This window comes from Schistosoma haematobium, chromosome 3 (assembly GCF_000699445.3).
Source record: "Schistosoma haematobium chromosome 3, whole genome shotgun sequence".
Classification (NCBI taxonomy): Eukaryota; Metazoa; Platyhelminthes; class Trematoda; order Strigeidida; family Schistosomatidae; genus Schistosoma; species Schistosoma haematobium.
The window spans coordinates 40,285,968-40,531,438 of record NC_067198.1 but is presented as its reverse complement, the minus strand read 5'-3'; the positions used below and the strand labels follow the sequence as shown (position 1 = coordinate 40,531,438).

Sequence of the window (245,471 nt, the reverse complement as noted above, 5' to 3'; positions counted from 1 at the left end):
TTGAAGACTTTCCCTGGTATTGACAGTAGTGTAATGCCTCTGTAGTTTTCACATTTGCTCAGATCTCCTTTCTTTGGAATCTTGATGAGATGCCCTTCTTTCCAGTCCATCGGCACTTGTTCCTCCTCTCAAATCTTTTTGAACCGAACATGGAGCATGTTTGTAGATACTTCTGTGTCTGACTTCAGTGCTTCAGCTGGTATATTGTCGGGTCCCGCTGCTTTCCCACTCTTGACTTGTCTGACGGCCATTCTGATTTCTTCCTTCGTTGGTGGATCGACGTCTATAGGAAGATCTGTGTGTGTTAATTCGATGTTCGGTGGAGCCGACCTATTCAGGAGTTCCTCGAAGTACTCTACCCATCTGTTCCGCTGCTGTTGAATTTCAGTGATTGGCTTGCCTTCTTTGTCTTTGACCGGTCTCTCTGGTTTACTGTATTTCCCTGCTAGTTTCTTCGTTGTATCATAAAGCTGTTTCATATTTCCTTCCCTTGCAGCTTTTTCCACCGTCGTTGCTAGTTCTTCCACGTATTTCTTCTTGTCGGCTCTAATGCTCCTCTTTACTTGCTTGTTTGCTTCTATGTATTCAGCTTGTGCTTGGACTTTCTCTGCTCGTGTTCGGCTGTTGTTAATTGCCGTCTTCTTGTTCTTCCTTTCTTTGATCTTGTCCAGTGTTTCTATAGAGATCCATTCCTTATGATGGTGCTTCTTTAGACCCAGAACCTCTTGACATGTTGAAGTTAATGCTTCTTTGATACCTTTCTAGTTGTCCTCCATAGTAGTTTCTTCTTCCTTCAGTAGATCCTGTAAGGCTTGGAACCTGTTGTTGAGAGCTATCTTGAATTCATTGAGTTTGTCAGTATCTCGAAGGAGGGCAGTATTGAACCTTTGTAGTGCTGTTTGTCCAGTTTTAAATTGGCCACAACTAGGTGGTGATCCGAAGCTACGTCAGCACATCTCCTGGTTCTCACATCTTCCATTGTCCTTCAGAGTTTTTTGTTGATGCAAATATGATCTATCTGGTTCTCTGTAGTGTGGTCCGGTGAGATCCATGTAGCTTTGTGTATACGTTTGTGTGGAAATATTGTGCCTCCTATGACTAATTTGTTGAATGCACATAGATTTGCAAATCTTTCTCCATTTTTCTTTCTTTCTACTAGTCCATGTCGTCCCATAATATCTTCATATCCGGTGTTGTCTACTCCAACTTTGGCGTTTAGATCTCCCATTAGAATGGTGAGGTCCTTTCTTGGGCACTTCTCTATGATTGATTGCAGTCGCTCGTAGAATTGATCTTTAATGTCGTCGTTGCTATCATTGGTGGGTGCATAACATTGGATAACATTTATTGTGACCCCCTCCTTCTTTGTTTTGAATGATGCTTTGATGATTCTGGACCCGTGAGATTTCCATTCTACAAGTGCATTTCGTGCTACTTTCGACAGCATTAGAGCAACTCCCTGAGTGTCTGGAGCATTTTCCTCTTCGTGACCAGAGTATAACAGCATCTCTTCCGTATCTAGTCTTTGTTGTCCAGCTTGAGTCCAATGGGTTTCGCTGATTCCCAGTACTGCCAAGTTGTATCTCCTCATTTCCGTTGCTATTTGACTGGTCTTCCCGGTCTCCCACATTGTCAGGACGTTCCATGTACCTACAAAAATTTTCGCCCTTGTTTTTAGAAGGGGCATCGGCCTCGTGGCCTCCGAAGGAACTGGGCTTTCACCATGAAGCGTCATAATTCTTCTAAATGAAGACCTAACTTTCAGGGCAGAGTTTAAATGGTTTGAATTATTTTTTCTGGTTAGCGTTTTTTAGAGAGTTATTTTTCTACGGGATGGGGTCGCTAACCTCATTCCCAACCCTCCTCCTTTACACGGGCTTGGAACCGACGATAACTCTAGAAGATCTACAGGTGGAGTTCAAGATACAAGCTGAATACACAGAAACAAACATGCAAGTGAAGAGGAGCATAAAGCTGACAGGTAGAAATATGTGGAAGAGATACAACGACTGCAGAAAAAGCTGTAAGAAAAGGGAACATGAAATAACTATATGACACACGAAGAAACTGACAGGGAAATACTGTTAACCAGAAAACCCAGTCAAGGACAAACATGGCAAGCCAATCATATTCAAGTGCAGAAAAATAAATGAGTAGAACACTTCGAAAAACTCTTGAATAGACCATCACCGCTGAGTCCACTGAACATCTAAGCAGCACACACAGACCGTCCTATAGATGTCACTCCACCAACGAACGAAGAAATCAGGATGGCCAAGAGACAGACCAAGAGTGAGAAAGCAGCAGGACCTGACAATATATCAGCCGAAATCACACATATAATTTTAGGACTAGGTCTATTATTAGAGCAGTACTAGTATCATGGTAGACCATAATTCTACAGATTCACTGGACGCCCAGCTTCGAGATCAGCTGACCGGATTTCGTAAGGATAGGTCATACATAGATCAAATCGTGTCACTACGGATCATCGCTGAACAATCATTTGGATGAAATTCGTCACCATACATCAACTTTCTTTGACTATGATAAAGAATTTGACAGTATGGACAGACGAACCTCGTGGAACATTCTTCGACACTGTGGAGTACCTGAGAAGATCGTCACCATCATCCAGAATTCATACAATGAACTACAGTGAGAAGCGATTCGTGGAGGACAACTGACAGATGCATTCCAAGTGGGGATTGTAGTAAGACAAGGCTACTAAAATTAACACCAGATGAGTGTTTTTGAATTGATATTTATAATACAATTAGACAGCTCGGATTCTTTAACGCTACAAACTTCTGCTATTTCAGAAGCACATAAAACAACAATACCTATTTTCAGCTGGCTACTCCTCGATCAACACTATGAATAGTTGAACATAATGGTTTCAGGATGTTGTCACAAAGCATCGTCAGGACTTGACAATCACGTAATATGATTGATAAAATTAATGAAACTTAACAAAATCGGTCAACAAATTGACTTATAACTATCATTAAATAGTGTTGTTTTCTCGTCATCTTCATTCATTACAGATGATTTCAGTATGTTTCCCTGTCAGTTTCTCATTAAGTAAACATCTCAAAACCCTCTCCGTCTGATTGGAGGTTTAGCAACACAATCATGCATGCAAATCATCAGTATAAGCAGTCGAGCAAACCTCCTGCAAACTGAAAATACTGTCGAATTTACCTCAAAACTGACTAAAATCAAGCCATTATCATAGACATGAGTTTGGGAGTGTACTCCCCTTGGTTACAACTTATGTTCTCCCTAAGAATCACATAAGCATCACTCACTGTCAATCATCATGTGAAGAATTTTTAAGCAGAAGATATCTTGCAGCACCACATCACCTATAAATGTGGCACATAGGCTTAGTTGATTTCAATAACTTATAACCACTATATCTCAGTTAAATCGTATTCCGCCTTATGATAAACTGTATGCTTTCAACTAACTTGTATGCCCAATCAGCCGGTATAAATACAAATAAATAGTCTGCCGCAGATCAGAACATTGAGTTTAGAGCATGTCTCTTACGAATACACTCATGTTTAACGATTTGTTTGTAGCTATCTGTCCAAAATTCACATAATTATCACTCACGTATTTAAATTTTGTTGTGATAACCATTCATGAGTATTAGTAGCATTGCTAAATTCTATCACGGTCAAGTAAGAATGAGGTCGTGAAAATCTCCCCCATAACTAAATAAACCGTATCAAACTAACTGGAACACTAGTTGGAATTCTCCACGGTAATACTTTTGTTCTTTCAGTTAGCCTTCTAATACAGATGCAGTTGGAAATCAACTCATATGGACAGCTTACTCGCATAAACGTTATTTGACTTAATAATTTAAACCAAAACTAATACCAATATTAACATTTATGTGATATTGATTGTTTCTAATATTTTTAAACACGAAATGCTGTTAACCTGCGGCTATCACTACGCATCTTATGGCGATTTATGGAAATATGTATACACCGAATCATCCTTAATTTTTATGGTCCCATTTTGTTCAACTCCTATACAATCTCCACATAGACTTTTACTTTTTTGGCGTATTAAGAATAAAACGAAACATTTCAAAATTACTTATACGGCCTACAACTTGAGCCATTAACCAAATGTTAATACTATGCAATTTAATGTTACTTGTAAATATATATCTACACTAAATCGTTCTTCATTGTCATAATCCCGCCATGCTTGACGTATAAATAATGTCCATGTGGGTTTTCATTTCAAACGTGTTAAGCATCAGAACAGATATTTTGAAGTTATTACATGTACTTCCCGATCAGTTGCCGCCGCCTTCTTTTTGGTTTATCTTTCAGCTTATCAAAACCCGGAGGATTCTTATTAGTTTTGGTAACCTCCGGGGTGCGACAATCTCACTGAACTTGGTATCGGACCAACGTCACGTTGATTATGGTGGGAGAAGAGTGTAATAACACCGGGCCCTCATCACACAGCCATCAAAGCCGAACACGAGACAATTGGGTAAATAGATATTCAACATTTAACGCGGAGAAAAACCAAACGATGGAGAAGGTGGGAACAATGAATGGAGTTAATTCGAGTTGGTCGGTTGGCATGGCTCGGCCTTGCGGGCGTGGTCTCTGATGAGTGTTACCTTATATCTTTTACTCATATTTGTATGAACGCTCAATTTTGGAACGAACGAACTCTGTTTCAAGGCTAAAAACGCATCGACATAGTCAAAGACTCCCAACATTGACAATAGGGTTCAATTACTTTTGGCGGCTGTCACAAGAAAATTTTCAGTTTTCAACTCCTGGTTAAAGATGGCTTCTAAGTCACCATATGTCCGGACAATAGGTAGCTCACTGTCATTCACTGTGTATCCCTCTGTACCTTGGTGACCAACATACATCACATTGTGCTTGGAAACATTTATCGCCGAATACCGAATTCTAGACCATCCAAACAATTGACCCAGGTCATTTTGAAACCCTAAACTATCACTTTTACTGTTTGTCGTTCTCCATATCTTGACACTGTCAGCATATAAGAAAACTGATCCTGATAAGAGATTAAGGAGATTATTAACGTACAGGAGGAATAACATTGGTCCCAAAACTATTCTCTGGGTCACTTCACTATACAGAGTTTACCAGATTGACAACTTGCAGGTCACCCGCACTATCCGTTGATGCCCAACTAGGAAGGCCTTTATTTTCACAAATAAGTTACTTCCAATCCCGATATTAGTTAGCTTAGATAAAACCCGGCTTTTCGAGACAATGTTAAAAGCCTTAATGAGGTAGTTGAAGAGTACATCCGTAGGTAACTTATTATCTTTAAGGGCACATCAACTTTCACGAGATACCAACAAGTTTGTGAGGTATGGATATTCTACTCTACAGCCGTGCTACTTTTTAGAAAGGATCCGGTTTTAGTTTAGATACTTGAACAACACATTCAGAATAATCTTTTTCAAAATTTTAACAAGCACGCGAGGTAGACTAACGAGTCGATAATTCTGAGCGCTGTATGTCGTACTTTTTTGAAGGTAGGTCCTACAATGGCATCCTTTCAGTCTTTTGGTAATCTAAGTTGGGTTAAAGATAAGCTAAAACATATCCACAATGGATTTGAGATAAGATTTGTTGCTGGACCCCGCGAATTAACCCATATAAAGCTATTTAACTGATCAAATACACCGGTTTCTCCAGTGGCCACTGTGTCCAGAGTGTGTATGAAGGTGTTTGTATGAACCGGAGGTGTACATCTCTACGGCGTATATATTGCTAAGGTAGTTGAAGAATACCTGTGATTTATTATAATCATCTTCCACAAATGATCTACTACTATCTCCCTATGACTCTGAGATTCCGATTATCTTAGTTCTTCGGTTTATATACTAGTGTGAGTGTTTTAAATGTAATGAAGACCCCTTAACGAGTCGTTCTATACAGTTTTCTAGACTCGCGGAGGATTAAGGCACGAGTGTTTCAAGCATCTCGATAATGAAAATTTGTCTCATCAATACCCCGTGACGTAAATGAACCCCACATTCTTTTTCTCTTACGTTGGCGGGTGCTAACCTCCTTACTAAACCATAATGCACAGTTTTCTTAGCGTAGTCCAGAAAACATATGGTGCTGTAACTTTTGTGTAAAAAATTCTAAAATGCCTCCCAAGACATCTCATTGGGAGATTGCGAGTCTACTATCAAATCCACTGGAGACACCGACTATTTAATTACTTGTATATTTGCTTTCCAAACTTTTGGTCTGGTTTGAACGGACACAACATTTTTTACAGCAATATGGAACTAAAAGACTAAAACTGGATGGTTATCATTACCTAGTGGTTATGTATAGTCGAGGATTGTGACATCTTGATAGTGAGACATTATGAGATCCAGTAAATATGTCTCGGTGTTCGGGTGGTACCTAGTTGCTTCCTCCACATATTGTACTAAGGAACATGTTATAACAGCGTCAAGCGATTTTTGTTTAAGAGAATTTCCTGATAACTTGATCCTCGAATGTTTCTGGTCTAGGTAATAATATTTTTGTTCATTGAGGTTTCCAAGTAACCATTGTCACGAGAAGAATGATCATCACATAGTTTTTAAAATCCACCATTACGACTTTGATCGAAAAAAAATATGTGAGCGAAAGCTTCTTCTATTCCGTCCACAACCATTTGAGCTACATCTGTTTCACTGATTTTGTTTGAAATCGTAAACTGATTATTAACCTAAACGATAAGTGATTTACATCTTGATTTGAAGTGCTAGGACGTGAGGATTAACTACTACCTACTTTGTAATAAGTATCTTGGACATTTTCCTTCAATTCTCTACTTATTCAGTTAAGGTAGGTTAATGCACTCCTTGCCGGGTACATATCTTCTTTTAAAATACAACCTCTGGGATGACTTTTGTATCATACGATACAAAAATAATCGTATATATAATGAACAATGGAGATAATCTTATCTCTATGTTCTCCTGCAGACATGTAGGTGAATTAGTTCATATATGTGTAATTTTGAACCATTACTTCGAGCTTTGCACAGTTTTATTCTTCTATAGTTTACCACCTTGAAATTATCTTGGTCAAACCAGTCCCCCGATTTTAACGAAATTTCGGGATCTTCCTCAAAGTGATATTAAAATTCGTGGTTCTACCCGGACTTGGGGACATTTGGGGGTTTTGTGCCGTTTCCCCAAAACTGACAAAATTATCCCCAAAATCGGGAGATTGGGTATATATATTTACTATGGTTGCCTGTAAGAACTCTAAATTTCAGTAGTATTTGCGTTTTGGAGACCTATATTATATCACTCTTATTATTTTTATCACAAGATTCCATGATTAAATAATACGTATTCACGTTGTGTCGTCTTGCTTTCCTTCCTAAAGAGTTATGTATTCAATAAGACCATATTTCATACATTTTATCAATTTGCTATCCAAATCGTCAACGCGGTGGTAGTGGGGAATAACTGTTCTAATGAGCAATTAACAACGTAGTTAATTTTTTGCCTGCTTAGTTCCTGATCCCTTGCTTCTTTTCTTCCTGTTCCACTATACTCGATCACGCTTCAGGACATATTATAAAGTATTTATCTTGGTGTTAATACATACATGCTAAAAGCAGTGTAATAATATACCAAACACAATTAATACTCAGTTCTTCATTTGGCTAAGAGGCTCTTCGTGTGCTTTTGTATTCTGATTGTCTGCTTAATATATCTATTAAATCTCCCCACACCTCACTTCATTTTGTCAAAAAGCAATTTGATACAAATTAACCCAAAAGCAGCTCTTGAATTCTGAGCAAGTAAGTAAATCCTAAATTTATCTGCTTTGTCACGTAAGAGGCTCAACAAACTTTTTCAGCATCGTCACTGAGAAACTAGGTCATTAGCACACTCCAAATTATTTCTTCAAGTGGTAGATAAATCACTGGAAGATGAATGAAAAGTAGTCCATAATAGAATTAATAAAGGTGGAGGAACACGGGCATTATTTCCCATAGCCTATCCAGATGTTGATTTGTCTTAAGTTCTGTCCTGACCACTCGTATAAATAAAAAGCATACAGTATGCTTATATGTCTTCATTGTCGTTCCCAGGCCCATAGATTTGTGGTTATAACTGAGAGATTTGTAACCAGTTGAATTGTATTCGAATCCCTTCTCATCTATTGATGCTTCAGAAACAAGATAATAACTTAGCCTAACCACATTAGATATGAGCTGTGACCTAAAATGTAAGTCAGTCAGTCGTTTACAACCTGGGACCAGGAACATATAGGCATCGGTACAAGTTGTCATACCTCATTAGCACAACAAGATGAACACCAAATTCATGGAAGTAGTCACTTCAATGATAATAATGTATAAAGGAAAGATTGTGTATAAAGATATAGTACAGGAAGAAAGAATCAGTTCGTAGAAAGAAATATATACAGCAATTTTAATCTCACGGTTTAAGGGAAGAAAAAGAGTTCACACACCTACGCCACTGTGATCGATTCTGAGCCATGTCACCCAGAGTATCCAACCATTCATTACGATAGTCACGCGGACCCCAGCCAAGTAGTCTGCGTCTACCAACATGACTCAGACTGGAAGTTAGTGACTTAAAGCATTAATGCTACGTTTTATTTTGGTCACTCCTAACTTTCTTCCAGCCGTCTTCAACACTAGTCAGCATTGCGCGCCGTGGTAATCGGTGTTCAGGCATACGCAACACATGGCCCAACTATCTCAGTCAATAAATATTTACACTCTCATCAACTGATTCACTATCATTCCCTAATACCCTGCGTCTAACCTCACTATTACTTACCCATTATCCCAGCAGATGCGAACAACATTTCTAAGACATTCGTGATCAAATACTAGTAACTTACGAGTATCTTCTACCCTCATTGGCTACGTTTGACAGCCTTCAAGTAAAACAGAACAAACTGCTGTGCAATATATTCGTCCCTTAATTGATAGACGGATATCTCGCCTTTGCCATAGGTGGCGTAAGTTGGCAAAAGCCAAACGAGCTTTTAGAATCTGCTGAGATTTCTTCTGACACCAACCTACTAGGGCTTTTCAGACTCCCAAGATAAATGGAGTTGTCAACGCATTCGACTACTTCACCCCCTTTCCTTAGTGCAGTTATTGACCCAGGCAAGTCCAAAAACAACGATTTTCATTTAGAGAGGGAGAAACGCGTCTCAAACATCTTGGCATTGTCGCTCAGTGCTATCAAAAGACTGCATTTCATCAGCGTCTTCGCCAAACAGTACTATGTCATCTGTGTACTCTAAGTCGATAAGTGGACCTCCTGATATGAGATCAATTCTTGAAAATTTAGACGACTAGAACGTTATTTCCAGCACTAAGTCTATGATGAAGTTAAACAAAAACGGAGAAAGTGGACAGCCTGACTCGACTGGTAGTGTTCGAGTAAAGAGCCTTCACAATGTTTATGTACTTCTGAAGTACGCCTTTCAATGACAAACAATGCCACAGAAGCCCTCGGTCTGCAGAGTCAAATACGGCTTTCAAGTCATGGAAAACCACCATTGTTAGACGCCGATAAGCACGGCTATGTTCCAACATCTGAGGAATGGTGAATATGTGTTCGACGAAGTCACAACTAGGTCTGAAGCCAGCCTGGTCTTCTCGTGTTTGTGGTTTACGAGCCTTTGTTAGGCTTCCGAAAATTATTGAGGCTAGTGTTTCAGACGCTATAATAGTCAAACTAGTCCCTCTATGGTTATCACAGGATCGTTTTGACCCCTTCTTATATATTGGGACGATTAGTCAGATGAAATTACGTACAGTCCCCAGATTTTAGCTAAGATATTTGTCAACCTAATCGCTAAGACTGGATCATCAACCTTAAAGACCTCTGGAGTTAGTCCATCTGAACCAGTTGCTCTCTCGTTTCAGACTATCTATAGCTTTTTAAACCAAAGTCGGGGGATTTACTTCAATGTTCCATTCAGGCTGTTTTTTAATGGTAGGTAGTAGTAGTAGAGTAAATGAAGGCCAGCTGGACTGAGAGCAGATAAGTGTTGTCTTTTTCCGAGATCATCTCACTTACACTTGGCTTATTAATTCCGGTTTCTTTCTGGTTTTACCTACAGCCGCTATTGTTTTCATCTCTTTTGATTAGCCTAGATCTGATTTGCTTTCGCTCTTCACCGTGTTTGGAGCCTAATAGGATACGTTTACAAGAGTTTATCGGTGCAAAGGGGTGTCGCAGACTTCCACTTGCTTCTCGTGATCCTTTGGTTCAAATCACCAATAGATATCGCTGCTGTTTCTACAGCTTTTTGTATATCTTTCCAAGTAACATCTGGGTCAGTCTTGTTTTCAAAATTGCCCCAATGTGACTTCAGTTGTTCCTGGAATTTACCTTTGGTCTTCTCATCGCTGAGTTTAACTCTAATAGGTCTCCTTAATCTGAATTTTCTGTGTCTAGTGAGGCGGTTATCACCCGGCTGCCTACACCGTGGGAGGGTTCTCCTAAGGGTACCTGAAAAGGAAATTGGGTTAGAGGTGGTCTTAGTCACCTGGGAGTGTGACCGCAGTGCCACAGGGACAATTGCGTGAGGTCGGTCACACACGACCTTTTTGTGAGTAATTTTCATGTTAGCCCCGTACTTGTTGAGGCTTTACCGCTGGGGACGAAAATCCGTAGGATAGGGTGAGGTGTGTACTCTTCGGTTGACGTTTTTCTAACCTCACCCTTCCTCTGTGGGAATGCACCATTGCTTTCATGCTAGTTGTCTGAGGGAAATACTTTACTGCCGTCACACCTCTGTACAGTCAGCAATACAAATCCGCCTTTGGACCTTGGGTTTGCTGCATTTGGTCTTACCGCTCAACAGATCTATCTGGCATGGTAGGACTTTGAGTAACGATTGTCCCAGACATTATGGTGCGATTGGGTCATAAAGACAGGCACACCTGACAACCACTTCAAGGTAGCAACAACGGCCGGGACCTAAACTGTAAGCCTGAACATAATTACAGATCTGCAATCATTTGTGCCAAAAATGTGTATATTTCTTCTGATCCATCCTTACATCTATAAAGTGAACTTTTTTTCGTTTAGGTAACCAAAATGATTCAATACGAACACCGAACGCCATACTTGGAATTCGTTATTGAACATGTTGTGTTTATTTTCAAACTCCTCTGGTGCTTTTTTCGTGAAGTTGCCAGCTATATTTTGCAAACAATCAGTCCAGTTTATAAGGATCTTTCATCGGACATTATACTTGTCACTGGTAACTATTATTGTATAACATTATACTTTAATTTTCTTCAACTCTCCAGGTGCAGGAAATGGTATTGGCAGGCTCATGTGTTTGGAGTTTGCGAAATTTTGTCCAAACATAATAGCTGTTGATAAGAATGAGAAGGGTCTATTAGAAACATCGAAGTTGGTTCATAAGGAAACTAACATTCAAATTAAATTTTATGTATGCGATTTAAGGTATGAATTGTCTTCTAAAAATAACCAATTTAAATAATCTCTTTGTATTGATAGACACAAAAAAGCTATTGATGAACTATCGACAAGCGTTTTGAAAGAATTTGGAAAAGTTACTGTTTTAGTGAATAATGCGGGTGTCATGAATGCAGAATTTATCACTGACCTAACACATGATTCCATAGAAGATTGTTTCCGAGTCAATGTCTTGTCACATTTCTATGTAAGTTTCTTTTCAGCAACTGACAGATTGTGTTCTTAATATTACTGACAATAACAACCACTTAGTATTTCTAAAAAATATTATTATTCCGATATGATGTTTAACAGTCCTAAACTAGTAGAACATTTTTTCTAAGTTGAACTCCTAATCATTCCATATTTGGAATATGTGCGGTATAATTTTAGTATTCATTTTGGAGTTTAATAATTTTTCGTCTTACTTTGTTATGATCACTTATAAATAAAGTATATGGGGCATCAATGTCAAGGTTGGACTTGATAGTTTCAAATAAATTGAGCATTGAGTAGAAAGTTAATAATAAATATATTTTTATGATAACCTAATGAGTAGAAAATTGTGTTCCTGACGTTTCGTGACTTAATATCAGTTATTTCTTCAGAGCAGATAAGTAACCGAAATCTTTGAAAAAGTGACTTAAATTTTAAACCACGGAATTTCAGGAACATGCGTTTTCTACTCATTAGAAATACACAAAAATATATTTATTATTACATAAAGTTTGGCTAATGGTAGACTTATTATGAAGTGATTTTTTTAATTTTCGACCCATTGAAAATAGTTTTGTTATAAAGTCAGTAAATCACATACATTTTGACATCTTATTTCTACAGGAAGCTAATTATTTTGAACAATAAATTACTTTTAATACATTTATCTTTATTATGTCTTCTTTTCTTTTGTATCCCTTTTTGCAAAGTTAATTCACGCATTCTTACCATCTATGATTAACAAAATAGATGAGAATTCAAGCTCTGGTATTCCAGTCAAATTTCGTCATCCCAGAGGACATATTGTTTGTGTTTCATCAATAGCTGGTCGGGTACCTCTAGCAGGTGGTGCAGACTATTGTGCATCAAAAGCTGCAGCTCTGTTATTTTCTGAATCATTAGAATTGGAGCTGCTTAAGTTGGGTGTGGATGATGAAATTCGTGTTACACGTATATTACCTTTTCTACTTAATACAGATATGTTTAAGGGTGTTACACCCAAGTAAGTCCTTTTGATTATTATTCATTTTATTTATAGGTAACTCTTATCGTAGATTAACATAAGTTAGGAGGCACTGGGCAGTTTTTTCGTTCTTATGGAACTTCTCGGTAGCACAAACACAACCTGAGACATTCAAATTTCGAGCCAAACATTAAACCTTTAGGCCACTGAGTTGGGATTCGGTCGTCCACAATTCGAACCTAAATCGATTCCCAATATGGCACAGTAGTCATCCAATCCTACATGAGACAAATATCCTACTTTCAATATGGCTAAATTGGACCAGTTGTGACTTACTAGGACCTTGGACTCTCGTCAAGACAAATTTCAGAGTAGTAGAGGTAGCAACAGTCATGAAGAACATTAGACATTGATGACATGATTCGAGAAAAAAGGTAACAAGTGGAATTTTAAAAATAACTTCATAAAATAACCTAAGGGATTAGGATCTAAGAGAGGATAAAGAGTGGGTATCTTTCCGTAGTAAATCGTACGTGTAAAATGAAGTGGTTGATCAACTAAGCACCAATAGAGTAATTCCACTATTTTTACCAAACGCTTGACATTCCAGTAAAGAGATGACTTCATCTAACTTATTGTAACAAGCACATCTCGAATATTTAGCGTAAATATGACTTTTTGGATTGCCATGTGTATTATTAAAATTATTATCCATTATATTACAGACATCCTTTGCTCTTCCCTACTGTGGATGCAAGCTATTGTGCAAATCGAATCGTTCAATCTGTACGTTTAAATGAACGAGTTGTTTATGTATCGGCCCGATATCGTATACTGCCCATCTTACAAATGTAAGTATCCATTTTCTTTCCCATATATCATGATCACTTGATAAACTTAATTAAAAAATAACAACTAGATTTACTGAATAAAACGAACTCATTATATTCCGTTGTTAGTTATTTTAGACATCTTTGTTATATCTACATTATGTCCACTGTCCATTAAGTGCCTAATGATCGCTCTTGTGATATGTTCAGAAAACCTTGTAAATGCTGTTCTTTTAGTGGTTCCTTATACCAAATGCTATCACAAATATACGTTAATTCATAAATCGCCCCCAAATGCCTGGTACGGTCGAGAGTGGGGAGAGTCCGCTTTCCCTCTCGAAATGCTCTCACATGGCCACGCGTATATAGCCTCTGACAGGGAAATCCTACTCATTGCCTTCTCGTGTCGGAGGTGTTGTTTACGAAATCGAGAGGACGAAAAGCGAATGTCCGGCGCTTTAACCGGGTTGGTGGAAATGGAAAGTCCACCTAGGGGAGTTGGAAAACCCTGATCCCAAACCAATGGTGCACATGGGCTCCAGTATGTTGCAGTAACAAATGGCGTATGAACCAATCGTTGGTCAACGGCTACCACGAGATTGCATCTCCTTACGATACTCCACTGCCTTGTGAATCAGACCTTCTGGTCGAAGGCTCTGGATGTGGCCCCCTAAGAAAACCACCTGCTTCGGTTTGGGCACCCGGGCAGTACCACAGCCTTCACACATATCAAATGGGATTTGTGTGGCGCATATTTGTTTGGTGTCTCCTTATACCAATATTTGTGTTAAAATAAATAAAATAATCCATAAGTCAATTCAGAGGTAATTTCAGAAACGTGCTGATCCACTTTTTACTGGCGCCTTTTTCGCACTATACACAAATTATCGTATAGCTTAATAATCAATACCGTTTTAGTCAATTTATATTACTATTTTTTCCTCAACTAATCTAGTAGTTTATTGACCTGCAAACTATTTTAGTTGATAATAGTTAACCAGAAAAGCTAAATTAGTAGGTGAGGTTGCAAACTTTCACAAATATCGGGTAACATTATATTCTTAAAAATAGGGGTTGAGTAAATTCATGTGATTGGTAGCTTCTGGTTCTAGTATCATTTAGAATCATAACCTCAACTGAGTAAGGTTGATGATAGTTTGTGGTCCAACGCCCAAAACCTACTACAACAATGGACTCTCGATTTCACTTTTTAATGCTTGAACAACTGAATTCTGCATTAATTGGTACTCTTAAATTTTCAGACATAAAATATGAATTTTCACACAGATATGCACCGGTTCACGTTGTCATATTTCAAAATATCATAGGAAGTAAAATCCATAAAAAATAGGTATACTGCACTTTTAACTGTTTGATGAAGTAGTAAGCCTTCGTCGAATGAGGCATTTACTACATATCCCAAGCCACTGTCTACTTCGACGTCAAATTTCTAGTGTGGGGGAGTAGAGTGGAAGAATTTTAGTGGTGGAAAAACAAAACGCACCATCAGTTCATTAACAGTTAGACTGGTTCGTTTTGGTAGATGTTAGTGTCCACGCAAAAGATGTAGCCAATGGTTGGGAAGACGTAAAGTAACATGGCTCACAACTGTTCGTAATTGCACAGACGCATTTACTATTTTTCTTCCCTTAGATCCTGAGTTTTTGAACTATCTAGTTCCTTTTTATTCGATGAATTCATATTTTCTGGAATCATACCGTCTATGCTTAATGTTTTCTACTACCACTGATCCTGTCACTAATTCTATCCACCACTCTGACATTTTGCTGTGGTGCGGTAAGTTGGACCAATCCACAAATGTACCAGGCTCTTCGGTGCATATGAATGAATACATGTATTTACTTATGGTACCTAATAGTTAATAGCTCAACGCCTTAACCACTGCTCCACTGAACGCTCACTAATGTAAAGCTGACTGTTTCAACTTGCAACTCACCAATCTATCTCTGATCTACTAATCATAATAGTTCACATGTTATTGAAATCACCCAAGGCAATCATTAAAAATCGGGAAGCACTGGACAGTTGTTTCGTCCTATTAAAAGACTTTAACAGTATGCAACTACACCTTTACTGAGGATCAAACTTAAAACCTCCGGGTCGTGTCAGGAGAGCTTGAGCTTTAGATCGTTGGCCCATCATTCGGTAATTTAAATATCTAACTTCAACCGATCAGCGTCATTTTCCATCCTTAATTGTAAAATCTGTTATAAAATATCAAATATTTTCATTTACCTAAATTGTTTGATTTTTTATTTCAATAATCAGAATAATATTTAGATCAACAAGTTGATTGATCCTTGAGTAGTTTTAACATTATTACAGGCAATCAAAACTGAATTGCATTGTTTTAAAAAAATTAACTAAATCACTATTAATATAGACATCAATAGGTTACACCATACAACATATTATTATTATCCCTATTCATTTATTTTCAGACTTTTTCCAACTAAAACGATCCATTGTCTGTATGAATACGCTAATACAGGCATGTATGTTGATCAATTGAAGCTTTATCGAAAAAAAGTCGGTGCCTTCAGTTAACCAAAACACTTAACTTTTCTGGAATCGCCTATCATATACATAAATACTTTGATTAATTCATTTAATTCTCTTTACGTTTAAATGAGCTCTTTGATACTTATTCATCTGGGTTTTTTTTTGCATAGATTAAGAAATAAATGTTGATTACGTGAGATATATAGTCGTTCAAAGTTGTGTTGTGAGAAGTGTTTTGTGTGTTTATCGTGTGCTTTTTTTTAGACTGCAATTAACAACCACTTGATTATCATGTGTACTTTTACACTTGTTTTATTTTGTACTGCCTAATAATACCTCTAATATGTTCAATGTCCTTTGGATATTTAAAACATTTCATCTACTCGTTTACGGTTTTTTTCATTCATAAATTTAATTTTTGATTTCTTTCCGATAAACAATGTGATTAGTAGAAAGTTCAAACGATTCAGTCGATATCATATCTTTTCATGTTTAATTTTGACCCATTATACAACAATCATTCAGTGTTACAGCTTACTACCAGAACTATGCATATTTTCTCTATAAATTACCCATTAGTGACCACATGATATTTATCAGTCTGTTGATTTTGTTGGATGTTATTGAAATCTGTTATACCTTGAGTCCCTATCAGTATATGACAATGATACCACCAATTAGAGAACAGTGATTTATCGACCGGACCAATGATGTATAAAACCTGTAAGAACTGTCTAGAGTCTTTATCGGTCCCTTCTTCCTACCTAGCCCTGCCTGTTTAGTTCAGAACACTGATCTCAGTCTCTGAGATATGAATCATATACTCCAAACATAATGTGTTTATATATAAACCAAACAGGCCACATCGTACCATAAAATAGAAATTAACATTTGTACAAGATCTAGCCAAAAGTAGCTATGAATATAGGAGACTGAAATTAATAGACTGGGCATAACTCAAGAACGGTAAACCGTGTAATAATAGTTTATAGGTCGAAGTAAAGCTTGTAATAGGATGAGTATGGATATGCATAATTCAGATACTGAATAGTTATACATTGAGAATATACGCATAATATTTGTCCATGAATAGTTCTCGGAAGTTACCATTCATAATTCCCGCCGGGATATAACAGTAAGTAAACTAACCCGCCATTAACTACACATTTCAAACGTCTTAACAAATAAAAATACAAAATTAAATATAGCCCTCCATGTTTATTATTTTAACAACTGACCACAATAATTGGCACAACAAGTACTCACAAAAAATAATTAACATTAAAAAAGCATACATATGTACACAAATAATTATCGCTTTAGCAATCCACACAAACCGTATTGTCAACTGCTGCCATGTTCATCTTTCACACAACAAAGGCAGTATCGTTTCACGTTGTATGTAGAACAATTCTAAATCTCATATAAAATAAACTGAATACAACATACTTGAGAAACACAAACACTTTTCCCGCACACACTACAATCACCACCTAGTATAATCCCACCCAAATTATCGTCAGCAAACGGATCACGAATACAATATACATTTTCTAGAAGCCTGAAGCTATCGTTACAACGCTAGGATACCTAGTTACTTTACATCCTTTTTGAAGAATGGAGGTTTATCACCTTTGTAATCATACCTGATTTTCAAATCACATACACTGCAATGAAACAATCCATCTTGTATCTCAGATGACATAAAACTGAATATGTAAAGCGTCACCACCAAGTTCCACTATAACTGATAAACACGTTTACAGAAAAACATTCAGTACCGTATTAATAATATGAAGGTAGTCACATGTTTTATTAGTAAAATGCCACGGATAGGATCATTATTCCCATTAACATGGGGGATTTATGAAGATTTTTGAGTCCTACGACTTACACTGCTAAGCGGTTTTTAATAAATATTTGCTTCCTACTTTCATAACTTACAGGAAATTGATGTACAATAGACTGAGAGAGGATTTATTGGTGTCTGTTAGTAAATTTTCAAGATTAATAGGCCATTCTCAATAGACCTCTTACCGATGATTGAGAGATTTAGAAGCAGTGTCTTTCATGAGTATGGTACAGCCGTGAGTAAAGGGAGTAAACAAGATGACACCAACGGTTAGAGACTCTTGGTGACATGGCTCAGAATCGACCACAATGGCGTCGGTGTATACACTCTCTGTCTTCCCTTAAACTAAGAGATTAAAATCGCTTCATACCTTTCTTTCTACGAACTAATCCTTATTGCAATCTTTCTTTTATATATTATCACAACTGAATTAACTTCTTTTATGAATCCGGTGTTCATCTTGTTGCGTTTATGAGGTATGGCAACTTGGAACGATGCATATACGTGCCTGGTCCTACGTTGTAGCTGACTGACTGAACGGTAACCCAAACTCAGTAGGCACGTTTGAATGTGCTGAGCTTAATCCCAATCCTGTGTCACGCGACCTCAATAATCCTGTTCGAAAATATTGATATTGTCTAGCAATTTGTTACCAACAAACCACCTTGAAAGGGGCAGACTTACAGGTACCATCTCGTCGACGAGAGAGAAATTGTTAAAGAGGATGGAGATGTAGAGCGACTCAATAATCATAAAGGTGAATTATGCATTACACCTATCTAGAGATGTTTTCCTCCAACTCCTGAAAACCACTAAGAGTGGTCTAAAGGGTAGCCAGAGAGATACAGCCAAGTTCTCGCGAACCCATGTATTTTACTGAAAATTTCCACAAGTGCGAACTTTTGCCGAAATAAATTTGAAATTTATCAAGGTATTCCACTAAGGGAAAATTTCATTGATTAAATACCAGTATGCCTACTTTAGGTCTTTTACACCCAAACCTAGAGCTTATTTTTGCCCATGATTTCTATATAATACACGTTTTCTTGGAAAACTCTGCCCTCATGCAAATTTAGTTGTCTACTAGATACCCCAGTAAACAGCTATTACTTATAATGTATTTTATGTTCAAGAATACTTTACCCAATAAAATCAATTACAATCTCCAAGTTGGTAGACGCAATAGAAACGGTCTTTTTTCGAAATAATTTCCATATCTTACATATCAAAAGATGATTTATTTACGTAACCCTTAACTTTTTCTTACACTATCCAACAAGTCGCTAACTTCCAATATAATTTTAGTATTCATCTGCCTAATACTGAAAGGAAAAAAACGTTTTGATACAACTTACTCGTTAGGTATAGTTTTTTAATCTGAGTGGCTGTGTACTGGATGATGATATAAGAACTGAATGACAATAATTTACCGAATGAATACATCGCAATTGATGAAGAGTTATTTGTGAAAATATTCACGTTCAGATACCGAACTATACTACAACCAGCCCCCATTTTTAAAGCCTTCAACTCTTCAATGGTGTATACGTAGTCACAATCCTCTTATCGGATCTGACAGTTCTCATTATTACATGTAATCACCAATTTACTCACTCAGCCTTTTTAAATGAAACATTGGTGTAGCATATTGATCAATATTGGCTGAATGAAAACCAAACGTTCTTTCGAATGTTACTTTCAACTCAACAGCAGTCCGTAAGTCTTCTAAAGGAAGATTGTTTTCTGTAATCGAACATAAGCACAAAAGTGCTCCACTTTGCATTTCAGCAAAGTCCATCCTAGTTTCTCATTAATACGAACCATTATTTACTTCTGTGTTATATTCTTTTTCTTGGTATACGACTGCTGGAAACAACATACACTTTCCTCCTCTTTACGTAATCGGTAACAAAAACTTTTATCCAGATTAAAAAAGCATCTGTTCAACAGAACTGGAAACGCTACTTTCGAAAACCCAAAATGATCGTACATAACTCTAGCTGGTAGAAGTTGCCACGGTCTAAAATTGTGAAACAATATGTCGCCCCACCATATTAAACTATTTCCAACTGGTAACCACTTGGGAAGTAATGTCAACAAATTCGAGTAAACATATATAAATGCAGAATAGTAACGATAGTATCATGTAGGTATTGAGATACTAAGTATGTTTATTACGAGAATCCACATTTGACAGACACACTAACTAGTGGAATATATTTATGTAAGATATGGAAATTATTTCGGAAAAAGACTGCTTCTATTGCCTCTACCATAACACATCATAACACATGCCTTGTACTTATGTGTACGAAAACAATTTGTAGTTAACCTTGAACTTACTTTGTAATCCTTAAGTCATTCTATAACCTAGGATAGTACGACAATTTCTTATTCTTTCTCTCCGCTTGGTTATTTTTAATCGAACTTTTATTTGGTTGACCTTTATTATTTTCATATAAACATGTCTCTTACACATTAATGCAAATACCTATTTTTTTTAGAATCCTTCACGTTGATTGGTTGACTTATTCAGTATACAGTAAACCGAAGAACCATGTACTTATTTATATTCGATAATTTTGTTGTTTGAATATATTTTCCTTGGAAAAGCTTGGACCAGGTTGCCAGGCGAAACGTTGGAATTACTTCAAATTCTTTCGCTGAGATTTTACAAATACATTCTTCCTTTTTAATGCCTTACATTAACTCGGTGCCCAAATACTGTGAAACTATTCGTTCAAATTTAGACGAAAGTTCTTATTCATTTTATTGGGTAAAGTATTCTTGAACATAAAATACATTATAAGTAATAGCTGTTTACTGGGGTATCTAGTAGACAACTAAATTTGCATGAGGGCAGAGTTTTCCAAGAAAACGTGTATTATATAGAAATCATGGGCAAAAATAAGCTCTAGGTTTGGGTGTAAAAGACCTAAAGTAGGCATACTGGTATTTAATCAATGAAATTTTCCCTTAGTGGAATACCTTGATAAATTTCAAATTTATTTCGGCAAAAGTTCGCACTTGTGGAAGTGTTCGGTGAAATTTGTTTAAAATCCGAGACCTGGGTAAATGCCGGGTTTTCTGATCCATCTATTCTAAAATTTCTGACGTAATTTTCCAAAGATGCACGCGAAATCGGTTAGATTTTGGATAAACGTACACACATAGTTTACCAAGTGTGGAAACTCCGAAAAACTAATGTATTCAGATAAAAAACCAGGGATGAATATAGAGAACCTGTAGATATTGAGAAAAATTTTAGAGGACCCCAAATACTGAGTTGGTGAAAAATGCGAGCTTTTCTCCTCAGTTGAAAGTTGATAAAGGTAAGAAAATCTATGGGAATCTGTTATTTATAAAGCTTTTCAATTGTACATTTGGCAGAAGTATACTTTACGGACGAGCTTAGAACATCGATGAATCGCCAGCTACTTGCTAGACAATAGGAAAACAGCTTTTACAAATGGATATGGCAATGCAATTTTATATATTCAATAAACCAACTACTGTCTCTTGCAGGTCACTCTGCCAGTAAATTGGAAACAGACATATGAACCAGTCCTTATTTACATGGATCCCATCACATTCTAGAACCCTTAAAAGGACCCGAACATTTTCAAGTCCCCATATTGTTCCTCGTCAGAGCAAGGAACAAAAATTCGACGCTCTTTCTAATCACCAACTGTTGACCGCTTCATAGTAAAAGTGCTCCGTAGCCATATGGATCCATGGTTTTTGCTCATAAGACACAAAAGATTATCTACCAGTTTCCTCATAAAATATTTATTTCTACTGCATATGTGATGCCACCAGACTATCTGACTCAAGATAGGCGATTAAAAGTCATGGCTTACAGAGTGTCAACTGCTTGTTAAATATGAGTTAAAGAAATAGAATTTACCATTTGGTAGGTTTAACATTATCAATTTTACCAGATGGTTATAGAACTTTTCGCAGTCACCTTAAATGTTTTGAGAAAAGAAAAGATGCGTTTTTACTCCTTATTATACGTGCTATTAAAACCTACGTTTCTAATTATAACTGTCTAGTCTGTTTAGTATACTTTTACCGCACATTCTTACGTAACGTCTACTTTGGATAGCGCTCTACATTCAGACTCCAATATCTATGTTTCAAGCTTGTCTAAATCAACTGATTTCTTTGTGCTTACTTCTGGTTGTCTCTGTATGGAACCGCATCTTTGTTAACGCTAAATGGGAGATATTCTAGTCACTCAACCACGCTAATTCACGAGACTTGCACAGGAATAGTAGATGGTTATCCATGAATATATGTTTGTCAAGTCGCCTTTCAAAGATATCCACTGAATGGTCACTGTAAAATGTATGGGCAACTCATAATGAGAGAAAGTGGGAGCACACCTGGTATTTTACTCGCTCATGTTTAACTTTTTCTGGGCTGCCTGGAGGAGCGTGGTGCCGATACCCTGGTAGGGTGTTTGTGTTTAGATGACGCGGCACATTTAGTCTATCGTTCAACACTATCAGATCACCTCTTAGTCTCTCATAGCTTGCGGTAAACAGAACAATATCAAAACAGAGATCAATTTATTGCGAAAATGTGAATTTGAAATAATTCAACAAATAGATTAAATCCCATTTATCATAATGGCTTTTGTGGAGATCTTAGAAATTTCACTGGTTGAAATCGTGAGCCAATTGATGCTATACCACCATGGAAAACTTGGAAACACTGGACGGCCGTTTCGCTGTTTCGTTCTAAAATCTCCACAAAACGCATTCTGATAATAATCACCTTGTAGATCACCAACGTAGATGATCTATGTTGAAATGATTAGAGGCCTACTCGAGTTAGACGTGAATGGTGTAAAAAATTAGTTAACGTCGGAGTCCCGCCTCGTGGTCAGCACCTTACGTGGACCACCTCATTGAGGTATCAAGGTACCATAGATGCTTTGAAGACTGTACAACACAGAGGACGTTATCACAGAAATATATTAGTTAAAGTAGATACAAGCGAAAGTAAGACCACTGCCGCATGGGCCAGTCCATGGCATACGATTAACTGATGCGTGTTGGTTGTCCCTGACCTTGACGAGAATCAATGATTTGCTCGATATTCAATGATCCAAATGCCGGATTATTTGACTATGGCTTAGTGACATTTCGCTGGCCCTACAACCTGCTCACTAGTGGCTTGCTTCAAGTGTTACTCCTGGAGTTCTAGTGAGAAGTCGTTACCAGTGTAGTTCGGCAAGGTCTGTTTTGATATGGGAACTCACTGAAGACAATGGTGTATGGTGGCGCAACTTCGTGGATTGATTGAAGTTAGACATTAACACCGCTGGATGCCGGCTCGGTGTTCTAACTGGTTAAGCGCCTGGCGCGGGAGTGATAGGTTCTGTGTTCGAATCTCGCGGGTGTGATCGTGGATGCGCACTGCCGAGGAGTCCTATACCAGGACGAAACGGCCATCCAGTGCTTCCATGTTTTCCATGGTGGTCTGTCATCAATTGACTCATGATTTCGACCAGTGTAATCTCAATTAGTCCACAACCTCAGCAAGATGGCATGGGACAACGTTCGACCCTTTCAAACCTGCCCGCCATCCGTTTCAACGACCTTGAGCGGCCTTGCAAGAGGCGGTCATTCCGTATTTCAAATGCTGTGATTTCGTTGGGTTACAGGGATATCAGGTGTTCTCATATATTCATGAATACCCAATCTCCTTATTTTGTTGGAAATTTTGTCCGGTTTCTGTAAATTTAGGGAATAATTTTGGTCGAGGGCCTCTCGTTCTGTTCGCCTAGAAGCAAAAGTACTGCGAGCAGGTGTTACCTGAATCGTGGATAAATTGGGACATGCAGGTGTCCTTGCAGTCATATGCTTCTGGTATACATAAGAAAACTGCTGTGTCTTGTGACTGCTGACTAGACGCAGCGACTTATCGATCGGACCAATGACGTGTAAACATGTAAGAACGGCTTAGAGTTCTGACTGGTCCCGCTTCCCTGTCTAGACCAGCAAGTTGAGTTCTGAACACAAGTCTCAGCCTCTGAGATATGAATCATTATACTTCAGACATACTCTGTTTATATACCAATCAAACAGATCACATCGTACCACAAAACAGAAAATAACATTGTACAATATTCACCAGTAGGAAAACGACACGTGAACTAAATATTGACCAATAGGAAAGTAATACCATTTCAAGTCCAAGAATAGCGTTAGACTTAACAGAATAATTTTTGGTATATTTTTCTGAATATCCCAACGAAAACGAACTCTTCCAGGCAAGCTAAGTCAATTAAGAAATATAAACTGTATAGTTCATCATATTCTTAGACACTGCAGTCGATGGAAGATGGATAACACACATCTTCCATAATAACAACAATTTCACCACCCAGACGAAGCAAACAGTACATACAGATTCAAGGAAGCCAATTTTTGCTTACGAATCACCATTATGTAGGTAAGACTGTGGTTCCTCTAACTCTTGTCTTTGTGTAGTATTCTTTACGATAGAAAATATGTATCGGAATACAACAAAAATGTGTAGAGGTCACAGGAACTGTTTGCTAAAAGAAGTTCTTCGTAATAGTATTTTCAACTTAGCTCACTTGCCTGATTTCTCATCGTTACAAACAACCACATTAGGCTGACTAAACAATTACCCAGGTTGTAAGCAACAAATACGTCAAGCTACTAATAAACTGGAATGAAAGCTACGTAAAAAGCATAAGCTTTACGAAAATTGACGTGTGAAGGAAAAAATGCCGTTGATAGCTGATAAATAACGACATCCCGAAATCCTCGACAATATATAACATGTGCGCGAAAACCTATGGCTTAACGTTCTGACCGTGCCCAACAAGACACAATCAGGAAATCAAATGTGATACACACACTATGAGATTGTATTGTATTATTATGATAGGTTTGAACAACATATAATATCTAACTGTATAGTAAGTTTATTGGTTATTCACCTCAAAACAGCATCAAGAAAACGGCCAATATACAGAAATACAAATACACACAAAAATATCGGACGTTGTTTAAACTGTCGTCGAAAAGCGTGTTCGGGTCTCTGGTCGCATAATCCACAATTATAAGAAATAAATATTCTGAAAAACGATGGGCACAATCCAGGATGATGTATATCACTAATAATCGAGTGATCAGGAAATCTTTATGTTCTTTAGGTGTAAATAACAATTGAATTAGGGACCTGTCAGAGCGCTAGCCGATTATCTGTGGACGAGAAGTGTATGGGCAGCAGTGTATTAATGATTGACAGTCGGCGTGTCATGCAAGCACAGAGCAAAATGCTAACGAGAATTCGACGTTAAATGTAGACAACAACTGTTCAGTCAATAGCAGTGATTGTAGAAATTAGGGGAAATTATGAAAGACGTGAATAATGGCAGCCATTATTTACAGAATAAGTTTATTTCAATCATTTTTATGAATTCAGTGAGGAAAATCCCAAGTTTCAGAGTTTTCGTAAGATCTATTGCTTAGACTCATTACCCACGTAGTTCTACGTCTCTGTACTTGATGTAAGGTATTTGCATCTCTCTAGATGGGAGAGGATACGAAAATGCTATGGACTTCAAGTTAAGGCCGTAGTTACGTTTAAAACATCATTGGAAGCAGTCCCATATTGATTGCATTAAATCATGTCCGCATAACATGAACTGTTACATTGGACTTGTCCGTATCCATAATGTAGCTTTTAGCTTGTGTTCAGGCGTTCTTTAGCGTCTAGCTCGATATCGCACCATAAGAAAATGATTGTAAGCGAATTCCCATAATGTAAGTTGTTTATATCAAGTAAAGCTGAATGTTCAAAGGATGATATTTTAACAGGTTAAGTTTTAATCTATTGTGAACTGGCTATTTATCTATTGTTGTAAGGTCCTTGTGAAGTTGAAGTGGATCATTTACGCAGTTTGTGGACCTCCAAATTATCTCGTCGTCCTCATCGATTAGTGCAGCTGAGCCGACGTCTTTGACCCTGTCCAACACCATCCATGAAATTGTTCAAGATGTTGTTGACGGTATAGAACTAACATTCTCGAATCCATCAGATCAGTATGAAATACTGTCCTCAGTCCTTAGGGTTGTATTTAGCTACCTTATGGACTGCCACGCGAGTCACTTGGACCACCTCACGCCGTAGTGAATTCCAAATTCCGATTACTCGTAAGGAGTAGATTTTGTCTTCACAGCCCACTTTTCCACGTCGCATCTCAAATTTCTTGGAGTCTTTCACACAGTTTGTGTTGGGACAGAGCTTAATTAGGCACTTTAGAGGATATCTGGGAGTATTTATGGTGATATAGGTCAGAAAAAGATTATATGTGAGTTAATAATAATAACAATAATATATTTCTGCATGTGCAGGTAAACACCGTTTCTACAGGCATGATCTATAAATTACAACATTTGTTGGTTCACAAAATGTTTCCCAACTTATTAAGTTTATAGTTGTTATAAAGTGAAATCGTCGAGCGCTTGCTGTAAACTATGACCTTGAGAGGACGCGTACGTCAAGTTTGTTCCAAACGTCAGAAGTTTCATAGCTGTGCTCTCAGAGCAAGATTCTGAAGAAGAAAAAAAGAGAAACAGAAGACCAACAAGGCTTTTGGATATGAACGCCAAACGTTGCTTAACATTGTGTAGTAGAACGGACGGAGGTATAATAAATTAGGATAAATTCATATTGTCTTGTTTGAGTGAAATGAAGTCAGAGGCTCCACATTAGAGAATGTACTAATAAAGAACAATGAGTTGTGATGTTTAACAAGTTGGAGTAAGCTCACATGAAGGAAGGGAAGTCAAGGTTGGTACAAGGGAAGCGGTTTATTAGAAGGGTGTGTATATAGAGGGTGAAGTGTTAAGAATACTAATGACTACATCTTTTGTTGTCTAAATTTTTTTCCTCTTTTTTGTTTGTCCGATGCCAGCCACACAATCCTAGTGTAGAAGTCCGAGTTAGCATGTTGTAGGTTGTCTTAGTAGAATAGCTAATCCAGCATAATATTGGAAACATGAGTCTAAGTGGTGAGCGTAGGAAGACAATCTATATCACAAATTGATTGACTTATTCTCAATCATGAGGAGCCTGATACATACAAAATGTTCTGTCCCCACAAACACGGGTGGATTGAAGTTATCGCCCTCACCATCAATGCTTACTGGTCAGTAACTCCACCCTCCCTCCTTTTGTCTATATTGCCTATATTGTCTATATTCTATTGGATAAAGATTCAAAAAGATATTTCCTAAGGCTCGAATCGGAGTCCCGAAATTGATTCTGATTTTTCACATTGACAGTGCATATTGGTGTCCATACTTTTTCCAGAGTGAGGCAGAAACACGACACTTCTAATTTCTAAACGTCTTTGAATGCAGGTCTCTTATAAATGGTGGCCTGTGTTCTCTGGTAATGTATATCGTGATGATACCACCGATTAGAGAGCAGTGAATTATTGATGGGACCAATGACGCATAAAATATGTACGACCAGTCTAGTGTCCTTATCGGTCCTGCTTCCTACTCAGTCCAACCAGTTAAGTCTAGAAAACCAATCTCAGCCTCTGTGATATGAATCATGTATTTCAAACATACTGGGTTTACATACCAACCAGACAGACCACATCGTACCATTAAATGGAAAATAACATTTGTACAAGATCTAGCCAAAAGTGGCTGTGAGTATGGGAGCTAGTGATTAATAGACAAGGCATAATTCAAGAATGGTAAATCGTATAATAATAGTCTATGGGTCAAAGTAAAGCTAATGATAAGAGGGACATGAACATGAATAGTTTATTTATTTACCAATTATACGACAAAAGTTTACTTATTGTATTGGTCCATAAATGGATCTCGAAAGTTACTATTCATTATTCACATCGGGATATGACAAGGTCCTAAAAGTTAGACATATAACTTTCTATGTAACTGTCAAAAGGTGCGCTTTGTTTGGTTAAGGTTTATTGCCATTCAGATTTCACTACTGGACTTCTAAAGACGGTGGATGGAAATGTCCTATTAACCAATCAGGATCTTGTGCTGGTGACAAGATATGGACTACTTCCGTTGCGTTTGTAACCATGGTGTACATTGCTTCGGTCTGTTTGTAACAGCTTAGGTTGGTCAGTTAAGAGTCAACCCCAAATTTCTTAGTAATATCAAGACACTATAGCTCAAAAACTTGTTTACTTCCTTACTTTTTGAAATCTTTATGTATCCTATAGTCTTATGTTGAATGTTAGAAACTTATTTTTTCGTTTTGTCATAAAAGTAAACCTTCTGATTAATCTTCTCATAAATTTCATTTATATATCACAGGACTTATATTAGGATCAATATTTTACCCCATTTATATTGTAATGATACATTAGTCATTACTACATATCAGACTCATTTCAGAGGTAAATGCAGTTGGTCATGGGTAGGGATAGACTGTGTTATGACTATGAAGGTCCGACTGCCAGAATTTGATAGTAGTGACTTCGAGTTGTGGTTTGCTCAACTAGAGGCACAACACTAAATCTGAGTTAACTCTCCACTAAGATTTATGCTCTATCCCCCCACCTTTGGCTGCCACAGAAGACTATGACTTTATTTTGAGTTCTCAAAATTCATAACCACATACCAGTTTAAGACGTGAGATGGTGAGCCGTCTATATTTGTCAGCCGGTCAAAGAATCCAAAGGCTTTTCCAAGGAGAAACATTAGTGATAGGTCAACACCTTAGTTCTTACGACACCTTCAAGCCTTAGTAAGTGACAACACAGTGGGTGAATTAGTTGCAAAACATGGTTGGATACAAACTCTCATGCTGCTTCCAATACTGTTAAGATGCACGAAACCCGGAAACTTCTTTGTTTCACTCAGCACGTATTGCATATAGGATAGTGGAGAGAGGTCTCCCAATAGGATTACGAACGATTCACCATACATGAAACAAAGAGTTATCAAAAGACCCAGTCATAGCCGAGTTCATTGTAAATGTCAAACGTCTGACAGGAACTCCCACCAAATAAAAAAACAAATCATAGAAACAGTAGCAGGTCGCCACAACAACAAAGGTCTAGGTTTAAGAGCAGGCCAACACCGCCTAAAGAATCTGGACAATCTTTCAATACCACCGTAAGTTCTATGGCCAACCATATTTCCAGCCTAAATTAACTCCCAAGAATGTAGGCAATGAATAACACCTTAACAAGTCGCAATGACTGAGCAGGGTTGTCCATGTAATCGCTCGACTTATTTTGTAGACCACTCTTGGCTTGAACGTTTCGGTGGACACCAAACTGGGCCAAGAATTTCCCTAGTTACTCGTCAAACTGCCAACACAATCAAAACCGAGACGTTTGGGCAGATAATGCTGACGTTAGACTTATGAGTTTGTAGGAAGTTTCACCTAACGGTACTGGGAATGGGCTTTTAGAGAGGTATGAACTTCAAGTCCACACCAACAGAAGACGTTTGGCACTTGAAAAGTCTTCGAGTTACACAAAAATTAAAGAAAGTCAAATTACCACTTTGAACTTGATAAAAACTACGCCAGTAACAAATGCTAAGTTCCAGGCTACACTTGCATCATTACCAAACCTAACCAAATCCAACTCTTAACCTTACAGTGCAAGTTCAGGGTAAGTCAAACAATGAGAAAAAAAAGGCATACTTGTGTTTGTGAGGTCAAAGAAACGATCACTAGATCAGTCTAAAATCGGTAGAGCTGAATTCGACTACATACTAAATCTGGGCATTGTCCGTCCTTTTGATAGCCATGGACATACCAACTACATATAGTCCCAAAGAAAAATAAAGGCGACTGATGGATGTACGGGGATTACAGGTACCTCAACTGTCAAATCGTACCACATATTTACCTATTACCTTTAACCTAGACTTATATTGACAGCTTACAGGGTACAAACACATTTCCTAAAATTGACATGGTCAGGGTATATCGCAATATCCCGGTAGCTGAAGAAGATATTCTTAAGACGGTTCTTGCTTCGTCGTTCAGACTGTTCGAGTTTGCAGGCATGCCATTTAGCCCGACGAACGCGGCACAAGCATATCAAACATTTACGGACAACCTATATCAGGATAGTTCCTCTTTGCACAAGATTATATCGATGATTTATAGATCTTCAGTCCTGATTTAAAATCATATGAACAACACTTGAGAGCAGTTTCAAAGCGGCTTGGTGAAAACGCATCAAAGCGCACTTTCGGCGTTCAAACTTTGGAATTTCTCAGATACACAATAAGCCCAGAAGGGATTACATTGATCAAACGAGAGGCGGACACCATTATGCGAAACTCGATTTCAAGTCCTATAACTTAACTTAAAAGTTTTCAAGATTTAGTTAACTTCCACTGTAGATTGGTACCTAGTTGTGCACAATTAATGCAACTTCTGACAGATTACCTTAGAGGATAATTAAAAGAATTTAAGCTGACTTCTGAGGCTGGTGAGGCTGTTAAACAGCTAGAAGATAAAATGACTCGAGCGTCTACGTTGACATATCCGAACTCCCATTTCCACTTGCCTTGCTGTTGAATGCTTCGGACAAAGCAGTAGACGGTATCCTTAACAAACTGGCTAAAAACACCTGTAAACCGATTGCGTACCTCTCGACAGGATTTGCCCCATCAAAGACGTGGTATTTTACCTTCGGCAAAGAACTCGCAATCCGTCTAAATATTGAGGGTTTCTGGCACAGTTCATACAGATTATAAAACATCGACAATGCATTAAAAGCTAGATTCGGTAAGTATTCTCCTCGACAGATCCGATAGCTTGACTATATATTGCAGTTCACTATTGATAACGGACATGTCAAAGGTCATGACAATCACGCGCCAGATGCATTGTATCGGCGAGAAATGAACATGATGTAAGAGTCTACAGTAAATTTCGAGGCGTCAGGAGACAACCAGGAAGTCGATTAAGAATCGCTAAACCTACTTGCAGCAAAGAAATCTAGTCCTAAACTAGGACAGCTGCCATCACCCATTGAAGGTAGTTTGATTTATGTAACACGACCAAGGAGATACCTCTACCTTACGTTTTCACAGCTCCGTCCTGTTCTTATATCATTTATGGACCTCATGAATATTTTATTCATGTGAATGCAATCGATTTGGTACTCCGCTGTGTGATCTAGTAAAACCCTTTTAAGAGGAAGTGTAGTAGCCCATGATCATGGTTTTGTAAATACATAGATCTAACAGTCACTCAACAATCTCATTATCCTTGTTCTCTGTCGCCCCGTCATGCGTCCATTCCCAGAATTGTTCATCATGATGTTGACACTTAAGTAGCCGATCAGAGTGACTAGATTTTTCTATGAGCACTTCTCCACAATGAACTTAAGCCACTCATAAGTCTGATCTTTATCGTTTGCGCTGCTACCATTAGTATGCATGCAGTGCAGGAAGATGTTGAACATAATCTTTTCCCTCTGTTTGAAGGATACTTTTATGGATTTAAAGAAGGCGGTTTCTAATACTGTAAGCACGTTTTTTTTCGTTTCTTTGGATAGCAATAAAACAACTATCTGCGTGCGCGAAAAAGTTCCGTATTCGTGGCCAGAATACTATAACAGACCTCCTAAAGCCGGTCTTTTCCGCTCAGATTGTGTCCAATAGGCGTCATTCATCTCAAGCCTTCAGATTGCATATTCTAATTTTCACCGATTTTCAAATAATTCTTCCGATATTCCACACTGTTCGAATACTCTACGTCTTTTTATTGCCTCCCTGAATGCCAAGAGAGAAGTCGCCCTTATGACTTTTACTACAGTGTGTCTTAACCCTCCCATATGAAGACCCCCACCCAATCCTCCTCTCTTACCTGAACCATGGACATGCAGTAACCTCAACAACACCCCCAGAAGTTGAAAAGTTTCCGATTTTTGAGTTATATTACTAAAGGAATTTTGTCAGCGAATGTCAATACATTCAACCCCAGCACACACCACATATGACTCATGCTGCATTTCAGTGCTTCATGTTTTACATGTGCTTTGCCGACTACTTTAGCATAAAACACACCCAATATCGAGACTAGATTGCTCATTTTGCGTTGCTGGATGAATATATTCTCACAACAGGACCAGTATAAGGATATATATGAAATCAATACGAAAGCAAATGACAGCTTAGATTAAATGCGATTATAAATAGAACACCTAAATATACATCATTACACACTTTTTCAACCAGTCATAGTTCTGGAGACTAAAATATTTAAATCTAAATTATACTAAGTGGATAAATTAATGAAGGACATGAAATAGTTCGTGAGAATTATAGAAATCCAGAAGAAATGTAGGAAAAACAAAAACCTACTTACTTACGCCTGTTACCTCTCGTGTGGAAGCACTAGTCACGCACCAGTAAACTCTATCCAACTCTGTCCTGAGCTATCATTTCCAGTTGCTACTCATCCTTTTCATATCTATTTCTCATACTCGACGCAGTGTGTTCATTCGTCTTCCTCTTTTCAGTTTCCCCTCACGATTCCAAGTAAGCGCTTGCTTCATGACGCAGCTTAGTGACTACCGAAATGTATGTCCTATCCACTTCCAACGTCTTTCCCTAATTTCCTCTTCAGTTGGAAGCTGGTTTGTTCTATCCCACAGTAGATTGTTGCTGATGGTATCCGGCCAACGGACAATGAGTATCTTGCGTATAAAACTGTTTATAAATACTTGTACCTTTTTGATGATGGTTGTGTTAGTTTCCGAAGTCTCAGCTCCTTACAGTATTACTGTCTTGACGTTTGTATTGGAGATTGTGACTTTGATACTGGTTCACAAGCAGCTGTTTTGAGTTGCCTATGTGTTGTATATGTGAAAGATTCCACCTCTTCGAAGTGTGATTGTGTTGGTGTTCTCCGCGTTGTATTTGAGGATGTCTGTTTTTCGCTTGTGTGTGATGAGGCCTAACACTACAGAAGCTGCTGCTACATTGTTTGCCTTAACCTGCATTTGTTCGCGTGTATGAAAAAGAAAAACCAGGTCATCCTCAGAGTTCAAATCATCTAGTTCCACCCAATCTGTCCACTGTATTCCATGCTTCCTTCAGATGTGGGGTTTTTCATAATCCAGTCAACCACCAGACGACAAAGTAAGGGGAAGAGTAAGCAGTCTTGTCTGACTCCAATCCTTACTTGGAATGCGACTGTCAGCTGTCCTTCATGCACCATTTGTCACCGTAGTCCGTCGTATGAATTCGGGATAATGTTGACGATCTTCTCAGGCACATCATAGTGTCGAAGAGGATTCCATGAGGTCTCGATAAAGAAGCAAATGATAAGTGTTTAATTTAAAATCAAGAGACCAATGAAATATAAAACAGGAAGGGTCGAGAATGAAAACTCCATATTTAAAAGTGGAGTAAAAAGTTACATCACAAAAGTGTGTAGCTGAAGGGATTTCCATACACACTCACAGAAAATCTTCAGAAAGAATCTCACAACAGGTGCATTCCATAGCAGACTGTGGTGCCCTAATGCAGGTCTCTGTAGCTTATTGTGGTCAATAAAACTAGGGAAATTATTATCAAACCCTACAAACATATTGTTATTGTTACAAGTACTATATTACTGCCTTATCTGCACATAAATTAAGCAAAGGTCAATTTTCGTAACAGTTCTGTCTGAAGTTACCATTTTTTGTATAATTACCAAGTAGTGAAACTATTATATTATTGCACTTCCCTACTTGTGAGCTTTCGATGAGACAGAAATCGTTATTTTCTTATTTCTCCCAAATTATTGTTAGTTTACAACAGGCCTGTCATTCAGGCCTCTTCCACTTACGGCGCAGTTGTACCTATATCATAATTTCGCAATTCCGTTGATGTGTGATCGGGATTTTGCTCTATATTAATGTACGAGTGATTCATAGATTCGTTTTCAAATAAGTGTTATATGTATAGACACTTTTACGGTCCGGGAATGTTATAAGTAAAATTATTCTGAAGAATTATTCAACACTATAATGGCACATATTTAAAAGTTTGGCCAGTGGACCAGTTCACTGATTCAGTAAAGAAGAAAAAGTACATCGCTTCTCCTGAATAGAGAATTAACTGAATACCATGCAGTTTGTAATAATATTGCACACTATTTATATAGTTGACGCTAGTAAATGCCCCTGTTAACACCACATGCAGTTAATGATTTCAAGGATTTTCCAATCAAACAGCAAATAAAAACACTGATCTTGACAGAAATCATTCTAGTCAAAAAATAAACATCCAAATATTTGTAGTGTGGCGTCGAGTCACGTTTGACTATGATCATCACTACAAGAAGATTGCGTACCAGAACAGGCTAAACCTCCGAGTAAACCAGAAATCAGAAGGCAATTGAAGGTTGTAGCAATATATATTTATTGGCAATCTCGTGGTATCGAAATTTACCGAAATCGTGCCAAAGGAGCACAAGTGGAACTACTGAGCAAACGTAAGTTCATGCAAGGTCACGAGCAACGGAAGAATGTACGTAATTTGGTATCGTTAAAAAAACAAGTACGGTAAAACAATCCCTGGTACAATTGGTTATAATAATAATTGTTTCCATTACACCAATCGCGTTTTCTTGATAAAAGTAGGTCACTACACATTAGAACTGAAACTAACAAGGCGTCTTTATACTGTGATGAAACAAAGGATTCATAGTTAAAAACGTACCTACCAATATGAATCGTTTCATTTGTTGACGAAGTGAGTTTTTCATTTGAACTACGTTTGTTGCGTTTAGTTATTTAAGGATTATCAAGACTACTTAATGGAAAACTATAAAACAAATAAGCATTAATTTTAACATTACTATTAGGAAAGGATAGTTACACGCTAAGTAATTCGTGGCTGACTTATATTTGTTGGTGATTAATTGAGAAGATAAAATCGTGGGAAGAAAATACTGCATAGAATACAAATTACTTTTAAAACTACACTTATGTGCATGTAATTTCATCAAGTTGTAAAAGCAACGAAGGGTCAAAGCATAAATCATTTAACTCATTATACACCATTCTTTTAAAATTTGTCTTTTTTTATTACCGATACATCCTTATAGGTAGTTAGTTTTGTTTGATGTAAGGACTTAAAATCCTTGTTTTAACTTAGCCTTAAGTTTCAGATTACAAATGGCCATCATTTTAAAGGTTACTAATAAATCTTCCGTAATCTGTTATAAAGAACAACTTTGACATGTTCAACAACTAAACATTCAACCATTTCAATTCTGATTGTTATATCTTTTGAGCTGAATGGACTAATCGTGAAAATGTCATTGTCATTCTCATTAACTTCATCAGAGCACAGTCTGATCCTAAGGATGTAAATGTATGTTATTCGGTTGTAAAATATACGTAAACGTGTTCAAGTACACAAGATCCCAATGCACTTAAAATGCAAGAAGAAATATAAATATATTTGTGCCAGTAATTTGAATTTACAAACTTGTAGCCTGGATACTTAAAACAACGGTTTCCAGTACTTTACAAACATAACCATATACCGAAATTTTCAGAAAGTGACAGCTGAATCTTAAGGTACCTTCGGGATGCATTTAAACAGACCAAGCATTAACTAGACAAGATATATTTATCTTGAAAAATACGGAACGTCGCAATATTTCTTCAATGATATAACTGAGATTGAAACGTTATTTTGATGAACATCTTACTGTTTGAGTAATAAAGAATATACCATGCAAATGATCTAATTTTGTTTGGTGCAATTATAAACTGATTGGCGTAAGAATTAACTGGTCGGAATACAGTACAATAGGACCCAACCACCAGTTAATATGAATAATAAATTTATATGCTTCATATGGTTTTTGTTTAGCACTCTGATCAACAATATTTGGAATACAATCGTCAAAAAAAGAAAATTATTGCTACTCGATAGGAACAAACTTGTAACGCTACACAACAGTTGAGACTAATCAATTCAGATGCTTGAAGCTTTTTTCTAAAGATTAAATTTATATTTCATTGAGTATAGGTGTTATTGATCAATAAGATTGACTTTTGATGACACCAGTAAAAAGAACTTAATGGTAGTGTTCACTTTGGAAAAAATAAGATGCATAATAATATTTTAAGACCCTTTAGAATATCGCATATTCAAATGATTTTAACCAGAAAAAGCAATTGAGCGAAAATGAAGTATCAATATATCTTATGCCAGTTCAAGTAACACATCTCTTCCCAAATCTCCACCAGTATTGAAAGTACAAGACTTACTACAAAACTATTCCAATGAGTAATATGTAAGACTCAATTGAATGTAAGACTCGCTAATCAAAAACTAACCAATTTCATACATTTACAGTTTAATTACGACTTTTTTTTTAAAAAAATAACAATATACTGTTGATTCAGCAATGACAATCTATACCATGATAGGATATAAATTAACCAAGTTGTGCCAATCCAGTGAATTGACATTAAAACACTGAGTAAATATTTTTTTTAAATCTTCCGTTTTCTTTTTCGTCGAAAAAGAGATTTAAAAAAATAAGAAACAAACAAACATACAACTCTAAGTGACAAAAATAACAGTGATTATCAAAAACTCAAACATACACCAACAACAAGATCATCTTATCAGTATAGGGTTGGGAAGATTGTTGAGTTTTAATTGAGATCATGAACCATTGAATGTTAGACTACCGTTGATTGGTTCATGATCTCAATTAAAATAAAATCATCTTCTTACCGGATCGTTTTTTGCTCAAAAAAACGATGCGGGCTGTAGACTAGAAAAAATAATCAAACAGAAAAAATATATAAATGGAATAGGAAAATTGCAGTAATCAAGTATTTGTTTATTAATCAATGAAAACAAATTTTCCCTGTCAATTCTATTATTATCTCAATTTTGAATTGTTTAAACTAACTGTAAAATGTCCAGAACCGACACGAAAATTCTCTTCAAATTTATAACCATTTCTTGAAAGATACTGTATAACTGCTGGTCTTAACACTGGGGCTATTGACACTAAGTCACTTTCACTGCCAGCTGCTCGACCAGTTATCACGGTGAAATATTTCAATGATTTTAATCGATTTAATTTATCTTTTAAATAAGTTAAACGTTGTTGTAATACATGTAATGCGCATGATTTATTTAATCCATGTAAATCAAGATAAGCAAATGCTAAACAAGCTGAATGAATTGGTTTCCCTCCATTAGTCAATAATTCATCTTCATATAATGATGATCTTGTATCAGCAAGATATTCAGCTTTTTGTAATTCTAAATAATGCAATTGACTTTGTAATGAACGTATCTAAGGTGAATTAAAACAAATGTGTAAAAACAAACGACAGTTTAAAAGATAACCAACAAGTACTGAACAGAGATTTTAAGCTTAAAACTAATCATCAGTAGGCACTTACACAACTGCTTTATTAGGAGACCTTGATTAGTCCAAGTTCAGTGATCCGTGTTTTTAAAACCATTTAGTCTGTGATATAGCATTAATATGTACTAAAAAGTTACAATGTCCATGGAGAGACCTGAATCCCACCTATCCCGACCCTTTGTGATGTTCAGCCCTTCCTCCTCCGGTATCCAATGTTTCTTCAGTGTATCCAGTTCTCAAAATAATAAAGTTATTATGCTAGGCTTATTCTGTACACAGTTCCGTATTGTTTTATAGCTTATCGAGCAAGAGATTATAGATTAGTTATATACACGTTTCAGTTGTTTAAGTGATACACTGATAAAATATGCTCAACAAGATAGAACTACTGACATAAGTTCACATTGCACTCCTAATAACTGGATATGAATATACAAAACAGTTAATCATCAAATAATGTTTTTCTACCTAGTAAAATAAGACAATCAAGCATAGAAGATGTCTCCTTGACTTTTTCTCAAATCTGCCGTTCGATGTAAAATCTAGCATTTTCCCTTCACCTATTGAGTGGATACTGCACCTAAGAGCACAAATTTTATTGAGAATTTCATTTTAAGCTCTAACTTCCACGACATTTGCTTTCTAAATCCAGAAAAGTGGGAAGCACCACAGTAAGGTATTCACAGAAGACATATGTAAATAGCTTTAGATGAGTGAAATGGAGTCATCAATGAAAATTAAACTCTCATATGCGGAAATGGTCCACGAAGTAAATGGAAAAATTTCCGAAAATGCTAGTTATCGTACTTTTACTAAACACTGAGAAAGGATAGTTATCCTCACATACACTTGTAAACAAAATATTAAACACAAAACTAAACATGATTACAAATTATTTAAAATAAATATGATTATAGGATTTGTTTTTAGGCCCCTTACTCTTGAATAAGATATAGACCTAATTATTAGGTTCAACTGTCACCGGTCGCATTATTTATTTCAGATTATACTTTCTTCCCAACTGTATATTAAGAGATACTCGTAAAAAGACCATGTGTGGCCGTCCTTAATTATCTCTTGGGCTCTAATACAGTCATGCTCCTAGGTCTCCAAGACCTCTTATCAATCCGGTTTCGCTTCCGGATACCTTAAGACGTACTTCCTCATGTTGTGAGCAACCATGAAGCGACAGCTCCTCACACACTTTTGACATTACTCTAGAACGCCTTGACAAACTTTATCTCCCGATATCAATTATAATGCCTATAGGATTACAAGGTGCTTTTTCATTTAATAGTCAAGTATGCAGTGATGTACAAATCATCAACGTTGGAGGTTATAAGTTATAAGTTGTTATAAGTTACTTAAGAAGTATATCTTTATTATTTTACAAAATAAAATCTTAATCTTTGATATTTTTGCGGCGATCATTAAAGACTGTTGGATTATCTAAACAACACCGAATAATCTATTCTCAAACTACGTATGAAAGCAAACCAGTTTCATCTTTTAATCAATAATAGACAATCTCCTCAATTAGTTTCTACACCTCATGACTTCAAAATACAGACAACAACGATGCATTAAGGAACACGCTTGGTTGTTGACTATTACAATACGTAATAAATGAACAATTACTAATTAATGAAATATAATGAACACTAAAACCAAGGAAAAAAACCACAGAAACAAACAAACAAATGAAACACAAACCTCAGTTATTTGGAATTGTTTAATTCGATTATCGTTAGCATATGAAAGATCATTCTTCATACGACCTATCCTTTGTCGAATACCAGATATCTTTTGGTTAATCAAATTTAACCAATCAGTATTATGAATACTGCTATTGCTAATATCAGTTACATAACCTTGGTTAGATGAAACTGGTGAAACTCTACTATCATTATCGTCGACATTTTCAATGTATTTATTTACAGTTTCCACGAGAAATGGATTTAACGAGTGAGTTACAAAACCTTGTTTTATGAGATAACCCGAAAGATTTTGCTCGTTTAAACTAAATTTAATAAAAAAAAAAGTACACGAAAAAGAAGAAAAAAACAACATATTTAGCATGAAATTACAAAATAGTACAACATAATTACGTAGAGCAATAATAGTGATCACGATAATTTTTTAATTCAACATCACATGAAACAAATTGTTCACACCAATCGTGAACAGCATTGCAACAAATTCCTGTCTTACACCAATATATGCGGTATAAATATGATAAATGGATGAGCTTAAAACAACCGGGATTAATTTCCGGCCAACTTTTGGTCAATCAGAAATCGATAATTTATGGGAAAAACAATGATATAACGGATGGTTTAAAGTATTTCCCTCTCGCTCAAGTATACTAGGATTTTAGTGGCCCCGTATCTGACTCCAATTGGATTGTATGAATGATTGTTATTGAAATATATATTCTGCCAATAACTCGCATTAGTGAATAATAGAATTAAATAAATCAAACACGAGAATGTATTTTTGAATATGTATATTTTATACAATCATTGATCCAAGCAGACGATCAAAGGAATGAAGCGCAACGAGATGATGCGCGGTGGAGAAGGCATGTAAGTCAACTCGATTTATTCAAGCGTTGACCGATATTTATGGCCGAACAAAAATAAGTTACAAGCATGTAATGAGTAGGATAAGGAATGTACACACATACACTCATACAAAAACAGTCAAGGTTGATAAGTTAATAATTGACAAAGTGAAAACGTGACTCAAGAAGAATGAATACATGGTGGTTGGAGGTAGTCAACAGGAAACCCTGAGCCCGGGTTTCGTGTTATTCGGCACTCGTCAGCAAGGTGTACCTTTAATCTTGAGGGAGCTGGCGCTTCCTGACGGATTCGATCCTGTGTCACCCAGCTTCATAGTCAGAGATGTTACCACTGGGCTAACCGGACCTAGATTGACATCCTGTAGGACTGAGATGTATTCATAATTGATTGATCACTGGGTGGTGATCAATGACATGTACGTCAGGTCCTTCTTAGTGCAAATGGATTGATATCGACCAAGTTGCAATGTGACCACTAGTCTGGGTAACTCAAAACCCGGGTCCAGGGTTTCCTGTTGACTATGTCCAATCATCATCTTATCTCAACATAGTGTACGCAATGTCGAGTCACCTAGACTGGTGGCCACATTGCAACTCGATCGATAGCATTCTATTTGCACTAAGAAGGACCTGACACGTGTGACATTGATCACCAACCAGTGATCAATCAATTGTGAAAAATGAATAGATTGGCTTGTCCAGAAGCTAGAATATGTTACGTTGATACGATAATAAGGCTAGTTACGTTATAACAGATTCAGGATTCACGACCCGGAAGAGAAAACCAGATTAGCACTAGATAATACTTTCATTTGACACAATTATAGGCATTCACACTCAGTGAGTTCGGAATAGAAATCAATAGCACGAAAGGAAATCACGTACTTAGTAGTCAGTACGCTGTGCCTGTTTGTCCAGGCTCAATGACTAATTATATTTTAGTTTCACTACCACACACGACCTTCCCCTCTAAGGTTGTAGACAGCCCTGTCCCACATCCGTTTGAAAAGATTGATCAGAATTATGACTTACCATTGCATGCATATACCTCCCCCCATGAAACAATGTAGGGACCTTATGTTGCAATGTTATAAATAATTTAACGTTCCCAATCTGCATTATCTCATAGCTTAAGTTTTGATTGTATGTGAGTATTTAGGCATACAAATCGACATGTGATTTTGACTTGCATAAAAAATATGCTACATGTTCCATTCATCGCCTTTCACGTGGAAAAAAAACATAAGGCCATTGTTCCAGTTATAACATGAATATGCACTTTCAGCATTGATATATGTGATTAACACATGTGATACACCTACAAGACAATCATACGGAACATATGCATTTGCTTCATACTTATTATAAGGACTCATTTTAGATTTTCTCCCTGAGCAGACTGGTTCTCTCATTGCTTCAGACAAACTTCCCGTGCCCTCTGATTCATCATTCCACTAATTGGGGATTCTACCGAACATAGATTGTGAGAATACCAGAAATCCGATAAAATAACATCAGGAATGTGACTAGAATTCAACTAATTTGGGACATATTTGTCACATTCATTAGGGATATCACTAGGAGTAAATTCGTTTTGAAGACAAATGACATCTGATGGGACACTGTCAGAACTGTAATCAGATTTTAACGCATTTATAACTTGTTCCTCACATTTAATTAAGATTTCACTAGAAATAAACGAATCATTAGGACAAACCATATCTGATAAAAAGGCATCAGAGTTCTCGTCAGGATTTGATGCACTCGACAAATCCTCCACATATTTATAAACAATTTCATTCGAAATACATGAATCAATAAGACAATCCATATCTGGTAAAGTAATATCGTAAATCTGATAGGAATTTGATTTATTTGAAACATTATTCCCACAACAATTCAGGACTTCACTCGATATAGTTAAATAATCACTAGACTGGTCGGAATCCAACATCGAAACATTTGGATCTTGCCCAGTGTTAACATTATTAAGGACAGTTTTCTCTATTATACTGACAATTTCCATTTGAGCTTGCACAAATTGATCTAGTATTACCTCGAAAGTCTCTATTTTCGATTAGTAAGATATATCCGACTACAAAAGTAGGTACGTAGATTCATTTAAACAAACCGTTCCGTCGCCAATTTATGTCCTATGGCTCATTAAATATGACGTCATAAAATCGCCAATCAGAACACCGACATATATGATCTTGTCCCTGTACTAAACCAGTAATGCGTTAACCAAAAAGAGCAGCCTTGAGTCAACTCTCAGGCCTTATCGATTCCCTATGTGGTAACTTCTTGCCTAACCTAGCCCGTTAGGTTCACAACACAAACAAAAAACCCCGTTGTATGAATCCTATATTTCAGACAAACATGATTTATATACAAGCAGGCCTGACAGCATCATACCATGAAATGAAGAATAATAATTATAGAAGATCATGCCCAAAGTGGTTCTGAGTATAGGAGACTGTAATTAACGTAGTAGGAATAAATTAAGAGTGGTAAACCATATAGCGGTAGCCCACAAGTCGAATGAAAACTTATGAGGAAAGGAATATAAACATATATGATCTATTTACTTAATTATATGATAAGAATATATATATGTATGGTGATAATTTCTAAATAATTCCTGGAAGTTAACGCTCATTCTACGTTAGGACATAACACAGATTTTAACTCAGTTAACGAATGTATTGGCGTCTTTTAAAGGATACTTTTCTTGTAAATTGAACAAGCAACAATATATAAATTCGTCCATGTAAATACAGATTGCCCGTCTTCTCTAACTTCTAAAATGACCTACATAGTTTTTTTAAAAAGTCTCTACATTGTTATTGGTTAGGGTTAGGATTAAGAATTAGGGATTAAAGGTTATGGTTTTCATCATGAACTGACATCAGCTAAGATGAGGAAATTCGCTATAGTCAAATCTACTGTAAGATCTGAAGATTCTGAATTAAATCTCATGTACAATTGTTAATGCATGCTGTTAAACGAGTCATCTCAAACTGAACTGAAACAAGGTGTTCAATTTTTTGATTGAGATCATGAACCGATTGGTTAGACCACCATTGAAAACCTGGAAGCACTGGACGACCGTTTCGTCCTATTGTGGGGCTCCTCGGCGGTGCGCATTCACGATCCCGCTCGCGGGATTCGAACCCTTGGCTGTCCAGTACTTCCAGGTTTTCAATGGTGGTCTAACATCAATCGGTTCATGATCTCAACCAAAAGCTTAATAATCTCCACAAGCCCTATACTCATAATTACCATGTGCTCACTAGTGACTAGCTTCGTGAGAAAATTCTCGGAGTTCTGGTGAGAAGCCGTGACCAGTGGAGCTAATCCGTGTCGGGTAGAAACAGGTGTCTACCTAAGTACAACGGAAGATGGTCGCGCGATTTCTTGAATTGGTTGAAGTTAGACATTAACACCACTGGATGTCAGCTCAGTAGTCCAGTAGGTTAAGCGTTCGCACGCGAGACTGAAGGCCCGAGGTTCGAATCCTGCGAGCGGGATCGTGAGTGCGCACCGCCGAGGAGCCCCACAATAGGACGAAACGGTCGTCCAGTGCTTCCAGGTTTTCAATGGTGGTCTAACCAATCGGTTCATGATCTCAATCAAAAAATTGAACACCTTGTTTCAGTTCAGTTTGAGATGACTCGTTTAACAGCATGCACTAACAATTGTACATGCGATTTAATTCAGAATCTTCAGATCTTACAGCAGATACGATAAACTTGGATGCCAGTAAGTTTTAATGTTCACATGGTCTTCATTTTTCGAACTTAATCAAATTTGTGGTGTAACACAATCCTTATCCAATATTGTAGTTAATTTACTCATATGTTCTCGCCTCTGAGTCCAAAGAGGAAACTTTTTCAAAGCCATACAGAAGTGAAAAACAAACAGGGTATGGGCAGTTTATTTCAAGCAAACCAATTATTAACCTCACGAAGGCCACGAACAATGAAATACCTATGTTTGAATCACTCTGCTACTATAGATAGTGACGTCATTGACTAGTTGTGTGAAGAGAAGGGTACGAAGCGACAACTAATTAGTTGAAAAGGAAATCCCGAATATCGCCAAGCCACTGCTTTACAAATCCCAAGCTAGATCACGATCACGACGGGATAATCCAAACCATTTCATATTGTTCTCAGCAGCTGCTACTAATCATGGATATTTTTAACTCCAGATATACCACTTAAATAACTCGACAGAAATACACACATGTATACGCATGCATAATAGAGTGTATGAGGTTTCCTTCAGCTCCCAGGTACATCATGCCGATCAATGGTAACCAATACTCAGAATCTTCGAAATTTCATGCAATTAGTTCACTTTTAACAAACATAAGAATAATAAATGAAAACAACTTGAAATGAAAATGTATTCATCATCTATTGTGTTCTACCAGATCTTTCCCATACTCACACCGATGTTCTCTTCTTTAAATGAAGCATTTTACAAATATAACGGATCTGTTTTGAAACATGAGTAAAGTAAACCAGATTGTTAGTATGCAGAAACAGATGATGAAGTAATCATTATAACTGCTTCTAATAATCATAGCTCATGGAAGACTTCATGTTATCTAGTCTCTATTAGCGAAATTTCTAAGCGAATTTCTTCCCAGGAATAAAAACTGCAATAAAATTCCGCTTTTACTGATTCATCCATATGATCTTTTCTGTTTTCTGATTGGTATTTATTATTTTCGGTTCGTGTTATATTTACCTTGAGATAGGGTTCAGTACGGGTCCTCTGTGATTGTTAATTACGAAATGATTGAGCTTATTTTAATACAAACGAATTATATGGCGGAATTGATAAAGCAACAACTGAAAAACAACAGCACTTCAATGCTAATATTTCAACTATTAATATGAGGTAGCTAAAACAAGAATTTTAGGATAGCTTTATACGTCGGACAAATGTCAAAAGTTGAAATGGAACAACTTTGTTAAGTTCGTAATATCCCTTGACCTTGAGAAACGATAGAAATGGCGAATTGAAAGGGGAAACAGCTAATCAGATTTCAGCAGATATCAGATATCACCGAAGTTATCTTTCAACGAAAGAACTAGTAATAACAAAAATCTAGATAATCTGGATTCCCCTTAACAGTCTTCTAATTTTCTTGTGTTCTAAATTCCTGTCTTGTTGTCATTTACACAGAGTTGTTCTTTAATTTGGACTTCGTTGAGTATAAAGAGTTTACTGCACTCCTGTCTTCTTCTTCTTCTTTTTCTCCTTGGGGTTCATCGTCAGGACAATTTTTAAAGCGTTGTATGCATCAGTGACCGTACTATCGAGTACACATTAAGAGAATCTACATTGTTCATCATTCAAAATCACCGGTGGCCCAACTGATTTTCAATTAAAAGATATGAAACACAAAAATATATTAAATAATAATAATAAATACTTACTCAAATCGAATGAAAAGATTTTCCAAATAATTTATATCTATTCCAGGAAACTGTGCTTTTAAACGACTCAAACAGAGTTGATTAGCCAATGTTAGAAGACGCTAAAAAAGAGACTTTATTTAATAAACGGAGAAACAAAGCAACTGAACACTATTTTACTGAAAGAAAAAGTTAAATAAAATGATAGTAAACAGAAAATTATGTCGTGAAAATCTTGTTGTATAGGATTATCATAAGTAGAGTATTGTACATTTCAATAATACACTCCTCCACGATCTTCTTTGAACTATAGCTGACAATTATTTAAACAAGGTATTAATCAATAAAACAGACTTTTAGTGTGATTTTGTTTTTTGAAATTTTGTATAGCTTACCTACCTAAGTGTGATACTCTCCGTAAAGCATAGCATGCCTACTGAGAACCTTCAAGTAACTTTGTCCCAGGCTCTTCTTTCCTATTGTTACCAAGTACTATCTATGATTGTGATGTTTGTCCATAATTTCCGGTGTCATGCGTTCTTTAGTTTGCATATTTTTCTTTGGCCTTAAAGATTTCAAGTTAAGACTTGTCTTGTGATGGAATTTAACGAAACCTTATATACGTTTTGATAATATCGATTTACGTCATTTACCTGGAATGGTTCAAGTTAGCCGAGCGAAAATTTGGAATTATTTGACATCAGAAGGAGATTGTGGAGATTTTAGAAATTTCACAGATTGAAATCATGAGTCAGTCATCTGCTCACTAGTGACTGACTTCAAGAGATACTCCTGGAGTTCTAGTGAGAAGCCGTTACCAGTGGAGTTCAACTAGGTCTGTTGTGAGATATCAGCTCACTGAAGACAATGGTACACGGTGGCACAACTTCGTGGATTGGTTGAAGTTAGACATTAACACCGATGGATGCCGGCTAAGTGGTCTAATGGTTAAGTGCTCGCGCGCGAGACCAGTAGGTCCCGGGTTCGAATCCCGCGTGGCGCGGGATCGTGGATGCGCACTGCTGAGGGGTCCCATGCTAGGACGAAACGGCCGTCCAGTGCTTCCAGGTTTTCCATGGCGGTCTAGCTTCAACTGACTCATGATTTCAATCTGTGAAATTATTTAATACTCTATCATTGAGATTATTTCAAATACAATATTTATGCATAAAATGTCATTATACTTGGAGCTCCAGGTTTCCCAGACCTTGGAAGGGTTCTTCTAGAGGTACCTGAAAAGGAAATTGGGCTAGAGGTGGTCTTAGTCACCTGAGAGTGTGACCGCAGTGCCCAAGGGACAACTGCTTGAGGTCGGTCACACATGACCTTTTTGTGGGTAATTTTCATGTTAGCTCCGTACTTGTTGGGACCTTACCGCCGGAGACAGATATCCATGGGATAAGGCGGGGTGTGCATTTTTAGAGTCAACCTTTTCTAACCTCACCCTTGCTTTGTGGGAAGGCAGCATCGCTGTTATGCTGGTTTTCTGAAGGAAACACCTTACTACCGTCACACCACAGTTGTTTTGCTTTAACTACTTGGCCTGACCATCTTAAATTCATGTTATTCATTTGATGACTAAATATTATTATTATATATTATATTGATAACTATTATTCATCCAACGGAGGAAACCAAATTGCCCTATGAAATTGTGAACATCACTGATGTAAATAAAAAATGTTCTTATATCATCTTTAAAAAGGCCTTGAGTTATCTTTTTATTGATATTACGGACTGAATTTTCATTGGTCTTTGTCAATACATATGCATCCTGCCCGGGTGGTCCCAATGTAAATGTATGTGGATCCGACTGACGAGTACAAAGTAAAATGAAATGCGCGCCTCGGATTTCAATGCTAGCCACAATCTATCTATTCTAAACAAGTGCTTTTATTAGTTTTGGATTTAATGTTATTCTGAATTTGAAATACTTTGATAGTGCTACAATGATATGTAGGTGTGAAATGTACTATCATTCAACATCGTAAGCAAGTAGTGATAAATAAATTGCATACCTACCATTTCTAAAAACAAATGGTGTCACACAGAATAGATCTATAATTTATGGAGTGAAATTCAACCATCTCTCTAGTTTTATTCAAATATGAGTAGACTAAATTTATGAGTTTTCTTCTTTTCTGCTTTTTTCGTTGTTAATGAGAACATCAACACTGAGTTATAAGTATACTCTCAATTGATAAGTCCAAAATGGGAAGAAACATACGACTAGCGATCATCCCAACATTTATACAACTCACTTTTCTATATTCATCATTATTTGTAGAGAAATTTTTAGGGGGAAAATGTTTCAAACCGGTGATATTGTAAAACGAAAAAGATTCATAGTTTGAGAGGAAGTGGATAAACTCTGTAACAGTGTTATATTTTATAATCTATTCATACAAAATCATCCACACTTACTGCGGAAAGTCGAGCTGATGACCTTGTATCAATCCAATCAGACAGTTAGTCATAGCATAAAATCTGACACATTTTGTAGATCGGTTCAAGTCATATCAGTAAAGCGAAATGAAATTATCGAAACGAATACCAGAATAGTAAAAGTAGTAGTACTATTAATGACAGTAGGAAATGTTAGAGACAGACAATATGATTCAAAAAGAAATAATGAATCCATCGAATCAAAAAGTACGGAATAATTTAAGAACTCAAGATCTAAGAGAATGACGTTGTATATGTAAATAAATCATTAAGATGGAATAAACCAACATCATACCACAACCGTACAATATTAACATTTTCTTATATATTTCTACTTTCTTTTAACTACCCTTTATCACTAACATGTGCATCTGATTAAGCTGAATGTTACATATATATATTAAACGAAATAATTATAAAGAATCATATTATTTTCACTGGTGTTTATTGGAATCCATTTTAAAAAATACACATGAAAAGAAAAGGTTAATGTTCACTTAAAACATAACTATCTACCTATCTATGTTGCCTAACTAACTATCCCATACAAAAACTCATGTGAAACAACAATAACAATAATAATAAAAGTCATAGATGGATAATGTTAATGTTTGATGATAAACATTAGAAGGATAATGTAGAATAAATATGATCTATGAAAGAATTTATCAATAGACAAGATTATACATAGATAGAAAGTGGAAATAATAATTACAGTGAGAGTAGTAGTAGTAATAATAGTAGAATAAGAAGTAGGGGAGAAATAGTAAGTATTTTTCTTTACATAAAATAACATGGACCAGAATAAATAATCCTAATATGGAATTATGACTACCAATATTCAATTATAACATGAGTTTAATCACTAATTCAACTCTATGAATTGAAGAATCGTTTCTACACTTTGATACCTCAGAAAATAAAGAACTTGACCTCTGTTAATATATGGTAGGGTTTAAGAATATAGTATTTGTAATATTCTACATTGATTCTTAATAAATATGCTACTGGAATGCTTATTGCTCCCTTCTAAGAAACTTCCTATGACCCCAAGCTACTTATACACTTTAAGTGGAACAAGAGAAAAAAATGTGCATAATACGAGTAAGAGATTCACACTAAGGTTAGTTCATGTACAGAAAGTCGAGAGCACTCATAGTTATGTGTGACATTAGGCTTCTAGAAATTTCTGAAGACATACTAAACGTAGTAATGGTATAGGTAAACATCTAATCAAAAATGGAACATATGATTCTTCATTTCCTAGATGTTTACGAGAAGCCTCTACTCAACCCTGATTAGATAAACCATTTTCTGACGTTTTGTGTGCCTATAGAGATAGTGACGATACTTCTTTTTGAAACTCCCCAACAATTTGAAATTCGTCACTCAAACCATTTGGTTTCAATGAGAATGGTATCAAGAAACCTATTTATTAACATATTTTTAAGATGGAAGAAAACATATTGATGTAATTGTAAGCATGTGAACGACCCAATATCTATGCCGCGATGCACACGAACAGAAACTGGAAATCCAGCGATGAATGTATGAAACTGGAATGACAATATTTCCAATCAATTGACTACTGAGTAGTGACAAATTTCATGTACTGATTGAATCCAATCGATCAAGTTGCAATGTGGCCACTTGTCTAAGTGACTTAACATCCTGCACACTATATTGAGATGTTAGGTAGCTGGAATTAGTTTGATAAAAACTATGGGTATAGACTGGGTGCTAGCTGACACTCCTCAGCAAGGTATACCTACAATCTTAAGCGAATTGATGCTCCTTGTGGAACTCGAAGCAGTATCATAAAACCAGAGCCTGGGGTTTCCTGCCAACTAAATATAATCGCCTAAATTCTCAATATATTGCATGTAATGACTAGTCAATCAAACTAAGTGGTCACATTAAAACTTAATTAACAAAATTTGATCAGAGCTCAAAATGACTGGACAAATATAATACTAGTCAATACTCAGAGATCAAACAATTAGTTATATATACATCACACTAAATATTTTCACGTGAACTAAACTAATTCATACCATGTAACCATCCTTAAGAATGTGTACACTGTTTTTTTAACAATTGAAGAAAATGAAAGTATAAAAAAGAACGTGATAGTGTTGAATATCATATGTGTGTATGTTTCACGCATGCACAAATATCACACGCATACGTTGATAGTATATATGTCGGAATATACATTTAATTATTCTTTGAAAATAGAATAAGTATCCACCAAGTCTACACAATGAATAGATCTTAGATTTTTTTTCACATCATCAGAATGTCGTAAATTGACATCAATCAAATAATGATGAAGAGTTGCAGAGCATTAAATAACTGTTCCACATTACAATGAAAATTCCTTAGGGAAATACTAAAAAAAACTATATAACAATACAATTGATTATTGAAACAATTAGTTATGTTTAGATGAGCAAATTTCGTGATTTGAGTTAGTTTTAGTAAAACAAAATAAACACAATATGTTGATGATGTGCTTAAGCATTAAAAAAGTAATATCTGTAGAATTTGAGCTTTCCAACCCTCTAACTATCCTATGAACAATTTATAAGATTTTGAAATGATCGAGATTTTCAGCTCATAGGTAGATTCATCTAATCGTATTTTGTTGACTAAACTAATCTGAATGATTGTGCTGAGAAGCTTTCTTTGTTATTTTAGGCGTTATCAGTTCCTGTGTCGTACATAATATAATCGATAGGGATTTATTTAAGGAATTGTCAAAACTCTGGATCTAAAAAATTCGAAGTATGTCATAGAACTTTAGATGCGACTCCATGTTGACTATCTTCAAACAATTGGAAGTTATACATGGGTCTTGTCGAGAACCCCCCAAGCAAAAACAAAACAACCAAACAGTACAACATAATTGTTGTTAATGTTGATCTGCGACGAAATCTGACTTTTTCCATTATTATCTCTATAACTGATAGGCTAGACTAGTCTAGGCATAAATCATGTGCCTGTGTCTAAATTTCATCACAAGATCAAACAGCAGATGAAAAATTACAAACGAGAGGTGCTATTGAAGGGAGCCAGTTATGTTTCTAGTCAAGATCACAGACTATATCCACTTGTCTGGGTCAGCGGGACAAACGTATGTATACTAATGAGTTGTTTAATTTTTCATTCTTTTGGCTGGTTACAGCTTTCTAGTTATTTTTCAGTCTCCTTATTGGTATGGGTGGTTGACCAAGTGAATAAAAAAACGTATGTATGTGAATCAAGCATCGTGTAATGTAATAATAACTAATTTAGAATTAATAAAAATTACATACATCTCTCTGATCTTCAATAGATCTATTCAGCGCTTCCTCTTCATCTTGAATTTCTTGTAAACTTAAGTTTTCTTCCGTAATCTGATGATAATCTAATCCAACCAAATTATTATTAATATTATCGCCATTATTATCACTATTATTAGGTATAAAAGCTGAATTGATAGACTGTTGATTCACAGTTGACGACATGTTATTCCAGCACTGAATAGACGATGAATTGTTAGTGGTTGTCGACGTTGTTGTTGTCGTAGACTTTGTCACTGATTCAATAGTTGATTTATAATAAGTTAAAAGATAAACTTCTGTCCGAGCTTCATCAAATCTAAAGAAAACATTGTTTGATTGTTGTTGGGGGTCTTTTTCAAGAAAAATACATTTTAAGTGAATTAACACATATAGAGGTAAGTCTTTAGGCTTTAATCTGACTCCAATAGTTATTGTTCTATACTACCTCGTGATGTTTCACGATTCAAACGGCCCAATCACTTTGGACAAGATGGTATAAAACTAATAGTCAGTGGGAGAAGTTTACAGAAAAGTATATTTTAGTAAGTCAGTGAAACTAGAAAGGGAGCAGCCAAGCAAATACAACAGTTCATAATCTTAATCAAAACTCAACAGTCTCTACAACCCTATACTGATAATTATCATGTGCTCACCAGTGACTAACCTCGAGAGGTAATTCTGGAAGTTCTAGTGAGAAGCCATGACCGATAGGGTTCAACCGTGTCGGATGTGAGGCATTTGCCCAGAGAATACAATGGAAGATGATCGTGCAATACCGTGGATAACAGTAGACAATTTGAAAACACGCAGGGAGTGTGTACATATTCAATGAACACGATAAACACACACAAAGTGTCTATTGTTCGAATATTCAGTTAAATAATTAAGTGTATATAATATAAGATTGGATGTAACATAAACAAACCAAAAATAGTTTATAAAACTAAATAATCATCAAAAGTAAATTGTTCAAAGGTATACAAAATAGAACTATTATGAAGTAAACTATGATCAATCAAACACGGACATAACATTTGTAGGTAATTAGATAACAGTTATTGTATTTAGTCTATTTCCATATCCAAAGGATTAATTAGAGACTAAATGTTTGAATCTTTTAAATGAGAAGTGTTAACAAATACAAGATACTTATGTAGGATTTCGACCGATTTTATTAAACATCCAAACAGTTAAACACAATACAACGAATAGTATGAAACTCTAGTTGGTTACACGATGTTTTAGCTTCTTAATAAGATCATTCAAACAGTAACAACAATTCATTATATGTGAAAATTATATTTGAAATATTCTCAGCGATTGAAATTTAACTAATTCCAACGTTTCGTCCAGCTAACTTGTCTGGACTTCTTCAGGGTAATAATCAAAATCAAAATTATCAAAGAAATATATAGCTTTTAACAATCAGGATTATACTGTGTTAAACCAATCATATGATTGGTTTAACACAGTATAATCCTGATTGTTAAAAGCTATATATTTCTTTGATAATTTTGATTTTGATTATTACCCTGAAGAAGTCCAGACAAGTTAGCTGGACGAAACGTTGGAATTAGTTAAATTTCAATCGCTGAGAATATTTCAAATATAATTTTCACATATAATGACTTCTCTATACTCGGCGCTCAATTACTGTCAAACTATTCGTTCTAATCTTGACGAATATTCGTATAAAGTAACAACAATTGGTTTCTATGTATAGAATTGAAAGACTTTCACTACGTTTTGTCAGGAACTATAAGGTCAAATGCTCTAAATAGAACAGCATTAATGTAAATAGTTGCCAGATCATATACATACAATGAAAATTCAGTGTAAACCTTTTGATTGAAGCTTATAAAATAAAAGTTTGGTCGACAAGAGAGTTCGAATGAACGACGAAGAGGGTTATCAAACACAGTAGCATAACGACGATGAGTCAGGAAGGACCATTTTACTTGTTACGTCTCACATAACCTAATTATCTAGTTGCATTCACTTTTTAAAAAAAACTCAACTCAGTTTATATTAAAGTGATCCATCCGAGTTTATCAACTAATATGACAAGTACGAAATGCTCTATGTATTTATTTGTACAGAAAAATCTGAAGAATTAACACTTCATAAATAAAGTAAGATAGTGATATGAGTTTTACAGTTTGTTTGATAGAGTTCCTGATCAATGTAACATACGGGATATTATTTCTAACTATATTCACAACTAAATTTCGTATTGACGTCAGTTAACAACTTTGTTATATGAAATAATGAAACATCACAATCTAGGCAAATGTGAAAAGACAAAATATTGAAGATGTGCTATTCGAGCATGATCGTTTGATCGTGAAGTTTTCATTATCTAGACAATATTGTCAGCATATACTTCAAAACGAAATTTCATTCATCAGGATTCTTGATACCTATGTAGTTGTATCATAGGGCTATATTGTACTATTAAGGTTGTAACAACCCAGGATGATGTCGACATCTGAAAACCAATGTAAAATTACTATATTATAGAGTTAACTCACAGTCGTTAGATTGCTTTTTGAAGTAATTGATGGCAATGTTGCTTAAAAAGAGAATAAAAGCTTTGCAATTGAACTATCAAGCTCAGAGAAAATAACACATCCGAAATCCTCATCCTGGCTTACAAACATTTTCTATCTCATATTATTATTATAGAAAGGGTTTGAGTTATTCGCTAGTTGGTATTCTTGACTAAATTTTGATCAATATTTGCTGATAAGTGAGTAATCTGTACAAATTGTCTAAGTATATTAAAGCCGTTACCCAAGCGAGTGACCATCTGAACTCAGTAGCTCAGCAGATATCGTATTGAGAGTTGAGAACACTAAAAACTGGTTCGAGTCCCGCTATGAGTGTGAATCCAGATACATCTAAGTGAGTTCAAATAGGTTAAGAAATTTGCCTTGCTTTCTATTTGCTCGCCAAAATGCATCTTTTTTATCCTCTATCCATAGTCTAAACCTCATTTAGAAAGAGGAACAAATCAATCAAATGGTTTGTAACAAATCCCCAGATCTTTTGAATTTATATGTTCACCAACGAGAACCAAAGTAATCTCAATTAACATACAATAAATATGCGAAAAAAACCACTTACTCGCATCGAACAAATGCTTCTTCAACAACATTTTTTTGCGTCCCAGGAAATTTAGACATCAACCGGTTTAATATCAAACGTATGACGGGAGTATTTAAGGACTGCGGACAAAAGTAAACAACACATAACATTAAAAAATAAGTGAGACAAAACATGACATAGGACACAGCACAACCACTAAAATGAAACATCTAGTTTATTTCAAGTCATATATTTCTTTTCAGTATAAGGTTGTGAATGTGGTTCGATTTCATTGAAATCACGAACCGACCAATGTTAGACAACCATTGCAAAACTGAAAGCACTGGATGACTGGTTCGTCCTATCATGAGGCTTCCCGACAGTACGGATCAACGACCTCTCATCAGGGATTAAATCCACGACTTTTGATCTCGAACGTGAATGCTCAACCCCTGAACCACCAAGCCGAGACCAATCATGTACAAGTTCAACTTCAATCAATCCATGATACTGTTCAACCACCCATCTTCGATTTCTTTCATTGGGTACCTTCCTCACACTTGATACCGTTAAACTGTACTGTTCATGGCTTCTGACTAGAAGTTCGACAAATTCCTCTCAAAGCAAGTCACTAGTAAGCGCATGATAATTGTCATTACGAAGTTGTGGAGATCATAGTTAGGATAATTTCAACTTTATTTAATAAGCTGTAAGCTTTCGAACCCAAAACCCTAGTCTATGTATTAAAAAAAACTGTAACACATCTGTCTCCTCCCTAGTTGGATAAGATCTAGTAAACGACTTTACTAACTTTTTAAATCCTTCATTTGTTCTTTATTCTTTACTACCCTTTTGTATACGGTCTTCGCTATCTGATTATTTACTCACTTATTACGTAATTTTAATGACTTCAGTGATGATTATCTTAGTGTCCATTTTCCACAGCCCTAACCTACTTCTTATCTTGGAAAATCGATTCATGCTTTTATTATTCCTACCACTACTGGAGCATCTATTATCTTGATGCAAATTTGTACTTTTTACTCACCATGTAAAGTTTTAGAATCTAATTTACTGTTATTAATGACTTACAAACTGTTTTGTGTGGTTCGATATAAATACTGTTATGTACTAAAGTAAAACCTGATGGAGGTCTAAACGGAAACAGTATTGTTCACTTATATGTATGTTATTGTAACATTTTTCTCAATTAAAAAACAGTTGACTCTCGGGAATTGATCGATTTTCTTTTAGTCGACTGGTTAATTACATGAGTTTTCATCTGTTTCTCTTGAAGCGATTACTAAAAGTTTTAAAACCAGTAGAAATTCAATTGAATGTTTCATAGTTCGGTCAGGATGTGGAATTTTATGAAGAGCCAATCAGCATAAAGATAGGGACTTCCAGGTTTTTGTGTGAAACTCAAGAAGTAATATCATTTATCATAAGGAGGAGGACATCACTACTCAGATCAGAAACTTTTATTTACATGGCTCTCAGAATATTGAGGAATTTCATGAACCTTTCAGTAAATCTGTACAGAAATATTGTGAAAGCTTTGAGAAACAGTTAATACAAATATCAAAAAACTAGGTAGACACATTGAAGGATCTCATAAGTTGAATAGAACTACAATGAATGTTAGTTTTGTCATCTCTCTAACGACAGCAGCATAGAAATTCCAAAGTCAATAACGGTATCACTGAACGTTGACAGAGTGATGTAAATTCACTATTTATTAAACTACTTTTGAGCAGTTAAATAAGTTGGTAACATGATTTTACAAAATTTTGTCCAAGATCAAATATTTAGTGATAATTTGTAGGTACAAATATCACGCCTCCATGAACTCGGAAGAAATCTATTTCAGTACTTTCTAAGTTTCTTTGTGAAGTTATACAATACTATTAAACAGTAAGATGAGTAATTTTATTTCATAACATGTCATATTGACACGGTGAATGATAAAGAACTTATTTTACATCATCAAAGATAAAGACTGATTAAGCCAAACCCAAGTTATGCTACTCATAAGTAGATGAAACTCCACATGTAAAATTCCGTTTCAAGTTGAACATATGTGTATTAAAACAAGTAGAGGTTAATAAGTTTTCTGTTTAATGCATAGACTCGAATATTTTGTAGTAAACTACAGATGCAACAAAGAGAATGTTACCAACAAATACTTTTTAACGAAGGAAAAACGATAACAAACCTAATAAGACAAATGAAGATAGAGTTATTCAATTTACTAAATAATTCAAATTAATAAGTAGTGTAGTTACAGTTCGAAAATCTTCTACAGAACGCAGTAGACCTTCTTCATCATCCATAATTTGTAAGAATGTTGAAAATGATCTCTTTGATGTTATATTTGTTGATGGTGTTACAGTAGTTTTCTTTGTATTTTCTGAAAATAAATGAGGATATTTTTCCGAAAAAAGGTTTAAATCATCAATTGGAATCAATCGGAAGGTCATCAACAGAAAGATTAAGGAACAATAAAATACAAGAGTTAGTTCTCTCTCAGGATATAGAACAAAGGTATCATATAACTCACTAATCAGTCAAGGTTTCAAAGTCTACATCAGACACTGACCATTTTTAGACAGCTATTGAAATTCAGGAGTCACTGGACAACCATTTCGTCCTAACATAAGACTCTTCAGCAGTACACATCCATAGCCTCTACTAAATATTAGACTCAAAGCCTTCAAAACTTACTTTGAAACTTGAAGATTTAAGGTTCGACCCCCTACAAGGTTGTGAACGTATATTCGAGTTGAAGTAGAATTATCTAGTTTAGATTATTTACTATCAAACCCTAATTCGGTTTTCTCAGCAAGATCAAGATTTCCTCCAATAAACCGTTGAAACAAGCCAATAAATATTCCTATTCAATAAGCTTTTTTTATTAAAGATTTAATCGACACATCAAAATAAATAAACGAACGTTTTACAACTGATATGTTACGCGGATAACTTCCTGATTGATCCGGTAACCTGCACAAGAATGTGTTGCGAATTGTCCTCTTCCAATAGTAATGGATCTACTAACTCCCATACTTTATTAGCTACGTTAGATAATCTAATTGAGTCAATTTTCTTCAATCAGCTCACTAAAACAATTTACAGGTTATCCAGAAAATGTTAGACATACAATATAGCTTTTATAGACCAAGAAAAGAAAGTTAGTAAACAAGACAGAAAATATATAACATCTTACATGTCAAAGTGACAATTAGAAACAGGTGTAAATTAGGTGATATACCTACGCTTCGAAGATCCACAAGAATGATGTTTATCTATTTCCATCATCAATATCAATTGTCTCATATATCATCATACCTCGAAGTTACACTTGATACGCATATGGTTGTAGGCAGCTGACGAGAAACCACGAAATATAATGAATTCATATTAGCCTGCCTCAATTGTTGTTCCGGCTATATTCAAATATCTGTTGTGCCAACAGATTATGATAATATGAAAACTAGTTAGCCTTAACATCGACATACGAATCAACGTTGTTCGTAAACAGAACTAGATTAGCAAAAATAATTTTTGATCAATAATATAGAAAAAAACTCTTGCACGTAGTGTTCCTAATAAAGCTTTAACATTATTGACAAAAACTGACTAATCCTGTGATTCTGTCACCAATATTCCATTATATTTATTTTCACCTATGATTGATCAAATGTGTATTTATCAAATTGTCTTGGGTGGTTTATACAGAAAAAACGACTTTAATTTCTCAATGTTTTATGTGATCAATTGACTAGTGCTTCAGTCTCTTCTGAAATTGATTCAAGAGGAAATATAAAGTAAATAATATGTAATAATTGAATTCATGAGTCAAATGAAAAACCCAGAAACACTGGACGGCCGTTTCATCCTAGTATGGGACTCTTCAACAGTGCGCATCCACGATCCCGCCTTGAGAGATTCAAACCCAGGATCTATGAGTCTCGCGCACGAACTCTTAACCTATAGACAACTGAGCTGGTCGACATCCAACGATGTTAATGTCTAACTTCAACCAACCCACGAAATCACGCCATCGTCTACCATTGCCTTATTCAATTGACTCATGAATTCAATTATTAAATTACTACAATCTCCACAAAACCCCTCTGATTATAAATCATATGTGAACAGTCTAATCAGTCTGACCAAACAACCAAGTAGTATTAGGAAATAAACATGGATACTGATATATTTATCACAGGAAAACAGTGAATTGTCTTCAAACATCTCAATAGTCTTTTGAAAATATCTTTGTACAATTTTCAGATTTTCGCTTTGAATTTTTATTACAAGTTTCATTTTCAGAAGCTTATTTCTCACATTATTAACTTGAATTTTATCAGTCAGGGACAAAACTAATTATTAATCTCACTAATCAATCTATTGAAAATAATTTTTATTATGGTCCTAGAGTAAAAAGAAGCATAAGATCAAAACATCTTATAAACTCAGATCACATAGTTTCACGTGATGAGTCCTTTAAATTCATCTGTACAATTAGACAATTTGGTTCAAAAAGAGAGTAAATTAATAAGTGATACATCGCAGAAGCGTTAGTAATCCATATTTCCAAAACTGAACTTTGTGTGCAAAAGAGACACCTGCAAGCCATCATCCTTCCATGGCCCTAACACTTATAAACAGTAATTTGATTTTATTATATTCCCCCCGTGTCTTTTTAGTCTTAATTTTAATAATTCATTAACATCACCTTCAGGTTTTTAATGTATTCTTCACCTTTCTCATAATCGTCAAGTGGACAATTATCTTTCTGACATTTGACTTCATCTTATTATCTCTCTTCAATTGTCTTTGGCACATAATATAAGGTAATTGTCCTTTTATTTTTTTCAGTGGACTATTTCATTTATAAATTTACTATAAATACGATTGTACAAGCTTGGGTAAATGATATAGCTGAAAAGAAGATTTTCCCCGCTGAATTGTCTTCATTCTTCAATGACACCATTGGTTACTTTCGTTGTTTGAATAAACATTTTTCAGAAAATAAATAAGAAATGTATACCTAGTTACGCGCTGGATAAGACTATTTTAATAATGTATAAAGCCTTGATTATATATACGTTAACTGGATACTTGCCATTAGTCGATCAACTAATAGAGTGGAAGGAATCTTTTTCAATTATATATGATATGCTGAGATGAAAAAATAAAATTGTTTGGGTTAATACTGTTTTACACCAATTCATTTTGGATTTCGGTCAGGATGATAGGTGAGAACTTTGTTCAGTGTACCAAATCAGTATAAACGTTGTTCAATATGACAAGTGTAAACGTTTGTTCAGTTGAACAATTGTACTCCCTGTATCAATTCAAGTGAACTATATTTAGTGTGTGTATTTTTACAGTAACTCTATGCAGTTTCCTCTATGTGACATTATTGTGTATGAAAATTTGTATGATAATTATTGTATTTTGTGTTATAGGAGATGGAGTGATGCACGATTACCAAGTAAAAGAAGAAAGACTGCGGACCCAACAGCGACGACACATCCAGATATAGAAGTGGTGAGCCGAATAAAACTTTTTATACATAATTTCATTTACGATATCCCAATCAGCTAATACAAGTAACAATTATTCAGTGTCCATTCTGACTACCACTAACTAGGTGTAATCACTAACTAATTTTCAGTGAAATAAAAGAATTCTAAAATTGGTCGACGTAGCGAAATCTAAACGTTTTCAAAATTTAACGGACTGAAATACATATATTCTATTCACGGTTCATGCACAACGGTGTACTATACGACATACAATTGATAGAGTCATTTAAAATGGTAATAGTGGCGTTAATAGTAGTAGGACTAGTTGTATGAAACAGGATCATCATACGCCTCAAACAGATTTAATTAACTTCGTCTAATTCTCTTTTTCTCACTTGAGGTACAAATCAAAGCACAAGAGTAGTATAGTTTTCATTAGGTTTACAAAAAAAAACTATAAAGCAGAAAATTAATGGTTTAGTTAATCCTACATACATACTGAGCAGCAGTTCTCTTTATTCGTTTGTCTGTGAAAAATGGTGCGTAAAAGTAGTAAATACATGTAGGTTCTACATTTTCGATAACAAATAGGCAATGTAACTGTTACTTACCAAGACCAGTTATGCAAGCCGGCTTACGATTAAGTTAGAAAAAAGCTATGAGAAGCCAAACCACGCGTTATTAGTCCATGAAGTTATTTACCGTCAGACTGACCTGTGTTAGTAAATGTAGACTACTTGGTTGGAATCTATGCGATAACAGCGACCAGCTGTTGGAGACCTTAGGTAAAATAGTTTAGAATCTGTTATAATAGCCCAGAAGTACTTACTCTTTATCTTGTTCTAGTTCTAGATCCTTAGTTCAAGGATTCCTTCATACCTAACTTTTCATAATCTTTTCAAATCATATTCTAAATGCCTAGTCTTTCTGATTACCATTGCTAATATATTGTTTCAAGTAATTCGACGTTTATCGTGTTCATTTTCTTTCGTTTTATTGATATAGAACGGCAAATTGGACCAACACGTATTTGTGTGAGAAAATAAGTTGATGATAACTGACTAATTCATTGACATAAAATTGATGTTGTCCAATTTTTCCTGCAATTTAATCAATATGTATGACATAATAATTTAAAATACGCTACATGAGCCTTGTCAAACTAGAATAGTGTTAAAGAGTTTCAAAGTGTTCCTCAGAAAAGTCCTTAGGAGCCCAGAAAACGCTGAAAAACATTTTATCCAAATAGCATTGGACAGACGCGCTTAGAAACATCTAGAAAGCGAGTCACGTTTCTGATTAGATATTTACATATAATGCTACCACATTTAGTAAAGTTCCAGAGGCTTAAAGAAGCTCAAGATCGTAACTACAAACATGCTCTGTACATCACAATTGATTGATCACTGGGTGGTGATCAATGTCATTTGTGTCAAGTTCTTCTTAGTGCAGATCGAATGCTATCGACCAAGTTGCAATGTAGCCGCTAGTCTAGGTGACTCGACATTGCGTGCACTATATTGAGATTAGATAGCGGTTGGACGTAGTCGACAGAAAACCCGTGTTTCGTGCTACTTGGCACTCGTCAGCAAGGTGTACCCGTAATCTTGTGGGAACTGATGCTCCCTGACGGACTCGGTCCTCTGACTGTGAAGCTGGGTAACACGGGATCGAATCCAGGGTCTAGGGTTTCCTGTCGACTACCTCCAATCATCATCTAACGCTCTTTACATAAACTAACCTTGGGGTCAAGCACTTCGCACCTTTTCTGTTGTGTTCAAGTTGCCATTTCGATTTATTCTGGGGTTATTAGCAGCGGATAAGAAATCTGATCAAGCGTTCATTTCGAAGACTTATCAAATGGCACACTGATATATATATATATATATATATATACCATAAATTATTGGTTTTTTCCTCTTCCATATTATTAGCCATAAAACCTCAGGGTATTTTAAACATTATACACATTTTAACTAAACTTACGATTTGAATTTCGTGTATTTGATGGCGGAAATTTCGGTGTTAATACACTAGTTGTGCTATTTGAGAGAACACCTAAATGTCGCATAAAACTGGCATAAATTTCTTTGATCAAATTAGGTTCAGGTGTCCATTCATCGATGATAAAGTCGGGAATTGCATCAGGAGCTGTAGAAAATAACCAATACACACAACTACATATCAGAAACACTAAGATTTTACTAAGCTACCACATTTTAATAAGTTTGTGCCAATATAAAAAACTCAATGCATTCAAATGCACAGTGCTATTCTCCTGTTGAAGCCCTTCAATAATGACTCGAAACATTCCTTAAAAGCTGAGACAGCGTTGAGTATACTTCGTTCAATCAGATCTGTTTTGAAATTTTCGATAGAATTCTAGAACAATATAGGTTGTGTTGTACCATGATTGGGTGCTTACTGGCTTTGTTATTAAGTTTTGCAATTTTTGCAATTTTTCGGATCTTAAAGTCACGAGCAAACTTATGAATAATTCAGTACATCAAGTAACCTTCGAAGTTATTGTGGATGCTAGTCTCCCAGTAATCACTTGGTAAACGTCTTATTTTTGTGATTTTATTTTGGAAATTTGGATTTCTCGTCTTCGTGCCAAAACGCCCATTTTTACCTTAAAGTTTTATTTTCCACTTGGAAAGAACCTTAAATGTTCGTTGCCTCTTTTAATACGCTATTTTGTGACGTTTCCCAAGGACCTTTTTATGTAGTACAATTATGATTGAGTTGTGTGCTTAGTTCGTTCGTGCTTCTAACTGCTTGTGGAATATAACTTTCCCTCATCTGAACTTGGTCTTCTCCCTCCAGTAAGCGGAGCTGGGACGCATTGGAATAGTTTAACTTGTCGTTGTGTCGTTGATTATTCGTTCCGTTCGCCAATTTTAGGTGATCTCGTAATCTCTTCAAATATGAAAGTAAAGTTATATTTTGTACTTCGTGTACTCCATTTGCTTCTTATCAGAGCCAGAGAGTTAAAATTTATGAGAACTAGGACGTAGCTAGAAAATGTGAGTCTAAGCACTTAAATACAAAACGTATCACTTTCGACAGATAAGATATGAAATCTCTCATTCATAGAACCACCACTTTTAATTCAATGGGAATTGATGCGTCACCACTCAATATTTCTATAATGATTATTGCTTTAATATTATTGTAACTGTCACAACACTTGTGGTATATATTGTCTACTTGTTATGAAATTGATAACGGCTAGTAACTCGTACACAATTAACACAGTTAAGTAAATAAATCTGTACTTGATTATTAGGTTACATTCAATGTGAATACATTTATAGTCATAATTCAAAGGTTGAAAGAATATTTAGCATCTTCTTAGTTTCTCACAAAGTTTTCTTTTCCCTAAACAACAAACAAGAGACCTACTGATATGACCCTGAATTACAAACTACTGTCATAAGTTAAGATGGTTGACACATTGCGGATTAAAATCAGCTGAGATACCAATGAAAACCAGGGGAGTTATGTAAAATTAATTTTAGACCTCTAAAACAGAGCCCAATAGTGCTTCTAAATGACGGTAAAATATCTCCGAAAATCGATAACTGAAAGTCAAAAAACCTTATTGTCTTACTTCAAAATTTAGTTGATAAATGCAATCCAAGCAGTGAGAAATATCTCAGCTTATTTAGTCAACTTATTCATAGAAAGAGAATTGTAAATAATAGAGTAATATCATCAGCTCTTATATAATAGATATATATTTCAAAACCTAATACACTGACTTGTAATTTTAGTTAATAAGTTACAGTTTCGAACATGCGAATAGAAAGAAATTCATACTGATCATTTATGGAAGTCATGATAACTAAAGACTTTTGTTAATTTACAGTGTTATAATGAAGCAAAAAAAATCATCGATTACTTTTCAGTTGCTTGAGTTGATGAATAAAATTAGTTTCTCATCGTCAACAATATTTAAACTATAATCGAGCACATAGTTTTGTAATGATCAGGTTATAACTTAGCTTTGTTATCCTTTCAGTCCAATTAACGACTATTAGATACATTCACATCTTTGGAGAGGCACAGAACACAATGGACAGCTTAGATGCACCTAGACGATTTGGACTGCAAAGATCACCTAGCTCCTCAATCACATACATACGAACAAATGCAGATAAAGACAATTAGTGTAACAGAAGCCTTCGCATCAATAGACCTCAACAAACACAAGCGAAAAAGCAACATCCTCAAATACAACACACAGAACACCAACACAATCACAATTGGTGGAAAGTTTCACGTACCACCTACTCAGCATAATCCATGAACAAGGAGAATCTGATACAGACGTAAAGGCAAGGATTGCCATAGCAAGAACAACATCCCTACAGTTCAAGAACATTTGCATCTCAAAACAACTCTCAACCAATATCAAACTCACAATCTACAATACGAATGTCAAGACAGTCCTACTGTAAGGAGCTCAAACTTCCGGAACTAGCACAACCATCATCAAACATGTACAAGTACTTATAAGCAATTGCCGATTCAAGATACTCCATGTTCGTTGGCCAGATACCATCAACAACAGTCTACTGTGGGAGAGAACAAACCAGCTTCCACTTGAAGAGGAAATTATGAAAGGACTTTGCAGGTGGATAGGACATACATTTCGGAAATCACCTAGCTGCATCATGAGGCAAGCCCTAACTTTGAATCGTGAAGGAAAACTGAAAAGATTAAGACCGAAAAACACAATACGTCGAGAATAGGAAGTAGACATCAAAAGGTTGGATAGCAACTGGAAACAACTGGAAATGATAGCTCAGGACAGAGTTGGATGGAGTTTACTGGTGGGTGGACTATGTTCCTCCATGAAGGGTAACAGGAGTAAATAAGTATCGTAACTAAAAAATTGTCAATTGAACTTACATATATCAACATCTGATAAGCCAAGACCAAATGCATACTCTTCATGTGCTGTTTGTAGAAAACTTCTTGAAAACTTAATACCATGTTGATGATTAAAAGTACGGCCTATTTCATTTTCATATTGAGATTCTTTTACAGATGACAAAGTAGTTTGGCCAACATTATTTGTATTGTCTTCCAAGATATTGGAAAAACTAGGCGTACAAGTTGTTGGTGATAGCGGTGCAGGATCTAAGGCTGCTTCTGTTACTTCTGTCGATGGATGTTCAGAAGTTTGACTAACATTAGATTTACATAACAATAAATTATTTCCAACTAGATTAGAATTCTGCTCAATTTTTTGACATATTCTTTCGCTAGTATGATTATCTAAAATCAATGTAGTTGCCCATGAAACGTTATCATGTGCAAGTGATAAAAATTCCTCAAGTATGTTTGATTTTAAATTAGGAAATATTGACATTAATTCATCAAGTTTTCTTTGAGATGTAGATGGTTGTTGTCCCAGTGGAGATGTATTGGTAATTTCACTACTGTTACCTATGTGTTCAGAGAGAAAAGAGTAAAAAAATTGAACAACAAAAACGTAAGGAAGTAGTCAATCCAGAGAAGACCTCAAATTGTCTCATTTTTGTAAACGTAACTTTTTCCCAATCAATATTTCCACACTGATCTTTGTTGTTATTTGGTTTACTGTTCAGATGTTTGTGTCAAGAAAAGATTGAGTTATCTAACATTTCTGGTTACTTCATGTTCGTTCTTTCTTTGAAGAATAACCTCCATCAATTAAACTCTCACTCCATAGAAATCAAGAGCCAATAAAAGTTAGACAGCTGAAATTCAACAATCTCCAAAACCCTATATTGACGATCACCATGTGCTCTCTAGCGACTAGCTTTGAGAGAAAATTGTCGAACTTCTAGTCAGAAGCCATGAACAGTACAGTTTAACGGTATCAAGTGTGAGGAAGGTACCCAATGAAAGAAATCGAAGATGGGTGGTTGAGCAGTATCATGGATTGATTGAAGTTGAACTTGTACATGATTGGTCTCGGCTTGGTGGTTCAGGGGTTGAGCATTCACGTTCGAGATCAAAAGTCGTGGATTTAATCCCTGATGAGAGGTCGTTGATCCGTACTGTCGGGAAGCCTCATGATAGGACGAACCAGTCATCCAGTGCTTTCAGTTTTGCAATGGTTGTCTAACATTGGTCGGTTCGTGATTTCAATGAAATCGAACCACATTCACAACCTTATACTGAAAAGAAATATATGACTTGAAATAAACCGATTATAGGGTGTACTAACAATAACCATTGTCCAACAGCTAGTTCCACATTATGAGATTGGTTTATTTACTGATTTATAGCTAGTGTGAGACGATCAAGAGAACAACTGAATGAAATACATATGTTAAAGGTAATAGGCAGAAAGTTCTGAAGTTAGGGTTAATTTTGGTCAACAGTCCTTACCAAGACACACTTGCATTCTTTAGAGGAGTGGTGCTTTCTGTGAGATTCAAACATGTGTCATCCGATTCCACATCAATAAAATATATTAACATTAGGTTATTTGATTAATGACCGATAATCTGTAGGACTAAAACTTTTGCACTAACTGATCGAATTTTATCGATCAGGGTAAAATGTGGTCATTCGTTGCTATCACTTGACATCATATGAATTATGGTTTTATGTGCGCATTCATCTTTGAGTCATTTTCTAGTTTCACATGAACTCTAAACGACACTATTCCATCTTTCAAAGTCTTAACTAATGGATTCTAACTTTGAACCTGATACATTGAATAAATGTTCAAGTATTGACAGTTAAACAATAGTTTCAGAAATTAACAGCTTTTTTTATATTCAGTAATTTAAACAAATTGTTTGTTTGTTCACTTTAGTTAAACTTAATTCATATTCAAGAAAAATATATATAATGTGCAATTTTAAAAACGTCCAGTAAGTTGAACATGAACACCAACGTATACAATCATTTTACTCAATGATTGGTTAATTGTTGTTACTTTGTTTTAGTAAAAAAAATTATCGATTCTCATTTTAGTTGATAAGGTATTTTAATTAAATTTATTGATTATTATAAACAAACTGATTCAATGACCTAGTATCTTGGAGTTTGAAAATTGTGTACACACTGACAACACAACTGAATGATGAAATGTATGTGACACTTAGTTAACTTTTAAAGAAACCAAAGAATTATTTGCACCACAGTATGTGCCAGAGTATGAGCAACTATTTAGTTCCTGATAAAATGAGCTTGTTAGTGTATTCACTGTTGATCACAGTGAAGTAAAACCAATTAAATAGCATTGAATGACATTAATTTTCTACTTGCTGATTCTCTCAATGACTTAAAGTATATAATTCTGCTTAATGAAGTTACTGATTAAATTGTCTAAACACTTTGAGTGACTAGAATGTTTGACATGTAGTGATCTACTTTTATCAAGAGAATGCGATTGATGTAATGGAAACAATTATTATTATAACCAATTGTACCAGGGATTGTTTTACCGTACTTGTTTGTTTAACTGTGCCAAAACACAAACATTCTTCCGCTGATTGTGACCTTGTACGAATTCGGTCACGCTCAGTAACCACACTTGTAACCTGGCACGATCTCGGTATTCTTTCGATACCACGAGATTGCCAACAAATACATGTCGACTACAGCCATCAACTGCCTTCTGATATTTGGTCTACGGAGGATCTTATCGGTTAACAATAGTCGCGTAGTCTTCCTGTAGTGGTGATCATAGTCAACCGCGACTCGACGCCACACTACAGACATGTGTTTATTTATTCGTAAAATCAGATTTTACTCCAAAAGTGTTATACGACATTATTTGGTCTATGGAAAGACATTGTTGATCGCCTATTTAGAGGGTCCCATTATCCATGGTGGTTAATTGATTCCGGATTAAATCTTCACAAGGATATAGAAAGTTTACTCAGACTCTACCAAATTATATCACCTGTGATGTACGTGAACCTATGAACACTTATTTATTTATTTAAACACATAAACATTGGTACAAGGGGGCATCAAATACATATATGTCACACAATAACAATCAGGCCAGTAGTAGTTATTACTGATTTGTGTGAAGGCTGTGATACTGTCCGCGTGCCCAGACCAAAGAAGGTAGTCTTCCTAAAGGGCCACATCCAGAGCCTTCGACCTGAAAGTCTAATCCAACAGGCAGTGTAGCAACGTCAGGAAATGCAGTCCCATGGTAACCGGTGACCAACGATTGGTTCATACGCCATTTGTTCCTTCAGGATCCTGGACCATATGTGCACAGTCGGTTTGGAATCAGGGTTTTCCAACTCCCCTAGATGGATCCTCCGTGTCCATCCCGGTTAAAGCGCCAGATATTCGCTTTTCGTTCTCTCAGTTTCGTAAACAACAGCAATACCACGAGAAGGCAGTGAGTGGGACCTTCCTGGCAGTGACTGTATATGCGAGGTCATGTGAGAGCATTTGGAGAGGGATAGCTGACTCGCAGAACCCTCGACCGTAGCAGGGCATTTGGGGGCAAAGATTGTTTGAGCATATTTAACTAACAATGTGACTGAGACACGCGTTACCCAAGCCCAGTCCTCACTTATCTTAGTGTTCTGTACAAGATACCGCAGAAGTAGAATTATGTAAGGCTAGGAGCACCCAAACCAAGACACGATGTGAACTTACGAAGTCATTCATTATTGCCCTAATCGCTTTGACAAGTACACATTTCTTTGGGTTTACGAGATAACTATAATCGATAAAGCTTCCTTAGGTCACAACAGTATGATACATTTCTCTTATTCATATGACAATCAAACACGATTAAAATATCAGATGGATAAAACAGATGTGAAAATGGTTTACGGTCACGTCATTATCTGGTGCGGTTAGTAAAAAAAAGACAAAACTAACAACTGTTATAACGTAGTCGTGTCGTCAAATCGACATTATCTTAACTTTCCAACAATCTGAGAAACAAATTACCTTATAACGGATAAATATTTTTTTTAAAAACATTGTTCCCAGATAATGGAGAAAATTTGTAACTCAGGAAAATTATTTAAATGGAATTTTGTTTTCAGAGGTGAATGTTTAAGTCGTGAAGCTTTCATTGCTCTCTTGAACAACATCATCAAATCAAACTTCACGTGAAAGTAAAGCATTCAAATTTATTCATAGGCCCATTAATCGATCTATCATTCTTACCTGGTACTCTACGCCTAAACTCTAGAATTATTCACCACGTTGATTACGCAAATCTGAAGTATAACCTCGAGGTGTTTATGATCAAATACTACCTAACCTACCGACCTACGCATGTTCTCAACCTTCGAAGGTTGCATTTCCAAACCATAGAATGATGTAATAAGAGGTTATGTACAGAAAATAATTACCGCCGACCAAATAAAAGTGAATTTTAAATATGGAAAAGTTGGTAGTGTACATATCACTAGACATTTCAAAATATCATTTGGATTCCTCAAAGAATAAATAATTAAACTTCTTATTTTCATCTCATAGAACTTATTACATGCTATCAATGTCTGGGTGACCTATATTTTTGATTACTAAAACAAAATGTATGCTAGGTGTATAAAAACAAAGATAACGTTTTTAACGGTAAAATAATGACATGTATTTCTAACGACCTTGTATATGTGCTAGACTTGATAGTAAACAATTCAAGGTAACTTGTTTGAAATCATTGAATTCAACTAGTTCTCTACTTTTGAAATCGTAATAAACAATCTAATAATAGAAAAGACAAACATAATGTGGATTTGAACTTTAAGCCTAGTTATTTAAACAACATATAGTCTGCGTTATATGACCGCAAACAACCTTGAAGGTGTGGAAAACTTTAGAGATATAACCCGTGCAGATAAATAATAGTAGGACTGTAAAAACCACAAATTACCACTTAAATATTTCTTTTATGATTTGCCTAAGATACTACCAATAAATCAACTAATCCATTGCTGTCTTCTTTCATATTATCGATAGGTTGCATAAATTCTGACGTTCCTCTATGTCACTGATTAGAACACCGGCAGTGGTTACAAGTATATTCATTACTACAACGCATAAATCACGTGACTATAAAAGTAACATACATAGATACAGTGTACTGTAATCTATGAATTTCAATTGACAACTTATTTATGTTTCGTAGAAAACTGAGTACAGTGAAAGTGTAGATTTAGAACAATCCAATCAAAATCGAGAAAATTACTCTCAAGTATTTTATGCGAAATACAGAAATGAATGACTTTCATCTTTCATAACAGGGAGTGAGAGATAAATACCTGTGTGTTCGGTGTTCAAGACATTTAAAATGTTTGGAGAAAATTCATTTTTGTGATAGAATGAAAAATAAAATGTTAAGTTTGCAGGGTTTATTTGTACATGGTACGTGAACCAATTTGTTTTTTTTGTTACAATCTACTTTGTACACAGTGAATATTGAAAGAAATAGTAAAATTCAACTGAATATCAACGCCCTAGATCTGAATAATAAATATATCAAAGCATTACTTACATGTTAGCGGAGACTTAACATAGAGAATATGACTGGAGAAGAAGGAATGAAAAGACGTGTATGAAGGAATATACTGGAACTCATCAAATTTAAGATACATAGCACTAACTATCGATTTCAATTACTTTGGAACTTGAAAATAAACATATTTGTATTGAAATAGGCTTCAACTCTGTATTATGAAGGATTCATAAAGCGTTTACAAATAATTTAATATTACAATAACTTGGTCTTTCCCCGATTCAAACAAAAATAACTCACTAATATCCTGAGACATTGATCCACCTGAAACCACATGATCTATATTCAATGCTTCCATACTTCTAAAGAATATGAAAAATGAACACAAAGAGAGAGAGAAAAAAATAAAAACAAGAAAAAACTGAGAGCGTATATTCTGATGAAAGAAAAGAAAAAGAGCCAATAGTACACATTAAATTAAAGATCATAGCAACTGAAATAACATATATCATTTAAATACTCCATTGAACTAGTCTTTCAAAGGCTTTTTAAGTAGTGTTATATTTTGACAAAAAGATTTTGTCTCTTAAGCGTTTTTTGTTAACCCATAATACTAGTGAATGGAGGGACGATTGAGCTATTCGAAAACGAACAGTTCTATTGAGAACTCGATAACGGAAGTTCTTACACAAAACTTCAACAATTAATTGGCCGCTATCACATGAAGAAGACAATGTACAGAAAAAACTTGATATTCAAGTATAATAAGGAGAATAGCTTGAAATGGTACATTTCATCATATATGATAACGAAAGCACGTCCTTCAAGCAAAGAGACAATTATCGAACTAAATATAGTAGCAGTCAATCAGAAAAAAGAAAATGTCATGTGAAGAATTAAATCAGGAAAAAACCAGTCGCAGTTACCTTTACTCGTATGACATTTTTCATTATTTATATATATTGGACAAACGTGTGATCACCTTAGCAAGTAGGCAATTAGTTAAACTTAAGGGTGTGAGGCCTGGAAATAGTATTTAACCGCAAAACTTAAACGAGGTTCGAAGAGTACTAGTAGGAGTTAGTCAAGCAGCTAAACACCAAGCTTCTATACACCTTTGAATAAGTCCTCCGATGGCATCCTATTCACACCGATAAAATATTGAATATGGTAACCTGAAATGCCCATGATTTACGAGAAAATTCTTGATGTATTATTGTGTTTTACCAAGTCAAACCAAACACAATATCTAGTAAACCTTAACGTAGATGTGATTCATTTGGATAGCTAAGTGGGAAGGAAAGCCACAAAACTCAAATACATGTCTGTTAAACATTCGAAATCTCAAGCTATCAACTCAAAGTTCCATTATTTAATTGTTTTAATCTCAAACCTGTGTTATTATTGAATTTATTTGCATGTTGTGTTTACAAAATCGTAAGCTCATCACCTTTATCTCTTGTTTTACTACCTCGTAGATTCTCTGACACATACCGTTCTACATATTTCTCTACACCCCCCCCCATTACATAATGTATCTTCAGGCTAAAAGAAAACCTGCGAGTGGTTTAATGTTACAGTCGTCCATTGTTCAATGAAACAGACGGTTTAAAAGTAGGAATACGCTATCAACTGAATCTATTAGAAAGTCACAATATTACCCCATAAAGCCACTATGTTATAAGAAATTATCACTCACTACTGTTTTACATTATAACCCAAAGTTTGTAGGAAATTTATAGAGAAATCTGACCATCTGACAATTAGTCACGTTATCATTACAAACGATTAACAATATAGTCATGTGTTATAATGATAAATTTTCATAATAGAAAAGTATCTACATCCAATTCTATCATATTGATAATGATAATAGTCCTATTCTCATGGACCACTTGGTATTTCATTCAAATTTCAATTTCTTTCAGTTATTATAGTAGGGAATCACAAAATTAAAACAATCTAAGAATGAATACATCTCCATTACAAAGACCAACTTAAGTACAAAGCCGATTACAATTGTTCAAAAATGATGACTAAACACCACACACGTACACAGGCAAAACATTCGCACAATTTACACTGAGAATTAAGGCGACTCAATGAATCTGTGGAATGTTATTAATTTTCCAGTTATTGAGTGACCATGCAGCAGCATGACATTAGTCATTAGGGATTGAAAAGAATGAGCAATTCAAAACAAATAAAAAAGGTAGGATGCATCGCAACGTCATAAGCGCCATAAAATTAACTGAAAGTTCCAAAAGGGGAATTCTACTTACATTGATAATTTGAACATAAAGAATAGATGACTGCATACATTCACCATGTTGACAACCACTTAATCTACCAGTTTGTATTTAACATGAACGAAAGGAACGGAGTCCCACTGGTGGTGTTGATGACTTTGGTTTTAAGATTTAATTAACGATTTGTTATATCTGATAGTCACCATACGTGAATTGAGTGTGTTATACAGGAATAAAACATTTATCTCAGAAATTAATATTTAACCAGATATTCTATATTTTAAGACTCGTAGTTCAGTAAGAACTAACTACTTATTTAATCAATTAAGTAGGATATCCATCAATTTAAGTAGATAGCTTATCAGCTATAAATAACTAAAATTATAATTCATTAATCAGTCAGTCATAATCAATAAGGCATTTAGCACATTTGCGCAGTGGTCCAGGTCACCATACAACATTAGCACAACGAAATAAAATGAAGATGAACTGCAAAGAAATCGAGGTTGCTGTAATACCAATGATCGTGATAATGACTAAACATTAAAACTTAACGAAACTGACCACCTTGAGCGATTTTAAGAGTGAATTTGAGATTAACCGGTCGAATGTTAGACAGCCAGAATGTAGGTTGTGTAAACTAATCATAAATTTGATCATGAGAAAGTGTCATTTCCAATAGACTTATTTTCTCAACATCTAGTGCAGTGTATAACAACCGCATCTCTGGACTCTAGATTTTCTCTCCTTGTTATTTTATGTCCACGGTTAGATAAGATGCTATCTCTCAATATTCCAAGGTTCTATAAGTGATCAACGATCATATTACCGACTAAATTAGCCAAAATAAAAAACCTAGTCCAAAAAAATAGTTTCGGTAGTGGGTTATCCATAACTGCATTTTGAAAATCGCGCGTCAACCCAACAACCGCTATCTCCATCCTGACTGGCCATTTTCATTTGTTTCAAGGCCGTTAGTACAGTTTGGTTCCATCGACTAAACACTGAGAATGTAGTTTACAAAGAAGATACACTTAGAGTAATACTAAAACCCAAAATCTGGAAGATGGAAAAAGAGTGAGTATATCTATAAGCCACACAGCCCAAAATTCCTAACCATTCGCTGTGATCATTCAGCCGACCAAGTAGTCTGAACTTACAAACACAGCTTAGTTCAGAGGTAAATGATTTTATGGACTGAGAATTACATTTCATCAATATACATAGGTTAGAGCATTTTCCTTGCATAAAATTAAAGTAATATATTCAGACTTGATATACTCCGAATTACCTGTTTATTTAATTAATTTATTTATTTATTTATTATGTCATTCTTTGATTACAGATTAAGTTTTATCATACAGTTAGTTTCAACAGTATCAACTAATGTTGAATTGTATCTGGAAAAAAGTGTTTATCCTACTCCCAAAGCAACTTTATTGTTACAAAAGAAACCAAGTATTTTAACGTTTTGACAATTATGTTTTTTTCCGAAACAAGTTACACAACCAAGTATTTTGTGTGACATTGTACTATTAGAAACTTTGTATTAATTTAAAAACATATTCCCTAATTAGAAAAGGTGTTTTATACTATGAACAGAATAAAATAGCACAATAGAAAATGGCACGACTAATTTTCATTCATGTCTATGCCAGAATTTAGGGCCGACTTCATAACCAGATAACTAGTTAATTACAATCACTATGACAAAACATAATGATTGTTGTATGAACTGATGAAAGTAACTCGAAATGAAGTATTTTGATTGGTTGATATTTCGTATTAATCGATTGTCTGAAAAAATAAGTCACTGAATGGACTAACAGACCGACCGTTCAATAACAAGGCGCCAGAATTTTCTAGTGATGTACTGAGCTCAATTAAGGTCATGATAAGCATGCAATCTTAACAGCATTATATATTTTTCTATTAATTGAAACAGCAGGAATTTAAGCAGTTTTAAATTAAATGCAAAATTCCATTAATCATACTTTCTTAACATTCAATAAAAGTGTGATATCTAGCATATCCCCGTTTACTTAGTATGTCAGTGTTGCATATAACTGTAATTTCTACTGGAAACTTCATTTTAATAATTTAAAGTTATCTATTTATGTCTTTTATGAAAACGGTATTGTCGCACAGCCCAAATTACCGGATGAAAAAAGCAAATAAAAGGGAACTAAGAGTTTGAAATGAGATCCACAGTGAATTTTATGCTCCTTATATGTAGAATTCCCTCACTAAATGGACGGGAAAATCCTAGATATTGCATACATATCGAGCATTGAGAGGCAGATAAGTTACAAAGTCAAGGACACTTCCTGTACCTCACTCAATTGTACTGAGTGTACAACATCAGTCGAAATATGCTGTGATCACCGGGTTTACAATATTACTGAATTTGAAAAGCTTTTGTATACTAATCCCTACTAAAAACAAGTTCATTTGAATTACACATTTAAAAAAATGTTATTCTATACAGGCCTATCCTAGGCAGTTCTACTGCACGGAGCTGAAACTTCGAGAACTACTACAACCATAATCAAAAAAGTACAAGTATTTATGAACAACTGTCTACACAAGGTACTCGGTGTCCATCGGCCAGACACCATCAGCGATCTACTGCGACAGAGAATAAAACAACTTTCAGCTGAGAAAATTATGGAAGAACGAGGGAGGTGAACAGGAGATACATTACGGAAATTATTTAACTGCATTACGAGGCAAGCCCTAACCTGGAATTCTGAAGGAAAAAGGAAAATATGAAGACGAAGGGAAACATTGCGTCGGGAATTAGAAGCGGATATAAAAAAATGAATAGGACTTGGAAACAACTGAAAAAGAGAGTCCAAGAAAAAGGTGGCTGGTGGGCGACCTATGCTCCTCCACGAAATGTGACAGGCGTAAGTAAGTATCCTATACAAACCTTAGTGAACCATTACGAATGTTGAACAAACTAAGTTCAAATTATCTGGGAACCTATTGCAGTTGTGAAGGCGCGGATCGAAAAAGCAAGAGCAGCATATTTACAACTGAGGAACATCTGGAACTCAACCCAACTGTCAACCAACACCAAGGTCAGGATTTTCAATACAAATGTCAAGACAGTTCTACTGTATGGGGCAGAAACCTGGAGAACTACGAAAGCCATCATCCAGAAAATACAGGTGTTTATTAACAATTATCTACGCAAAATACTTCAGATCCATTGGCCGGACACTATTAGCAACAACGTACTGTGGGAGAGAACAAACCAGATCCCAGCGGAGGAAGAAATCAGGAAGAAGCGCTGGAAGTGGATAGGACACACATTGAGGAAAGCACCCAACTGCGTCACAAGACAAGCTCTCGCATGGAATCCTCAAGGCCAAAGGAAAAGAGGAAGACCAAAGAACACATTACGCCGAGAAATGGAGATAGATATGAGAAAAATGAACAAGAATTGGATGGAACTAGAAAAGAAGGCCCAGGACAGAGTGGGTTGGAGAATGCTGGTCAGCGGCCTATGCTCCATTGGGAGTAACAGGCGGAAGTAAGTATTGCAGTTGTGGAATTTCGATACAAAAAACAAAAACATTAAATGTCTTATTGTTTATATATATAAACTAATTTACGAAGTGCAGAGTTACTAAACACTAGACTTTCAGTCACACTCCAATTTGTGTGATCGCTAGTGAAGTGGGTGACAAAGAGTTCAAACCATTAACATACCATTTGAAGTTAGTGATAAACATAGACATCCTCTACAAATTCAAAGTAGTTGAAAATATGATGGTTTAACAGTGATACCTTGTTCTTGGACACTAGCTTTAAAGAGATTAAATAAAGTCTTACATCTTAATCAGCATTCGTTCCCACTCCATCAATTGGTCATAGCAATTTATGCTAACTTATAATTCTAAAGTAGTTCGTACGTGACTGTATTTCTAAAAGTACAAATGAATAGCTAGCTAGAAATAATGTAAATGGGTAAGTAAGCTGAAAAAGTACCATTCATGATTATCTAGCACTACTCTCATACGACATCCAACCAAAACAATTTGATTCGTCGAAAAATTATCGAAATCGCCTTTAAATTTGACTGAAAGAAGTGAATCATTTAAACTATATACCTGTAATGTTTTCTATTTACGAAACGTTTTTTCAAAAATTCCAACTCAAGCATATAAATTAAGGAAAAAATAAACGACCGCAGAAGCTTTTTTATAAATAATTGAATTTGATAGTCTATATCACGGAATGCTCTTAATTAGGCAACAATTAAAAACCAAGAAACACAGTAGTTTTTTTTTCATACCATAGGACGTCTCAGAAATACGTACCAATGACCCTACCGGTGATCGAACCCAGGATGCCCAGGTCTCGTGGTAAACGTATAACCTTTAGAACTTCATCGGTTACTGTAGGGTTATGGATATGCATTCCCGATGAACCCCAGTTAAACGAAAAAGTTTTAGCAATGTTTCCTGATTCTAAATTGTCATCTAAGATCAGTAAATAATATACACTACAGAAGAACAAATATTAGCTAAGAAAAATTGCCATAAATACAAGAAGTAAACATATGATTTTTCATACTGTTAATTGGAATCAATTAACTATTTTGCAGAAAATAAACAAAAAAACACTTAATGGTTCTATGATATATGATTCACTTGTTCAACAGTTGACAACAACCAGCACCACTCCCATCGAATCTAAAACCAGCATACATAGACACAAACAATAGTGATATAAAGTTAGGAACTATTGTTACCATATTGTTGTCTCTGTTTCTCTCTATCATATACACAAGAAACTCCCATTATTGAATCTACCAACTTCGGATCTAAACATTAACAAACTTACATAATTTGTGGAAAATTTGTTTAAATTAAAGACTTCATTACTAACAATTAGTAATTTATATATTTCCAAATTGATTTAAATCAACCTGTGGTCATATTCAATCGTGAACTGGGGTAAACCATCAGTTCTAGTTGCAGCAAATAGAAAGAGTAAAAGTGAAATAAACTAATGAAATATTAGGTAATAAAATGTATTGAATGAGAATCTGTTATCAATTGGTGGTGTGAAATGATGTCGCGTAATACTGTGAAGTGGTGGTAATCGTAAATGTCAACCAATGAATTCTGTCTGATTCAGTGACCTAAAAGTAACACATTCATCTCGAGATCTGAAGTTCCTGGGCTCGGCCTCCGGAGGAGTCATAAGTGTGTTCTGAGCAATCCCCTCACTTCAGCTGATGGCAAAAAGAAAGATGCTGCAGGAAGGGAGACAGTTGGGACGTACTAAATAAACCATGTGATATTGTAAAATTTAAACAGCCGTGTGTCGTTTCAAGGCCAAATGATAGATGAGAAATTAGGTAAAGGGTATGCTGCTGGAGGAAGTAGATTACGCCCAAGCCAAGGTATCAGCTTAAACGTCTTTGTCTTAGTTAGAAAGACAAATGTACATGGAGTTATGATTTATACACACTTAAAATTCTGTTAGGTAATTTTACATTTTCTTACTCACTTGACTTTTCTTATTTGCATAGTGGGTATGGTTTACCGTAAGAAGTGTATATTGTATCTGAATCAGACTGCATATCACAACACATCTGTGGTGACGGGAATAAACAATCGCATCTGTACATTCCAAAACGAAGTATCCAACGCTATTGTCACTATAAGGCTCCAATCTATAATTCAATCCATTTGAGACAATAATTAATTTGTGGTGTGAGCCAAAGTGCTTAAGCAATATATATTGGATGACAGTATTTTCTTGATATCTTCAAAATATTTCTGACATATAGACTAGTTTCTGTTTCATCTCTGCTCAGAACTTTACTAAGAGGGATAAAATATTGATGTACAGATGGTAGGAATCGAGCATGATGATTAGATAACACCAAGAATGATTGTAGCGAGCTAAGGACAGATGTTAAAGGTGTTTGCTTCATAGCTTCAATAGTCTTTGAATCAGGATTAGAACATGACAAGTGGTTAGTGACTTTAGTGGTTCCCCAGTCAATATAAGCCCATGATGAAAACCAATATCAAAATGGAACTCATAGAAAAGTGTATAAAGACATAAGATAACTAAGCATAGACAGTACAAGAGAATCCTGAAATTTCATGAAATGTTCAAGCAGAAGTGTCATTCGATATAACAGACTTCTTCAATCTAGTCAAATCGATTTATTCTATTATAAAACGTGACAAAGTCACATGATAAAAGATTAGGTCCATAGAATAATAGGCAGAAATGTAGATGAGTAGACAACAATTAGGTTTCAAGGTCATCAGATAAGATTGAACTGACACTTTTGTAGAGTATTAAAAACTGGTTTATTTGTTCATTTAGCATGGTGACCTGGGGTTGAATGAATATAAAATTTTCACAGATGTAGTATCGGTCCAAGATAACAGATACTATCTAAAACAACTTTCCGTTCAATCTGTTAAATCAGGTAATTCTAAACAGAAAAAATAACAGATCATCAACATCTAAATTATTCCAGAAAAAAATGTATGACGATCCAACTTCTTTTTTGTTTGGTCCTTGATGATTTGCAGTATTATGTTAACGAGTATCAGCTAACCCGAACAATATTTCACCAAGTATGGTCTGGTGTTGATTCCCAATTACTACCCAACACTAAGGCATAGTGCACCAAGATATCGAGGCCACTTAAACCAGTTAGCTCTGCATTGCAATCTCATCAATACAATTCCATCATGAATTTATTTCGAGAACCTACGAAATAAAATGAATTCATGCTATTTTGCTAGAATCTTTGTTCTTGCTCTTTTCAAAATGATTAAGGGAACTATGTGTATGAAATATTGTGAGTTAGATATACTGAGTGTACATCGACTGTTTTATTCTTACGTTCTATTTGGTGTTTGAGGGATAGGGATTCTGGACTGACTAATAAGCGTTAGTGCATCAAGTCATTTATTTGGGGTAATAAGTCTATTGGCTCAAGCATAGGAAGTCAGGATCATAACAAATATCACTGACGCTTCATGGGAAACTACTGAATTATGTTGTTGTTAAATCATCTAATGGAGTTCTGGTGAATTCATCGATTGATTTGGAATATACGAGTAGTCATCCTTCATTCCTCTTTCAACTTTAAACGCAATGTTATATTCCATACTTTGCATTTCTCAATTTTATTTATTTGTATCTACCTTTAGTCGTTCTCGTTTTCATTAATTTTCCTGTTGTTATTAATGTTTCCAACTGCTTGACTTTTACGTCCTGTCAGTTTTTTCTAAACTCTATTTGTGTAAAAACTTTGGGATATTGAACCAATGCTATTAGTGGCATTGTGTTCTGTGACCTGGGTGATTTAACTGCAAAAGTTGCCTTGTCGTTTTGGTTAAAATTGTTAGCGCTTACCTCGCCTGGAAGTAAGCTGTTTAAGTAATACACAAGCACTAAATAAATCTGTTCTGATGGCCTTGTCTGTTGATAATTGTTTTCAGAGGGATTGTTAGTTTTAATTAAACAGCTCGCTTTAACGTGAATCAAGCTCTGACAATGCTGTCTAGAACGATAATGAAAGCTTTTCAGTTTAACTAATTGACTCACACATTACGACATAATTGAAAGCATCCACATGAGCTACAAATCTTCATAAGTTCAGAACTTATGTAAAACACTACTATAGGTAAGAGGAGTTTATATTTATTACGAGGTTACAAAGTATTTACATAACACATACATAGACTTCAATAGTCCATTTGCATCTTTCGTGGTGTTCTACCACCTGAACTGTCTTCTAGTCTGGTCTCTAAGTGTTCGACCAAGTCTGTTCTATTGATGCACTGAAATTCTTCACTCCATCTGACAATTGTGGCAACTTCGACACCGCGCTCAACTACACACTACTTACAAATAATCTTGTAAGTAGTGTCCACTACGCTTACATACTAGGTGGTTCGTAGTGGTCACCAGGACCCCCCTGAAATTAGGTCTCGTGTTATTCAGCACTTATCGTTTGACTGTTGGACTTGTCTTTTTTAACTAAAAGAACATATACAACAACTGATCGCTTATTGGCAATCACTGTCATGCGGTCTAGAGTCCTTAGTTCTGATGGAATTGTTCTAACTCACAATACTTTATACAATAATTACAGGACCACAATCTACATTGAATAAGAAATTACAAAATGTTACTAACGAGGAAATTTGAGGTGCAAAACTAAATAACAGGTTTATGATTAATTTAAAGACAGAAAAAGACAGTTAATGAGTCGAATAAACCAAATGTTTAGCACAGATGGACACACGTTAGGAATAAGAATACTGACCACATAATAGGTAGCTTCCAAAGTATATCATTTTCACTTATCTCGTCGTAGCAATACTTTTTAAAAACATAACCTTAATAAGAAAACAAGCCTAGTAGACAATGATTTAAAAAACATCTGTAGTGATAGACCGTAAAAGAACAAGAATAAGGCACTTAGTTATCAAGCCAGTTTCTGTTAACCAACTGTAGTTTTAAGGTGACGAAATAACAGTAATGACACTGAAAAGGAAATCATTCAATGGCGGCCTGCTTGAATATCTGGGCTACCTGTTCCTCCGATCTAGATATTTCATCAAGTTATCTGTTTTGTTGTTTGTTTTAGCACATCATTATGTCTATTGTGCGCACAATTTAATCAGGCGCGTTTATGAAAAGTTTACAACCTTTCGCTATACGTGATACAAAAAGGTACAATCAGCGACATCATGGTGGCTGGCAATATGCATTGAAACGAATGAACATTAATCAAATGTGGATTACCGAACTCCTAACATCTAACCGGTCATCATTCAAAATTTATCGTCACAATAGATCAAGGTATAAGAAAAGGAAACTTGTTGAAATACTTTATGCTGAGAATTCTATGTTGTACCAATATTATAATGTTGAATAAAGCTTCTAATAATAATAAATTATATACACAAGATTATTCCTAACAACAGAGCCCTACAACAAAACTTATAGGTAGATGCACTTATACAACGAGAACTACAAACAATAAATAGTTTAGTCAGACCAGCTAAAAATGAAGAATAACAACAAGATTATGCTAAATCGGTACACCAGTATATGTGAATGACTACGGATCTGGCAAAAAGTATGAGCTAAGAAGACTGGTGTGTCAGCAAGATATAGCTATTTTTTAAGTAAGATTAGAAGGATAAAAACGGCAAGCCATAAGAACAAGCTACGCAGAAGACCAAAGGAAGATCGATAGGAAAAAATGAATAAAGCTCCATATATCCTACTTGATGTTTTTTAAACTTTTGAAAAAGATACAAAGTAAGGAAGAAGAAGCACAAGAAACCTTGAGAAAATGTCACCAAGATGAAATGAACGAAGAAAGATCATACAATTTCAAGTGTAGTATATCAGTCTCGAAAAAACTATGTGATGGGAGGCTTCCAGGTTACCTAATTTTGTAAACAAGTATTGTGATGACAATCATGAGTATAATTTTTCGAATTTGTATTTCTGTACGACCTTTACTATTCTCTAACTGATTGTTGGCATTTTCAGCCTGTGTTAGTTTTTCTGTGTCCTAGGGAAATGTTTGGTTACTATGGATATGCGACTGCCCCACTTTGATGTCATCTTCGGTAAATATCAAATTATCCTATACTCCATCTTTTTACCTGTGTTCCTTCCTAATTGAGGTGCTGCATGTCAGTAGACAATCCATCAAATACCTCTTAGATCGCGTTCATATTTGGAGACCTCCAATCGTTTGTAAACAAAGCTTGCAGTTAGACACGTCCATCCGGCTGAGGAGTCCCAAATGGGATGAATTACGCGTCCTGGATCCCAGTGATAGCCACATCTCCTCCATTCTATATCACCATTTAAATACTTTGCATTACTACTAATTAGTGACCACATGACGATTTACTTAAATAAATATATCGCTGTTGCAACAAGTTATAATTGTTACATAAATTTTTCCGCAACAAAACAAACTGAAAATAATCCTTAGACGACTGAATATTAAGAACACTGTCCATGAAAATTAAATCTGGTAGAGCCAGATAGTCAAATCTCTTCATCAAAGCACGGGTAAATTTAGACATTCAACCTCATTCGACAATATTATACAAGTTTGATTGCTAACGGGGTTTATGAAGATTATTTTATTTTCCTAGTTAAACCTACAAACCATTGAATATCAGCTAAGTGGTTTGGAAGTTGAGCTCTCATATGCAAAACCGAAGGTCCTGAATTCGACCCCCGGTGGCGAAGTCGTGGATGCGTACTGCTGAGTCCCACTCGATAGCTAAACAGCTGTCCAGTGATTCATTGGTTGTTTAATTAAAACTATGCAAGTATACTCAATAGCATATTATTTATTTTACGCCCCCCCCCAGAGCAAACTAAGTTAGCCATCTAAATAACTTCTGAGAAAAGAAAATTCCAATTCATACATATATGTAGTGTGACATAATTATTAACTATGTGAACGAATAATCAATTCATACGAAGGTCAGTTAATGACTTGATCGTTTATATTCTCTAATGAATATACTCAATAAAATGCCAAAAATCAATACGAAATTTGACTTTGTATACAAGTTTTTTAGGGTGAATACTTGCGTTTGTTGAAGACTTAACCATATGAAAGTTCAACATAAACACACCCCAACACATTGTTGAAAACAATTTGCACTTACACTAAACCAACTCTGGTAAAATTAACTAATTATCGAGAATGAATAATTATGATTATGTACAAACGTAAACTGATGACTAGTTTTGAGAGATTTTTAGAGCAATAGTGAGAAGCCGTGACCAGCAGAGTTCAATCACATAGGTCTGAGACTGTTATCTACAAAGATATTGCAAGATAGTTGTGCAATAACGAGCATTGATCGGAAGGTCTTGGATTTGACCCCGATGAGGTTGTGAATGTACACTTTTGAGGAGTCCTCTGTTAGGCCGAAACAGCTGTCCAGTTCTTTCTAGTGTTCAATGGTTATCCAAATAAGTTCGGTTAGTGATGTGTAAATTAGAAAATTGAGCGATCTCAAAAATCCCCTTATAGTCAAATATGATGACATTATTGGCTGATAAAGACTATTTATAGATCATTAATTCAAACGTTTTATAATCAATTAATGAGATTCGTGAAGATAGTGTAATTTGACATTATTTTTCATATCAAACTGACAAGAACTGGAAAACCATTTGAAACTACATATCATAACAGTTTAGAAGCTAAACACGAAGTAATGAGAACCAAGAAACTTCACATTACACGATATCTTCTTAACCAGTGTGCATCAAAATCCACCAGTCTACAGCACCACTAAGTTTAGTCAATTCGTGATCTTGTGTGACTATAACAGCGAGTTAATATCACCAGTCAAATACACATAATACTGTTGTATTAGGCTAAAAGTGCTACGCTTATTGTATGGCATAGAAAATAGATATTTAGACCAGCTTAAGAGGAATCTAAATTAAGAACTCTAATCCAAATATAAATTAAGACTTTATTATTCCAATAAATGAATCACACACCCATAAATAAACTGATAACTCTATAATATTTGATTGAATTTCAACCGATTATAACATGAAAACTATGCTTTAATCAACTAGGCTGCACCAAAACAATTAAATGTAGAACATATTTGAGCTTAAATAAAATAGATCCATTACAAACAATTTATTGATTACTGTACTGAGTAGTGACCAATATCAAGTTGAACTAGTCCTCTTTACTGCTTCTCTAATTCTATAGGTCAAGTTTTAATGTGACCACTAGTTTGAATGGCTGGATATTGTGTATACTGTTTTAAGATGTTAGGTTGTTGGAAGTAGTTGATAAGAAACCTTGGGTCTATGCTTCAAGTTATTTAACACTTGATAACAAGAGAGACAGGGAGAGCAGACTATCCTCACACTGCCGTGCCAGAGCGTTTGGGGTTAGGATATATATATATAAACTAATGATTTGTGTACATCTTTATTCGGTTGACAATCCAGGCACCGTATTCTTTCTTGTTCTTCTCAATCAAATAAAAGATTGGACAAGCGTTTAGGAAGCGTATATTTTTGTATCCGAAACGAACAATCATAGAATGTGATACTCGTTGCCATTTCGCAACAGTGTTTTCTATATGTGATTTTTGTCAATTACATAGTGCCTTGTTATAAAATAAAACTAAGAAGCACTATAAACAAGAAAGATCAAATTTTAGAGGAACTCAGGGTGTATTATTAATAGTCTTTCTCTTCAATACTCGATCCCAAATACGTTATATGTTATTCTTACGGAAGCATAATAATTGTAATCATCTTTCACATTTTTAAAAAAGCGTGTTTTGTGCACATCAGCAATCACACAAATGTGAACCAGTTTTCTGAACATACACATACACACGCGTACTTAAATAAACAAACAGATCCCTTTCCAAGTATACAACAACCGACTGCTGGTTATTGTCTGACTTAACCCTACTGTGGTTTAATATACAAGATAAAAAAAGACGCGCAAAAAAGTCAGACGCAGTTCTCCTCCGAGAGTGAGAGAGAGAGAGAAGGACGAGTCACGGAGCCTGTTTGGTTCCACGTGATTTTTCGTGATAATTATGCAAACAATGATGTATACATTCAGATGCTTTTACCTATATACATACACACATGAATAAATTGAATAATCGATAAACAAAAAGCTCTAATGTAGTAGTTTTTGTAATGCGTGAAGAACGTGAACAATAGTGGAAAAAGAAATCCAAACTATAAACACACATATACGAAATACAACTAGATACAATACATACAAACAAATCTTCAATGTACAATACGCAAAACTATTACACTTTACACGTGAAGCAACTAAAATTTAAACTAGAAAAAAGAGAACTAACCCTGTTGGTGTAGACCAGTCTTCATCCTGAGGATCCAATTCATTGATATTTACAGTAGTAATAGCAGTTCTTGCTATACTGTTACCGATATTATTGTTACTATGACAATTGATACTGTTACTGCTCTGTGCCAAATTGTTATCATTATCGTTACTAGTATAGTGATAAACATGTTCATTCAAGCTATTACTATTATCACTGGTAGAAATATCATTAGTTCCACTGATTGTATTAAAAGAAATATCTGATGTAGGAGTATGATTGGAGGAATTCACATTTGATGATAACATAGATGATAGCGATGGTAACGATGACGATGGTAAACATATTTGTGACAAAGTTGTCTTTATGTTTGATGTCTGTTCAAACATTGCCAACATCCCATTGATTTCTGTCAAACTGATATTGGTATGATGCGTTAGTCTGTTGTTTTTTCAAAGTGCAAACAATGAAAACTTAGTACTAGAAGATATAAATAAGTAATATCATTAAAGCAATACAAATTATGTTATCATTATTGACTGATTACTGAGTGGTGACATTGTTTGTCTAATACTTAAGTGCCGATTGAATTCCATAAATTTAGTTGGAATCTGGCCACTAATCCAAGTGAATCAACGTAGTGTACAGTTGCAGTTGTCTAAAGATAGTCGACAGGAAAGCCTGAACTAAAGATTCGTTATAGTTTCCCCTCGTCAGCAAGGCAAACATACAGTTTTGAGTTTTGGAATCCATGTCACTAAACTAAACAAATATGAAATTCGTTACTATATGATGATCAATAAATTATAAACAACTCATTCCTATAGGTCAAATCACGGCTCAAATATCTCAGCGATAACGTCTCAAACTGTGAAGCTGGATGACAATGTTTCTAACCATACAGGGAGCATCGACTCCCTCGGAAATAAAGCTACACCTTCCCGATCAGTGTTAAATAATGCGGAACCTTTGTTCAGGATTTCCTGTCGACAGCCAACTAACATATTGGCATTATCTTGAATTTTGGACAATCATAATCTAATCATTTACTTTTAATATCTGTGTTAAATTCTATATGATGGAAAATTTGATAAAATAGGCTTAAACTCAGGCTAGTTCTTATTGATAATGATAAGAGAGAAAAAATTCAGTGAACCAATTTTTGTGAGGTTGTTTAAGGTTGTGGTATTGAGACATCATTATTGATTTACATTAAGAACAGAAGCGAAAGATTATCGGCTGTTTTGTTATGCATCATTTTGCTGGTACACCTTATATAAAGTAAATTTCTTAATATTCAGTCAGTTGGTCAGCGGTTCTGTCTTGTCAGATTTACAGAGTTAAGATTTGTGGATCGACTTCTTGAGTGCAATTATCATACTGATCATAACAGAAATCTCAATAAATTACTAATCAATTCAACTACGCTGTCGTAACACTTGTGATAGACATGATATTAGAAGTTGAAAAAATGTACCGGACAGTAGTATTCCCACTGAATTTTTACTCAATTTACACTAAATTCTGGAAAAGTTAAAAAAAGTGGAGTTTACTTAGCTCTAGTCACGGTTACTTAAAATATAATCCAGTGCATATTGGATGGAAACTAGTTCACAAAAGACAAAGCATGGTATGAGAACGAGGCAATCAGAAACGTAGAAGTGATTTTAATTTTTGTGAGAAGTTCAAAAATGAATGACTTTTACCTTAAGTCATATAAAATGTGCGGTGGAAATACCTCTGTACATTGCTCAGAACGCTGAAATAAATTGTGATACGATGAGTGTTCTGGAGTTATCTGGATGACCTTATATGTGGTTGGTTTTCCGATTTATCTTTTTCCTACAAACTAATCATTTGCATTAACTGTTTCCTAATTAGCTAACATTGGGCTACAAATCGTCGTGGTTATTTCAAGAAACGTTGAAAATCACTCTAATACTATAGTATAACTGTTTACAAAAACTATTTAAACTGTTGGTTGTTACCCTTCAAAAAAAGGTATGTCTTTCAGACTTTTAAAAAGGGAAAAAGTATATGAATTATATCGTACATTCCTCTGGACATCAAGCAGCAGTTGAAGTGTACAATTCGTATTATGTGATACACATTATTTTGGATCACTAATACGGAAGATAATAGGAATTCTAATGAATTTCGAAAGCCTCCAATTAGTCTAAACTTTCACTCGCCGCAGACCCTACATTAACTTTTGGGGCAGGTTATACGTAAGTTATAAATAAATAATCATTAGTCTTGGGATGGTTAGCCTACGTAGTTATTTCAACAATCGGAAAGTAAAACGAAGGATCTACAAACCATTAAAAAAACATTTAAATAACAAACTGATACCATAAGTCAGTAGTTTCATTCTTTGACGAGTCAACGTTTTAACAGAAACATCGGAAACCACTAAGATGAAGACCAAACCATCCGATTAGTTACAAGAGAAAGATTAGATACCAGCAGTGATTCAGCACTGATTGACTTTATCCAGCTCCAAGTAAAATGTCAAGTTTCTCAACAGTCATAAAAATGGGTATATTACGCATAAATCACCAGTTTAATTACTGACATCCTACAGTTAATACTGACGGGAGTGATTTGAAACAACCACACTGAATTGTAGTAATATGCAACTGATGAGGTCTATAAAAAGACCACCAGTTCACATTCGATGTGACTACTACAATACTGTCACATAAATATGATACATACACAAATATATAAATCCATCAAAGATATCAGAAATGAAGATTTTGTTCAACTATACAAACTGGGCAACAGCTTTTAAGTTTCACACCAAAAATTTTCAATTGGTATTCTATATCACAAAGTTTACACTTCTTTTTGTGCTTTGAGATTCCCTTTACTTAAGATACACATTTCCTACGGCTGACCAGACCTATCATACAGATATGAGAGGATTAGAGGGGATTAGTAGCAGGGTTTATTTGCTTAGTGTACACAAATCGATGAGCGTACTGTACAGTCAATTTGAACTGAGTGAAATAATTCCAAGTTTTTGTATGAAACTCATAAATGATTGACCGTTATGTTTTATCACATTGAATGCGCGAGAGAAATACCAGTAAAAGTATACTTTAAGGAAGAGCTTAAAAATCCGGGACGAACTTCCTGCCAGTTCTCAGTCAATCAGTAAACACATTTTATAAATAGATAGTTTATGAGGAAGAAAACAGTAGCATCATAAAGTGTGAACTGAGTTACGTAATTGATAAATCTATTGATGTCTTCTACAGGTTACTATGTTTGTAAATCGAAAAAACACGACATATAAACTCGTCCTTATGGGAGATTGATTGTCCACTTTTTCGGACTATTATAAAAACCCAAACGGATTTTCGAGAGTCCCCACAATGTTCCTGTTTAAAGTTAAATATTTAGGGTAAGGTTTAAGGCTTTAGGGTTGGAGTTTGAGATGTTAGACATTAGTTGTAGTGTCGAATTTTCCTACAGACATATAGATGAATAAATTTCATCCAAAACTACAAGAGGCGCTATCTGATTAGTTCATTCATCAAATGAAATGTTACCAGGTTAGGGCGTGTTTCAATATTAAGAGCTTAACGATAAGGTTTATTTGCGTATTATATACAACCTAAAGAGGAAAATCAAACATTTAATACGTTCAACACTATCAATTTTACTCTGCTGTAGTAAAAAAGAATTTTCCACTATCGTTTTCAATGTTTCGAGCAGTATATAAATGTACTTTTACTGCTCGTCATACATGATATTTGAATTCCGCGCCAAAAAACCTAAACGGCACACCCTCGATTGTGATTAGCTTTCCATTTTATTAATGATCCGTTGAATAATAGGTGAGCTGGTGAAGTAATAATCTCAAAATCGGTAACCATTTTTACACATCGATAGGGTGACAACGACAGTTCTACAATAAAACTGTTCATGACTATGAGAAACATTCAAGAAAGAAATTATTAGCGTAAAAAATTCGCACTCATGTCAATTCTATTGTGTGGAGTTATCTTACAAATGTAACGACGCAAAATTAGATACCTTGAAGTATAAATAAACTTCCTAAAACAACTAAAATTTGACTTTTATTATGAAATACTTTTGATCCATACAAACTCTGCTCATTGGCTGGACACTACTTCCATGACTACATAGACATCATAAGAATCACTCATGGTTATATCTGCATTCTACAATTTTACTCATAAAACACGAGTACTTATACATTTTTCCTCCATGGCCTAAACACAATGGGAGCTGAAACCTTCTTCTAACGGCATCGCTCCACAGTAACTTCCCGCCTAGTATTTGGCCTTGAGACGACACATGAACCATCTGACTTTTACAAAAGCAAGTGATATACATATTTCTCCAATCTAACTTACTCCCGCGAGATTTAGATCCTCCTTCTGACATTCACTCAAAATGAAGACATGGAACTTTCTTTTGAAAAAGCCGTTATAATGAACGCCTGTCAATAGTATCACTCTTAAATACTAACAAGTTGTTTCGTCGAAGATAACTTGAGAACTAGATATCTATATCAACACAGTAAATGGATAGTTTGAAAATGAAGTGACATAAATTAGAAATTCCTACAAAGATGGGTACTCACGACACCACATGGGATCGAAACTGATGCAGAAAGAAAATCACTATTCAGTCATAGAGCTGGGATATAACGATTTATATCTTTTTGTGTATGGTATTTATATATATTATAGCCAATGGGGCCAGTTATTGTTTTACTTGTAATTCCCTTTTCCAGCTTCACCTAGTATATCACCTCATGCTAACGATAACACGCGTACGCTTAACATTTCGCGATTTGCTTTATGATTGGTTGTTCTAAGTGACCTAGACTTAGTGGAAAAGTTTATCTCTCATAATCGGTTGCGGTTTAATTGTTAAAGTTATATCGCTTGAACTGTTACCTTGTTGGATTATCACTTAATCAACCATCGTTGATTTTTTGGTTGTACTGTCATTAACTGACGTTGACATAATCGAGCTCGATATATTTGTCTTATTCCAATCTAACTAAAAAGATTTTTCAAACATCTTGTTCCTGATCACGTTTATAACTGAAAGCTGAACATGAGCAAGTTGGAGAAAACAGAATTTTAGAATTAAACCTTGGAACAGAAAAATCTGATGAGTTGCACAATTAGTTATATCAAGCCTTTAGATGGCTATTTAGAAAAGGTGAGAAAGTGGTCACATCCATTCACACGCATACATTCACACATACAACCCGCACACGCAGCTGCATAGTCTTCTTGAGAATGTTCAAGAAGTAGTCTACAGGGGAATCAAACTAATACTAAAGATAATGCGATGCTCGACAGAACATCTCACTCCCTCTATGAATATACATATGTATAATTAAGCGATGATAATCGATCCATACCACTGTAGAGAATAGAGAAACAAACACATGAGACCAGTGTAGCTTACGCCCAAAAATAATAATGGTAATATAAATGGATAATAATCTTATTGATGTATGTACATACAATGTGTGTATACCCCTATATATAAGATTACAATTAACAAAACATTATTGTATTGCTGTGAATGACAAATTATCTCAATGATTGTGTGTATATCTGCACCTATTTATCTAAATTATCAATTAAGTTGCGTACGCAGTCGCATGTAACAATCACAATACGATGTGGAATATGTCCGTCAGAATATCGATTGATGTCACTTGGTATCGTATTCTGAAACATACATCACATACACACGAGCACATAATACGCCTCTGAAAAAACATTTTCTAAAAAAAAGCAACACACACCACCATATTGTGAAGTTTAGCCAATGTAGTTGTTGTGTTATGGTACATGCAGTGAAAATCAGTACACACGGTAACTATGTCATTGCACAAATGGAAAAGTATACACAGAGTAATTATTCTGTGAATGTGTATACATGAATCTAGGTGCCCCAAACCCTGATAGAGCCCCAATGAAAGTACAACTAATTAATACACTCGAATAACAATATCAAAGCGTGCTAGGAAGCAAATGTGTATGTGTGTGTTGTTTGCGCATTCGGTTTTGAGCAAAGCACATTCTAAACGAATGCTGCTAGTAATACTACTTAACTGACTAAATCGAACTTAAAAAAGGGATGTTGTAGTTGAACCGGCTGCGATAAAATGGTTGAAATTTCAGTAATTTAACCACCAAGCCAAACTTACAAGTCAATTGTGAGGAGATAATATAATACGTTATCCATGAAGAAACCAATTTTATCAAATCATCAATTGATGATCTTATCATTCTAAAGACTGACTAACTCTCATAAAACATATGGAGACACATTGTAATACAATAATTAACAAGACTCATAAATTTCTTGGAAAAGAAAAACAATATATGACTCATTAATTAATAAACACAATAGTTTTACAGTGAATATTTAGTGTCAGGTTCTAACAAACAAGAAAAGTTGATTTCCTGACCATCAGCATGAACAAAATGTATTACTGAATGAAATTAAGTAGCCTAAAAACTAACACTAACAGATCTAAACATACAAACTAATCAAGGAGAACATAGACTTTAGTAATTCTTTATGTGAACAAGAATGCCATATCTACATCATTTCAATAAATTAGCACTAGCAAGGGATAGTGGTGTTAATACCACAAATATAGCCTTACTAGCCAGTAGTAGTAGGATGTTGACGTGGTTAATTGAACTACAAAAATATGAAGTAGTCATTCAATAGCCCTCGAAAGATTAAGCAACAAGAGCAAGAATCAACAAGAAATACGGAAATTACGCGCCAAAATTGCTGTTCGATTTGAACTGAGGATAAACTAGTAGATGGTTTTGAAAATAAGATGAGAAAACACACACTATACACTATCTTCATAAAGCAATTTACAGAAGAAAGAGAGAAACATCCGCGCATAAAATACCATTCCAAAGATGTGTAAGAATGAAAATAATCCCACCCTTAATCGGATATTAACATTAGCAAAGATGAAAGCATAAACTAGACAAAAGGGTATCAGAGTACTTTCAGGAGGGAAAAACAACAAAACCAACAGCATAATAAATTTCAGAGCGAGAAACGCTAGATTTTAATTTATACAAATTACAAAAAGATGAGTTTTAAAAGTTGTTTTGTAGAACAAACATCCCCAACAATTTATGACCACAATATGATATTTCCTGTAACCACTGAGACGCTTTACCACTTCTTGCATCTGATAAGACTAAAAATGATGTAGCCATATTTTTGGATTCTGTAACTTTTACATTCTACATAAATTCAAGTATTTATCAGCACCTGACCAAACTATTAGATACAAAATCACCCATGTTACTCACTGATTAGGCTACTTATATTCGTAAAAGTGTCCACCAACCAGCACTAACCGCTAAGCTAAGTCGATTATATATGTGTGACTTGAGTGGCACAGTTTGGTCTTTGTTATCCGTTCAGTCCAATTAACGACTATTAGATACATTCACATCTTTGGAGAGGCACAGAACACAATGGACAGCTTAGATGCACCTAGACGACTTGGACTGCAAAGATCACCTAGCTCCTCAATCACATACATACGAACAAATGCAGATAAAGACAACTAGTGTAACAGAAGCCTTCGCATCAATAGACCTCAACAAACACAAGCGAAAAAGCAACATCCTCAAATACAACACACAGAACACCAACACAATCACAATTGGTGGAAAGTTTCACGTACCACCTACTCAGCATAATCCATGAACAAGGAGAATCTGATACAGACGTAAAGGCAAGGATTGCCATAGCAAGAACAACATCCCTACAGTTCAAGAACATTTGCATCTCAAAACAACTCTCAACCAATATCAAACTCACAATCTACAATACGAATGTCAAGACAGTCCTACTGTAAGAAGCTCAAACTTCCGGAACTAACACAACCATCATCAAACATGTACAAGTACTTATAAGCAATTGCCGATTCAAGATACTCCATGTTCGTTGGCCAGATACCATCAACAACAGTCTACTGTAAGAGAGAACAAACCAGATTTCACCTGAAGAGGAAATTAGGAAAGGACTTTGCAGGTGGATAGGACATACATTTCGGAAATCACTTAGCTGCATCATGAGGCAAGCCCTAACTTGGAATCCTGAAAGGAAAAGGAAAATAGTGAGACCAAGAAAAACATAGAGTCGGAATTAGAGGCAGATATCGAAAGAATGGATAGAAACTGGGAACTAGGAAGGATTGCCCAGGTCAAAGTTGGTTGGAGATTGAGTGGCCTATGCCTCTCGACGAAGGGTAACAGGCGTAAGTAAGTAATGTACGAAGGAAACTAAATGAAATGAACAAGCGTTAAAACAGAAACCGAAATGGCTGGGTAGGTTGGAAGCATTTTTCACGATAAACAAGCACACCTAAAGCTCAAATAAATCAGAAGAATATAACAGTTGTTTTACAATAAGTTAAATACCGGATTCAAATCCAGTAGTCAACATTTTTCATTGCAGGTTGAATAATAATGCAGCAAAGGATATTGGGATTTATTCACACACCCCTACTATTATTTAACAGTGCTTTTACCTGCACCGTAAGGAAATAAAATCAAAAACAACTCATTCGAAATACAGATAACTCGATTCAATGTCGGCTCATTAAATTTCAAAAGTTATACTTGATCAATTAAATCCCTCACTATTTTTTATCCCGATCAGCTACACTGATTGTAGTATCTGTCTCTGTGATCTTGATGAAAAATAATGAAAATCCCTGACTTAAGGGTTAAAGATACTATTAAAGTATATGCCGGGGTCCCGACCGTTGTTGCTAACTTGACATGGTGGTCGGGTTTGCCTACCGTGATGAACCAATAAAGCTATACTGGCTGGAACAATAGTTACTCAAGGTTTTACTATGACAGACAGGTCGGTTGAAGAACAGTAAGAATAAAAGCAACAAACCCAAGGTCCGAAGGCGAAGTCGTATTGCTGACTGTACAGAGGTGTGAAGGCAGTAAGGTGTTTCCTTCAGACAACTAGTATAACAGCGATGCTGCCTTCCCACAAAGGGTGGGTTTAGGAAGGGTAGACCCTAAAAATGCACACATCATCTTATCCCACGGATATCTGTCTCCGGTAGTAAAGTCTCAAAAATCGCAATAAGGTCGTGTGTGGCTGACCTCAAGCAGTTGTCACTTAGGCACTACGATCACACTCTCAGGTCACTAAGACCACCTCTAGTCCAATTTTCTTTTCAGGTACCTCTAGAAGAACCCTTCCACGGTCTGGACAACTGGGAAGTGTCAACAGCCCTCACACCTCTAACAGCACTCAAGACCACTGTATTCATAATCAATTTCCCCCTTCAATTCCTATTATTCCTCCTTTGTTGACTTTCAACTCTAAACTTCCTCTTTTGACTTCCTCCTCAAGTAACATCATGGCCAACGATTGTAGTGCGCAAAACACTGTCCCAGGTCTACTGAACTTCTTCAAAAAGCTAAACGTTCAGACATAGTACTCGTAGCAGGTGACTTTGATGCCCAGATAGGTAGTTTAAACCAAACAGAAAAGCATTTAGATGGGTATTTTGGAATCCAGGCTCAGCGAACAGATAATGGTGATTGTCTGCTGCAACTGTGCTCAGACAGTCGTTTATTTTTAGCAAACACAAATTTTAAGCATAAGGAGAGACATCGTCTAACATGGCGACCCACTACACCAAACCAACGATCGACTCAAATAGACCATATTACCATCAGTCATCGTTGGAGAGGGTCGGTAGAAGATTGTCGCTCATTCTGGAATACCTACTTGGACTCCGACCATGCTCTAATACAGGCACGCATCTGCTTGCGCCTCACTAGACGCCACAGTAAAAAGACCCATTAGAACTGAATTGAGTAGTGAGAAAACCAAAAGTAGGTTCCAGGAACAACTGAGGTCTCACTTAGGTAGTTCTGAAAACGAGGCTGACCCAGATGGTGCTTGGAAAGATATACAAACAGCTGTGGAAACAGCAGTGACATCTATTAGTGATTTAAACCACAGGGTTATAAAGAACCAAAGGATTTCTTCAAGGTCTATCGCACTGATGGATTCTCGTAAACTCATCCTATCAGGCTCTGAACACGATGAAGAGCGAAAATAAATCAGATCCCGGTTAACCAAAAGTCTAAGGGACGACCGTGAGCAGTGGTGGTCAACGAAAGCAAAAGAGATGGAGAATGCGGCGGCTATAGGTAACACAAGACAACTCTTCAGACCAATAAAAGAAACTGGAATTAATAAGTCAAGTGCAAGTGAGGTGATCTCGAAAAAAGACGACACTTATCTGCTTTCAGCCCAGACGTTCAGAATGATGGGCGGAACACTCTAAGGAGCACTTCAGCTGACCTTCAGCTACACTACTACTATCTACCATTCCCAGACAGTCTGAATGGAACACTGAAGTAGGTCCTCCGACTAACTGAAGTTCAAAAGGCTATAGTTAATCTGAAACGAGGAAGAACAGCTGACTCAGATGGATTGATTGCAGAGGTCTTTAGGGATGGTGATCAAATTTTGGTGGTCAGGTTGACTAATATTTTAGCTAAAATCTGGGAGTTGGATGCAATCCCATCTGACTGGTCACAACCACTGATTGTCCCAATATACAAGAAATGAATTCCTATGGTCAAATAAGATCACAGGTTAGACAGACATCATCCTCCATTGCGAAACACTTGATTGATATCAAATCAGCATTTGTTGTGTTGTACAAAAGCCTTCAAGGACGTATACTAAGGTTTATTGAAGCCTTGGCTATACGGAAATTGAAACCCCCTTTGTGTGTTCAAAAACAATTTGTCCTTACACTTAACCTACCCTGGTAATACTATTTATTAACCAGAGTGTTAATCACATTTGTTTTTTATGTACTTTAATATTTTTCCTTTGTTATGACTTACCCTTAACCTGTCTAGTTGACCTCTTAATTTTCATATATAAATGTTCTTAACAAGTATATGTGTGATCAGATTGTTCGAAATGTATTGCGCAAATATATCACATAATTCTGATAAACTACGTCTTCTCATTGCATTATCTAAATTTATCAAAGGGACTAATTGTTTTAAATACAAGAAATGGTCAAAACCATCCTGCGACAAATCGTTGCTTCAGGACTGGCCTGCGTCAATACTTGAACTAAGGATAGGGAGTGAAGTAGTCGAATGCGTTGAAAACTTCACCTATCTTGGAAGTCTGATAAGCCCTAATGGGTTGGTGTCAGAAGAAATCTCAGCACAGATTCGAAAAGCTCGTTTGGCTTTTGCCAACTTAAGTCACCAACTATGGCGAAGGCGAGGTATCCGTCTATCAATTAAGGGACGAGTATACTGCACAGCAGTTCGTCCTGTTTTACTTGAAGGCTGTCAAACGTAGTCAGTGAGGGTAGAAGATACTCGTACGTTACTAGTATTTGACCACAGATGTCTTAGAAATATTGCTCGCATCTGCTGGGATAACCGGGTAAGTAATAGTGATGTTAGATGTAGGGTATTTGGAAATGATGGTAAATCAGGTGGTGAAGTTGTGAATCTTCATCGACTGAAATGGTTGGGCCACGTGTTGCGTATGCCTGAACACCGTTTACCGCGAAGCGCAATGCTGACTAGTGTTGAAGACGGCTGGAAGAAAGTTAGGGGCGGACAAACCAAAACGTGGTATTAGTGCTTGAAGTCACTAACTCCTAGTCTGAGCCATGTTGGTAGATGCAGACTACTTGGTTGGGGTCCGCGTGACTTTCGTAACCAATGGTTGGAGACTCTTGGTGACATGGCTAGGAATCTATCACAATGGCGTAGGCGTATACACTCCCTGTCTTCGCTTAAACTAAGAGATTAAAATCACTTCATATCTATTTCTACTAACTAATTCTTTCTTCCTATACTATATCCTTATATGCAATCTTTCTCCTATATATTACCACCTTTGACCTAACCACTCCTATGAATCTGGTGTTCATCTTGCGTGCTAATGAGGTATGGCAACTTGGACCGATGCATATATGTGCCTGGTTCGATGTTGTAGCTGACTGACTGATATGCCCGAGTACTATAATTCTTTAATCAATATGAGAAGTGGCTCCACGCCACGTACAAATCTGTAAACGAATTTAAGGAATAGTATGCTTATCATTATTGGACTGAATGCTATCCATTCAAATGTATGCTAACCATCAGTGTAATCGACACTCATTCACAAACCAACGATTTATATAACTGTAAGTGGATATGGCACAAATCACTTGCTTGAATGAAGCATATTAATCAAGAGTTCTACTGAAATTCCGACTTTTAGATGATCGACATTTGTTGCTCAAGTGCATGATTCTGATAGTTTTATTCTCTAAGCTGGATGGTTTGGTCGTGGAGCATCATTAGCACAAACTTCATGTAGTAGTGCTGAGGACATCGTTTAGAAGAACGATGAAAGCTTCACGACCAAACCATCCAGCTCAGAGAACAAAACTCCATCGAAATTCCGATTTCACAGTAAAGTTGTAGCATTTGAGCTTAATAAAAAGTTCCACAAAATGAAACCTGGAAATAAACATTTATAGGAAATTTAAATTACTAAGTATTATTAGTACACAAAAAACAAAATACAGACGATCAACGTACTTGACTAACTTCTTTGCATTGTAACGCCAAGGTGTACAAGGTTCTAGAAGGTGAACAGAGTAGTTTCGTTTCACACCCTTGCATATTCAGTAAACAGCAGAAAATAAGAATCAATTAACCATTCTATACGTCAAGAGTATGTACATATGCAAATTTCCCTGTGTTAGAGATTCGTTAGATAGATACATCTTACATCCAAATGATGATCCCACTAAAATTCGAATAAGCTACCTACCATTTAAAAACCCAGTACTATCTACTGGGTGCGTTTTGTTATATTAATCATCCTTTATTAAATTGTCAAACCAAGTAGTATTTTGATAGATGATCAATTCTGTAGAAATGACCTGATCAACGCCAAATGTATCATGGGATACTTACAAAACTCCTTAAATGTGACCTGTGGTTAGCCACTACGGTATAGTACTAGGGAATATCAAACTTATGCCCTACTCTATAGAGAACTTATAAGCTTGGAGGATTCCAATCCCTATCACTGGTGTGAATTTGTGAAGTATAAAAAGTACATGACCAGAGGTACTCGCAACAAACATAATTAATTCAAGGACTTTAAAAACCATTTTCAGAATCCAAATCTCTGAGTAATTGTCATAAGGTAAATAATGTCATAACTTGCAATACCCACGCATATCACTAAATGACTATCTAAGAAAATGGTATTTACCAAGTCACTGTATAAAACTGAAGTGGACATTCAACGAGAGAAGTCACACTCCGGAAAGTGAATAAAAAAGTGTCTTGCAGCAATGAAATTTATCAAACACATTGAAAGTACTAAATGACTGAACATTGGAAGTCGGTATGGCATATGTGTAACGATCTCAGACGACAAAATGACTTCCTAGATTTCTTAAGAGAATCTAAAGGTGCCGAAAACAGAAACGAGGCCGAGTAGTATAACTCATAGATGCCTATAAAAACAACAAATTAATCTCACGTCTACAGTTTTCTTAATCCAGAAAGCTAATGATAGACTCAATTATCCAACAGAATATAAGTTTTATTGGTATAGAAACTGACCAAAAACAACTCCCACTCAAACAAATGATAAGACAGTAAGTAAATAATAAATCTTGTTACAATAAGATAGTAATATCTGGTTGACCGTTATCGGTCACAAATTTGAATAAAAACACTGGTATCACTTTCTTTAACAGTTGAATACACGAAGCAATCTAAGCTAGGCCACCATTGAAAACCCGGAAGTAATGGATGACTTAGATTGACCAGTAAATTCAACTGTCAAAATACTACCATCTCCACAAATCCTCATACTGATAATGAAATTACTACCTGAAGTATTATTTAGTCATAAATCTCTACAAGTTAAAGGAAAAGACTATTATCTCATACATATCAAAAAGACCATAGTTCACTTCTAAACTAATCAGAGGAAGAGCTATTGTAGTCATCAGAGCTTTATCTAGTTAAATTCAATAAATCGATATTTGTCGCCTTGATCCATGTGAAAGTATTGAAATTTCATTGGTCAGTTTAGTTAAAGTGAAGCTTATTGGTTGAACAGGCTAAAATCTGTTATTGCTACTATTCTTCCAGTTAAACCAAGGACTGACTAGGTTCAGTAATTCATATGGATGCAGTACACCAGAAAGTGTAAAGGAACATACATGCTCAGTGTGTCTGAAATAATTTTTTTTCTCAGGTCTATCGGTTGGTAAAATGTACAATGAAGGTCAATAAAAAGAAAAGAATAAAATTGAACTAAAATTCAATATAAATTGGATAATGAAGATATATCCAGCAGTGCAAACGAAAGATAACATTAATTTTTCATCAGTAGTGGAAAAAATTAAATAGATATCTGTCGAAAAGCAGTACAAAAGTAAATATTCAGAATCAATGACTAAGGCTAAACAACAAATTACAAATTATATTTAATCGTATCAAAACCCCGTTCAAAAGCAAATAGGATAACAATATATACATAAAGGGTTTTCCAAATACTGTAGCAATGTTATGTTCAACCTCAAAAACATAGTTATTTCAGTAATGTTTATCAGATACACCTCTCGTTAACAAGGATGTTCCATAGATTGTTGCTCGAAGATAGGTAAACAGAAGACTGAATACTATGATGTAGTTAAAAATAATAAGATCTCTTCATAAAGAGCTCAATATATGAACCGAGAACGTCTAGAGTCTCACAATCAGTTGTGATACATGTAAAGCTCTGTACAAATGTGCGTTGACGCAATCTGCAAACTGATAAGTCTTGTTACCGACACATTAAAACTTTTTCTAGCTGGTTCCGATATCCCTAACTACTTTCATACGTCACCTAGGACATTGAAGAGGCGCGAATTGCGAGTAAAAGCTTTACTCCAAGGTCAGTTTATGTAAAGAAAGACGAGGGTATTTCAAAGATTACACATGACCTCAAGCTTCCGGGAATTTCTGGGACCATATTAAATATAGTGGCAGTACAAGTAAATAACCATTCAAAACCATGGCACGTGATTCTGCATTTCTTACATGTTTCTTGAATGACTAGATATAACGCTGATTGAACTAAACGTCCCCTGGCGTTTCTGTGCCTCTAGGGTCTATTGCGGGGGATATTTCCAGGACTCCTCCAACACAAACCACATAAGCGAGTGAATAGCGAGGAATAAATAGTCCTGATAAACACAAGAACTGATTATTGAAACGATAGTCTAGTTAATAACCAACTAACAATTTCTGGATTGCAGTTGGTAACTGTAGAAAGACAAACACAAACTATGTTGGTTCAAGCAGCTATACGCTTCAACCACCTCTCTTCTTAGATGGTTACAAACCAGAAATGATGTTAAATAGGATTGTTCAATCTAATTATTTCAACTAAATGATGTTTTAGGGGCAACTCAGAAGAAAGTGTATGTTGATCGTGTAGAGAATCTGTAAGATGTGGTCTTATTATGTGAGGGAATCCAGATTACCCATTTTACTTTTAAGTAATGCTCACAAATATATGGACTTCGTATCGCCGAAGTTAAGTGTGGTTTTACGAGGGCGGTGGGAGCGTACATCCGTTCTTTAAAATAGACTGTTAGAAATCGTGTAGCAGTTTGTGCTACTGATTGGCTATGTAACTGTTGGTGATATTGTGACAAAAGTGATCGCTCTAGGTATCTAGGAATTCAGAACAGAATGCACCAACTAACCTTACCTTGGTGTAAGCATGAAGCTAGTTATCTCGTAAAGTGTCTGGTTGACAACACATCATTATGCTGAGTTCCGCTTCACGTATATGATACCTGAACAAAGCCACGGTAGAGCATATTCAGGATTAATCTATGTAGTTATAAATACCTAATATTGAAACTGAAACGATAAAGATGTCTTATATGATATTATGTTGTTCAATTGAATACTATACAAGATAAAAACTAAAGGAAACTGAATGTTGACATTTAGGTGTTACGTTGTATCTTTACTTACAGATAATTAAGTCTTGAAAGAAGTTTCGCCCTTTTTTCCTCGCTTACAAATTGCTTTTGTCATATAAGAGACTAATCTATTCCCAGAGGTTAAAAATATGATACAATCATTCTGTTTAGATGTTAATATCAATGATATCGATAAAATACAAGGTAGTAAGCTAAGAGAGAAAATACTCAATCAGACGATACCATAGGTCAACATCGTGATATTAATTTAAAAGATATTGGGAACTTTCTTACTTCTCAAAACTCCAATTTACTGACGAAGGGAACTAGATAGTTCAAGGCTTTACTAAAGGGCATAAAAATACTGAATACTGCCTAAATATAACCATTGGAATAATCACCATGCAAAATTATGCACATTACTCACAACTGAATATATCCTCAAGGACTGTTTATCGCCTATACAAAGATGGTCAATGAACTAAATGGCATGCTAAATTAGTCCACTTTCCATGTTATTTTTAGAATAACAGAGGTAATCAACAATTCCTACTGCCTGAAATACATATACAACTTTGCAGAAAATGAAACCCACTTTATTGTAGGATACATAATTATCAGTTTAAAGCTATTTTAATATATTTACAAAACCACAAATTAGGCTCTATCGTATGTCAAGATACCGCCTTATTATACAATCAATTTTTGATAATCACATCTGACAATAGTAATGAAACAAATGGAACTACATTTTGATCACAAATCATTAGAGTTTTTCACGAGTGTACATATATATGCAACACATGATACTTTGATTCATTCAGTTTTCTAAACTCAACTTTCTTGGAACAACCGTAGACCTTGTATTTACGAAGAGATGTTTTACAGATAGAAAGTCTAAACAGAATTGATTCAAAAATAGTTTCCACCATGAACAGACACCAACAAATGAGACATTGAGAAACATACATGATGTGAAGACCTTCTGCTCTTATGGTTAAAACACCTTCAAACTGTGAAATCAGGTAGTATCACCAGGCTTCACAGTCAGTCAGCTACAATGTAGGACTAGGCACATATATGAACATGAACAATGTGATTCAAAGTCAGGAACATAGGATCTTTATTAAGTTAATGAATCATATTATTTTACCTTCATTATTTCGTTCTTATCAAAGACATTTCTCCAGTATGCACCGATCATAATACATAGAACCGGATTCAAATACAGTCACATCTTCAAATACGCACGACAATAATCAGACACTATGGAGTCCATCGGTTTAAATTCTACAAACCCAGTCGCTTCGTGATAATAATTATCTGATCCCATCAGTGAAAATCTGTCTCACTTTAAACTCGATTGCTTCTAAAGACCTCAACTTTCAGCTTAATTCTCAGGATCTTCATAATGAAGAGGTCAAAGGAGAGTACTGGATTTCTAATTAGTTTGTACAGGTTTTTTTCAGATTTAGAGATAACTCTCAACATCGTTTCTAACGCCTCTACAGATGATGCCAGCTTACGATGAAGATTATCTTTAGTTTGAACGGAATATTCAATTAAAAAAGCTTGCATACCATGTAAGCGGCATTTTCAGTATCATGAATATCTAGAAAAACTTTGAGCGGATATGTTCAGGATGGTTGTTTTTGTTACGAGAACGTTGCATATGTGCTTCTACCCAGATCTAATCTATTTTAACCAAAAAGCAATCAGCCGATCCCCGTGACACGATGTTTTAGATGATTTTATAGACAAAAAGCCAGGAGACCGAAAAAATTAGCCTTTACATTTATTGCCAACATTTTATAAATCGCATCAGGAAACCAATAATTATTTCCTTAAATAGCCTATCTTTATATTATAATCTGAAGTTTTACGTTTATAATATTTACAATATTCCATAAGTTTGAGCTGAAAATTTAGTCAAAGAACTAGATACATTAATTAAGTTCCACAAATTCTACAAAATGATGTAATTCGATCATCGATATTCTCAATAGAATCTTATTTTATGAGGTGGAGAACACTTAATGATATTGTCAAAATTGATTCAGTATTACTAACATAATTCTATGTTGTTTTGTTTTCTGTTTACTGAAAAAGCTTATTTTAGTAACTAACATGACGGATTTAATAAAGTATACAAGTGAAAACATCCATTGATGGACATTAGGGAGTGTAGTTATCCGACATGTAGCCAAAGTATGCACATCCACTCATTAAGATCTACTCACATTAGAGTACGGACAGACGGTAAATTCAATACACGCGTACAACTCAATGATTGTGATCTATCTAATTTAACAAATAGTTGGAGAAGGATTGACATATTATAAACTGCTACTAACACAATTTAAGCCATTCTCAAATAGTACAGAAAAACTAGAAGAGACTTCAATCTAAATCGATTAGAGCACAATCAATCAAAACGAACCAATCAGTGATTAGTTTTGAAATCAACCAATCACAATATAGACTGCCAATTTTTTTTGGAAAATGAAATTCAGACCAGGCATATGATTAGACTGATATGAACCTTTTAGTAATGATAATTACTCATTACTCAGAATTAATGCGTACTAACAGAAAATACTCTGCGAACACAGTCAGCCAAGCATACACATATGAATGTTATGTCAGAATATTTTCTACTAGTAATTAATAAAATGTTTATGATTATGAAAAGATTTCGTTGAAACTACGTTTCTTGGTTAGTTTTATTAAAATCTATTCACTGAAAGAAAAAACAGAAAATATAATTTAAAATAGAGAATAATCAAGTCTTTTGAAACGTCCAATTCTTACGTACTGTTTTCTCAAATTCTAAAGAATACAGAGCTAGAGATATTGATGTCGCTTTGTAACAATGTCTAAAATTGCTAGTATAAGTCTTACAGTAAATGTAGGCTCAGATAACAATAAAAAATTCGACAATTTAATGAATGCAGAAATCGTCAAATTATTAGGATGATAACATATTTAATAATTCTTATGGCTAGATTACTTACTTCGCGAATGAACGGATCCATTTCTAGTCGTGTAAGATTACAGTTATCCACGATGATCGCTAACACTCCACTATACATAGATGACCAAACTGTGTAAAATAATGTAAATAAAATACCTCTCACTTCATAACATGTAGAGCACTTATCAAAGTTATTCAAACAGAAAACAATAATAAGTTTACGTATGTAAGACAGTAAGCATGTTTCTGGGTGTTCTGCATCAACAACTAACTGAGAGGACAGTAGTGGTTCTGTTCTAACAAAAGACCTCTTTTAACCGATAAACTTTGAGATGATTATATCCTGTAATTGGATGGATAGGTTCATATTGTTTATTTATCCACTACAAATTAGCGAGATGATCAGCTTTATGCTACTTATTTCCATCACTCAGTGAATGAAACTTCCCAATGAGTCACTTCACATACTGCACACACACACAGAGAGAGAGAGGAATATAAATTAAAACATTTTAGATTGTAACCTATCTTGTCATTTGTCAAATATAACAATATGATGTGGTCGATTACAACACAATTATCCGATCTTAATCATTCAAGAATAGTTATTATGCATTAAGCAAATTAAAGGATCATGAATATTCACTTTTGTAGCAAAATTAATAAATCATCATTATGATATTTAGAACTAAACAGACTACCTGGGAATTCATTTAATCGATAAATTGATTATCGAATACTTCATCTTCGATTTACTTCATAACATTTAATAATAAAGTGAAAATTGAAGATCTAGTTGAATAACGAAACAACTTCAGAATGAATTATCATCTTGTTAAAAAAACATGTTTATCAAATTCTACTGAATAATTGCTATCTATGCCTTTAACCCGCTTATCACGATTGTAATCAACACAACTAAGCAAAGTCGAACAAACAATATAGAGAGTAGATTTATCAAACAGAAAATTTATTAATTTTTACTGTAATCAAATATAACTTCCAAACAGGCTACAATAATGCTTGTTAAAAATAAAACAGTAGAAAGAAACCTGATGAAAGTATTTACAATTATGCCTAATATTAAATATAAATATAAATAGTAATAATCTTGGTTTATCTAAGAAATGAAACTGAGAATAAACCCTGACAATTAATATAATGAACGAGAACGCAGGTAAAGAAAACCAGTGTATTTTAATACAAAATTACAGAATATCATGGTAAAATATGAGGACCATAAAGCGAATATTTCATTTGCGAATTCTCGTCATTTTAAAGTCACGCTCTACATGATTCTTCTAGTTCACAATTCCCTTCTGTTCTCTTCAACTCGATCTTCTTGTTTGTCTACATGAGTAGCATACATCACACTAATACTATTTTATATTACCTGAATAACCTGGAAGCACTGGAGGGCCGTTTCGTCGTAGTATGGAAATCCGCATTAGTGTGCATCCACGATCCAGCACGCCAGACTCGAACCTAGGACCTTCTGTCTCGCGCCCGAACGCTTAACCACTAAGTGAGACAGAAGGCCCTGGGTTTGAATTCCGCGTGCGGGATCGAGGATGCACACTGCGGAGGAGTCCCATATTAGGATGAAACGGCCGTCCGGTGCTCAATGGTGGTCTAACGTTGATCGATTCATGATCGCGATCAAAACTCAACAATCTCCACAACCCTATACCGATTAATTACCTGAATAAGTTAATTACTTTGAAGTGAAATTGAAAGATAAAACACTGATAAAGTGATATAGTGAATAAAATTATTTCAACAATAAATATATTCAGTCACTTGTAGTCACTGGTTTTCGGTATTGTACAGTCTAATTATGCAGCTTTCATTCTCGTTTTAGACAAACTGGTATTGAAAAAAAAAGGCGTTGGTGACTTTTTCTTTAGATTTGACAATGAAACCTAGTCAAGTGAACCCACCCAGGTCAAGAGGGAGTTCACACACACACTTATACACTAATAAAGATAATTCACTCAAGCTAGAAAAATGAAACCATTTTTCCAATCGTTTTATGATTTCACTGAAAAACAAACTTAAACAAGATTAAATAGTGAGATGATTAAAACATTATTTCCGCCCAGTCGTTTAGAGATATACAAATATATTTAATATCCTATGTTGTAAGTTTGTTTTCTTGTCTTCTAATTTGTTAGGAAGATTTCAAATAATCTAGTTTTGTCAATAAATGTAAATTTCTTACCTGTAATGATAACTAAAGAAACACTTTTTTCCGAAATTATATTTTCGTACAATTTCTGGTGTTTTCATATTGGTGATTATCAGTTGGTTTTTGGATTTTCCTGTATCCTGAGGTCATGCGTTGTTGCTATATTTTTACAGAACTGTTCTACTTCAGATTTATATTCATTGTTAACAAGTATCTTATACACTACTCCCATCAACCTTCGATTCCATCATTTGGAGCATCGCGTACAGAATTTGTCACATTCGATCCCTTACGTATTAGAATGATCTCAATCAATTGTAATTAGAAATTACCATAGGCTCAACCGAATAAATCTTAGGCCGTAACATTATTGTATTATAATAATAACAAAATGTACAGAGCTCTCTTCCAATTATTCCTAAGTTCAAATGATTTTTTATCATTCGATTTGTGCTCAATGCTAACCAACACTTGATAGAGATACTAGCAAACAGAAAGTCATTAGTGTCACTGATGTAAACAGATTCATTATTGATGAATTCCATAATATAGTAGTCTTGTCAAATGGGCATACAAAAGTTGAGTTCATAAAAGTGACCAAGCTGGATAAGGTATGACACAAATCTACCCAATTACTAACTACTAGATAGAATCCATGAAAAAAATTATTTTCAGTCTACTTATAATTTCCTCGATGGTTTTTCTCTTTCTCGCGGTATTATTGAATATGGCAACGTGAACTTCATGCAAAATTTTATTTGAGGTCTAAAAATTTTATATTTTCTAAGTAATATAATAGAGTAAATTTGATAATTATGGCTAGTCTAAAGTTTGTACTAGTCACACACTAATCTTGGTTCGAGTACCATTGAAAACCAGAAAACAATGGATACCTGATTCATTGTAGCATTACTCTTCGGTATAGTGCACTCATGATACCACCACGGACTGAATACCGGACCTCCAGGTCTTGCGGAGTCCCGTAATACTACGACGTGACCACTGGAGTTCAAATGAGTTGGGTAAGTTAGTTACCAACCGAAGACAATGGAATTTAGTCGCTCAATAACGTGGATTGATTGGAGTTAGACATTAACACCGTTGGATACCAGGTAAATGGTCCAGAGGTTAGATGTTCGTGCGAGATCGAATGCCCTGGTTCGGACCCCGTGCACGGGGTCGTGAGTACGCACCGCTGAGTCCCATGCTGGGACGAAACAGTTGTCCAGTGCTCCCTGGTTCTTAATGTTGCTCCAAATAAAACAAATGTGACGAATACGGCCTACAAATTAAACTAATCTCCATAAAACCCCTTGAAATACGATATGCTTTAAACTAAGCGAGGGTAGTAAACAAGCCTGCCGCCATCACTACTACTAATACTATTAGCTTATCTACGAAGATTACCCAATACCTGACTAGAAAATAAATAGTCAACTTGACAATTTACAAAATGACAAGGTTGTTTCAGACATTCAATATCTGAAATCAACATCACACATTTAAACAGGCTGATCATAACGCTCGCTGAAAATTATTTCAAGTCCAAGTTATACACACGTATGTCTGTATTTTAATGAACAATCATATCAATGTCTACATTTTTTTCTATTTTACATCATTTATTGGTATCTCAACCCCCTCTCCTGTCCTCAGTATTGATTACGCTTGTAATTTAAGCATTACGCAGTTCCAAACGCGACTACATGAAGTTCAATGTCATGACCTGAAATATAAAGCGTTCCATTTTCATATTCAATTATTTAACCAGTAGTAAATAAAAATCCATACCTATCAGCCACACTAACACAACAACAGAGTAAATATACATTAAATGACATGAGTTAAATTAATTTACAACGAAACAAGTAGTAGATAGTTACATGTGAGAAACAAAACCGAAAGCGAGTCCTGGACTGAATGGTAGCCATAACTGACCTTGTATCGATTGTTAACCAAACTAATATTTTGTCTTTAATGAAGAAAATCTGTCATAAGAGTAGAGCAATTGACCTCTCAAATGATTACTAAACGAATAAGTTTTATGTAAATTTCGCAGAATTAGTAATACAAACACTGTAAGAGAGATGCCATTTATCTTCTCAGATCAAAATACATAAGATATTCAGTCATGGTCTAAACAGACATAAATGGTTAAAAAAAATTCAATAAACACTCTGAACTCTTTCACAGAATGAATTCACACACAATAGGGAACAATAAGTCACACACACATACACATACAAAGTAATTATTACCTTTTTGCTTACAAGCAGCTATTGCTTCATTCAATTCGGTATTATTATATTTATGAGTCTTTTCAACTTCATCATAAAAATAATCATCATTTGAAGCTATTAGAAAATTACGCTGATCAAGTTTATCAACGAGAAATCTGAAATTTTATAAAAGAATTCGATAACAATTCATAAATGGATGAAATTTGAGTCAAAATACAACTGAGATTTTGCAGAGTATTAACAGTGTACATTATGAATAAATAAATAATATATTTGTAATATCCCAATGAGTAGAAAAATGAGATTTTCTGACGTTTCGTATATATATATATACCTTCAGCAGGAATTTAAAGACACTAGTGATAATCACAATTGCATGGTGAGTGTCAAATTGTATTAAGCACAGAAAACAATAAGCTGTTACATGGCTGGAGGCAGTCATCAGACACTGAACTAAGACACTTGTCGGAATGACATATTTATGATCTTGAGGAGAATCTTCACATAACTCTAAACTGAACTCCTCACTGTTACAACAAAGGACGTTACCACTAAGCTATTCTTATCTCGTCCTTATTCAGCAATTCCTACTGACTGTTTCCATTAAAATAATATTCGAAAGCAGTGCATACGAAATCGAGTCATTTAGATTCGTGAGAACATTTCAATTTGATTAAAAGAATCCAGCAGGAACTAAAGATTAGACAAATACAACGACATTCACTATTCATTGATCAACCAGTGTAAATAACCAAGTACACTCATTGCAAACTGACCATATCAACAACCTATGATGAGTAAATGTATAGCACCGATGACAACTTCGCTAGGAGACTGCTAGCTGTTATCAACAACTGTTCCTCAAAATCTGCACACATGTTCAGGGTTTAAGTGGTATAGTAAAAATGAATACCCAAGTGTTACTTTAAGGCAACATCATCATTTAAATGGAGTACATTTTTATGGAAAAAAGACGGATAGGTAGGTTATTTATTTAAATTTCATTACGAGACGGAAGTCATAAAATTTCCGAGACGTCTCTGGCAACGACCAAATCATAGAGAAGCATGTGAGTAATAGAAAAGGTCAAATACTTCAGAGATATCTCAATACAGTAGTAATATACATAGCTAATTTGTGACGGTTTTATGCATACGAAAGCCAACAGTTGTAAAGCCTTCCTGAAACACTTAAAATTCACTTGGATAAGAAGTTGAGAAAACAAAATTATTGTATTCATGATATCTATGGGGGGAACTTGTTTGAAAGTTAGAAAATCACTTTGTTCAGTTCACAAAAATAAAGTTTCGACAGGATTTATCTACAAACAGTATCATGTTGAGCAGCATAACTAGATCTGTAATTATATAAGCCGCTGATCCAATAGATAAGGAATAGTATAGAAATTCTTCATCTCATTCAAAAATAGAATTTGTCTACCGGAAGAATCAATTGAAATCTACTGTAACATATATCGAGCTTTTAAAAAAATGAGTGTTGACAAATAGCTACAGCAACTAGCTTAACAACAAACATCCGCCCACCTTAATTCATCGCAGTATGAAAACCTAAAGAAAGTCAAATAATAGACAAGGTCATTCCATTAAAAAAACACATTTCGACTAATGTCATCCCTTTACATCAGATGATTAACCACGACATATCAGGCATTCAGGCTGATTAACACACGGGGATGAGAAATTTGCACTGTGATTGGGTGTTGATGCAAACGATAACCTTGAACAAACCAATAGAAAGCGAAATTGGAAGAATTCTAAAGACTCATGTTCAGGGATATCAAAATCATATGTGGAAAATTAGTGAAGTAAAATTCATATGATGTAGCTTTGGAATTGCGCAATGTTTTTGTACCATAAATGAATAACTTGCACTGAAAACAGTCTTGAGAGATTTATGTTGTTACTTGTCTGGCTAAATTACTAATAGATAAAATAATTATGTACCTACGTCTATAATCTAAGTCCGCCTGTAGCTGTCCTACAGTTACTGCTGGTCCCAAGCCCACACAAAGGAGGATGGTCGGGCATGGGGTTGGCAACTCCATCCCGTAGAAAACAACCTTGCTACAAAAACTCCAATCAAATTAGACGATTTAAACTCTGCCCTGGGAGTTGAACGAAGAATTATGACACCTCATAATGAAAGCCGAGTTCTTTCGGAAGCCGCGAGGCTGATGCCCATTCTAACAACCAGAGCAACAATTCTTATAGGTACATGGAACGTCCGGAAAATGTGGGAGACCGGGAGGACTAGTCAAATAGCAACGGAAATGAGGGGATACAACTTGATAATGCTCGAAATAAGTGAAACCCATTGGACACAAGCTGGACAGCAAAGGATAGATTCAGGAGAAATGTTGCTGTACTCCGGTCACGAAGAAGAAAATGCTACACGCTCACGGAGTTCTGATGCTGTCCAAAAAACACGAAATGCACTTATAGGATGCGAATCTCATGGATCCAGAATCATCAAAGTATCTTTCAATAAGAAGAAGTGGATCTCGATGAATGTTATCAAATGTTACGCACTCACCAACGATAGCAACGACGACAATAAAGATCAGTTCTATGGGAGGCTGCAATCAATCATAGAGAAGTGCCCAGGAAAGGACCTGACCATCCTGATGGGAGATCTAAACGTCAAAGTCGGGATGGACAACAACGGTAACAAAGACATCATGGCACGACATGGACTGGGAGAAGGGAACGAGGATGAATAAGCATTTGCAAATCTATGTGCACTCAACAATTTTTTTATAGGTGGCACAATATTCCCACACAAACGCATACACGAAGCTACGTGGGTCTCACAGGATAACACCTCGGAGAAACAGATAGATCTTATTTGTATCAATAAAAAATTCACAAGGTCAATGGAAGAAATGAGAACTAGGAGAGGAGCCGACATAGCTTCAGATCACCACCTGATTGTGGCCAAGATGAAACTGAGGCTAAACAAACACTGGACAAACAGCATTACAAAGGTCCAATACAGATTTCCTTCGACATATTCAAAAACGCAACCAATTCAAGAAAACTCAACAACAGGTCCCAACCATTACTAGATGTACTGGGAGAAGAAACTGTTGTGGGGGACAACTGGAAAGGGATCAAAGAAGTATTATCTTTAACGTGTTACGAGGTTCTGGTCCTCAAAAAGTTTTACCATAATGCATGGAGCGCTATGGAAATCCTGGACAAGATTCAAGAAAGGAAGAACAAAAAAACAGCAGCTTAACAAGGGCAGAGAACGTCGAGGTAAAAGATGAATGCACAGAAGCAGGCACGTTAAGAGGAGCATTAGGGACGGAAAGCAGAAATACGTAGGAGAGGTAGCAACGACGGCAGAAGAAGCTTCAAGAGAAGGAAGTATGATACAACTATATGACGCAACGATGAAACTGACAGGGATATATAGTAAACCAGAGAGAGACCAGTCAAGGATAGAAAAAGCAAGACAATCACTAAAATTCAAGGACAGAGGAAGAGATGGGTGGAACACTCAAAGGAACTGTTGAATAGACCAGCTCCATTGAATCCACCAGACATCGAAGCAACACACACAGACATTTTTAGATATGTCGAAACAACAAAAATCGACGAAACTAGAGTGGCCCTCAGACGAATCAAAATTGAGAAAAGCAGTAGGACCAGAAAATATATAGGCTAACGCATTCAATTAAGACAGAGGTAACTCAAAAATGTTACACCTTCTACACAGGAAAATGTGGGAGGAAGAACAATACCAACAGACAGACTGGAAAGAAGGACACCTCTACGAGATACCCAAGAAACAAGATCTGAGCAAATGTGATAACTAAAAAGGCATCACACTATTGTCAGTACCAGGATACGTTTTAAACAATGTTACTGAACCGGATGAAGGACTTGGTAGACTCCCAACCTCGAGATCAACAAACTGGATTCCGTAAGTATCAGTCGTGCACAGATCAAATCGCAACACAATGGATCATCGTTGAATAATCAGTTAAATGGAACTCGTCACTACACACCAACTTCATTGACTACGAGAAAGTATTTGACAGTGTGGATAGGAGAACTTCGTGGAATAATCCTCGACACTATTGTGCACCTGAGAAGAACGTTAAAATTTCCGGAATCCATACAATGGTCTAAGGAGCAAAGTGGTGCATGAAGGACAGCTGACAGGTGCATTGTAAGTAAGGGTCGAAGTCAGACAAGTATACCTACTCTGCCCCATCATCTTCCTTATGATGGTTGATTGGATTATGAAAACCACGATGTCTGACGGTAAACACGAAATACAATCGACAGATTGGGTGCAACTAAATGATTTAAACTTTGAGGGTGACCTGGTTCTTCTACTTCATACTCGCGAACAAATGCAAGTGAAGACAACTAGTGTAACAGAAGCCTTCGCATCAATAGACCTCAACAAACACAAGCGAAAAAGCAACATCCTCAAATACAACACACAGAACACCAACACAATCACAATTGGTGGAAAGTTTCACGTACCACCTACTCAGCATAATCCATGAACAAGGAGAATCTGATACAGACGTAAAGGCAAGGATTGCCATAGCAAGAACAACATCCCTACAGTTCAAGAACATTTGCATCTCAAAACAACTCTCAACCAATATCAAACTCACAATCTACAATACGAATGTCAAGACAGTCCTACTGTAAGAAGCTCAAACTTCCGGAACTAACACAACCATCATCAAACATGTACAAGTACTTATAAGCAATTGCCGATTCAAGATACTCCATGTTCGTTGGCCAGATACCATCAACAACAGTCTACTGTAAGAGAGAACAAACCAGATTTCACCTGAAGAGGAAATTAGGAAAGGACTTTGCAGGTGGATAGGACATACATTTCGGAAATCACCTAGCTGCATCATGAGGCAAGCCCTAAATTGGAATCCTGAAGGGAGACGGTAAAAGGGAAGACGAATGAACACACTGAATCGGGAATCGGAAACAGACATGAAAAGGATGAATAATAACTAGAAATGATTGCCCAGGACAGAGTTACATTGGGAGTGTTTGTGGGCGGCTTATGTTCTTCTAAAAGGAGGAACAGACGTAAGTAAGTTATAGATAACAAATATCAGAGAAAAACTAGCGTAATAGAAATTACCTTGCTAGTGTAGATTTTCCGCTACCTGGGACACCACGTAACAAAACTAGGAATCTTGTACCCCATTTAGAGTTATAAGCTTCATATATTACGTTCTTAAGTCTCACTATTTCTGGAGAATAAGAGAATAGATTTCTCTGGACTTCTGATTTTTCAGGGACGATACACCTAGGTGCAAAGAATTCCGAGACCATTTTGATAAAGCTGTAACTAAAAATATGGAGAAATAAAAAATAAACGAAACGAGCATATTAGTAAGGAAACTAGCTAAAATAGGGATCATTATTATTTATCACAATGAGGCATAAAATGTTTTTCAATCAACTGAATGATAATCCCAAAGCCTTACAAATAACCGATCAATAGTAAAGCATTGAATGAAGAGGATAGATCAACACGAGTGGATGTTCCTTCAAATTATATTTATTTCAGGAAAAAAAAGAGCGACTAACCAGCGAAAAAATATTGGTGAGGAACCAATGGAAAAGGTAAAATTAGATTGTAATTTATCCAACAATGCAATATCTAAGATCAAAACGAAAAACAGTGGGTGCGTTTGGGCTAATTCATCCGGCCTTCAACAGTATGACAAAAAATCGTTCGACCACTCATTATAATTGTTTCGCAGACAGAACAGGGAACAGGCACTTACTTGCGAAATTCGTATTAGTGACTAACAATTTTATGAATTGATAATAGGACGCGATACGAGATTTTATAGCTTTTTAGCGCACTATTATGCCGCCTAACGAACGTTAAAGTAATAGCATGATAAACATAACATATAGCCCACCTATGCTTGACCATGTTTCATAAACATTCCTGCCAGGCATTAATCATCTTTATAATAGAGATTATTTATTCAGAAAAGAAATCGCTGTTACCGTTTTACTTCAATTGTTCATAAGCAATGTATGACCTAGAACAAATGTATATCCCTCAAATTATAAATCAGCACAACGAGAAAATTAAAAAAGGGAAAGCAAAATAGTGAAAATACCAATACCAGATAGTTCCAAAACAATAAATAAAATAGGAATACAAAGTGAATGGAATGGCACTCAGTTTAACATTTAAAGGAAGGAAAAGTAGAGATATATTTCCACCATTACGGTTGTCATTAAGTAAATGCAACCCATTAGAAATTAGTGCAACACAAAATTTATAATCTTTATCTAAGTCTACTTATTTGACTTTTACACACGGACTGATAGCAGAAATGGGTTAACTGTGAACAATGTGAAAGTTGAAATATGACATCGCCATTTCACCGTATTCTAATCGAATAGTGAAGTGTTATTAGAAAATTGAACGTCTATTTATGGTACAGTCAGTCAGTCATGTGCAACACAGAATATGGCACATACGCATCAGTTCAAGTGGCCATGCTACGTAGGCACAGAGGTACAAAAGTATCAAGACAAATTTCAGAGTAGTAGAAGTAGTAACAGTGTCAACTCTAGTAAAAAAGATTAGGTATCCTAAAACAAAAAAACAGACATAAGATCTCTGAACTCAGGTTCTAAGGGAAGACGAAAAGTGAATGGACCTGCTAACGATCGTAAGCCATGTCACCCGAAGTTGTTAACAAATGGTTACAACAATCAATTAAGTGGATGGTAATTTATGACTGAGGCTAATAAATTGTTAAATATCTGGCAAATAAAAAACTTTGATTTGATATTCTAAGTAGTTAACTCATTAAGAACTACAAATACTAATCAGGTAAAACTCTGAAGGTAATTGAAGATGAGTATTATCTGGTTTTGCACGGTATACAACATAAGATATCACTTACAAATCTTGAAATTATGTCTAGTACTCAGCGAAAGACTACGAGAAGAGCAATGTAATGCATGAGTAAATATAAAGGTTATATAATTTGCAACTTAATTAGCATATCTCTTTCTTTTCTAAAATGCGAATACTCTACAAAGCAAGCGTACAAACCACTGTCTTGTATGTAGTTCTCATTATTCGAAGTAGAATTAAACAAAACAGATGCTTCTTGTAGCTAACGTATACATTTGCTTCATAATGTTCACTGAAAAGAAAACACTTCAATATCATTAGACAATGTGGGTCAAGTAGGACGATTCTGATTATCTTTCTAAATGATCGTACATTGAAATATATCATAATTTTTAATTAGGTGCATACTTTTCAATATGAAATATTGACAGACGAAAAGCCAAAATCCAAGATCTGTATTGATTTAGTCAGTAGTTTAATTGGTGGACCAAACACGATGCCTGAAGTTGACGAACAGAAATAGTTGTTTTTACATCTTAAATATTAAACAGAAACTTTCAAATGAATGTTTGACTTAGTACTAAGGATGATTTCTCATGCGGATAGTGTACTCCTGTCAACGTACTCAGAAAAATACATCTTTATCTCCACTTTTTGACTTTAAATAGCCTAGCGGATAATGTATCAGAAGTATCAGACTCACAAACCCTCATAGACTTATTGGAATATAACAGTGGAAGAATTAGATATGCTGGACAAGTTAACTAAGCATACTATAAACTAAAACAACTGGAACATATTTGGATTATTTAAAACTTTGAATACCTCGTAGTAAATCGGATCAAAATCTCTGATCCTACACTACAGAGAGCAGTGTAAACTACGCAGTTTGGGCATGGAAACAAACAGGAAAAAACACAGCCATATATAAATGTATTGTTTCAATTTCCCATATATTTTTTCCAATCGCACGGAAGAGAGCAAATACAGACAAAAGTAGCTAGACAATGGAAACTTGAAAATACAGGAAAATCTGTTTTTCCAATCTAGTGTCTCAAACAACTAGTACATAAAATTTTTCGAAGACGTTGTTGGTCCTAACCGCAACAGCAGCTGCATAAACTAATGAAAAGTTCACGAGTAGTCACCATCCCGTTCCGGCCTTTTTAGAGAAGCCTAGTTGTCTGATGCCAGTCTGGTTACCACACACACGAATAGTAAACATTCGGTTGTCACAAAGTAGGGAAAACAGATGAACAAAGTAGAAACTCAGAAGTGAACGTTTCTATTTCCTAGTTTAAATTACGAAGTGATCTTAGCTAGACCCCCATTGAAAACCTGGAAGGACTACCGGACGGCCGTTTCGTCCCAGCATCGGACTCCTAAGCAGCAGTAGACCTAACATACAACTGGAGATATTGGTTAGAATTTGTCCCACTAAAAGAGTTGCGTACATTTCTCATAACCCTCTAAAGCTTGATTTTATTTTAATTGAAGAATCTCATTCTTCGATCTCATTTGTTGTGTTTGAACCATATCTAGCTTTTCATTGTAGCTGACAATGATAAAGCGACTTATAGATAATACTTAGTACTCGTGGCAAGTTGAAGTATTTCTGCCAACAACTTAACAATAAACGGAGGTTGATTAGCCGTCAAGTTTTCTCCGAGACAAAACATATCAGAACGAACCTAATGTAATTGTTATGAAAAGGAAACTGATTTATGTCTAATCTGGAAAGATATGACATGTTAAGAAAGAGGTGACTTGTTAGCTTCAATGGTATCATAGTAGTTGGTAAATTTCAGTTAAGAAAATAAGTAATGTCTAGGGGTATTTTATTAATAATCATCCTATACCCTTAAAAACATGTTGAGGTATTACTTCTTCGAGAAAATACTAAGGATACCAGATTATTTTTAATGATGGATTCGTAGAATTAAGATATGGTCTATATTTTTAGATTATTTAATTAAGCTTGAAGGTCAGAAAATGCACACCAGTGAAGTACACAATAAGGTAAACCAATCGAGCATAAATTTGCCTTCCCTGTAACGTGAAAGTTTTACGGTAAAGCTGGTCTCAGCAATGATTAAAGTATACATCAATGCAGGCTACAGACTTTCATCATAGTTGAACTCGTTGACCTGAATGTCTACCCACTTTTCTAAAGTACAATTTTATTGGTTTAAAACTCAGAAGATAATAGTGTGACAGACAGTCACAAAGCATAATTTGGCAAAGAGAACGCATGTACGTGAAAAAGATAGAATACTGGGCTGGTATGTCTAGTTAGTATTTTGGGCCTATAGGTTCAGAAGAGAGGATCTATGGCACTGGTATTGATTTATTTCAGGCATACATATCATAGGTGTCCTCAAACAGGTTTTCTTTACAGGAATCAAACTTGCGAACCTAACATACACTTCTAGGGCGGTATAAGCATTTTAACATCTGACTGAATCAGTAAGAAGCAAAGCACTTGGTTAGTGAACAAAATCAGATATTCGATACAAACACAAGACAAAGTGGGACGCCTATATTCTGTGTCTATTTTCAAATTTGATTCCGGTATACGCTATCAAAATAGGGGAATGACTGTATTCAAACATCTTCCTACGCCTGTTTTGGGGCTAGGAAGAATGATAGGCATGAAAGGTGTTTCGTGGAAGTCTGATAAGTGACGTTACTTGGAGATCGATATTCATTAGTTTCAACGGTACAGTGAACTCAAACCTTATTTCCACTAAACTACCAAACTGCATTTCATTTCACTAAATTGGCATATATATTTTAAGATCGTTAGGTTTGTAATTTTACCAGGTAAAACAACTCAGTGTTGGTGACTAAGGATCTTATATATCCCCTGAACGCGCTGTATCAAATCTGAATTTGTGAGTAATCCTCAATCGCCCGTACCAGTTTAGACAGTCAGTTGCAATACTCCATCATCATACAATTCGTCAACCATAATAAAAATAGGAATATCGCTACCCGACTCTATTGTGAAATTACCTTGTCAGACTACCAAATCTAAATGCTAGGTACTTGAAAGAAACTTAAAAGATTCTATCACAACTTTCTCAGCATTTTGGTTTGGTGAGTACAGACACGAACTGAAGCCAATCGTCGATGTGTAACGTTTTGCAAAAGAGCACCAATCCAAAAAACGAGTTCTATCTATGCTATCGCATTCCTTAATTCTCAAGACTCAGAATTCAAGTTATCATTCGGAGGCCTATATAAGATCTAGTAAAAAAAGCCTACCAGAAGATAAATCCAGTCAGTATCAGTAACATAGGACTATCACGTTTGACTAATACTTTTTCCATCTGAAACTACAACATCTAGTGTTGTATTTTACATAAAAAATCAGTGTTCGATATCCGAGTTAACCGTTAATCTCTCATCATACCCTAATAAATAAAGGGAACAGAAGTAAACAGTACAAAACATTGAAATTAATACTCTCATATTCTATAATACGATTAAGTTTATAGAATTTCCTCACGCTAATTCGTTCACATTATACGAGACACTGCAAACGGATCTGTCACCAATCAGTCACCTTCTCATCCCTTTGAAACTGTCTAGATCGATTGGTTCGTATTCATTCGTGACTGTTGAATCAATGTATATAAAAAGTCAAATGAGACTACATGGTGTCGTTACACATGTGTGGTGAAAAACGTTTCCTGATTAATTCATGTACATTTATCCTACTTTTCGGCAGAGATAATTCCCGAATCGAGTAGCTGTTTATGCGAATAAAAATAGATTCTTATGAATTTTAGGAATACTAAAACTATGATAGATCGGTAGATATATTCCAAACTCTAGTAATCCAGAGAATTTGCTAACGTTTGTCCGTACAGCTTATTTGTCACATGTCATTGTAAGCAAACTCCAGAAATTCTACCACAAATCAGCCTCCACAGTATCCTACCACACCAGCGGATAGTAGACAGAGGTTAGAAGTAGCCACCAATAAGTACCATTTTAGCTACGTGGCGCCGACAGAAAGAAACTAACGATTCCCTGCTGTACATTAAGTATTGAAGAAACCAACTATTGCTGTTCAACGTCCTACAGATCTCATCTTTATAAAGTACTGTGTCTGACTTTAGAATTACACTTTTGGTGGTCCCAAAATATGTGAGCAATACTTCGAAGATACTTATGATTGAATACCAGTAGTTTACAAATATTCTCTATTTTTAAAGACCGCGTTTCATAACCACCGAGTAAAACAGATCGTATAGGCGTTGACGCAGACTAGTTCGTTCTAAAGTCACATTAAATATTTAGCGGGAGAGAAAAGCATCTCAAAATTGCTTGCATTTTCACTCAGGGAGAGCAGAAAACCCAGTATATTGTTAGCATCCTTAACAAACAGAACAATGTTATCTGCATGTTCTAAGCTAACAATTGGTTTCCATAATAAGGAATCAATTCCCCAAAAAGTTAGACAACGAGAGGATTATCTCTAAAAGAAAATCTACAGCAAGGTTATATAAAAGTAGGCAAACCTAATGAACACCCGTTGATATTGAATTGGTCTTTTGGTACTGAAAAGATTACAACTATCTTCCCAAGTTGCACAACACATCAACAATAATAATTAGAAGTATTCTATAAAACAGTTCAACAGAAAACAAAGTTTTTACACGTCAACCAAACTACGAACGATCAAGCAACATCATACCCTTAAAAATACATAAAATCATAAGCAAAAAATAAAGTATAATCATTAGAAAAACTCTTTATTCTAAGCGTTTTTCGTTCTTCACATTTTTTGAGTTCTATTTGAAAAAAAGGAAATACTTATACATGCATACATAAATATAACCACCTTAAAAAACATAAAGAACAGAGATGATAGGTAATGATCAACATGAAAGATATTGTCTGTCAGTCTGTTTATTTGTATTTATTTAGAATTCTATAGGAGAAAGAATCAAGTACATTACAGTAGAAAAAGTAGTAATAACAAGTGTCATTAGAAAAGGAACTTAAACAAAGCAAGGCATATTATATGATACAATATATATATAACCTTGATAATTCTGTTCTGTTATGTGAAATAGGAGTAAAAAACATATTAAGGAACACCGGTGATTCCCATTTTGTCAATAAACAATCAAAGTGATCCTCACGGAGAAAATAGAAACTCAACTGAACAATAAAGTTCCAAGATACATAAACAGGCGCTCAAGACAGGGTGAAAAAAATTATACAATGGGTATTGTACAGACAAAAAGAAGTCAATGTAAAAAATAAGCAGTATGTGCGAGAAAATATTACAAGTTATACAGCATGAAGCAGAGAACATCGATGTTAGTAATAAGTACTATAAGTAAGAAAATAGAAGAGACACTTGGTAACCGCTGATGAAGATGGAATGACTAGGAAAAAAGCAGGTGAGATATATGTGTGTGTGTCAACAAGAACGTGCTGTTTATTGTAAAAAAAATCAAATCAAAAGATAAATTCAGGATTAATTTCAAAACAAAAGACACAATAGTATGAATTTGTTACACTAGTAAAGAATATTATGTATTAGTATATTTGATCATCAGTAGTAGACAGATCGATAACAATTACAAAGACATCGTGCCTATTGATAGTGTACACTATATAAGTATATATACACAGAACAAGTTAATGACAAATAAATAGTTGTTTTAAAAATAATTGATCATAACCATGTGGACAGGTTAGTCTAATCCTTTCTCGTTTTCTATAATAATAAAAATGTTCAGTTTATCCTTTTCAAAAACCAGGCACTAATGATCACGTAAATAAAGTTCCCTTTTAGTGATGCTAAAGAATGAAAGACACTATATACGCTGACACGCATACAGGCACACACACACAAACTCGCAAAGAAAGGATCCAATTGAAGAGGAGGGACCACTTTAGAGAATAAAAAATAATCTAGAAATAATAACAAATAAAGAATATAGCTATTCATAGTATTTAAGAAAACATGAGCAATCGTAACGAACTGTTGATAAATAACCTATCTATTATCAATTGACTATCAATGTGTGGATAGAATGAAAATTTTGTTGAACTCTTCATTCGGTAAAATACTATTATCCTCGCCTTGCTGCAAAATATATAGGAACAAAACAAAATGGTTACCATTCAAAAAAAAAATTGAACAACTACAATTCTGAAGAGTATAACAATTATATTACAAAAATATTTTTCGTTTTAAAGGAGATAAATTAGAATAATATACAGCGGTGTGAAAAGGAAGAAAGAGTAATGAATTGGATAATGAACATGATGTGTACAGCAGATGGTAAGAAATAAGTGGACTTAATTATTTCTTCTTCCGAAGATGTAAAATGTACACAACAACAGAAGAATAAATGAAAAATCAAAGGAAAAAATTTATGACATAAATATTATCATTATTACTGTTGTGTAATTTATAACAATAATACAAGGAAGTGTAATAAATAACTAATGATAGTAGTTAACACAACAACAAAATTATACACACCAAACATCATCAACATAAATCTATAATAGAAAACCATGATTATTGATAGAAAATTGAAATCCTCTTAATAAACAACAAGAGAGTAAATTAAAATAAATGTATAGAATCAAGATAAATACACACAAAACACAAATATGACATTCTCTCAAGAAAGGAAATATCAATGAATGGAATGATATTAATTGAACATACACAATTATGTGCAATACACCGAAATGATAGTAGTTTCACAGGAGAGTAAACATAATCGTTCAGTGAATAAAATATTACCTGGACATATAATGCCTTCGAGAAGAAAAAATTTGGTAAACATGTTTACAAAACAAATTAATCAGTAGTGTAGGCTGTACGCACTTTAACACACAACTTCACACCAGAATAAACAAACAAATAATAGAATATATATATATATATATATATATATATATATATATATATATATATGAAGGGGGGAATAGGCACTTGTCTATTGTTATCAATAAAGGTGACGTGAAGTTGAAAAGGATAGGGGAGAGAGTAGTGTATGAACATATTATCAACATCAAATTGCAAATAAACATTCTATTCTCTTTTTCTTAAAAATAAAATAGAAAATTTTCTAGTTTTCACTATCAAACAAATAGACGAATTTGTAAAAAATATGAAATACATTTTACTCTAGGAATAACAAGTAGATCAAAAGAAAACTGATAGAAAACAAAAGGGATATACATATATATATGAGACACTTTGTGAAATGTGTTGTATATTGCTGAATTTGAAAATATCTATTGTCAAGTTTTAAGAATATGGATAATCATTCAGTAGGGGAATCATTTTTCTGATTACAATACGGCACATTGATTATTGAGTTATCCTAACAAGTTAACACAGTCGTAGTAAGTGATAAAGGACAAAATAAACTTCTTTAGATCACGATATTTGTGTTTTCTACAGCACACTATTCACATAGTGGACCCTGTGAAAAGATAAAAGAATCAAGAGAAAAACAGTAAATTGACTAGTAACATGAAGAAATATCATCTACCTACGGCTATACATATATAACCAACATTTGAGAGATTGATCAGAGCCATGTTGTTTGGTAGTTATCACTTAAGAAGAATGGAATTTGTTATGGATGCAGAATAATGTGCCAATCATTATCATGTTAAGTCTAGTGATGTCCTTGGACGTTAAATGGACATTTCCTATTTGCCATTATTTATTTCATTCGTTAAATATTGTACAAATGTTGTTTTCTATTTTTATGGTACGATGTGGTTTGTTTGGTTGGTATATAAATAGAGTATGTCTGAAATACAATGATTCATATCTCCGAGGCTGTGACTTGTGTTCTGGACTCAACTGACTGGGCTAGACAGGGAAGCGGGACCAATCGAGACTCTAGGCCGTCCGTACGTGTTTACGTGTCACTGAATCGATCGATAAATACGCTGCTCTCTAATTTTTCAGTCAAGGACACAACAATTAGCACAGGGTAAAAATCGACCCAAGTTTAAAGTCATAACAGAATTTCATAGTTCATGTTAGTTTTCCTGTCATAAGATTAGCAATAAACAAGTAGAGACCATCAATTGTCAGACAGGTATTTTTCACTTTATTCTCTAATGATATGAAACAGACAGTAACATTTAATGTTAACATGATTAGTAGGAACTATTATTCATATTTTGACCAATTTTAGTAATGAGCCTATTTACAAGGAACAGATTTGTGAATTTGGCTTTGAAGTAGATCACCACAAGTGTATTATAAGCTCGTAGTGTTACCCAGTTGTCCCGTATGAAGTAGCTGGAGAGGACACCTAACTTGCAACTTAGTGATCAAAAGTTGAACGTTATGACCACTGAGCCACCGCTCCAAGAGAAGGTATCAAATTCAAAACCATATTTTACCAATCAGATACTGAATAAAGGTAGGGTGTATTGAACTTTTACCTAAGATTTGCTCAAAGGAATAGATGATTGAATTTGAAATGATATAAAGCCACGAGCACAAGTCATCGAACATGTTTTGTCGCAAATACATTAATTTTCATTGGCCGGTAAGGGCTTGTATCACTGTCAGACTATCGATTACATAAATTCCGCTTACTACTGTAAAGCATCTAAAAATGAGAAATTTTACTTAGTTGAACGATGTAAAATCAAGAATGATATGGTCCACAAATTATTCAATTACCCAAAATATAGATTAGACGTAAACTTCTACACTCCAGTCATGGGTTGTTGTATTTATGATTTATTTATTTGAACACATAAACATTGGTACAAGGGGCACCAAATACGTATTCGCCACACAATAACAATGAGGTTGTGAAGAGATAAGGAATGTAAAGTGCGTATAATAAAAAGAACACCAACGGAAATTAGTGTACGAGAGTGAGATAATAATAATAACAATAGGAAAAACAGTTCAGTTAGCAAAACTAAAACTAGAAAGAATTCTTTCAGTTAAAGTAACGTTCATTTTCTATGAAGAAAGTAAAAGTTACAACAGGATCGCCACTGGTCTATATTCTGAACCATGTCTGATGACGTCTCTAGCCACTGTGTTGCACCATCTTTCGGAGGCCAAGCAGTGGAGTCGTGAAGGACGAACAGAAGCCAGTCCTGTACAGCATTCTTTTATACCAGGATACCATGTCATACGCTGACCGATTCTCCGCTTTTTCCAACCGGTCCCAGAGTCGGCAAATAATGCACGACGTTGAATTCTCTGGGACGACATTGGTAAAACATGACCAAGCCACCGAAGTCGATGTTTCAACATGGAATTTGACTCATTGAAAAGAAGTGGTAAACAATTCACGTTACAGGAACAATTTAACCTTTGTCACTGTAACGCAGCACAACAAGGTTATGCAGTTATGGATAAGGATACTATAATTTGATGACCTAACATTCGATTGTTAAAATGAAGGGAAAAAGTGAGGATCAGTATGTGATATGCAATGTTGAGAAGCGACCAAGTGATGGCTATCCACGAGACCGAATTATTGACGTAATCTCTCAATGAACTGATACTGGGAGACAGATGCGTTTTAACAGAAAATAAATGCGGTAAGATATTTTAAGAGACTTTAAAATATTAATTTTGACGTTCAGCTAATGAAGTAACTTCGCCAACCATATAGTATGTACTGTATAAGGTAGGGTTGACCTTGAATATCAGGCCTAGTAGTAACAATCGTTACAACAATGATGATCAAAACAGAAATAATTAAGTCGTAGATCCCATGTTTTCATTCAACCAGTGGCTTTCGACACCTGCCATTATGAAGTTATTCAATATATACACATATACAATGATCTGTGAGCAACAATTACTTATGTGACTATTCACATCAAAATTAGGAAAACAAGGCAAACTTCGAAACTTGTAAACGCGTGTATAACTTTGAACCAACAAATTAAGTAGAGAAATTACATAAAATTAACTAGTAAGAAACATGTTAAGGAAATAATAAAAGCTCAGTAGTTAGTATGAGACTATATTCACTATACAAAAAAGCTGGAGGAGGTTACTGGTTGCCCAAAATGAATATGCTAGGGTGGGCGTGAATCTATGATTGATATTCAGAGGTGGAATGATTTAATCACTGGGACGCAGAAGAGACATTATAACAATTCAAACTGTAACCCATAGTGGACACAATGAAGTTAACCAAACAAAAACAAAATGTCAAAGAAAACTACTCACAGACGATGGATTATCCAACGACGAGTTCACATGATCCACTGAGTCTGAAATGAAATGTGAATTTTGTGGATTGGGTATGAATTGTTGACAGCTATCTGGATGTTGATCAATATTAGCTGGATTAGATTCTGTTGAATAGCCAACTACATTAGAATTGTTGATTCCTTGTGGAATTATAGTGTCTTGTTGATTTCCTGCATAAGATGAATTTTTGTCCACAGACCAATTTCCAATAGTTCCCATGTTCGAATGTCTAATATTTGCTTGGATAGTTGAGTTGGATTGTGAAGTGCAATAACGCCTATCACCAATAAGGTAGTTTTCATTTTGTGACATGTCACGATAAACAGATTGAGATGGTGTATACTGGGAATGAGGTGAAAAAACATGACTTGAACGTGATTGTGAATAACAAGCAGAATTTGAGAAATATTGTGAAGCTGAAGGAGGTTGATTTGAAAAATAAGATCCATGATTTTGTATACGGTTTGATGAATTTATACACGAATTGGAATCTTCTGATCTAACACGTGAAACGGAATGTATGGGTGGTTGCCTAACTGGATACATCGGGGATGTCATTTGCAGATTATCAGTATAGTTTGACGAAGGATATGAACTATAAGGATTAAATAAATGTTGTTCTTGAGTAGGCCAACGTTTACTAACCGGCTGTTGCTAAGATAAATACAACACAGGAGAATAAAAAAATAAGCATTATACATATATTCTATTTAGAAAAAATCATTTGAAAACAAAAGACTTTCCTTACATGTGTGAGTTAAAGATCAAGATAAAATTAGACAGACTCGTCATAAAAACTGAAATAGTTAGGATGGTGTTTAACCAGAGAATTACTAACCTGAAGTTAAGGGTTTAAAATATCAAATCACCCACATTGGTTGTAATATGGACTCGTCAGTTGATTATAAAATTCATTCTTGACGAGAAAAACAGATTAAACACTCACATAATTAATATTAAAATGACCAGTGAACCAATTAGAAAATTTCTAAAACTGGTTACCTATTAGTAGAGAATTTAATTGTGTCTCTTATTATAATAATTCGTCGAATTTGCGGTCCTGGTAAGTATACATGGAGAATTAACTCGTATGTAGAAATATTTACCAGAAATGAGTATTCACAAAGATTCGCTAACAAGAATATAGAGCATAAATCACCAAAAGAATCGATAACCTCTATCAGTGGATCATGATTATGTGCATGGGGCCCGTAAGATGTTGGAACTCAGTGGTTTGAGACTATCAAATACGAGTCAGATTACAAGCCGCTACCAATTCTTTATAAAAATAAAATAGATTCATTTAGTTGAAAGAGGCCTTTCTTGACTTTAGTTTCTAACTAAACTACTTATCACATGTGATAATATTATTCTTTATTTATTAGTTATATGATACTTCTGTCTTCGTTTTTTTCGTAGCATTATCTGCACTAAGAAGGACCTGACATACATGACAGTGATCAATCAGTTGTAAATATATCTCACTCCTACGAGAGGTCAGTGGCGGCCTGGATAGCTTAGTGGTAACGTCTCTAACTGTGAAGCTGGGTGACACGGGACCAAGTCTGTTAGGGAGCATCAGTCCCCTCAAGATTACAGGTACACCTTGCTGACGAGTGCCAAGTAGCACGAAACTTAGGTAGAGGGTTTCCTGTTGACTACCTCTGACAACCATCTTATCACAGCATTATGAATCTATTTATGAAGCGCATTTTTTGGTGCCCCAATTGTACCAAACTTTGTATGTGATATAAATAAAATACAAGAGAATTCACGTACATTAAATCAACTTCGAAGTTAGTGTTCTCTAATCAACCCATGTTCTGTAACAAATCAAGCTCTCGAATTAGACTACTTCAATGTCAGTCAATCATACGTACGAGTGAACCTGGCGTGTATATGTATCGTTTGAAGTTGCCACATAACATCAGCACAGCGAAAGGTATAGTAATATGATTAGTAACAGTATCAATGGTCATAGAAAAGATTAGGTGTAGATAAAATTCGAGAAAATATACGTTTGTGGTTATCATAATTGCGCAGGTAGTCAGTGCCTACTTACATAGTTCAGTCCAACAATCAGTGACTTTATGAACTGACGTTTTGGTCTAGGTGTTTTTAACTTTCCACTAGCTTACATCTACACCAGTCGTTATTGAAGTTCTAGGAAGCTAGATATTTTGGCCGTTCAATACGTGTTCTGTTTACGAGGGTCCGAAAATATTGACCAATATGGTTGAAAGGCTATGGATCCATAAGCAAGTCATTATTACTTTTCTAAATAACTGACCATCGTGCATATAAATTGATAAGGTGTCCAAAACACTGACATTCCTTATCAAAGGGAAGCCGACAGAGTAAATAACACTTTATGTACAGTATAACCGTACAAAACTCAAAGATGTACAGTGTTTCACAATCGGTTAACATAACAAATTGCTTAGTCATTTAAATGCAAATGAAACAAAATATATTCTCTCATTTAAGTACAAACAAACATGATTGCGCGCAGAATATTTCAAGATAGAAGCATAAGAAACATTTAACCACGTATTATACTAATAATGACATGGGATTCTTGCTATAAAAAAGTTCACGTATAGTTTACATAGACGGAATGTAGCTAGCGGTAGAATCCAGGATGAGCATTCCCTCCTATTTGGGCCTTATAGACTGGATATACTAGCATCTTCGAGATTCAAACACAATACCTTTCGCCTCAAATGCCAAGGCGTTGTTCACTTAGCTACTGAATCCATATAGCCACTCACTAAGACTGATCAAAAAGTCAATCAAAATATCAACAACAATAGGATGATCCAAACCATTAAAAATTAATTTTACTTACAGTTGTTTGAAAAGTTCTATCACAAGGGAGATTGTCTGTATCTGGAAAGTTAACATATTTTGGAGTAGGACAAGTGGAATTTCGAATAGATAATTGATCCGAATGTCGAAGATTATGCGTAGATTTATTTTCATTATCACTAAGTATAGAGTCAGTAACTCGCGTTGATATTGAGCTGTTTTGTGAATAAGGCATTGAATTTTCAAAAGGATATGATTCATGTGTATTAAAAACTATATTGCGGCATGATATAGGAGGATTGTTAGGCATTTGTTCGTAGAAGTCTGTTTGTATGTAGAAGAAATTTAAAACATGTTGATAAATTAAAATGCTGAACTAAACTAAACAACTGCAAAAGATGATTTTCTGAAGTTGAAATAAACTTCATCCGAGTTATTTTTTAGCTATTTTCTATTAAAAGACTAATATATAAACGAAGAATATCATTTTCAATAAATTCTCTTTAGGTTCAACAATTATATATCCAAATTAATAATCTGAAAAGTGGTCAGGTTTAGAGTAAAGTGCATTGTTTAAAGTTATAGGATTTGAATTTAGGATTGTTAATGTTAAGATGATTCATATGGAACGTTAACTTGAATCAGTTTATGTGTTAAGTGAAATTGTAAGGTTCATGATCAGAAAAAATATAGGTCAGATAAAATGAGAGAAATAATACTGCAATTACAAATTCGATTAAATGTTCAGTCGAAGACTATAATGTGTAAAAAGTTAGTAAAATATAAGAAAGCGGGATGAATGCGAAGTGAATGTATCATGTACTCGAGAGACTAATAATGATGTTAAACCAATAATAATAATAATACGAAGATATGTGAATAAAGATAAGAGACAATTATATTTATTACAATGGGTGTTTGTGGAGATTGTAGTGATTTTAGTAGTTGAATTCATGGGTCGATTTAATCTGGAAGCCATGATCAGTGGAATCTAATCCGTATCAGGCGTGAGACAGTCATCCAATTCAGATAATGAAGGGTTGTACAAGATCACGGATCAATCGAAGTTAGATATTAACACCGTTGGATGCCTCCTTAGTAGTCGAGGTTAAGCGTTCGCACACGAGACCGAAGGCCCTGGGCTCGAGTCCCGCATGCGGGATCATGGATACGCACTGCTGGAGTTCCATACTAGGAAGAAAGGGCCGTTTAGTGTTTTCACGTTTTCAATGGTGGTCTAGCTTACATCGACTCATGGATTCAACTATTGAAATCACAATTATATTTGATTAAGGAAAGTCGTAAGTACATTAGTCAAATTAGGTCATTCAGTAGCTAACATTACTATTGATTAATTGGCCCTGAAGTTGACCAGGGCAAGAGAAGAAGTTGGAGATATTTCTTTCGTACACATATTTTCGGTTTCTTAATCCGAATGGTTATTGCTTTCGTCGTTTGAAGGATTATGAGTCTGACAAGCTTCGGCAAAAAATTACTAACCCGATAAATAATTGAAAAGGCTTGACATATACTAGAACTATGACCTGTTTAAACCAAATGGGCCAACATTGAGCTGTTCACTTTCTCTACAAGACATTTGCCTGGCCACTCTGGGAGGCGTTCGCAAGCACGAAAATGTAAATTCCTAGAACTTCGACCAATATAACTTTCTCTACAAGAGCAGTCGAACTGATAAGAAACCGGGTGGTTGTTCTAGGTAATTCGTCTTTTAGCCTCGGTGTCACCATTGGGCGCGTAGGAAACACTAGTCGTAGTTCTCTGGCGTTCAGTGATTTTTGGATTTTACTGCGTAATCTCTGGATTAATATTACGCTAGCTGCATTACCTCCGAATTGTAGGCACATAAACAGGGTTTTTTTATACACCGTTTGTATTTCGCCTATCCAAACCTTCGTGATCATATATTTGTTCATAAACTTTACAGGGTATCCGTTCTTCCCAAGCGTACTGCGCAAGGAGTTTAGCTATTCTTTAACTATATACGTAGAACATATAGTGCGTATTCGATAACTAAGAGTTTTGGTCAGGTTTCTTTTGTAATGTAGAGGTACAAAGCTAAGGAAATGTGTGTACTGTACTGTCCAGGTATTTTTCCACTTTAAATTCCTTCTTACTGATTCATCAGCACTCATGGTTTCTATTATCCTTTGACAGTATCAACAAAAGTCTCCAACTACTGACTACAGACGGTAGATTCGATTTTTGAAAATGAATACAAAGTCAATCATAGTAATCAACCATGTAAACTATATCCAAAGCAAAGGTGATGATTAAGTGATTTCATTTCAAAAATGTTTTAGTTGATGTGTAACTATTTGTCAAGTACAGGTTTGTGTAATTGGGGCTTTAGGTACATACTATATGTGAGGAATGGTAATACTAATAGATGGACCATATCGTATTTTAGGTGGAGTATGCTACTTCGAAATCTCCAAGTAAACTGGGATGATTTTAATTGTACTCATATACGAGCAAAAGACATGCCGGGATACATTACAGTGAAATCGATAAAATAACATTTCTCGCAACAAACTGTGGTCCTTGATAATTACAAAATGTGCTCGACATAAATATATGACTGGGAAATTAAAAAACTGGATTGTTTGTCAGTCTTGAGCTATAGAATTAAGTTACCTGAAAATGAACGACTAATAACCATTTGGTTTAAAAAATAGTTGGCCAGGCACATATATGTATCGGTCCAAGTTGCCATACTTTATTAGCACAACAAGATGAACATCAAATTCATTGAAGTAGTTAGTTTGATGGTAATAGTATATAAAAAATGTTTGAGTAATAAGTATGGCGTAAATCACATTCAATGCGTGGGAGTTGGTCCATCTTCTAAGGGCTCTAACAATAAGTAGGTGACGTTCGTCTAAGCATGGCCTAGTCATTGGACCACTACTCTTCTGAAGTGAATATATGAGTGAAATGTAAGAACTTTAATCAGTAAACGGCGTTGAAGTACAAATGCAACCCAAGGTAAGACCAAAAGTATGCTTAGGATAATAGCCGGAAATTGTACGGAAAAAACCATTTGTCATACTTAGTACCAATAGTTTTAGTTCGGCTAGTATATCTGACACATAAATAACAAACTAAGAAATGTGAGTCTTCATTCAATCCAATCAGTCCCAATTATTATAACATTAATTTATATGGTACAAATCTTGTTACCCTAACTAGCACTAATGAAGGTCGGTCATAGGAATCAACTGTTGTAAGACTTGTGGAATAACTGAGTTTACTTCGACTTGAAGTAGGCACTGGAAATGTCTAGTGACAATGGAAGCTCTGCAGTCAAATTATTTAGCTCAGAGAACGCTACGCCACCAAAAGCATTCATACCTGAGTTGAAAATCTTCTTTGTGGGATAAAATAGGTTTTGACAACTTGATCATCTATCAAGTTATCTAGAATAACAGAATAGCCTCTAAAATTGTTCAAAAAGTATGCAGATTTGTAAGAACGGATCGCCGAACAATTCACACAAAGAAAAATAAGGAACAAACAATTGATTTGCAGAGGTCTTCGAATGCTCGGAATAACCTATAAGGTTACTGATTTTAGTACGTAGCCTCTTAAGAATACTAAGTTACCCTCGTGAAGTTTGTGACGGTAGGTGTGTGTCAAACGTTTAGTCTCTAGATCATATTAGTGAAAAATAATCAGCACAATGACTTAGAAGCATTCGGTCACTGTACATAACTTAAGTACTGAACAATTTATCACTCTGAAATCATATTCCCAACTTACTTTTTTGATACATTTCGTAATGTACTACTTTTGAAATCTCCTACATTTATCATCTGAAGCCTACTTCGTTCACGCAACCTAGGGGTAATTCTTGAGCGCATTAAGAACTGACTGGCTATCGATCGTAATTTTTAAGAATCAGTCGGATAAACAGCAAATTGTCACGTTTTATTATTACTCAAAAAATAAAATAAAATAACGTGTCATTTGTTTTAATGATTGAAATTTCTGACAAGTACGTTAATGATTGGATTGGTTCACTTTCGGCAAATTATGCAGACTGTTCAAAACATGAGAAAATAATTATTGAATACTTACACTTAACAGACTGTCGTCCTACTCCGAAGTCGGAGACATTAGGTGATACAGAACTATTATTCACATCGATTTGTCATTTTTGTTTAATGGTGGTGATACGATGCTTAAGGATTTGACTTAAAAGTTATGACTTGATTGATGAGAGAATAAGCGATCTACAAACTGATTTCTTCCAATTATCAACTTGATATATTATCATGTTCATATTCTGTATGTGAGCATGTTATTTTATTATACGGAAAACGCATTCACCTGGTTAAGTGATCTTGTCTATGATTCCTAATCATTCAGGGGCTTAGTTTAGTAATACAGTCTTGTGAGTATCTATCACCCGGTTGCATAATATTGTTGAGTTGGTCTATTAATTAGCATTCTACTCATTGATTTTAGCAATTGAAACTTTAATCTGATCAATGACCAAAAGCGTCCTCGTAACAATTGGCTTTCATTTTAATTACAGTTTTTAACTTGTTTAGTAAGTTTCCAAGAAAGAACTGAAATAAAACAGTGTAATATACTCTCAAGTTCAAATATTCTTTTTTATTTCTCTAAATACTAAAGAAATGCCTTTAAAATTAAATTCCATCCGACATTAACCTAAACTTAAATCACACCCAAATTTTAAAGGTTACATTTGTTATCGAATCGCTCCCTGCCATAAATATCCTTATAATCCATTTCAACACAGTTTCTTTCCTCGTTTTTCTGCAGTACCTATTTTGATATCTTAAAAAACGTCATTAACACTCTCCTCACCAATTAAACACGACTCTTCAATCACTAAAACGAAACTGTTAATGGTTAAATAATGAAGCCGAAATGTGGAACGAGTAGACTGATACTGGCTAAACAGTTAGTTCAGAGTGAAGAGGGACGAAGGTGGAGCTGACCAATTGGTTAAATGAAAATGTTATAAAGTTAGTATAGTAATTTGAAATAAAAAACAAGATGCTATTAAGATGTGCTTGTACATAGTTGAGAAAATTTCAGATGTTACATATAGAACGACAGTAGATGACTGTCAATTATTGTTGCGTCTTAGTCTGGAGTTTCTTTTTGTCTCTACTGTGTGAATGGAGATAGATTATTATATTATTCCGGTGTTATTATTACGATGTGAAAAGTTTGTTGCATTACAGCACCAACAATTGAACTACACTGAGACAAATAATACACACGTATGATCGTAAAAACTTTTTTTTTCGCTACACACTGAATTTAACAAAACTTCATCTGTGTTCATATTAAATAGAAGCAAAACGCTGAAAAAAATCGATGACCAAAACAGATATAGTCTAATTATTTCAGGGTTCTTGTCGTAGTGCCGATAGTTAATTAAACTTAATATCATGTAAGTGTTTATGTAATATTCAACAACATACTGAAATAATTATCGATAACTTGTTAAATGAATAAAAATGTAGTTTTGTTATACTTTACTGATAATTAGAAATGGATATCTAGAAATATTTTAAGCGATCAACATACCTGTACGATACTTAGCATTTGGCTGCCAGTAAACCTGCTCCTGAGGGTTGGGTGGATAGTTCTTGAACGGTGTTAGTCGTACATCAGTCTCATTATGTCTATAGTTCTGATATTTTGGCTGAACGTAGGAGGAATGATAAGTTGGTTCTGAATGTAAGGATGATGGATTAAATGAATACTGACACATCTGTTGAGCTTCATTTTGCTGATAACTGAACATTGTCTGATTGGACGTTAAATCACTTGACACATAAGAATTATGACTTGAGTAAAATGGAACAGAACTTTGTTGATTCATTGACTGATCACCTGAAAATCTGTACATAGAAGAGATTTGGTTGGAAGCACTATGATCCTGTGAATATTGTAGACGGGGATTTTCAGAATTATAAGTAGGAGATTGGGAATTTTGAACGAAGTTAGTACCTAAAATGAGGAAGATGGCTTTTAAACTTTGGGATTTCAAGAACTATTGGATAAACTGTGTAATTAATTATAACTTAATTCAATCTAATAAAAACTTTGAGCTGCAGCATTTAACTTGTAGCTGTATTTATTTTCTAAGGGATACCCGCATTAATTAGATACCAAAACCATATTGATTGAAGCTCGATCTAAGCCTGCGACTCAGTGCATAAGGATCAAGTATTTAAATCACTGAATCACAACTCCACTGTATGATGCAACGAAAAATATTATATATTTTATACAATATAGTCTCAAGAGTCGCGAAACTGAAGGATGATCAGGTGTGTTCAAAAATGTTCTTGTTACTACTATTATAACCCACTACCCTAAAAATACCATTCCCCATCGTGAATGGGGTTATTTAAAACAATGATTTGTACAGAGTATGAAAACACTGAGACCCATGAACCGGTCCTACTTTAAAAGTAGCACTTATGTGACACTTTAGGGAGCTACCAACTCTGTAAGTGCTTATTTACAGTATGTACATCCCTACCGATAGCTCGAAAAAAAATACTACAGTAGGACACGAAGTCTTCCTGAAAAGTACCAACTGTTACTCTTAGAAATTCCTGTAGAAAGTGATTTTTACTTGGTGTGTATAAGAACGACGTGACTTTTCTCAGACAAAACAATGAGACTTGGTTCTAAAGAGCATAAACATACGTGGTTTCTACCTTTCAAGGACGAAACTAAAAAAATAGTAATGACTAGCCTACCTGGGTTCTACGTCGTCTATAGTTTTAACAGCCTACGTTTCAAGTCAAGAGACAGATTGAGTAAAATAGACTGATCAAAGATAATAACACAGTGTGAACCGCGACACTACAATAAGTTGTGTTAGAAGATAGTACATAGCAAATGACTTTTTTCAATATCATTTATGTAACGGATGAATTGAGTGTACAAGCCGCACAGGTTACCAACCTAGGTCCGCTGTAATGAAGTGACATGTTCTAAATTACCATATTTTATTTCTTAAAGCTGTACATTATGCCAACCTTTAACGCACTGATTATCTAATAGGTTTATTTGACTCTAAATAGCATAGTCCTCCTTTCATAGGATCGATAATTTCCTACCCACTCAAAAAACATGTCTCTTAGTGTTCTTTTCTTAAATTTGCACTTTATTCCCTCGTATTCCACAATGATTGTTTTCTAAACATCAGCTGATATCATACGACCTAACATTTGACACATATTTCTCTTATACATTGATTATATAAACGCATTTAGTTAAGTGGTTAATGAAGGCATTGATTAATTTAAGGGGAGTTTTCATCATAGATCAGTATCAACTGTAAAGATGGGAATTAAGAGCTAAAAATGATATAGACATTTATTATGTCTTATATATCCAACACAGCTACTTATGCCAGTATTTTAGTGCTACGACGACAACTGTTTAGATAGTACATTTCATATTCCGGTTGTTAGCTTCTACAGAAATGTCTTAAAATCCAGTGTTGGGTGAGTGTGCTGTCAATATTATGCGTATATTCTTTTGAGATGATTTTAAAGATTCTCCCCCGAATGTCTTGCACTTTTCTCCATTGAGAATTATGAGAACTTTAGATCCTAAATCATGAAGTTACTCGTACATAATTTCCCCGACAGACAACTATATCTTATCAGCACTAAATTCAAATACGAGGAACGATCATGTCGAACTTGGAGCTCATTGATACCAACCTAATGACGAATGAAGATAGATTAGTGCTACTAATTATTGGTGTACAATGTTATATTTAAGGAGCATCTGACTTTCCAAAATTGGAATTAAGTCATTCACTAGGTGCTTAGGTATAAGCCACACTTTGAGTGTGAGGCTAATAGCATTACTCAGTTGCCCAGACCGAAGTAAGCGGAGTGTCTTAACCAGTTGGCCACCTCATTATGATGGTTATGCAGTTTTGTATTTATGTTTGCAAAAATGAAATGAATAATGAAGCCCGTTCGTTGACTACAAGTTATGCATTCAGCTTTGAGTCACATGGCTTGTGTAGGAGCTGGTGATACCACTAGAATAAGTAAATGAAAGAATGCGAGACAGGATTCGAACACATTATCTACTGAAAGTCAAATGTATTGACTACCACGCAATTGCAAGCATCCGTACATGAATAACCATGAGAAGCCGATGGCTGATAGTTTTTTTTTACTGATTCAGGTATGAAATATTCAACTATAAACTATAGGAACCAGTCAAACGGTTAGTAACGCAAGAGGAAGACTGCTATGTTGATGTAGTTCTGAGAGGTATTCAGTCTGATGTAACGAAATGTGAGTTTATGTGAAGTAATGAGTATTGTTTAGATTACTTGCTGACCAGCTGCCTGAAACGTAGTAGAGTTTAGACACAAAAGCTAGTTTATTGTATAATGGTCAAACTATTGAATCGCAAAGGTTTAAACTTGAAATCTATATAAATATTGATTATACTATAATTTAGTTTTATCTGCAATAAAACGTTACATACTATTCCCGAACAAATCTTCAATAGTTGTTTGTCATTTGCTGTCCTGGAGTACTTTTTTTTATTCTGAATATCTTTTGTTACTTTGTGTGGTTTGGTTAAAATAGTGGTACCATTTCATAACAGCAACTGTTATCGAACAAATAATCCTATCTTTTTAAGGTATAAAACAGAATGAATAATAAATCCGCTAGTTTATCCGAAAGATGTACCATGTACGCACTAGTATTTTGCGTGATAATGACAGTTACCGACTAAACTAGGACTCACCACTGAGTTATTATCATCGACTACCTGTGGTATGTTTGAAATGCTATTTTCATGCGGTTCTGTACTCTGTCTTATAATCTCATTGACATTACTCGCAGGACTTTTCGGTCGTAGAGAGCTCTATAATTTTCAGGAAGACTTAACTTGTAGGAAGTTGGGATTCCAGCCACTAAATGGAATTTTAAAAAATACCGACAGTATACTAGACCAAATAGAAAAAATATAAGAGAGTATATATAAAATTATACTGAAGCTGAAACAAATAACGTACTATGAGGATAAGATGAATGACCATGAGAAAGTTGACTGGCACTGTTTAAGCGAACATTCTTATTTGACTTTAAAGGTAATGTATGATGTGATCCGACGACTGATGACATTTGTGGAGTGACTGGCATGCCATCAACGGTAATAGCTGCACAGTGGAGAGTATTGGAACATTTGCTTGACAGTTGGTCATGAGAATCATGATCAGAGAACTGTTCATTGATAATTTGCTCTGTAACCTGATTATCAAAAATACTAGGAGTTGAGTGATTTGTTCCAGAAGGCTGGTTAGATGGATATGAAGACGAAGACGGAGAAGAAACTTTTAAAGGAGTTGTAGCTTCTTGCTGACCCCATGTGGAAGCATTAGTAGGACCAACACTGCAACTGCTGCTACTGCTCCAACATTCATGCCCAGAGTCAGTGCTTGGTAGTGACGATGTGCTTGTTAGCTTACATCCAGTTATTCCAGTGGGAGATTTCGACTCAGAAATAGCTTCTTTGACAGTGACTAAAACAAGCTCTGAAGAATCAAGACCCTTAGGTGTTGAAGATGTCAGCATGGGCATGTCACGTTCGAGGATTTCTTGTAAATCGGATAAGAATGCATCAGTCTCTGAGAGCATGTTGCTAGTATGTACAATGTTAATTGACATATTTGCTCCAGATACAGAACTTTTTACATTATTAGACAGAACTTTGGAATTCAAAGGAGAGATTTGAGAGGTATTCACAGTTGCAGTAGACAATGTGGATGTTTCAACTCTAACTTCATCATCTTTATTTGGTTCAATTGGTTCACACAGAATCTGGTCCAAAACTATATTCGGAGCATTTGTCGAATCTAAAAGCTGTTCAACTACATCAGGTTCAGTCATACGATTAGTAGATGGGTCATTTGGACTAAAAGACAGTGATTTTACATTAGAATAGACGGCACTTTGTGAGAATTCCTGCTGTTCCTGTAAAGACTCGCTATTCACAATTTCACATGATAACTGAAGATCATTGTCCAATGTATTTGGATCACGTTGGTGATAATGAGCTGACTGGTTTGATACGGAAAGAGGATATGGAGACTGGATATGAAAATCGCTCGAAGGGTTAATTGAACGGGCTTTGTTCACAGATACACGTTGTTCAATATGGAACGGCATATTACTACTAGACGTATTTCCAAAGGGTCTATTGATTTGATTTGACATACGGATATATGAATGAGGTTTCTGCTCGAAGCTTTTAGAGGCTGGGTGACTGAATAACATACTATCAGTGTCTTCCGAGACACAACAATCTCCAGATGGATGTGAAAAACCTGAGATCGGAAAGGAATATACATCACTCCCACGGCAGCTAGGATCGTGGTACGAGTTGTCACTAGCATAAGAAGGATCCAAAGGGACATAATTATTCATCTGAGAATTGTAACATTGCCGTTTTAATGGTTGACTGTCGGATAATTTTGTTACATTGAGTGCAAGACCTTCCTGTCTACCATACATCATTACAGGTTGGACAGAATTATACGGCTCATGATTAAGCCGATTTTGGTCCAACATTTTGTACAGTGATAGCTTTTTATCTAAAAAGGAAAACATACGTAAGTACAATGACGAATCAGATGCACGGAGTCTACAAAAATTTAAGACACCTCAAAATACATGATATTAATTTTGGTGAAGACGAAGTATACTTAATGAGGCTAGACTACTGAACGATTAACAATTTCATCACAGAAATATAGAGATGTACTCTGGACTCATATACCTCTGAAAAAAGAGGTGATCAAATGACTGGTGCCAAAAAATAAGATAATCAAATGCTTTTTTCGAGAGCACACGACGCTCTACAAAAGTCGGATACGTATTTCAACTGAAACATTTGTTTTATTTTTTAGTGTGGATCATCAATTTAATTCCGTGTCGAAATTTTACTTGATACCATAATTTGGAGAAAAAACAAGAACACTGAGTAGAATCGCATCAACTGATGGTTAAAAGACTACGAGAAATACACAGGCAGCTTAGCATTGGCTAAACGGCACAACTCGGGGTAACAGGATACCCCAAGACCGAGTTAAAAGTACGTGATCGACTAGCTGCAACTGAAGTATGTCAAAGATTGAAGACATGGTAACAGGTAGTTTTTTTATAGTTGTCTTCGAGGTATAATTTTATTCAGCTACAATTACCAAGGTAAGATGACTGAGATTTATATTTCTAGTCAACACTTCACGATGATATACACATAGAAAGACTAGTAACAAAAATTGTTCCAAACTATGGAACTACAACTCAGCTTTTAAAGTAACCAGCTTTATATGATTGGGAAGCAAATTTGAAACTCACTCCATTTATTTTAATGTCGTAGACGACTCAAAACCCTAAAACACTAACCTGCGAGAAGGTACTAAGTTGGTTAAAACTAAACTAATAAAGTGGTTGGTTGGTTGTTGAATCACTCATCTTTGAAACAATATCCCAGGTTTAAACCTCACATTACATACTTGAATCAAGTATAATTAGTCACAATGTGGCTTAAGAGCGTGAACATAGATTGACTTATCAGGTTTTACTAAGTTTAACTGAGTTACAAACGTTTATTTTAGTAATTGGATTTTTATGGTATAATTCACTAAATCATCGTCCCAATTAAGTTTACAGAGAAGATATACACTGATTTACGATAGGTTGGCAATCTTAGTAACACGCTTTGCCTCAACATGCCGTGTTAGTTCATTGGACTATAATAAATAAAAACTGGTTCAAGGTCTAATACAAGGTTATAGGTATAGTTGACGGGCTATATCATACAGTTGTATTGTGTCAGGTAGCAACAAAAGCAGCCAAAAACATATCAAAGAGGTACATATCCAGGTATGTGACATTTTCAAGACATTCATCTGACTTAAAATCTGTAGTACATAGCCACCCACTTCAAACACATGTACTCTTTAGGGTAAACTAAATCCCAGGAATATGAGCTTAAAACAATTAAAGTTGGTGAAATTTACATAGTTTCCATACAGTCACGTTGTGTTGCATGATGAGGTTGTTAGGTTACTGGCCACATGATAAAGGAATCTTAATTCAGTAAGTGTGAGCGATGTAGGAAAGCGTAGTTACCTGACCAAAGTTCATCGATGTTACCATTGTTCCAGATACAGTATTGGTTTATCTTCAAAACTCCGGAAATCATGTTCCAAACCTTCCTTACTGTTTTTATCAAATTTATTTACATTTTAGCAGACTAAAAGTCTAAAATTGCATGGATTGAACAGATTTCCCGTAAAGCTCTGAAAATGAACCTTAATGGGCTATAATTTACAGGCTACCTTTGAGCAACTCTCAAGTGAACTCGAAATAATTCACCTACTGTGTCAAATGTTATAAATTAATATGAATTAGGACTACGATTTTGAATCAGATTTTAAGGTTATGAATTAAAGTAAATGTTTTCATCACTAACGAACATCAGCTATAATCCCAAAGTGCTATTTAGTCATATGGATGAACGAACGCGCCCAAATTCACGACTTACCATCCATAATTTGCATTGGTTTGTCCATAAATTTTAGTCTCGCTATCAGCATCAGATGCACAAAAATTTTTCTGAAGTATGAGGATGTAACCTGGTAAAGCATATCCCCTAGGATTACTTTTGTTAGAGTAGTAAAGTTGTCTTTGCGATTTATTATCGTTCCTCAGTATGCCAACATAGAAATCAGAATGAATTGTTTCTACTGAAAGTTAAATTAGGTGGGTTATAGTTACTATCCTTTACAACTGTACATAAATATGACATTCGATTTACGGATGAAGCTTTACTGTGATTCATAGAAAGTTAGTCCTAAATGAATTTCATCAAAACAGCACATAGTAATCGTAGACTGATACCCTAGTAATAACATACGCACCATGAAACTAACTCACATTTGATTTTGACAAACAGATATTAAGTATTCAGACAAGCAGCACGGTGCCATATTGCTAGATATAACATAGTGGGCTCTACGTTGTACATGACTGACTGGCTGACATGAGTCATTACTTACAAACTCAATTTAATAGCTTTAGGGATAATAACCAAGAACATGCGAATATAGTCGGAGACGAGCATAAATGTCTGACTTACCACTGTGAAACTCGGTAATATGACGTTTGAGGTGCATACGACGTAGCCCACAAAATGAGCATCCTTCAAGTGGACATTTGAATCTCTTTATATCCCGATGTGAATCCTTTATGTGATTTGATAGATATTTAACAGACTGGAATGCCTGATCACAACCTGAAATGTCACATCGATAGGATTTAGAGGCATCATTAGCGACTAAAAATAAGCATTATGAAACGGCAACTTACTCATTACTGTCCCTAAATTACCAACATGATCGCTTTCATAATGCTTGTTCGCCATTCTAGAGCCATAATTTGATGATATTTGACGCGAAACAATATGAGGTTCTAAAAGATCAAACAATTTACTCTAAATTTACCTAGGTTTGGAGCTGGAAAACCCGTGGATTGCTCAACATTTGAAAAGATTGGTAAGTCTTTGGAATCAGTTGTACCAGACATGGTACAACAGGCATTTGGCTCAGCTTTGGTACATGGAATCCAAACGCGAGAGTTAATAAAACCCGACTTCAAGTCATCAGAAGCGACTGAATCACACGGGGTGGAACCCATCTCAGGAAAAACAGTCGTGTTGTTTGTTGAGAGTGCTTCATGATCACGATGAGTTGCTTCCATATGTTTGATCACGTTACGATGGTACTGGCTTGAATACACACAGTGGTTGCACTTATATCGCTTTGAAGTAAGCGCTCCTGTTGTATGCTTACGCATATGATTTCTCAAAGAAGCAACATGACGATATTGTTTACCACAAAGACTGCAATGATGAGCAGCAGAAGGAGAGGAAGGGCCCGATCCTTTCAAAAGGCCAGGTCGACGACAAACAGGACTGGAATTCGGAGATACTTTTTCCGTTTCTTTTAATATTTGAGAATCGACTTCAGATGTTTCGCGATGATTCAAAGAATCTACAGAAGGCATAACCGTGGGAGTTGAAAACATACATGAAGGTTCTGTAAGTGGGGCGAAAGAACCAACCTCAAGATTAGGGAAATCAGAGCGTAAGGTTAGGGAGTCATGAGTTTTATTAGAAGATTGGAATAGGCCAAATGAGTTTAAAGGCCCTGGATCTCTAAAATGGCAGTGGATAGCCGTACTTATAGGTGAATGTTCGGGTACTTCCTGAGCTGTCAAACGTCGCTTAACAAATGGTTCTGTAGGGGTCAAACTTCTGGAATACTCAAGAGCGTTGTGTTTGTCAACAGTTTCTGCAACCCCCTCGCAAGACTGATAAGCTGGCTCGTCGCATTTTATGGTGCCAAAAACGTCACGTTCATCATACATCGTCTTCAGTGTACTTTGAGATGACTTGAGGACACCAGCGGTTATGCTAGATGTATACCTTGGTGTTCCAGATGTTGTCACATTTATTCCAGATGAACAAAAATTAGTCTCCCACGGTTCATGGCATTCCGAATCAACACATGAACCTCCATCTACCTAAAAGCGACCGTGTACAAACTCTCAGCTAACTTACTTCAAATTGATTGGAGGAATCAGCAGCATAATGCTCTTTCCTGTGAAGGTCTTCACATGTGTTTGAGAACAACTCATTTATTTCTTGCATACCATTATCTTTAAAACGATTAAGTAAGTAAAAGATTTACCATTATGTTCATCGAGTCCTAACAGAATAGGGTCGACCGTCGGTTTATCCATAAGAAGCCAATCAATTTGAGATGTTGGTAGAAACTTGTTCATTACAAGTTCATTGGAGAAATATAATCAAATGAACAAATACGAATACAAAACAAATCGACGCTACAACCTTGGGGATTTCAAAACCCCACGCGGGATTTCTTCGGACGAAGTGTCTAAACAACGCATTGAAACACCATCACACCGAGTCAGTCTTATAGTTTAGTTCACTGTAGGCTGAAGAAATTGACCTCAGAATAATTAAGGAAATATGGGGGCTCACCAATAGAGTAAACGTTTCTTTAGCCTCAGAAACCGTTAGGCAACTGGAAAAATATTACTATAGACAGTGTTTTACCAACAGCTATCCCCTCTAACCTCGAAACGTATCTTCCTATTAGCTTCTAGTAGCTAAATTGCTTGGAAGATCGTGGCCCGGAACTCTTGAGCATATCCTAAAGTCTTTAACGGTTGCTAATCCCTAGACAGTATGCATCGAGACATTAGGAATTTTCTTCACACCACTTTCAACGTTAACGCCATTTCATATTTCTTAACTTACGCTTTTGTTGAAACGCAGTGGGGTTACGGATTGACAATCACAAAATGTGATCAGTACAACTGATAGGATTATTAATACAAACTCCGTCGATAAACTGGTAAACGAACTTCAGCTCTTTTGTATCTCTGTTTAAGTAGTTGGAGTGCGTTCTTGGTTAAAAAGAAGTGTGATTTTCATGCCATTCTCTTTATAAGCTGTACAGTAAAAGAATTTATTCCATAGTAGAGTAAAACTTGTAGCAGTTTCCCTTAGTACCCACGAGGTTTGAGTAACCTTTTTTGGAGGATCCCCCAGGGTCTGCCACTGATAAAGATTTTTATAAGGAGTCTCATAGCTTATTGGTACGAACAGCGATAACGCTTGATCGGATCTTTCGCGGATTATTTCATGTTCTACTTTGAGCTGATGTCCTTTCATGTGTGACATATTACTTAAATGTATCAGTGTTCTATACGGGTGAAGAGAACTATGAGCAGTACGACACATTAGAACAAAACCCGTCCTTATTCTCGGGTACTTCATTGGGCGTAAATTAGGTACTTTTAGGTAAGCTGGGTATTGTTTTTTGGTGTGAGTACCTTTTTAGTTTCTCGTCTTCTAAAAAAATTCAAGGAATAACGCATGAACATATTTCTCGGTGAGATCTTTCGACGACACTGAAAATAGGTTGAATGATTCCGAAGTCAGGCTATCACCTGTTTTACAAAGGAACTTCAACGGTGACTACGCTTTATTGACTGAAGAACGCCAGGAGGATGTTACACCCGGGTTCTTTACATTGGCTAAAAATGTGACACGAGAATTTGTCTGAAAGTACATAGTGGGTAGAGTATCTCAACTGTTCCTTGATGGCATTATGCACTTCTGGGTATTGAGATTAAATAGGTTTCCGGCTATCCAGTCTTGTATCCATGTAAACCATCCCGGAAATATAATCTGGGCTAATTACTTCCCTCTAGATTTTAAGATCATCTGCTTAGAGGAGAGTCCGATAGTCACAACGACAAAATGAGGGACAGTCTCAGAATTAAGCCCCATGTCACGTTACTTTCATAAAAAACCAGTCTAACAGAACGGTACGCTAACAGTTTGTAATCTCTCGTCTAGGCAATTTAAGAGATATATCATTAGACACTCACTTATATTGTATTCTATTGAGATGGTTCATCTATTCCGAACAGTCACCAGGTTTCTGTTACGTGATCTACCAGGTAGGAAGCCGTGTTGTGGTTGACAAAATTATTAACTTGTTGGGAAGGCGATTATGGACTTCGCCTCTGAAGCGAGTAAGGAAATTTGCTTGTAATTGGATGATCCCTCCTGGTCATTCTATTTGTGTGTTAACATAACCACCTTCTTTTCCCATCTAAAGTTGTTCACGCTTGACTAGGGAATATTCGATGTGAATAGCTAGAGGGAGTCAAAGACGGTTAGCATGTTCGTTCAGGACTCTTGGTCTGATACAGTCCAAACCAAAGGATTTGTGCAAGTTCAGACACCTTAGAATCTCTTTAATTTTAAGTGTCTCAAAATTCACTGACAACGAATTACTGTACTGCGATTTCCTAGCCAGTAGTTTAGCAGTCCTATTATAGGAAATAAGTACTGTTAAGTAACCCCAATCCAGTATATTCAATTAACTATGAACTTTCTTCGTCATAATGTGTTATAGGAACGTACAGCCTCCAGAAATCTTTCTAACCGAGACTGATGAGCAGTTCCATCCTATTTAAGTCAGTGAGTACATGTATTTCGTAATATCTTGTAGAATGAGCAGTCATCTGAGTCGTGGAAACGACGCCAATTGTTTCAGGCGATGCGCTTAATTTTGATGCGTCTGCAAACGTTGTATTCTAACCAGAAGGACAATCTAAAGAAGATGGTATATGACGGGTGAGGGTGGGAGACTATCAGCGGACTAGAGGAAAGTATTCTAATCACAAAATTTTAGATTAAGATAACGAGAAAGCAACACTGTTTAATAACAATTACAAGTCAATTTGTTATTCCATTTTGTTAATAGTTTCATCAATTTTATCAATCATAGTACGTGATTGTTAAGTCATGACAATTCTTTATGACGATATCCAGAAACCGTCATAACCACTTGTAGTCTTGATTGAGGATTAGCCAATGGAAAATAGGTATTGTCATTTTAGGTGATTATGAAATATCGGTAGTTTGTAGTAGCAGCGGACACAAGCTGCCTGATCATATTACCGACTGCGACCCAGAAATATTTGTTTACTAAATGCTATTCTCAATAGTAGGCTCCAAAGTTTTGCTTTTAAATGTCCGTTAGGAATATAACAATTTGAAACTAATAGACTTGGCCAAAAAAGCATTTTAAATTGAGACGACTTGTAGAACTACAGTCAGGAATATGACGAGTTATAATATAGATTATTCATACGAAGTTACAGTAGTTGATGTGATGACACTTATAAACATACGGGAATGGTATTTGGAACTAAGAAATGTCAAATAATTTTAAATCTAATATGCTTCTTCTGTACACAACACACTTTTTCGTAGTAGTAGTAGTAGTAGTATGTTGTAGCTATTAAATACATCTTATACCATTAAAGTTTTGGGAGTGGTTTGTATGAAATTTATGCTGCTAGTCTCAGTGAAAAATATACATGTGAAGTACAGAAGCAGTAAGTCATCCAGGAAAATAGTAAAACTCGCATGGATTATTCTCAGGAATAAGATAATCTAATAGGTTTGACGTATGTAAGGCCAGTTGTGACAAGTAACAATTATCCAAAAGCAACGAGAGTGAATACGCAGTATTCCAAACGGTTTCTAGGTGTGTGTAGCGCTATAGACTTTGTCGCTTGATTGATTTAGTAAAAATCTGAGAGTCGTAGAATTCAGGAGTATTGTATTCGTTGTTTGGCAATGGAACTCGAAAATCGGAGACTAGGCAGGGAGTGATCGTAAAAAACGATATTACAGGATAGTCCGAAGTTTAAAACAGCGTGAAACGTTAAGTGAAGAAACAATACGAAGAATTGGGTACAGATAACCATTCGGTCCTTGTTCACGTTGCTAGTCAAAGCCTATTTACGTCATTTAAAGGCTATATTTGCTAGAGCTTGATATTTCAACAAGTTTATTTCGCTGAAGCATGTAAATGCTATTAAAGCTTTTCAATACACCATCGTAGCTAACAATATAGATGACCAGTTCTTAGCACCGATTGAGCTAGTAAGCTATGATCATTAATCAGTACCACAATACGATAATACACGCGGGTGTTAATCAGAGGACAAATAAATTGATGAGTTGACATAAGCGAAAATCGATCCACAAACTTAAAGTGAAAGTGAGGATTAACAATAGGGCTGCCTCTCTTTGATCGGGCTCGGCAATGCAGAATTACATGGTGTACTTCGTTATTAGTACTGCTCTAATGACAGATCTAATCCCAAAATTGTAGATTTGTCATGATATAACTGCCTAATCTATAAGATCTTACGTGGAAGTCACACCATCGACTACACCAACTCACTGTATCGTATCAATTACCAATACATGATGTAGAACAAGGTTAGGCTAGAGAAGGAACAATATATTTAGTATGAACAGAAGATATAAGGTAACATTCAGATGGACCACGCCTGCATGGCCGAGCCATGCCATCCGATCAACTCCAGTCCATTCAATTCATTGTTCGCGCCTTCTCCATCGTTAAGTGTTTCTCCGCACTAAATATTGAATATCTATTTTCCGAGTAATCTCGTATTCAGCTTTGAGGATTGTGTGGTTATGGTCCAATGTCACTACACTGTCAGTACACCACGTGACAGGATCGTCAATCAGAACACCGACCTGTACGACCTTGGCACTGTGACAAACCAATGACGCGTCAGCCATTACGAGCAGCCTGAAATCAACTCTCAGTCCTTATTGGTTCTTGCTTTGCCCTACAGGTATGAGTCCAAAATACAATATCAGCGTTCACTGTGTGAATAATCTATTTTAGAAATAACTGGTTTATACACCAGCAGAACAAACCACATTACACCATGAAATGAACAACAACAATTGTACGAGACCAAGTATGACAGACCGTAGCCAATCGATTGGGAATAACTCAAGAATAGTAAATCATATAGTAGTAGCTTGTAATAACCGAAATATAAATGTATAAATCCTAATTACTTAATAGTTATACAATAAGAATATGTATAATATTATTATTCACAGACATCTTATGGGTACATGAGCGTTGTGAAGAAACCGTTTAGGGTTTCTTCAAAAATGCGATAATACACAAGTGTCAATAATGTTAGCATTATATTTGCCATATTTGAAAAACAGAGGAAAAGTGATAATAGTGATAATAGAATAGTGGTAATAAACCAGGTTCTGTATAGTTGAGAAGAATGATGAGTTGACTTAAATGAAGGAAAGGGAAAAAATAAAGGGATAGAAATAAAGGAGACTCGGAATACGTAAATAGTTTATTAATCGTGTTTGTGATCACAGAACAAGAATGAACGACTATGTATATACCTCCAAATGAGTAAAAAATTATTATAAGAAAAATAACTTATTATTGCAGTAAGTTATGACTTTAGAACAAATGTTTGTGCAGTCATAGTTCGGAGTGATGCTGTGAAAGTCTCAACTAAGTACAAAAAATAACCAAATATCATTATGTATAAGTCATATATACATAGTGAAGATAAAACGGGTCTGAGAAGTTAAGTGTAACACAAGTTACTGTCTTAATTACAAACTTCGGAATCTTAAGAACAATATTTATTTAGAAGGAAAAAAGAGAGAGAAAATAATAACAGTCCACGAATAGTTCCCGGAGGTTACCCATAATTTAATCTTGTTCGGACACAACAGAGCCTAAATTTGATTACTTATTTGTGCTGACCACGTTAATCAACTGAATTCAAAAACTGATCAATATTCACTCCGTCAGTCACCATGTAGAATCTGGTACGTATGTACATCGGTTCAAGTTGCCATACCGTATGAACAAAGAGAGGTGAATTTGTCAGGCCAAATTATAGAATTTTAGAGGTAGAAACAGTATGAATGATGATTGAAAAGACTAGACTCAGAGGATAGGACTCAGGAAATAGACTAGTCAAATAAGAACAGTGAAACTTTATGAGGAATTTAGAATCTCGGAGTTTGGAGGAAGACAAGGAATGAATATGTAGTGGTATTCGTTCTAACCATACGATACCCGAAGCCGAACATAAGATAACTGACGAAATTCACATTCAACATTTACCAAGGAGAGAGGGTCAGTAATGGCGAACGAGGGGATAATAGATAGAAATGGCATGGCTCGGTCATATATATGTGGTCACTCTAAGTAACCTTCTGTGTTTTGTATTGAATATATTACTGTCTTGCCAGACCAAAAGTGCTCTTCAAAAGTGCCAGACGTCATATTGCTGGTTGTCGCAGCAGGACAAGTTAGTGATGACTATGATATGATCTCCATGTAGGATGTTATAGACCGAGTAGAAACACCGTGATAAACCTACAATTTTGGGGTTAGGTCCGTTATTGTAGTAAAAAAGACGAATGCATTTATGCCGAACTAGACCACAAATTTACAGTTGTATCTGTGTTACTGCAAAGGATTTTGTGCAAGATAATTCGAAGTCTTCAACCTTTGGTTGCATAATCTCGCCAACTTCAACACAGTGGTCTACACCTAATAAAATTGCTCAGTTCAATTTCCAACAACTTCATGAAAGAATGCTATGTTTTGGTTTGGCTGCCCCTGGCTTTTTCCAGCTTAATTCTGCGCCAGAACACATAGTCTATCGACGTAGGCGATGGGTGGGCATACGTGACACTTATCTTGATCGCCTCAGATGATGAAGATCTAATACTGCATCAGTCGATTAGCCATCCTTACCTAGTAACCTATTCTTAACCCAGACACTGCTTACTCAATTGTCTCAATATATGCAAGGAGTGGTTCGAAGACATTTATAATCGAAAACTACTAGTAATAATAATTTGTTCTCAAATAACAATATGTTACATGAGGCATGCCGGTTCACGGGCAAGATCAAATTGTTACAGATGATACAGGCTTTACTGTCATAGGTTATTTAGTTAGGTCGTTATCTTGTAAGTTACACTGGTCATAGAAGTAGGTGCAATTGCACTTCTCACATGTGAATGTAACTAATGCTAGTTGGCGCGATTTATGGAGGTCATGTTGCAAAGTATAACTGGTGGTCGAGATCAAATTCACGTAAATCTCAACCTTATACCGTTCTGGAACATCCGAAGCATTACTTATTGCAGTTGTGTTTTCGGCAGCATATCTCAAGGGGGCTAGAAAGGAGGGAAGGAGAGGGAAGCAGAGCAGACAATGATCATGACTGCTGAAGTTAAGCCGCTTGTGGTGGAATAATTAAAGTATGTCTATTTAATCTTATTCTCTTTTACTAATATAATTTTTAAGCAAGAGCATCCTAATAGATTAAAAAGAACAAGTGTAAAAACAATAATGAATAGACAACTTACTCACGCCTGTTACTCCTAATGGAGCATAGACCGCAGACCAGCATTCTCCAACCCACTCTGTCCTGGGCCTTCTTTTCTAGTTCCATCCAATTCTTGTTCATTTTTCTCATGTCTATTTCCATTTCCCAGAGTCATGTGTTCTTTGGTCTTCCTCTTTTCCTTTGGCCTTCAGGATTCCATGTGAGAGCTTGTCTTGTGACGCAGTTGAGTGCTTTCCCCAATGTGTGTCCTATCCACTTCCAGCGCTTCTTCCTGACTTCTTCCTCCACTGGAATCTGGTTTGTTCTCTCCCACAATAGGTTGTTGTTAATAGTGTCCGGCCAACGGATCCGAAGTATTTTGCCTAGACAACTGTTAATAAACACCTATATTTTCTGGATGATGGCTTTTTCAGTTGTCCAACTTTCCGCCTCATACAGTAGAACTGGCTTGACATTTGTATTGAAAATCCTGACTTTGGTGTTGGTTGACAGTTGGGTTGAGTTCAAGATGTTCCTCAGTTGTAAATATGCTGCTCTTGCTTTTTCGATCCGCGCCTTCACATCTGCATCAGATCCACCTTGTTCATCAATGATGCTGCCCAAATATGTAAAGGTTTTTACATCTTCCAAATCTTCTCCGTCAATTGTGATTGGATTGGTGCATACTGCGTTGTATTGGATAATTTAGCTTTTCCCTTTGTTTATGTTGAGGATTACTGCTGCTGAGGCCGTTGCTACACTGGTTGTCTTCTCCTGCATTTGTTGTTGCGTTTGCGATGGAACAGCCAGATCATCTGTGAAGTCCAAATCATCCAGCTGCATCTTAGATGTCCATTGTATCCCATGCTTCCCTTCAGATGTTGACGTCTTCATGCTCCAGTCGATCATAAGGAGAAAGAGAAAGGGTGAGAGTAGGCAACCTTGCCTAACACCGGTCTTCACTTCGAACGACTTTGTCAACTGTCCTCCATGCACGATTTTGCAGTTTAATCCATCATATGAATTCTGTATAATATTGACTATCTTCTGAGGCACGCCGTAGTGTCGAAGAAGTTTCCATAGTGTTGTTCTGCCCACGCTATCAAATGCTTTTTCGTAGTCAATGAAGTTGATGTAGATTGATGAATTCCACTCAATTGATTATTCCACAATGATCCGTAGAGTTGCGATTTGGTCTGTACACGATCGATCCTTACGGAATCCTGCCTGTTGGTCACGAAGTTGGGCGTCTAAGCGGTCCTTCATCCTGCTTAACAATACCCTGTTGAAGACTTTTCCCGGTATTGAGAGAAGAGTGATGCCCCTGTAGTTATCACAGTTGCTGAGATCGCCTTTCTTTGGTATTTTGATAAGGATTCCTTCTTTCCAATCTTTTGGTACTTGTTCCTCATCCCGAATCTTATTGAAGAGAATGTGGAGTATCCTTGCAGTTGCCGCTACGTCTGCTTTTAGTGCCTCTGCTGGAATGTTGTCTGGTTCTGCTGCTTTGCCACTTGATTTGTCTGGTGTCCATGCTGATTTCCTCAATTGTTGGTGGGCCAACATTGATTGGGAGGTCCGTGGGTGCTGCTTCGATGTTGGGTGGGTTCAGTGGAGCTGGTCGATCCAAGAGTTCTTTGAAGTGTTCTACCCACCTGTTTTGTTGCTCTTCAATGTTGGTGATTACCTTGCCTTCTTTGCTTTTCAGTTGTCGTTCTGGTTTGCGGCGATTCCCAGAGAGTTTCTTTGTCGTGTCATACAATTGTCTCATGTTTCCTTCTCTTGCAGCCTTTTCCGCCGTCGTTGCTGAATCTTCCACATATTTACGTTTGTCGGTTCTGATGCTCCTCTTCACTTGTTTGTTTATTTTCGTGTATTCAGCTTGTGCCTTGGCTTTTTCTGCTCTTGTTCGACTGGTATTGATTGCTGCCTTCTTGTTCCTCCTTTCTAGAATCTTATCCAGTGTACCAACAGTGATCCATTCCTTGTGGTGGTGCTTCTTGTGGCCCAGGACCTCATGACATGTTGAAGTGATTGCTTCTTTTATCCCCTCCCAGTTGCTCTCCATAGTAGTTCCTTCTCCATTGAGTAGATCATGGAAGGCCTGGAACTTATTGCTGAGGACTATCTTGAATTTGTTGAATTTGTCAGTATCTTAAAGAAAGACCGTATTCAACTTTTGTGATGTTGTCCGCCCCGTCGTCCAGTACTTCTTGAGTTTCAATTTCATCTTGGCGACCAGCAAGTGATGATCTGAGGCTATATCAGCTCCTCTCTTGGTTCTCATGTCCTCCATCGTCCTCCTGAACTTTTTGTTGATGCAGATATGGTCGATTTGGTTCTGTGTAGTGTGATCCGGTGAAGTCCATGTGATTTTGTGAATGCGTTTATGTGGGAATATGGTGCCGCCTATGACCAGTTTATTGAAGGCACATAGGTTTGCAAATCTCTCACCATTTTCGTTCCTTTCTCCCAGTCCGTGTCGTCCCATGATGTCTTCATCTCCAGTGTTGTCCGTTCCAACCTTGGCATTGAAATCTCCCATCAGAATGGTCAGGTCCTTTAATGGGCACTTCTCGATGATTCACTGCAGCCTATTGTAGAATTGATCTTTAGCGTTTTCATTGTAGTCGTTGGTAGGCGCATAGCATTGGATGATGTTCATTGAAATGCCCTCTTTCTTTGTTTTGAACGAGGCTTTGATGATCCTTAGTCCATGAGATTCCCATCCTATAAGTGCATTTTGTGCTTGTTTGGACAGCATCAATGCAACTCCTTTTGTGTGAGGGGCATTTTCTTCTTCATGGCCGGAGTATAACAGAAACTCTCCTGAAGGTAATCGTTGTTGTCCAACTTGTGTCCAATGTGTTTCACTGATCCCAAGCACCTTCAGGTTGTATCTCCTCATTTCTGCAGCAATTCGGAAGGCTCTCCCGGTGTCCTACATTGTACGAACATTCCATGTACCTAAATAAATGGTTGCTCTGGTTGTCAGAAGGGGCATCGGCCTCGTAACTTCCGAAGGAATTCGGCTTTCATCATGAGGCGTCATAGTTCTTCTAAATGAAGACCTTCTGACTCCCGGGGCACAGTTTAAAAGGTTTGAATAATTTTTTCTGGTTAGCGTTTTTTAGCGAGTTAGTTTTCTACGGGATGGGGACGCCAACCCTATGCCCAACCCTCCCTCTTTATCCGGGCTTGGGACCGGCGGTAGCCTCCGGAGGGACTCCAGGCGGAGTTAATGAATAGAAAAAGAACTGTATAAATGGAGGTGATTCAAGATGACTGAAAGTTAAGGATGTGTTTTCAGTTTCAGTTTAGTTTCAGTTTGGGAAGGACAGGAGGCTCGATGGCCTATGTTAGTCCTGGCAATGGTGGTCTCTCAGTTGATCCAACTTTCTTTTGAAAGAGTCGACGGATGGAGCCTCAACGACGTGCTGAGGTAGTGAATTCCACTCGTTGATGATTCGATGGGAAAGTCGATAGTCAGCTGACAAGTAATTTGTTCTCGGCTTATGAACTTTTTTGGAGTGTCCTCGTAAATTCTCTGTTTTGGAAGACAAGAAAAATGAGGGCATGTTAGGTGCAAATTTATCACTAAGCAATTTGTAGACTGTAATCAAGTCCCCTCTAGTTCTGCGATATGACAACGGGAAAAGGTTCAGCTTGGCCAGTCGAGATTCATACGGAAGCTTCGCTATTGCGGGAACCAGCTTAGTCGCCGTTCTTTGAACCTTTTCCAGAAGCTCACTGTCTTTTTTAAAGCAGGGGCTAGCCGCCTGTATGCAGTACTCAAGTTTAGGACGAACGAACACTGTATACAAAGTCAAAAACGTCTTAGTGTCGACATGACTAAAAGCCCTACGTGTTGTTTAAAAATACAGTACTAAAAACAGTATTCTTATATACAAATGGTTATCTCCTTTTTTGATCAATGCTATTTCAGTTCATTTCTATTTTTATAGATGTTATGGTGTCATGAGCGGGCTTAGGTTCATTGAATTGTCCAGCGTTGTTTGTAATAAGATTTTTCGGTGGGAAGTGAAATCAGTTTGAGGTTACCAACATGATTTAAAGAGGTGTTTTGCATGACAAATTAGCATTAATACCATTTTTAGTTACATCCCGCTAGACCATAAGGAATCGTAACTTAACAAATTGTCCTACCCTACAAACATGGGTAGATTGAAGCTATCTCCCCACCGTCATCTTCGATGGTTAGTAGATAGTGACCTACGAATATCGTTCATTCTTATGGCCTGTCAATACATCACGTGACAAGATCGTCAGTTAGAATACCGAGTTATACGTCATTCACATTGTGCAAAACCAATCAACTGCGAATATCTTCCATTCTTAATGGCCATGTTACAGACTCATAAATTGGGACGAACAGAACTGCCGTGCAATGAAAGCATCCTTTAGTGGGAAGACGGATATCTTGCCCGCACCATAAGTGACAGAGGTTGGTGAAAACTAATCGAGCCCTCGCCATACTTTCCGAACAGTTAATATAAGAATTAGTCGACGAACTTAAAGTTGTATAGGTGAAGATTGGTAAAAATAAATGTAAAATAATATGGTAAGTACAGAAATTTATAACAGGATAAGTGATTCTAAGCTAGGCTAGTCAGTGTGAACATTTTAACCAAATCGTTGTAATTAATTCCATTAACGTTATTTAATTAAAGATTTCGATCCACCGAACTTGGATGGACGTGATGTGACTGTCCAATATGGGTATCAATACGTCAAATTAACACAATATAATCGCTTTATAACCAAAGATGTCACAAGTATTCGGAGTTTGGCGACTCCTTTACACGTGAGACACTTATAATCGAAGTATGTCAACCCGGTCAAATCAAAAGTCAGAAATGAAGTTTGAAGACATATTTGGGAGGCTATCGGTGTGTCGAGAAACACTTGGTCCAAGCTGGCTAACCGTAGAAAGGGATGCGTGGCGCGGCGTACCCACTCGTGATCTGGTGCGGACGCGTGACCAAGAACATTTAGCTAGGTGAGTCCAGTAAAAATAATGTCACCTTCAAATGTCAAAGACTTACAGAGTAATTGATTTCGGGGATTTATTTGCCACTATATAACCTTAACTGCTCTAATCAGATGGTTAGATCATTTTGCTTATTTTGTTTGTTCAGAGAACAAATGGAATCCTGAAGATGTAGTGGTTCATCAAATTGGATTGATCGGTAGAATCTTATGTGCATAAACAAAAACTATGCTGTCACATATCCAGTAATTGTAGGATTTAGTTCTAGGTCAGTGTTAGTGCGCTCATCTTTGATGTTGGATAATTAAACCTAATCCAATATTATGAACTGATCATGATTTGACTAATTTGTGTGTAAGATCATGCTCATAAGTTACATTATTGTCCATACGGTGAACAGCACGTCCCATACTAACGTTTTTGAGAAGCTGGACGTCGTACATCAAAGCTAAAACATAGATATATGATGCGTAGGAAACGTGAAGAGAAGATTAGCTGATTGTTACTTGAGGAGAAACGTGTATTCGGATGAGCTTCGAGAAGCGATGGATATCTGAACTAAGTTTACACTATTATTGTCTTGGAAGACTCAGATTAATCTATCCACTATATCTGCCGGATCGCATAGGTTCACAGATTGAAACAACGCACTAAGAATCCGAAACAAGCCACATGGTAGCCTGCAGAACACCCCTATTTATTTAGTACGAGCCAGATAGTTGGAGCATATAAATAGAAGGTTGAAACGAATTTTTTTCACCCATGTCACACAGCCATCATTTGATGTTTCACTTTTTTGTCAGATCCCAAGTCGCATTGCATTGCTACAGTCTTTAGTTAATTGTAAGATGTTAACTCCGCCCGTCAACATTTTAAGTTCATTACCGGTCCCAAGCACGAGTAAAGAAGGAGGTCAGAAACCGTAACCCGTAGAAAACAAACTTGCTAAAAAACACCTCCCAGAATAAACAAATTAAAAATTTAAACTCCACCCTCCGAATTGAAGGAAGAATTATGATGCATCATGGTGGAAGCCACGATCCTTCGAAAGTCACGAAACCGATGACCCTTCTAACAACCACAAGAACAATTAATATAAGTATATGGGATGTCTGAACAATGTGAGAAACCGGTAGGACCGGTCAAAAAGCTATGTAAATGAGGAGATATTACATTAATGTGCCCAGAACCAATGAAACCCATTTGAAACAAGCTGAACAGATAAGGAAAAATTCGGGAGAGATGCTGATATACTCAAGCCACGTGGAAGAAAATGCTCCACACACTCAGGGATTCACTCTGATGTTGTTCGAAGAAGTACGTAAAGTGCTCATAGGATGAGAATCTCACGGATATAGAACCTTCAGAACACCATTCAAATTGATATGACGGGAAGAAAAGTCAAAATTCGGTTGGTTTATTCATTGAGTTTTATTCAACATTACTTCTACCTTGATTCAATGTGATGATTAATCAGTGTAGTAGTTGTTTTGTTTTCTCGCATGATATCTTATTCTGTATATCATACGATATATTTCTATCCAATTCACATGAACTATGCTCAGCATGTGATTTATCATAACTGAATATTTTTTGTATGTGTCATTTCATCGCAATTATTAATCAAAGAGTGTGTACAATCAATATATAAATGAGAGTACTTTCGACTAGGGTCGTCGTCGTGTTCTTACTTTAGCATCGTGGGAATTGCAGGGGTCTCCCGTTCCGAGTATAAGTGATAGGCGCCCGGGCAAAAAATTCAGCGAAGACCAGGTATAAAGAGTAGCATTCAAACAACAAGACATATCACAAACAAAGAAGAAGGAAAGCACAATATCTGTTATTCAGTGTTATGCGCCCACCAATGAAAACAATGATGATGATAAAAATCAGTTCTATGAAAGGCTACAGTCGATCGTAGAGAAATGATCAGGTAAAGGCCACATCATTCTGATGGGAGACCTGTAGAATTATGGTCTACTATGATATTAGTACTGCTCTAACAATAGACCTAATCCTAAAATTGTAGATTTGTCATGATATAACTGCCTAATCTATAAGATCTTACGTGGAAGTCACATCATCGACACCAACTCACCGTATCGTAACAACTACCAATACATGATGAAGAACAAGCTTAGGCTAGAGAAAGAACAATATATTTAATATGAATAGGAGATATAAGATAACATCCAGCAGGGACCACGCCTGCATGGCCGAGCCATGCCACTCGATCAACTCCCGTCCATTCAATTCACTATTCGCGCCTTCCCCATCGTTGGGTATTTCTCCGCGTTAAATGTTGAATATCTATTTTCTGTGTAGTCTCGTGTTCACAGCTTTGTGGATTGTGTGGCTATTGTCCAATGCCACTACACTACTCTCCCACCAGAATCAACGTGATGTTGGTTCGACACCAAACTGGATGGGATCGTCGCGCGCCGGTTACCAAGAATAGGTAGAATTCTCCGGGTAATGATAAGCTGAAAGATAAATCAAAAAGAAGGCGGCAGCATCTGGTCGGGAAATACATGTAATAATTTTTTAAAAAAAAATCTGCCTTCATGCTTGACACGCTTAAAATGAAAATTTGGGTGAAGATTATTTGAGCTATAAAAAATGGGGTTACAATAATAATAATAATAAAACGATGCGTGTTAATAGCCGTTGGTTAATAACTTAACGTATAGGTAGTAAGTATTTTGTGTTTAGAAATATTAAAGTGATGAATATTGTAGAAATGTTAATATTGGTATTAGTTTTGGTTTAAATTATGAAATCAAATAACGATTATGCCGGTAAGTTGTCCATATGAGTTGAATTCCAATTGCATCTGTATTAGTAGGCTAACTGAAGGAACAAAAGTATACCGTGGAGAAGAATTCCAACTAGTGTTCCAGTTAGTTTGATACGGTTTATTTAGTTACGGGGAGATTTTCTCAATCTGATTTTTACTTGACCGTGATAGAATTTAGTAATACTACTAATACACATGAATGGTTATCAAAATAAAATTTAAATACATGATAATTATATGAATTTTGGACAGATAGCTAGGAACAAATCGTTAAACATGAGTGTATTCGTAAGAGACATGCTCTGGACACAATGTTCTGATCTGCGGCAGACTATTTATTTATATTTATACTTGCTGGCTGATTGGGCATACAAGTTAGTTGCAAGTATGCAGTTTATCATAAGGCGGAATACGATTTAATTGAGATATAGTGGTTATAAGTTATTAAAATCAGTTAGGCCTGTGTCATATTACGAGGTGATGTGGTGCTGCAAGATGTATTTAGCTAAATAAAATTTTACAAGATGATTAATAGTGAGGGATGCTCATGTGATTATCAGAGAGAACATAAGTTGTAACCAGGGGAGTACACTCCCAACTCATGTCTATGATAATGGCTTGAACCTTAGTCAGTGTTGGGGTAAATTCGACATTGATATTTTCAGTTTGCAGGAGATTTGCTCGACTGCTTATACTGATTATTTGCATGCATGATTGTGTCGCTAAACCATCAATTAGACTGACAAGGTTTTGAGATATTTACTGAATGAGCAACTGATAGAGAAACATACTGTAATCATCTGTGATGGATGAAGATACCAAGAAAACAACATTTAATGGTAATTATAAGTCAATTTGTTGACATATTTCGTTAATAGTTTCATTAATTTTATCAGTCATATTACGTGATTGTCAAGTTATGACAATGCTTTATGCCGATATCCTGAAACTATTAAATTTAATTAGTTATAGTGTTGATTTAGGATTAGTCAGTGGAAAAATAGGTATTGTTGCTTTAAGTGATTCGAAATCATCAGAAATTTACAACGTTAAAGAATCCGAGACGCCTAATTTAATTATAAATTTCAATTCAGAAATATTCGTTTAGTGTTAATTCTAGTAGGCTACGGAGTTTTTATTTTAAGTGTTTGCTTAGCCAACAGCTACCTGAGGATTGAGTTATTTTACTAGTACAGTTGATAGTACCTAAATTTTTAATCTTATTGTTTAAACTATGTTCGCATTTTAGGCTGCTAATATGATAAATCAATCCATAAACCCAAATACGATTAGCGACAACAACTATGATGGGTTTATTGATAAATGTTAAAGGCGATCTAGATGATTTCTAAATTTGTAAGACATGGAGATATAGTGTGACGTATGTATGGGCCAGGTTAACATGCAGGTTGTTGACGTATATGACGATTTAAAAATAATGAACATGACCAGAAAATAATTTTAAAGTTAAGACTGCTTGTGAAACTTCAGGCAGGAATATGATGCGTTATAAACCTTCCATAAGAAGTTACTGCATTTAGCTTAGTGACACTTACAAATATATGGCAAAAGCAACTGAAAAACATATACATGTTAAGTACAAAAAAATCATCCAGTAAAATAGTTGAACTCGCCTTGATTATTTTTGAAAATTATATTATTCAGTGTACGACATATATAACGCCATTCGTAAGGAGTAGTAATGATCCAAAAGTATCCAGAATAAAACATGCAGTATGGAAATTAATTCCAGGGTGCTTGATGGTGTTGACGTTTCTGCCACTCGCTCGGATTAGAACAATCGAATGAATTCAGTTAATTGTGTGGTTGTTATTGAACGAGCCATCTAAAATGACCTTATGATTGCAGAAAACCTATAGATGAAACTCACCGTATGTTTTTGGGGGTGTCATCCTTGTTGTTTGGCAATGGAACTCGAAAATATGAAATTAGGCAGGCAGTGGTCAGAAGAAAAGATATTACAGGATAGTGCATAGTTTAAAACAGGATGAGGTGTTAGGTGAAGGAACACTGATAATTAGATCCCGATAACTATTTAGTCCTTGATTGCATTGTTAGTCAATGTATACTTACGCTATTTGCAGGTCATATTTGCTAGAGCTTGATGTTTAAACAAGTCTATGTTGCTGAAGCATGTAAATGCTATTAAAGCTTGTTAACGAACAATCAAAGCTAATTAGTTGATATAGATGATCAACTTTTATTATCGATTGAGCTAGTAAGTTATGTGAACTAATAGATATAACATTACGATAATATATGTGACCATTAATCAAAGGACTATTAGAATAGTGGGTTTACAAAAATAAAATTCGATTGAGAAGGTTAAGGTGGAAATAAGGATTAACAATAATAGGTTGCGTTTCTTTAGTTGGGCTCACCAATGAAAACAATGATGATGATAAAAATCAGTTCTATGAAAGGCTACAGTCGATCGTAGAGAAATGATCAGGTAAAGGCCACATCATTCTGATGGGAGACCTGTAGAATTATGGTCTACTATGATATTAGTACTGCTCTAACAATAGACCTAATCCTAAAATTGTAGATTTGTCATGATATAACTGCCTAATCTATAAGATCTTACGTGGAAGTCACATCATCGACACCAACTCACCGTATCGTAACAACTACCAATACATGATGAAGAACAAGCTTAGGCTAGAGAAAGAACAATATATTTAATATGAATAGGAGATATAAGATAACATCCAGCAGGGACCACGCCTGCATGGCCGAGCCATGCCACTCGATCAACTCCCGTCCATTCAATTCACTATTCGCGCCTTCCCCATCGTTGGGTATTTCTCCGCGTTAAATGTTGAATATCTATTTTCTGTGTAGTCTCGTGTTCACAGCTTTGTGGATTGTGTGGCTATTGTCCAATGCCACTACACTACTCTCCCACCAGAATCAACGTGATGTTGGTTCGACACCAAACTGGATGGGATCGTCGCGCGCCGGTTACCAAGAATAGGTAGAATTCTCCGGGTAATGATAAGCTGAAAGATAAATCAAAAAGAAGGCGGCAGCATCTGGTCGGGAAATACATGTAATAATTTTTTAAAAAATCTGCCTTCATGCTTGACACGCTTAAAATGAAAATTTGGGTGAAGATTATTTGAGCTATAAAAAATGGGGTTACAATAATAATAATAATAAAACGATGCGTGTTAATAGCCGTTGGTTAATAACTTAACGTATAGGTAGTAAGTATTTTGTGTTTAGAAATATTAAAGTGATGAATATTGTAGAAATGTTAATATTGGTATTAGTTTTGGTTTAAATTATGAAATCAAATAACGATTATGCCGGTAAGTTGTCCATATGAGTTGAATTCCAATTGCATCTGTATTAGTAGGCTAACTGAAGGAACAAAAGTATACCGTGGAGAAGAATTCCAACTAGTGTTCCAGTTAGTTTGATACGGTTTATTTAGTTACGGGGAGATTTTCTCAATCTGATTTTTACTTGACCGTGATAGAATTTAGTAATACTACTAATACACATGAATGGTTATCAAAATAAAATTTAAATACATGATAATTATATGAATTTTGGACAGATAGCTAGGAACAAATCGTTAAACATGAGTGTATTCGTAAGAGACATGCTCTGGACACAATGTTCTGATCTGCGGCAGACTATTTATTTATATTTATACTTGCTGGCTGATTGGGCATACAAGTTAGTTGCAAGTATGCAGTTTATCATAAGGCGGAATACGATTTAATTGAGATATAGTGGTTATAAGTTATTAAAATCAGTTAGGCCTGTGTCATATTACGAGGTGATGTGGTGCTGCAAGATGTATTTAGCTAAATAAAATTTTACAAGATGATTAATAGTGAGGGATGCTCATGTGATTATCAGAGAGAACATAAGTTGTAACCAGGGGGAGTACACTCCCAACTCATGTCTATGATAATGGCTTGAACCTTAGTCAGTGTTGGGGTAAATTCGACATTGATATTTTCAGTTTGCAGGAGATTTGCTCGACTGCTTATACTGATTATTTGCATGCATGATTGTGTCGCTAAACCATCAATTAGACTGACAAGGTTTTGAGATATTTACTGAATGAGCAACTGATAGAGAAACATACTGTAATCATCTGTGATGGATGAAGATACCAAGAAAACAACATTTAATGGTAATTATAAGTCAATTTGTTGACATATTTCGTTAATAGTTTCATTAATTTTATCAGTCATATTACGTGATTGTCAAGTTATGACAATGCTTTATGCCGATATCCTGAAACTATTAAATTTAATTAGTTATAGTGTTGATTTAGGATTAGTCAGTGGAAAAATAGGTATTGTTGCTTTAAGTGATTCGAAATCATCAGAAATTTACAACGTTAAAGAATCCGAGACGCCTAATTTAATTATAAATTTCAATTCAGAAATATTCGTTTAGTGTTAATTCTAGTAGGCTACGGAGTTTTTATTTTAAGTGTTTGCTTAGCCAACAGCTACCTGAGGATTGAGTTATTTTACTAGTACAGTTGATAGTACCTAAATTTTTAATCTTATTGTTTAAACTATGTTCGCATTTTAGGCTGCTAATATGATAAATCAATCCATAAACCCAAATACGATTAGCGACAACAACTATGATGGGTTTATTGATAAATGTTAAAGGCGATCTAGATGATTTCTAAATTTGTAAGACATGGAGATATAGTGTGACGTATGTATGGGCCAGGTTAACATGCAGGTTGTTGACGTATATGACGATTTAAAAATAATGAACATGACCAGAAAATAATTTTAAAGTTAAGACTGCTTGTGAAACTTCAGGCAGGAATATGATGCGTTATAAACCTTCCATAAGAAGTTACTGCATTTAGCTTAGTGACACTTACAAATATATGGCAAAAGCAACTGAAAAACATATACATGTTAAGTACAAAAAAAATCATCCAGTAAAATAGTTGAACTCGCCTTGATTATTTTTGAAAATTATATTATTCAGTGTACGACATATATAACGCCATTCGTAAGGAGTAGTAATGATCCAAAAGTATCCAGAATAAAACATGCAGTATGGAAATTAATTCCAGGGTGCTTGATGGTGTTGACGTTTCTGCCACTCGCTCGGATTAGAACAATCGAATGAATTCAGTTAATTGTGTGGTTGTTATTGAACGAGCCATCTAAAATGACCTTATGATTGCAGAAAACCTATAGATGAAACTCACCGTATGTTTTTGGGGGTGTCATCCTTGTTGTTTGGCAATGGAACTCGAAAATATGAAATTAGGCAGGCAGTGGTCAGAAGAAAAGATATTACGGGATAGTGCATAGTTTAAAACAGGATGAGGTGTTAGGTGAAGGAACACTGATAATTAGATCCCGATAACTATTTAGTCCTTGATTGCATTGTTAGTCAATGTATACTTACGCTATTTGCAGGTCATATTTGCTAGAGCTTGATGTTTAAACAAGTCTATGTTGCTGAAGCATGTAAATGCTATTAAAGCTTGTTAACGAACAATCAAAGCTAATTAGTTGATATAGATGATCAACTTTTATTATCGATTGAGCTAGTAAGTTATGTGAACTAATAGATATAACATTACGATAATATATGTGACCATTAATCAAAGGACTATTAGAATAGTGGGTTTACAAAAATAAAATTCGATTGAGAAGGTTAAGGTGGAAATAAGGATTAACAATAATAGGTTGCGTTTCTTTAGTTGGGCTCACCAATGAAAACAATGATGATGATAAAAATCAGTTCTATGAAAGGCTACAGTCGATCGTAGAGAAATGATCAGGTAAAGGCCACATCATTCTGATGGGAGACCTGTAGAATTATGGTCTACTATGATATTAGTACTGCTCTAACAATAGACCTAATCCTAAAATTGTAGATTTGTCATGATATAACTGCCTAATCTATAAGATCTTACGTGGAAGTCACATCATCGACACCAACTCACCGTATCGTAACAACTACCAATACATGATGAAGAACAAGCTTAGGCTAGAGAAAGAACAATATATTTAATATGAATAGGAGATATAAGATAACATCCAGCAGGGACCACGCCTGCATGGCCGAGCCATGCCACTCGATCAACTCCCGTCCATTCAATTCACTATTCGCGCCTTCCCCATCGTTGGGTATTTCTCCGCGTTAAATGTTGAATATCTATTTTCTGTGTAGTCTCGTGTTCACAGCTTTGTGGATTGTGTGGCTATTGTCCAATGCCACTACACTACTCTCCCACCAGAATCAACGTGATGTTGGTTCGACACCAAACTGGATGGGATCGTCGCGCGCCGGTTACCAAGAATAGGTAGAATTCTCCGGGTAATGATAAGCTGAAAGATAAATCAAAAGAAGGCGGCAGCATCTGGTCGGGAAATACATGTAATAATTTTTTAAAAAAATCTGCCTTCATGCTTGACACGCTTAAAATGAAAATTTGGGTGAAGATTATTTGAGCTATAAAAAATGGGGTTACAATAATAATAATAATAAAACGATGCGTGTTAATAGCCGTTGGTTAATAACTTAACGTATAGGTAGTAAGTATTTTGTGTTTAGAAATATTAAAGTGATGAATATTGTAGAAATGTTAATATTGGTATTAGTTTTGGTTTAAATTATGAAATCAAATAACGATTATGCCGGTAAGTTGTCCATATGAGTTGAATTCCAATTGCATCTGTATTAGTAGGCTAACTGAAGGAACAAAAGTATACCGTGGAGAAGAATTCCAACTAGTGTTCCAGTTAGTTTGATACGGTTTATTTAGTTACGGGGAGATTTTCTCAATCTGATTTTTACTTGACCGTGATAGAATTTAGTAATACTACTAATACACATGAATGGTTATCAAAATAAAATTTAAATACATGATAATTATATGAATTTTGGACAGATAGCTAGGAACAAATCGTTAAACATGAGTGTATTCGTAAGAGACATGCTCTGGACACAATGTTCTGATCTGCGGCAGACTATTTATTTATATTTATACTTGCTGGCTGATTGGGCATACAAGTTAGTTGCAAGTATGCAGTTTATCATAAGGCGGAATACGATTTAATTGAGATATAGTGGTTATAAGTTATTAAAATCAGTTAGGCCTGTGTCATATTACGAGGTGATGTGGTGCTGCAAGATGTATTTAGCTAAATAAAATTTTACAAGATGATTAATAGTGAGGGATGCTCATGTGATTATCAGAGAGAACATAAGTTGTAACCAGGGGAGTACACTCCCAACTCATGTCTATGATAATGGCTTGAACCTTAGTCAGTGTTGGGGTAAATTCGACATTGATATTTTCAGTTTGCAGGAGATTTGCTCGACTGCTTATACTGATTATTTGCATGCATGATTGTGTCGCTAAACCATCAATTAGACTGACAAGGTTTTGAGATATTTACTGAATGAGCAACTGATAGAGAAACATACTGTAATCATCTGTGATGGATGAAGATACCAAGAAAACAACATTTAATGGTAATTATAAGTCAATTTGTTGACATATTTCGTTAATAGTTTCATTAATTTTATCAGTCATATTACGTGATTGTCAAGTTATGACAATGCTTTATGCCGATATCCTGAAACTATTAAATTTAATTAGTTATAGTGTTGATTTAGGATTAGTCAGTGGAAAAATAGGTATTGTTGCTTTAAGTGATTCGAAATCATCAGAAATTTACAACGTTAAAGAATCCGAGACGCCTAATTTAATTATAAATTTCAATTCAGAAATATTCGTTTAGTGTTAATTCTAGTAGGCTACGGAGTTTTTATTTTAAGTGTTTGCTTAGCCAACAGCTACCTGAGGATTGAGTTATTTTACTAGTACAGTTGATAGTACCTAAATTTTTAATCTTATTGTTTAAACTATGTTCGCATTTTAGGCTGCTAATATGATAAATCAATCCATAAACCCAAATACGATTAGCGACAACAACTATGATGGGTTTATTGATAAATGTTAAAGGCGATCTAGATGATTTCTAAATTTGTAAGACATGGAGATATAGTGTGACGTATGTATGGGCCAGGTTAACATGCAGGTTGTTGACGTATATGACGATTTAAAAATAATGAACATGACCAGAAAATAATTTTAAAGTTAAGACTGCTTGTGAAACTTCAGGCAGGAATATGATGCGTTATAAACCTTCCATAAGAAGTTACTGCATTTAGCTTAGTGACACTTACAAATATATGGCAAAAGCAACTGAAAAACATATACATGTTAAGTACAAAAAAAATCATCCAGTAAAATAGTTGAACTCGCCTTGATTATTTTTGAAAATTATATTATTCAGTGTACGACATATATAACGCCATTCGTAAGGAGTAGTAATGATCCAAAAGTATCCAGAATAAAACATGCAGTATGGAAATTAATTCCAGGGTGCTTGATGGTGTTGACGTTTCTGCCACTCGCTCGGATTAGAACAATCGAATGAATTCAGTTAATTGTGTGGTTGTTATTGAACGAGCCATCTAAAATGACCTTATGATTGCAGAAAACCTATAGATGAAACTCACCGTATGTTTTTGGGGTGTCATCCTTGTTGTTTGGCAATGGAACTCGAAAATATGAAATTAGGCAGGCAGTGGTCAGAAGAAAAGATATTACAGGATAGTGCATAGTTTAAAACAGGATGAGGTGTTAGGTGAAGGAACACTGATAATTAGATCCCGATAACTATTTAGTCCTTGATTGCATTGTTAGTCAATGTATACTTACGCTATTTGCAGGTCATATTTGCTAGAGCTTGATGTTTAAACAAGTCTATGTTGCTGAAGCATGTAAATGCTATTAAAGCTTGTTAACGAACAATCAAAGCTAATTAGTTGATATAGATGATCAACTTTTATTATCGATTGAGCTAGTAAGTTATGTGAACTAATAGATATAACATTACGATAATATATGTGACCATTAATCAAAGGACTATTAGAATAGTGGGTTTACAAAAATAAAATTCGATTGAGAAGGTTAAGGTGGAAATAAGGATTAACAATAATAGGTTGCGTTTCTTTAGTTGGGCTCACCAATGAAAACAATGATGATGATAAAAATCAGTTCTATGAAAGGCTACAGTCGATCGTAGAGAAATGATCAGGTAAAGGCCACATCATTCTGATGGGAGACCTGTAGAATTATGGTCTACTATGATATTAGTACTGCTCTAACAATAGACCTAATCCTAAAATTGTAGATTTGTCATGATATAACTGCCTAATCTATAAGATCTTACGTGGAAGTCACATCATCGACACCAACTCACCGTATCGTAACAACTACCAATACATGATGAAGAACAAGCTTAGGCTAGAGAAAGAACAATATATTTAATATGAATAGGAGATATAAGATAACATCCAGCAGGGACCACGCCTGCATGGCCGAGCCATGCCACTCGATCAACTCCCGTCCATTCAATTCACTATTCGCGCCTTCCCCATCGTTGGGTATTTCTCCGCGTTAAATGTTGAATATCTATTTTCTGTGTAGTCTCGTGTTCACAGCTTTGTGGATTGTGTGGCTATTGTCCAATGCCACTACACTACTCTCCCACCAGAATCAACGTGATGTTGGTTCGACACCAAACTGGATGGGATCGTCGCGCGCCGGTTACCAAGAATAGGTAGAATTCTCCGGGTAATGATAAGCTGAAAGATAAATCAAAAAGAAGGCGGCAGCATCTGGTCGGGAAATACATGTAATAATTTTTTAAAAAATCTGCCTTCATGCTTGACACGCTTAAAATGAAAATTTGGGTGAAGATTATTTGAGCTATAAAAAATGGGGTTACAATAATAATAATAATAATAATAAAACGATGCGTGTTAATAGCCGTTGGTTAATAACTTAACGTATAGGTAGTAAGTATTTTGTGTTTAGAAATATTAAAGTGATGAATATTGTAGAAATGTTAATATTGGTATTAGTTTTGGTTTAAATTATGAAATCAAATAACGATTATGCCGGTAAGTTGTCCATATGAGTTGAATTCCAATTGCATCTGTATTAGTAGGCTAACTGAAGGAACAAAAGTATACCGTGGAGAAGAATTCCAACTAGTGTTCCAGTTAGTTTGATACGGTTTATTTAGTTACGGGGAGATTTTCTCAATCTGATTTTTACTTGACCGTGATAGAATTTAGTAATACTACTAATACACATGAATGGTTATCAAAATAAAATTTAAATACATGATAATTATATGAATTTTGGACAGATAGCTAGGAACAAATCGTTAAACATGAGTGTATTCGTAAGAGACATGCTCTGGACACAATGTTCTGATCTGCGGCAGACTATTTATTTATATTTATACTTGCTGGCTGATTGGGCATACAAGTTAGTTGCAAGTATGCAGTTTATCATAAGGCGGAATACGATTTAATTGAGATATAGTGGTTATAAGTTATTAAAATCAGTTAGGCCTGTGTCATATTACGAGGTGATGTGGTGCTGCAAGATGTATTTAGCTAAATAAAATTTTACAAGATGATTAATAGTGAGGGATGCTCATGTGATTATCAGAGAGAACATAAGTTGTAACCAGGGGGAGTACACTCCCAACTCATGTCTATGATAATGGCTTGAACCTTAGTCAGTGTTGGGGTAAATTCGACATTGATATTTTCAGTTTGCAGGAGATTTGCTCGACTGCTTATACTGATTATTTGCATGCATGATTGTGTCGCTAAACCATCAATTAGACTGACAAGGTTTTGAGATATTTACTGAATGAGCAACTGATAGAGAAACATACTGTAATCATCTGTGATGGATGAAGATACCAAGAAAACAACATTTAATGGTAATTATAAGTCAATTTGTTGACATATTTCGTTAATAGTTTCATTAATTTTATCAGTCATATTACGTGATTGTCAAGTTATGACAATGCTTTATGCCGATATCCTGAAACTATTAAATTTAATTAGTTATAGTGTTGATTTAGGATTAGTCAGTGGAAAAATAGGTATTGTTGCTTTAAGTGATTCGAAATCATCAGAAATTTACAACGTTAAAGAATCCGAGACGCCTAATTTAATTATAAATTTCAATTCAGAAATATTCGTTTAGTGTTAATTCTAGTAGGCTACGGAGTTTTTATTTTAAGTGTTTGCTTAGCCAACAGCTACCTGAGGATTGAGTTATTTTACTAGTACAGTTGATAGTACCTAAATTTTTAATCTTATTGTTTAAACTATGTTCGCATTTTAGGCTGCTAATATGATAAATCAATCCATAAACCCAAATACGATTAGCGACAACAACTATGATGGGTTTATTGATAAATGTTAAAGGCGATCTAGATGATTTCTAAATTTGTAAGACATGGAGATATAGTGTGACGTATGTATGGGCCAGGTTAACATGCAGGTTGTTGACGTATATGACGATTTAAAAATAATGAACATGACCAGAAAATAATTTTAAAGTTAAGACTGCTTGTGAAACTTCAGGCAGGAATATGATGCGTTATAAACCTTCCATAAGAAGTTACTGCATTTAGCTTAGTGACACTTACAAATATATGGCAAAAGCAACTGAAAAACATATACATGTTAAGTACAAAAAAAATCATCCAGTAAAATAGTTGAACTCGCCTTGATTATTTTTGAAAATTATATTATTCAGTGTACGACATATATAACGCCATTCGTAAGGAGTAGTAATGATCCAAAAGTATCCAGAATAAAACATGCAGTATGGAAATTAATTCCAGGGTGCTTGATGGTGTTGACGTTTCTGCCACTCGCTCGGATTAGAACAATCGAATGAATTCAGTTAATTGTGTGGTTGTTATTGAACGAGCCATCTAAAATGACCTTATGATTGCAGAAAACCTATAGATGAAACTCACCGTATGTTTTTGGGGGTGTCATCCTTGTTGTTTGGCAATGGAACTCGAAAATATGAAATTAGGCAGGCAGTGGTCAGAAGAAAAGATATTACAGGATAGTGCATAGTTTAAAACAGGATGAGGTGTTAGGTGAAGGAACACTGATAATTAGATCCCGATAACTATTTAGTCCTTGATTGCATTGTTAGTCAATGTATACTTACGCTATTTGCAGGTCATATTTGCTAGAGCTTGATGTTTAAACAAGTCTATGTTGCTGAAGCATGTAAATGCTATTAAAGCTTGTTAACGAACAATCAAAGCTAATTAGTTGATATAGATGATCAACTTTTATTATCGATTGAGCTAGTAAGTTATGTGAACTAATAGATATAACATTACGATAATATATGTGACCATTAATCAAAGGACTATTAGAATAGTGGGTTTACAAAAATAAAATTCGATTGAGAAGGTTAAGGTGGAAATAAGGATTAACAATAATAGGTTGCGTTTCTTTAGTTGGGCTCACCAATGTATGAATTATGGATCTACTATACTATGATATTAGTACTGCTCTAACAATAGACCTAATCCTAAAATTGTAGATTTGTCATGATATAACTGCCTAATCTATAAGATCTTACGTGGAAGTCACATCATCGACACCAACTCACCGTATCGTAACAACTACCAATACATGATGAAGAACAAGCTTAGGCTAGAGAAAGAACAATATATTTAATATGAATAGGAGATATAAGATAACATCCAGCAGGGACCACGCCTGCATGGCCGAGCCATGCCACTCGATCAACTCCCGTCCATTCAATTCACTATTCGCGCCTTCCCCATCGTTGGGTATTTCTCCGCGTTAAATGTTGAATATCTATTTTCTGTGTAGTCTCGTGTTCACAGCTTTGTGGATTGTGTGGCTATTGTCCAATGCCACTACACTACTCTCCCACCAGAATCAACGTGATGTTGGTTCGACACCAAACTGGATGGGATCGTCGCGCGCCGGTTACCAAGAATAGGTAGAATTCTCCGGGTAATGATAAGCTGAAAGATAAATCAAAAAGAAGGCGGCAGCATCTGGTCGGGAAATACATGTAATAATTTTTTTAAAAAAAATCTGCCTTCATGCTTGACACGCTTAAAATGAAAATTTGGGTGAAGATTATTTGAGCTATAAAAAATGGGGTTACAATAATAATAATAATAAAACGATGCGTGTTAATAGCCGTTGGTTAATAACTTAACGTATAGGTAGTAAGTATTTTGTGTTTAGAAATATTAAAGTGATGAATATTGTAGAAATGTTAATATTGGTATTAGTTTTGGTTTAAATTATGAAATCAAATAACGATTATGCCGGTAAGTTGTCCATATGAGTTGAATTCCAATTGCATCTGTATTAGTAGGCTAACTGAAGGAACAAAAGTATACCGTGGAGAAGAATTCCAACTAGTGTTCCAGTTAGTTTGATACGGTTTATTTAGTTACGGGGAGATTTTCTCAATCTGATTTTTACTTGACCGTGATAGAATTTAGTAATACTACTAATACACATGAATGGTTATCAAAATAAAATTTAAATACATGATAATTATATGAATTTTGGACAGATAGCTAGGAACAAATCGTTAAACATGAGTGTATTCGTAAGAGACATGCTCTGGACACAATGTTCTGATCTGCGGCAGACTATTTATTTATATTTATACTTGCTGGCTGATTGGGCATACAAGTTAGTTGCAAGTATGCAGTTTATCATAAGGCGGAATACGATTTAATTGAGATATAGTGGTTATAAGTTATTAAAATCAGTTAGGCCTGTGTCATATTACGAGGTGATGTGGTGCTGCAAGATGTATTTAGCTAAATAAAATTTTACAAGATGATTAATAGTGAGGGATGCTCATGTGATTATCAGAGAGAACATAAGTTGTAACCAGGGGAGTACACTCCCAACTCATGTCTATGATAATGGCTTGAACCTTAGTCAGTGTTGGGGTAAATTCGACATTGATATTTTCAGTTTGCAGGAGATTTGCTCGACTGCTTATACTGATTATTTGCATGCATGATTGTGTCGCTAAACCATCAATTAGACTGACAAGGTTTTGAGATATTTACTGAATGAGCAACTGATAGAGAAACATACTGTAATCATCTGTGATGGATGAAGATACCAAGAAAACAACATTTAATGGTAATTATAAGTCAATTTGTTGACATATTTCGTTAATAGTTTCATTAATTTTATCAGTCATATTACGTGATTGTCAAGTTATGACAATGCTTTATGCCGATATCCTGAAACTATTAAATTTAATTAGTTATAGTGTTGATTTAGGATTAGTCAGTGGAAAAATAGGTATTGTTGCTTTAAGTGATTCGAAATCATCAGAAATTTACAACGTTAAAGAATCCGAGACGCCTAATTTAATTATAAATTTCAATTCAGAAATATTCGTTTAGTGTTAATTCTAGTAGGCTACGGAGTTTTTATTTTAAGTGTTTGCTTAGCCAACAGCTACCTGAGGATTGAGTTATTTTACTAGTACAGTTGATAGTACCTAAATTTTTAATCTTATTGTTTAAACTATGTTCGCATTTTAGGCTGCTAATATGATAAATCAATCCATAAACCCAAATACGATTAGCGACAACAACTATGATGGGTTTATTGATAAATGTTAAAGGCGATCTAGATGATTTCTAAATTTGTAAGACATGGAGATATAGTGTGACGTATGTATGGGCCAGGTTAACATGCAGGTTGTTGACGTATATGACGATTTAAAAATAATGAACATGACCAGAAAATAATTTTAAAGTTAAGACTGCTTGTGAAACTTCAGGCAGGAATATGATGCGTTATAAACCTTCCATAAGAAGTTACTGCATTTAGCTTAGTGACACTTACAAATATATGGCAAAAGCAACTGAAAAACATATACATGTTAAGTACAAAAAAAATCATCCAGTAAAATAGTTGAACTCGCCTTGATTATTTTTGAAAATTATATTATTCAGTGTACGACATATATAACGCCATTCGTAAGGAGTAGTAATGATCCAAAAGTATCCAGAATAAAACATGCAGTATGGAAATTAATTCCAGGGTGCTTGATGGTGTTGACGTTTCTGCCACTCGCTCGGATTAGAACAATCGAATGAATTCAGTTAATTGTGTGGTTGTTATTGAACGAGCCATCTAAAATGACCTTATGATTGCAGAAAACCTATAGATGAAACTCACCGTATGTTTTTGGGGGTGTCATCCTTGTTGTTTGGCAATGGAACTCGAAAATATGAAATTAGGCAGGCAGTGGTCAGAAGAAAAGATATTACAGGATAGTGCATAGTTTAAAACAGGATGAGGTGTTAGGTGAAGGAACACTGATAATTAGATCCCGATAACTATTTAGTCCTTGATTGCATTGTTAGTCAATGTATACTTACGCTATTTGCAGGTCATATTTGCTAGAGCTTGATGTTTAAACAAGTCTATGTTGCTGAAGCATGTAAATGCTATTAAAGCTTGTTAACGAACAATCAAAGCTAATTAGTTGATATAGATGATCAACTTTTATTATCGATTGAGCTAGTAAGTTATGTGAACTAATAGATATAACATTACGATAATATATGTGACCATTAATCAAAGGACTATTAGAATAGTGGGTTTACAAAAATAAAATTCGATTGAGAAGGTTAAGGTGGAAATAAGGATTAACAATAATAGGTTGCGTTTCTTTAGTTGGGCTCACCAATGTAGAATTATGGTCTACTATGATATTAGTACTGCTCTAACAATAGACCTAATCCTAAAATTGTAGATTTGTCATGATATAACTGCCTAATCTATAAGATCTTACGTGGAAGTCACATCATCGACACCAACTCACCGTATCGTAACAACTACCAATACATGATGAAGAACAAGCTTAGGCTAGAGAAAGAACAATATATTTAATATGAATAGGAGATATAAGATAACATCCAGCAGGGACCACGCCTGCATGGCCGAGCCATGCCACTCGATCAACTCCCGTCCATTCAATTCACTATTCGCGCCTTCCCCATCGTTGGGTATTTCTCCGCGTTAAATGTTGAATATCTATTTTCTGTGTAGTCTCGTGTTCACAGCTTTGTGGATTGTGTGGCTATTGTCCAATGCCACTACACTACTCTCCCACCAGAATCAACGTGATGTTGGTTCGACACCAAACTGGATGGGATCGTCGCGCGCCGGTTACCAAGAATAGGTAGAATTCTCCGGGTAATGATAAGCTGAAAGATAAATCAAAAAGAAGGCGGCAGCATCTGGTCGGGAAATACATGTAATAATTTTTTAAAAAAATCTGCCTTCATGCTTGACACGCTTAAAATGAAAATTTGGGTGAAGATTATTTGAGCTATAAAAAATGGGGTTACAATAATAATAATAATAATAATAACGATGCGTGTTAATAGCCGTTGGTTAATAACTTAACGTATAGGTAGTAAGTATTTTGTGTTTAGAAATATTAAAGTGATGAATATTGTAGAAATGTTAATATTGGTATTAGTTTTGGTTTAAATTATGAAATCAAATAACGATTATGCCGGTAAGTTGTCCATATGAGTTGAATTCCAATTGCATCTGTATTAGTAGGCTAACTGAAGGAACAAAAGTATACCGTGGAGAAGAATTCCAACTAGTGTTCCAGTTAGTTTGATACGGTTTATTTAGTTACGGGGAGATTTTCTCAATCTGATTTTTACTTGACCGTGATAGAATTTAGTAATACTACTAATACACATGAATGGTTATCAAAATAAAATTTAAATACATGATAATTATATGAATTTTGGACAGATAGCTAGGAACAAATCGTTAAACATGAGTGTATTCGTAAGAGACATGCTCTGGACACAATGTTCTGATCTGCGGCAGACTATTTATTTATATTTATACTTGCTGGCTGATTGGGCATACAAGTTAGTTGCAAGTATGCAGTTTATCATAAGGCGGAATACGATTTAATTGAGATATAGTGGTTATAAGTTATTAAAATCAGTTAGGCCTGTGTCATATTACGAGGTGATGTGGTGCTGCAAGATGTATTTAGCTAAATAAAATTTTACAAGATGATTAATAGTGAGGGATGCTCATGTGATTATCAGAGAGAACATAAGTTGTAACCAGGGGAGTACACTCCCAACTCATGTCTATGATAATGGCTTGAACCTTAGTCAGTGTTGGGGTAAATTCGACATTGATATTTTCAGTTTGCAGGAGATTTGCTCGACTGCTTATACTGATTATTTGCATGCATGATTGTGTCGCTAAACCATCAATTAGACTGACAAGGTTTTGAGATATTTACTGACTGAGCAACTGATAGAGAAACATACTGTAATCATCTGTGATGGATGAAGATACCAAGAAAACAACATTTAATGGTAATTATAAGTCAATTTGTTGACATATTTCGTTAATAGTTTCATTAATTTTATCAGTCATATTACGTGATTGTCAAGTTATGACAATGCTTTATGCCGATATCCTGAAACTATTAAATTTAATTAGTTATAGTGTTGATTTAGGATTAGTCAGTGGAAAAATAGGTATTGTTGCTTTAAGTGATTCGAAATCATCAGAAATTTACAACGTTAAAGAATCCGAGACGCCTAATTTAATTATAAATTTCAATTCAGAAATATTCGTTTAGTGTTAATTCTAGTAGGCTACGGAGTTTTTATTTTAAGTGTTTGCTTAGCCAACAGCTACCTGAGGATTGAGTTATTTTACTAGTACAGTTGATAGTACCTAAATTTTTAATCTTATTGTTTAAACTATGTTCGCATTTTAGGCTGCTAATATGATAAATCAATCCATAAACCCAAATACGATTAGCGACAACAACTATGATGGGTTTATTGATAAATGTTAAAGGCGATCTAGATGATTTCTAAATTTGTAAGACATGGAGATATAGTGTGACGTATGTATGGGCCAGGTTAACATGCAGGTTGTTGACGTATATGACGATTTAAAAATAATGAACATGACCAGAAAATAATTTTAAAGTTAAGACTGCTTGTGAAACTTCAGGCAGGAATATGATGCGTTATAAACCTTCCATAAGAAGTTACTGCATTTAGCTTAGTGACACTTACAAATATATGGCAAAAGCAACTGAAAAACATATACATGTTAAGTACAAAAAAAATCATCCAGTAAAATAGTTGAACTCGCCTTGATTATTTTTGAAAATTATATTATTCAGTGTACGACATATATAACGCCATTCGTAAGGAGTAGTAATGATCCAAAAGTATCCAGAATAAAACATGCAGTATGGAAATTAATTCCAGGGTGCTTGATGGTGTTGACGTTTCTGCCACTCGCTCGGATTAGAACAATCGAATGAATTCAGTTAATTGTGTGGTTGTTATTGAACGAGCCATCTAAAATGACCTTATGATTGCAGAAAACCTATAGATGAAACTCACCGTATGTTTTTGGGGGTGTCATCCTTGTTGTTTGGCAATGGAACTCGAAAATATGAAATTAGGCAGGCAGTGGTCAGAAGAAAAGATATTACGGGATAGTGCATAGTTTAAAACAGGATGAGGTGTTAGGTGAAGGAACACTGATAATTAGATCCCGATAACTATTTAGTCCTTGATTGCATTGTTAGTCAATGTATACTTACGCTATTTGCAGGTCATATTTGCTAGAGCTTGATGTTTAAACAAGTCTATGTTGCTGAAGCATGTAAATGCTATTAAAGCTTGTTAACGAACAATCAAAGCTAATTAGTTGATATAGATGATCAACTTTTATTATCGATTGAGCTAGTAAGTTATGTGAACTAATAGATATAACATTACGATAATATATGTGACCATTAATCAAAGGACTATTAGAATAGTGGGTTTACAAAAATAAAATTCGATTGAGAAGGTTAAGGTGGAAATAAGGATTAACAATAATAGGTTGCGTTTCTTTAGTTGGGCTCACCAATGTAGAATTATGGTCTACTATGATATTAGTACTGCTCTAACAATAGACCTAATCCTAAAATTGTAGATTTGTCATGATATAACTGCCTAATCTATAAGATCTTACGTGGAAGTCACATCATCGACACCAACTCACCGTATCGTAACAACTACCAATACATGATGAAGAACAAGCTTAGGCTAGAGAAAGAACAATATATTTAATATGAATAGGAGATATAAGATAACATCCAGCAGGGACCACGCCTGCATGGCCGAGCCATGCCACTCGATCAACTCCCGTCCATTCAATTCACTATTCGCGCCTTCCCCATCGTTGGGTATTTCTCCGCGTTAAATGTTGAATATCTATTTTCTGTGTAGTCTCGTGTTCACAGCTTTGTGGATTGTGTGGCTATTGTCCAATGCCACTACACTACTCTCCCACCAGAATCAACGTGATGTTGGTTCGACACCAAACTGGATGGGATCGTCGCGCGCCGGTTACCAAGAATAGGTAGAATTCTCCGGGTAATGATAAGCTGAAAGATAAATCAAAAAGAAGGCGGCAGCATCTGGTCGGGAAATACATGTAATAATTTTTTTAAAAAAAATCTGCCTTCATGCTTGACACGCTTAAAATGAAAATTTGGGTGAAGATTATTTGAGCTATAAAAAATGGGGTTACAATAATAATAATAATAATAAAACGATGCGTGTTAATAGCCGTTGGTTAATAACTTAACGTATAGGTAGTAAGTATTTTGTGTTTAGAAATATTAAAGTGATGAATATTGTAGAAATGTTAATATTGGTATTAGTTTTGGTTTAAATTATGAAATCAAATAACGATTATGCCGGTAAGTTGTCCATATGAGTTGAATTCCAATTGCATCTGTATTAGTAGGCTAACTGAAGGAACAAAAGTATACCGTGGAGAAGAATTCCAACTAGTGTTCCAGTTAGTTTGATACGGTTTATTTAGTTACGGGGAGATTTTCTCAATCTGATTTTTACTTGACCGTGATAGAATTTAGTAATACTACTAATACACATGAATGGTTATCAAAATAAAATTTAAATACATGATAATTATATGAATTTTGGACAGATAGCTAGGAACAAATCGTTAAACATGAGTGTATTCGTAAGAGACATGCTCTGGACACAATGTTCTGATCTGCGGCAGACTATTTATTTATATTTATACTTGCTGGCTGATTGGGCATACAAGTTAGTTGCAAGTATGCAGTTTATCATAAGGCGGAATACGATTTAATTGAGATATAGTGGTTATAAGTTATTAAAATCAGTTAGGCCTGTGTCATATTACGAGGTGATGTGGTGCTGCAAGATGTATTTAGCTAAATAAAATTTTACAAGATGATTAATAGTGAGGGATGCTCATGTGATTATCAGAGAGAACATAAGTTGTAACCAGGGGAGTACACTCCCAACTCATGTCTATGATAATGGCTTGAACCTTAGTCAGTGTTGGGGTAAATTCGACATTGATATTTTCAGTTTGCAGGAGATTTGCTCGACTGCTTATACTGATTATTTGCATGCATGATTGTGTCGCTAAACCATCAATTAGACTGACAAGGTTTTGAGATATTTACTGAATGAGCAACTGATAGAGAAACATACTGTAATCATCTGTGATGGATGAAGATACCAAGAAAACAACATTTAATGGTAATTATAAGTCAATTTGTTGACATATTTCGTTAATAGTTTCATTAATTTTATCAGTCATATTACGTGATTGTCAAGTTATGACAATGCTTTATGCCGATATCCTGAAACTATTAAATTTAATTAGTTATAGTGTTGATTTAGGATTAGTCAGTGGAAAAATAGGTATTGTTGCTTTAAGTGATTCGAAATCATCAGAAATTTACAACGTTAAAGAATCCGAGACGCCTAATTTAATTATAAATTTCAATTCAGAAATATTCGTTTAGTGTTAATTCTAGTAGGCTACGGAGTTTTTATTTTAAGTGTTTGCTTAGCCAACAGCTACCTGAGGATTGAGTTATTTTACTAGTACAGTTGATAGTACCTAAATTTTTAATCTTATTGTTTAAACTATGTTCGCATTTTAGGCTGCTAATATGATAAATCAATCCATAAACCCAAATACGATTAGCGACAACAACTATGATGGGTTTATTGATAAATGTTAAAGGCGATCTAGATGATTTCTAAATTTGTAAGACATGGAGATATAGTGTGACGTATGTATGGGCCAGGTTAACATGCAGGTTGTTGACGTATATGACGATTTAAAAATAATGAACATGACCAGAAAATAATTTTAAAGTTAAGACTGCTTGTGAAACTTCAGGCAGGAATATGATGCGTTATAAACCTTCCATAAGAAGTTACTGCATTTAGCTTAGTGACACTTACAAATATATGGCAAAAGCAACTGAAAAACATATACATGTTAAGTACAAAAAAATCATCCAGTAAAATAGTTGAACTCGCCTTGATTATTTTTGAAAATTATATTATTCAGTGTACGACATATATAACGCCATTCGTAAGGAGTAGTAATGATCCAAAAGTATCCAGAATAAAACATGCAGTATGGAAATTAATTCCAGGGTGCTTGATGGTGTTGACGTTTCTGCCACTCGCTCGGATTAGAACAATCGAATGAATTCAGTTAATTGTGTGGTTGTTATTGAACGAGCCATCTAAAATGACCTTATGATTGCAGAAAACCTATAGATGAAACTCACCGTATGTTTTTGGGGGTGTCATCCTTGTTGTTTGGCAATGGAACTCGAAAATATGAAATTAGGCAGGCAGTGGTCAGAAGAAAAGATATTACAGGATAGTGCATAGTTTAAAACAGGATGAGGTGTTAGGTGAAGGAACACTGATAATTAGATCCCGATAACTATTTAGTCCTTGATTGCATTGTTAGTCAATGTATACTTACGCTATTTGCAGGTCATATTTGCTAGAGCTTGATGTTTAAACAAGTCTATGTTGCTGAAGCATGTAAATGCTATTAAAGCTTGTTAACGAACAATCAAAGCTAATTAGTTGATATAGATGATCAACTTTTATTATCGATTGAGCTAGTAAGTTATGTGAACTAATAGATATAACATTACGATAATATATGTGACCATTAATCAAAGGACTATTAGAATAGTGGGTTTACAAAAATAAAATTCGATTGAGAAGGTTAAGGTGGAAATAAGGATTAACAATAATAGGTTGCGTTTCTTTAGTTGGGCTCACCAATGTAGAATTATGGTCTACTATGATATTAGTACTGCTCTAACAATAGACCTAATCCTAAAATTGTAGATTTGTCATGATATAACTGCCTAATCTATAAGATCTTACGTGGAAGTCACATCATCGACACCAACTCACCGTATCGTAACAACTACCAATACATGATGAAGAACAAGCTTAGGCTAGAGAAAGAACAATATATTTAATATGAATAGGAGATATAAGATAACATCCAGCAGGGACCACGCCTGCATGGCCGAGCCATGCCACTCGATCAACTCCCGTCCATTCAATTCACTATTCGCGCCTTCCCCATCGTTGGGTATTTCTCCGCGTTAAATGTTGAATATCTATTTTCTGTGTAGTCTCGTGTTCACAGCTTTGTGGATTGTGTGGCTATTGTCCAATGCCACTACACTACTCTCCCACCAGAATCAACGTGATGTTGGTTCGACACCAAACTGGATGGGATCGTCGCGCGCCGGTTACCAAGAATAGGTAGAATTCTCCGGGTAATGATAAGCTGAAAGATAAATCAAAAGAAGGCGGCAGCATCTGGTCGGGAAATACATGTAATAATTTTTTTAAAAAAATCTGCCTTCATGCTTGACACGCTTAAAATGAAAATTTGGGTGAAGATTATTTGAGCTATAAAAAATGGGGTTACAATAATAATAATAATAAAACGATGCGTGTTAATAGCCGTTGGTTAATAACTTAACGTATAGGTAGTAAGTATTTTGTGTTTAGAAATATTAAAGTGATGAATATTGTAGAAATGTTAATATTGGTATTAGTTTTGGTTTAAATTATGAAATCAAATAACGATTATGCCGGTAAGTTGTCCATATGAGTTGAATTCCAATTGCATCTGTATTAGTAGGCTAACTGAAGGAACAAAAGTATACCGTGGAGAAGAATTCCAACTAGTGTTCCAGTTAGTTTGATACGGTTTATTTAGTTACGGGGAGATTTTCTCAATCTGATTTTTACTTGACCGTGATAGAATTTAGTAATACTACTAATACACATGAATGGTTATCAAAATAAAATTTAAATACATGATAATTATATGAATTTTGGACAGATAGCTAGGAACAAATCGTTAAACATGAGTGTATTCGTAAGAGACATGCTCTGGACACAATGTTCTGATCTGCGGCAGACTATTTATTTATATTTATACTTGCTGGCTGATTGGGCATACAAGTTAGTTGCAAGTATGCAGTTTATCATAAGGCGGAATACGATTTAATTGAGATATAGTGGTTATAAGTTATTAAAATCAGTTAGGCCTGTGTCATATTACGAGGTGATGTGGTGCTGCAAGATGTATTTAGCTAAATAAAATTTTACAAGATGATTAATAGTGAGGATGCTCATGTGATTATCAGAGAGAACATAAGTTGTAACCAGGGGAGTACACTCCCAACTCATGTCTATGATAATGGCTTGAACCTTAGTCAGTGTTGGGGTAAATTCGACATTGATATTTTCAGTTTGCAGGAGATTTGCTCGACTGCTTATACTGATTATTTGCATGCATGATTGTGTCGCTAAACCATCAATTAGACTGACAAGGTTTTGAGATATTTACTGAATGAGCAACTGATAGAGAAACATACTGTAATCATCTGTGATGGATGAAGATACCAAGAAAACAACATTTAATGGTAATTATAAGTCAATTTGTTGACATATTTCGTTAATAGTTTCATTAATTTTATCAGTCATATTACGTGATTGTCAAGTTATGACAATGCTTTATGCCGATATCCTGAAACTATTAAATTTAATTAGTTATAGTGTTGATTTAGGATTAGTCAGTGGAAAAATAGGTATTGTTGCTTTAAGTGATTCGAAATCATCAGAAATTTACAACGTTAAAGAATCCGAGACGCCTAATTTAATTATAAATTTCAATTCAGAAATATTCGTTTAGTGTTAATTCTAGTAGGCTACGGAGTTTTTATTTTAAGTGTTTGCTTAGCCAACAGCTACCTGAGGATTGAGTTATTTTACTAGTACAGTTGATAGTACCTAAATTTTTAATCTTATTGTTTAAACTATGTTCGCATTTTAGGCTGCTAATATGATAAATCAATCCATAAACCCAAATACGATTAGCGACAACAACTATGATGGGTTTATTGATAAATGTTAAAGGCGATCTAGATGATTTCTAAATTTGTAAGACATGGAGATATAGTGTGACGTATGTATGGGCCAGGTTAACATGCAGGTTGTTGACGTATATGACGATTTAAAAATAATGAACATGACCAGAAAATAATTTTAAAGTTAAGACTGCTTGTGAAACTTCAGGCAGGAATATGATGCGTTATAAACCTTCCATAAGAAGTTACTGCATTTAGCTTAGTGACACTTACAAATATATGGCAAAAGCAACTGAAAAACATATACATGTTAAGTACAAAAAAATCATCCAGTAAAATAGTTGAACTCGCCTTGATTATTTTTGAAAATTATATTATTCAGTGTACGACATATATAACGCCATTCGTAAGGAGTAGTAATGATCCAAAAGTATCCAGAATAAAACATGCAGTATGGAAATTAATTCCAGGGTGCTTGATGGTGTTGACGTTTCTGCCACTCGCTCGGATTAGAACAATCGAATGAATTCAGTTAATTGTGTGGTTGTTATTGAACGAGCCATCTAAAATGACCTTATGATTGCAGAAAACCTATAGATGAAACTCACCGTATGTTTTTGGGGGTGTCATCCTTGTTGTTTGGCAATGGAACTCGAAAATATGAAATTAGGCAGGCAGTGGTCAGAAGAAAAGATATTACGGGATAGTGCATAGTTTAAAACAGGATGAGGTGTTAGGTGAAGGAACACTGATAATTAGATCCCGATAACTATTTAGTCCTTGATTGCATTGTTAGTCAATGTATACTTACGCTATTTGCAGGTCATATTTGCTAGAGCTTGATGTTTAAACAAGTCTATGTTGCTGAAGCATGTAAATGCTATTAAAGCTTGTTAACGAACAATCAAAGCTAATTAGTTGATATAGATGATCAACTTTTATTATCGATTGAGCTAGTAAGTTATGTGAACTAATAGATATAACATTACGATAATATATGTGACCATTAATCAAAGGACTATTAGAATAGTGGGTTTACAAAAATAAAATTCGATTGAGAAGGTTAAGGTGGAAATAAGGATTAACAATAATAGGTTGCGTTTCTTTAGTTGGGCTCACCAATGTAGAATTATGGTCTACTATGATATTAGTACTGCTCTAACAATAGACCTAATCCTAAAATTGTAGATTTGTCATGATATAACTGCCTAATCTATAAGATCTTACGTGGAAGTCACATCATCGACACCAACTCACCGTATCGTAACAACTACCAATACATGATGAAGAACAAGCTTAGGCTAGAGAAAGAACAATATATTTAATATGAATAGGAGATATAAGATAACATCCAGCAGGGACCACGCCTGCATGGCCGAGCCATGCCACTCGATCAACTCCCGTCCATTCAATTCACTATTCGCGCCTTCCCCATCGTTGGGTATTTCTCCGCGTTAAATGTTGAATATCTATTTTCTGTGTAGTCTCGTGTTCACAGCTTTGTGGATTGTGTGGCTATTGTCCAATGCCACTACACTACTCTCCCACCAGAATCAACGTGATGTTGGTTCGACACCAAACTGGATGGGATCGTCGCGCGCCGGTTACCAAGAATAGGTAGAATTCTCCGGGTAATGATAAGCTGAAAGATAAATCAAAAAGAAGGCGGCAGCATCTGGTCGGGAAATACATGTAATAATTTTTTTAAAAAAAATCTGCCTTCATGCTTGACACGCTTAAAATGAAAATTTGGGTGAAGATTATTTGAGCTATAAAAAATGGGGTTACAATAATAATAATAATAATAAAACGATGCGTGTTAATAGCCGTTGGTTAATAACTTAACGTATAGGTAGTAAGTATTTTGTGTTTAGAAATATTAAAGTGATGAATATTGTAGAAATGTTAATATTGGTATTAGTTTTGGTTTAAATTATGAAATCAAATAACGATTATGCCGGTAAGTTGTCCATATGAGTTGAATTCCAATTGCATCTGTATTAGTAGGCTAACTGAAGGAACAAAAGTATACCGTGGAGAAGAATTCCAACTAGTGTTCCAGTTAGTTTGATACGGTTTATTTAGTTACGGGGAGATTTTCTCAATCTGATTTTTACTTGACCGTGATAGAATTTAGTAATACTACTAATACACATGAATGGTTATCAAAATAAAATTTAAATACATGATAATTATATGAATTTTGGACAGATAGCTAGGAACAAATCGTTAAACATGAGTGTATTCGTAAGAGACATGCTCTGGACACAATGTTCTGATCTGCGGCAGACTATTTATTTATATTTATACTTGCTGGCTGATTGGGCATACAAGTTAGTTGCAAGTATGCAGTTTATCATAAGGCGGAATACGATTTAATTGAGATATAGTGGTTATAAGTTATTAAAATCAGTTAGGCCTGTGTCATATTACGAGGTGATGTGGTGCTGCAAGATGTATTTAGCTAAATAAAATTTTACAAGATGATTAATAGTGAGGGATGCTCATGTGATTATCAGAGAGAACATAAGTTGTAACCAGGGGGAGTACACTCCCAACTCATGTCTATGATAATGGCTTGAACCTTAGTCAGTGTTGGGGTAAATTCGACATTGATATTTTCAGTTTGCAGGAGATTTGCTCGACTGCTTATACTGATTATTTGCATGCATGATTGTGTCGCTAAACCATCAATTAGACTGACAAGGTTTTGAGATATTTACTGAATGAGCAACTGATAGAGAAACATACTGTAATCATCTGTGATGGATGAAGATACCAAGAAAACAACATTTAATGGTAATTATAAGTCAATTTGTTGACATATTTCGTTAATAGTTTCATTAATTTTATCAGTCATATTACGTGATTGTCAAGTTATGACAATGCTTTATGCCGATATCCTGAAACTATTAAATTTAATTAGTTATAGTGTTGATTTAGGATTAGTCAGTGGAAAAATAGGTATTGTTGCTTTAAGTGATTCGAAATCATCAGAAATTTACAACGTTAAAGAATCCGAGACGCCTAATTTAATTATAAATTTCAATTCAGAAATATTCGTTTAGTGTTAATTCTAGTAGGCTACGGAGTTTTTATTTTAAGTGTTTGCTTAGCCAACAGCTACCTGAGGATTGAGTTATTTTACTAGTACAGTTGATAGTACCTAAATTTTTAATCTTATTGTTTAAACTATGTTCGCATTTTAGGCTGCTAATATGATAAATCAATCCATAAACCCAAATACGATTAGCGACAACAACTATGATGGGTTTATTGATAAATGTTAAAGGCGATCTAGATGATTTCTAAATTTGTAAGACATGGAGATATAGTGTGACGTATGTATGGGCCAGGTTAACATGCAGGTTGTTGACGTATATGACGATTTAAAAATAATGAACATGACCAGAAAATAATTTTAAAGTTAAGACTGCTTGTGAAACTTCAGGCAGGAATATGATGCGTTATAAACCTTCCATAAGAAGTTACTGCATTTAGCTTAGTGACACTTACAAATATATGGCAAAAGCAACTGAAAAACATATACATGTTAAGTACAAAAAAAATCATCCAGTAAAATAGTTGAACTCGCCTTGATTATTTTTGAAAATTATATTATTCAGTGTACGACATATATAACGCCATTCGTAAGGAGTAGTAATGATCCAAAAGTATCCAGAATAAAACATGCAGTATGGAAATTAATTCCAGGGTGCTTGATGGTGTTGACGTTTCTGCCACTCGCTCGGATTAGAACAATCGAATGAATTCAGTTAATTGTGTGGTTGTTATTGAACGAGCCATCTAAAATGACCTTATGATTGCAGAAAACCTATAGATGAAACTCACCGTATGTTTTTGGGGGTGTCATCCTTGTTGTTTGGCAATGGAACTCGAAAATATGAAATTAGGCAGGCAGTGGTCAGAAGAAAAGATATTACAGGATAGTGCATAGTTTAAAACAGGATGAGGTGTTAGGTGAAGGAACACTGATAATTAGATCCCGATAACTATTTAGTCCTTGATTGCATTGTTAGTCAATGTATACTTACGCTATTTGCAGGTCATATTTGCTAGAGCTTGATGTTTAAACAAGTCTATGTTGCTGAAGCATGTAAATGCTATTAAAGCTTGTTAACGAACAATCAAAGCTAATTAGTTGATATAGATGATCAACTTTTATTATCGATTGAGCTAGTAAGTTATGTGAACTAATAGATATAACATTACGATAATATATGTGACCATTAATCAAAGGACTATTAGAATAGTGGGTTTACAAAAATAAAATTCGATTGAGAAGGTTAAGGTGGAAATAAGGATTAACAATAATAGGTTGCGTTTCTTTAGTTGGGCTCACCAATGTAGAATTATGGTCTACTATGATATTAGTACTGCTCTAACAATAGACCTAATCCTAAAATTGTAGATTTGTCATGATATAACTGCCTAATCTATAAGATCTTACGTGGAAGTCACATCATCGACACCAACTCACCGTATCGTAACAACTACCAATACATGATGAAGAACAAGCTTAGGCTAGAGAAAGAACAATATATTTAATATGAATAGGAGATATAAGATAACATCCAGCAGGGACCACGCCTGCATGGCCGAGCCATGCCACTCGATCAACTCCCGTCCATTCAATTCACTATTCGCGCCTTCCCCATCGTTGGGTATTTCTCCGCGTTAAATGTTGAATATCTATTTTCTGTGTAGTCTCGTGTTCACAGCTTTGTGGATTGTGTGGCTATTGTCCAATGCCACTACACTACTCTCCCACCAGAATCAACGTGATGTTGGTTCGACACCAAACTGGATGGGATCGTCGCGCGCCGGTTACCAAGAATAGGTAGAATTCTCCGGGTAATGATAAGCTGAAAGATAAATCAAAAAGAAGGCGGCAGCATCTGGTCGGGAAATACATGTAATAATTTTTTTAAAAAAAATCTGCCTTCATGCTTGACACGCTTAAAATGAAAATTTGGGTGAAGATTATTTGAGCTATAAAAAATGGGGTTACAATAATAATAATAATAAAACGATGCGTGTTAATAGCCGTTGGTTAATAACTTAACGTATAGGTAGTAAGTATTTTGTGTTTAGAAATATTAAAGTGATGAATATTGTAGAAATGTTAATATTGGTATTAGTTTTGGTTTAAATTATGAAATCAAATAACGATTATGCCGGTAAGTTGTCCATATGAGTTGAATTCCAATTGCATCTGTATTAGTAGGCTAACTGAAGGAACAAAAGTATACCGTGGAGAAGAATTCCAACTAGTGTTCCAGTTAGTTTGATACGGTTTATTTAGTTACGGGGAGATTTTCTCAATCTGATTTTTACTTGACCGTGATAGAATTTAGTAATACTACTAATACACATGAATGGTTATCAAAATAAAATTTAAATACATGATAATTATATGAATTTTGGACAGATAGCTAGGAACAAATCGTTAAACATGAGTGTATTCGTAAGAGACATGCTCTGGACACAATGTTCTGATCTGCGGCAGACTATTTATTTATATTTATACTTGCTGGCTGATTGGGCATACAAGTTAGTTGCAAGTATGCAGTTTATCATAAGGCGGAATACGATTTAATTGAGATATAGTGGTTATAAGTTATTAAAATCAGTTAGGCCTGTGTCATATTACGAGGTGATGTGGTGCTGCAAGATGTATTTAGCTAAATAAAATTTTACAAGATGATTAATAGTGAGGATGCTCATGTGATTATCAGAGAGAACATAAGTTGTAACCAGGGGAGTACACTCCCAACTCATGTCTATGATAATGGCTTGAACCTTAGTCAGTGTTGGGGTAAATTCGACATTGATATTTTCAGTTTGCAGGAGATTTGCTCGACTGCTTATACTGATTATTTGCATGCATGATTGTGTCGCTAAACCATCAATTAGACTGACAAGGTTTTGAGATATTTACTGAATGAGCAACTGATAGAGAAACATACTGTAATCATCTGTGATGGATGAAGATACCAAGAAAACAACATTTAATGGTAATTATAAGTCAATTTGTTGACATATTTCGTTAATAGTTTCATTAATTTTATCAGTCATATTACGTGATTGTCAAGTTATGACAATGCTTTATGCCGATATCCTGAAACTATTAAATTTAATTAGTTATAGTGTTGATTTAGGATTAGTCAGTGGAAAAATAGGTATTGTTGCTTTAAGTGATTCGAAATCATCAGAAATTTACAACGTTAAAGAATCCGAGACGCCTAATTTAATTATAAATTTCAATTCAGAAATATTCGTTTAGTGTTAATTCTAGTAGGCTACGGAGTTTTTATTTTAAGTGTTTGCTTAGCCAACAGCTACCTGAGGATTGAGTTATTTTACTAGTACAGTTGATAGTACCTAAATTTTTAATCTTATTGTTTAAACTATGTTCGCATTTTAGGCTGCTAATATGATAAATCAATCCATAAACCCAAATACGATTAGCGACAACAACTATGATGGGTTTATTGATAAATGTTAAAGGCGATCTAGATGATTTCTAAATTTGTAAGACATGGAGATATAGTGTGACGTATGTATGGGCCAGGTTAACATGCAGGTTGTTGACGTATATGACGATTTAAAAATAATGAACATGACCAGAAAATAATTTTAAAGTTAAGACTGCTTGTGAAACTTCAGGCAGGAATATGATGCGTTATAAACCTTCCATAAGAAGTTACTGCATTTAGCTTAGTGACACTTACAAATATATGGCAAAAGCAACTGAAAAACATATACATGTTAAGTACAAAAAAAATCATCCAGTAAAATAGTTGAACTCGCCTTGATTATTTTTGAAAATTATATTATTCAGTGTACGACATATATAACGCCATTCGTAAGGAGTAGTAATGATCCAAAAGTATCCAGAATAAAACATGCAGTATGGAAATTAATTCCAGGGTGCTTGATGGTGTTGACGTTTCTGCCACTCGCTCGGATTAGAACAATCGAATGAATTCAGTTAATTGTGTGGTTGTTATTGAACGAGCCATCTAAAATGACCTTATGATTGCAGAAAACCTATAGATGAAACTCACCGTATGTTTTTGGGGGTGTCATCCTTGTTGTTTGGCAATGGAACTCGAAAATATGAAATTAGGCAGGCAGTGGTCAGAAGAAAAGATATTACAGGATAGTGCATAGTTTAAAACAGGATGAGGTGTTAGGTGAAGGAACACTGATAATTAGATCCCGATAACTATTTAGTCCTTGATTGCATTGTTAGTCAATGTATACTTACGCTATTTGCAGGTCATATTTGCTAGAGCTTGATGTTTAAACAAGTCTATGTTGCTGAAGCATGTAAATGCTATTAAAGCTTGTTAACGAACAATCAAAGCTAATTAGTTGATATAGATGATCAACTTTTATTATCGATTGAGCTAGTAAGTTATGTGAACTAATAGATATAACATTACGATAATATATGTGACCATTAATCAAAGGACTATTAGAATAGTGGGTTTACAAAAATAAAATTCGATTGAGAAGGTTAAGGTGGAAATAAGGATTAACAATAATAGGTTGCGTTTCTTTAGTTGGGCTCACCAATGTAGAATTATGGTCTACTATGATATTAGTACTGCTCTAACAATAGACCTAATCCTAAAATTGTAGATTTGTCATGATATAACTGCCTAATCTATAAGATCTTACGTGGAAGTCACATCATCGACACCAACTCACCGTATCGTAACAACTACCAATACATGATGAAGAACAAGCTTAGGCTAGAGAAAGAACAATATATTTAATATGAATAGGAGATATAAGATAACATCCAGCAGGGACCACGCCTGCATGGCCGAGCCATGCCACTCGATCAACTCCCGTCCATTCAATTCACTATTCGCGCCTTCCCCATCGTTGGGTATTTCTCCGCGTTAAATGTTGAATATCTATTTTCTGTGTAGTCTCGTGTTCACAGCTTTGTGGATTGTGTGGCTATTGTCCAATGCCACTACACTACTCTCCCACCAGAATCAACGTGATGTTGGTTCGACACCAAACTGGATGGGATCGTCGCGCGCCGGTTACCAAGAATAGGTAGAATTCTCCGGGTAATGATAAGCTGAAAGATAAATCAAAAGAAGGCGGCAGCATCTGGTCGGGAAATACATGTAATAATTTTTTTAAAAAAAATCTGCCTTCATGCTTGACACGCTTAAAATGAAAATTTGGGTGAAGATTATTTGAGCTATAAAAAATGGGGTTACAATAATAATAATAATAAAAAACGATGCGTGTTAATAGCCGTTGGTTAATAACTTAACGTATAGGTAGTAAGTATTTTGTGTTTAGAAATATTAAAGTGATGAATATTGTAGAAATGTTAATATTGGTATTAGTTTTGGTTTAAATTATGAAATCAAATAACGATTATGCCGGTAAGTTGTCCATATGAGTTGAATTCCAATTGCATCTGTATTAGTAGGCTAACTGAAGGAACAAAAGTATACCGTGGAGAAGAATTCCAACTAGTGTTCCAGTTAGTTTGATACGGTTTATTTAGTTACGGGGAGATTTTCTCAATCTGATTTTTACTTGACCGTGATAGAATTTAGTAATACTACTAATACACATGAATGGTTATCAAAATAAAATTTAAATACATGATAATTATATGAATTTTGGACAGATAGCTAGGAACAAATCGTTAAACATGAGTGTATTCGTAAGAGACATGCTCTGGACACAATGTTCTGATCTGCGGCAGACTATTTATTTATATTTATACTTGCTGGCTGATTGGGCATACAAGTTAGTTGCAAGTATGCAGTTTATCATAAGGCGGAATACGATTTAATTGAGATATAGTGGTTATAAGTTATTAAAATCAGTTAGGCCTGTGTCATATTACGAGGTGATGTGGTGCTGCAAGATGTATTTAGCTAAATAAAATTTTACAAGATGATTAATAGTGAGGGATGCTCATGTGATTATCAGAGAGAACATAAGTTGTAACCAGGGGGAGTACACTCCCAACTCATGTCTATGATAATGGCTTGAACCTTAGTCAGTGTTGGGGTAAATTCGACATTGATATTTTCAGTTTGCAGGAGATTTGCTCGACTGCTTATACTGATTATTTGCATGCATGATTGTGTCGCTAAACCATCAATTAGACTGACAAGGTTTTGAGATATTTACTGAATGAGCAACTGATAGAGAAACATACTGTAATCATCTGTGATGGATGAAGATACCAAGAAAACAACATTTAATGGTAATTATAAGTCAATTTGTTGACATATTTCGTTAATAGTTTCATTAATTTTATCAGTCATATTACGTGATTGTCAAGTTATGACAATGCTTTATGCCGATATCCTGAAACTATTAAATTTAATTAGTTATAGTGTTGATTTAGGATTAGTCAGTGGAAAAATAGGTATTGTTGCTTTAAGTGATTCGAAATCATCAGAAATTTACAACGTTAAAGAATCCGAGACGCCTAATTTAATTATAAATTTCAATTCAGAAATATTCGTTTAGTGTTAATTCTAGTAGGCTACGGAGTTTTTATTTTAAGTGTTTGCTTAGCCAACAGCTACCTGAGGATTGAGTTATTTTACTAGTACAGTTGATAGTACCTAAATTTTTAATCTTATTGTTTAAACTATGTTCGCATTTTAGGCTGCTAATATGATAAATCAATCCATAAACCCAAATACGATTAGCGACAACAACTATGATGGGTTTATTGATAAATGTTAAAGGCGATCTAGATGATTTCTAAATTTGTAAGACATGGAGATATAGTGTGACGTATGTATGGGCCAGGTTAACATGCAGGTTGTTGACGTATATGACGATTTAAAAATAATGAACATGACCAGAAAATAATTTTAAAGTTAAGACTGCTTGTGAAACTTCAGGCAGGAATATGATGCGTTATAAACCTTCCATAAGAAGTTACTGCATTTAGCTTAGTGACACTTACAAATATATGGCAAAAGCAACTGAAAAACATATACATGTTAAGTACAAAAAAAATCATCCAGTAAAATAGTTGAACTCGCCTTGATTATTTTTGAAAATTATATTATTCAGTGTACGACATATATAACGCCATTCGTAAGGAGTAGTAATGATCCAAAAGTATCCAGAATAAAACATGCAGTATGGAAATTAATTCCAGGGTGCTTGATGGTGTTGACGTTTCTGCCACTCGCTCGGATTAGAACAATCGAATGAATTCAGTTAATTGTGTGGTTGTTATTGAACGAGCCATCTAAAATGACCTTATGATTGCAGAAAACCTATAGATGAAACTCACCGTATGTTTTTGGGGTGTCATCCTTGTTGTTTGGCAATGGAACTCGAAAATATGAAATTAGGCAGGCAGTGGTCAGAAGAAAAGATATTACAGGATAGTGCATAGTTTAAAACAGGATGAGGTGTTAGGTGAAGGAACACTGATAATTAGATCCCGATAACTATTTAGTCCTTGATTGCATTGTTAGTCAATGTATACTTACGCTATTTGCAGGTCATATTTGCTAGAGCTTGATGTTTAAACAAGTCTATGTTGCTGAAGCATGTAAATGCTATTAAAGCTTGTTAACGAACAATCAAAGCTAATTAGTTGATATAGATGATCAACTTTTATTATCGATTGAGCTAGTAAGTTATGTGAACTAATAGATATAACATTACGATAATATATGTGACCATTAATCAAAGGACTATTAGAATAGTGGGTTTACAAAAATAAAATTCGATTGAGAAGGTTAAGGTGGAAATAAGGATTAACAATAATAGGTTGCGTTTCTTTAGTTGGGCTCACCAATGTAGAATTATGGTCTACTATGATATTAGTACTGCTCTAACAATAGACCTAATCCTAAAATTGTAGATTTGTCATGATATAACTGCCTAATCTATAAGATCTTACGTGGAAGTCACACCATCGACACCAACTCACCGTATCGTAACAACTACCAATACATGATGAAGAACAAGCTTAGGCTAGAGAAAGAACAATATATTTAATATGAATAGGAGATATAAGATAACATCCAGCAGGGACCACGCCTGCATGGCCGAGCCATGCCACTCGATCAACTCCCGTCCATTCAATTCACTATTCGCGCCTTCCCCATCGTTGGGTATTTCTCCGCGTTAAATGTTGAATATCTATTTTCTGTGTAGTCTCGTGTTCACAGCTTTGTGGATTGTGTGGCTATTGTCCAATGCCACTACACTACTCTCCCACCAGAATCAACGTGATGTTGGTTCGACACCAAACTGGATGGGATCGTCGCGCGCCGGTTACCAAGAATAGGTAGAATTCTCCGGGTAATGATAAGCTGAAAGATAAATCAAAAAGAAGGCGGCAGCATCTGGTCGGGAAATACATGTAATAATTTTTTTAAAAAAAATCTGCCTTCATGCTTGACACGCTTAAAATGAAAATTTGGGTGAAGATTATTTGAGCTATAAAAAATGGGGTTACAATAATAATAATAATAAAACGATGCGTGTTAATAGCCGTTGGTTAATAACTTAACGTATAGGTAGTAAGTATTTTGTGTTTAGAAATATTAAAGTGATGAATATTGTAGAAATGTTAATATTGGTATTAGTTTTGGTTTAAATTATGAAATCAAATAACGATTATGCCGGTAAGTTGTCCATATGAGTTGAATTCCAATTGCATCTGTATTAGTAGGCTAACTGAAGGAACAAAAGTATACCGTGGAGAAGAATTCCAACTAGTGTTCCAGTTAGTTTGATACGGTTTATTTAGTTACGGGGAGATTTTCTCAATCTGATTTTTACTTGACCGTGATAGAATTTAGTAATACTACTAATACACATGAATGGTTATCAAAATAAAATTTAAATACATGATAATTATATGAATTTTGGACAGATAGCTAGGAACAAATCGTTAAACATGAGTGTATTCGTAAGAGACATGCTCTGGACACAATGTTCTGATCTGCGGCAGACTATTTATTTATATTTATACTTGCTGGCTGATTGGGCATACAAGTTAGTTGCAAGTATGCAGTTTATCATAAGGCGGAATACGATTTAATTGAGATATAGTGGTTATAAGTTATTAAAATCAGTTAGGCCTGTGTCATATTACGAGGTGATGTGGTGCTGCAAGATGTATTTAGCTAAATAAAATTTTACAAGATGATTAATAGTGAGGGATGCTCATGTGATTATCAGAGAGAACATAAGTTGTAACCAGGGGAGTACACTCCCAACTCATGTCTATGATAATGGCTTGAACCTTAGTCAGTGTTGGGGTAAATTCGACATTGATATTTTCAGTTTGCAGGAGATTTGCTCGACTGCTTATACTGATTATTTGCATGCATGATTGTGTCGCTAAACCATCAATTAGACTGACAAGGTTTTGAGATATTTACTGAATGAGCAACTGATAGAGAAACATACTGTAATCATCTGTGATGGATGAAGATACCAAGAAAACAACATTTAATGGTAATTATAAGTCAATTTGTTGACATATTTCGTTAATAGTTTCATTAATTTTATCAGTCATATTACGTGATTGTCAAGTTATGACAATGCTTTATGCCGATATCCTGAAACTATTAAATTTAATTAGTTATAGTGTTGATTTAGGATTAGTCAGTGGAAAAATAGGTATTGTTGCTTTAAGTGATTCGAAATCATCAGAAATTTACAACGTTAAAGAATCCGAGACGCCTAATTTAATTATAAATTTCAATTCAGAAATATTCGTTTAGTGTTAATTCTAGTAGGCTACGGAGTTTTTATTTTAAGTGTTTGCTTAGCCAACAGCTACCTGAGGATTGAGTTATTTTACTAGTACAGTTGATAGTACCTAAATTTTTAATCTTATTGTTTAAACTATGTTCGCATTTTAGGCTGCTAATATGATAAATCAATCCATAAACCCAAATACGATTAGCGACAACAACTATGATGGGTTTATTGATAAATGTTAAAGGCGATCTAGATGATTTCTAAATTTGTAAGACATGGAGATATAGTGTGACGTATGTATGGGCCAGGTTAACATGCAGGTTGTTGACGTATATGACGATTTAAAAATAATGAACATGACCAGAAAATAATTTTAAAGTTAAGACTGCTTGTGAAACTTCAGGCAGGAATATGATGCGTTATAAACCTTCCATAAGAAGTTACTGCATTTAGCTTAGTGACACTTACAAATATATGGCAAAAGCAACTGAAAAACATATACATGTTAAGTACAAAAAATCATCCAGTAAAATAGTTGAACTCGCCTTGATTATTTTTGAAAATTATATTATTCAGTGTACGACATATATAACGCCATTCGTAAGGAGTAGTAATGATCCAAAAGTATCCAGAATAAAACATGCAGTATGGAAATTAATTCCAGGGTGCTTGATGGTGTTGACGTTTCTGCCACTCGCTCGGATTAGAACAATCGAATGAATTCAGTTAATTGTGTGGTTGTTATTGAACGAGCCATCTAAAATGACCTTATGATTGCAGAAAACCTATAGATGAAACTCACCGTATGTTTTTGGGGTGTCATCCTTGTTGTTTGGCAATGGAACTCGAAAATATGAAATTAGGCAGGCAGTGGTCAGAAGAAAAGATATTACAGGATAGTGCATAGTTTAAAACAGGATGAGGTGTTAGGTGAAGGAACACTGATAATTAGATCCCGATAACTATTTAGTCCTTGATTGCATTGTTAGTCAATGTATACTTACGCTATTTGCAGGTCATATTTGCTAGAGCTTGATGTTTAAACAAGTCTATGTTGCTGAAGCATGTAAATGCTATTAAAGCTTGTTAACGAACAATCAAAGCTAATTAGTTGATATAGATGATCAACTTTTATTATCGATTGAGCTAGTAAGTTATGTGAACTAATAGATATAACATTACGATAATATATGTGACCATTAATCAAAGGACTATTAGAATAGTGGGTTTACAAAAATAAAATTCGATTGAGAAGGTTAAGGTGGAAATAAGGATTAACAATAATAGGTTGCGTTTCTTTAGTTGGGCTCACCAATGTAGAATTATGGTCTACTATGATATTAGTACTGCTCTAACAATAGACCTAATCCTAAAATTGTAGATTTGTCATGATATAACTGCCTAATCTATAAGATCTTACGTGGAAGTCACATCATCGACACCAACTCACCGTATCGTAACAACTACCAATACATGATGAAGAACAAGCTTAGGCTAGAGAAAGAACAATATATTTAATATGAATAGGAGATATAAGATAACATCCAGCAGGGACCACGCCTGCATGGCCGAGCCATGCCACTCGATCAACTCCCGTCCATTCAATTCACTATTCGCGCCTTCCCCATCGTTGGGTATTTCTCCGCGTTAAATGTTGAATATCTATTTTCTGTGTAGTCTCGTGTTCACAGCTTTGTGGATTGTGTGGCTATTGTCCAATGCCACTACACTACTCTCCCACCAGAATCAACGTGATGTTGGTTCGACACCAAACTGGATGGGATCGTCGCGCGCCGGTTACCAAGAATAGGTAGAATTCTCCGGGTAATGATAAGCTGAAAGATAAATCAAAAAGAAGGCGGCAGCATCTGGTCGGGAAATACATGTAATAATTTTTTAAAAAATCTGCCTTCATGCTTGACACGCTTAAAATGAAAATTTGGGTGAAGATTATTTGAGCTATAAAAAATGGGGTTACAATAATAATAATAATAATAAAACGATGCGTGTTAATAGCCGTTGGTTAATAACTTAACGTATAGGTAGTAAGTATTTTGTGTTTAGAAATATTAAAGTGATGAATATTGTAGAAATGTTAATATTGGTATTAGTTTTGGTTTAAATTATGAAATCAAATAACGATTATGCCGGTAAGTTGTCCATATGAGTTGAATTCCAATTGCATCTGTATTAGTAGGCTAACTGAAGGAACAAAAGTATACCGTGGAGAAGAATTCCAACTAGTGTTCCAGTTAGTTTGATACGGTTTATTTAGTTACGGGGAGATTTTCTCAATCTGATTTTTACTTGACCGTGATAGAATTTAGTAATACTACTAATACACATGAATGGTTATCAAAATAAAATTTAAATACATGATAATTATATGAATTTTGGACAGATAGCTAGGAACAAATCGTTAAACATGAGTGTATTCGTAAGAGACATGCTCTGGACACAATGTTCTGATCTGCGGCAGACTATTTATTTATATTTATACTTGCTGGCTGATTGGGCATACAAGTTAGTTGCAAGTATGCAGTTTATCATAAGGCGGAATACGATTTAATTGAGATATAGTGGTTATAAGTTATTAAAATCAGTTAGGCCTGTGTCATATTACGAGGTGATGTGGTGCTGCAAGATGTATTTAGCTAAATAAAATTTTACAAGATGATTAATAGTGAGGGATGCTCATGTGATTATCAGAGAGAACATAAGTTGTAACCAGGGGAGTACACTCCCAACTCATGTCTATGATAATGGCTTGAACCTTAGTCAGTGTTGGGGTAAATTCGACATTGATATTTTCAGTTTGCAGGAGATTTGCTCGACTGCTTATACTGATTATTTGCATGCATGATTGTGTCGCTAAACCATCAATTAGACTGACAAGGTTTTGAGATATTTACTGAATGAGCAACTGATAGAGAAACATACTGTAATCATCTGTGATGGATGAAGATACCAAGAAAACAACATTTAATGGTAATTATAAGTCAATTTGTTGACATATTTCGTTAATAGTTTCATTAATTTTATCAGTCATATTACGTGATTGTCAAGTTATGACAATGCTTTATGCCGATATCCTGAAACTATTAAATTTAATTAGTTATAGTGTTGATTTAGGATTAGTCAGTGGAAAAATAGGTATTGTTGCTTTAAGTGATTCGAAATCATCAGAAATTTACAACGTTAAAGAATCCGAGACGCCTAATTTAATTATAAATTTCAATTCAGAAATATTCGTTTAGTGTTAATTCTAGTAGGCTACGGAGTTTTTATTTTAAGTGTTTGCTTAGCCAACAGCTACCTGAGGATTGAGTTATTTTACTAGTACAGTTGATAGTACCTAAATTTTTAATCTTATTGTTTAAACTATGTTCGCATTTTAGGCTGCTAATATGATAAATCAATCCATAAACCCAAATACGATTAGCGACAACAACTATGATGGGTTTATTGATAAATGTTAAAGGCGATCTAGATGATTTCTAAATTTGTAAGACATGGAGATATAGTGTGACGTATGTATGGGCCAGGTTAACATGCAGGTTGTTGACGTATATGACGATTTAAAAATAATGAACATGACCAGAAAATAATTTTAAAGTTAAGACTGCTTGTGAAACTTCAGGCAGGAATATGATGCGTTATAAACCTTCCATAAGAAGTTACTGCATTTAGCTTAGTGACACTTACAAATATATGGCAAAAGCAACTGAAAAACATATACATGTTAAGTACAAAAAAAATCATCCAGTAAAATAGTTGAACTCGCCTTGATTATTTTTGAAAATTATATTATTCAGTGTACGACATATATAACGCCATTCGTAAGGAGTAGTAATGATCCAAAAGTATCCAGAATAAAACATGCAGTATGGAAATTAATTCCAGGGTGCTTGATGGTGTTGACGTTTCTGCCACTCGCTCGGATTAGAACAATCGAATGAATTCAGTTAATTGTGTGGTTGTTATTGAACGAGCCATCTAAAATGACCTTATGATTGCAGAAAACCTATAGATGAAACTCACCGTATGTTTTTGGGGGTGTCATCCTTGTTGTTTGGCAATGGAACTCGAAAATATGAAATTAGGCAGGCAGTGGTCAGAAGAAAAGATATTACGGGATAGTGCATAGTTTAAAACAGGATGAGGTGTTAGGTGAAGGAACACTGATAATTAGATCCCGATAACTATTTAGTCCTTGATTGCATTGTTAGTCAATGTATACTTACGCTATTTGCAGGTCATATTTGCTAGAGCTTGATGTTTAAACAAGTCTATGTTGCTGAAGCATGTAAATGCTATTAAAGCTTGTTAACGAACAATCAAAGCTAATTAGTTGATATAGATGATCAACTTTTATTATCGATTGAGCTAGTAAGTTATGTGAACTAATAGATATAACATTACGATAATATATGTGACCATTAATCAAAGGACTATTAGAATAGTGGGTTTACAAAAATAAAATTCGATTGAGAAGGTTAAGGTGGAAATAAGGATTAACAATAATAGGTTGCGTTTCTTTAGTTGGGCTCACCAATGTAGAATTATGGTCTACTATGATATTAGTACTGCTCTAACAATAGACCTAATCCTAAAATTGTAGATTTGTCATGATATAACTGCCTAATCTATAAGATCTTACGTGGAAGTCACATCATCGACACCAACTCACCGTATCGTAACAACTACCAATACATGATGAAGAACAAGCTTAGGCTAGAGAAAGAACAATATATTTAATATGAATAGGAGATATAAGATAACATCCAGCAGGGACCACGCCTGCATGGCCGAGCCATGCCACTCGATCAACTCCCGTCCATTCAATTCACTATTCGCGCCTTCCCCATCGTTGGGTATTTCTCCGCGTTAAATGTTGAATATCTATTTTCTGTGTAGTCTCGTGTTCACAGCTTTGTGGATTGTGTGGCTATTGTCCAATGCCGCTACAGACCTAAACATCAAAGTCGGAATGAACAACAACGGTTATGAAGGTATCGTGGAACAACATAGACTAGGGAAAATGCATGAGAATAGCGTGAGAATTACAGATCTATTTACATTCAACATATCGTTTATAGGTGGCACAATATTCTCACACAAACGCATACACGAAGCTACGTGGGTCTCACCGGATAACACGATGGTGAAACAGACAGATAATATTTGCATCAGTAAAAATTTCACAAAGTTGTAGTGGTAGATGAATCCCCAAAATAAATATTCCTGTAAGTTTTCGACATCGGATTCTGACTACAGTGGTTTTAATGAACTCACCTAGCCGAAGGCGCTCGGTCATGCATCCGCACCAGATCACGAGTGGGAACGCCGTGCTCAACAACCCTTGCAATCGCCAGTCAGATTAGATCAGTCGATCCTCGATATATTGATAGCCTATCAAATATATCTTCGTACCTCCTCTCTTCTGTCTTTTGATTTCACTTGGTGGGTACGCTTTATATTAGGTGTTACTGGTTAAAGCTTTGTCAAACTCCGAATACCTGTGACATCTTTATTGGTGAGCCCGACGTGATCTGGTACACCAAATCGCAAACTGTAAGTCTGTTCCTTTTTGGGATTCTATATATCATTACCTTATTTTAATTTTTTATACACTGTGATATTTTTTTCGTGTTTTTGGATATACATATATTTTTCACTCGTTCATTTTCGTACCCCATGTTTCATCATGATTGAACAAACACCCAAAGTACTTAAGCTTAAGACTTTGTCCCCACCTTCGTTTCAACTGATGCCCTTCTGGCCAGACAACATCGAAGCCTGGTCCTGCTACGCAGAAGCCGACTTCTCCGAGCACGGCGTGATTCACACACGTGCACAATTCCTAGCAGTAGTCTAGGCACTACCGCGCGAATTCAACAGGTACGTAACACCTAGTATGTTTACTAGTGATGTTTCTGAACCTTCCGAAACACTGAAACGTTCTATTCTTAAACGCGGAGACCTAACCAATAGGCAGAGGTTAGACCAATTCCTCAATAACATCGACCTGCAACACGGTTCTGCGACGGACATGTTGCAACGAATGAGAGAGATTATCGGCCAGAGAACTTTCGATGATGGCTCATTTAAACAACTTTTCTTATCCACACTTCTTCAACAGGTGCAAGCTGTGCTGTTCTCGTTTCAAAATAACGCCATAGACGAGCGGGAGACTGATAACCCCGATTGGTGCTGGTATCATAATCAGTGTGGAAAGTCTTCCAGAAATTGCAGAAAAACCTGCAATTTTCTCAACTCAAAACCCACCGACATGAAAAACAATTTAGGAAACTTACAAGCCGGCACGCGTTAACGGCAACCGTAGCCGGCAAACATAACCGCCTGTTTTACGTCACAGAAGTGACAACGAAAGTTCGCTACCTCGTCGATACTGGCGCAGAAGTTAGCGTTCTCCCAGAGAATTCTAATGATCGGCTTCACGAATCGGTTTTAAACTTACAGGCGGCAAACGGAAAGCCTATCGCTACGTATGGAAAAAAGTACGTATACCTTAACGTGGGTGTACGCGAACCCATTCACTGGATCTTCGTTGTTGCAGATGTTTCTATGCCAATCATTGGTATGGACCTTCTACAACACCATAATCTGATCATCGATACGCGCAAACGGAGGCTAGTAGACGGGAACACTAATTTGTCCGTTTGCGTAACTTCTTTTACTGGTTGTAGAGTATCCCCAGTCACAGTTAAACATATGATAGACCCACTCTATCAACCACTACTCGATAAGTACCCTGGGATACAACAAACGCAACCGAGATTACCGTGTGTAACCAGCAATGTTACACATCACATCACGACTACAGGACCACCTGTATTCTCTAAAGCACGACGACTAGCTCCTGAAAAGCTAAGGTTGGCGAAAAACGAATTCGATCACATGATGGACTTAGGAATCATACGACCGTCAAGTAGCCCATATGCATCTCCGTTGCACATGGTCCCTAAAAAGGACAGCAACGATTGGCGTCCAACTGGTGACTATCGGCGATTGAACGCGAAAACCATTCCCGATCGTTACCCGTTGCCTCACATTCACGATTTGACAGCTACCTTGAAAGGTACAACTGTCTTTTCGAAAATCGACTTGGTTAAAGCGTATAACCAAATCCCTATGGCTACTGACGACATACCGAAAACAGCTATCATAACTCCTTTCGGACTCTATGAATTTTTGCGAATGCCTTTCGGTCTAAGAAATGCTGCACAAACTTTCCAAAGGTTCATAGACGACGTTTTTCGAGGTCTCAACTTCGTACATGCGTATGTTGACGACTGCCTAATCGAAAGTCCGGACAAAGAATCACATCTCAAGCATCTGGATCTTGTTTTCGATCGACTGCAAAAACATGGCATTACTGTAAACATTCAAAAATGCCAAATCGAAACCGACTCATTAGATTTCCTAGGACACACTATAGATGCTCAAGGCATTCGACCCCTTAGGATCAAAGAGGAGGCCATTCTGGATTACCCAGAACCGGCCACGATCAAGCAATTATGAACGTTTAACGGCCTGGTAAGTTTCTATGGACGTTTCATACAGAAATGAGCATTACTTATGAAGCCTCTTACCGATCAACTTCGTGGAAATGTGAAATCCATCAATCTGGACGACACCGCACGAAAAGCATTTTCCACAATTAAGGAACTTATTGCTAAAGCAACAATGCTTGCCCACCAGGACACTGAAGCACCCATTAGCATCGCAGTAGACGCATCCGACTCAGCAATCGGAGGGGTCTTACAACAATGGGTTAACAACTGGCAACCTTTGGGATTTTTCTCTAGACGGTTGCTAGACAGTGAATAGAGGTACAGGGAACTCCTAGCTATGTATTATGCTGTACGGCATTTTCAACACTATATCAAAGGCCGCGAATTCACCCTTTTTACTGACCATAAAACTCTTACTTTCCCTTTAAGCTCCTCTTCGGACAAGTACTCTCCCCATGAGTCTCGACAACTGGACTACATTTCGCAGTTTACTTCAGACATCCAACACATTCCTTGAGCAAACAATATAGTCGTAGAGGCCTTGTCTCGAATAACTTCCTTGAACGGTTTCCAAGGAATCGACCGTCTGCAACTCGCCCAGCTTCAAAAAGAAGACACTGATCTTCAACACGAGTTATCGTCTACAACCCTTAAGCTGCGCGTTAAACAGATGGGAACAGGTGAGGAAACCTTACTTTGTGACACATCTACAGGTGGGGATCGCCAATCGTGCCGAAATGTTATCGACGCAACGTCTTCAATACGTTGCACAAACTTTCTCATCCAGGTGTTCGTGCAACCATCAAGCTTATAGCAGGATGGTTTTGCTGGCCTGGTATGAATAAAGACGTGAGGGAGTGGGCACGCTCCTGTGTAAGCTGCCAAGAATCTAAGGTTATCAGACACAACAAATGTCCCTTTGGCTCATTTAAAACTCCCGGCGCTCGTTTCGACCATGTTCATCTGGATTTGGTAGGACCTTTACCAGATTCAAATGGATACTCTTATCTCCCAACCCGCGTTGACCGTTTCACTCGATGGCCAGAATCAGTACCTATCAAGGACATCACTGCTGAAACAGTGGCTCGCGCCTTCGTCGAACGATGGGTAGCAAACTTTGGCTGCCCTTCAACTATCACTACAGACCACGGACGACAGTTCGAATCTGAACTTTTCCATTGTCTGACCACACTTTTAGGAATCACTCGCTTTCGAGCGACGGCCTACCACCCACAAGCAAACGGGTTGGTAGAACGCTTTCACCGACAACTAAAAGCTTTACTATCAGATGCAAACGGTTCACAGTGGCCCGATGCTCTTCCACTCGTCTTACTAGGTGTTCGCAATGCAGTGAAAGCTGACATTGGATACACTGCAGTCCAACTCGTTTGTGGAACAACACTTCGACTTCCAGGATACTTCGTGGATTCTTCATCCTCTTCAACGAGTATAGATTTAACCTCCTACACGAACAGGCTTACAAACGCAATGCGTTCAGTTAAACCTGTTTCCACTCGAACTGAATCAACTGACGTTGTAGTTCAACCTAACTTACGATATAGTACACACGTCTTCGTACGTCGGGACTCGCATCGACGACCTTTCGAATCAGCATACGAAGGACCTGTCAAAGTTCTTCAACGCGAACCGAAGTACTATATAATCGATAAGAACGGAAACAACGATAGCATCAGCAGCTTATTTAGAAGGAAATCCTATTCACGTCGATTTTCCTTCGGTACAATCGAACGACACGGCTCCAACACCTATAATGCTTCATCCGACAGCCAAAAAGCACGATGATACTTCGACAGTATCTGAAAATAAACGTGAAACAACGCGTTCTGGAAGAAGAGTAAGATTTCCAGAACATTTAAACGACTATTGCACGTAAAACACCAGTCAACATTTCGTTTCGTCACTGTTTTCCATGGCATTATGTATAATATTTTAAAAAAATCAGTTTTTATATGCTTATATTTATGTATATTTATTATTTTGCTAATATGTATACTAGAAAATTTTTAAAAAAAACAAAAAAATCGCTTTTACGCTGTTTACCTTTTCTCGACCATTTTGTGTCTTAAATAGTTTATTTCGATATGCACTTACATATTCTTTTTTTCTTTTGCAGGACGGCTGGAAAAGAGGATAAAAAACAATGAGGTTAACGAGGAACCAAAGTTTTCATTGTACATTATTTATTTCACTATATTGTACTTCATGGTCACTTATAGAAAGGAAAGACGACCAGACGCTGTTAAACCTAGCAAGCTATCAGAAGAGTGTTTACCAACGACAAACTCGTTGGGTTTAAAATTCTGGCTGGTCACGTCTTAGGGTCATCACCACCCCATTAATGGGGATTGATCTGTAGCGGTAAATAAACCCTCAAAATAAATAGTCCTGTAAGTTTTCGATATCGGATTCTGACCACAGTGGTTTTAATGAACTCACCTAGCCGAAGGCGCTCGGTCATGCATCCGCACCAGATCACGAGTGGGAACGCCGTGCTCAACAACCCTTGCAATCGCCAGTCAGATTAGATCAGTCGATCCTCGATATATTGATAGCCTATCAAATATATCTTCGTACCTCCTCTCTTCTGTCTTTTGATTTCACTTGGTGGGTACGCTTTATATTAGGTGTTACTGGTTAAAGCTTTGTCAAACTCCGAACACCTGTGGTATCTTCAAGGTCAATGGTATATGTGAGAACCAGGAGAGATGACATAGTTTCATATCACTACCTGGTTGTGGCCAAGATGAAACTGAGGCTAAAAAATATTGGACAGCTGGATAAACAGCATTACAAAGATCCAATACAGCCTTCCTTCGACATACGTACAAACACAACCAATTCAAGATAACTCTCAGCAGCAGGTTGCAAGCACTCCAGGACAATCATTAAGATTCAAGAACAGAGGAACAGATGGGTAGAATACTTCGAGGAACTCTTGAATAGACTAGCCCCATTGAATCCACCGGACATCGAAGCAGCACCTACAGACATTCCTATACATGTCACTCCACCAACGACCGAAGAAATCAGGATGGCTATCAGACAAATGAAGAATGGGAATTTAGCAGGACCTGACAATGTATAGGCAAACACACTCATGTCAGACACAAAGGTAACTCAAAAATGTTAAACCTTCTATACAAGAAAATGTGGGAGGAAGAACAAATGCAACAGGAAGACTGGAAAGAAGGACACCTCAGCGACGTACCTAAGAAACGAGATCTGAGAAAATGTGAGAACTATTGAGGCATCACACTATCGAACATACTTTACAAGGGAATCTTTCATGCACTTTGACAGCATCATCGATGAACACGGAGGATGTGATGCAGATATGAAGGCACGGATTGTCAAAGTTAGGGCAGCATCCCCACAGTTGAAGAACCTATACAACTCAAAACAACTGTCAACCAATATCATAGTCACAGTCTAAAATACGAACGTCAAGACAGTTTTACGTTGAGGAGCTGAAACTTTGAGAAATACCACAATCATGACCAAAAATGTACAGGTATTCATAAATAGTTGTCTACGCAAGATACTCAGTGTGCGTTGACCTGACACCATCAACATCAGCTTTCTGTGGGAGAGAACAAACGAGCTTCCAACTGAAGAGGAAATTAGGGAAAGACGTTGGAAGTTGATAGAACATACGTCACGAAAATCACCAGGCTGCAACACAAGACAAGCGCTAATTTGGAATCCTAAGGAAAACAGAAAAGAGGAAGATCAAACAACATACTGCGTCGAGAATGAGAAGGAGACATGATAAGGATGAGTAGCAACTGGAAACAACTGGAGATGATGGCTCAAGACAGAGTTAGACGGAGAGTGCTGGTGTGCGACCTATGTCCCTCTACGAGTGGTTACAGTCATACGGAAGTAAGTTAAATGTCTCTTGGGGTATATGGTCGATATTATCTCCTATCTCTGCTACCACCGATCAGGAACATGTCAAACACACAAGAATAGTGCTCAGCCTGTTATCAGGTTCTTCATAATATAAAAAATGACCCCACCACAGTAAACCATATTTATAGTTGTTTGACATTAACTGGGAAAGTAGGAATTTATAATAACACTAGCTGAAGTAAAGATTGGTTACCAGGCTTTAAAAAAATGTGACAGAGGCAGTGGTGCAGATTTTTTCGACTCCATGGCAAGGCAATAACGTAGCAATAGTGATTAAAGATTGCGGAAATGAATATCATAAATACAGTCTTGCCTTGTAGTTTGCCAGAGATTATTCTGTTTTTATTTCCACTCAAATTTTTGTCTGCTAACATTTGACCCTTCCAAGTTATTTAGGAGTCAAAACAAAGATTATCCTTCTGTCCCAGAGAAATAACTCAATCTTCAGGCTAGATAGCTGCCTACTCATTGCGACATGAACTTGAGTATAAGGGCCCTGTTGGTTACGAGGGGGTATGGTTCTACTTATCCTCCCTGCGAATTGGAGGAGCGAAAACAAACTGGGTAATAGTGGAAGTTGTTGAGGAGTAACGCTGAGTGTAACCATTTCTAGTAACTACAGTGTCAGAGCGAGTGTCATCCTTCTTATGAAAGGTTCGGAAGAATGTGTCATAACCATCACTTAACATAGGGAATTTCACAACTTGCTGATCCAGAACAAATGTTTGTACGAGTTTCCGCAGGAGCTCTTTTGCGTTTTGTCTTAAATAGACGGGAACCCATATGTATATTGCTAACATATCATACCAGTAATCCATTAGGGTGGGATCATGAGAGTTATGAAACGTTATGCTTATATTCACTCCGTGTTTCTGTTATAAACTGGTTTCTAGTCCAATAGTCCGAATTGAGGTGGGTAGGGTTTATTATTTAGTCCGACAACGTTTTCAACTGTCATTCTCCGGATACGTTGTAAAAGTGAGGTTTCTTCTAAGTGTAAGAAGATATTATGGAAGAACTTTCATCCAGATGAAGTCTTGGGTGGACACCAAGGGCGGTTTTGAGCAATTTGAGATACAGCGCACCCAATGTTTTGAGGAGAAAACCCAAGACAATATGCTACGTTGGGTGCAGAATGCCGTTTGAAGGAGAAACTTGGGATATCGCATAGAATGGTAACTAAAATTCTCCCTGTGATGAAGAGTTTAAAACCGAAGTCACATGAAAGTGGGAGGTGGGTAAATAGTAACCATCACTCAGCACTGACATTCTGTATTTTCTAGCACTAAAAGCAGAAATTTCAGTCGGTCCAGTAGTATATCTTACCAAAGTCCTCATGAAGAATCAAGGTATCGGAGGGGTATTGTATCTCTCTCCAAATCTGTCTTTATCAAAGGATTGATAGCTGAAACGGATAAATTTATTCATAAGTCTTTCCATGACCTTTGCAAGGTTATTGGTCCCTGATTGGAAGCTCCGCCTCATTACTCACTTTGCATACGAGTACGAATACACTTAAATGATTGTTTGCTCTCGGGAGGATATAGGCAAAGTAGATTTGGACGTCGATTCGGGATTCTGATCAGGTTCGATCTAAGACAGTAGATTTATATGGGTATGAGCCCCTTATTGCTTCTCTGATTTTGAGAGGTACAAATTTCACAACCAATCAATGCCTATTAGATTCGATGGAACAAATAATTCGTTAATTCGGTCAATCAAGTTTGGGGTTTGAAGGGAAGTTCAAGAGTATTTGCAGTCTGGACATACACTGTGGGTAGAAATAATGGGTGTGGAATACCCTAATTAGTAGCTTAACCATAGTAGTATAGGATATGTATACTGTTAAAAGGTTCAAATCAAGAATATTCGTGAAGTTATTTAGAAGTTGACTTTTGTCTTCCATGTAATTTATCAGAGGAATCTGACACTTTATTCTACTTCATTCTATTTTCTCCACGATCTGAGTACGCTTGTCGCGGAATGCAATGGACAGTCCCTAAGAAGAAGATCGTCTATCACTGGATAGATCGGGATATTTGACATTTACTAAGACAAAGGAAGAAATATTGGAGCATAGCCATTAGCCTTGGCGTAGCAAGTGCGGTGGAACGTTACAGGTCGGTACAAAATAAGTGTATAATTAAAATCCAGGAAGCTCAGTGAAAATATGAAATTCAGTTAGCTCAATCTGTGTAGGATTTAGTTTGTCCTGCAGATATACTGCTAGGACTGTAAACGCGATACTGGAGATCCCATAGTCTACGTGAAAGCTATAGTCGGAACAAGGACAACGTGGCTCTAAATTTTATCCTTTTTTAAACGTTAAAACAATTCAATCAGTGCAATAATCAAATGAACTATACATATTAGTTGGAACACACAAACATACCTACCATTATTGCATGTCGACGAAGTAAATAAAAATTATGAGTCACGCTAATATAATACAATAATAATGTCCTTCGATTGACAGGTAATATGCAACAGGGATAGTCTACAGACACATCAGAGCAGATTGACGTGATGGGCTCTTAAACAACGATTTGATTGGTTAGTTATGGACATAACTAACCATTTGTAGCCAAGCAGCCCAAGAGACTATTCTCGTACAGAAATTACAGAACAAGGACACAGCATTGAATTCTCAATCTAATTAACAGGAGTAGATCTGAAATGATAGAGGATAATCAGGAGAAATCAGAGCCTATGGCATACTATCTCGGGAAAATTTTCACTCAGGAGCCTCTTCTGGACGAAGAACTAGACCCGAACTTAAAGTCAGAAATTGTCTGCCGCAGTGGATTTCGTGAGTGATTCCACTTCTTCCACAGTTTCTCCATCAAGTGTGATTGTGTTGGTATTCTCCATATTGTACTTGAAGATGTCACTTTTTCGCTTGTGTGTGATGAGACCTACTGCTACAGATGCTGCCATTACACTTGTTGTCTTCACTTATATTTGTTCGCGAGTATGAAATAGAAGAACCAGGTCATCCTCAAAGTTCGAATCATCTAGTTGTATTCCGTGTTTCACTTGAGATATGGAGTTCTTCATAATTCAGTCAACCATCAGAATAAAGAGAAAGTGGGAGCGTCAGCAGACTTGCTCTAAAATTGCTTGACGATTTCCTGATAGGTTATAGACAGAAAGTAAGAATCAATTCTATGTGCTTCTTCTGAAGACTAGTACTTAGTGGAGTAGCGCGAAGTCCTGTCTTTGGTTCTTCAATTTTTATAGTGTATCTAAATGAACTCACAAATATATTTGAGCCCCCAATGTTACGTTACGCTGATGATGTAAAAATCTGGTGGGAAATATCAGGAGACACAGACTCATGCCCACTTTATGATTAGCTGATCTAAAAAATTGCTGATGTCTATCAGCGCAGCAAAGTGCGCTTACATACACTTTGAGGATACGAATGTAAATAGGTGTAGCGTAGGGGAAATGCCAACACTCGTAGTCCGGTCTCATAAGAATCTCGGGGTGACGTTGGGTCATGAATTTACGACCACGGCTCACTGCCACGAGGTCGTAGCTGAGAGGTTTAGAACACTTTGAGCTTCAAAAAAGACTTACGGACTTAGATACTGCTGTGTTCACTACAGTATGCACAACCTTGATGAGAACTAAATTTAAGAACTCTTCAGACTGCAAGCCCCTGTTTGAAAGGTGACTCGGGTATCTTGAAAAATGTACAGAGGGCAGTTACCCGAGAGATTCCAAAACTCCGAGGTTTACCAGACGAAGAGCGTTTTGATAAGCTAGACCTCTTTACTCTGTCTTACCGCAGATTATGAGGTGATCTGATCTTGATGTATATAGTACGAAGAAATGATTTTGGACCTGGTAAATCTTCTGTTTTTCCTTCTACAGATTTGGAGAACTCAGAGGTAACAGAAGGCGGGCAGAAAAATCAAGAACGAACAAATTACCCGTAGCATACAGGTTTCCCCACAGTCATAAATTCTAGGAACCTGCTACCTGAAGAAGTGGTGTGAGCGCCTTCAATTGACTCATTCAAGAGAAGGCTAGACACTTACAGAAGCATACTAGAAAAGGAACAACATGGGCTGTAGGCGTTCTGTCTTCACTACACAGATCTGAAAATCCGAATCTGTATCATCAGACACCATAACTAAGTAAATGCGGAATCCATTACCTTGACCAAGTGAAGTTGAATGTTTCGTTGGTAATTTGCTTATGATGGAAAACTAAGATAGATTTTCTTCCTGGTATATTATACTTTGGTATTTCTAGTGAAGGGAGTTTTACTTGATAACTGTAAGTGTTTTAATCAGTGAAAGACAGTTGTTACGCGCTAATCAGAGATGGCTGATCGTGAGTAGAAAAGTTACCTGTTGTTTTCATTTTACGTTTTAGTTTGTAGTCAACTTGGATAGAAGCTAACTAGTTTGGGGACTGTCTTTCATTTTATAAGTCCTGGACTTTTCTATGTTTCAAGCATTTTGCCAGTTGCTGGCCATTTAAGAGGTCGTGTGGAACTGGCAATTTCCTTAACGGCAATTCCCGTTTATTTTCAGTCATTCGTAGACTAAATTGCGATCAAATGGCTAAAATAATCTTACTGGGCCTCTATAACAAACCCGCGACTGTAAATTACGTAGTTTGCCATAAGTTGTGTAGTTCAAGCACGGTTAGGCATGCTGACCTGAAAGTATCACTCGAGAAGCTCGGAAGCCTAATGGCTCATTTCACTTATTCCTATCGCCCTAGTTTCAAGATCAACGCCAGGTATGAACAACCATAACAGCCTATTTCATGCTAAGTGTTCGGGCCCATCGGAGTGAGATTTCGCCCTGTTCGAAACCATTATTTAATTTTGGTCGCGCTCCCGAAGTTGTACGAAAAGTAATTGCCAGAAGCCTGTGATGTGTTAGTTCTTTTACCTTAAAAGAAGCTGAATTTCTCAACTGATTCAGTCTTACTGTACGGTGATGTATCTTAATCGCACCATCCAACCAATAACGTAACAGGTTAGACAGATTCAAGTACAACAAATGCCTAACGGCATAGCATACACGTTAGTTACTTTCTTACTCAAGCAATATGTTCCCGTCTCCATATGTTTATCGTGTAGTTGGCTTTAAAGAACTATGGATGGTTCAAAAACAAGAAATGAGTTTGAGGATTAGCAAGTGTAGTGTAATGATAAAGCCCAGAGATAGGTGGAAAATGAAGAGTTAATGCATCTGCACCACTGGCCGATTTTAAGCAAAGTCAATCGACTATTTTGATCGCTTAGAACAATCTCGCGCACTACAGTCCTAACCGACGACTGCATATTTATCTGTAGCAGGGATCAAGTGTCGGATTCCTTCAAAAATGTATGTAATGCTGAGGTTATTCTGGAGTTAGTATTTTATTGAGTGACGAGCTGAGTAAATGATATCAGTTTTGATGTCCTTCGAGCTACGACTAGCGATCAGTCGACGTAGAGTTAATGTTCCCATATTTCGTTCACTCTTTCTGGACATTTTCTTGGTTAGTTCTCCATGACCGTTGACATCACTATCTCTACTCGTTAAATTCTTTTTGTTTTGGCATGTGAGCTTGGGCTAGCAGACATCGGGTTCGAGGTTAACTACTTGAGTCACGGCTTTAATATCTAGTCCTCTTGTCACTGTTTACTTGTCTCAGTATGTAATACATTTCTAATTATAGTTCCTACTTCAGTTTGACCGATCTTATTTCATGCATTCACGGTTGCACCTGTGGTTTTTCGCTTGAGGTGTGCTAACATGAGAAGCTCTTTCCAAAATGTATTTCCATCTCTAGTGCTGTCCGAAGAACAAGGGCGGCTAATAATTTACGGTTGCTTGTTGTGTGGGAAAGTATTTCTTTTTGAATTACCTGAATAAGGTGAGTAGTACTTGTACCAATCGAGGAGCGTTTAACAAGGCCCAGAGAAAGACGATAGAAGGCCAATCACACGACCTTTTGTGAGTTTTTAGTGTTGACTTCGTACTCCGGAAAGCCCAACCACCAAAGATGGCAATCCCTGAAATAGTGGAGGATGAAACATTTAGGGTCAATCCTCCTTGGCCCTAACTTAACTTTCTGAAAATGCAGCACCGCTGCAGATGTTGGTTGCCTAAATGGAACATCTTACTGATTGTTGTAATAAATAAGAATTATTTCAAACTCCCCTTTGGATGAGTCAATCAGTTGGCTTGAAAAACGTTAAATAAAGCTAAATCTTTAAAGTGAATAGATTGACTTACCATTTATCTAAATACAGTTGCATGTACTTTTTGTTCTATATGTCTTGCGTTATTAACCAGCAATTAACCTAAGACTTGGTTTGCCGAAATGAATTTGAACTTATTTGTTGACCAAAATACAAGTTTATATGTCCTTTTCTTGGTTTTAGAGTTCACATATGCTAACATGCAACAGGCTAGTCAAGCTGGCTACCCCCCCTTCCACTATCCAACAGCAAGTGATCAAAACGCTCAGTTGCTTCAAGGTTATGCGCTTTCTCAACAAGGAAATCCAGCTGCTGGAGTTCCAGGCTCTATGTTTGGGGCTCAGTCAGCGGCTTCATATAATTTTGACCAAACAGGTTCTGCTTACAACCAAACCTCTTCGATTCCCGTATGTCAGGTAGACGGTTCACAAGTCCCTATGCAACCCGGTTTGTTTGATAACTTGTTGTTTATAATTTTCAGCTGCCGGAGGCTTTGCTTACCCTAATTTCTCTGGGTCATTCAATCAGTATCCTGGAATGGGGCAAGGTATGCCTCCTGGATTGTCAGCTGTCCAAGCAGGCTTCAGTACCGGTACTGCACTATAACCTTTTCTTATTTTTAAAGATATGCAACAGTTTGGGCCACTCATGGCTAATGCTTTTGGGCAAACGATGTCTGCTAATGGAGCGATTTTAGAGGCCATAGCTCACGAACAAGGACTTGCAGGTTAGATTTTCTTGACAATATGGGATTTCTGAATTTCAGGTTTTAATCCAGTCGCTTTCCTCCAAGACCCAACTGGCACGAACACTCGCGGTGGATTGGGCTCTGGAAGAGGCAGCAGGTATGTTAAATCCAAAATCTTTGGTACATCTGAATATCGAACGGTGTTTTGAGTTTTGATCGAAATTTTTGAGTGTCTCCCAATCAGTCGCGTATTTGGTTCAATTTGAGTGGGAGCTGTGTTTTTCGTCAGTGTTTTGGGTAACTTTATTGGTAATTACCAGTCAATGGTTTTATGGTATATGTGTGAGTCTTGGTATTTTTGGCTCCCCCACTTTAATATTTTTTTTACAGAAGCAAGTTGTCTTCTGGTGTTTTTGTGTTTTCACTATTTTGAATTTAACGAAGATTAGTGTTTTTCAGCCAAAGAGGTGGATATAACAAGTTTGGCGGTAAGTGATTTCCAGTGAATTTTCCAAATTTGATAGCTGAAAACTCAGCAGCTTTTATATGAGTCATATTTCTCGTCCTACTTTTTTAGGTTCTCGATCGGGTTCCAACTTGCCCAGTGTCACTAATCGTAAGTTATTCATTCATAAAGTAAAACCGATTGTTCAGCTGATGGACTCCGGGAGGATACAATCTTTGTCAGTAATCTGCCTCAAAATATTGATCACGATGTGATGAAGTCTCAATTTGGTGTCGTCGGGAAAATCAAGGTATCTATTTACAGTAATGGTAATTTACGATATAGATCAATTCCAAAAGCGGTATGCCCATGATATGGATATTTAAAGAAAAAGGTATACCTAAAGGCGAAGCGCTTGTAACTTATGAAGATCCAAGTTGTGTCCAATCGGCTATTCAGTGGTTTAAAGGTATTTTCCTAACATGATTTACTTCAACATTTCCTGATATGTTTCACTCGTCGTTACTGATTGTTTTTTATTTTGTGTTTCTACTAGAGCATGAATTTTTGGGAAGAAAGATTGAAGTCAAACAAGCTATTAACAGTCAAAGACCAGTTATTATCCCTCCTGGGGGAGGTGGTTTGCTGGGAGGAAATGGAAATGGACCAAACAATCCTGCTGCTGCTCTGGCTGTCGCAGCTGTGGCTGCGGCTGCCAGTGGGAACACTGTTGCCAGTTTGATGAATAACAGTGCGGCTGCTGCGGCCAGCCTTGCTGCTCTTACAGCGAACAACCCTCAGCTGGCTGCCCACTTTGATTCCAAGGAGTATCCAGGTATGGGTCGCGGAGCAAGCACAGCCTCTCGAGGTGCCCGTGGAGCAATTACCAATGGTTCTTCTGTACGACCTAGCGTCGGTTCGGCTCAAGCAGGTTCAAGGGAAGGTGACTGGAGCTGTCCACAGTGTGGTAATATTAACTTTTCATGGCGAGAACAATGTAATAGGTGCCAGGTGGGTTTTCCATAATTTTTTGTATTTAAACAGTATGTAGTTGTAATGCGTGAGGACACTTCATTCTAAAGTATTTCAATTTATACTTGAGGTTCTGTGTGAAATAAACGTTGTTGCAGTCTTGGTTATTATTTTGTTGTCCTTAAATATTTTCTCTTATTTCAGTGGTATTACGTTTAAAAATGTAGATCAGTATATGTACAGATACGGAAAATTAAGCGCTACTAACGACTTGATAAGAAAGATGAGAGGTACATAGACTTATTTCTTTCGTTGAACATGCTGGTACGTAAAAGCAGCAGTGAAACTAATCACGACAACTTTGATACCCTTATGTCAAACAAAACGTTTATAGAGTTTGAAGCATTATCTACGAATCGTAGCTGTCTTATAATAACACTAACAGTCCGTTAAAATTGTCGTTGTGGTAATAGGAGTTTAAACTACCTTTTCAGTAAGTGGACCTCTTTTTCGTTGACGTCTTAAGTCTCAGTCTTGAATAAGTAGGTTGCCGACTTGTGAATAAATTACATGGTTTGAGGACTATATCATCATCGCAGATGATAACATATCCACCTTGCTTGTTATGGTCTTGAGCTGTATTTAATTGATTTGTGCACTAATTTTACTGTTGGAAGTAAGAAATCTTGTCACCGATGTTTCCAGATTTGATCCATAAACTATATATTCAGCCTTACAACTAACCTCATTTGTAAATACTGATGTAATTCCTTGGGTAAGTTACGACTTAAAAGCATTTACTTATGCTATAAACTTTATCACTGGGATGGTTATGTACGTCATTTTTCTACGTTTCATTATCATTTTAAAGATTTTTGCCAACTACATCGCTAAAAATTCTTGCTATCTCATTTTGTTTATCGACAACTCATCTGATCACCATTTTTAATCATTGTAATCGTTGCTTTTAATTTTCAGTCAACTCGTTCAGGCGATGGATCTAGTAATCCTGATACGAATTCTAGAAATAACTTGAATGCAACTAGTCGAAGTGCTCAACCACCTGCTGCAGTTATGAATTCCAGTTCTCAACAGAGCAATCCTGGGTTTGGACGAGGCGGGGCAATGAATCCTACTTCAAGCGCCAATCGAGGAGGTCGAGGTGGTGGTCCCATGCGTGGAAGTAGTGTTGGAACAGGTCGGGCACGTCCAGCGCCTTATTAAGCCATCTAAATTTGCCATTGTAGGAAATTTCTTGAAATATGCTTTCATGATGCATTTCAGGTCTCTGCAATTAGTGTCTTTGTTGTCTCACTAACTGGATGGTTTGTGAAATATTGTATTTGAACTATGTAATTATGGTCATATAACCCAATAATTGTTATATGCTCTACTCCGGCTTAGTTAATTTTTGATTCCGAATTTGCGGCATAATTCCAGGCAACTTAAGGCCAGTTGTCCTACGTAAAAGATAAAAGGAATTTTGTAGAAACCAAGATTCTCGTATTACAATTAACTTAAAGAAAACAAAATGAGGTATGCTCGGTTCTTGTCTAGTCAGGACTAGTAGCGACTGTGGTGTTAGTTTGAAGTAATAACGCCGGGATGCAAGAAAATATGGCATCGGATTTTCTGATAGTTAGGTCCTTTGATTAAACGATACCTAGCAGATTCCGATAAAGACATACAGCTTTTGTCTTTATAGTAATTGTGAACAGCAAGTGGTTTCTAAGATTCATTTGTTGAAGAAATTGCTTATTAGAATGTCACATTTCCGCACTTAAATTCAGTCCATTTCACCATACGAACTGCAAGTAATGACAATTGCTACAATGAAGTTCTTGTTCTTTATGTGAATTCACTTTAGCAGGCTATATATAATCATTTTTATGCAGTTACTTTCTGTGTACTAACTACAAGATTGAACTCGTAATTGAGTGCTCGTACTAGTATCTATAAATTACCTCAAATTTTAAATTAGAGTTGACCGGATTTTCTAATGGACTAAGTTTCAGATGTTACCATTATTTCACGCGTGATATATGAATTCGGAGATACTTCTCAGTTGGTTAGTTTCGTGTAAGAGCAGTTGGTTATTATGTGTCATCATATTTGAATTAGAATATTAATTCTGTATGAAATTGCTAAGTAACGGTATGGAATAGATAGCTAGATGGTTTTCAGTGTTTTGGTACAGTTAATTCCCGTTGTTTGATCAGGGTAATAATTCCAGTATTTGTAGCGTTTGTAAAAAATAACCGTAGAAATAGTGATTTAGGTGTCTGTCGAATATTGTAAGACGTCCAACGAAGTTATTAAAATTGTTTTGGTGAGTATTACCATATACAACTGAGCTTTATTCTGATTCTCCACTTCGAATGGCTTACTTCCGTACTATCTTTGTTACTATGATCTTTTGTTCCATGGTCACTATATTAATAGTATAATCTGACCTGACAATAACTTTCACAAGTGAAGTGCTTTTTGATATTTTTGAGCAAACTCTTCACATTACTTACCTGACTGAAAGCGGATCGTACTAACTTTATTCTTGATATCGGGAAATTTACCAATTGAAGAATCGGAAAAGCAAACTGAGTTTAGTTTTCTTGGTCGTTCAGTTTATCTATCACGACATCCATATAACGATCCATAATAAAGAGGTCTGTTTACACCAAGAAAATGTAGGAGGCGCTACATTTCAGGACTCAGCGTTTCAGTGGCACTCAGTTTGTCACGTCTCTGTTAGCGACTGACAGCAGTTGCACATTCCCAATCCCTCTAGAGAAATAATCTTAAGTTTAATCTGCTTCAGAGCAGTTTAAGTTGTAACTGATAGACTGACGACGGCTTGACATCCTACTCAAATATAAACAACTTGAGTGCAAGTCTGTTAATTTGAAGTGGATAAACAATTACACGTGTAAGTAACGTATATTTAAGTGTTAATGGGTTTTCATATTCGACAAACACGAACGAGCGTTGTTTGGTCAGTTTGTTGGTTGGAGATACCCTCATACGGCAAAACACAGTTTACTGTCATCAACTGAGTAGGATTCACTGCTTTATGGTCCGATATTAGTACACTGGGTTGGGTTGTTGATCGACTTAGTTTCTGGAGGTTAGTGCTATTTTGATTGCTTTCATATAACTGGTTTTTCCACACATAGTGTAAGTGATTTAGTTGACTTGTGAAACTCCAGTCGACTAAATTGACAGTGCTTCCAGGTTTTCCATGGTGGTCCAGCTTTAATCGACTCACGATCTCAACTACTGAAATTATTACAATCTCCACAAAAGTTTGAATTAATTAAAAAGGCATTTAAATTAATCATTTTAATGAATAATATAATACTTGTAACTGTCATCACCTTCAACTTCTTACAAACCACTTAATCTTATTATAAGATTATACAATTCACTGATTACGGGTTCACTTATATCACTCATATTATTGACCTTCTCTGTAATCAATAATACAAATGGACTACCACAGATTTCAATTACCACACTCAGTTTATTTTATTTCAAATAACCAATCAGGAGACGAAGACAGCAATTCGACATACATTATATTATTATAACTCGAAAACTGGTACAGTAATTATATGGTCCTACTCCATCACCAATGGGAAATAATTTGTGCAATAGGTGCATAATTAATTAATATATTAAGAACGATGAAACCGATATCACTGGGTAGTAAGCCCAATGAAATCTTGTAAATTAGGATAACATAAAAATATTATCAGTCCAATATTTCGCAGTTATACAATTAAAATAGATTTAAAAGTGTAATGAACGAAGACTTGAATAAGGGTTAACCAATCAGTTGTATCATGCTGATTCACACACTGCATTCGTAAAATATGAAAACATTACATTGAATAAACCATTTGAATTATATGTTCTACAAAATCCATCGTTCTTCCATTCCTGATGCTAACCGGACGACTTCTGCTACTCGTCATTTTCCTCTTCTCTCAATAAGGATCCTACTTCCAATCTCCGATATATATATACCCGTATGAGTAGCACAAACCATAAATGTATCACCTTTTCCAAATATCCTACCCTATCTAACAGCAACAAAAAGTGAAAATAAATTGGATTTACTCCAAGAAACAGAACGGGCTAAATCTATGGTAGTATTAGATATTTTCTCATTTCTTCTTAATGGTGAAGGTTCTTTTTGAAAAAGAAACGTGTGATTATAATTTCTTAGATTAGATAAAACAAAATAGTTTTAGTCGTTTATGTAACATCAGAAAATATTTGTTATTCATAATGAGATTTAAAATTGTTTAATTTTTTCACTTATTTCAGTTTTCTAGGTTTCAGTATATCACATCTGAGTCATTTCAACATTAACTATACATTCTTTGTTTATTTCATCATTAATTTGATTTATGAGGAAACTAGTGTTTTAAAGTCACATAAAAAAAGTAGAAAGTTGGCATACTGAAGTTTGATTACAATTCTTTGGAAAACTATTCTGATCAAATTATTAACCCTAGATAGAACCAGGAGAGGAGCTGTTGTAGATTTAGATCAACACCTGGTTGTGGCCAAGATGAAACTGAAGCAAAATATGCAATGAATAACTAGACAATGGTTTAATAAAGCCTTCCCTGATAAACTCAACCAATTCAAAATAACTCAACAACAGGTTCTGAGCACTACAAGATCTATTCAAAGAAGATGAAACTAATATGCAAGACAACTGAAAAGGGATCAAAGAAGAACTAAATTCAACGTGTCAAGAGGTGCTGGGATGCAATAAGCATTTTCATAAGGAATGGATCTCTATGCAAACCCTGGACAAGGTTGAAGAAAAGAAGAACAAGAAGACAGCAGATAACAACATTCAAACAAAAACAGAGCAAGTCGAGGATCATGCCGAATACAAAGAAGCAAACAAGTAAGTGAAGAAAGGGCATTAGAACCGACAAGCAGAAATACGTAGAAGATCTAGCAGCTACAGAAGAAGCTTCAAGAGAGGGAAATATGAGACAGCTATATGACACAACGACGAAACTTGTAGGAAGATATATTAAAGCAGAGAGACTGGTCAAGATCAAAGATGGTAAGACAATGACTGAGATTCATGAACAGAGGAACAGATGGGTAGAATACTTCGAGGAACTCTTGAATAGACTAGCCCCATTGAATCCACCGGACATCGAAGCAGCACCTACAGACATTCCTATACATGTCACTCCACCAACGACCGAAGAAATCAGGATGGCTATCAGACAAATGAAGAATGGGAATTTAGCAGGACCTGACAATGTATAGGCAAACACACTCATGTCAGACACAAAGGTAACTCAAAAATGTTAAACCTTCTATACAAGAAAATGTGGGAGGAAGAACAAATGCAACAGGAAGACTGGAAAGAAGGACACCTCAGCGACGTACCTAAGAAACGAGATCTGAGAAAATGTGAGAACTATTGAGGCATCACACTATCGAACATACTTTACAAGGGAATCTTTCATGCACTTTGACAGCATCATCGATGAACACGGAGGATGTGATGCAGATATGAAGGCACGGATTGTCAAAGTTAGGGCAGCATCCCCACAGTTGAAGAACCTATACAACTCAAAACAACTGTCAACCAATATCGTAGTCACGATCTAAAATACGAACCAATAGTGCACATGGGCTCCAGGATCCTAAGGGAACAAATGGCGGATGAATCGCTTATTGATTATCCTCTACCATGGGACTGCCGCTCCTGACATTGCTCGACTGCATTTTGGATCAGACCTTTAGGTCAAATGCTCCGGATGTAGTCCTCTAAGAAAACCACCTGCTTTGGTTTGGGCACCCGGGCAACATTACAGCCCACACACAAATCAAGTGACTTGTGTGGCGCACATTTATGTTTACAAATAAATAAAATATTATGTACTTCACTTGAGATAATAATCAGTATAATATTATAAATCTTGTGATCTTGAGAGAACTGATGCTCCCTGACGGATTCTATCCCGTATCACCCAGCTTCACAGTCAGAGACGTTACCATTGATCTGTAGAGATTAATTCGACTTAGCAGTAACATCCAATCGAATCATATGCATGTTTATTTAATCTTAAAATAAAATAACAAGAAAAATATATGTTTTAATCAATTTTATTACATAACAAGAGTTAAATAGGATAAAGAAAATCATAAGACATTTGATTATGTCATATTGAAACAAACTCATGTCTTTAATTGTTCGTAATTGAACTGAAGTTTAAAGAGGAAAAACACCATATTGTTTTGTAAATTATATCGTTTATTAAGGACTTTTTTAGGCACATCACATTTCAAATGAGTGTAGTAATGTCATTGACAAACTTGAGAACCGTTGCTGAAATGTCCTAGAGATTTATAAATAAATTAATATTATATTTGTAATATCTAAATGAGTAGAAAAAAAGATTTTCTATAACATGATCTGGACTTGTTCAGACCTGTTTTTTTATTGATCGCACATAATATTATTGTATTGTTCCGTTTGTACACTTTAGACTTGGATTAATTTTGATTTGGTTATTTATTTGTTCTGAAGAAGTGGCTTACATTGAGTTACGAAACATCAGAAGGTCTTTTTTGACTCATTGGGATATAAATATTTTAATTTATGTATAACAATCTACCCAATACTCAATTTATTCGAAATTCTCAAGTCAAACCATGGTAATGATACCTACAAGTTCCTTGAGATTTGTTTACGGTTTGTGTTAAAGTAATAATTAAAAAAAAACTGTTAGAGACTTCAATAGTTACATTTTCTTAAGAATTACTTAGTCATTATTATGCTTACTTGTTTTCCTATGGCTTCTGTATTATATTCTCATTTTAAATATCGTCATTTCATTCAGATAGAAGTAGTCGAGAGGTTCATGTATCTAGGTAGCTGCATAAGTGCTTGTAGTGGCGTGAGTGATGAGATCAATACACGTATAGTGAAAGCCTGAGCGGCTTATGCCAATCTGGGTCATCTTTGGCGCCTTCGTGATGTCAGTCTGGCTGTAAAAGGTCGGATCTACAACGCGTCGGTGAGAGCAGTTTTGCTCTATGCTTGTGAAACCTGGCCTCTCTGAGTTGAAGATGTCAAACGACTCTCTGTGTTCGATCATCGTTGTCTCCAAAGGATTGCTGACATCCAGTGGCAACACCATGTTATTAATGCAGAGGTTCGGCATTGTGTGTTCGGGCACAGAGATGATAATGCAATCGGTGTCACCATCTTGAAACACTGACTTCGATGGCTTGGACATGTTCTACGAATGTCGTCACAGAGAATCCCACGCCGTGCACTATTTGCCGATTCTGGGACTGGTTGGAAGAAGCGGAGAGGTGGTCAGTGTATGACATAGTGTCGTGGCATGAAGGAAAGCTGCAAAGGGCTTGCTTGTGTCGGTCCTTCACGACTCCCTGGTTGGGGTCCGAGAGATGGTGCAACACATTGGCTAGAGACGTTATCAGATATGTCTCAGAACAGAAACCAGTGGCGATCCTGCTGTAACCTTCTTTTACTTTCTTCATAAAAAGTGGTTGTATCTTCCTGAACTGAAAGATTTCTTCTGATTGTACCTTTTCGTTTCCCCATTATTATTTATTATTATTATTACACTACCATATACTATTCTGTGGTCGTTATTGTTCTCTTTCTTACTTCTTATACGCATCTTACATTCTCTTTCTCTTCCCATTCTCATTGTTTTGTGTGGCGCATATACATCTGGTTCCCCCTTGTACGAATATTTATATGTTCAAATAAATAATTACATCTATCTAGGTTATTATTCTGTCTCCAAAGTGGAAGTTCTGTAACTAATTGCAAAATAAGATCGGAAAATCTAAAAAAACCCATGTAGCTAAGCAATAAATGTCAGGTAATTTAATTAAATGAGAATCTAGTCGAATGAATCCCTTATTTATCTATCTATCGAGTTAACTGGATCTTTATCTGACTAACAAACTATATTTTTATCAGCTAGTTTAATAAAAGATAAACGTTCGACTAACTTCATATTTCTGAGGAATTCTTTTTACTCTTAATAATTAGGTAGTTTATTGTCAATGACTTCCAGGTTTTCCATTGTGATCTAATTTCAATTGACTCATGATCTCAACTATTGAAATTACTTTAGTAAATGTTAATTGTTTTATGACTTGTATTTTGTTATGTGTCATTGAACTATACTTATTATTCAATAATACAGTGAGTTATTTTAATCAGTTTAGTCAAAGGGAATTCAGTATAAAATGAATTGATATCTGATTATATTTAATTGAGTAGATGACTTTAAGTAAAAATGAATAAGTTCACATTAATCGAAAACATAACCAATCAATTACACCATTAATCAAATGACGTAACGATACAAAATCTTTTAAGATTATTCCTTGTCGATATGATCGCTAGAAATTTAAGAATTACAAATTAATACTCGTTATTAATGAAACTGTACTTTATGTACACTACATTAACGATACTTTTTGTTTTGTGTAAAAATATAGATTTTCCAAATATAACATTATAATAGAGGAACATCAAACTGAGGAGTTTAGAAGAGAATAAAAATGAGCCTATTGGATTTCATTGTTAGACATAATTCCATGGTGGTCTAGCTTCAATTGACTCACAATTTCAACTATTGGAATTACTAAAATCTCCACAAAACCCCTTCAGATACTAATCAACATATGCTCACTAGTGACTGGCTTCAAGAGGTATATCCTGGAGTTCTAGTGAGGAGCAGTAAACAGTGGAGTTCAACTGGGTGTGTTGTGAGATAGTAACTCACTGATGACAATGGTGGATGTGTCGTCCAATTTCGTGGATTGGTTGAAGTTAGACATTAAGACCGTTGGATGCTGGTCAGCTCAGTGGTCTGTAGGTTCAGCGCTCGCGCATGAGACTGATAAGTCCTGGGTTCGCATCTCGCGGGGTCGGTGTCGACGGCCGTCCAGTGCTTCCAGGTTTTCCATGGTGGTCTAGCTTCAATTGACTCATGATTTCAAGTACTGTAATTCAAATGAAATAAATCTTGCAACAAATATAACCTTGTCAAGGCAATCCACTCTGAATGCATGCACATCTAAAAATAGATACTGAATAAACCTAAATCCTGGGTGTTAACAACACAATGAACAACCCTTTTAATAAAATGAAAGTACTTAGTACTTCAGTTTAAGAAATAATAATGATCTGTGAATTAATGTGATTGTTGATGTCACAGGTATTCAGTGTTTGACAACGCTTCTACCAGTAACACCTTCTAATATATTTCGTTCCCACCAAGAGAAATCAAAAGACAGAGTCGAGGAGACCGGAAGAGTATATTTGGCGATGACCAATATATCGGAATTCTCTGATCTAATCTGGCTAGCGATTGCGGTTGATGTTGAGCACGGCGTTACCACACGTGATCTGGTGCGGATGCCTGACTGAGCGCCTTCAGCTAGATGAGTCCACTAAAACATATGGTCAGCATCCAATGTCGAAAACTTAATGCTATTTATTTTGGGGATTTATTTACCGCTACAGATCACTCCGCCCCTAGTGGGGCAGTGACGACCCTAAGACGTGGCCAGCCAGAAGTTTAAACCCAACGAGTTTGTCGTTGGTAAACACTCTTCTGATAGCTTACTAAATTTAGCAGCGTCTGGTCGTCTTTCCTTACTATATGGGACGGAGGTACAACATAGTAAAAAAAGAAAATGTACAATGAAAATTTCGGATCCTCATAAACGTCATCGTTCTTTTCCAGCCGTCCTGGAAAAGAAAAAGAAAATGTAAGTGCATGTCGAAATACACTCGTATGTGCGTAAAAACACAATGTCGGCGGAAAAAAATGGAAAATAAACTCATGAACACGTAATAGCATTAAAAAAATTGTTTTTTTTTGTTTTGTTTTTTTTAAATAGAAATAAAAATATATAAGCATATTAAAATTGTTTTTTTTTTAAAAATAATATAAAATGTCGAGAAGTGCCTTACGTGCAATAGTCGTTTAAATGTTCTGGAAATCTCACCCTTCTTCCAGAACGCGTCGTTTTAAGTTTATTTTCGGATACTGTCGAAGTATCATCGTGTGTGTTGGTTGTCGGATGAGGTATTGTAAGTGTCGGAGTCGTGTCGTTCGATTGTACCGAAGGAAAATCGACGTGGATAGGATTTCCTTCTAAATACGCTGCTTTTAAGCGATCGATGCTGATGCTATCGTTTGTTCCGTTCTTATCGACTATATAGTACTTAGATTCACGTTGAAGAACTTTGAAGGGTCCTTCGTATGCTGATTCGAATGGTCGTCGATGCGAGTCTCGACGAATGAAAACGTGTGTACTATATCGTAAGCCAGGTTGAACGAAAACATCAGTTGATTGAGGTCGAGTGAAAGCAGGTTTAACTGAACGCATTGCGTTTGTAAGCCTGTTCGTGTAGGAGGTTAGATCCATGTTCATTGAAGAGGATGAAGGATCCACGAATTCTCCTGGAAGTCTAAGTGTCGTTCCATAAACGAGTTGAGACGCAGTGTATCCAATGTCAGCTTTCACTGCATTGCGGATACCTAGTAAGACGAGTGGAAGAGCGTCGGTCCACTGTGAAACGTTTGCTGCTGATAGCGAAGCTTTCAGTTGTCGGTGAAAACGTTCTACCAACCCGTTTGCTTGTGGATGGTAGGCGGCCGTTCGGAAGCGAGTGATTCCTAAAAGTGTGGTCAGACGACGGAAAAGATCGGATTCAAACTGACGTCCGCGGTCTGTAGTGATGGTTGAAGGGCAACCGAAGTTTGCTACCCATCGTTCGACGAATGTGCGGGCCACTGTTTCAGCAGTGCTGTCCTTGATAGGTACTGCTTCTGGCCATCGAGTGAAACGGTCAACGCAGGTTAAGAGATAAGAGTATCCATGTGAATCTGGTAAAGGTCCTACCAAATCCAGATGAACATGGTCGAAACGGGCATCGGGAGTTTTAAACGAGCCTAAGGGACATTTATTGTGTCTGATAACCTTAGATTTTTGGCAGCTTACACAGGAGCGTGCCCACTCCCTCACGTCTTTATTCATTCCAGGCCAGCAAAACCTTTCTGCTATAAGCTTGATGGTTGCACGAACACCTGGATGCGAAAGTTTGTGCAATGTGTTGAAGACATTGCGTCGATAATGTTTCGGCACGATTGGGCGATCCCTACCTGTAGATGTGTCACAAAGTAAGGTTTCTTTACCTGTTCCCATCTGTTTGATGCGTAGTTTAAGGGTTGTGGACGATAACTCGTGCTGAAGATCACTGTCTTCTTTTTGAAGCTCGGCGAGTTTAAGAAGGTCGATTCCTTGGAAACTGTTCAAGGAAGTTATACGAGATAAAGCGTCTGCAACTACATTGTTTGCTCCAGAGATGTGTTGAATATCTGAAGTAAACTGCGAAATGTAGTCCAGTTGTCGAGACTCACGGGGAGAGTACTTGTCAGAAGGAGAGCTTAACGAGAAAGTGAGCGGTTTATGGTCCGTGAAAAGAGTGAATTCACGACCTTCGATGTAGTGTTGGAAATGCCGTACAGCACAATACATAGCTAGGAGTTCCCTACCGAATGTGCTGTACCTCGATTCGGTGTCTAGCAACCTTCTAGAGAAAAATGCCAAGGGTTGCCAGGAGTTGTTCACCCATTGTTGTAAGACTCCTCCGATTGCTGAGTCGGATGCGTCTACTGCGATGCTAATGGGTGCTCGGGTGTCCTGATGTGCGAGCATTGTTGCTTTAGCGATCAGTTCCTTGACTGTAGAGAATGCTTTTCGTGCGGTGTCGTCCAAATTAATGGATTTCGCATTTCCACGAAGTTGGTCGGTCAGAGGTTTCATAAGTAATGCGCATTTGGGTATGAAACGTCTATAGAAACTTACCAGGCCGTTGAACGTGCGTAATTGCTTGACGGTGGTCGGTTCTGGGTAATCCAGAATGGCCGCCACTTTGGTCCTAAGAGGTCGAATGCCTTGAGCATCGATAGTGTGTCCCAGAAAGTCTAACGAGTCGGTTCCGAATTGGCATTTCTGAACGTTTACAGTAATGCCATGTTTTTGAAGTCGTTCGAAAACAAGATCCAGATGCTTGAGATGTGTTTCTCTGTCCGGACTTGCGATTAGACAGTCATCAACATACGCGTGTACGAAGTTGAGACCTCGAAAAACGTCGTCTATGAATCTTTGGAATGTTTGAGCAGCATTACTTAGACCGAAAGGCATTCGCAAAAATTCATAGAGTCCGAAAGGAGTTATGATAGCTGTTTTCGGTATGTCGTCAGTAGCCATAGGGATTTGGTTATACGCTTTAACCAAGTCGATTTTCGAAAAGACAGTTGTACCTTTCAAGGTAGCTGTCAAATCGTGAATGTGAGGCAACGGGTAACGATCGGGAATGGTTTTCGCGTTCAATCGCCGATAGTCACCAGTTGGACGCCAATCGTTGCTGTCCTTTTTAGGGACCATGTGCAACGGAGATGCATATGGGCTACTTGACGGTCGTATGATTCCTAAGTCCATCATGTGATCGAATTCGTTTTTCGCCAACCTTAGCTTTTCAGGAGCTAGTCGTCGTGCTTTAGAGAATACAGGTGGTCCTGTAGTCGTGATGTGATGTGTAACATTGCTGGTTACACACGGTAATCTCGGTTGCGTTTGTTGTATCCCAGGGTACTTATCGAGTAGTGGTTGATAGAGTGGGTCTATCATATGTTTAACTGTGACTGGGGATACTCTACAACCAGTAAAAGAAGTTACGCAAACGGACAAATTAGTGTTCCCGTCTACTAGCCTCCGTTTGCGCGTATCGATGATCAGATTGTGGTGTTGTAGAAGGTCCATACCAATGATTGGCATAGAAACATCTGCAACAACGAAAATCCAGTGAATGGGTTTGCGTAAACCCACGTTAAGGTAAACGTACCGTTTGCCATACGTAGCGATCGGTTTTCCGTTTGCCGCCTGTAAGTTTAGGGTCGATTCGTGAAGTCGGTCGTTAGGATTTGCTGGGAGGACGCTAACTTCTGCGCCAGTGTCGACGAGGTAGCGAACTCTCGTTGTCACATCTGTGACGAATAACAGACGGCTTTGTTCGCCGGCTACGGTTGCCGTTAACGCGTGCCGGCCTGGAAGTTTCCCGAATTGTTTTTCGAATCAGTCGGTTTCGTGTTGGGAAAATTGCAGGGTTTTCTGCAATTTCTGGAAAGCTTTCCATACTGGTTATGATACCAGCACCAGTCGGGGTTATCTGTCTCTCGTGGTCTAGGGACAGATCGCTTACGAGAAATGCTTCTACGTGGTGTGCGCGATCTCTTACGGTCGGTACGAAGACTAAGATAACGCGTGAGTGTGTGACATAAGTCGGTTATATCATTCTGAGTCGTGTGAGGCCTTTCTTTGACTGAAAATACCTCGGTAGTAGAAGGTTTCGTAATTTCTAGAATGCGGTCGGCAGATGCAGCTAGCTCGTCTAAGCCGTTGTTCTGGAACGAGACCAGAACTGCTTGCACCTGTTGGGGAAGTTTTGACAAGAAGAGTTGTTTGAATAGACCTTCGTCGAAAGTTCTTAGGCCTATAACCTCTCTCATCCGTTGCAACATGTCTGTCGCAGAACCGTGTTTCAGGTCGATGTTATTGAAGAGTTGATCTAACCTTTGTCGATCGGTTAGAGCTCCTCGTTTAAGAATCGAGCGTTTTAAGATTTCGTAAGGATCGGAAACATCACTAGTAAACATACTAGGTGTTACGTACCTGTTGAATTCGCGCGGTAGTGCCTTGACTACTGCGAGGAATTGTGCACGTGTGTCGATCACGCCGTGCTCGGAGAAGTCGGCTTCTGCGTAGCAAAACCAGGCTTCGATGTTGTCGGGCCAGAAAGGCATCAGTTGAAACGAAGGTGGGGACAAAGTCTTAAGCTTGAGTACTTTAGGTGTCTGTTCAGTCATGATGAAGTATGAAGTACGATAATGAACGAGGGGAAAAAAATATATATCCAAGAAAAAACACGAAAAAAAAATCACAATGTTCAAAAAAAAATAAAAAAATAAGGCAATGATATATAAAAAATCCCAAAAAGGAACAGACTCACAGTTACAATTAGGTGTACCAGATCACATCGGTCTCACCAATGTTGATGTCACAGGTATTCAGTGTTTGACAACGCTTCTACCAGTAACACCTTCTAATATATTTCGTTCCCACCAAGAGAAATCAAAAGACAGAGTCGAGGAGACCGGAAGAGTATATTTGGCGATGACCAATATATCGGAATTCTCTGATCTAATCTGGCTAGCGATTGCGGTTGATGTTGAGCACGGCGTTACCACACGTGATCTGGTGCGGATGCCTGACCGAGCGCCTTCAGCTAGATGAGTCCACTAAAACATATGGTCAGCATCCAATGTCGAAAACTTAATGCTATTTATTTTGGGGATTTATTTACCGCTACATGATTAATAATGCATAACATTTTTCTATATCACGTGTTTTAGATTAATTTAAGGTAAATAGAAATAGTTGTTACATAAATAAGTAGGTTTTAAGTCTTTTCATGTAAATTTTTTGAAAATTAATTCTATAAATAAAAATAAAAATAATATATTTGTAATATCCCAATGAGTAGAAAATTGGATTTTTCTGACGTTTCGTGGCTTAGTGTAAGTCAATTGTTCCGTTGTACTATTTAAACTTGGATTAATTTTAATTTGGTTATTTATTCTCTGAAGAATTGACTTACACTAAGCCACGAAACGTCAGAAAAATCCAATTTTCTACTCATTGGGGTATTACAAATATATTATTTTTATTTATAACAATCAACCCAATGCTCAATTTATTCGAAATTATCAAATCAAACCTTGGTAGTGACACCTACAAACTCATTAATAATTAATTCTATGTTTGAGCTTTAGGGGCCCGGGATCTAACTCAAATTAGGTCTTATGAATGTTTGCTGTCAAAATATTCTCGTATATCTCGAAGTTATTCACTATGATAAATGGTATGATTACTGGTTAAGCCTAAACTGAATTCTTTGGATGAAATATAATATACATTATTCCTATTTTCTAAAACATTCATCCACATCCTGATTAACTGAACAGCTGATTTATTTCTAAAGTTTAAACTTAATAATCTAGAAATACAAATTTAAAGTTCAGATCATTTATCCTATCACATGTATTATTATTATTATTATTATTATTATCGTGAATGCGCACTGCTGGGGGGTCCCATACTAGGACGAAACGGCAGTCCAGTGCTTCCTGGTTTTCCATGGTGGTCTAGCTTCAATTGATTCATAATCTCAGTCATTGAAATTACTACAATCTCCACAAAACCCCTTCTGATAATAATTTAATGGCATGAGATAATATTTGATGCATCATTTTTAATAAATACTGAGCTAGAATAGATTGAAAATACACAACGTTAGATGTAAGATATGTGAATAACTTGTTTAAAGAGGTAATACTTCCTCTCTGAAGATTGTATTTATCTTTTTTTCTCATTTGTTAAACATTTTTAACTTTATTGGATAATTTTACACTGTATTTTCTAAGATAAGCCTTAATGTGTACAGAGAAATAAAGAAGCCATGACAAATAACGGAAGCTAGTTTTGAGGACGTTATTTCACTTAATTCAAAGCTTGTAAAATGTTAACATTTAGTTTTGTCTTTAGTTTGTTCTATAAGACATAAGCTTTCGTTTGATGTATGATTCACTACTATACCTTTTTCTATTCTAAAGCTATTGTGATTTGAACGTAACCTTTGATAATCTATTTTTGGACATAATTGTATTTTTCTAATTTTGTTCGCTGTGGTCATATTAATCATCTATATATTCATGTATCTTTTTACAATATTCTGAATTGGAAATCAGTAATAAATCCAGTAGTGTTCCAGTTGACTCGTTTTCTCTCTCGTCCCTCTGTGTTCCAATGCCTCAATTCGGACTCACTCGTTTCTAGTCTCAAGGTTAAACCTGCTAGTCTATTGTGTCAACGTCTTAACCAATGCCGAGACAAATTCTCTCTTTTATATTATTGAGTAGACAGATCAAGAACGTAACAAACATTAAATGGTTAAGGATTAAAATGGTAAAAGATTTTTACAATCTATCCTATGAAAATAGACGAAGACTCCTTAATGCATTTCCGTCAACATAATTTTGGTTTAGGGGTTATCTAATAATACTTTACGAAATAATGAATAGCGATTTTGTTATTAATACACCGTATCCATTTCTTTCATTTACGATTGATCATAGGAGAAAATATTCTCAGAAAATACCAAAGCTGAGATCTAATAGCCCACAACTGAAGCTTTGTACGTATCATGGATTCTTTAATTACTGAAATTTTCCATCAGAGCAAGTAGTTTCAGTAAAGTCTGTCTTTACATTCAAATCTATTCTGGATCTTCATAGTGCTTTAAATCACGGGAATTAACATAGATCACACAGTTTTCTATTCTTACTACTGAAGGCTAATCTACATGCTTATTATGTGTGGTATTTCTGATCCTAGGAACTTTACTTGTTAGATATCCCAGAAACTTTTTGTTATTTAGAAGCAATGTTTTACTAAATAAGGAAAATTTCTATTGAACATACTGACTCATAAATGGAAGCATCCTAAATAGAATACTCAAAGAAACAGAGTATAGTTCGTTTGCCAAAATAATACGTAGGATCAGTTATTCTCTGTTGACTCTGTAGTGACTCATTTTTATCACGAGAACACGACTGGTTTAATGAAAACAATTATTATTATTATAACCAATTGTATCAGTGCTTGTTTAATGTGCTACTTGAATAACTGTGCTAATGACAGCTATATTATGCTTCCATTATTATTCTTACACTTCGATTGTGACCTCGCGCGAATCCAGTTACGCTCAATAACCAAGCTTGTATCCTGGCACGATCTCGGTATCCTTTTGATACCACGAGATTGCCAGTGAATATATCTCGATTTGGTCCATTAACTGCCTTCTGATATTTGGCTTCCGGGGGATTTTATGGATATCCTGGCACGCGTTCCTTTGTAGTGGTGTTCATAGTCTACGGCGACTCGACGCCACGCTATAATTCAATGCACATGGGTCATAACGTTTTTAGTTGTATTCACTTCATTATTTTGTCAATAAAAATACCTAGATTTACTTAGTATTCAATATTTCCGCAAACTGATTCATTTTGATTTTTTTTATTGTTGATGTATAATAATCTTTCAACTTATCGTTCCTTGATATTGATCATTCTGTAGTGACTCACATTTATCACGAGAACACGACTGGTTTAATAAAAACAATCATTATTATAACCAACTGTACCAGTGTTTGTTTTAATGTGCTTTTGTTTGACTGTGCTAATGACAGCTATTTTGTGCTTCCACTCTTATACACACACTTTGATTGTGACTTCGCGCGAATTTGGTTGCGTTCCGTAACCGAGCTTCTATCCTGGCACGATCTCGGTATCCTTTCGATGCCACGAGATCGCCAGCGAATATATCTCGATTTGGTCCATTAACTGTCTTCTGGTATTTGGCTTCTCGGGGATTTTATGGATTTATTTGGTTACGTTCAACCTTCGCCTTCTGATTTACTTGGCACGTGTTTCTTGGTAGCGGTGTTCATAGTTAACCTCAACTCGACACCACGCTACAATTCCATGAGAAATCTTGGTTTTTTTTAATGCTTAATGATGTTCAGAAGCTGACGGAACCATCTTATTGTGATTTATTCGTAGTAGTAATTCACCTTTCATTAAAATGCTTGAACCAATGAAAAGAGAATGAAGATCTAGTTAATTAGGTATTTGTAGAAATCTGGTTTACAAAAAGTAGTGCATATAGAAGTTTAATGACAACATAGACTGGTACATCTATTTTTACAAGAATAATGATATGTAATTTCAACAAACATGAAAAAATATCTGAAATTCCTTCATATTTAACCATATATTAGTAATATCACAACTGAATGACTTTTACTACCTACATATTTTTTAGATGGATACCACAATTAATGTATTAAAAGAAAACCTCCCAATCTATTTATTATTCAACTTGGTGAGATTTTCAATGCTTTATGTTCTAGATATATGGTTGTTGTTGACCAATCAATTGAATGGAACTCGTTAACTTCCTTTACTACGAGGAAGAATTTTTCAGTGTGGATAGAAGAACCTCATGGAACATTCTTCGACATTATAGTGTACCTGAGATCGCCAACATCATCCGGAATTCATACGATGGACTACACTGCGAATTCGTTTATGTAAGGCAGCTCATTGATGTATTACAAGTGAAAACTGGTGTCAGACAAAGCTGCTTACCTTCAAACTTTCTCTTTATTCTGGTGATCGATTAGATTATGAACTGTTAGATCCGAACAAAGAACAAGTGAATGGTAACGGTTTGGATCTATTATGGACCGTTCTTATACATTTTTTCTTATTGTATAAGTATTAAATAACTATGTGTCTATTCATATCCCTCTCATTATAAGCTTCTATTTGACTTATTGACTACTATTATACGATTTACCATTCTTAACTTATCAATTTATTACTTATAGTATCTCACACTCACGGTCACTTTTTGGCTTGATCTCTCATAACTGTTATTTTCTATTATATGGTAGGATGAGGCCTAATTTACTTGGGTCCGTTACACTTCATGGAGAGGCACTGGCCACCCAAAAGCATTCTTCATCCAACTCTGCCCTGAGCTATCCTTTACAGTTGCTACTCACCATTTTCATGTCTGCTTCCAATTCTCGGCGCAGTGCATTCATTTATCTTCCTGTTTTCCGTTTCCCTTCAGGGTTCCAAGTAAGCGCTTGCTTCGTGATACAGTTTAGTGACTTCCAAAATGCATGTCCTGTCTACTTCTAGAGTATTATCCTAATTTCTTCTTCATTTTGGAAGTTGGCTTGTCATCTTCCCCAGTAGGTTGTTGCTCATGGTGTCCGTGTTATGACTTTTTTCCAAAATTCTCGTCGCCAATTGTTATGATTGGTGGTCGACAGTTATGATTGAGTCGCCAATTGTTACATCTGGTCGTCGCTGGTTGTTAAATCGGATTCCTTTATTAAATATAATTGTAAAACGATTAACCACTGCAATTCTCACGACGTGAATTAAGAACATAAAGACCGGTACAAGTGAAAGATTTATTAAACCCAAAACACGACGATGTCGACCGTAGTCGAAAGTACCCTCATTTATATACTGATTGTACACCCATTTCGCTTAATAGTTAGGATGAAATTACATATAACAAATACTTGGGGTTATAACAAATCATATGATACATGTCATGCTAAGCGTAGTTCATGTTAATTTAATACAAGAATATCGTATGTTATACATAATAAAATACCATACAGACAAAAAAAACAAATACTACACTAAGTAACTCTCCAACTGAAATAAATCGGAAGTAATGTTGGACAAAAACCACAGTAAATAAAGTTATATTTTTCTTTTTAATCCCACCATATCACCTCCCATTTCTTAATGGAATACGTGAGAATATATTTTCCGTGAAGAGCCTGTTCGAAAAGTTGTCATTTTTCGTACTCGCTCGAATCTCGGCCATGTTCCAGCCTCATCCAAAAATGCATTTTGAATCAGTAGTGATCGCAAGTGTTTTCTTATTGACTTCACGGTGCGTCCCCATATCGGAGGGTTAAATTACTATTCACGACGGGATGTTCGAACAATGTGAGAGACTGGTAGGACAAATTGAATAGCTACGTCTAGTTGCATCCAAGTTGTCGATTGTATTCCGTGGTTCGCCTGAGATACGGAGTTCTTTATAATCCAGTCAACCACCAGAAGAAAGAGAATGGAGGATTAAGCAGTCTTGTCTGATACCGGTCCTCACTTGGAGTGCACCTGTCAGCTGTCCTCCATGCATCACTTTGCACTGTACTGCGACCTTGGAGACGTTTTAGTAGAGGCTGAAAGAATACTGAAAAATTTCCCTGTCAATTTCTTCTTTGTGTCACATTTTTTCGTATTTCCTTCTCTTACAGTCATTTCCGCTGTTGCTGCTGCGTCTTCTACATATTTCTACTTGTCAACTCCAATGCTCTTTCTTCACTTGCTTGTTTGCTTCTGTGTATTCAGCCTGCTCCTCGACTTGCTCTGCTATTGTTTGGCTATTGTTAGTTGCTGTCCTTTGTTTATCCTTTCCTGAATCTTGTCCAGGGTTTCCATAGAGGTCCATGCCTTATCAAGATGCTTGTCTCATCCTAGCACTTCCTGACACGTTGAAGTTAGTGCTTCTTTGATCCTTTTTCAATTGTCTTGCATATTAGTTTTGTAGTGTGGCATCGAGTCGCGTTTGACTATGATCACCACTACAAGAAGATTGCGTACCAGATGCCAGAAAACGATTGGAGGTTGTGGCGAGATATATTTGTTGGCGATCTCGTATCGAAAGAATACCGAGATAGTGCCAAAGGAGTACGAGCGGGATCACTGAGCAAACGTAAGTTCGTGCAAGGTCACAATTAACAAAAGAATGTATGTTCTTAGTATAGTTAAACAAACAAGTACAGTAAAACAATCACTGGTACAATTGGTTATAATAATAATTGTTTCTATTAAACCAATCGCGTTCTCTTGATAAAAGTAGGTCAGTACAGTTTCATCCTATTTCAGTAGATCTCGTTTTGTTTGAGACTTGTTGTTGAGTTTGTAAGTACGTTCAAGTATGACTGTATTGAACATTGGTAATGTTGTTCCCCCATTTGTTCAGTTTTTCTCTAACTCCAGTTTCATCTTGACCACAACTAGTTGATGAGATGAAGCTGTCTCACCGCCTCTCCTGCTTCTTACATTTTCCACTGACCTTGTGAATTTTATTGATACAAATATCTGTTTCTTCATCATGTGTTCTGGTGTGATCCATGTAGCTCTGTATATGCGTTTGTGTGAGAATATTGTACCGCCTATAACCACGTTTTTGGGTGCACATAGACCTCTCATTAAAATGTTCAATTCCTTTCCTGGTCACTTCTCTACGATGGATTATGACCCCTAATAAAACTGGTCTTCATCGTCACCACTGCTTTCATTGGTTGGTTCATAACAGTGAATAACATACAACGTGATTTCCTACTTCTTTGTTCTGTATGGTGCTTTGAAGTTGCGGACCCATGCGATTCTCATCCTATGAACACTTTACGTACTTCTTCGAACAACATCAGAGCAAATCCCCGAGCGTGTCAAGCATTTTCTTCCAGCATCTCTCCCAAATTTTTCCTTATCTGTTCAGCTTGTATCAAATAGGTTTCATTGATTCTGGGCACCGTCATGTAATATCTCCTCAGTTATATAGCTTTTTGACTGGTCCTACCGCTCTCTCATATTGTCCGGACATACCGTGTGCCCATATTAATTGCCACTCTGGTTTTTAGAAGGGACATTGATCTCTTGACTTTTGAAAGAGCGCGGCTTCCACCATGAAGCATCATAATTCATCTTTCAACTCTGAGGGCAGAGTTTAAATTGTTTAATTTGTCTATCCTGATAGGCGTTTCCTAGCAAGTTTATTTCCTACGGGTTGCAGTTGCTAACCACATGACGAGACCTCCTCCTTTAGTCGTGCACGGGACCAGTAATAACCTCAGAATAGCTGCAGTCAAAGTCGAGGTCTGATGTACTTGTACATAAGCCAAATATGTCTGAAATACATTATTCATAGTAAGGAGGCTGATATTGTTGTTCTGGACTGAACCGGCTGGATAAGGCCGGAAGTTATTACCCCGGTGGTCCAACAAGAAATCGGAACAAAACTACAATGTTCGTACTGTTTCATGCGTCCTTGGCATGGTCAATATATCGATGTTGTAATTGTCGATTGTATCACATGATAAATTCGCAGGATATGAGGACAAGCCAAAGACGTCCATATATCAGGTGAAACCCTGAATAAAATGGACAGCTTGGGTGCAACTAGATAATTTGGACTTTGAGGATGACCTGGTTCTTCTATTTCGTACTCGCGAACAAATGCAAGACAAACAAGGTAGCAGCAGCCTCTGAAGCAGTAGGTCTTATCACACACAAGCGAAAAAGCAACATCCTCACACACACCACGGAGGACACCAACACAAACACACTTAATGGAGAAACTCTGGAAAAGGTGGATTCTTTCACATACTTAGACAGCATCATCGATGAACAAGGAGGATTTGATGCAGATCTGAATTCACGGATCGGGAATGTTAGTGCATTTCAAAAATTTTACGCAATCAGTTCACTTTATGAATTTAAATAAAGCTAGAACAAGTATTGGTGCAGAATAGTATAAATTCATATTTGGTTGTAAGTGGTTGATGTGAAACCACGAAATATAATGAATTTATATTATTCGTTATCAATATTGGTTCTGACTCCATTCAATGTTAGGGCAGTATTCCCACAGTTGAAGAACATATACAACTCAAAACAACTGTCAACCAATATCAAAGTCACAATCTAGAGCACGCATGTCAAGAAAGTTCTACTGTAAAGAGCTCAAACTTCGGCAAATACCACAATCATGACCGAAAATGTACAAGTAGTCATAAATAGTTGTCTACGCATCATATTCAATGTGCGTTGCCTGAATACCATCCGCGTTCTACTGTGGCAGAGTACAAACCAGCTCCTCATTGAAAAGTTAATTAGGAAAAGACGTTGGAAACGGATAGGGTATGCATTTCGGAAGTCACTAAACCGCATTACGATACAACATATTTGTCGATTATCTGAATGGTATTTAGGGGGAGAAGATCAATGATCACTGTGCGTCGGAAATTTGAACTAAACATCATATGTTTGAGTATTAACTGACTACAAGTTAAAAGGTTCACACATGGCAGAGGTAGATGTAGAATACCTGTGAGTCACCTATGTTACTCCATGTGTGATAATTCCCTCAGTAACAAATTAAGTCAGCCGACAACACCAAATCTGCCTGTTATTTATTTTTCTTTTTAGTTGCGTGTAATACTAACTTTTTAAATCAGAACAAGTAGTACGGATGGCTTCAATTCTGTGGAAATTAAAGGAGTTTCGATCGTTTCGAAATCACATGGTAACAATTGTTTCGAAATATCATTATTTAATTTATTCTCATCGACCTCGTTTACCGATCTACTCAGTGGAGAGGGAACCACTATAGCGAACAACTGGAAAGGGATAAAGGAGGCAAGCACTTCAACATTTCATGAGGTTCTGAACCACAAGAAGTACCACCATTGTTGATATAGTGGATAAAATTCATGAAAAAAGGAACAAGAAAGCATCATTCAATATCAGCCGAAAAAGAGCAGAGAAAGTCAAGGTACAGGCTGAATACACAGAGGCAAACAATCAATTGGAGCATTAGAACAGAAAAGCGCAAGTATGTAGAAGATCTAGCAATGACGGTGGAAGGGGTCGCTAGAGAAGTAAACATGATACAATTGTATGATACAACAAAAAAGCTCGCTGGAAATTATCGTAAATCAGAACGACCAGTAAAACGCAAGGAGGGCAACTTAGTCGCCAACACTGAAGAACAGCGAAACAGGTGGGTAGAGCACTTTAAGGAACTCCTGAATCGATCAACACCACTGAACACAACCAACATTGAAACATCATACACGAACTTGTCACGTCCAAGTTTTTGCTCATTCCTGTTATTGAAGTACGGTATATATTGCGAATCAAGAACCCAAACTAACAATAGATCCAAACTCCAATTTAGGTACCAAAGTTTATTCGCATTTTACAAATAGTCGACCCAAATGTCGTTCTTCAATTTTGTAGGTTCCCGGAGCAAAAACTCTCAAATAACAAACCAAAGACAAAGCGAAACCAAAAATTCCAAAAGTAATGATATAAACAAACAAATTCAAAACTTAAGTCAAAAATACACCCGAAAACAGTAAAATTACTAATATACAATAAAAGGTTTCAATCAGCCAAATTTCTACAGTTTTTTCGTGACAGACCTACCAGTCAATGTTGGACCACCAACAATTAAAGAGATCAACATGACCATCAAACAAATCAAGAGCGGAAAGCTGCGGGACCAGACAACATTCCAGCAGAGGCATTGAAATCCAACGTATCAGTAACTGCAAAGGTACTGAACGTTCTCTTCATCAAGATTTGGGATGAAGAACAAGTACCAACACACTGGAAAGAAGGACACCTGATCAATATACCAAAGAAAGGCTATCTCATCAAGTTTGAGGACTACATGGACATCAATCTTTTCTCAATACCGGGAAAAGTCTTCGACAGGATGCTGTGAAGCAGAATAAAGGGCTCCCTAGACACCCAACTTTGAGAACAACAAGCTGGATTCCGCAAAGAGCGACTGTGTACCGACCCAACAGAAACAATACCGATCATTGTGGAAAAATCAGTTGGATGGAATTCATCACTCTACATCAACTTCATTGACTAAGAAAAAGCATTTGATAGCGTGAGCAGAACAACAGTATGGAAGCTTCTTTGATACTACGGCGTGCCTCAAAAGATAGTCAGTATCATACAGAATTCATATGATGGATTAAATTGCAAAATCGTGCATGGAGGACAGTTGACAAAGTCGTTCGAGGTAAAGACGGGTGTCAGGCAACGTTGTTTACTCTCACCCTTTCTCTGGTGATCGACTGGACCATGAAGACGTCAACATCTGGCGGGAGCATGGGATGCAGTGAGCAACTAGGATGCAGCTGAACGATTTGGACTTCACAGATGATCTGGCTGTTCCATCGCAAATGCAACAACAAACGCAGGAGAAGACAACCAGTGTAGCAACAGCCTCAGCAGAATAGTCCTCAACATACACAAAGGGAAAATCTAAATTATCCACTACAACACAACATGCACCAATCGAATCACTCATGTCGGAGAATCTTTGGAGGATGTAAAACCTTTACATCACTGATGCACACGGTGGATCTGGTGCAGGTGTGAAGGCACGGATCGGCAAAGCAAGAGCAGCATATCTACAACTTAAGAACATCTGCAATTCAAAACAACTGTCGACAAACACTGGTCAGAATTTTCAATGCAAATGTCAAGACAGTTCTACTGTATGGGGCAGAAACTTGGACAACTACTAAAGCCATCATTCAGAAGATACAAGTGTTTAATAACAGTTGTCTACACAAAGTACATCGGATCCAATGACCAGACACTATCAACAATAACCTACTTTGTGAGAGAACAAACCAGATTCCAATGGAGTAAGAAAACAGGAAGAAGAGCTGGAAATGGATAAGACAAACTTTGAGGAAAGCTCCCAACAGTGCCACAAGTCGATCCCTGACATGGAATCCTCAAGGTCGAAGGAGAAGAGGAAGACCAAAGAACACATTACGCCGAGAAATGGAACAGACATGGGAAGAATGAACCACAGTTGAACAGAATTCGAAAGGATGGCTCAGGACAGAGTTTTTTGGAAAGTGCTGATTGTCGGCCTATGCTTCATTGGGGGTAACAGGCGTAAGTAACTAACTGTACACAGAATTTCGATCTATATGTATGTCCATACTACGTCGTTCTCGACTTCATTAAATGAGAATAGACTTCGGACCATTAAGGTGTCTAATTCTATGCATCTGTGATCTCGTCACTTAATGTAGTTTTATTTTAACCACTGTAGATGCAATTTATTACCACTGATTGTGACCAATATATTATTATTTTTCAGGACGGTTATAATTTCCATATATTCTGTTTCACAAGTTTCTCGATGTTCGAGACCAAATGAACTATATTGGAGTTTAGAAAGCTATATAGTATTTATCATTTGCTGACGATAATCGAGGTAAAAGCAATTCTGCTGATGACATATGAAGAATACTCTCATAGTACTGAGAAGCAAAGATGGCACCCTGAACTAATGAGTCAAGTCAAAGTCACCACCAGGCAGGTAATTTTACACTGGATGAAGAAAACATTATTAACATCACCTTGAACGTACTATTATTTAAAACGTCAAATAGAACAAACAAGTGTTCTTACGAAAACCGACCTGCTTGGGCAACGAAATCCACATATTGAGCTTTGTCGCGACACATTATAAATGTTCCAGTAAGAAGTTTAATCTGGATAATCGAAGTTAAATGGCTGGGAGTTAGCCGAAAATCTTTTATTACGGTTAGAGATAAAATGGTTTTTAACTATCTTATTTTGTGCAGGAGTTACAATTCCTATATTGAGTACTGAAGTATGTATTTGTTTTAGGTAGCGACCCCCAGCTCCACTTTCTCCTCATGTTTTTTAATGAAGCGAGCAACGAAACATCTTGAAGTATTCTGATTCACCCTATGACGAGGCGCAAATATGTAGAATGATGATCTACTTCGTTATTCGTATTGCTCTAATAACAGGCCTAATATTGTATATCTCGTCATGCCCAGTCTATAAGATCATTGTCTATCACTGTCTACACTGAATCACTGTATCAAGACAATCACCAGTATATGAAGAACTCATTAAATCTGGAGATAGAACATATTTAATATTAGTAAAAATGATGAGCCACAAAAGATTGACCACACCTGCAAGGCCGAGCCATGCTATCCGATAAATTCAATTTTAAATGAATGTTACCGCGTCCACCATTATTGACCTTTTCTTAGTGTTACATGTCTAAATTTTATTTTCTCAGTCATCTCATATTTAGCTTTGAGGATTATGTTTAGGATCCATTGCCACGACACTACTTTCCCACTAGAATCAACGTGACGTTGGTTCGACAGCAAACTGAGTGGGATTGTCGCCCGCCAGAGGTTACCGAAAATAATAATGATCCTCCGGGTATTGATAAGCTAAACGATAAATCAGAAAGAAGGCGGTCGCAACTGTTAGAATTTCGAAATGTTTCGTTTAATTCCTAACATATAGGCAGTACAAGTATTTTGTGCCTAGAAATAGAAAAAATAATTAATTTTGTGTCGATGTTGATATCGGTATTACCTTTGGTTCAAATTAGGAAGTTCGTTGACCTTCATATTGGCGTGCTGTCTGTATGAGTTGATTTTCAATTACATCTGCATTAGTAGGTTAACTGAAGGAACAAATGTATAACCATGGAAAAGAAGAATTTCAACCAGCATTCCAGTTCGTTTGTTAAGTCTGGTACGGTTTATTTAATTACGGGGAGATTGTCTCGAACTTATCACTTAACAGTGACAGAATTTAGTAATACTACCAATAAATATGAATTATTATCGAAAATTCTTTCGACACGTGAAAAGCGATAATTATGTGCATTTTGGACAGATAACTAAGAGAACTTAGTTAAACGTGAATGTATTCGTAAAAGACATACTCCAGACTCACTATTCTGACTTGCCATAGATTATTTCGTTATATTTATGCCTGCCGGCTGATGGTGCATACAAGTTAGTTGCAAGTATGAAGTTTAGCTTAAGGTAGAAAACGACTTATACTCACTGAGGCCTTGTTTCAAACGCAAACCGTTCTACACAAATTAGGGGATTGACCAGACGAATTAATATCGCTGATTTTTTATAGGACATTTCTTCCTCATATTTCCAGTGTTCGATTTGATTTACTCCAGTTTATACTTTGTCAAGGCATTTTTATATTCCAGAAACTATCGAACTCAACTCAGAGTGGAAATCTTGGAGACGGACATTAATTGTCATCTGTAAAATTAGGCAATGTTGTTACCACGACACCTTAGCTCCCACATAGAAGATTGTTTTTGGAAGTGTTATGTATTTGTGTATAAGAATCTCTCTATGTACACATTTGTAACTTGTTGTTCTTCATTCCCTCAGTTGTACATCTTGTTTATCATTTGATTCCAGGTGAAACGGTTACTATTTATTTTGTATTGTGGTCTTTGTTTTCCATCACATTCATGTAATTTTCATGGACGACACCTATGCTGCTTTGTTCGACGTTTTGTTTATGACGGGTTCCATAAAGATTCGTCCCCAATTTTTTGATCGTGTTACTTTAACTTACTGGAATTGTGTTTTTTGAGTAGTGAATAGAGACACATTCCCAGAACTGGAAAAAATCATTGTTGTAATAAGTAATTCTTAATGCATTTATTCTTGGTACTTTTACAGGGTTAAATACTACTTTTTGAACGAACTGTACATGATCTATCCACAGAGAATAAGATAATATTCTTGTACTGGTAGAAACGTTTATCTGTTGAAAGCGGTAATTATATTATGTCTTTTATCAGTATATCTACTTCACGTGGTTTTCATTTATTTATTTGAATTTGTGTAGCATTTGTTCAGGCAGTAGTGTTGTCAATCACCAGAGTAGATAATCTATGTCGAATGATTGGGGAACTACTTGAGTTTGACGGGGATGGTGTGACGATCCAGCTAACATCGAAGTTGTAGCAGCTTAGGTTGATTGGTTAAGAGTTCACCTCAAACAACTAAGCATATGTCAAAACAGTTTAGTTCAAGTATACATTCACTTCCTTATTTTGTATAGACGTTATGTTTCCTATTATCTTACATTGAATGTTGAGAGGCTTTGATTGTCTGAACAAATAATCCCACGCTCCACTGTGACTGCGCGAAGATCTAAATAAAGTCATACTTGTCTGGTTTCTTCTATCAATAGCACGAGGGTTACCTAGGAACACGAAAAAGCCACACTTTGCGATCAACACATTACGTGGTTTTCCTTATTGATGTATGAAGGTACTATAGATGCTTTGAAGAATGTACAGCTTGAAGGACGTTATTACAGAAATATATTAGTTAAAGTAGATACAAGGGAAAGCAAGACTACCGTCGCATAGGCCAGTCCATGACGTACGATTAACTGATGTGCGTTGCTTGTCCTTGACATTAACAGGAACCGACTAGCTGTTCGACATTCAGTGACCCGACTGCCAGATGATTTGGCTGGAGCTCAGTGACATTTCTTTGGCCTTACAGCGTCTTTTTAGACTTTTAACCATTTAAGGAACAGTTTCTTACCGAACCACTTTGTTTTTAATTTTGAATGGGAAGAGCACGAGTGTTTGAACTGTCCTTCACAGTTATTCATAATTAGAAACTTCTTTAGTTCGGAAGTGACACCGAAATTTAATCTTAGTGGCTTTGAGTTGTAGTTCGCTCATTTAAAGCAATACTTCATGGAGCAGAATATTAAACAAAGAGGAATACGATACAGAGATTAGTTTGTGGTTTCTCTGGTTCCTAACCGCACTTGTAGGAGGTCGGTAATGATGGACGCTGAAACAGTCACCCGATATTGCATGGCTCAGCTTTTTTTTGTAACTCGTTCCTCACGGCATCGAAAATATTATTTTATCCTCCGCCGAAATGTGTACTTCAGAAGTGCTAAACATCACTTACTTATTGTCACGATGCGGCGGGTCAGAACAGGCAATGGTGTGACTTTCACGTAAGATCTTATGGATTGGATTGTCACATCATGACAAATCTACAATTTCGGGGTTAGGTCCATCATTAATGTAACAAAAACAAATGTATTAATACCAAACTAGACCGTATTTCTACACTCTTATGAGGTTCGTCTAGGAAAAAAGCAGTTTACCATGTAGCTTCAAAGACAAATCATGTAAATGGGTAATTGGACACTTGTCTGAAGCTGTCTGGTTATCCGAATAACGCTAATCACTACATGAATGCCAATTCTGATTCTCCCTAGGCATCATGTGTAAAGGACAAGTCCGTGGGCTGCTAGACTGCCCAGCTGCATCATATGTTCGAATTCCCTCCCTACAATCTTCGGCTAATCTGGGGGTAGTCTGCGCAATTTGGCACTGATTGATGAACCTGTAGTATTTATGTGAGGTCTAATTTGATATGAAGTGTGTTGGACTTGGTAATCGGTTTTCGTAATGATACCGCACTCTAGCAGAGCATCAGTGAAAGCTTTATTTGTCAGCTTTACTACGTAGATACCATAAATTTGACAAAGGGCAGAATTACCACTTACCTTCAGGCCATGGTGCATATCTACCGGTTTCTTTTCATTCATGTCAACTAGTAGGTTATAAACACTGAGAAAATAAGCTCCACGAATAGGTCGCTTTGTTTGTGAAACTGAAAATCCATGAAAAGCTCAGACGAAGTCCATGGCCTAATATTGATGACTATTCGTGTGTTTTTATGACCGATTCGTTGG

General features: G+C 36.0%; 5 protein-coding genes across 9 annotated transcripts; 4 read left to right on the top strand and 1 right to left on the bottom strand.

The window, feature by feature from the left end:
- Nucleotides 1-6,557: 6,557 nt before the first annotated feature.
- MS3_00005790 (uncharacterized protein) lies at nt 6,558-16,647 on the top strand. 2 transcript variants are annotated; one of them, XM_051213871.1, is made up of 8 exons: nt 6,558-6,872; nt 10,184-10,370; nt 11,129-11,303; nt 11,353-11,512; nt 11,567-11,732; nt 12,451-12,743; nt 13,430-13,555; nt 15,997-16,647. In XM_051213871.1, exons 3-8 carry the CDS (start codon nt 11,138-11,140, stop codon nt 16,100-16,102), a joined length of 1,017 nt encoding a protein of 338 aa, XP_051069885.1. In that variant the 5' UTR covers nt 6,558-6,872; nt 10,184-10,370; nt 11,129-11,137; the 3' UTR covers nt 16,103-16,647. The 2 variants fall into 2 exon arrangements, with proteins under 2 accessions (XP_051069885.1, XP_051069886.1); XM_051213872.1 differs by lacking the exons at nt 10,184-10,370; nt 11,129-11,303 and having other exon boundaries at nt 15,997-16,642.
- Nucleotides 16,648-35,634: 18,987 nt separating this feature from the next.
- MS3_00005788 (uncharacterized protein) lies at nt 35,635-143,859 on the bottom strand. 3 transcript variants are annotated; one of them, XM_051213869.1, is made up of 21 exons: nt 143,569-143,859; nt 143,439-143,536; nt 142,321-143,401; nt 142,187-142,288; nt 141,957-142,154; nt 137,827-139,404; nt 134,340-134,765; nt 128,794-129,077; nt 125,922-126,599; nt 113,951-123,174; nt 108,818-108,954; nt 104,412-104,500; nt 97,988-98,064; nt 85,344-85,766; nt 70,487-70,548; nt 64,654-65,193; nt 56,485-61,887; nt 54,239-54,339; nt 45,363-51,428; nt 39,039-39,345; nt 35,635-36,716 (listed from the first exon to the last, which is right to left on the bottom strand). In XM_051213869.1, exons 1-10 carry the CDS (start codon nt 143,660-143,662, stop codon nt 123,157-123,159), a joined length of 4,557 nt encoding a protein of 1,518 aa, XP_051069884.1. In that variant the 5' UTR covers nt 143,663-143,859; the 3' UTR covers nt 35,635-36,716; nt 39,039-39,345; nt 45,363-51,428; nt 54,239-54,339; nt 56,485-61,887; nt 64,654-65,193; nt 70,487-70,548; nt 85,344-85,766; nt 97,988-98,064; nt 104,412-104,500; nt 108,818-108,954; nt 113,951-123,156. The 3 variants fall into 3 exon arrangements, with proteins under 3 accessions (XP_051069884.1, XP_051069883.1, XP_051069882.1); XM_051213868.1 differs by lacking the exons at nt 35,635-36,716; nt 39,039-39,345; nt 45,363-51,428; ... (3 more) ...; nt 70,487-70,548; nt 85,344-85,766 and having other exon boundaries at nt 87,374-104,500; nt 113,951-126,599; nt 128,794-134,765; nt 137,556-139,404; XM_051213870.1 differs by lacking the exons at nt 35,635-36,716; nt 39,039-39,345; nt 45,363-51,428; ... (11 more) ...; nt 134,340-134,765; nt 137,827-139,404 and having other exon boundaries at nt 139,719-142,869; nt 142,906-143,859.
- MS3_00005789 (uncharacterized protein) lies at nt 72,920-75,977 on the top strand (the record flags this gene model as incomplete). The annotated part of the gene is made up of 5 exons (XM_035730206.2): nt 72,920-72,946; nt 74,935-75,119; nt 75,191-75,226; nt 75,301-75,344; nt 75,430-75,977. The coding sequence occupies 5 exons, from the start codon at nt 72,920-72,922 to the stop codon at nt 75,975-75,977; spliced, it is 840 nt and encodes a 279-aa protein (XP_035586697.2).
- A 5,720-nt stretch (nt 143,860-149,579) lies between the features above and the next one.
- On the top strand, nt 149,580-150,067 carry MS3_00000141 (uncharacterized protein). Its single transcript, XM_051208027.1, has one exon. It carries the CDS (start codon nt 149,724-149,726, stop codon nt 150,021-150,023), a length of 300 nt encoding a protein of 99 aa, XP_051069881.1. The 5' UTR covers nt 149,580-149,723; the 3' UTR covers nt 150,024-150,067.
- Nucleotides 150,068-211,240: 61,173 nt separating this feature from the next.
- MS3_00005787 (uncharacterized protein) lies at nt 211,241-216,668 on the top strand. Of its 2 annotated transcripts, XM_051213866.1 has the most exons (11): nt 211,241-211,296; nt 213,350-213,613; nt 213,648-213,758; nt 213,792-213,893; nt 213,933-214,011; nt 214,314-214,342; nt 214,432-214,470; nt 214,509-214,609; nt 214,645-214,768; nt 214,856-215,310; nt 216,250-216,668. In XM_051213866.1, the coding sequence occupies exons 1-11, from the start codon at nt 211,287-211,289 to the stop codon at nt 216,493-216,495; spliced, it is 1,560 nt and encodes a 519-aa protein (XP_051069879.1). In that variant the 5' UTR covers nt 211,241-211,286; the 3' UTR covers nt 216,496-216,668. The 2 variants fall into 2 exon arrangements, with proteins under 2 accessions (XP_051069879.1, XP_051069880.1); XM_051213867.1 differs by having other exon boundaries at nt 213,350-213,893; nt 213,933-214,342; nt 216,250-216,664.
- The last annotated feature ends 28,803 nt before the right edge of the window (nt 216,669-245,471 follow it).

Bases quoted from the DNA above. Each gene is read 5' to 3' on its own strand.
- MS3_00005790 (XM_051213871.1), top strand. From the start codon at position 11,138: ATGATTCAATACGAACACCGAACGCCATACTTGGAATTCGTTATTGAA. The intron at 11,513-11,566 runs GTATGAATTGTC...TTGTATTGATAG, and splicing joins TTTTATGTATGCGATTTAAG to ACACAAAAAAGCTATTGATG. The intron at 13,556-15,996 runs GTAAGTATCCAT...ATTTATTTTCAG, and splicing joins ATACTGCCCATCTTACAAAT to ACTTTTTCCAACTAAAACGA.
- MS3_00005788 (XM_051213869.1), bottom strand. From the start codon at position 143,662: ATGAACAAGTTTCTACCAACATCTCAAATTGATTGGCTTCTTATGGAT. The intron at 143,537-143,568 runs GTAAATCTTTTA...ATCGTTTTAAAG, and splicing joins AGGACTCGATGAACATAATG to ATAATGGTATGCAAGAAATA. The intron at 139,405-141,956 runs GTAAGTCAGACA...TTTCCTTTTTAG, and splicing joins TATTACCGAGTTTCACAGTG to ATAAAAAGCTATCACTGTAC.
- MS3_00000141 (XM_051208027.1), top strand. From the start codon at position 149,724: ATGCATTTATGCCGAACTAGACCACAAATTTACAGTTGTATCTGTGTT.
- MS3_00005787 (XM_051213866.1), top strand. The intron at 214,012-214,313 runs GTATGTTAAATC...AGTGTTTTTCAG, and splicing joins GGCTCTGGAAGAGGCAGCAG to CCAAAGAGGTGGATATAACA. The intron at 214,769-214,855 runs GTATTTTCCTAA...TGTTTCTACTAG, and splicing joins GGCTATTCAGTGGTTTAAAG to AGCATGAATTTTTGGGAAGA.